Source organism: Balaenoptera ricei, chromosome 1 (genome assembly GCF_028023285.1).
Source record: "Balaenoptera ricei isolate mBalRic1 chromosome 1, mBalRic1.hap2, whole genome shotgun sequence".
NCBI classification, from domain to species: Eukaryota; Metazoa; Chordata; class Mammalia; order Artiodactyla; family Balaenopteridae; genus Balaenoptera; species Balaenoptera ricei.
In genome coordinates, this window is record NC_082639.1 from 26,335,584 (window position 1) to 26,622,995 (window position 287,412).

Sequence of the window (287,412 nt, forward strand, 5' to 3'; positions counted from 1 at the left end):
TTCCTCATCTGTAAAATGGGTCCAGTGATACCCACCTTCCCAGGGTGTGGTGAAGGAACAGTGAACAGAGGAATGTTGTAGTCTGGCACGTGTAGGTGCTGGGAGATTACAGCCCAGCCCACCCAGCCCACTCCCCCCACCCACACGCCAGGCCCATTCACTCTCTGGCTGAACAAAGGGAATCACTGCCTCCTGCTGTCACAGCTGGGTTTGCTTCTTCCCAAGCCTGCCCCATGTTTGATCAGTTCTGTGTCTAAGGAAGATCCCCCGTGGGCTGGCTGTGTGGAGAGAGACTGCAGGAGAGGAGACCAGTGAGGAGGGGGAGAGCTAATGAGGACCCACCCCAGGGCAGTGGGGAAAGACTTGTGGGCAGGAGGGACCAGTGAGAGAGAGGCAGAAAAGGTCAGTGCCTGGCAACCCGTGAGATGCGCTGGCCAGAGGAGGGGTGGGGTGGCGGCTCCCAGGTGTTCTACCTGAGGGACTGCAGCGACAGCTGGGGGAGGTACGGTTTGGTCATAGAGGAGAAGAGTTCTGCTTGCACTGTGCTGAGTTTGAGGTGCTAGAGAGACTTCCAGGACCACCCCCCCCCCAAAGCAGTGGGAAATCATGGCTCTAGCCTCTCCCCTCCTCCCTGCCTTACCTCCCGACCCCTCAGGTTTGCAAAATCTGGGTTCATCCCTGTTCTAGATCTAATTCAGGCCAAGGGAGGGGATCATCTCCTTCCTTGCTTCCTTTCCCATCTCTCCCCTCCCCTTGCTCTCCCAACTCTCTCTAGGTCCCAGGTTTGGGGAGAGGGACAAGAGGGAGACCTTTATTTGACTCAGGGTCCCCTACCACTCCCTTATGCTAGGAGCAAGGCAGGGCCCAAGGGGCCCCCGACTCAGGAGGGGAAACCGGAAAAATGGGTTTCTGATGGGAACAACTATGGCCTGGAGCTGGGATGAATCATCAGAGTCATTAGGCAGAGAAGGCAGTGAGCTGGAGGAGAGGGCTGGACACAGACCCCTAAGCTGCAGGCTTTTGGGGGAAGAGAGGTGGGCAGGTAAGAGGCAATGAGGTCCTGGGACTCTACAACGGCGGCAGGGTTGGAGGGGGTCTCTTCAATCTCCAACCTGGTCCCACGGCTGAGACAGGAATTATAGACTCTTATTCCTTTGTTTCTATTAATGATGATGGCAATAACATCATTTATAGATTGCTTACTATGTGCCCAGCCTCCTTAAACTCTTTACAAACGTTACTTTATTTAATCCTTGCTTACCTCATTGTCAATCTCCATTTTACAGATGAGGTCACCGGAGCTCAGAGAGGTTAAACCATTTGCCCCAGGTGACAAGTGCAGAGTCAGGGAGTTAGGGCACAGCCCTCTGTTTGACCCCAGAGACAAAGAACTCCTCTCCTCTTTCCCCACCATCCTCCACAGTCATGGTTGGACTGTGTCCTGCACCCATCAAGATCAGTGGGTTCCCACCTGGGTCCCGGGCACGCAGAGTCCTCGGAGCTATCATCAAGGTGAAGATGCCCGGAGGGTGATGGGTACATTTGTCCACCATTAGGTCACCCTAGGCACGGTTTCCCTAAAGCCAAAGGATTCTGAGCATGTTTTTAAAATATGTGGACTTGGTGCGGAGGAAAGGAAGGATGAAGCTGGTTGGAGCTACCTGGGGAATGTGGTGAGGCCCCCCCACCAGATTGGCAGCACCAGGGTCATCTGAAGAAGGGTGCTGGGGGCTCCTTGGGGCTCCTTAAAGCTGCACTGTCTGTGGTTCTGGGAGGAAGAGGCAGGGGCGTGTGCATGTGGAGGGGGGTCCTGGCCGGCAGCCCCTGCCATGTGGAGGGGGAAGGCCTGTGCTCATCTCCTATCCAGCCTGAGGTAGGCAGTGGGTGGTGGGCGTGGCTTCCAGAATCATATCAATGCCTCAGGAATGCATGTGGCTTTAGCAAACCCCAGCCACAGGCAGAGGAGTGGGGTACAAGCCAGGGCCTGTCCTGGCTTAGGGTGGGGACCCTGGAGAGTGTCCCCACCAGGCAGGCTTGGCCTGAGGCCAGGTTTGGGGTGGGGCTGACCAAGGAAACTGCGCGGTGAGCATCAGGCATCCCTGCTTGCTGCCCCTAGCTGGCTTCCCTCCCCTGCTGCCAGGCTCCACTCCAGCTTCACATCTCCCCACCCATTTCTCTAACAACAAACCCAGGGTGGGTGCTACAGCCTTTGTTATGTCCTCATTTATCAAAGCACAGAGTACCTGAACTGTACCAGGCATTTCTCTTCAAGATCTTATTTAATCCTCATAACCTATCCAATTATACATTTTTAATCATTAGATGAGGAAAAATAAGCCTCAGAGAGGTTAAGTGACTTGTCCAAGGCCATACAGCTACTAAATGTCAGAGCCTTGTGGAGTCCAGGTGTCTGACTTCAAAGCCGATTCACTTTTCATTTTACGAAGCTAGGGGTTCAGAGGGAATAAGATGTGGTCCTTACCCTTGAGGGGTGTCTAGTTTGTTCCTAGAGGGATAAACAGGTAGGTAAGTAATCTCACACAGTGTGAGTGATCGGGCAGTAGAATACAGTGATAGGAGCACAGGCGGTGTGATGGCTGCGTTTTCTCCTGCTGTAGACAGTTTCCTCAGTGAGAGGGGCATGGCTGCAGTCACTCAAAGCTTAAATCATCCCTCAAAAGGAGGGGGAGGAAGAGGGAGAGGAGAAGGAGGAGGAGGAGGAGGTAATAGAAAGATAGAAAGTGTGTGTGTGTAGTGATGACAGAGTGTCTGGATCCAGCTGTTCATGAGGGTATATTTCCCAAGCGGGTCAGCCAACGATTTCCTATTTTTGCTTAAGCCAGTTTGATACTTGCAACCAAAAGACATCAACTTAATGCCACTTGTATAGCACGTAAATGGCTTCAAAATGGAACTCTTGACTTTTATCCCCCAAACCTATGCCTTTCCTGTACTTCCCCATCTTGGTATATGGCACCACCATCCACCCAAGCCCTTGTCCTCCCACCCCATACCTAACCCAGCAACAAGCCCTGTCAATCCTACCTCCAACATATATCTCAGGTCCATCTATTTCTCTTTATTTGCACTGCCACCCTAGTCCAGGCCACCATCATCTGTCACTTGGATCACTGCAAATAGTCTTATCAATGGTCTCTCTGCTTCAGTTCTTGTTCCCTCATAAATAGCAGCCAGGGTAATCTTTCAAAAACATGAGTGATCATGTCACTCCCTTGTGTAAAACTCTTCAATAATTTCCCATTGCACTTGGAATGAAATCCACGCTCTTTGCCAGGGCTGCTAATATCTGACACTTATCTACCTTGTAATGTCATCCTGCCTTCTTTCTATTTCACAAAGCTGCCAAGTTCATTTCTATCTCAGGGAACTTGCATTTGCTTCTCACTCCATCTGGAAGGACCTACGTCTTCACATGGCTGTTTCCTTCTCATCATTCAGGTTGGGCCTCAATATCACCTCTCACAGAGGCCTTCCTTGAGTACCCTAGCTAAGGAAACATCTACCTCTCACTCCAATCCCAAATTGCTCTCTATCATTCAGTTTACCTCCTTCATGGCATTTTTCATGTAATTTTGAGTGAATCAGAAATAGACTAGCCATCATAAGCACTGTAGACCAGCTTTGGGTAAGCTCAATCCCTGATTGCATTAAGGTGATCTGCCTCTACTACTTGTCAAAATTGAAAGTATATTCTTTCTTGAGGAAGGCAACATGAGCCAGAGCTTCAAATTATCTCTACATTTTTTATACATGATGTCAAATTTTAATAAAAAGTTTCCAAACATACAAAGAGATATGAATTGACCAACAAAATCAAGAGAAAAAAATGTATATTAGAAAGAGACCCACAGGAGACCCAGTTATTAGCATTATCAGACTTTTCAATAACAGTGATTAATATGATCAACAAATTAAATGAAAAGATAGAGATATTCAGCAGAGAAATGGAAAATTATTAAAAATAAATTCTATAACTTAAAAATATAAAAACTGAAATTGAGAACTCAACAGATGGGTTTGATAGCAGATTAGACACAACTGAAGTGAGAATTAGTGGGCTAGAAATAGGCAAAAAGAAAACATCGAGACTAAAGTAAGGAGAGACTAAAGGATGAAAAAATACAGAAAAGAATGTAAGAGACATATGAAACACAGTGAAAATGTCTGAGTTATGTGTAATTAAAATCTCATGAAAGGAAAGAGAAAATAGGTCAGATGCAATTTTCAAAGAAATGATGGTTGAGAATTTCCAAAACCAAAGAAAGACATCAAGTCATAGGTTGCATGAAGCACTATGAACTCTAGACGAATTAATACAAAGAAAACTGAATTCAGACACACAATAGCAAAACTTCTGAAAACTAAAGACAAAGAGAGAATGTTAAAAACAGCCAGAGGAAAAAATATTTATCTTCAAAGAATATGCAATAAGACTTGTAGCAGACGTCTACACAGAAACTATGGAAGCTGGAAGACAGTGAAATGAATGAGAATCTCAAATTGCTGAAGGAAAAAACTGCCAATCTAGAATTCTATATCCATTACTACTATGACCTCATCTTCTACTCTCCCCTATACTTATTTAGTTCCAGTCATACTGGCTTCTTTGTTATTCCTTGTATATTTCAGACATGTTCACACCATAGATTCTTTGCATTGGCTGTTTCCTCTACTTGAGTCATTCTTCCACTAGATATTCATATGGCTATTGCCCTTATCACTTTCAAGTCTTTTCTCAAATATCACCATTTCAATGAGGCCTACCTTGAACACCCTACTTAAAACTGTAATCCACTTATTCCTGATCTTTCTTCCCTGAATTATTTTCTCTATATATTATTACCTTCTGATAGATTATATACTTTATGATTTTTTGTCTCCCTTGACTTAAATATAAGCTGACAAATGTAATTGATTGGTTTAAAAATATATTTAAAATAACTCTAGCTTTTTTTAAAATCAGGAGGGTCATTAAGGATATTTAGTATGCCATGATGTCAGAAACAGAAGTCTCCCTTCATTGCTTGTTTACCCTTGTTCTGATTTTTCCATGTGTCTTTTATTGTAAGATAAGACTAATCCTCTCTGGAAGTAGATGGGAGAGATAGATAGACAGATGGATAGAAACTGATAGGTGTTTAAGTATGGATTTTTTCAGTTGCATGTTACAGGAAACCTAGCTAAAGTGACCTTAAAGAAAAAGGATATTTATTATCTTACAAAAGAAGTCATCCAGAGGCAAGCTTTCTCCTGTGTTAGTTCAAGACTGACATCAATTTGCTTTCCATTTTCACATTTGATCACAGTCAGCAGGCTGGCTGCTACAGTTTCACAAGAAGACATGAAAATATCTTGCTAAAGAGGGATAGTTTCTTCTTCTCCATCTCTTTTTAAGGGCTAAGAAACTCATCTTCTGCAGGGCTCTCAGCAGGCCTCTTTCCTGTTTCATTGACCAGGACTGCATCACTAGGTCATTCCAAAACCATTTACAGGGAAGGACAATGAATTATTGTGATTGGCTTAGATTGATCATGATTTGTCTGCTATGGTAGGAGGGGTCCAGACTCATGAGGCAGATGGCTGCTTTGATACCTGACGAAAATCAAGGTTCTGTCACCAAGAAAGGGAGTGCAGTTGGATGGGCAACCCATAGGATTCCTTACATAGCATCTCTCAGATTATCATTTTAATAGTCACTTTTCATCCTTGTGCTCACTCATCCTCACCGGTCCAGGGGTATTTTATCATTGTATTTTGCAGATGAAGGTCAGAGATGTTGGGTGACTTGCTGAAGATCATAAAGCTAAGACATGTCAAGATCCTGTTTGAGGTCCGCCCATGGATGTCCTGTCTGTAGGTCTGTGATGGTTTAAAAAATTGGCCACAAAACTCATAAGTGAATGTTCATGGCAGTATTATGCATAAGAGTCAAAGGTAGAAACGACCTAAATGTCCATCGGCTGATAAATGGATAAACAAAATATGGTATATACATATAATGAAATATCATTTGGTCATAAAAAGAAATGAAGTTCTGATACGTGCTTCAACACAGATGAACCTTGAAAACAATTATGCTAAGTAAAAGAGATAAGTCACAAAACACAATGTATGTGATTCCACTTATGTGAAATGTCCAGAGAAAGCAAATCCACTGAGACAGGAAGTAGATTAGTGGTTGCCAGGGGCTGGGTAGAGGGGTGGGAATATTGGGTAAAGTGAAAACTGAAGGATATAGGGTTTATTTTTGCAGTGATGAAAATGTTCTAAAATTGGTTGTGGTGATGGGTTGAACATGTACTCAAAGCCAATGAATTTTATACTTTAAATGAGTGAATTGTATGACACGTGAATTTTATCTCAAACTGTTACTAAAGAAACTGGCTGCAAATTGTTTGAAAAAATCCTCCTATGGAAAGGTGGGGTCTATGTCACCTACCCTTGTGACTGCTTTGACCGATAGAGTATGAGGGAAATGACAACACGTGACTTCTGAGGCTCCATCTTGTAGCAGTTTCCACCTGGCTCTCTCTAGACTCTGGTTCTTGAGATGTTCCCTCTCAGAACCCAGCTGCCATGCTGTGAGAAGCCCAAGTCACATTGAGAGGCCACATATCAGCCCTCCAGGTGGCATTCTCAGTTAAGACCAGCCTTCAGCCATCCAAGGCCAGGAGCCAGACATGTGAGTGGAGGAGCCTCCAAATGATTCCAGTCCCCAGCCACTGAGTCTCCCCAGTTGAGGCCTCAGACATCCTGGAGCAGGGACAAACCCTTCCCACTTGCTCTGTCCAAATTCCTGCCCCTGGAATCCATTAGCGTAGTAAACATGTGGTTTTATCCTACCAAGTTGGGGTGGTTTATTATGCAGCAATAGAAAACCAGAGAGCCACCTTCCTCCTCCCAACTCTACAAGCCCCATCTCTGTCCCATCTGATTCCTTCTAGGTCCCTCAAGAGTCCCTCATTCAGGTGTCCGGGAGAAGCAGATGGTGCTCAGAACTGGGGAGGGCAAGGGTCCTTCTTTTCCCCGCACCCAGTTCTTTTCTGAGAGCGTTTCCCTCACATTATATATGGTTGACGGCTTCACCTGTGGGTTCAAATTCCTGTTTTAATCCCTGGAACACCTGCACTGACACCTGTTTGCCCTGGCTCTGGGAATTGGGAAAAGGGCTCAGGTTTGTATAGATTTGCATTATTTTAATGTAAATTTGCTGGGCTTCAGTTACCCTCTGTCTCTGTCTCTTACCCAGACCTCTCTCCTGAGCTCATGACCTCAAGACCCGACTGCCTGCCAGGCCACTCCCCATTCCTCGTGATGTCCTAGAGCCCCTCGGACTCAGTGTGTCCATAGAGAACACATCATCTTCCCTTCAAAATCTGTTCCTCCTCCCATGTTCTCCATCTCTGAAAAAGGAAAACCATCCATCCAGCAACCCAAGCCTGAAACCCAGTAATCATCTTCTCTATACTCACTCTTGGACCTTCTCATCCAGTACTTGGGCTTTAAACATCACCTGCACATTGACAACTCCTATATTTTTGCCTCCAGCCCTGACCTCTCCTCTGAACTTTTTTCCAGCATGTTCACCTGTCTCCTTGACATCTCCACATGGATGTCTGAAAGGTATCACAAACTTAATGTGTCCAACAGCTGCTCCTGGTTTGCCTTCCACAAATCGGGTTCTCTGGCAGTGTCAACTCTATTCTCCCAATTGCATGGGCCACACATTTGGACTTACCCTTGACTCCTCTTCTGCACCGCACATCCAGTAAGTCAGGAAATGCTGTTGGCTCTAATCAAAGTATATTCAGAATCCAACACTGCTCGGTGTGGCTCTACCACCCTAGAAGCCAATGTCATCTCTCCTCTGGATTATTGCAAAGGCGTCCTAACAGGTCCCCTGCTTCCAACTTTGCCGACATCCATTTCCCACATAACTGCCTCATGATCCTTCTGACGAAGGCCAAGCCTGTCACTCCTCTGCTGGAAACCTCCACTGGCTTCCCATCTCACTCAGAATAGGAGTCCAAGTCCTGACGATGGCTGACGTCATTTGGGCCCCTTATCTCTCCCTCCCATCACCTACTGCTGTTTTCCTCCCTCTTTCCAGCCACCCTGGCCTCCTTGCTTTTCCATGACACCCAAGATGCTCCTGTCACCAAGTCTTTGTGACTGCTGCTCCCTGTGCGAGAATGGGTTTCCTCAAGATACGTGTAAGGCTTCTTCTCTCGTTTTTCTTTCATTTCTGCTCAACTCTTTCTAAAAGAGAATCCTTCCCTAGCTGTCCCACACCCCACCTTGGCACTCTCTGTCCCCCTCGCCTGGCTTTGCTTTTCTCCGTAACACTTAACACCTGACTTCTCAGGCCCTGCTTGTTTATTACCTTCCTTCTCACAGTTGAACGGAAGCTCCATGAGCTTAGGGTTTTTTTCTGTCCTGTGCAAGCTGGGTCCTAGAACAGCTCCTAGATCACTAGTAGGCGCCTTCTTAATAGTCATCTGTGGAATGAAGGAATGATCCCACCAGCTCCCTCACCCATATCCAGTCAGCCACAAAGTCGTTTCTATTCTCCTGGACCCACCATTTCCTTCACACTCCCGAGTCAACGCCCTGGTTCTCCCCCGTCAACTATTGCAACTGTCTATTAACCAGTGTCCCTCCCTCTGCTCCCCATCCATTTAGGCTCTTGCTGCAGCCGCTTAAAACATTAATTTTGATTATTTTCCCCCAATATAAAAATAATACATGTTGCCAATGGAAAGCTTAGAAGACACAGATCAATGAAAAAAGAGGGGAAAAAACCCACCCATATCCCTACCATTTAGAGATAAGCACTATTTACATTTTGAAGTGTTTTCCTGCCAGTCTTTTTTTGTGTGCACAAGCGATTACGTTTTGTACGTATAGCTGTGCTTCTGCTGATTCTTCAGATTAATACTCTACTTTGAAAAAACCTATCATCATGGCAGCTAATTTAAATTTATTGTGTAACTTTAAGCATGTTATTTCACCTTTCTATGCCTCAGTTTCCTCACCTGTAAAATGGGAATGATATTAATACCTACCTTCTTGGTGGGTTGTGAGGATTAAATCTGGAAAGTGAAACTGGTAAGTGCTCAGTAAGCATTAGCTATTATTATTGTTGTTGTTTCTGAGTGCTTATGCTGGACCAGGCACCTTTCCAAACATGCTGCAGGCACAAACTCATATAATCCTTACTCTCACCCTATGAAGTAGGTGTGGTTATAACATAACACAATTAACTAAAGAGGCTTCAGTGGCTTCACAAAGGGAAGGGAAAGCAAAGCTGGTGAGGGTTCTCTCCAGCTTACAGGAAAGTCTGATGCTCCCACCATCTGGAGGGTATGTAGTATCAAAAACAATAGCTGGCGTTCCCTGAACAGTTAACGTCCACTGGGCCCAGTGCTAAGTGTTTGCGTGAGCAAGCATTCCTCCGCAGCACTGGTTTTCATAACCTGAGCTGCGAGTAGCTTGGTGGATCAATTAGGGAACACAATTTGCATCCCGCGGCTTGCGATTGGTTATACACCACTGCAAGCTGGAAGCAGCCCGGAAGCTGCAGCTGCATCTGGCTGCTGGCTGGGTCTTGCTTTGTTTAACCTAACAATGGTTGCTTCTCAAGGTGTGTTACTGATGGTGCTGGAGGTGACAGAAATAGGAAGGCCAGTACTCAGGAGGAATATCGAGATGTAATCAAACCCACAGATGCTCAGGGATGTTTAACATTCATAGCCGTACACATACTGCTAGGACAAACACCTTTATCATTAAACTATCAGTAAGAAAAATGACTTGGCATTGCTAGACTGAAAGTCTCTAATCCGTCCATGTTTTCACATTCGTTTTTATGAGTAATTTCAAAACAACAACACAATAATAATAATAATGATAATAATAACCTACATCAACATTTCCTGAGCTTACTATGTGCCAGGCCCTGTGCTAAGAGCTTTATATACATGATCTGTTTAATCTTTACAACAGCTCTATTTGTTATTGCTATTTTCCAGATGGGGAAACTGAGGCACAGAGAGATGTGGCAGTTGCTCAATGTCACACGACTAGAAGAAGTAGGCAGAGCCGGGTTTCAAACGCGTGTGGTCTGAACTGAGCTGGAAGCCTCAGCCACTGCTGTACTGCCGGATAGTTGATAGCATGAGGTTTCTGCATTATTGCTTGATGGTCGAAAGAGGCCACAGCATCCCACTGAGTTTTCCTACCCATCCCCGGGGATGCTTACCATTATTTCTGCTGTTTCCCAATGAAGACCAAGGCCTAAGGATGTCAAGCAAATTGCCTTTGAAAGTCACACTGCCAGTAAGTGGCTGAGCCTGGGCTCAAAATGACACCAGCTGAAGCCAAAGCCCTTGACCTCCCTGCCTGGGTCAGGTCCTCCTGCTATGTCCTCTCTAGCATCATGTGCCTGAAACGGCTCACAACTGGATCATGATTGTCATTTTACACACACCTGTGTGGTTATTTGATTGTCTCCCCACCTAGAGGGTAAGCTCTGCAAGGGCAGGGTCTGTATTGAGTTTTGCTCATTATTTGTCCCCCCACAAAGCAGGTGCCCAATTAATATTTGTGTATTGAATGAATGAGTGATGGATTCTGGAAGAGGCACTGAGCTGGATGCAGGCGGCACAGCCCCACTGAGGTTGTTTCTAAGACTCAGGGCATTGGGCTCAGCCTGTCCTGACTTCAGGAGTCATAAAATGATCTCGGCACCTGAGCCCACCAGCAAGTGTGGCCTGGAATTACCTTTTTGGCCCAGAGCTTAGACCCAGGTCCTTGGAGTCATGTTAATGCTCATGGCCTAGCCAAAACCATCCCTACTTCTTTCTTGCTGGAAAGGGCTGTTTTGTTTGGGTGCCACCCTCTTGAGGCCAAGCGCTCAGGAGACAGGCCCCTCCTCAGCCCTGGGGCATGAATCACGATTGGCCTAAGCCAGTCGTGGTGATTATATTCCCTTTGCCAGTATTGGCTTAATGAAAATTATGTGATCTAATCCTGGCCAATGGGAACTGAGGGGAAGTCTAATGGGGGGCTTCAAATAGAGGTTTTCTTCTTTTAAAAATGCATAGGAGGAAACACCTTGTTCATCTAACACTGTCATGTCTGCAGGTGATGACAGGCACTGCTGCATCCATTTTGCAACCATGAGGCAAGCCATTGCCAACAGGGGAAGGAGGCTGATGCATCTTTGAAGGCATCACTGAGCCACTGAATTTCCAAACTCTAGAATGTCTCTCCCTTGTTATGTAAGAAAATGAACTCCTATGGCTTAAATCATATTTAGTTGGAGTTTCTGTTCCTTGCTGTTCAAAGCCTCCAGATCGGCACTCAGGGAGCCTCTGGCTCCTGTGGCATTTGCCTAGTTGTTCAGCTGGATGTCTGCACATTGAGTCTTCCTTTAGGGGGCGGAAACTAACATTTGTGAGGTTCCTACTGCAAATGCATTGTCTCATTTATTCCATTGCAAAGTAGATTCTTTTACTTCTAACTTACTGATAAGGAAACTGAACTGCTGTCTGGTAAAATGACTTGTCCAGGACCACACAGCCAGGCTCCCTACTGCCCATGGGATAAAACCCAAACTTCTTACCCTGGCATTCAGTACCCATCAGGATCCTTGGTCCCTCCACCCTCTTCAGCTTCAAGTCTCACTATTCTGCACTCCCCACCTCACTCCAAACTCTAGCAAGCCGAACATCGTCTAGTTTCCCTGGTGTGCCCTTTGCCCATGTTGCTCCATCTGCCCAGGATAATCTATTTCCTTTCTGAATCTTTACTCTTTGGGCATTAGTTTTGCTGTCAGAAGCCTTTCTTGACCACCTGAATTGGCTTTGGCCTGCCCTTTCTCTGCATGCCTGCAATGCCCTCACCCACCTCTCCTCACACTTTATAGAATTGCCTGGAGTCATGTTTGTCTTCCCACGAGACTGTGAACTTCTAGAGGCCTAACAGGGCAGTGCTGTGCAATTGTCATGAGCACTGACTTTGGCACCCGAGTTTGACTGCCAGCTCCATCACTTCCTAGTTATGGGACTATGGTACATCCCTTCATCTCTCTGTGCCTTAATTTCACTCCCCATAAGATGGGGATATTTAATAGATTCTACCTTGCACAATTGTGAGGATTAAATGAGTTCATTCACGTAAAATACTTAGAACAGTGCCTGGCACATAGCAAGTTCCCAATAAATCTTGTCTATTTTCATTACCTCTGTACTCAAAGCACTTGGCACCTACCAGACGTTCAGCAAGTGTTTGTTAAATGAACGAATGGAGCAGTTGTGATGGTGTTTTGTGTCAGCTTGACTAGGGATGCCCAGGTATATATTTAGACAATATTTCTGAGTGTGTCTGTGAGGGTGTTTCCAGAAGAGATTAGCATTTGAATCAGTAGACTGAGTAAAGCAGATTACCCTCCCCAATGTGGGTGGGCATCACCAAATCTGAGGAGGACCTGAAAAAAAAAAAAGAGGCAGAGGAAGAAGCAAATTTGCTCTCAGCCTGAATGCTTGAGCTGGAACTGCGGTCTTCTCCTGCACTCAGGCTAGGACTGATGTGATTGGCTCTCCTGGATCTTGGACCTTTGTGCTTGGACTGGAAATGCACCATCAGCTTTCCTGGGTCTTCAGCCTACTGGGGAACTTCTCAGCCTCCATAATCCCATAATGAGCCAACTCCTTATAATAAATATCGTCTATCTACTATCTATCTATCTATCTATCTACCAGTTCTGTTCCTCTAGAGAACCCTAATACAGAGGTGAAAATCCGGATACCCAGAACACAACTCTTTGGGCACTGATGTGGCCTGAAGTTAAACACTGCTAAGGCTCTTGCATCAGATGCACTTGGGCTCCAATCCTAGCTGTGTGACCTCAAGCAAGTTACTTCACCTCTCTGGGCTCCATGTCCTCATCCGTAAAATGCGGAAATCAATCCCTACCTTGAAAGGCTGTTATGTCTATGAAAGATTTGCCTGGCACAGAGCCCAGAATATAGTGGTGGCTCAAATACCTGAAGTTTCCTTGCCTCCACCCCATGTCATAACTTTTGCCAAGGGCCACATCAGAAGAAAGGATGTTAGGAAGTTGGCTCCGGGCCACTCAAAATCTCAGAGGATACAGTAGTCTTTGTGACTTAAAGACCCACTCCCCACCCTGTGCTGTCCAGGCCCCCCCCAGCACCATTCCAGGAGCCTTTGAACTTCCTCAGCTTTGACGGGAAATGGACGCTCACAGCAGAGACTGGAAAGAGCAGGCCCTCCCTGCTTGCTTCCCGCTGGGTTAGAGGAAGCAGGAGGAGCTTTGAGGAGCTGAGGCCGCCCTGGGTGAGCACTGTGTGACCTTGACCAGGGCCTGCACCTCTCAGGGCTCCACTGGACCCATCTGTCCAATGGGGTTGGGCTCCGTGACCTCTGAGGTCCCTTCCAGAGCAGGCATTCTGGGACGCAGGAAGTGGGACCCCTCGGCTGCCAGGGAGATCAAAGGGTGGCTCTCCAGAGGAGGCCTCCCAGCTGCTTGCCCTCTGGAGCAGCTCCTGGCTTCCTGCTCTGCACGGAGCCGCAGCGCAGCCCTGGGAACTGCGGAGGCCTCCGCCCGAACATTGGGCTTCCTCACCCCCCTCCCACCTCCAGTCTTGAGTCATGGGTTTGAGATACTTGACTCCATTTTCCTCTGTTAGCCACCTGTGATGGAGGCACCATGCTGTGTATTCTTCAAGTATAATTCATAGGAAATGTCTGTCTGTTCCTTAGGACACTGGGGAACTTCCCACTTCACCCTTTCAGAACCTCCCAAGACTCTGCATGGGTAATGGATCCCATCCACACCCCTCATCTGGCCTTTGAGGCCTGTGACACCTGCTGTGCCTGGCCTCCCGTCCTCTGGTTCCGGCTGGTTGATTTCACCTTACTCTGCTCAGTGTCACCTCTGTACCTTTACAGATGCTGTCCCTGCCCCTGCACCTCCCCATACCTCCCTCCCCAGGTACTCACAGCTAAGCACAGGATTGGTGCTTTCCTAGGTCACCTCATTTCTTCCTGGCAAAAGCCTCTGAGGGAGACATTATTGCCATCTTTGTTTTCCAGTAGGATGCAACAGAGACTCGGGAAGGTGAAATGCCCTGCTGAAGGTCTCTGGGCAGCTCCAGGCTGAGCCCAGTCTAGGACCCCACCTCCTTTCTCCACATCCAGTGCTCTGTCCATGCTCTCTCCTCTCTGCTTCCATTGGTCAGGGCTCTTGGCTTTGCATAGCACCGAAATCCAACTTGAAGAAGCTTAAGCCAAAAGGGAAGTCATCAGCTTATCAGAAGGATATTAGGGGAATTCCCTGGCCGGCTAGTAGTTAGGGACCCATGCTTCCACTGCAGGGGGCATGGGCTCGATCCCTGGTTGGGGAACTAGGATCCCGCATGCCATGTGGTGTGGCCAAAAAATAAAATAAAAATTAAAAAAAAAGAAGGATATTAAGGTACATTTTAGAGTGAGACCAGGAGCCAAACTGCGGGGGTACAAATATTGACTATGCCACTTCCTAACAATGCAGCCTACAGCAAGTGAGGTTACTTCTTGGTGTTTCAGTTTCCCCATCTATAGGATGGAGTTTATAATAATACCTCCTTCAATGGGTTGTTGGGAAGGGTCAATGAATTAGAGGAGTAATTAGACTGCAACCCACAGTAAGAAAGATATTTTATATCATGACCCAGTATACACATACTATGAACCAAGTCTGTAAAACAATATTTTCTGTTGTAGTTTAGTCTAGTTCCAGTTCTAGTTTAGTCTAGTCTGTTTTGTTTATTGAAAAAATATTGGTACCAACTCCTTAAAATGATTTCATGACCCCTCCCCTTGCCATGGGTTGTGGTTTGAGTTTGAAAATTATTAACATCTATTAAGAACTTCGCAAAACATCTGGCACATAATAAGGCCTCAATAAATGTTAGCTTCCTATTATTGTTGATATTCATTGCAGATGAGCAAGACTGGAGAAGGACAGGTTTGACTGCAGCAGCACTTTAGTACAATCAGGGTTCCCTCTCTGGTCTCTGTCTCTCACCTTGGCTTCTCTTTCTGTGTGTCGGCATCTCTTCCTCACTCTGGCTTTCCCATTCAGTAGGGGCCATGGCCGCAGCTGCTCTAAGATGACATCAGTGTGGCTTTACTACAAGTAATCATAGCTGACATTTATTGAGTGCTTTTGAGAGTCAGACACTGTTCTAAGGCTTTAAGGTTTTCTCTAACTCAGTCCTTATCATAACCTGGAGTCCAGAGCAGAGATTGGCTGGATGCTCATCAGATCCAGTTTCTCTTCCTTGACCCACAAGTGAACTACATTTCCCAGAACCCCTGCATCTAGGTGGGGCCACGTGACTAGTTCTTGCCAATGGAATATTAGTAGAAGTGACCTGTGGTCCAAGGCAGTTAAGAGTGAATACTCTCCTGTGCTCTCTCTTCCTTTAGTCGGCCAGCTGACTGAAGACAGGGCAGCGCTGAAACCATGTTAAAGATGGTGGGACCGGGTCTTCCCTGGTGGCGCAGTGGTTGAGAGTCTGCCTGCCAATGCAGGGGACGCGGGTTCGAGCCCTGGTCTGGGAGGATCCCACATGCCGCGGAGCGACTGGGTCCGTGAGCGACAACTACTGAGCCTGTGCGTCTGGAGCCTGTGCTCCACAACAAGAGAGGCCGCGCACCGCGATGAAGAGTGGTCCCTGCTTGCCGCAACTAGAGAAAGCCCTCACACAGAAATGAAGACCCAACACAGCCAAAAATAAATAAATAAATTTTTTAAAAAAAAGAGAAGATGACTGCTATCTTAAAAAAAAAAAAAGATGGTGGGACCACAAGGTAGAATGAGTGTGGGTCTCCGAATGACTTCACAGAGCAGAGCTAATACTCACTGTCCCACCTGTCTCTGACCATCAGCAGTGGACTCTGAACAGCTTAAGAAATAACTTCTTTGTTGTGCTAAACCACTGAGATACTGGGGTTGTTTATTACAGCAGCTGGCATTGCCCAGTCTGATTAATACAAAATTGTGTTTTCTTGGTCCATATTTTACAGATGAGGAAACTGATACAGCAAGATGATAAATAATATATATATTTTTGCAAAGATAGCAGATGATGAAGTCAGGATTTGAACGGAGAAACCACATCATGAGCCCACATTTTATCCATCATTCTATGCTGTAGATCAGAAGTCAGCAAACTCCAGCCCACCATGGGCCAAATCCAGCCTGGACTGTTCCTTCACATATTGTCTTTGGCTGCTTTCACCTGCAAGGACAGGGTTTAGCACAAATTTAAGAGTTCTGAAAGCGACCATATCTCCCTTTCCCCCAAACCTGAAAATATTTACTATCTAGCCTTCTATTTAAAAATCGGGATCCCAGATCCAAATTGTAAAATAAATTCCCTTGGAAAGCCAGTTTGAGTCATGTGCCTATGGATGGACCAATCATCATAGCTGAGGAGAACAAGGCACTGTGATTGGCCAAGCTCGGATCAGGTGCTTGCCCCACAGCCAGTTGATGCAGCCAGGAAGGCAGGGTTGTATAAAAAGTTACATAGGGCTTCCCTGGTGGCGCAGTGGTTGAGAATCTGCCTGCCAATGCAGGGGACACGGGTTCGAGCCCTGGTCTGGGAAGATCCCACGTGCCGCGGAGCAACTGGGCCCGTGAGCCACAATTACTGAGCCTGCGCGTCTGGAGCCTGTGCTCCGCAACAAGAGAAGCCGCGATGGTGAGAGGCCCGCGCACCGCGATGAAGAGTGGTCCCCACTTGCCGCAACTAGAGAAAGCCCTCGCACAGAAACGAAGACTCAACACAGTCATAAATAAATAAATAAAAGAACGTGAATTTCTTTAAAAAAAAAAAAAGTTATATAGCCAGAGCAAAAGGAGGTGTTATGGACTGAAATGTGTCCCCCTGAAATTCACATGTTGAAATTCTAACCCCCTATGTGACTGCTTTTGGAGATAGAGCCTTTAACGAGGTAATTAAGGTTAAGTAAGGACATATGGGTGGGGCCCTAATTCCATAGAACTGGTATCCTTACAAGAGGAAGAGACAATAGAACTCACTCTCTCTTTCCATATGAAGTCACAGTGAGAAGGTGCTGTCTGCAAACTGAGGAGAGAGGTCTCACCAGAAGGCAACCCTTCTGGCACCTTGATCTTGGACTTCCATCTAGCCTCCTGAAGCAGGAGAAAATAAATTTCTGCTGTTTAAGCCACCCAGTCTTTTTTGCTGTCCTGCTGTGGTAGTCTGAGTAGACAAATACAGGAGGAGTGGTTTTCCAAATGGTGTGTGTTGGTTGGGGGCTTGGGAACACAAACATGGTGAATTAGCACTGGGAGAACCATTGTGAGCCAAGTAACACCCACCCCATCCCCCAGTCTGTATCTGTTGCATTATTATCAAATACTATTAACAATAGAGTATTATAAATGGTGGATAATTATACCACTGGGCAGAACAATGGCAGCAAACTCACTCTGGTGGGGACTTGCAGAAAAAAATTGAAAGGAGATCTCAGACTTGCTCTCTCCTGCTCCAATATCCTTGGCAAGACCCAACACATGGGCCCCAGTAGGGGTCCCCAACATTCTCTCCGGAGCCCCTTAGGTCATTTTCCTAGTACTCATACACATATTGGTACATAGACACATAATGGTATACAAACACATACTGGTATGCATTATACATATTGTTACACAGAAAGTAAGGAAGTGCTACAAAGAATGAGGAGACATATCAAAAAGGACACAGGAGCTAACTTGAAGAGATTCCCACTGCCCAAATCAGGGACAATCTGAAAATCAAAATAATAAATGATAGTAATGGATTATACATCATCGAATAAAATAGCAATCTATGAGTCTCTATTGATATAAATGAATGGATGGATGAATGAATGAATGGGAAGGAAATTTTTTTCTTATCCAGAATGTCAACTACTAAATATAGAAAGAATGAGAGTTAGAAAATCATCAAGGGATGGTAGAACTAGCGGGTGAAAGCCTGATGAGGAACAGGAAACTAATGGGGTCTCGGAGTATCTCCCCCATGTTATTTATTAGTTACAAAAGGAAACATGGTAACTTTACGGTTACTTTATGGTGGCCTCTATCTTCACCTAGTGATTGAGGTAAACTTCACCAATATTGGGGTAAGATGACATGGTATGCTTTCTGATATGATGCCCTGGATCAGTTGTATACCAAGGGTGGGGCTGTGTGGTGGAGAGTCAACTGCCCAGGGTGCAGGCAATAAAGGAATGAATCGTATTTCTAAAGAATTTAAAAATAGGAAAACTGATTAAAATTGATTCGCTCTTTGTGATGACCACGTGCCAGCAATTTGGTGATGAAACACCTGAAAATACCTAAGCTATTGCTGCCATTACTTTTGAGTTTTAATTATATATTTAGTAGACACACACACACACACACACACACACACGGGTTTCATGTGAGCATATTTTAATTACTAATCTTTTAATAAATGTTGGGTTCAAAGCAGAAGCGTATTTGGAGAATTTCCGGTTATACAGTTGATCCTGGCATATGTGGCCTCTGAAAAATGTGGGGTTTTTTTCCACTTTTTTTTTTTTTTAGAGTAAGTCAATTTCAGTTCTTAACCATTCAAGCTAACTTTGGAGCAGTTTGTGCCTCCAACCTCTATATTTCCCTGTATTTAAATAGTAGACTCAGAATAAGCAATAACAGTGATGGCAAAGAAAGTGATCCTGAGTTAGTTTAATTCTGACATTCTATGTGACTACCTGGAGTTTTCCCCCCATGTGTGACATTTTTTTTGAACTTTAGAAAAAAATGTAGTCATCCTTTTCAGGCTCACTTCATTGATGGAAAACGCTGCAGAATGAGGAACAGTGAAAAGGCTTTCCCAGACAAAAACGATTGCTCTACATGAAGCTATGCATGCAGTAGAAACAACGATGGAAAAGTTAACCTCAGCCTTTGAAGAACTGCGCGATCCAAAGGAGAACCAGTTCAGATTTTGCTCTCCGCTATGTGTGACAATTTTCCCCGAGTTATCTTTGATCAATGTGAAGTTTTCGATGAGGTCCATCAGACACAAAAATATTTTAATCAGCTGGAATCAGCTTTCATCCCTGTATAGTAAAACATCAAGCTTTAAAATTGCTTCTTGAAGGTTGGTGGACAGAAATTGTGGAGAAACTCATTAACTATGTAACAACAAATGTAAGGAAGTGAACATTTACATAGAAGTTATCATCAGATTTCTAAAAAGAGAGCGGGAGAAACAACAGAAGATCTTCTTACCCTACCAGAAGTTATAAAAGGGAAATGTTTGAATGCTGCAATTGTTTTCACCAAGAATTGGATAGTTTTGAAAAGCAATGTATCATATAATGTCAATTTTGAGCCATTTTGTCTGTTTTTGCGAAAGAAGAAAAACTTTGGAAGTTGTTTTTTAACCAAGTATAATAGAAATATTTGATGAATTTTCTGGTGAATATATTTTAGTGGAAATTTTTTGATTGTGGAACTTTTAGAATCAGTATCAATCTGAAAGAAACAAAGCCACGAGCAGCAGTGAAATTTCTTGGATTTATCGTGAAAGGGGATTTTTATGAGTGTCTTCAAAACTTCCCCGTTTTTCTATTTATTTATTTATTTGTTTGTTTGTTTATTTACCTTATTTTTTGGCTGCGTCGGGTCTTAGTTGCAGCACACAGGATCTTCCTTGAGGCGTGCGGTCTCTTTGTTGTAGCGCTCCGGCTTCTATCTAGTTGTGGTGCGCGGGCTCCTGGGTGCGTGGGCTCTGTAGTTTGCGGCACGCAGGCTCTCTCGTTGAGGCGCGCGAGCTCAATAGTTGTGGCGTGCGGGCTTAATTGCCCCGCGGCATGTGGGATCTTAGTTCCCCAACCAGGGATCAAGCCTGAGTCCCTTGCACTAGAAGGCGGATCCTCTACCACTGGACCACCAGGGAAGTCCCCACCTGCCCCACCCCCGCACCCCTGTTTTTCTGTTTATCTGTTGATTCATATGAAAGAAACTTTTCTAAATTAAAGTTAATAAAAACGATTCTTGGATCAACTATACGGACAGATTTATAAATCTAGTTATGCTTTCCATTAAGCATGAAAATATGAATAAGATCAATTCTGATGAAGACATGAGAAATTTACAGCAGTTGAGACACAAAAACACAAAGTTATTATGCATTTCGGTGACAGACCAATATGTAGGTATAGGTTTTACTCCTTTCTTCTAAAAACTATACCAGTGTAATTAAAAATCATTAATCCGTTAATTTTTCTTTTGTCCTAGAATATATTTTTTTTTAATTTAATTAATTAATTAATTTATGGCTGTGTTGGGTCTTTGTTTCTGTGCGAGGGCTTTCTCTAGTTGCGGCGAGCGGGGGCCACTCTTCATCGCGGTGCGCGGGCCTCATCGCGGCCTCTCTTGTTGCGGAGCACAAGCTCCAGACGCGCAGGCTCAGTCGTTGTGGCTCACGGGCTTAGTTGCTCCGCGGCATGTGGGATCTTCCCAGACCAGGGCTCGAACCCGTGTCCCCTGCATTGGCAGGCAGATTCTCCACCACTGCGCCACCAGGGAAGCCCCTAGAATATTTTTTAATATTTTTATTTCCTCATATTTTCACTGGCATTTCTATGTTTCTTTTCTGGGCCATTATTATCATTCATAACATTTCATGAGTATTTCTGAAAAGAATGGTATCATATACAGGAGGAGAGTCTGTTCAGGGTCTTGGATGCCCTAAGTAGGACACTGAGAAGGATGCAACCTTCAGTAGTATTCCTGCCCAAAATGTATCATCTGATTCTGATCGTGAGGAAACATCAGACAAACCGAAACTGAGGCCATTTTACAAAATAACTGGTCCATGGAATCTTTAAAAATGTCAAGCTCAAGAAAAACAAAGAAAGGCTCAGGAATTATTTCGGAGTGAAAGAGACTTAAGAGATATGAGAGTTAAATGCAATGTGCCACTGTGGACTGGATCTTGGACTAGGAAAGAATAGTTATAAAGGACATTAATGGAATAGTTGACAAAATTTGAACATGAACCATGGACTAGACAACAGAATTGTATCAGTACTCAATTTCCTGGTTTTGATGATTGTATTATTGTTCTTTAAGAGACTATTTTTGTTCTTTGGAAATTACCTCTGAAATATTTAGTGGAAAGGGGGCAGGATGTCACTATATGAGTGATTGTGTGTGTGTGTGTGTGTGTGTGTGTGTGTGTGTGTGTGTGTAGATATAGGTACCGAGAGATAGATATAGAAAGAGATAGAAAAACAGAGTGAATGAGGCAAAATGTAAACAACTGGTGAATCTGGCTAAAGGACATTTGGGAGTTTCTTGTACTATTGTTGTAACTTTTTTGTAAATTTGAAATTATTTCAAAATTAAAATTTACCCCCCACACCAAACCAATAAAGCCTAAACAGGTTGAGCTGGACTCAGTGGTATGTGGCGTAAAGAAAAGCCGATGACACTGAGCCACCTATTATGGGTGAATAGAAAATGGGAGAGAGAGAAAGACAGGGGGTGGAATATATCAATTCAGCAGGAAGAATTGGGGGAAGGTGATGAGGAGGCTGTGGACCAGTGGAATCTCAGACTCCTGAAGGATAATCAGGGAAGGACAGAGCAAGCTGCTGGATATGTGGTCCTGGTGCTGGAGGGACCTATCAGGGTGGAAGAAGTAACCTTGTGCAAGTCCTGGGAAGATGGAAAAAATTACACGGAGAAGAGAGAACTGGGGACGAACCGTAAGGAGACCAAGATTTAAGAGCTGGCAGAGGAAGAGAGGTCAGCAAAATAAATAGGAAAGGAGTAATCAGAGAGCTAAAGGGAGAGTTAAATGGCAGAGATGTCACAGAAGTCAAGGAAGGTGAGAATGTCAAGCAGGAGAAAGCAGTCACTGGGGACAAATGTCATGAAAAGTCAAACAGGATAAGGACAGACTTTTACAGTGGATTCCAGCAAGCAGTTACCGATACACTCATGAACATACCTATGAAAACTCAGGAAAGGATAAAAATTCATTAAGACATCAAAAACCAGGGTTGGAAATCAAGCCATGATTGGAATCAAGACTTCATACTTATTAGAAAGTGACAGAAGTGGGCTTCCCTGGTGGCGCAATGGTTAAGAATCTGCCTGCCGATGCAGCGGACAGGGGTTCGATCCCTGGTCTGGGAAGATCCCACGTGCTGCGGAGCAACTAAGCCTGTGGGCCACAACTACTGAGCCTGTGCTCTAGAGCCCGCGAGCCACAACTACTGAAGCCTGCACGCCTAGAACCTGCGCTCCGCAATAAGAGAAGCCACCGCAATGAGAAGCCCGCACACTGCAACGAAGAGTAGCCCCGGCTTGCTGCAACTAGAGAAAGCCCGTGTGCAGCAACAAACACCCAACGCAGCCAAAAATAAATAAATAAAATAAATAAATTTATTAAAAAAGAAGAAAGTGACGGAGGTGGATTAAGAAGTGGGATTCGCAAGCCACAAGTGATATTTGATAGGAAAGGGTAAACTGTAAATATCCTTCCCTCTCTGTCCCTGGGTCAGACACTTAAGGTATGTCGCAACAAGAAAAAAGGGGCAGCTGTGTTTCTAAGGCATGAATGCTGCTTTTGGGGGAGCCAGAGTGCTGTCTCCCCTCCTCCAAATCAGTCCTTTAAAACAAATCCATACAAAAACTGCAAGTCCTAGAAAATGACCAAGTAGGAAGTGGAGGGAGGGACCTGGGAGTGCATTGTATCCTGAATTGGGGGATTCTGGTTAATACTTTTTTTCTTTCTCTTTTTCTTTATGTGTTAATTTTAGTCATGTATTATAATAAGAAAAGAGAGATATTAAAAATAATTATACAGGGCTTCCCTGGTGGCGCAGTGGTTGAGAATCTGCCTGCCAATGCAGGGCACACGGGTTCGAGTCCTGGTCTCGGAAGATCCCACATGCCACGGAGCAACTGGGCCCGTGAGCCACAATTGCTGATCCTGCGCGTCTGGAGCCTGTGCTCCGCAACAAGAGAGGCTGCGATAGTGAGAGGCCCGAGCACCGCGATGAAGAGTGGCCCCCACTTGCTGCAACTAGAGAAAGCCCTCGCACAGAAACAAAGACCCAACACAGCCATAAATAAAATAAATAAATAAAATTTGAAAAAAGAAAATGCTCCCTATTAAAAAAAAAAAATTATACATAAGTTTGGTAAAACGCCTTTGTGAAAATGCCTGGGGAAAAAAAGATTGGAGGAGCATACAACAAAATAGTAGTTACCAAAGGAGATTTTTCCCCTCTTCCTTCAACTTTTATGTAGATTCAAATGTTTCTGTCATAAGCACGTGTTGCTTTTATAATGGAATGAAATAAGCATACATTTTTAAAAGGAGAAGGAAGTTTAAAAGTGTCTATGAACTTGGAGATTGGTGAAAGAATTGTTAGTCAAGGGATAGGATGGGGGAAGCAGAAGTGCAGTTAGTTCCTATGAATAATCGCTGACATTTCTAGAGCACTTTCTGTTTTGCAAAGTGTTTTTACAAACATTATCTCATTTTGTAGACTGTGCTGGCTGGCTGCGACCCGGGTCAACTCCATCACTGCCGCACATGGGAGACCTCCCTTGGGGTCTGCAGTGGGTGCTGCAGTGGGTGCTGGCCCAGCTCACGTATTGATAACAATAACCACTAAAGTGGCAAAAGTGCCTGGTACTCAGCTCATGCTCACACAAGTCCTATGAAGTGGGACATATTATTAAGTCATCTTCACGTTGTGGATGAGGAAAGCATGGCACAGAGAGGTTAGGGAACTCGCCCAAGGTCACACAGAACGCGGATTTGGGCTCAGAAAGTGTGGCTCCATAGCTCCTCTGTACTCCCTGGACGCTCTGAGCCTCCGTAAGGCCTGCATCCCAGCACCTTCCTAGCCCCCCAATCCTCCCAGCCCCTCCCAGCCCTGCTCTATTCCCGGGTTGTGCAGTGGTAGCCCTGAGGCTCTATTTCGTCCCCACCTGCACCATGCAGGGCACCAGGAACACCGGGGTTGCACACGTGCCTCAGTTCTCAGATCCCAAGAGCTCTCTGGGGTTCCCTTCTCAGGGGCCCTTTAGCATTCTAAGCTTTGTTTTTGCTGCCCCTCTCTGTCTCCTCTCCCTCCCCTCATTCCCGGGGTGGTGGGTGCAGAGGTGGTGTCTTTTCTAGTCTCAGGGATTATCACATGTTTTCTTAAATCTTTGGTCTTAGGTCTGGGCCTAGGGTTTTGACACAAAAGTCCAGAACTTAAGCCCTTGTTATCCCTGTTATTACGTCATCCCTTCCCAGAGGCACTAACCACAGGAGTGCCCTAGCTAACTGAATTATTAAGCGCAACAAATATTTATCAAGTGACAGCTATGTGCCAGGCACTGTTTTAGGCACCAGGCATAAAACTGTCAATCAAAATCTGATGGAGGAAGGACTGAGGGCACAAGGGCATTTTGGTGGGGGAAAACCCCTCAGTTAATGCTTCAGAATGCTATCCCGCCCTGATTCTAAGCACCCCATGCCACTGTGTGTGGTGGGAGGAGAGAGGCGGAGCGAATGGAGTCAGACCAGGCCCCACCATTCACTTCCTGTGTGGCCTTGGCCCCTGACTTCATCTCTCTGAGCCTCAGCAACTTTGTTCGTAAAATGGGGATCACCAAAGCTGCCTCATGGGATTATGGTGAAGATTAAAAGGGGTGGGGGGGTGTCAATGGCCTGAGTATGGAGCCTGGCTCGGAGGAGGCACTCAGTAGGGAACAGCTACCAATGTTGTGTTTTCCTTATCTCTGGGATCTCCCCCTGTGGCTGCAAACCTCATTTAATCAGCCTTCGGATTCCTGTCCCTCTACAAGGCTGACGGGCTTGGCAAGAGGCTCTAGCCCTCAGCTCTGCAGGAGCAGAGATTTGATTTTATCAGGTCCCGGGGGTCATACTCTTGGGACCCCGATGAATAAACCAGGTGTTGGGCTTCCCTGGTGGCGCAGTGGTTAAGAATCCGCCTGCCAGTGCAGGGGATACGGGTTCGAGCCCTGGTCTGGGAAGATCCCACATGCCGCGGAGCAACTAAGCCCCTGCGCCACAACTACTGAGCCCACACGCCACAACTACTGAGCCCGCGCACCTAGAGCCCGTGCTCTGCAACAAGAGAAGCCACTGCAATGAGAAGCCCGTGCACCGCAACGAAGAGTAGCCCGTGCTCGCCGCAACTAGAGAAAGCCTGCACACAGCAACAAAGACCCAACACAGCCCAAAATAAATATATAAATAAATAAAATAAACCAGGTGTCAAGTGCCTCCTCCTTTGTGGTGACCTGCGTACCCTGTCCACCATCAGGCCTGAGGAGACAAGCTCATGTGGAGTGTTAACTGTGGGGCCGGGTCTCGCCTGTATCACTTCAATCTGCTCAACCTCCCTGTGGACAGACAGATGGCCCCAGGTTTACCAGCAGAAAACAAACACTGAGGCTCCAAGAGGGATCACACTCCTCAAAGGCCTTGGAATTAGTTTTTAAAGTGTTGTTCAGAGTCCAGGACCAGAACAAAGGGAGGAGGACTGATCCATGGCTGACCCGAGGCACGTATGAGTGAGGGTTCTTTTGGTTACAAGGACATAGGCCTGCTGTAATGGGTTAAATGGTAGCATGCCCAAAAGATAGGTCCCTGTCTGAACCCCCAGAACCTGTGAATGTGCCATCATTTGGAAAAAGGGTCATTGCAGATGTAATAAATTTAAGAATTTGAGATAAGATCATTCTGGAGTACCTGGAAGGGCCCTAAATCCAATGACAAGTGTCCCTATGAGAGACAGAAGGGAAGGAAGGTCATGTGAAGACAAAGGCAAAGATTGGACATCTGTAGCCACAAGCCAAGGGATGCCTGGAGCCATGGGAAGGTGGAAGAGGCCAGGAAGAGTTCTTCCCTAGAACCTGAGGAGGGAGTGTGGCCCTGCCCACATCTTGATTTGAGACTTCTGGCCTCCAGAACAGTGACAGGATAAATTCCTGTTTAAGCCACTAAGTTTGTGATCATTTTTTACAACAGCTCTACAAAACGAATACACCTGCCCATGGGGAATTTGGCTCATTGTAGCCAAACCAAGGGAGGGGCTTGCAGTTAGGCCAAACTTTGGGATGGCTTGGTGGAGGCATGAGGGTGCTGCCAGCACCTTCTTCTCTGCACTCTGCCCCTCTCAGCATGGGATTTCTACTCTCTCAGATGGCTTCTTCTGGGGCCATGGCTTTAGGTGCCCAAGGATAGCCCAGGAGAAGGCTTCTGATTGGCCTGGTTTGGGTTATGTGACCCTCCGGTCCCCACTGGAACCACCTGGTTGGAATAAGAGGCACAGCAATTCCCCCAAAGAAGGAAGCTGTTGCCGCCTGTAGAAGGTAAAGGCCCAGCAGGAAGCATGAATTGATGTCCACGCACAGGTATTTCATCCAGGCCATTGAGAAGCCTGGAAGCTGCTTCTCCCCAGGTGGGTGAAGTGTCCATCCAGATAGGACTGGGTACCCAGCTCAGCGGGCTGGGGTCTGAAGTCAAGCCTGTAAGGTCTCCCCACCCCGCCCCAGGTGAGCCTCTAGTATTTCTGCATTCCTGGGGATTTATACCACTGCTTTGGTTTAATGACATTCCTCCCCTTTCACTCTTCTACAGGCCATGTGCAGGGATTTTTGTTTTTAGTGAATGACCATGATTTTGCCTGCCTAGTGCCCCCTACTTCTCCCCAGGGAAACTTGCCCCTTCTCTTACTGGCTCTCTAACGCTCCCCTGGGATGCTATAGATGCCGCCTTACTGGCTGCAGTTGATTGGTCCAGAGGTGGCCACCTGACTCAAGCAGGGCCAATGACAGCAGACTCCCTTAGGAGGATACAGCTCTGATCTGCAGGTTGGGGTAGCTGCTGGTGCCCTTGCACTCTGGAGAAAGATTAACGCTTATTTGAGGGAAGCAGAAAGGAGGGAGGCCTGAGGTATTCTAGCCCCTGGTTTGATTGTTCCTGAGACCTCTGCTCCTTGTACAGCTTGGTTGTTCAAATTTGTCTTGGATTCTGTGAGCCAGTAACCCCCTTTTCCTGCTTATTTGCCAGCCTGAGGTGGAGTTCTCTTTCTTGCTACCCGAAGTGTGCAAAAATAAGCGTTCAATATTATATATGAACAGAATAAAGCCTAGAACAATAGACTCACATCAGGTCACGTGTTGACTCTGTCTCATTTTACCTATGGGACAACTGAAGCCCAGAGAGGGAAGTTAGCTCCCCATAGGAACAAAGCATGTGAGCAGTGGCGCCAGGACCTCAAATACAAGCCCCCAGTTGTCTGCCACTCTGAGTCACTTCTTTAAGGATTTTTCCATGACTCTGGCACCCTGATTTGTGTGTGGCTTAGAGTGGCTGGCCTTATTCCTTTCTTTGCCTCAATTTCCCCATCCCATCCCTGTGGGCACACAATTCCTCGCAGAAGAGAAGGGAATCAGATGTTATCCATGTGGGCTGCTTTGTGTTCTCAGGGCCTGCAAAAGACTATTATTATTTAATTTACTGCAAATGGTAATTATAAGGGAAGGTAATTGTCTGCCCTTTCATTATGGCACTTCTGCCCTTTCCCCCTGGCAGCCCCTGGGTCAGTCATAAAAAAGAGCTGTGTCCAGATCTGCTGTGACAGCCCATCTCTGGAGGTTTGTGGAGACCACCTAGGAGGAAGGGCTGAAAATAGTAACTGCCATCACTTTCTGAAGGTGATTTGTGAATGATAAGGCCCTTCCATATCCATGAACTCCTTAGATCCTGTAGGGATGGGGGAATTAACACTCCCTGAGCCCCTGCCAGGTCCTGGACACTGTGCTGCCTGCCCTACGTTCTCCATGTGAGATTATGCCTATAAAAAAACCCAGCAAGATGCCTCACTTATAGTAATGCTTGGTGAATGGTGGTGTATACAATTTCTAATCCTGACACACTGCTCTGTGAAATAAGGGTTATTATCCTCCTTTGATAAAGGAGCAGGCTGAGATGCCCTCAGGTCCTAAAGCTACTGGGAGCCAGTATTTGAACCTTGTGTGTCTGATCTCAAAGCACTCATGCTTTTCACTTACAACTTGCCACAGGCACTGTTGACCCATTTCACAGTTGAAGAAATTGAGGCCCAGAGCTGCCATGTGGCTTACCCAAGCTCATTGAGGTTAGTAACAGAGTCAGGACGAGGATCCACATGTCCTGCCCTGCCTGGTTGGGGCTCTGACTTGCTTCTGGCTCTGCTCTCCCCGCACCCCCACCCCCACTTTTCCTTCTGCCACCTCCCTCTATCCCACAAGCCCCAGCTCACTACTGATGGTAGAGACGCATAGACGACTAAGTCACAGTCTTGACCTCTGGCTAAGCAAGCACTAAACTCAATTGCGGACCTGGAAACTCCTGAATAAGGCTGGCCCTGCCCATGACAGTCATTACTAATGAGTCACAACATTCTTCCTGTTCAGAGGCCAGATTCCTAATCCTTTGAGATTTAAATAAAAATCGACTGGAATTTCCTACCTCACACTTGGTGGAAATCCAATGATGTCCCCAAGGTTTCTTTGCATTCCAGTGACTTACAGAGTCCTGGTCATTTCCAGCTCCGACTTTCTCCTCCCAGTGCACCTTCAAGCTCTCTCCTCTGCCTGCCTTTCCTCTCTGCTCTGTGCCAATCCAGGTAACCCAGAGCCAACCTACCATTCAGTATGCATCTCATCTTATTAAAGGCTTAAGGAAAGAGAATGGGGGTTGTATCATAGAGATGCAAAGAGCAGAAAGTTGAATAATAGCTATCACTGCTTTTACAAGTCCTGCAGACCCCTGTTCACTGGTCACCTCTCTCCTCAAGCTCTTGCATTTTTCTGATCATCCTCACATTTCAAGACAATGCTCATATATTTCATTTTCTGAACCCCCTCGCCTTCAAAAATTCAACCCCCATCATTTTTTTTAAATATGATTTTTAAAATAAATTTATTTATTTATTTTTGGCTGCGTTGGGTCTTCGTTGCTGCACCTGGGCTTTCTTTAGTTGCGGCGAGCGGGGGCTACTCTTCATGGCGGTGAGTGGGCTTCTCATTGCGGTGGCTTCTCTTGTTGAGGAGCATGGGCTGTAGCGCGCGCGGACTTCAGTAGCTGTGGCACGCAGGCTCAGTAGTCGTGGCTCACGGGCTTAGTTGCTCTGCAGCATGTGGGATCTTCCCAGGCCAGGGCTCGAACCCGCGTCCACCTGAATTGGCAGGTGGATTTTTAACCACTGTGCCACCAGGGAAGCCCTCAACTCCCATCATTTTAAATTGAATGAATGAATGAAAAAATATGTATTGAGTATGCAATTTATCATCTGGTGTCCAATGAAAGGATTAGCAATCTGAATGCAGAATTACAGCTGGGGTAAGTGCGCAAAAAAGAAGAGGTCCATGGAGTTATGAGATCATCCTGAAGATAACAGAAGTTCCTAGTAGGGGTGGGTGTTCTCAGGGAAGATTTTTCCAGAGGAGATAAGGTGAGAGTGGGTCCCCGAAGTACAGGCAAGCCAACATTGCAATGGCCTAACCCACACATGATCTCATTTTGTACTTCCCCTGTGAAGTAGGTATTGCCATGCTCTATGTGCAAATGAGAAAACTGAGGCCCAGAGAGAGAACAAAAAACCCCAAAAACTTGCCTAGGGCTTCCCTGGTGGCGCAGTGGTTAAGAATCCGCCTCCCAATGCAGGGGACATGGGTTCAAGCCCTGGTCCAGGAAGATCCCACATGCCGCGGAGCAACTAAGCCCGTGAGCCACAACTACTGAGCCTGCGCTCTAGAGCCCACGAGCCACAACTACTGAGCCCGTGTGCCTAGATCCTGTGCTCCACAACAAGAGAAGCCACCGCAGTGAAGAGTAGCCCCTGCTCACCGCAACTAGAGAAAGCCTGCACGTAGCAACGAAGACCCAACGCAGACAAAAATAAATAAATTAAATAAAAAACAAACAAACAAAAAAACTTGCCTAAAACCACCAGCCTATAAGAGACAAAGTTGAGGTTCAAACCTAGCTCTGTTGAACTCTTAAACCTAATCTGTTGACTCTAAACTCTACAGCCATCTTGAGAGAAATAAAATAGGCAAAGGTAAAGAGAGTGAATGGGCAGAGAACTCACATGCTCATTCATTCATTCATTCACTCAGCTAACACCACATAGCACCCACCAGGCCCTGCAGCAAACAGAGCTCTGGACCAGGAGTTGTAGGACCTCAGCTGAAAACCTGGCTCCGAACTTAGCCAACCATTTTCCTTCTTTGGGCTTCAGTTTTCCCACCTGTGAAGTGGGGTATAACATCCCTGCCATCCGTCCTCCCAGGAATCCTGTCAGGGTGCAATTAGAAAGTACATGTGTTGATGCTCGAGGTTGTTTTTAGTTCTGATGGGAGGTACACCCCAGTCTGTGGGATGAAGAGGCAGCTAGCTTCAGCTGAGGGCAAGGAGAGGAAGATGGAAATCTCTTGGCATCAAGATTCCACTGTGAACAGGCTGGGGATGCAAGGCTATGAAGCCAGCCTTGTGCTTGCCATGATGGGGCTGCGGCAGCTGGGAATCGCCTGGACACCTCTTGTTTCTTCACTACCTACATCCATTTGTCACCAAGTCCTGGTGACACGGAGTCCTTAATATGTCACACATTTGTCCAGTTCTTTCCACATCTGCTAGTGCCACCCTGGTCCAATCCATCACCATTGTTCACCTGGCAGACTTTGAAAATCTCCCTCCTGTCCTCCCTGCTTTCCTGCTTTGCCCCATTCCAGTCCATTCTTCTCCCAGCAGTGACAGGGACCTTTTGAAAAGAAATCTGACCACTTCTCTGCTTAATGCCTGCCTCTCCATGACTTCCTATTGCTCTTAAGCTAAAGTCCTAAATCCTTGCCAGAGCCTCCCTGGGACTTCTGGCCCTCAGCGCCACTTTGCAACCCCCCTCATTCCATTTGAGCTCCACTGTCTTTTTGGCCTTGCAATACAGCAAGCTCCTCTTTGCCTCAGAATCTCACGTGCTGTTCTCTCTGCCAGAAATGCTCTTCTCTCATCTCTTCTCTGGTCTCGGCTTATGTGGCCCTTCCTCTGGGAAGTTCTCCTTGATTTTCTCTTACCCCCTTCCCGACACCTCCAACCTCCCCTTTGAAGCTCTTATGAGATGAATTACTTATTCACTTGGTTATCTGTTAAATTCTGTCTCCTGGAACAGATGGTGGGAGAGCTCACTAAGGTCCACTTCTCTTTGCCTTCCAGAGGAACACTGCTTCCCAGCCTCCCTTGCAGTTGGGCAGGACCATGTGACTAGTGTTGGCCAATGGATGGAGAGGATTCTCTAGCCTCTCTTCTCCTGCCATGGTAACTGAGAAAGCCACATGTTCCAGTGGGTGCAGCTTCAAGATGGTAGGGACTCCTCAGCCTAGGTCTCCAAGTGACTAGAGCAGAGGACCCAGGATGAGCATGTGGCACACGGGAGAAATAAACAACTCGTGTTATGTCACTGAGGTTTTGTGATATGTCACTGGAGTTCTTTGTTACTGCAGCATAGTCTGGCTTATCCTAACTAATGCTCTAACAGAGCAGGGCCTGGGTCTTGTTCACTGCCTCTCCAGAGTCTGGACCCTAGCGGCAACATAGAAGTAGGTGCTTTGCAAATACTTGTTGAATGAGTGAAAAAGTAGAACATGTAAGACATGGTTTCTTCCTCAAAGCATTTACTCTAACCCAAGAGACAGATACTTATATACACAACAGTTAGAATGTAATCAGGGGCTAAATTGTAAAAATTAAAGAAGAAGGAGGGAGAAGAAGAAGGAGGGAGGTCAGTGGGTTGGAGTGGTCATGGAGGGCTTCCTGGAGGAGAATAAGGAGGATTTGAAGAACTGGAGAGGCTAAGAGTGGGTTGCTGTTCACCCGATCATTTGTCCATCCATTCAGCAAACATTTATTCTAATGCACCATGATAAGTGCTTTGCCAGCAGTGTGGCCAGAGGACTATGGTGCTCTTGGAAACCAGAGGAAAGTGCCTATCCCCACACAGAGGACCTTGAATAGCCTCACAGAGGAGGTGATGTTTGAGCTGAACTTTGATAAGGAGGTGTTCACTAGAGAGATAAAAGATGGGTGGAAAAGAACTGAGGATCCCAGGCAGAGGGAACAGCATGAGCAGAGGCCTGGAGGCACGAAGGTGCACAGTGTGTTCAGGGAAGGGGCAATGTTCAGCGTGCTTGGATTTGGGGTAGAGGGGTCTGGGTGGCAGTGGCAAAGAGATGAGTTCAATTTCTTCACCTCTGGCTTCTTGCATCTCAGCCCACACCAATTCCATTCAGACCATATTAAAAGCCTCTTGGATGCTCCCAAAAGACTTTTTAGAGAACAGCTAAGTTAAGACCTGAAGGATGAGTTAAAAGTGACCAGGAAAGGTGGGATGAAAGGACAAAGAAGGGTATTCCAGGCAGAGGGAACAGCGTGTGCCTTGGAAGGTAAAGAGCCAGGTCTGAGACGCAGCTCACTTAGTCTGACTGAAGCATAGCTTTCCAGGTGGTTAGACGGGAGGCTGGAGAGGCAGGGACAGATCATGTTACCCTCCCCCATAAATCCCTTATAAAGATTCCAGCTCAGCAGCAGTCAAAGCCTTCAGGATTCTGTCTCCCATCTCCCTCTCCACCCTAAACTCCAGTGCCTTTGCATGTGCTATTCTAAGTACTTAGAATTGCAATGATGATGATAATAATAACATAATAACACTCGTTGGGCCCTTAGAATGTGTTAGGTGCTATGTCAAGCACTATTTCATTGAACAACAATGATATTAACAATCACATGGGTTGGTGAATTTTTTAAGTATTTTTTTTTTCCTATTAGACTTTATTTTTTATTTATTTTATTTTTTAAATATTTATCTTTTTAAAAGTATTTATTTATTTATTGGCTGCATCAGGTCTTAGTTGCAGCACGAGGGATCTTTCGTTGCAGCGCGGGCTTCTCTCTAGTTGTGGCACAGGCTTAGTTGCCTCGTGGCCTGTGGGATCTTATTTCCCCAACCAGGGATCGAACTGGCGTCCCCTGCATTGCAAGATGGATTCTTAACCACTGGACCACTAGGGAAGTCCCTAGACTTTATTTTTTAGAACAGTTTTAGGTTTATAAAAAAATTGAGAAGATATTACAGAGTTCCCATATGCTCCCCCACCCTCCCACTCAGTTTTCCCTATTAGTAACATGTTAGTATGTTATATTTTTTTAATTTGTTGCAATTATTGATGAAAACTTTTATTGATTTATTACTGTTAACTAAAGTCCATTGTTTATTAAGATTTCCTTAGTTTTTAGCCTAACATCTTTTTTCTGTTCCGGGATCCTGTCTAGGATACCACATTACATTTAGTTGTTATGTCTCTTTAGGCTTCTCTGGGCTGTGACAGTTTCTCAGACTTTCATTGTTTTTGATGACTGTGACAGTTTTGAGGAGTACTAGTTAGGTATTTTTTTCGGATGCCCTACTGTTCTATTTGGCCTGATGTTTTTCTCATGACAAGACTGAAATTACAGGTTATTGGGAGGAAGACCAGAGAGGTAAAGTGTCATTTTCATCACATACTGTCAAACATACATACTGTCAATGTGACTTGTGACTGTTGATGTTGGTGTTGATCACCCGGCTGAGGGAGCTGGTGTCAGGTTCCTCTGCTGTGAAGTTACTCCTCTTCCCCTCCGTTTTCATACTGCACACTTTGGAAGGAAGTCACTCTGTGCAGCCCACCTCCTTGGCTATCTGCAGAAATTATTTCAAATTCTTCTGCATGAGAGATTTGTCTCCTCTCCCATTTATTAATTTATCATTTCACTGAACTTCTCAACAATGGCTTGCTATTTACCACCCCCATTTTCCTGGAAACTGGAAAACCCTCCCTTCTTCCTAACCCGGCTCACCCCAGAACTAATTTCTGAAGAGCTTCTCCACCTCCATGAGGGAAAAAAAAAATGGCCTCCTCTGTGTCATCTACATCCTCTTCCCCTTTATAATTCCACCTAATTCCCACTACACATATGTATTGTGCTCTGCTCGGTGCCAGGCACTGTGCTTAGGGCTTGAACACAAATGGTCCACGTGGGCGCTGTCCTCCAGTAGCTCACAGCCTTGACATCCTGTGCTAGACTGGAATCTCCAAGAGGGCAGCGATTTTGACCAACTTGCTCATAGCTGTGTTTCCAGCCAACCAGCACAGCGTCTGATAGGAGGTCCTTAATCACTATTTAACGAATTGGGAAATGCTTCCTGGAGGAAGGCAAACACTGGCAGGTGATTGTTTATGTGTGTGTCCTTCCCCGGGGGACTGGGTGCTCCCTGAGGGCAGGGCCAGCCTTGATTCATCGTGGCCTAGAGGCCGGCTGGCAGTGAGTGAGTGTCACAGGAGGTCTGAGCCCGGTGAAAGGACCCAGGGACTGGCCGCCGCCTCAGGTAGGAGTGAAGTTTGGAAGCTGACACAGCCCGGGAGGCCGAATCGGGAGGACTTGGTGACTGATTGGCTGGGGAGGGTGAAGCGGGAGGAGGAGTCACACACAGATGGCTCTGAGGTCTGGAGCTGGGGGACAGCCGGTGCCACCTCTGAGAGACTCGGCGAGGACAGCCACTGACAACCTCCGGCGGCCCCACCCTTTGGGGGCTCGGGCCTAGGGCCAGGGAGCGCCGGAGCTTACTGAGGGAGGGGGTGGCCTGGCCTGTACAAACTTCTCCCCCTCCCCCCATCCCCGTGTCCTCGACTTAAAAACAAAAATCTCAGCCTGGATTTTGAGCGCGATCGTTGGTTATCAGGTGTGGGAGCCCATCCTGGGGGTCCCCTCCTGCCTGCCGTCTGCGAGGGAGACCCCCAGGCGCGGCCTGGCCCCACGCGGGCTCGGCCTGGTCGGGGCCGCGGCCCGCCAGGCCCAGGTCCCCAGTCCGCCGTCGCCGGGGAGGGGGCCTGGGCGGGACAATGGCCGCGGCAGCCGGGGCCCCGGGAGCCCCCGTGCTGGGGAAGGGGCTGGCCTAGGGCCGGGCGCCGGTGCCCTCCCCGCGCGGCTCGGGCGGGCGGAGGGGGGCGAGGAGTTCCTTTGTGGCTCTGCCTCCGGCGCGGCGCGGGCGGGGGGCGCCGCGCAACTTTGCGAGGCGGCAGCGGCGGCGGCGGCGGCGGCGAGCGCGAGACGAGGCCCCGGGGCCCAAGCGGGGCCCCCAGCGCGCGGCCCGCCCCCGCCCCCCGCCCGGCCCCCTCCCCTCCCGCGCCGTCGCCCGCGCCCGGCGCTGCCCACTCGCGGGAGCCCCCGGGGCCGGACGGGCTGCGCAGCCGGAGAGGCGGGGGCCCGACGCGGCCCCCCCGGAGCCGGGCGCCTGGCGCGGGGGCTCGCCGAGCGCACGGGGGGCCGCGCGGCGCTGCAGACCCAGCCTCCCGCCGCCGCCGCCGCTGCCGCCGCCGCCTCGGCGCTTGCAGAACCCAGAAGTGAACAGCAGGCGACCCGGAAGGTTTGCGCGCGGCTCCGCACCGAGCCGGAGCCGGAGCCCGGAGCCGGAGCCCCAGCCCGGCCCTACTCGGGCCGCCGGGCGCGGGGCTGCGGCCGCGTCCCGGAGCCGCCGCCAGCACAGCCAGGTCCGTGCGGGCCCGGAGCGCGGGGAGCGGGCCCGGCGGCGGCGGGCGCCCGCCCGCGGGAAAGTTGCGCCGAGTTGCGGGCGGGGGGCCGGCCGGGGCGCGGGCGCTGTCAGCGCGGGCCGGGGCGCTCAGAGGACCCGGGGCCGCCTGCACCTCGGGCCCGGCCCAGAGTGGCGGCGGTAGCGGCGCGCGGGGTAGGAAGTGTCTCCGGCGGTGTGTCTGGTCTGCTCTCCGAGTGTGCGTGTGCCTGTGTGTGTGTGTGTGCGCGCGTGTGTGTGTTTTCTTAAGCCGGGCTATTCAAACCTGCTGCAATTCTCCGGTAAACAATGATTCATGGGGCTTAATGCAAATAAACGGATTGCAAACGACGCGGTTCGCGCACTTTGCAGCCGGCCGGGTGGAGCGGCCAGTGCCGGATTTCTCCCTTTTTTTGCAGATCTGCAGAATATGGCGTCCCTGTCCTGTTTTAAAAATAAGCCAGGCTGCCATTTTTGTTTTTCTTTTGTCTGAAAATTTTAATAAAACTGTCTGAGAATGTGGGAGAGGCGGCTGGAAGCAGAGGGGGCACCCGAAGGGTTGGCTTTTTTCCTTTTCTTTGGCGAGAGCCGCGAGCCTTTCGGGGAGGTGAGACACAATGCAATTGCACTTTAAAGAGAGAGAGAGAAAAAAAAAGGAAGCCTCTGGGCGATTTTGGGGGGAGGGTTGGGAATTTAAAGTTAACTCCGAAAGTTTTCTTTTTTTTTTTTTTTTTAGTTTTTTTTTTTTTTTTTCTTTTGGAAGGCGGTGAAATGCCGCGAAAGGATCTCGGGGCGCATTTCTCCCCCCAGCCAGCTGCCTCTGCGGGATTTTTGGGAAAAAGTTAACTGCCGGTTTCCCCAGAGCTGCGGGGGGGATGTGGAGGATTGGGGACGGGGGTTTCGGGGGACCAGGAAATGTCTTTTGGAAGAGGCCGCGTAAAACGGCATTGTAAGGAACTATATTCTCAGATTTGGAGGAGAGGGTTGGCAATAGGGGCTCTGAGTGGGCCCTGGGTTTCCAACTAAGACCCTCGGCATGAGGAAGTAATCGTGCTCTCCCCCACCCTGTCCTGGAGCAGTGTGGAACCCTCAGAGCTCTGAGCTGGGGGTGGGGTGGGCCTGTCTCCTTCATGGGTGGCCGGGGCCCCATTGTAGGCGGAAATCCTGCCCTGGGTGCTGGGGTGGCTCCCTGAGCCCTTGGGCAAGTGTGCTTGGCAGTTGGAGAGCCCCTTCCCCGACCTGGTGGGCCTCCTGGCCCTGGTAGGTGGCTTCTGGTGGTGAATGCCCCCAGGTGGTTGGCTCTTGGCTGGGTGCAGGCCGGCAGCCCCAGTGGGACCTGTCTGAGGGGAGGGGCCAGGAGAGGCCCGGTGGTGGTCGTCTGAGCCTCTTCCCTCGGGTGTGCTCTTACCCCCTCTGCCGCCCCTGCCCTGCCCTGGAGGCTCCCTGTTGGAGGCAGTTTGGACTTGGGTGAAGTTCCTGTAGTATCTCTCTGGACAGGTCAGGGCTTGCTGGCTTTCAGGCTACAGAAGTGTTCTGAAGGCCAGGCCCACGAGGTCTGGGGTGGCTGGCGCTGTCCAAGGCACCTGGGCAGCCTTGGTTGGGTGTGGTCTTTCCCTTTTGGGAAAGTTTGTCTGTCCTGGGAGGACCCTAAGCCTGTCTAACCCTTGCCCCAAGGTCTCCTGGAGGGGAGATCCCTCCAGTCACTCCTGGTCTCTGTCCTGGCTCCACAGGGCAGGGTGAGCTCACTTCGGGCAGAGCCAGGGGTTGAAGCCTGGGGCTTAGGGATTCAGGGCTGCAGAACTTGGCATGTCTGAGTCAGAGGGTACCAAGCCAGGCATTTTTCTGATGGAGAAACTGAAGTCCAGAGAGGGGAAGTGATTTTCCCAAAGTCACACTGCCAGTTAGATGGAGAGCTGAGACAGGGACTCAGATTTCAGGTTTTCACGTCTGGGCTCTCTCCACTGTTCTGTGTTGGGGGTCTGACCCTTGGAAGAGTCATTTTGGACAGAACTGGACTGGAATGGGACAGCATGTCCACCTTCACTCCTACCCTGCCCACCACCATCATAATCCTGCCTGGGTGAAGGGAACTTTACAGTTTGCACCGTGTAGTGCATGATTGTTATCACATCAGGTTCTCCCAGAAACTCAGGTGAAATTGTCAAGGTGGGGGATACTTAACCCCATTTTAAAATTTAGGAAACCGAGGCTTGGAGAGGTTGAGCCGTGGAAGAGGAGGGCTTAAACTCAAGCTTCCGGACTCGTTGTCCAGGGAGCCTTTTCCTGGGTGGACTTTGGTAGTTGTGGACAGGTGTCTTTCCCAACTTCTAGTTTTTGATCTTTCAGATTCTTCTGCTGACCCCAGTGACTGTGTAAAAAATCTAGAAGCCCACCCCTTAAAGAGTGTCAGAGCTGAAAAGGCCCTGAGAGGTCATCTCGGCTCAGAGAGGGGCAGCCACAGACTTGAAGTCACCCAGCAGTTTGGGTCCCAGCTAGGAGCAGAGCCTGTCTCCTGTCTCCTTTTGTCTGTGAGACACTCAGAGGGAGAGTGAAGCACTCTACCTCCCGCCAGATTCCACTGCTTGCTGGTGGTTATGGTGATGGGGCCACGGGCACTATAATGGCCAGCACCTGGCAGAGGCATGGCTTTGTCCCGGGGGCTGAGGAATAGGCTGTCTGTGGTCTGGGGGATGGGGGCAAGATGGCCCCTGGTGTGTGGGTGAGGTGTGGACTGGGTCTGAAGCTAGCCTGGCTCCAGCCCTTCCCTGGGCAGACACTTCCCTGCCTCTCTGTAAAGTGAGAGTCCTTTCTTCCTTCCTTCCTCCATTCATTCATTCATTCATCTCCATCCGTTAGTTCATTCATTAGTTTGCTAGATTATTCTTTTATTCTTTCATTGTACATTCATTAGTTTATTGGTTAGTCATTTCAGTAGTCATCCATCTGCCCTCCCATCCATCCATCCATCCATCTGTTCATCTGTTCATCTGTCCAGCCAGCCAATCCCTAGCTTACCTAGCCCAGGTTGGACAGCCATGTGAAATACAAGGACAGTCCTTCAGGGTTCCAAAGCTAACAGGGTGCAGAGAGCACTAGCTAGGGCAGTATCCATGGGTGCCTACATGAGTCCCCAGGGAAGGTCTCTTGGAGAAGCAGGGGCTTGAAAATACCACTACCATGATGGTGAATCTGGGTCCTGGGTCCAAGATCCATTTGTCTTTACAGTTTGTACAGTGTGGTGTATGGCTCGTGTGACTTTGGGCACATTCTTCCCCTCTCTGAGCCTCGATTTCTTGATCTTTAAAATGGGGTAATCTCTGTGACTCTCTCATGGCTTGTTGGGAACGAACACAAGAGTGTCTGTGATGTCTCCCCGCCGTGGCCAGGCATGTAGTAGGAGCTCAGTGTACACCAACTGAATTAGAAGGATTGTTGATTACCAACTCTGGCCCTACCTCGATTTTGAAAACCATTGTGCTGGTTTCAGAATGAGCCCAATGATCTGGGGACCCTGAAAGCCTTGTTTAGCCTTGTCATTCCCCTGCTGAAACTCTTTTAATATTTCCTAGGCATTTTGAAGAACAAAAATCCAAAGTCCTTTAGAAGCCTACAAGGCCCTTTATGGTCCGGGCCTGCCCATCCCTCGACCTCAGCTCCCCCTCTACCCTCCAGTCTCACCACTTCCAGCCACACCAGCTTCTTTCTGCACCTCGAATTTACAAAGCCTGTTGGCAGGGCCTTTGCACGTTCACCCCCGACCTGGAATGCTTGCACGGCTGGCGCCTTCTTGTTTTACAGGTTTCGACTCAGTTGGGGCTTCCCTGGCCACCTTGTCTGTGATAGCTTCCCACTGTCACTCTCGGTCACATCAGCCCTTGCAGCTCTTACCAGTATCCGAAACTTCCTCATGTATTTGTTTATTTGCACTTCTTGCCTGTCTGCACAGCTGGCACATGCTTAAACCCCATGCAGGCGAGTGGGCAGGTGCGTCCAGCACGGAGTGGCTGTGGCTTTGGTGGACGTGAGGAGATGCCCGGGGAGCCCAGGTGTGGCGGCAGCCCTGGCTGCGGGGCAGCCCCTGGGAGATGAAGTGACACCAAGCTCTGCCCTCTCCTCCCCTGGGAGGCTCCGGGCTGTTGTCAGGAAATAATGAGATGATTAAATCATGGGATCTAAGAATCCTAGTCTCTTTCAATCTCAGAACCTTAGCATCTAAGAAGATTTCCGCCTCAGAACCTTTGACACTGGAGTCTGCACTTGATCCAATCTGGGACTTAGACCCTTCACAAAGAGCTCTCACTGCCTTACTTATTTAGTGGCCCAGAGTGCTTACATTGTGCCAGGCCTTGTTCCAAAAGGCTTTATAAATGTTGACATATTTAATCCTCATTGTTATTACCCCTGTTTTACAGCCAAGGAAATGGAGGCACAGAGAGATTAGGTAACTTGCCCAAGGTCACAGAGCTCAACAGGCACATTGTGCGATTTGAACCCAGCACTCTGGGACTCTGCCTTAGAATCCCACAGCTGGTGAGGGGAAGCCCAGCCTCACCTGACCCCTGCACAGAGCGGGAACCCCCTTCCCACATCCTTGACAAGAGGGCCTCTGATCTCCGCTAGAGTGGCAGGGAGTTCCCTCCTCACCAGTCCCCCTAGCCTCCCTTTGTCAGACAATTGTCATTGCTGGAAAGATCTTCTTTACACAGTGTGAAGTACTGCACCTCCCCCTGTGAATAACACTTGGGAAGTGATGTTAGTGATAGACGGTTTCCCAGTGCTTTTGATCTTATAGTTTCATGACTTCAGTAGCTTCTTTCTCCCCACTGGGTTGTGAGCTCCCTGAGGGCCTCCTTGGTGCCCGGTGTTGAATGTATGACCAGGCATCGAGTGTACATGCATCCCGAGCTCCTCCTGTCTCTGTAGCACCGTGCTAGGCCCTTGTCCAGGGTATTGGAAAGGCTTGGTGTACTGGGGGAAAGAGGACAGTTATCTTTCCATGTAGCCGCATGTATACCCAATTCGTGGAGAACCATTTGGGATCTAAAGTCACGCACTAATTGAGGAGAGGTGGACCTCACAGATTATCCAGCCAAACCTCAGTCTGTCCATTGGGGAAACTACAGCGGGAAAAGAGAGGAGTAGGCCTTGTCCACACCTCCCGACGCTTTGCCTGGTGGGCTTTCCTCTCCTCGGGTGCCGACAGGCTGCCACAATATGTGCCTTGGGGTTCAAAGGCAACGACAGCCCTGGTTGGGGAGCTGCTCCCTCCGTTGCATCGGCCTCCTCGTCTTCACAATGGGGGTAACACTCCTCGAGGTGCAGGGCTGCAGAGGGCCCAGCGCCCCACCTGGACTTGGGTGGGATTGAGAGGTGGGTGGAGTGGAAGTGGGTTGGGGGCTGTGGGTTTGGCTTCGTGGAACCAGGGCTGGCGCCGGGCCTTGGAGGCTGGTAGGATTCGGGGACGGGGCGGAGTGGTGTGTTGAATGGATAAGGTGTGTGGGGAAGGCCAAGGGATTTGGCTCTGGGGCCCAAAGCGTCCTCCCTTGTCCCTGCCTCATCCGTGTGGCAGGATATCCTTGGGGGGCGGTCCCTACCATTTGAGTCCTTCTCTGAGCTTTGGGCAAAGGCTTCATGTTCCTTGAGGGGACAGCTTGGCCATTTCAGGTTCTGGGGTTCAATGGGAGGACACCTGGCTGGGACGGGCACACCCCCCCAGACACACTCAAATACACACACTTGCACATATTCATACTGTCAGCCATTTCGCTTCCACCTTTGACCCTACTCCCCCTGCCCCACTTTTGCCAATTTGAGATGCTCCCCTGCTATTTCAGAAACACCACCAGAGGTGCCCCAAACTGGGCCTATAGGAGCCAGGAGTTCAGGAGACAAGTCCACACACGTGATGCACACACATCACACAGAAGCACGTGTATGCATTCCTGCCACCCACAGCTTACACACATGTTCATATACCCGTGTGCACCTGCCAGGAAACAACACACAGCTGCCTGCCTGCCCCTCCTCGTGTACTTCCACACTCTTGTACACGCCATGTTTATCACCTGCACGCAGGCATACTCATGCACACATGTGTTTTACACGTAGGTGCCTCTTACACCAGCCTCACGTTCTGGCCTTGCACACAGTGCCTCCTGCACACCCGTGCACCTGTGTGTGCCCACACCCTGCCCGGATCTGCTTGCACCCTGCGTGGACCTCCCACCTTCACTCAGCAGGACTTCTTGAGCATTTACTATATACCAGGGCCCACGCTCCATGCTGGGGACAGAGGTGGGGAAAACTGATATCGTTTCTGCCCTGGTCGGGGAGACATTAGACAAACACAAATGATGATACGATTACAGACTCTGGTAACTGCTGGAAAGGAACCACTTTCCTACGATGAGGAAAGTGGTGCTTTTAGATTTACTATAACCAGTGACGATAATCGTGTGCGTAGGGGAGAGGGGCTTCTGGGAGGAAGTGATAGCTGAACTGGCTTGAAGTTTTCCAGGTGAGGGCATTCCAGGCAGCGGGAACAGCTGGAGCAAAGGCCCCGAGGTGGGAAACCAAGGAACATGGAGAAGGCGGTAGCCCTGAGACCTGGGGGAGGTGGGCCTGGCCTGCCAGGGCCTGTAGTAGGTCTTCCCTGGCCTCGACCCCGACCCACATGTCCACCTCAGGCCCTCTCCATCCCTCTCTCTGACCAGCCCAACCTTCCCTTTGCTGCCTTGCCCTGCTCATGGCCCACTCTACCTGCTGGCCTCCACCCCGGGCCTGAGCCCTGTCTGTCCTGCCCCACCGGCTGCCCACCCCAGGGGTCCTGAGATACAGCATGAGGAGAGGCTCTGACCACCTGCTGGGGGTTCCCGGTCTGGGACCCCTAGGACCTGTCTAGAAAGCTCCTGGGGGCCAGGCCACAGCTGGGGTTCAGCAGCTGGCTCTCTTGCTTTGAGTAATCCCAGACTTGGCTCTCCACTGGTCTGCCAAGCAGCCCCTGTGGGGCCTGAAAGGCTCCCCGAGCTGCCGCATCCACCGCCCCCCAGCCCAGGTGATGTCTCTGGTTGGTCACATTTCCATGTGGGTCTTTGAAATGTTGGGAAAGTCTCCTGAGTGCCTCGGAGAACCTAATGACAAAACCGCAACGACCAACACTGAATCCTTACTGTGTACCAGGCACTGTTCTAAAGACTTGTTACGTATTCACTCATCGAATCCTCACAAAGACACTGAGGCCATACCTTTATCATCCCAGTTTGGTAACAGTCTCTGGGGCTTTGACCCAGGTTGTCTTGTTCCAGAATCTTTACTTTTAACCCGTCAGTGGCCACATCGCCCCTCAGAGGGTCCAAGAATCCAGGCTGCGATTTAGTTGAATCTCTTTGTTTTATAGAGGAAGGAACAAAGGCCCAGAGAGGAAATGGACTTGCTGAAGGTCACACAGCGGGCAGATGGCAGAGGCGTCCAGCTCCCTCTGCCCTCACCAGCCGCACGACCTTGGGCAGGTTACATCTTCTCTGAGCCTCATTCCTGACCCCAAGCAAGGGAGAGATTGCCCTGGAAGCCAGCAGGGTGGGACCTTTGGGGGATGCGAGGACTGCAATCGAGAAGGGACACGGGTGGGGGCTTTTGGGCCCTCTGGATGTGTGCTTGGTAATAAGTCGTTGAGCTGCTCATTTTTGTTCCAGGCATCTTTCTGAATGTGTGTTACATTTCGAAATGTTCACAGCATCCACCTCACAGGGTCGTTAGGAGCCTGAGTGAGAAATACTTGTAAAGCACCTAATAGTGCCTGATATGGAAGAAGTCCTCAGTGATTTATTATTATTGTCATTTCACCCTGGCAGAAGGAGTTCCCTGTGGGGATGGGAGCTGGGGACCCAAGGGGAAATGGAAGCAGAGAAGGGCATGTGTTCAAAGCCTGCTGAATGTCCTCTCAGCCCTGAGAAGGCGGTCATGGCCCGTTCCCTGGTGAGGGCACTGGGGCTCCCAGAGAGGGTCACCTCCCAGGGTGTCTGTGAGTGGCTGGTGGTAGAAGAGGGGAGGGACAGGGAGGGAAAGGGATAACATCCCAGCTTCCATTGACCAGGGTGCACACAGCAGCCCCCTCCCGCTCTGATCAGCCCCACCAGCACAATGAAAACGGCCCTTCGCAGCCCTGCAGGGCTGTGGAAACCCAGCCTAATTGGATGCAGGACCCTCAGAGGCCTAGTTCCTCACAGGAAGTTCCCAGGAACAAGTTTCCGAGGCTGGCCTGGGTACTGGGGGTGGCGTGGGGGGCAGCAGCTGGGACTCAGGGCTCTGGCTGTGTGGAGTTGGGGGCACATGGAGGGCAGAGGGGTCATGGGAGAAAAACTTTGAGCACGTGGGGTCTCAAAGCGCTGGGAAGGTGGGAAACCTCAGCTTCCCTCTCGTAGACCATCTCCTGCTTGTCCCTTCCAGGCCATCCTTCTGGCCCCATGATGACCTGTCTGTTGAAAACCTTGACCATGGCCTTTCCTGGCTCAGGGACCCCTGAACATGGCCCCGCATGGCCTTTCATCCAAGCACTTTATCCTGGAACTCTGGCCCTTTATGAACTGCCCCGGCAACTTTTCCCTCCTTCCCCTGTGAATTCCTGCACTGGGCCCACACCAGACCAAACACGAGGCCACGTGCTTTCCTGCCTCGGGGCCTTTGCACATGCATTTCTTCCCACCCGGCTTGCCCTTCCCTGGCATCTCTCTCTTGACATCTCCCCTTCCTGCTATCAGTAAGTCCCACCTTCATGCAGTCTTTGTTCATCCCTCAATGGGATGAGCTCGTCTTCCCGGGACCACCCCCGCCCCTAGCTCAGCCATACCCCAGCAGTACCTTGTTGCCCCTCCCTGGGTCAGGGGGCATTTTTTTTTTTTTTCCAGGGGGCATTTTTGAGAAAGCTTTTCTGTCCTAGGAAGCTAGCAGCTTTCCATGTCTTTGCACACATGCCCCTCTGCTCTCTCTCTACCCTCTTGCTCTCCTGGCAGACTTCCCCATCTTCAAGACCCGCATGGACAGACCCCCTCCTCCCATGGCTTCCCTCAGTGAACATTATCGAGCAGTTAGGGTGAACTAGGCACTTGAGCACCTACTATGTGGCCGGTGCTAGGCTCTGGGGCTGCAGCAGTGGCCCTGTCCTTGAGGGTCATGGCGGGAGGCAGTGTTTAGAGGTGTGATACAGAGGTGGGGTAGGGGGAATGCAGGGGGCCACAGGCGTGTGTAACAGGAGAGGGTCAGAGAGTGACCTTCAGCTGAGACCTGAAGGAAGAGCTGGGTGAGCTGTGCCACTGAGTCTGGATATAGGGTTGTAACCAAGAATCAGACCCAAGCCCTGATCTCACTGACACCTGGGGGATTGGACAGATAAGTTATCAGGCAATTCTAGGGTAGGGGGATACGTGCTTAGGTAAGGGGAGCCCAGGAGGCTGTGGGAGCTCAGGGGAGAGGCTGCAAATGTAGCCTAGGATGGGGCTGGCGATCAGGAAGGTTTCCTCTAGGCAGTGACACCTCAGCTGACTTCTGATGGCTGATGGGCATCTGACAAGGTTCCAACTGGATGATGGCCCCCCACGTGGAAGAGCATAGCCTGTGCAAAGAAAGGCACGGTGGCATGAGAGCAACTTGTTTTGGGAACCTGCAGGTAGTTTAGTGAGGCTGGAGGGAGGGATGCATGTGGCCAGCAAGGCCTCCTTAGCAAAGGCCCTGGGCCACCCTGGGGAGTTTGAACTATACCCCAAAAGTTATGGCAACCCAATAGGGATTTTAAGCAGGAGAGTGAGTGAGTGGGCAGGCTTTCCTTTGTTTGGCTTTGGCTCCCAAAGTCCCCAGATAGGCAGGGGAGTCCCTCTCTGACTGCACTCCTGGCCGGGGTCTGGGGTGGGGCTTGAGGCTCACTGTGGGACTTTGAGCAAGCCCCTGACTCTCTCTGAGCCCCTCTCTCCTCCTGGGTAAACCTGCAGGGCCTGAGGCCAGGATCCTAGTGGGGCCGTAGGCAGAGGCTGGGGTGTCTCTCTTGGCCAAAGCTGCCTGAACCTTTAGTTTTATTTAAAATATTCCTTAAAAAGTCATGTAGCCACGTTTCAGAAAAGTCGGAGCATAGGGAAATGAAATATACCAAAACCCACCCCCGTTTCTGTCCCCACCCCAAGCCTGAAACACACCACTGCTAGCATTTTGGTGTTTCCTTCCTATCTTTTCCCTCAGCACCCGGTTTTTATATAGATGTCATTGCTCTATCTATACAAATAATTTTAAACTCTTCCCTTCCCCCCAACTAATGTTGTATCATGAGTATTTCCTAAATGACTGCAGGGTGGTTTTAATCCCTCTTTTTAATGGATGTGGCGTCAAGGTGGAAAACATGGGCTCTGGAGCCCGACTTTCTGAGTTCAAATCGTATACACACTGCTTGACTTTGGGCAAGTTACCTAATTTCTCTGTGCCTCAGTTCCTTGTAAGGTTGATATGAATGTTAAATGAGTCATTGCAATGCCAGTAAACATTGGCTATTATCAATGACTGTAGAGTATCACTGTGTAACATGATTTACAGAGCCACCCCCCTATTTAAAATTTTGGCTGTTCCAGGTTTTTGCTACTGTAAAAAAACCATTGAAGCAAACAGCTTTGTGCATAAAACTTTGTCTATATTTGGGATATTTCCTAGGTACAGATGACCAAGAATAGGATTGCTAGGCCAGGAAGTCTGAAAATTTTTATAGAGCTCATGGCACGTTATTGCCAGATTGTTTTCGGAAATGTTTGTTCTAGTTTACACTCCCAGAAATAATGCATGGGAGTGCCATTTCACCATACCCTCACCAGCATTGAGTATTATCATTTTCTTATTGCTTTTTGCTATTTTAACATGTGAAGCTCATTTAATTTTCACTGCTAAGGAAGCAGAACCATTTTCTGTGTTTATTAGCTGTTAACTTTTTTGGTCTGCTAGTCTCTCAGCCTCTTCTCAGATCAATTAAGAAGATAGGGCTTAGATACAGAAAATAGGGAAGAATATAACACAGGGGACAACATAGTGCCAGAGTGGCGGGAGGGGACTCGGAGGAGGGGGAGGGGACTTTCCTCTATCTAGGCCATGACACTTTCAGTTCCCTCTACCTAGACTATTCATTCATTCAAACATTTATCAGGTACTTTTTGGCTTAAAGGTAAATGACTCAGCCTTGATTGTGGCCTGACAGAGAGAGCATGTCCAACAGCAGAGATGGACGAGAAAACGGGCAGAAAATGGACTGCCAAGGGTCTGATGATGAACATGCAGGGCACAAAGGGAGCAGAGAGGAGAGGCACCCAACACAGCCTAGCAGTCCTGGAAGGCTTCCAGGAGGAAGTGGCCTGTAAACTGGGGCCTGAGGAATAAGTTGTAGTTAACCAGTGAAATGGGGAGGGCAGAGGGTTCCAGGGAGAGATGAGGAAGTGAGAAGGGAAGTGGAGCACTGGGGGAGCGCTCGGTCTGGCTGGGCAGAGTGGAAGGCAGAAATAACCACTGAGGCCAAAGAGGTCAGCTAGGGCCAGGCATGGAAGGCCTAAGGAATCCAGACCTTGTCTGGAGGGGAGGAGGGAGCCATCAAAGGTTTTCAGTAGGGGAATGTTGTGATCTGATTTGTATTTTAGAAATATCACAGTGACTGCAGTAGGAGAATAGAATGGGTCGTGTGGGTAGAGGTGAGGGACCCTGGGAGGAGGCGATAGCTGAGGCCAGAGCAGAAAGGGGTCCAGACCAGGGCAGGGAAGGTGTGGAGATAATCCCTGTGGAACCCTGACGAGCTTCAAAGTGCCAATTGAATGTCACCTGTGCCAGGCAGCCCTTGCCGACATCTGCCATGACCCACCAGGTCATATGTACCTGGAGGATGGGGCCTGTGCAGGGCCTGGCATGCGACGGTCAGTTGAGTGCCCACCATCCCTGACCCTGATCCCCCTTGCTCCTCCCTGCCTCCAGACCCTCCATCTGTCCCCCCCACCCCCTTGGCTACCAACCACTTTCTTTCTCTTTTTTTAAGAATAAATTTATTGTTTTCATTATAAAAGCAACAACAACATTGCAGAGTATCTGGAAATTAGAGAAACAAAGACAAAAAACCAGATCAGCTCCAGCCACCTCCCCCAGCGCTCCCAGCCTCCCTCTGGGCGTGGTTCCCTGCAGCTTTTTCTGACGCAGGTTTTTATTTTTGCCTCCTTGTAATCATAGTATCCGGACAGTTTTGGGTCCTGCTCTCTCCCATTTGCTTTGTTGGGAGCTAGTTCCCCTGTGGCCATGGGGTCTGGGCAGATCTCATTTTTTAATGTCTCTGGGCTGGTCTGGGGATGGGGTAGGTGGGACAAAAGTTGCTGTCCTGCAGCGGGCAAGGCTAATCACATTCCCCCTTGGGCTGTCCATTTTCTTTTGTGTCTGTTTGTCTAGGCCTGAACCTCCCCAGGTGGCAGGGCCTGGCACCTGGTGTGCCCCTTCCTCAGTGCCCCTGCCCCTACTGCCCCTTTGTGGAGCTTGCTAGGCTGGCCTCAGAGGCCACCGTCCTGGGAAAGGGTGATGGACAGACCTGGTTTCCAATCCAGAGTCAGTTCTGTGACCTCAGGCAAGTTACTTAACCTCTCTGGACCTCAGTTTCCTCATATGTATAATGGGTCTATTGCAACAATAAAATAATGGCTGTAAAATGCCCTGCTACCATTCCTGGCCTATTTTAAGTGTTCGGGAAAAGGTAGTCGGTATTATTGTGCTTTTTCATTCTACAAAGAGTTTCTGAGACCCCCTTGGACTAGATGCTGGAATGGCAGAGGTGAATGAGCACCACTTCTACCTGTGAAGAGCTCACAGTCTGGTGGGGAAGTCACCCAGGGAAACATGACTGCACCAGGGTGTGATCAGACCTGTAGTGCTTCACCAGATCTGGGTGGCATCCTAACTCCATCACTTGCTAGCTGTGTGACTTTGGGCAAGTTGGTCAACCTCTCTGAGCTGCAGTTTCCTCTTCTGTTAAATGTACATCTCACAGGGCCACTGGGAAAATTCAGTGACGTGATGCGTGTAACATACTCAGCACAGTGCCTGGCAAGTAGTAGGTGTTGAAACCAATGGTAGCTGCCATTTATTATTATTATTGTTATTGTTATTCCCATATACAAGGTGCTGTTGGGAACACAGAGGAAGTGACTGACTGGGGGTTCAGGGAAAGCTCCGTAGAAGAGGGAACACTTGAGCTGGGTCTTGAAGGATGAGTAGAAGTTCACCAAGTGGGAAAGGACACTCTAGGTAAGGAGCCTGTGATTCCAGGTTGAAATCTGTCAATGAGGGGTTTGTTCTTTGGGGGAATAAGGCAACTGTGTTCATCCCAACTTCCCCGAGTGCCCCTCACTGCCTCCTTCCGGGTCTGCCTGGGGGCTATGTGCGCTCACCCTCCTGTAATAGCATCCACCTGTGACTCTGTCCTGGTGGCTGTGGGATCCTGCCCATGGGAGTTGCCATGTCCCCATCTGTCCATGTTTGGGACCACAGATCTGGCCTGTCGGAGTTTGGTGCTGTCTGTCTGCATGTTCCTGTGACTCTGTCTGTCTGTGTCGGTGTCCAGAGGACCTCCTGGGCCACACCTTGGAGGGCAACCTGCATGCTTCCTTGGCCTCCAGCTCTAACCAAATAGCCAGGCCTCCTTGGTCACCCTTTTCCCTGGCCCAGGGTAGCCCCCGCCTCTCACTTCCGTTCCATTCCCTGGGGGCCTTCGAGCTGTTCCCTCTCACTGCCTCCTCTCCTGGCTTCTCCAGGCCCGCCTACACTCAGCAGTCAGAGGGGCCTTTCTAAACCACAGATTCTGTCCCGTCACCTACTGCTTCAAGTCCAGACTCCAGGCCTCAGATTCTGGAACCGCCTTTCTAGGTCTGACCCTGGCCGTTGGCTCTAGCCTCATGTCCTGTCTCCCGGTCTACACTGATCACTTTAGCTTGCCTCACGCACTGTGTTGCTTCTCACCCCTGGGCCTTTGCACAGGCTGCTGCTTTTGCCAGGAATGCTCCCCACTCCTTCTTTGCCCGGCTAACTCCCACTCATCCTTTAAGACCTAAAGCACGTATCACCTCCGCTGGGAAGTCCTCCCTGATCCTTTCTTTCCATCCTGTGCTCTGGGCTGCTCATCCCCGACTTGGGGGGCAAGAGCAAGTGACTTGCCCAAGATCACACAGCTGGTGTTTTGGAGCCAAGATTTGAACCTGGGTGCACTGGGCTCCAAATAAAGCAGGTTGTTCCATGGTCCAGGTGAGGGGATAGTAGCTAGGACTTGTGAAGAGGATGGAGTGGATTTGAGAGAGAGTTTGAAAATGGAATCCTGAAGATGTGGCTGCTGGTGTATCTGAGCTGGGAGGGGAGGGAGGGGACGTGCTGTGGATGAGTGTCTGTGGCAGGAGCATCTGGGCAGATGGCGATGCCCCGCTCAGAGGGGATCGCTAGGGGAGTACATATCCTAGGGGAAGACCAAGTCCAGCTCAGGCCTGCTGAGTCTGAGCAGCCTATGAGTGGTCAGGGAGGTAACTGGAAGGTGGGCCTGGAGCTCCAGGGGGCAGCCTGGTCTGGGGGTGGAGACCTGGGGGTTGACTGGTATTTAAAGTCTTAGAGTGGATGGGCCACCCAGGGACTGAGGCCAGTGGAAGAGAGGAGGCTTCCGCTCACCCTGAGGAGCCCAGGCTGTGCGGGGTGGGAGCTGGGAAAGAGACTGAGAAGATGAGGAACCCAGGGCTCGCGGCACACAGATCTTCTCAAAGGGCCCAGGGGGCCGGGAGGCCATGAAGGACAGGACTGGAAGGTAGCCCTTCGGCTTTGACGGCATGGAGGTCCCTGGTGGCATGTGGCAGGCCTCACAGGCAAAAGTTCTTTTTTTGCAGAAGCTTGTGGGTCACGTGTCTGCTTCCTCCACTTAGCTCAGGGCTCCCAGAGAGCAGGGCTCTTCTCTTTGCCTACGGTTCCCCAGCACCGGTCCCCAGTTTGGCCCAGAGGATGTATCCAGAACGAATGGATGGGCGGATGGGTGGGTGGGCGGCTCTAGGAGGTGTTTCATTCATTGACCCATCCAACTTTTTTCACCTTTTAGAGCAAGAAAAACAGAATGACAGCTTGCTTGCCCTACCGCAAGGATCAGGGCTGTGAGTCTCGAGGCTCAAAGCACAGTCTTGGCTTCTGTCTGGGGCATGAAGCCCGGTCTGCATGTCCTCCCCAACCTCCAGCATGTCTCCTCTGCCTGTCCGGGGTGGACACTCAGCCCTAGCCGGCCTGGCTCCTCTGCCCCAGGCACTGTCCTCAGGCTCCTCCCGCTGACCTGGGTCCTCCGAGCTTCAGGCTCCCCGGCTTAGCACACTGCCTGACGCCTCCTCGCCAGCAGCCCTCAAGGCCCTGCTGGCTGGCCTCACTCTCCAGCTCCCTTTGGTGTCAGTGGGCGGCTGCTCCCTGTCCCAAACCTGCCTTGTACTTTCACACCTCCGTGTCTGCTCACACTGTTGCCTCTGCCTGGATGCCCTTCTGCCTTGTCCATCTGTCCTAAACAGACATCTGACCAGTCTCTCTCCTGCTTAAAATCTCTCCCTCAACACAAGGTCTGCGTGGCTCAGCCCGGCCCCGGCCACCCTGTCACGCGGGTCCCAGGGCTGCACAGGTGCACACCCACCTAGAAGGCTTGTTGGGGGGCTCACATGAGATGCTCTTGATGCACACCTGGCAATGTGCCTGACCCTCAGTAAGGGCTCAGCAGACGCTCCCCCCCGCCCCCGCCTGCCTTCCCTGCGCTGACACACGGTAGATGTACACCAGTACCTGGGTCACTGACCAAATCATTAAGTTACTTAAGCCCAGCCAGAGAAGGACACAGAGAAATGAAGCAGAGGCTGTGCGGATTAGAGTACATGACCCAGGGCAGACCCTTCCCCTCTGTGTGCCTGCTTCCCCAACCAGGGTTAGGGGTGGTCCCTGGCTGACCAGGGGCCTGATAAGTGGCAGAGAGGATGCTCTATCCCGGCTATGGGACCCGGTACCTCCCTGACCAGGGTGGAGTTTGGGGAAGCCTGGACTTGGCATTGAACTGAGGAGGAGGAGAGGACAGCTCCCCCAGAACTGTCTGAGGAACAGTCGGGTACAGTGGGCAGAATCCTGGGCCAGGGCAGGAATGAAGCAGAGTGGCCTGTTTCAATCCCATTTTACAGATGAGGAAAACTGAGGCTCAGAGAGCCGATGCCCAACACTGCAGCGCAGCGCTCCCTCCTGTTTCCCCATCCGTGTGGCCAGGAGCAAGTGCTTCCCTCCTGGTGCCCTACCTTCTTCCTCTGTGAAATGGGGGTGAAGATTTTCCCTGCTTCCTGGGGCTCTGCTGAGAATGCTGCTGGATACAGAGGGCTTTGTACGCTGTCAGCAGTGCTAGATAACTGTGTGGGACTGTCTTTAAAATAATTCTGATTATTTCTTCATTTATTCATTCTGTCACACAACTCATGTTGTTGATCACCTTCTGGGCCTGGGTGCCAGGGATGCCAAGCTGAACGAGACAGATGTATCCAATTCCCAGGCCTCTCTGAGGCAGCCCCCCAGCTCCTCTTCCCCTCAGCCCTGGAGCCTCCTCACCCTGGCTTTACAGCTCAGACCCCTTCATGGTTTCCCCAGTGGACAACAGCAAGGGAGGGACAGGTCTGAGGCTGCTGGGTGGATGGGTAGTGGGTGCTATGCCATCCTAAGACAGGACATATTCACAATCCTACAGTCAGCATGCTTTGTCCTTCCCCCTGAACAGCTAAGGGACTGGTGAGCTGGACTTTGGAGTCAGGCAGATTAGAGTGGGAATCTCAGCTCTCTGCTTACCTGCTGTGTGACCTTGACCAAGTCACTCCACCTCTCTGAACTTCAGTTTCCTTAGTAGTAAAATGGGGATGATAAGAGTACCTGCCTTTTGGTGTCAGTATGCCTGGCACAAGGTGGGTACTTAGGAAATGGCAGCCTTCTCACTATTTTTATTGTGTTGAGGTCTTCCTTTGAAAGGAGAAGTTCCAGGGATCTGGAGCAGTCAGGGAGAACTCCAGGCAGGAAGTGCTTCCGGTATTGGGTTGTGAAGGATGGGCAGGGTTGGATGGGTGGAGAGAAGGGCAGCTTGGTCTCTGTGGGTGGTGGGAGCAGGAGGGCTTTTAGAGCTGCCCCAGCCACCCAGAGGAGGATACTCTTGAGTCCCAGCCTGGCCAGGCTTGGACCCCAAGCGGGCCCCCAGGCTGGGAGTGAGAGGCAAGGACCTTTGCATACAGGTATTGAGTCGTCTGCATGTGGATTTGTTCCACCAAGGACTGGGGTTTGCAAAGCAAGTTCCCCAGAGGAACTGGCTTGAGCAAATCTGATTTCTAGTCTTGACTCTGGCACCCTAGCCCTATGGTCTTGGACAGGTCTCTTTCCTTCTCTCCAAGCCTCAGTTTCTTCACCTATAAAATGGGATAATACCTCCTGTGCCTACTTCTCAAGTAAAGATCACAAGAGATAATTTATATAAAAGATCTTTCTTAAAGTGTTCTGATTAGGTTGTATCCTTATTGAGGGCTTTTTCCTGAAATCCTCTGCCTGCGATTCCAGTAGGGGCTTCTCCCACTTGTAGGGCCAGGAAGAAAGGTTAAAGGCACTTCATTTCAGCCTTGACTATCATAAGAAACAGTTCCATTTAAGCAACCAATACCAGTAGGTATTTAGTTAGTAATTTCTGTAAAAGAGAGATAAATAAGAGAAATTTAATAGGGAGCAAGACTTAATGGAATGCCTCTGTCCAGCATGGTCCCTATAAGTCACTTCTTGACTTACTCTAGGGTCACAGGAAGACTTGAACCCTATGGAAGACAAAGATAGCTTTGAAGGCCCACCCTTCATACTGCCCTGGTTGAAAAGCCCTTTTAACTGCACAGGAACTTGCCAGAGGTGAGGGCCACCAGACGGGTTTTCACATACTTCTACTGAAGAGCCCCAAACTGCCCTAGCCTCAGGCCTCCTCAACCCCCTCCTTAAGCACAGTGTTCTGACACATCCTTGTAGGGAAAATGTTTCTGGCCATGCTTGTTTCTTGAGGATAACTTTCCAGAGGTACGGCTTCTTTGGTCAAAAGGCAATACTGTAATCATTTGGGTCCCCGTAAATCATCCTGCCAGATTGCCCTTCAGAAAGGCTGTATCTGATGACCCAACTTGCCCCCTGTGTTTTAATGGGGCCAGGGGTCAGAGAGCAGGGATCAGGGAGGGGCAGTTGCCTCAGCTCTGTGGCTATTTACAAAGTTGGCCCAGGACCTCTCAGTTTCTCTCTGGACAGCAGGCTTCTGTGTGGAATCCATAGGGTTGGCTCTGCAGCCCAGGGCCCTTGGGGGGCGGGGTAATAGGGATTGGTCTGCGGGCATCATGGGAGCGGGGTGGTGGGGGGGAGCTGGGAGTACTCTGTTTTGGATATGACCTTTGCTCTCTGGGGCCCACCGTGGGACACCTGAATTCCAGACTTTTCAGCCTGGAGATGTGGTTCTCTGGGCCTGGCAGGAGGCCTGCTCCGCTGCGGGGTGAGGGTCCCACGGGGGCAGGGATCCCAGACACTGGCCCAGACTTGAGTGGGTGTAGCTGATGGGGGCTCGCCCCTGGCCGGTGGGGAGGGCCCTCTTCCCTGTGACAGTCGCTCTCTCCCCGCAGGATGGCCGAGCCTCGATTTAACAACCCCTACTTCTGGCCCCCTCCTCCAACCATGCCCAGCCAGGTAAGACGGAGCGTCGCCCCTCCCGCCACCCTCCCCCCCTCGGAGCTGCTTTGCTTTGCCCCGGGCTTTGGCTGCGGCCTGCGGGGCGAGGGGCGAGGGGCTCGCGGGTGGCCCGGCGGCCCAAGCCCCCTCAGTACCTCTCCTCTCCCGCCCGCAGCTGGACAACCTGGTCCTGATTAACAAGATCAAGGAGCAGCTGATGGCGGAGAAGATCCGGCCGCCTCACCTGCCGCCCACGTCGGCCTCGTCGCAGCAGCCGCTCCTCGTGCCGCCGGCGCCGGCCGACAGCAGCCAGGCCGTCATGTCGCTGCCCAAGCTGCAGCAGGTGCCGGGGCTGCACCCGCAGGCCGTGCCGCAGCCTGACGTGGCGCTGCACGCGCGGCCGGCCACCAGCACGGTCACAGGTACCGCGGGGCCGGGTGGGGGGTGCTGGTTAGGGCTGGGCGGAGACTACCTGGGAGGGGCGTGGCCAGTATACCCTGCGGCGGGGCGGGGCGGGCAGGCAGGGCCTGGGGCGGGGGGTGGAGCTTCCGGACTTCCTTCCGTCCTGTACCCTGACGAAGCGCCCCGCTAAGCCACCTGGATGGGACGAGCTTGGGTCACTGCCCGTCGGGGGATCACCAAGGAAGCCAAATCCACGTAGCTATTTCAGGAATCCAGAGGAGAGCCCTAACCAGACTTGGGGGGTGAGGGGTGAGGGAAGACTTCCTTGGAGGAGTCCCTATGCAAGGAAGGGTTGGTGGTTGACTAGGGAAATGGAGCAGCAGGAGGAAATAACATGTGCAGAGCGAGGATGTGTGTAGAAAGCAAGAGTAGGACAGTGTCCGGGTAGGGAAGATCAAAAGATGATGATAATAATCCTATTATGGCAGCTAACTCCAGGTGGGCACCTGTATATGTTCACCAGTATTCATGTTATTACTCCCAGCCATTCTGTGAGGTGGCTACTGTTAGGTTGACTTAAAGAAAAAGCAGTTGCGTGTGGTTCGCCCTAACGTTTCCATTGAACGGATGAGCAAACTGAGGCCCAGTTTCACAGCCAGTAAGAGGCAGAGGCAGGCAGTGTGGTTCCAGAGCCCATGTGTGAACCCTTTTGCTCTACCGGTTCTGCTGAGGCTGGAAAGGAAGCAGGCACCAGACGGTGAAGGGCCCTGGGGGCCACCTGTGCAGCTTGGATTTCACCCTCGGGCAGTGGGAGCGTGGAGGGTTTTTAAGTAGGCAAGGGAAATGCTCAGATTTGGGTGAGAAAGCTGGGTCTGGCTATAAGGTGGAGACTGGGTTGGTGGCAGGGAGAGCTGCAGGAGAGGGTGGTGGCCTGGACAAGGCAGCCGCAGAGGGATGGAGAGAAGGGGACAGATGTGAGATATGTTGAGGAGGGAGAGCGGACAGGGCTTGGTGCTGGGCTGGTTGTAGGGGTGAGGAGTGGGAGGAGGCAAGGGAGACTCCCAGGCATGCCAGTGAGATGGAGTCGTAGGAGGGGGAGCGGGGTGGGGGAAAGTTGTGAGCCCAGTCTTGGATCGATTGAGGCTGGGGCCTGGGGGGACATCCTAGGCAGTGTCATGAGGCTGGGCTGCCTGGTGCCCACCTCAGAGCCTGGTGGACAGGCTTTCTCCAGTGGCCACTGTATCTGGACTGTTGTTCCTCCTCTAGCTGGCCCCGCCGCCAGCCAGATGCCTGTGCCTCTCTCCCCCTCTCCCTCCTGCCTCTCAGAGATGCCCAAGAGTCATGGGGCCCCGTGAGCCTCCCCCCCCCAGGCCCCAGCCACCCTCTGCACATTCCCTCCTTATTATGACCTTATTAAATTTATTTTTTCATTATAAAAGTAATATTAAAAAAGTAATATAAGCATATTAAGGGAAATTTGGAAAAAAGAGAAACTAAGAAAAAAGAAAATCACTCATAATCCCCAGCTCATAACCCAGCAGCTTAGAGAGCCTTTTAGTCCATTTCCTTCCTTTTCCATCTTTTTGTTTTGTTTTTTTAATATGCGGGCGTGTTTTGATGAGCTTGTGGTAGGGCTGTACCCATGACTTTAACTTTCTTTTCCTACTCACCATTCTATCGTAAACAAATTTAGTGCATTTTTTATTATAAAGGTAACTCATAGTCATAGAAAATTTAGAAATTACAGACAAGCTAAAAGGAGAAAAAAAATTAACCCTCGTCCTACTGTTGTTAGCATTTTCATATGTTTTCTCTATAATTTATTTTATTTTATCCTTTAATCACAGATGTAAAAAATGGATGAATTCACCAGGTAAAAAATTCAAATAATATGGAAGCAGATAAAGTATGCATATCTCCTTTTACCAACAAATTCTTTTCCCTCCCTACAGAGAACCACAATTTATACACAGTTTACTTTGGTGTGTCTCTTCTCTGATCTATTCCTGTGCTTTCACACACACTTACATTATCTATATATACATATGTAGTTTGGATGCGTGTTTTTTTAAATAGGTGGGTTCATACTGTGTGCAGTTTATTACTTTTTCACCTGGCAGCATGTTTGGCATTCTCTCTACGTCACTTCACATCTATCTTGTTTTCATGGCTTCCCTGTTCTCCGTATTGAGGATGGACCACATCTCTTTACATAGTCCCTGCTGAGAATAGCAGGTTGTGTCCAGTTTTGTCTGGTCACAGTTTTGTATGGTAGGTCCAAGTACGCAGATCTTTGTGCTCATGTGCAAATAAATATCCATGGGTGATTACTAGAATTAGAATTGCTTCGTCAAAAGTTTTGTACATTTGAAATTTTAATAAACTATTGCCAAACCACCCTCCATTAAGGTTGATAAATGTACACTCCCAGCATGTATGACACACACACAAAATACTGATGCCAACTCTGGATATTATCTTTTTCAATGCACAAATTTTGGGTTTCTTTTTTTAAAAAAAGCATAGTTTTAACCATGTGATAGATACCATTTTCATCTTTTTGTGTACTTTACCTATGTTGTAAATGTTTCTAGTCCCCTCGTTTTTAAAAGAGTAACTTTTATTACAGAAATTTAAAAAAAAGGAAAAATTTCATTGTCAAAGAATCAGAAAGTACAGTTAAGCCAAAAAAATTGTTTTAAAATTAATCCTAATTCTACTATCCATATCACATTTTGGTGCATCTCCACCTCCTACTCAACTTCTTCTGTGCCTTAAAATTTTCTTTTTTTTACAAACATAATCTCCTTTTTAATGGGCAGTTAATGTTCAGTAGAGGAGATTGATCACAATTTATTGAGCCCTTCCCTAATATTGCATACTTCAGTTGCCTCTAATTTTCGCTGTTATAAATAACACAGTAGTGGACATCTTTGTGCCTCAGTCTTTTTTTGTTTGTTTTTTGTTGGAATGATTTCCAAAGTGCCCCCGTTACAGATAACAGGACTCAGTTTAGTCCTTAGGTATCTAAGGAATCTTACACATACACAGTTCTCATTTGTACCCCTGAGTAATAATTTCCAAAGGGAAGGGGAGCCTCAGAAAGGCTGGTGACCTGCCAGAGTCACACAGCTGGGTGGTGGGGACTGAGCCGGTCTCTGCAGCTGCCCCTCACCCCTGCCCCCACCCCCGTGTCTTCGCAGGTCTGGGGCTCTCCTCCCGGACCCCGGCTGTGAGCACGTCTGAGTCGAGTGCGGGCACGGGTACCAGCACCCCATCCACACCCACCACCACCAGCCAGAGCCGCCTCATCGCCTCGTCCCCCACCCTCATCTCAGGGATCACCAGCCCCCCCCTCCTGGACTCCATCAAGACAATCCAGGGCCACGGCCTGCTTGGCCCCCCGAAGTCCGAGCGCGGCCGAAAAAAGATCAAGGCGGAGAATCCAGGGGGGCCGCCTGTCCTCGTAGTCCCCTACCCCATCCTGGCCTCGGGCGAGACTGCCAAGGAGGGCAAGACATACAGGTGGGGGTCTCGGTGGGAGGGGGTCCAGGTGGGCTTGGGTTAGAGGCCAGTGCCTCAGGCTGCAGCAGGGGCCCAGCAGTGGGGCACTGCAAAGAGGGGCCCCGGAGGCGGAGGGTGAGGGCTACGGTCCAGAGGGGCGGGGTCTCCTGGCTCGCCCCGCCCACAACCCTTCAGAGGTGGTCTCTGGCTGGGGCCGCCCTCACCACAGCCTGGGATGTCAGAGTCTGTTTCCAACACTCTTCAAGCAGTGTTCTGAACCCCCAACGTTAGAATCATCTGGAGAGCTTTCGAAAAATGCCAGTGCCAGGGCGCACCCCCAGAAGTTCCGATTTAACTTGCTGGGGGGAGACATGCGGAGGGCCCCAGGTCAGGCTTTCTTTTTTTTTTTTTTTTTTTTTTAAATTTTATAGCTACTTTTATTTTTATTTATTTATTTATTTTTTATTTTTGGCTGTGCTGGGTCTTCGGTTCGTGCGAGGGCTTTCTCTAGTTGCGGCAAGTGGGGGCCACTCTTCATCGCGGTGCGGGGACCGCTCTTCATCGCGGTGCGCGGGCCTTTCACTATCGCGGCCCCTCCCGTTGCGGGGCACAGGCTCCAGACGCGCAGGCTCAGTAGTTGTGGCTCACGGGCCCAGCTGCTCCGTGGCATGTGGGATCTTCCCAGACCAGGGCTCGAACCCGTGTGCCCTGCATTAGCAGGCAGATTCTCAACCACTGCGCCACCAGGGAAGCCCTGGTCAGGCTTTCTTGAAAGCTCCCCAGACGATTCTAAAGTACCCCCAGGGTGGAGAACCTCTCACCAGGAGTGCTGGAGCCCCTCCCCCAGAACCATGAGTCACCAGCCGCTCTTCCCTGTGAGGTGTAAGCCTGCTCCCCAGCCTGCTGTAAATCTGTCTCCAGGGGGAAGAGCTTTGGCCTCCAGATTGGAGGGTGTCCAGGCTGGAGGCCTGCCCGTGCCCCCTGGACCCTCCCAGGAGAGCTCTGTCCCTGGTGCAAGGTCTCTCTGACGTAGAAGGTCTCCCCTGAGATGTCCAGGCACGGAGCGGGGGCGGGAATCTTCCCGGTATGAACCTGCCTCTTGCCCACAGGTGTAAGGTATGCCCGCTGACCTTTTTCACCAAGTCTGAGATGCAGATCCACTCCAAGTCGCACACAGAGGCCAAGCCCCACAAGTGCCCGCACTGCTCCAAATCCTTTGCCAACGCCTCCTACCTGGCCCAGCACCTGCGCATCCACCTGGGCGTCAAGCCCTACCACTGCTCCTACTGTGATAAGTCCTTCCGACAGCTCTCCCACCTCCAACAGCATACCAGGTGAGTGGCCGGCCTGGTGCTGCCCCGATGCAGCCAGTTTCAGCTCAGCACCTGCACCTGGTGCATGGACCTGGTGCAAGGAGGGACAAGGACCTTCTCTAGGTGCCCGTTGCTCTCAGGGTCAAGACCAAACTTTTTCTTGTCATTCGAGGCCTTTTATGATATGGCCTTTGTGGACGTCACTTCCCATTGTTGCTCATCTGTAAGGTCTTTGCACGTGCTGTGTCCTTTACCTGAAGCGCCCTCCCCCTCCTTTATCCTGTTTTTCTGACCCTCTCCTATCCATCTCTCAGTAAAGCTTCCTCCAGGAAGTCCTCCCTGGCCCCACTGAGCTGGTTTCACAGGCCCTGGGCTTCCCCATCCCAGCAGGGTAGACTGTCTTCTACTTGCCTGGTATTTGCCCACCACCCCCAATATATTGAGGGTTCTTGAAGGCGAGGGCTTGGTCTCCTCCGTTTCCACATCCCCAGTGGGTGGCACATAATAAACATTGAGGCATACGTTTAATATTTGTGGAATAAATAGAACTGGCTTTTACAGGGCATATGATTCATCCATTTAACAAATATGTACAAGAGGTGAATTGTAAATATGTATGCCAGACATGCCCCTAGGTGCTGGGGATACAGCACTGAACAAAGCAGACACAGATTCCTGCCCTCTTAGGGTGTACAGTCTAGTCGAAAGCATGAAAGTGGGATTTGGAGATAGACCTGCTTTAAGGAAAGAGGTTTTTGCAGGGGAGTACAGACATCAGAAAGACTGGCTCACCAAATAAAAATTCCATAGGTATTTAAATAAATAAACTAAAGGTTACCAAATTACAGTTCATCTCTTCAGAGGGGAAGAAACACAGCAGTTTTCTCACATGATGGTTCTCGTATCTATAAGCACGGCTGTGTGTCTGCCCGTATCAGCATTGGCAGGGATAAAATTGTTTTTGCTGTGGCGTCTGTAACTCACAGAAAGCGCTCAAGGTTTTCTTTATCTTGGACACTAAGGCTAGACACAGGGACCTTAGGTTTTGTTTTGTGATGTTGTTATTTATTCATTTCTCTCCATTGTCTTTGTTTGCTTTATCCCAGGGGGCAAGATGTTTTGTCTGTTTCTCTGACTTTGGGGCATGATTAGTAGGTTTGATAGTAAGGAACAAATGACAGGATAGCGGCAGGGTGGCATCAGTCTGCTTTTCTCGTCCCCATGCCTCCTGAGGCATGGATTTGACCACGTAGATTTGTTTCAGAAACTTTCTGATTTTGTCATGAATTTATTTTTTGAAGTTTGGCTAGTTTTATGGACATAGGTGTGTGTAATGAGGCGCTGATCAATAAACAGGGTCCCCCTGGTTGTATGGTTACTAAAATTAGAGCATGCCACCCCAAGATTTGAGAGTTAACTTCTGTCAGGAGATTTTTGTAAAGCCCCCAGGTCATAATTTTAATCTGTGTATGTGTGAAAAAAAATTTTTCTTATCATATTATCTAATCTAAGATCTATCTAAGTTCCTATCTAAGATCCATCCAATTCACCTCTTGTCAGGTTGCGCCTATACAACCTGTAACGGGAAGGGTACTGTCCTTTTGGAGAATCCCAAGTTTGTCCGTGTTTCTGGGCTAGCAGGAATGACTTTTCCCATAACCTTAAAGGCAAGGATTCCACAAGCCATGGAGTAGATTCAGTTCAGTTTCCTGGAAGCCTGGGGAGGCTACATTCCCACTTACAAAGTACAGGCCTTGTTTCTTCCTATCAGGCTCGTCATGCCTAATTAAATCAAATTTGTCTTTAAATGTGACATTTCTGGCATGGTCATGGTTACAAATTTGATTTACCCAATTATATCCTGTTAGGAAGGAGGACAGATTCTTAGTGAACCTATTTACAGAAACTAATGGTCATAAAAAGGAAAAGGTCTCAGTAAAGGCACTTTGTATATTTTTTAGCAATTGTTCTGAGTAGTTTTGTAGACAAGGCCAATAGTGTTTTTTCAATAAGACCATTCTTTTAAAATTTCCTTGATAATTCATTAGTTTATATCTATGTCAAATTTGTATAGTCCTCCTGCTGTAACCACCCCCCCCCCCCCAAATTCTAAAGGGTTAGCTGGAGCAAGGCACCATTTAAGGAATATCCTATTCCAGTTTGTTCACATATAGCCTCCTAAATTGAAGATTAGGGATAGATCAAAGAAAAAAAAAAAAGGGGGTTTTCTCATATGCCCGTTAGAAAATAGAACATTAACCACAATTAAATCACTTTGATCCAGTCCTAGGTCATAATTCCTGTTCCCCAGTCTTGGAGAGTTAGTCTGCTCTGCAAAGTTGCCTGCTTCTGGACTAAAGGCTTGGTTCCTGCTTTGGCCTTGCACAGTGTCTGGTCATTGGTGGTGGGTCATCTTGGAAGCCTGTGCCCCATGTCTCTTCCCAAAGTGTAAAGAGCCAAGTGCACTGGTACAGTCCTCTACTGAGGCCATCAGCTCTTGATGTTTCTTTCAGAAGACTCAATCTCTGACCTGAAGCACAGGCCTTGAGGCAAGTGTGAGGGAGGGAACCAGACCTGTTGATTAGACTAAATGACTCTGGTCCATTTATTATATAACCAACAATATCAGAATGGAGGAGAATGGAGGCCTCTATTAAGGTATAATGTATGATCAGTTGTTCAGATTCAGAGCATATTATAGGCAGCAGGGGTGTTGACCCATTGTCACGGTCTTTTAATTGATCTCATAAAGCATGTGTTATGATTGGCACTAAAAAGCATAGTTAAATCTAGAAAAGAAATCTTTTTAAAGATATTTCTCTGTGGATACTAATGGTACTAGTCTCTGTACATGAAACCAAGTTGTTAGGTTTTTTCCCTCCATCTTAAAAAGTACACATATATATATGTTATATGCAATTATATATTATATACGATATTACTATATATTATATTTATGTGAATTATATATGATTACATATATACACACACATAAAATTAACTCAGGGAGATTGAGCTTCTTTTCTTTTGATCTGCCAACTTTCTTATGCTAGACACTTCATAGGCCGGCTCTCATTCTAGTGTTTGGCTAATTCAAATGTGGAGAATACAAAACATGCCCTCACTGGGAGCTTTTATAAAGCGGGGGAGCAAATCTTTGGTGTTGCCCAGTGGCCAGCTGGAAACTCCAGGCACATCTGGGTGTAAAAGTTACCTTGATATTTTATTATTTTGAAGGTGGGGCCTGGGTTTGAGAAAGGCTACAGCACAAAGTTGGTAGAGTAGGCAGAACATCAGTCTGGTAGGAAGTAAACACAGTAGCAAGTAATAATTAGTAAGAATCCTAGTGTTTTCAGAAGTAGACGTTTGTTTGAAAATATTATTTAAGACCATGACCAAACAAGCAACAAAAAATTAACAGGCCCTTGAGGGGAGAGTGTTTTTAAATTTATTTATTTAATTTATGTATTATTTTTGGCTGTGTTGGATCTTCGTTGCTGTGCGCGGGCTTTCTCTAGTTGCAGCAAGCGGGGCTTCTCTTGTTGCAGAGCATGGGGTCTAAGCGTGCAGGCTTCAGTAGTTGTGGCACGCGTGCTCAGTAGTTGTGGCGCACAGGCTTAGTTGCTGCGAGGCATGTGGGATCTTCCCGGACCAGGGCTCGAACCCGTGTGCCCTGCATTGGCAGGCGGATTCTTAACCACTGCGCCACCAGGGAAGCCCAAGGGGAGTGTGTTTTGTCAGAATGTTCCTTGTTCAGGGATTGCTCTCTGTTCCTGAGGGCACAATTTTTTTCTCCCTCTATTTTTTTCTTATGAGTGATTTGAGTTCATAGCGGTTGGAAACCAAACAAGCAACATAAGAGGGTCCTATCAACATTTAGAGACAAATTATTAGTCATTATGCAGTGGCGTATATAATTAAACCAATGTATCCTAACCCAGTGACAAAGAGGCTGGTGTCCCTAGTGCCCGCAAGTCCCAGAATCCTTAAGACAAACAAACCAAAAAAAGCCAAGCAGAAAGAAGCAACCAGATTCCAGGTTGCTTTTCTCCCATTCCACAGAGACTCCTGTTCTTTGCCCCTTGATAGAGAACCACACAGGGCATATAATCAAATCCATCTTCTCAACGTTATGCCGATAATAAAGGGGGTAAAAGAAGGTCATGTCAAAACAGAACCAGCCCTGGTCAAGTAATAAAAATAGAGCTAGAAGCAGGTTGAGCAGGAGCCCCCTGGGAGTTGAGACAGATGTGCCTGGAAGCATGTGGCGGTTCATGTAATTGAACTGCGCTGGCGGTTCTGGAGCATCTTGGTGGGACCTCTGTCTATGAACGGAAGGCAACAAGACAAGAGAAGCAGGTGACTTTGCAAAGTGTTTGCAGAAATCCAGACTTCAGAAGGATCGGCCCTGTAAATTATAAATACATATATTTAAGGGGAAAATTTACAGGAGTTTGTAGGGAGTCTGTTCACGGTAGAGATACAGCAGTAGTCTCGTGCAGTTAGCATCTGGATAAGATCACACATCTGTAGATATCACGAGGCAGAAGTCAGGGGGTAACCCTGTTTTATGAAGGAGTTAGTAAGGTATAAGAAAGGGCTCAACGTTTTACCTGTTTGGGGAACGTATGCTAGACAAAGTGACCCTGGATTTGTTTGTTTATTCAGGCTGCAGAGTGGTTTTTGCCCGTGTTTTCCTTCTGGCTGTGCGATGTTGTGTACATGTGTGGTGATAATTGTGGCAGGGGTAGGTTTTCTCAAGTGTGATGATAGTGATGGTGATAACATCCTAGCAACAACTGTTCCTTGTCAGAGAGCTCCTAAGTGCCCGGCCCTGCATAAGGTGTTTACATATGAGGTGTCCATAAAGTCCTTACAAATCTGAAATAACAAATCTGAAAAGTGCCACGGAGAGGCAACCATCTCGAGGAAGGTCCACTGTCACCGTATCTACCATCGTTTTAGTTACAAAGCACAGTGGGACTGAAGCCATTCAATATAACGTGCCGCTTATTACCTGGAGAATAAAGGATCAATGATAACTAATGAATCCTCGATAATTTTATTTAAACATTGAATAAATTCCCCCTTTGCTGTTTTTCATAAATTGTTTGTCTTAAAGAGACATGAGTGTATTAAAAACTAACACTGGGGGTACTTCCCTGGCGGCCCAGTGGTTAGGACTCCGCGCTTTCACTACCGAGGGTGCGGGTGCAATCCCTGGTCGGGAAATTAAGATCCTGGGAGCCATGCGGTGCGGCCAAAAAAAAAACCCAAACCAAAACAAAACTAACACTGTGAAACTGTCTTAGGAACGCCCTTTCAGTAAGTTACAGCCCTTACAGCCCTTATTATTATCCCCATTTTAGAGGTGAGGAAACTGGGGCTCGGGAGGCACAGTCGCTTGGCCAAGGCCACACCACTAAGAGGAGGCAGAAGCGAGATGTGAGCCAAGCACCGAGGAGCAGCCCCGCCTCGGAGGTGGGAAGGGGCTGGGGATGTTGGCTGCAGAAGAAACTCAGGTGGGAGCGAGGTCCAGGCAGGAGAGCAGGGCTAGTCTTCGGGGCCCCGGGGTGGGGCTGGGACAGTGGGGGTGAAGGAGCAGCCCGGGGGCCCCGATTTCAGCTCAGCTTCCCTGCGCCTGGAGTTGGTGGTGAGCTCCCCATCACTACAGATGTGGGAGTCAGGCCTGGGTGCCCCCCTAGTGGGGAGATGCCCTGCAAAGAGAGGACTCTGATGTTGGGATTGAGGGCTTGGCCTTGACTTGAAATTCAGGGGTGAAGAGCTCAGGGGCCAGTTATCAGGGGGAACTTTTGCTCCCTGAAGCCCTTCTGAGGCCCAGTGCTGGCTGCCATGCATAATGACAGATCAGTGGTCAGAGGCTGGCTCTGGGCCACAGGAACTCCCACCATGCACTGGGAGGCTGGTGGATGTGAAAACTTCCATGAAAGGGGGAAGTATGTAATGGAGGTTGGGGAGGATCATCGGAGGCGAGTGTTGAAGGGTCCATAGCCCTCTCTCGTGAGAGATGGGAATGGTGTTCCCAGCAGGAGGAACGGCACGAGCAAAGGCTCAGAGACTTGCTGGGGGGTGTGGATTTGGATTCTGTCCTGGAAAAGGGGGAGCCAGTGGAGGAGACCATGACAAGGTCAGGTCCCTGCGCTGCTGCTGTGGTGGAGGGGAGAGGCTGAGGCCGGGAGTCCAGGAAGGAGGCTGGGCAGCTGTGGCACTTGGGGAGGAGGCCAGAGGAGCAAGGTCCTGAGGTAGGGCCTGATGTCCCTGGAGAACCATCCATCGGTCAGTCAACAAACACTTGTGAAATACCCTTGAGGAACGGGCGTTGCTGATTATGTGGAACATATTACTATTGTCAGTAACTGACTTCAGGAGGAAAGAACTCACCTTCCTATATACCGAGTCCTCTCTGCTGAGCCTGTGCCAGGCCCTGGGATGATGGTGGCGAACGAGACCAAGGGCATTCTTGCTCTCAAGGAGGGAGGCAGCTTAGAAAACAATGACTAGACATTGACAAAATACATGCCCACACACAGACTTCTGCTCAGGGGTGGGCTGCAGGGGCCAGGTCTAGTCTGGGGGGTCAGGAAAGGCTGCCACGATCAAGGGGCTTTTACATTGAGAACAGGAGTCTGGGTTTTAGCCAGGCATTAGCTGGGGGAAAAGTGTGCCTGGAAGAGGATCAGCCTGGATACCGGACGGAAGGTAGGAAGGGACTTGGAATGCTGGGGCGGGGGGCGCAGAGGGAGGTTGGTGGGCCTGGAGCCTCGGGGCAGGGAAGGGGCATGACTTGGGCAGCAGTGGGAGGCGAGGATTCTGGGGTGGGCGTTGCGGAATTTAAAACAAAATCAGCACATGTCCTGGGGTCCCTCGGTCCCCTCTGCCATCCGAGTTCCACAGCCCTGGAGGGGAGCGAGGATGGGATGAAATGGAGGGATTCTGGCGGCAGGCGGAGCCGGTCCAGATGACCCTTAAGGTCCTTCTATTGTAGAGACGGGGTGCAGTAGCCTGGGATGATGTCCCCAAACATGTGACACCCCCAATGTGCAGGTAGAATAGAGGTCCTCAGAACTGGGCCAGCCCATTTCCACCTGGCCTGTCTCCATGCAGCCTGAGACGAGCCGTCCCTGCCCTTGGGGTTCCCCGTCTAGTAGAGGAGACAGAGGAGGGGCGGCCTCACTGCTGAGGATGCAGCCAGGGCACAGGGGTGGCAGGCAGAAGCATCAATCAGCCGTGGTTGCCAGATGAGAAGTGGTCCTCTGACCAGGACTCAGGGTGCAGGAGCAGGGAGGTGAGGCCGAACCACACGTGAAGGGCCTTGAATGGCACACTAGGGAATTCGGACTGTCACTGTTCACAGTGGGCAGTCAAGGTCGTGGGCTTACTGATGGCAGGGAGTGTTCCTTATTCCAGCCTGGCCAGCACGGGGCCTGGCCTGGGGGACCTTAGTTTGTCTGATGAGTCTGTTGATGGGCGGAGCAAACCCAGGGCGTGCTGTGGCTTTAGGGAAGGAGCCATACCGGGTGGTCAGAGCTGGATTCTCCCTCCACCTAATGCTCATTGGCAACTTAGGCAAAAGAGGTTCAGATCCAGTCTGCATTTCATTACCTACCTGCTTGGCACAGGATTTGCCAGAGCAGGTGACTGAAGACGAGCCTAGGAGAGCAGGGAGGGCCTCCTGTCCCGGTGTGTGCGCCTCGCTCCCGAGCCCCGTTTCCACACCCCGTCCCGGTCCTCCTCCATCCTCACCTGGCTGCTGGACCAGCACAAGCGGCAACAGCCAACAGAAAGCCCGGCCATCAGCCTGCAAGTCACTGCTCCCAAGTCTCCTTCTCAGTGAGGACCGCGACCACCCTATTTAACATTGCACCCTCCCCATGCACTCATGACCCCCTCACCTGCTCTGTTTCTTCTCACAGCACTTATTACCTCCTACACGCACTTTACTTACTTATTTCATAATCATTGTTTCCACGAGGCAGTGGGTTTTTGTTTTGTTTTGTTTACGGATATGTTCCAGGCACCCAGGGTGGTGCCTGATATAATAATTGTTAAATGAATGAATAATAGTAATACTGGCAAGTGGTGATGGAGCCCTGACTCTGTGCCAGTACTTGGCTAAGCCCCTTCCACATATTATCTAATGGAATCTTCACAAAGCCCAGTGAAGTAGGGACTGTATTTTTATACCCATTTTGCAGATGAGGAAACCGAGGCTCAGTGATTTGACCAAGGTCACCCAGCTAGTAAATGGTGGAGCCAGCGTGAGGACAAAAAGGGGCTCACAGGAAGGACACAGAGGCTGACTTTCAGGGCCACCCAGTCCTGCATTCTCTCAGTAGCTGGGGTGACCAGGTAGCCATGTGGGGAAGAGGCAGGAACTAGAAATTGGGGGCCAATTAGAGGGTGATGTCTCCTGAGAGAAAGAGGCAGGGTGGGCAGGGAAGGTCCTGGCAAAGATGTGAATCTGCCCTTCTGCCCTTTTCAGTGGGTGGTCTGCAGGTGGCTTTTTTAGAAGAGGGGCAGAATACCATCAAAGCAAGACTGCCATGATTAGCCGGGGGCCTGGGCGGGCTCTCTGAGTGGGTGCTGGTGGAGGGCCGGGTTCAGCGGGGCCCTGTGGGGAGCGTGGAGGCTCTGGTCACAGAATGGCTGTGGGAGGCCAGAGAAGAAAGGACGCAAGTAGCCTTTGAAGTCCCAGCTCTTGCCTGGGGCTCACTCTGGGGAGAGTGTGTGGAGCGGGGAGCCTGGGAGGCTTGGGGGCCGGAGGGGTGTGCAGGCTAGCTGAGGGCTTGGGGGCTGGAGCTGGCCTGGGGGACCTGTCAGGGACGCCACCTCACTGGGCTGCCTGTTGCAGAATCCACACAGGCGACAGACCCTACAAGTGCCCACATCCTGGCTGCGAAAAGGCTTTCACTCAGCTCTCCAACCTCCAGGTGAGTGCCCGCCTGCCTCCGCCAGGTGCACAGCCCCTCCTCCCCAGGGGAGCGTAAGGAGGGGGTGGGGCTGGGGGAGTCCAGCCAGCTCCCGACCCCTGCTGTGCTCCCCACAGTCTCACCAGCGCCAGCACAACAAGGACAAGCCCTACAAGTGTCCCAACTGCTACCGGGCCTACTCGGACTCCGCCTCCCTGCAGATCCACCTCTCGGCCCATGCCATCAAGCATGCCAAGGCCTACTGCTGCAGCATGTGCGGGCGGGCCTACACCTCGGTGAGTGCGGGGCCCCCAGGAGCCTCTCCCTCTCCCCGGCCTCCTCAGACCTGTACTGATGCTCCCATTTTCCAGATGAGGAAACTGAGGCCGAGAGAAGGGCAGTGACTTCCCAAGATCACAGTGAGTGGCAGAGCCAGGGCTTCTGCTTTCCAGTTCAGTTTTCGGCTGCTAAGGCCGAGCTCTCCCCAGGCAGCCTTTCGCCTGGGTTCTGGAGATGTGGTTTTTTCCAGGCAGTGTGGGGTGGTGGGCGGGGAGGCGCTGACAACCTGCTCCCCAGAGCCAGGGAGGGAGTAGGTCCTTTCCCCACTGGGGAAGCTGCAACCCCTGTCATGCCCACAAGGTGGCACAGTGACCTGGCCCAGAGCCACCTTCATCTCCCAGGAAAGGCCCAAACAGGGCCAGAAAGGTGCCGGTCCTCCATCCCTGGATGGGAATTTCCCTAAACAAGGGCCTTTCAGACCCAGGAGAGGGAGTCCAAGTGAGTCACTTATGTGTCCAAATATTCTGGTTAACAGACCCCCACATGTACCCAGACTGATCACCAAGCCTCAGTTTCCTCATCTGTAAAATGGAAGAGGTAATAGTTCTTAACTTGTAGGGCTGTTGGCTGGCAGAGTCAGCGCCTGACAGACCTTAGCTAACACAATGATTTATTCACCCAGTGTTTGCTGAACACTTGTGCCAGGCACTTGGGAATCAGGATGAATCAAACAGGCATATTCTTTGCCCCCAGGCAGGTTAGAGTGCACTGCTGGAGACAGACATTAAACAAGTAACCACACAAGCGGATATGTAATGACAAATAACTGCTCTAAGCAGGCTTTGTCAACTTCGACCCATGTTGACATCTTTGCCGAGGGGTTGCTGTCCTGTGCGTTACAGGATGTTTAGCAACATCCTTGGCCTCTACCCACTAGCAACCCCTCCCTGAAAATGCCTCCAGACTTTGCCAAATGTCCCTGGGGTGAGGGGGGGAAATTGCCTCTGATTGAGAACCACTGCTGTAAAGGAAAAAAAGGAAACATATGTTTTGAAAGGCAGCTGCAGGGAGGACAAAATGGAGTTGGGGAAGGGAGATGGGTTGGGATAGGAAGTATCCTATGATAGGAAGTATCCTATGAGGAAGTAACATTTAGAGGAAGCCTTGAAGGTAATTGGCCAGGTGAGGAGGAGTGGAGCGGGAAGGACTTTCCATGCAGGGGAACAGGGAATGCAAACACCCCCGACGTGGAACAGTCGCGGTATGTTCCAGGAACTGAAGGAAAATCAGGTCACACGAGGCTGTCGGTCCCTGTTAGGGAGTCTGGATGTTTTTCCTGGTGGAGAGGGGACCCATGGGGAGGGGACTGTCCAGGAGGGTAGTTTTGAAAGTTCACTTTGGCTGGAGAGGGGCGCATGGATTGCACCTTCCTATACGCGTTCCCTCTTAGAGGAGGGGCCACCAGCGGTCACAGCCTTTGTTCTTAGAGGGGATCTGAACTCTGGGGGGAAGGGGCTGTCACATCTCACCTGGCCTGAGGCCCCACCCTGAACTGGGCCTGACTGGGCTCCACAGAACAAGGATAATTACCTTTTTTAAAAACACATATTAATGGATTGACTTTTAAACTACTTTAATACATAAAAGAAACATTTTAGAATAGTGAACCCTCGTGTTCCCATCAGACCCCAGAACCTGGCATCGGTCTGTGCTGCCTCATCCATATCCCTGTTTTTTGAAGTAAAACTGACATCACATTGTTCCATCCGAAAATTTTCACTTTGTGTCTTTAAACATAAAGACTGCTCTTTTGAACTTATCCACAATACCTTTATAATACCTTAAAATGATTCACCGTAGTCCTTAATATCGTCAAATACCCAGCTGGTATTCACATTTTCATTTGTCTCATGGATGCCATAATTTATAATTTTATTTACTTACAAATTTTATTTTTTAATCAAGATCCAAATAAAATTCTTACGTTGCACTGGGTCAATATATCTTTTAAACTATTGGTCCTCCACCCCACCTCAACACCACTGTCTTTTTTTTCTTTGCAATTTACTTATTGAAGAATAGTTTCCTAGTTTGGATTTTGCTGATTGCTTCCCTTCAGTGTTGTTTGATAGCGCTTTGCCACCACATTTGAGGGCTTCCTCTGCCGGATTCTGAGCAAGCTGAGGTATGAGGCCAAGGAGTGGCAGGTGGGAACCAGAGCACCACCTTAGTGTGAAAGCCTGTGGGCCTGCAGGTGAGCCTTGGGTCACCTCGCCCACCCAGTCTTGGTTGCCTCAGGTCAGACTTAGCAGAGTCTGTGGCAGCGTTCAGGGGATTAGGTGAGCATGCCCAGTTTAAGCTTCCCAAAGTCACCAATCAGATCAGGCCCCACTTCTTCCCAAAGGAGGATGGAGCATGGGGGTGCAGAGGCCGGGGCTCCCATCACCACCTAGAACGAAATGTAGAGACTAGGGAAGCAGTGGTCCCCTCATCCCTACTGCATGCTAAGAGTTTTACCCACATCACCATAGCAACCCTTTTCCCCATCCCTGCCTGCAGAGGAGGAAACTGAGGCTTGGAGGGATAAGATGACTTGTCCAACATTCCACCGCTGAGAAATGGCAAAGCCAGGGTCACCTGAGGCCTACCGCTTCGCCCCCACTGGGAGAACCAGCCACATGGGGGCAGCTATGCTCAATCGGACAGGACTCCACTGCAGCCAGTTGGTAGACGGCAGCTGGCCTGGCCCTAGGGAGTTTTAGGTGGGCACTGCTGTGGGGTGAGCCTGGTGCCTGCCAGCTCTCTAGTCAGCACACTGTGGGCTCGGACTCTGGTAAATAAGCCAGCCCCCACTGCTGGCAGAGATGCAGCATCCCTAGAACCAATGCTGATGCCCATCTGACCCCCCCAAAGCTGTGGCTGTCCATCACTAGCCAGCCCACCTACCAAGGAGCCCTCCAGTGGCTGCTTGTGGGAGCTGCAGCTCCCCCTGCACCCCTTGCCAGCAGTTGGTTGTAAGTTCTGAATCTCACCCCGCCCACAGGAGACCTACCTGATGAAGCACATGTCCAAACACACGGTGGTGGAGCACCTGGTGAGCCATCACTCGCCCCAGAGGACGGAGTCCCCCGGCATCCCAGTGCGAATTTCCCTCATCTGAGCCGACCCAAGGCGCCGCCCCGCCCTGCCCACTGGCAGACACAGACCCAGGCAGCACCAGGCCCCGACTCCCTCCAGGGGCCCTCCAGGAACAGCCGAGCTCTCTCATGACCTTCCTGACCTTCCAGAAAGCCTGGGCCGCAGAAGCCCTGCCCGGTCCAGCTCCGGGGGCGGCCAGGCCAACTGCAAGATTCTGGACTGTTTTGGTGGCATCCAAAGACGATCTCAGAGCACTTTGAACCTCTCTGCTGGGTTTTCCTTTTGTTCCCCACCCTTCACTTGCTTCACTGTTCTTTTTTTTTTTTTTTTAAGTTTGTTTTGGAAATAACAAAAAAGATATTTATTGGCCAAGAAGTTGGTGCTGCTAAGACCGAGAAATTAAAAGAACCGGACAGATGGACACAGAGAACCAGAGGGCAGCGTGGGACCTTATCTTGCCACGGCCTCAGGTCTTGAGGGAAAGGCTCAAGCCTGGGTTTCTGGACTGCAAAGGGGGCCCCCAGGTGGGAGGGGCAGGAGGCAGCTGGAGTGAGCCGCTTGCCCCTGGGTGCCAGCTCGAGCCTCCAGAGCTGCGCCCTGGGCGTCACTGAGCAGAGGGATGTGGCAGCTACCAGGGCTACCCAGTCTTCAGGAGACGAAATGAGAGGGGCCGGGAGGTCCACAGGACCAAAGGGTGCAGTGTTGGCTGGGCTGGGTACAGGCCCAGGGAAATGGGGTGGGGTGGGCTGGGTAAGACCTGGCACCCCTGCTGCCCTGAAGACCACCCCAGTCTACCTCGGTGCTGGCCAAGAAACCTATTGGCTACCTCTCCCACCATCCCAGACTGTGGGCAGGGGGAGGGAGTGGGCCTGGGGCAAGGACCCCCCCTCTCCAGAATTTCCTCCAGATGGGGCAGTGCCCAAGGAGGGGTTACTTGTCTTCCCTGCCATGGAGGGGAATCCCCAGCCCAGGCCCTAGGCCCCCTCGGCAGGGAAGGGATCCTCGGGGAGGAGGGTCCCGGGAGCAGACCCTGCCCTCAGCTCCCACAGACACACCCCAATCTGAAAGCCATGCGTGTCCGTGTATATAGGAACCATGTACAGAGCCCGGAGAAGCCCCCCCTACATCCCCTGGGGAAAAAAAAAAAAAGAAAACTAGACAGAAACTCATCTATATATTCTGTATCTGGAGTCCCGTTTTGAATATTAACTGTGTTATTTTTATACACTTTTTAAGCCTTAACTCGCCATTGATTTACCAGTTTAACGTCTCCTGGGGTTTCTTTTCCCACGGGGTTCTCTGCCCCACCCCCATCCCTTTGTTTGACTGGCGTCGTCTGATACTCAGTATTGTAGCTTTTTGTCCGCATGTTACTACCCTGTAAATACGCTGTTATACATACTGTTAACACCCCTTTGCTTTTTTCTATGGGACCTCCAGGCCACCATATTTAGAACTAGTTACCTTATTAAAAAAGAGAAAACAGTCTGTTGGCTTCTCAGTCTGCATCGTGGTGGCAGGGAGGTGAGGGCAGGTGCCCCTCAAGGCTTCAGGAACGAAGTTTGCATTATATTGAAGGAAAGGGGTGGGGAGCAAAAAAAGTCAAACGTGGGGGAAGACACTAAAGGGGGCAAGAAACAAAGGAATTCCAAACCCTCTGCTCTTTGTATTTCTCTGTTGTGAAGAATAAACTGTACCTGCAGCCGGGTGGCGGCGGTGTGTGGCGTGCTCTGTGCGAGGGTGGGGCTGGGGGGCACCTTTCCACTGCTCCTCTCCCCTCCCCCGCCCCCCACCCCCAGACTGGGGGAAGAAGGGAAATGGCCCTTCCTGTGTCCATCACTCGCAGCCAAGGACCATGAGGGCTCAGAGGAGTGAGTTCCCCATGGTGGCTCATGGCTGAGTCACTTTCTGTCTCTCCCACGAGGCGGCTAGCACAGGGCCAGCCTTGATAAACCCTGGGGGAGTTCCTGCATCTCCCTCCTAGGCAATCAAAACAGTGACCCCCATGGGGAAGATGTGTGTGCAGGGGACTTCTTGGTCCCCTCGATCACTGGACTAGCTGGAGGTTGTGAGGCTGGAGCTGCTGCTGCTGCAGGAGCCCGAGGATGAAGCTGACTCCCAACAAAGCCAAGTGGAGAGCCGGAGACACATCATCGAGCCCGGAAGCTGTCCCGACCCCAGCACCGTCCTGTTACGTAAGCCAGTAGATCCTCGTTAGGGTTGATCTTTCGTTTTCCTCAAAGAGTCAGTTGCTAAACGTTTTCCACAACACCACTGGCTGACTCTGCAATCAGATTCTTCATTCAGTGAGTTAGGAACAAGTTAGGCGATGGTGGGCACCTGAACGGGAAAATCCTGTGTGTGTGGGGGGGTGGGGGTGGGTGGGGGTGGATGGGGTGCTGTGTTGGGCCAGACACAAGCAGAAGGACAAAGGAGGCAGAAAGAAGCGGAGACGGACAGAGGAGACTGAGGGCCAGCCAGTGGCAACCTTAGCTCCTGACTTTGTCTCCATCTTCTGGCCCGCTCTAATTTCCTGCTTGTTCTCACATCAGTGAATTTATAAGTTACCGTGTGACATCAGGTAAGTTAATTAACCTCTCTGTGCCCAATTTTCGCATAGGTAAAATGAGGGAAATAATAGTAACCAATTTATAGGGTGGATATGAGGATTAAATGAACCAATAGATATCTAAGGCTTAGAGCTGTGCCTGGTGCATAGTAAGTACCCAATAAATGTAATTGTTATTATTTGACGTAGCCCTGATGGATTTATGTCCTTTCTGATCAGGGAACCCTGACTAGACAGCTGGTGATGTTTGGGAATTTTGGGGGGGCGACATCTGAGCTGGCATGGCAGGTGGGATGGCTGGACAGGTGAAGATTTTGCATGTAGCAGTGACCCTCGGGGGAATGGGAGTCTGATTTTCACCGGCTCACTTGGAAGCTCTCAGGAGCTTACGCGGTCCCTGAGGGTCCCAGCGTGGGTGCTGAGGATAGTGTTGATTAACAGGGACACTGATGGAAGCAGCGGCAGAAGGAGCTTATCCCCTGTTATCCCTGCTGCTGCTCTGAGCCTCTCTACACCTGAGCCTGCCCCACCCACACCTTGGGCCTCTGGGGAAGACAAAGGAGGTCCTCCACTCTGTTCCGCTGCAGCTTCTTTTACCACTCCCCCTCCTCAGGAAGGTCTTGACCCACAGCATGAGGCTCCTCCAGCCCAGCACCTGCAAACCCCTGACTCGTGCCATCACTTCCTCTTTAAAACAGGAAATGGCTGTCCTTCGGCGACTCCTTTGCACTCCACGAACTTGCTGGAGAAGGGGCAGGCAAGGAGAGGGAGAAGGCAAGTTATTTTCTGCGGCATCACAACCCCTGCAAGGAGGGTGATTGGCATCCCCACTTTACATATGAGAAAACTGAGACTCAGCAAGGGTAAGGAACTAGTCCACAGCCATGCACAGAGTCAGAAGAGGAGCAGATTTCCATCCAGATCTTACTGGCCTGAGCTCAGGTCTCTGCTGGCCCAGGGCTCAGTGTGTGTGGCCCTTGGTGAATGATGAAGGCAGTGTAAGGTGGAGGACAGTCTCCCACCAGAGGAAGGGATGTCAGCCTATAGCCATCAAGCAATAACCTGTTCTTAGGCACACCTAGCCTGTTCTTAGCTCTAACCCAGAGTCCAAAAGGTCTTCTGGGTTCTGCTAATCTAGTTGAGGCAGGAGACACTGGGACCTTGGAACTGCTTGGGAGAAGGGAGATATCTCTTACATCATCAACTGGAAGTGTTTGTAAAAACTGTTACTATGTGAAAACCATCAGAGTTGGCTTATAGCCAGAATTGCTGTCCTACCTGAAAATAGTGGAGCCTGTTAAAAATGCAAGGTCTATGAGAACACTACACAAACGGGTCAGAAGACCTGGAGGGAAGTCCCACCCTCTCCGGGCCTCCGTTTTTCAACTGTCAGACAACACCTCAGGGACTTCCAGCAGATAACTTCCCCATCCCCACAGCTATTTCCCGGAGGAAACCACCTTTCCTGGAGAGCCTGATGACTTCACGCTTCTGTTCGGGACGTGTGTCTTTCCCTATTGAGGATGAAGAGCCTGGACAGCAGCCATGGATGAGGAAATTTATCTCCCAGACACTGCGGCCAAACAGCCATATGGGTCCCATGGCAAGGAAATGTCATTTTTATGGACTTGGATTCTCTAGGAGAAAGGGCCATAGGACACTTTGGAATAATGTATTTTATTATCATATTACTTAAATATGTACAAACTTTGCCGAGGGCGGCGGAGGTGAACCGGATGCCACTGTGTTTCTCTATCTGGGGCTCCTGCCCAGTGGCAGCTCTATTTGACCTGAGGGCCAGTCCTGCTTTCCAGCTGCTGACCTCACAGACTGACTCACAGATTCTCTGGGTCCTTACATAGTTTTGTTCCCTTTTTGTGCCTCAGTCCCATTTAAAAAAGTGGGGGGATATGGGGAAGGGGCTAAAACGTCTCTTCGGCCTCCACTGAACTCAGTAAGGTCAGAGGTGACAGGTTTCCAGGCAGCTGGCGGTATCTGGGTCGCCGTGGAAAGTCAGGGAAGGGATGGATAGCCCGCCTCAGGGAGGCGCTCCCCAAAGGCCAGGCCTCCTCCTGCCACCTCCGCGCGGGGGCGATATTCACGCAGTCTCCCCGCCCTCCCCCCCCACCCCTCACCAGCGCCACGCTGCTTCCAGAAGGGCCCCACCGGCGTTCGGGCCTCCGGGCCGAGGGCGCCGCTAGCCGGGCAGCAGGGCGTACTCCTTGGTCGCTCAGATCAGTTGGGGGCGGCGGATCTCGGCCCGGCGGCTGATGTCGGGGCTCCAGCAGAACTCGGGTGACAGCAGCTTGGCGGGCTTGTGCAGTCAGAAGAACTTGTTGAGGTGGCTCTCGTCGTGCCAGCGCACCTCCAGGCCCCGCACGCAGTAGGCTGTCAGCTGCCGCAGAGCCGCCACGCTGCCCCCGAACACGGCCGCGTGGTAGAAGTCGCCCTCGCCCGGGCCCAGCGCGGCGGCTGAGCGCGCGTCCCGCTCGAAGGGCAGCAGCCGCCTCCGCCAACGGTAGTGCCAGGCGTGCAGCTGCGCCACCGACCCGGCCAGCGCCTCGGGCCCGAAAGTCCCGCTGAAGTGCTGGTCCACGGCCATGCAGAACACGAAGCGTGCCTCGCGCCCCAGCCGCCCGCCCAGCGCTGCGTGCAGCGTGCGCATGCGCGCCATGGACACGTTCTGCCAGCGCCGCTCGCGCGCCGCGCGCTCCACGCGCAGCCGGCGGCCCGGGCCCAGCCGCACGCGGCGCACGGCGACCGGGCCCTCGGTGAACACATAGTATACCACGCGCTGGCCCACCATGAAGTGCTGCTCGGCCGTCTCCAGGAAGCGCGCCAGGTACTTCTCCAGGTATCTGCCGGGCGGGGCGGGGCCGTCTTGAGTTAGCCGGGCCTCGGCGCACTCTGCCATCCGCGGAGGCGTCGGGCTTCTCAGCCCTCCCCTAGCCCGTCCTTGTGACCCTGCAACTCCAGTCCCTGGAACTCCAGAACTGTCCAGCCCCAGAATCATCCGAGGTGGATTAAAAGTAATTACCCATTGTTTGACACCCCTGCCCGGAGAGGCCCTGTGTTCCCCGCATGAACGTGGCTCTCCCTGACGGCTTCGGTCACTAGAGTCCCGAGGAAGGGATGCTGTGCTGGCCCTTGGGAGGACCGGCTCGTTAGCCTTTGTCTCTTTAGAGCTCTGACCCTTTGCTTAAGAAGTCCCAGAGCTCAGGGCTTCCCTGGTGGTGCAGTGGTTAGGAGTCCGCCTGCCAATGCAGGGCACACCGGTTCGAGCCTTGGTCCGGTAAGATACCACATGCCCCGGAGCGACTAAGGCCGTGCGCCACAACTACTGAGCCTGCGCTCTAGAGCCCACGAGCCACAACTACTGAGCCCGAACGCCGCAACTACTGAACCCCATGCGCCTAGAGCCTGTGCTCTGCAATAAGAGAAGCCACCGCAGTGAGAAACCCGCACACTGCAACGAATCGCAGCAACTAGAGAAAGCCTGTGGGCAGCAACGAACACCCAACGCACCGAAAAATAAATAAAAATAAATAAATTAAAAAAAAAAAAAGAAGTGTCAGAACTCAGATGCTGCCACGAAGTGAGGGAGCCCAGGCTAGCCACGGAAAGAGGCGCCCGCCAGTCATTCGCAGGACGTTTGGGAGCAGGGAGGGGGCCCCCCTGCTGCTGAGCCCTGTCAGAATTCCTGAGCCACAAATCATGAGCTATGGTAATAATGAACTGTTTTCAGTCACTGAGTTTGTGGTGATACCTTGCATAGGTAACCGGGACGTTCAGAATACTGGAAACTTTGTATGAACAGGCTTTGGGATCCCAGGGTTCTAAAATAATTGTACTAATGCCTGATCTTTTGGAACATTTGTCATGTGGCAGATAGTGTTCAAAGTAATGTGCATTATCTCATTTAATCCTCACCATTATTATCTCCATCTCTCAGGTGAGGAAACTGAATCTCAAAGAGCTTCAGTAACTTGTGCAAGCAAGCATACACATAGCTGATAAGTGAAAGCCAGGATTTGAACCCAGCTTGGCACTGGAGCCTGTACCCTTACCTGCACTTGCTCTATTCCGGGTGGAACTGTGAGAAATTGGAATCAGAGACCTTGGAAGCCTCAGCATCCCAGGGTGCTGGACTCATAGATCCTTGGACCTCAGGACCCTGGAATTTCTGGACTCAGAGACTCTGACCCCTAGGGGTGGTGCAGGAACACCCTACTCAGCGTCCAGAACAGAAGTGGGAGCACCAAGGCTCTGGAGAGGCCGGCAGTCCTGTTTGCCCCAGGCCTCTCAGGGGCCCTCCTGGCTTCCTCTCCCTTCTAGAGTGTGAGGGATGGAGTTGGAGGAGCCCTGAGCAGTTGTCTGGGGCACGGGTCCCCAACCCGCCCGCGGACCGTGGACCGCTAACGGTCTGCGGCCTGTTAGGAACCAGGCCGCACAGCAGGAGGTGAGCGTCAGGTGAGTGAGCGAAGCTTCATCTGCCTCCATCGCTTGCATTACCGCCTGAACCATCCCCCCCCTCCTCCCCCACCCCCCGGTCTGTGGAAAAATTGTCTTCCATGAAGCTGGTCCCTGGTGCCAAAAAGGTTGGGGACCGCTGGTCTGGGGTGTCTGAAGACAGAATTCCTTCCCCAGGCTTTTGGATATCTTTTCCTGGATGCAAAGCTCTCTGTGCCTTCCCAAAGCAGCCTGTTCCATTATTAGAAACTCTTCCTTAAGTTGCCTTGAACTCTACCTCTCTGCATCTTAGGACTGTAGGATCTGATTGCCACTCTAAGCCCGGAGTCCCATTTGCATCACTACTGGAAAGTGAATACCAGCTTGGACACCCTGACATCCATAATGGGGAGATGGGCAGGTCAGCCCCCTGAGGTTTCTTCTCCACCTCCCACTCTGGGTTCCTTCTCCATGCCTGGGGGCCCCTTAGTTCTTCGATTGGCCTCCTCTCCTGTCGTGAGTCTGTCCTCCCCGCTCCTCAGTCACTTGCCCCCATGGCCTCTCCCTCGAATTGGTCATCATCAGTCTGCCCCCCACCCCAAGTTGCAGCTTCACCCGTCCCACTGTCTGAGCCCCCTGTCCTTCCAGCCCACTTTCCTGTGATGTATCACCCCCAACAGTCCTTCCTCACTGACTCCTCTGGTCTGCTGACCCTACCACTCTCAGCATCCTCCTTTCTTCACATCCCTCTTTATCCAGCCCAGATTCGCTCCCTTGCAAAAGCCCTCAGCTCCCCAGCCCCTCTTCCGCCTTCAGACTTTCTTGGCGAACCTCCCCCCGCCCGGCCCTTTCTGTGTGCCTGCACCTGAGCTGCTGACCTCCACGGACGCTTCTGCAGCCGGGCCATCCCTTCTGTTTACCCAGTTCTCACCTCCTCTCACCACTCTCACCTGAAAGACTCCCATCATTTTTTCACCGCAAACCCAAGGCCTCCAGATGATCAGCCCCAGGCCCTGGGCAGGTTCCTTCTAGGTTGTGATGCTGAGCCGTTGGCTGCCTGGCCTGGGTGGGCTCCAGGGAGGAGGGGAAGGGAAAGGATGGTCCTGCCCTCATGCTGGGAGTCTGGGACAAGGGGTGCTGTCTTTGCTTCTTGCTTTATATTGGGATCCTACAGCCCAGGAGAATGGGGTGCTCCACCCCTACATCACGTGCACACCCCCTCCCACTCCCTGCTTGGATAGCACCGCTCCCCTCCCTGGGCCTTACCTGCCTGCAGCAAAGACAGTCAGACCAATGGTGAGGTTCTGCTGTACAGCCTCTTGCTGGGCCACATCTGGGTCGAAGGTGCCATCCCAAATAATGGGGGCCCCCCAGCAGGTACAGGTCGGGACTTGAGGCCGTGCCCTGGCCAGGGCAGGGATGGAGAGACAGGTCCATTCATCTACCTGCTTGATGCATGGTCACTGCCACCTCCCCAGTCCTGGGCCCTAGGGACCCACAGATGGGTCACACCCAGGCTCTGCCCCTAGAAATCTCTTCCCAGATCCAGCAGAGTATTGGGGATGTGTTACCTGATGGGGCCCCTGGGTAGAGTGCCTAGCCCTGCCAGGGTGGGGGGTGTGAGGAGGGCAGGAACTCTGGGCTCTGTAGGGTGTGTGGGTGTCCTCGGAATGGGAGAGATGGCAGCTCCTTACCAAGGATGCAGGGGACCTGTGAAGTTGTCTCTCGGCAGGGACATTCTGGCCAAAGGGCAGACACCCATGGGGGTGAGGACTTCCAGGTGCCTGTGGGGTGGGAGCAGCAGTGAGGGGCATGCTGGCCTGCTCAGGAGCCCTCTCGCTTTGCTCCTTACAAGGAGGGAGAGCCCACAAGGACGCTTGTGCGGGCCATGACAGGTGCCACTCTCCATCCCTCAAGGAGGCACTTGGAAAGAGCCACTTTAACCCTGCCCCGCTGGTCCCATCGCGAGTGCTGGGCGAAGGGGGTTGTACCTGACGACAGGGAGCCCGTGCGGGAGCAGCCCTAAGAGGCCAAGTGCAGATAGGATCAGAAGATTCTCTTCCAGGCCCTGGGGGGTGGAGGGGGGTCGGCAACTCATTTCTGCATATATTTTTATACACACACACATATATATGAAAAATGAGGTAATTCAATGTTTCATTTATTTGTTCGTTTTAATATGAATGTATTATTCTGTTCACTTGGCACAGACATTCAAAGGTACAAAAGAGTATAGACAGTGCAGTCCTTCCTGTTCCCAGCCACGGCCACCCGGTTCCCCTGCAAGGGGATAGTTTATGCACATACAGGCAAATATAAATATGGTAGCAAATTCTCTCTCCCTTCTCTCTGTCCCTTCCTCTATTTTTCCCCCACAAATGGTAGCACAGTGATATGCTATTCTCCACCTTGCATTTTCCACTGACCATTATGTCCTTGAGGTTATTCCACCTCAGTACTTGAAGTGCTTCCTCACCCTTTTTTCCAGCTGCCTAATATGCCATTGACTGGAGGTGGCATCATTTACCTGACCAGGTCCCTTGTGATGAGCATTTAGATGTATAATTTTTTGCTCTTCCTGACAGCAAACTTGGGGGACAGTAATGTTAGGGGTTGGGGTGCTTAGCCTGGGTAGGATTGACCTCGGACAGGGGAGACTTTGGGAGGGGATGCAGGGAGGTTTGTGGTTTGGTGGCTGGGATTTGAGAGCGTCTGGGGCTTAGGGATGAGTTGCTGGGCTGCCCGGAGGGCCAGCTGCGGTCAGGGACCACGTGTGTATGGCGGCTCCAGTCACGGGGCCGGGTCCCTCCAGCAGAGCTCAGCGACCCCACTGCTGGCTCAGAGGAGGTGGACTTTGGGATTTGTCCATGGTTGCTTGTTTTCCAGAAGGGCCCTAAAAGTTGAGAATTTTAATAAGCTCCTCTGGGGCGGGGGGGGGTCTCCTCCAACTCTCCTCAGCCCTTCTGGGTTCTGGTGTCTCTAGACAGACAAGGCCCATATGGTGAGAAGCCTGGCCACTGGGGCCAGACCCCCAGGTTCGAATCCCAGGCCACCACTTCTTAGCTGTCTGACCTTGGGCAAGGTTCTGGGCCTCTGCACTTTAGTCTCCTTGTCTAGAAATGCAGATAATAAGAATACATACCTTAGAGGGCTGCGATGGATATTGAGTTAATACCTGCTAAGTGATTAGAACAAGGCCTTGCACACAGTAAAAGCCCAGTAAGCTTTAGCTATTGTTGATTATCATTAGTAGTAGTATTCCTAATCAAGCCCTCAGGATTCTCTGCACAACCTCCCAGCTCCCCTCCCTGCCCTATGAGTCCTTCCAAAATCTGCCTCCTCTGGTCTCTTTCAAGAAGCCTGCCTGATCAGACCCTCCCGCCCCTGCCTTTTCTGCTACCCCACCTCACCGTACCTCAGCAGGTGTATCCAGTAAATAGCTCAGAGAGGCCCCTTGCGGTTGTGTGTGTACGTATCCGCCTGTGCATCTCAGGGCAGACACCCCTTCTGTTCAGCTGGTGAAACCTGGGTGCACTGACCCGTCCCTCTGCCTCGCCCTCTGTCAGTCCCCAGGGGTGGGTGGTTGGCTTGGCCTCCTATTTCTCCGGCCCCCCCAGTGACCCTGCCTGCTCATCCCCCACCAGGACCATTGCAGCAGTGACTTCCCTGCTCCCAGTCACTCCTGACAGAGCCCCCAGAGTCAGCTCATAAAACGCCACCTGCCTTAACTGTCCATGTCACATGAACAGGGAAATCCTCGAAGGGGAAATGCATTTAGTAGGCAAACATATGGAAAAATGTTCACCCTCACTAGTAATCAAAGACTTATAGATTAGAACTCGGTGGGATGTTTTGCCTATAAAATGAGCACTTTTTAAAAAGAAAGAAATGAAAATAGCCACACTGGGAGAATACAACGAGACAGGTACTCTTACACCTGCTGGTGGGATGTAAATTGCTACAGCTTTTTTGGAAAGCTACTTAGGTGTGGGAATTGAAGCTTTCATTAGTCATCCCCTTTAATTCAATCACTGCAACTTCTGGGAATCTGTTCAAAGGAGATCATCTTCAGCATGGGAAAAGTTTATGCATCAAGATGTTCACTAACTTCTGCTCATTCATGCGTTCAGCCTATACTTACTGGTCACAAGCTCAGGATCAAGCACTGTGCTAGGTCAAGGATTCAGAGGTGAGCGAGACACAGACCTTGTCTTTAAGGGAGCAGGGTCAGGAAGATGTGGATGGCCAGGAAGGGAGGGGAATGGGGTCACATGACAGACTGCAAACAGATGAATGGAACACAGCACAGCTAAGGCTGTGATTAGTGTAAATACAAGATACCATTATCTTGCAAATGATAAGATACCATTGGGGAGAAATCAGGGAGGCTTCCTGGAGGAGGTGACCCTTAAGCTAGGACCTGAAGAACTAAAAGTTATCCACACAAAGAAGGCAGTGGAGGGGAAAGGGAGGTCCATGAAAAAGAAACAGCAATGTGTAAAAGTGAGGTGAGAGTGCTTGGAAAGTACGGGGAACTGCAGGCCTGCCACAGGGGCGGGGTATAGGGTGTGGATAGGAAGTGATGAGAGTTGAGGCTGGAGATAAGCCTGAGCCAGGTCACCCAGGGCCCACATTCCAGGATAAGGGGTTTGGACTTCATCTTAAAGGCCATGGGGAGCCCTGAAAGCTCTTTCCTTCAGGGAGTGATGCTGTGACATTTTTACTTGGAAGATACTCCAGCTGAACTGTTGAGCCTGGACGTGGGGCAGGGACCAGGGAGCATGTGGAGGTGGGAAGACAGGTGAGTGTTGGCAGTGGGTTGGGGAGGAGTAGGTGATGAATGGCTGTCAAGGAGGTTGATGGGCAGGACTTGGTCACTGATGAGAGGGACAGGGCTGGGGGACCAGGAAAGGAGATGGTGGCTGATAGTCTGGTTGGGGGTAAGAAGCTGGAGCCCAGAAGGCAGGCAGGCAGGCAGGCTCGGGAGAGAGTTCTGGGATTCACCAGGAGGGCAGGGACGCTGTGGGAGAGGGAGAGAGCAGAGGAAGGAGAGCCAGGGCCCAGGCACCGAGGACACGGTTGGGGACGGGCAGGGGACTGAGTGAGCAGAGGAGGAAGTGGAGGCTGGGGTGGTGGTGGTGGAAGCGGCTCTTTCCGGAAGTTTGGCTGTAAAAGGAAAGGGAGAGGATGGTAACTGGAGGGGCTGAGGGCTTGGGATTGATGGAGGTGCGTGTGTTTCTTTCAGGCAGGGAGACTTGAGCTCGGTTGAACGTGGGCTGGAGAGCACCAGTGGAGAAGGCATTGTGCAGGCCTCTCAGATACAACTGAAAAAGGCCCCAGCATCCAGGCAAAGGGACTGGCTAAATAAACTTTTTATGAAGAGTCTGCAGTCACATAGAAAAAACTTGCACAAGAACCGTGAATGAAAAAAGCAGGATCTAAAATTGATGGGCACTGTGGTTACAATCTAGCAATGAAAACATGCCCCAGCAAATACAGCTGAAAGGAAAAACTTAAGTGTCTGTGTAATAAGTTATGGGAGGGTTTTTTCCCTTTATTTTTACCCCCAGTTGTCCGTAATGTGCTTTTATTGCTTTTTTAATGAAGGAAAAGTACAGAGTTAGCCATTTAGGAAAAACAAGTGTTTTTAAGCCTTTCTAGTGACTGCAAGGTGAAGTCCACCTCTCTTAGCCCTGCCTGAGGAGCCTGCAAAATCATTTCAAGCACTCACACCAGACCCAACTTTCCCACCTCTAGAAACGGAGACTTCACAGCGGGCAGGCCAAGGATGCTCTCCTAGCATTGCTGGAAAAAGCAAATGGAGATAAACAACCCCCCTATTCGTCCTTAGGGAGTTGGATGAATGAATTATGCATTTCTATACAATGGAAAGCAACGTGGCCACTGAAAAGGATGAGGTAGATTTATATGTGCTCTCGGGAAAAGAGGGCCTAAAGAATCAAGTGGAAGAGGAAGTAGCAACTGTACATAGAGGCTGGCTGCACGTCTGTGAGGGGGGAAGCCCCTATACCTGTGTACCTGTGCATTTACAGACATGTGTTTCTATGTCGTTCTATAAAAACGTAGGAAAAAATCTGGAACAGCATTGCGCAATAGAAATAATGTGAGCCAGGAACGTAAATTAAAAATTTCTAGTAGCCATGTTAAAAAAGTGAAAAGAAACAACCGAAATTAATTTTAGTATTTAAATTTAACCTAATATATCATTTCAAAATGTAACCCAAAATATCATTTCAGTATGTAATCGATATAAAAATTATTGAGATATTTTACAGTCGCTCCTGGAAGCGAGACTGCCCCCCCCCGGAGGGACGGCATGGGAGGTGCCGGGGCAGGAGGAGGCTGCGGCGGAGCTCTCTCTGCCCTCACTGCCGTCTGACCCTCTTAGCCGGCCCTTCCCAACTAGGGCAGCCAGGAAGAGTTGTCCCCAAGTGGTCCAGGTGGGCTCCAGCTGTCAGTCCTGGGAGGGTGCTGACACCCAGCCCTGCAACAGGCTCCTGCCGCCCCCTCCCCTGGCCCAGCCTGGGAGCCCCTAGTCCACAGAGGCGCCTGCCTGACCCATTCCTCCCTGTTCCTTGCTCCGATATTTTCAAAAGGATCCCCGCCCCTCCACCCCGCTTCCGCCTGCAGAAGGTGGTCCCGCAGGTGGCCTCATGCCCTGCTCCTGTTCTCTCCTTGCTTTCAGGAAGAGGTTAAAGATCAGTCATTAGTTCCTAAGTGGGAACAAGTTTGCAGTCCTGGACAGTCACTCCCAGTTGGAATAGAGGGCTCACAGTTACAGTGGAAGGTGCACCCCGAAGTCTGTTCTCTGCTCACCAAGGGGGCTCAGAGTTTAGGGCAGCAGGAGGAGTCGCCGAGCTCTTCACAGGCTACGAGATCTGCCAGGATGCAGCCTCCCCCCGCCCCACCATCCATTCCTTGGACCGTCTCTACCCCTTGGGCGATGTCCTCCAGTCGCCTTCTCCCAGGACCTCTATGGCTCGGCTGGTTCTCAGCAGGCCAGCCTTGGTGCCTCCTCCTTGACTGTTCTGGCCACCAGGCTGGACTCCTCTCAGGACAGCTGTCCCGCCCCATCTTCCCCCTGACACTGGCAGTGTCCCCCCCTCACCTGAGTCCTCGCCTGAGAGCCATGACAGGAAGCTGGTGGGACAGCCTGCCAAGAACCTTCTCAGCTCAGAGCCAGGGAAGAAATGACCCATTCTTGGTGACTGGGACAAAGCAGTTTCAGGCCGTCTGCCGGAAACCACACCCACAGGAGCAAGCAGGGATGAACTACCCGGAGAGGAGCCCCCTGGGGCCAGTCACCTGGGAGAGGGCGGATGGAAGGCCGGCTCTGGTTGGCCAGAGGCGCTGGGACATTTTGTACTGACTCCTCTTCCTCCCCAGGCCTCTTTGTGCCCCTCTTCAGTGTCGTGGTCCTCGGGCCGGACTGTGGTGTTTGCCACCCGGGGAGAACCTTGTCCTGCGCAGAGCTTCAGCCGGATCTCAGGGGCACCGGTCACCTGATTGTGACCTTGGACAGTTCACCTTGAGGAGCCCGTGATCTCTTCAGTGAAACAGGTATGTACACCAGCCACCAGGACAGGGTAAGAGCCACACAAGGTAGTTACATGGAAAAGTGCTGGAAAGTTTGCACTAGGCAGGGTTTTTTTAAAGTGCAGGTTATGATCCATCAGAGGGCCATGAAGTCAATCTTACGGATCATGACTGAGATTTTAAAAGTATGAACAGGAAGGGAATTGAAAATATCAGAATGTATCGTACATCAGGGTAGGTATTGTTTTGTGATTGTTTTGTTTCAGTTATATATATTCAAGTACATATACGAGGGTGGGAAACTTTTTTTAAACTGTTGGTCATGATCAAAAAAGTTTTGCAAAATTCGGTGTAAGGTGTAAACATCAGGAGCAAATGTATGTTGAAGGAGGCACCCTTCAAACTGGGGCCTTTCACCCAGGGTGAAGAAACAGCACTGATATTTACCTGTGTCAGTCAGTCCTGCAAATCCACCATATCCTCTTTCAGGAGTTTTAGTTCCCTTCTCCACCACACACATAAGGACAAACTCAGTTTGGGCCCGGCGTTGTCCTCCAGAAAGGGGAAGTGGAGGTTCAGCGTGGACTCGCCCAGCTGCATGGGCCACAGTGGGCTGGCCCATCTGGCCTGGAGAGGGGAGGGCAGCGCAGGGGGCTCCCGAGGCGTCCTCTCCACCAGGCACCTTCCCCGAGGTTCTGAGGTCCTTGCCCTCTGCCACTCCCCCTCGGCCCTGCGTCCTGCCCTGGCCTCGTCCTGTCGCCATTCCCGACCTCCTGGACCACCAGACTTTCCAGTCCTGGCTCCACCCTCTGGGTCGTCCACTAACCAGTTTGTTTCTCCTCTTCCTCCGGGTAGTGGCTATATTTTAAAAGGCCTTGCAGAGAGTTCTCGTCCAGATATGGGTACTGGCTCTTAAAAGGTCCCTGCTTATCTCCCCAGGTCCCACCGATACAGACTGAACGCACGGCGAGCGGTCTGCGCCTGGAAGGCCCTTCTCCTTTATTCGAGGCTTAGGCGTCACCTCCTTGAGGCAGAGACTCTCCTAATAGTTTGCTATTGCAGCATCCAGAAAATGCTCAGGTGTCGAGTGAGCCAAAGCCACCCCAAGGGCAGTTCTGGACGCGGAGCTGCAACCACCACAGGTGTCTGCGGCGGAGGGAAGGGTCTGGGCTCTGCCTCAGGTGTGCCAGATATCCCTGGCCCAACAGCATCGTGTCTCCCTGGTGGCAGTGCTGGGTAGGGGGGCTCAGAGTTGAAGGGGCCCTGGACCTCACACTCCAGGGGACACCCGTGTGAAGAACAGAGGTGGTATCTGCTTTTCTCATGTGGACTGGGGCCAAGGGCACCCTCAAAGGACCCAGCCCCAGCGAAGCGTGGAGGATATGCTATCCAGTTAAGGTGGTCGTCCCTCTCCCAACCCAGGGACCCACCCCTCTCCTGACAGATGAAAAGTAGCCATTCAGGACCACAGAAAGACATCCCCAGGGGAGAAAGGCACAGAAGGAACAGATTTTACGGATTTATTTTTAAAAAACAAAAACAAAAGGTTAAAAAAGTCCTTCATTTCCAACCCTGCCTGTGGGTGTGAGTGGGGAATAGAACAAGCTGAGAAGGGCACCCACCCTCCCCCCCAGGGACAGTCCCACTCTCCCCAGGAGTCTGCAGAGGACCGGGCAAGTCAGAGGCAGGCCCTCGCCCTTCCTGCCCCGCCTCCTCCACGGGCAGCTCAGACCGCCGCCAGCAAGTTCCAGAGGCAGAGAAGTGTGGGACCCGAGGCCGAAGGCTGCCTTCTTCACCTCAGTGGTGGTCACTCCAGCTCTTCTGCCCTTGGACGTTCCCTGGGCCCCACCGCTGGGCTCCCAGGGCAGGCGGGCGGGCAGACGGGGAGGCGCGGCCCGGCCCAGCCCACCCGCAGCTTCCTCAGTGCCGCCTGTGACACAGCAGGGCAGTCAGGGGGACGTCACAGTGCGGGAAGGGGCTGCGGAGACACCTCGGCCATCTGGAAAGGAAAATCTCCTACTAGTCTTCATCGCTTTCTGATCGTGCCTCTCCGCACGGAGGCGGCCCTTCTTTCCTATTCCCCATCCTGAGGCTGAGTGGAGTCCAGGACAAAGCACTAAGTGGCTGTTTGCTACAAAACACCTGGAGATGCCAGAGGGGGGCTCTCAGCCTGTCAGTCCAGGCTCCCACACAGTCACACAGTCACACACACAGCGTTAAGGCGTCTGTGCCAGCAGGCGTGGCCAAACTGGGCCCAGCTTCTCTCCCTCCACCTGTAGAGGGTGAAGGGGGAGAACCCTTCTGGCTGCTTCAGAAACAGGCTGCAGTGGGAGAAGCTGGCAGCAGGAAGAGTTAGCTGGGCCCGGAGAAAGAAGTGGAGGAAGGCAGGCAAGGGCTTCCGAAGCCTCTGGGCAGGCCTGACGGCTGCCCTTGGAAGTGACCCAACTCAGGTTGGGAGCCCTGACCATATACCCCCTGGAAAATGGGGGACAGAGGGAGGGGAAGAGAGCGGGGCTAGAGTAGTGGGACTTTGGAGGAAGCCAGTGCTATCAATATGTACAAGCATAAAGCCCCATCTTCTGCGCCACCTACCTCTCCCCCCCTCCCACAGAAAGAAAGGCCCCTGAGAGCCATTGAGGTGCCGGGACCTCCTCCCCAGCCATGCCCCACAGGGAAGGCCCCTTCCCTCAACTGGCCCCATTCCTGGGCCCCCAGGAGTGTCCGCTGGCTCTGCTCAGTCGGGAGGAGGAGCCCGGGGCCAGAACCCCGGTGCCCGGCCAGCCCTAGGAGTCCTTGAGCATGCTGATGCGTGCGTAGATCTTGAGGGCGGGCCCCAGCTTGATGTTCATGGCACTCATGAGGTGGTCCTCCTTGAGCAGCAGCAGAGCTTGCCCGTCGATTTCCTGGGCACGGAATTCCTCTGCTATCTCCTGGCAGCCTGAGGGGACATGACCAAAGACAGTATCAATACCAATTAGAGCTACCAGCGGTCACGCTTGGCAGTCACTGCCCTTCAGATGCATCATCTCACTTGATCCTCATGACCACACCTTGAGGAAGGTGTTGCTCTTCTTATTTTACAGCTTGAGAGAGGCCGAGTGACTTATCCGAGATAGCCAGACTCTACAGTGGTCCTGTGACCCGACACCTCCTTGTTCACCCCCCCACCCCCCCCAGTGAACTGGGCTGGCCCCGGAGATCAGTACGGTGTTGTGGAAGTGACAGCATGGGATTTCCAAGGCTGGATCATAAAGGGCACAGCAGCTTCACCTTGGTCTTTTGGATAATTTATTTTGGAATATGCCAACCACTGTGTCGTGAGGACACTCAAGCAGCCCTCTGGAGAAGCCCACTTGGAGAGGAACTGAGGCCTCTTGCCCAGAGCCAGCCCCCCGTTGCCATGTGAGCGCGGCACCTTGGAAGGGGGTCCTCCAGCTCCAAGACCTCAGAAAACTGCAGCTCTGGCTGCTATCGTGACTGAGCCCTTGAAAGATACTCCGTGCCAGAAGTGCCCAGCTAAGCCACGCCACAGAACTCTTGAGATAAGAAGTGATTACTGTTTTAAGCCACTAGGCTTGGAGTAATCTGTTTCAGAGCAGTAGGTAACTAACGCAGATCTGGGTACTTGGAAGATGGGTGCTGCCATCACCACACCTTCACCATGTGGGTGTGGCCTTGGACTTGGCAGTGGGCGGGAGCTGGAGGGACTTTGAGGAGAGCAGCAGTGAAGGTCTAAGTTTCCCTGAGAGACGGAGTAAGAAGCCTGATGGCCTTTGAGGAAACTGCTGGGGAGGCTTAAAGGAACGTGAGGAAACTTATTGGAAATTGGAAGAAAAGTGATCCTTGTTATGAAATAGTAGAAAATTTAGCAACACTGTTGCTGGTGGTAACCCGGTGGGTGTGACACACCTACTGAACGTTGCCTGGGCTCAGGAGACCTCAGGCAGACCGCTGCAGTGCCACCTGGCTTCCCACCGTGGCCGCGGGAAATGTGAGGAGGGATGAGGTCGAGGAAAACGAGAACAGGAAGGAGCCTGGATTTGCTGATTTTGAAACTCCTCAGCCTCTCCAGATGGCAAATGATGCTAAAATTAAGAAATGGTTTCTAGGCAAAGACCAAATCCAGGACACAGTCAAAAAGACACAGTCTAAAGACGAAACTGCGGGGGTGACTTAAATCATTTGTTAAGACCGCAGAAAGCTCTAAGGTGCCGCCTCACAGAACTGTTGGATCAAACGCTCTCTCAGAATTTTATGGGCGTGCCTCACAGAGCCTCTCCATTCAACAGCCCAGCTCCTCAGACTGTTAAGGGCACTGTCCCTCAGCTTCAGAAGAGACCTAATGTGGAGTAAGGCTTGTCTTGAAGACATTGTTGGATAACATTCATACAAAGCCCACAAAGAGTAAGAGAATCGTCTGGCAGAAACACTGCTCACATGGACGGAAAGGGTCAGAGATTAGTAATATGAAATAAAAGCAGCAGGAAGTAGTCTGAGAAAACAACTCCACAGGCTACCTTTCATGGGAAAGGAAGGATGACTCAGGGTGGAACCAAGAGCGAAAGAGAATCACTCCGGGCTTTGAGTCCTAATCAAGGAAATGCCAACACATGCCCTGGTATGGACTGGCGACTCCTGTAGCCTCCTGTGTTCTCCCTTCTTGAACCGGGCATCCTGAATGGGCACGTCTACCGTGGTTACCCGATGCCCATCCCACCATATCCTAGGTTTGTGGAGGGAAGTGGATAACCTGTTCCTCGTTCTCAGGTCTGCAGATTGAGAGGAATCATCCTTGAGGAGCTGGACCCAGTGAGCCTCATCCGTGCCTGGACCTGAGTTAGATGCTGAGATCCTGGACCTCGAAGCTCCGCTGTAATGGGATGAGACTTGTGGGGGCCTCGGGTAGGGGTGAGGGTATTTTGCATGAGGGAGGAACATGAATCACTGGGGTGAACTATGGTAGTAGCCGGCCTCCAAGTAGCTCCCAAAAATCCTTGCTTCCCTTTCGTGCCTTCATGAGTCCCTCACAGTGAATGGGTTGACCTGTGTGATCAGCAAGATATTGTTGAAGTGACAGAATGTGATTTCTGAGGCTAGATCATAAAGGGCATGGTGGGTGGCTTCCACTTTGCTCTCTTGGATCACCCCTTGGGGGGACAACTGGCTGCCACGTCACGAGAACACTCAAGCGTGAGCGTTCTGAAGAGACCCGTGGGAGAGTGACTGAGGCCTCTTGCCAGCAGCCACATGCTCCTTGAGAAGCATGTGAGTGAGGCACCGGCACCCTGGCAGAAGATCTGACAGCCCCAGGTGACCCTTCAGATGGCCTCGGCTGGCCTTGGCCGACATCCTCATCGCAACCTCCTAAGAATCCCTGTGGCAGAACTGCCCACCTAAACCACCCCTGAGTTCCTTATCCACATTACCTGTGCGATAACAAATTTGGGGGATGCGGTAATAGGTAACTAATACACTGGGTTAAGTGGCAGAGCCAGGATTTGAGCCCAGTTCTGTTTAACTCCGAAGCCTGCTCTTAACCACTATATCCCACTTTGGTCTCTGAGTGAACGGGCTTACGGTCACCACTGCCTGACCTGGTCGGTGGCTGGGTGAGGCTGGCACAAGAAACAGCGGAGAAGCTCTTGGTCTCGACGAGCGCAGCCGTGCAGACGGGAGGTCTTTCAAGGTTCGTTTCTAGACCCTACCCTCGAGACCACCGGCACTGCGCACCCAGGGTCACGTGCAGCTACCAGCGCCTGTACATGCTTGCGTGTCTTTGTGCTTAGGCTGCTTAGGCTGCTCCCTGATGCGGTCTCTCCATCTGGCACAGGCCTGCTTGTCCACTGTCACTCAGTGTAAACGTTCTTCGTTTTAACGTTCTCCTTGACCGATTTCCTCCACTCCCACTTGACGCCCCTCCCAACTCGCCCCGGAGACACACAGGGTTGGTCACGTCATCACCTTCACACAGGCCCCTCGCCGAGCCCACAGATACGGCAGGTTACAGCCACAGAACATGACAGTCGGCGCTCCATGCTAGAATGTAAGCTCTTACTGGCAGGCACCTCCTCATACTCACCTCTGACACCCTGTTCCTGAACCCGAGTCTCTCCCTGAACTGCCTAGTCTCTCCTGGTGGTGGCAGGTGAGGTCTCTCACACCCTCTCTTTCCTTGCTACTCCAGGCAGGTGTGGAACTTCCAAGGACCTTACCTGGCAGAGAGCGGATGAATTCGTAGACATCTTCCACATTCCATTTGGTGGGCTCGCTTGGCAGGAAGTGGTGTCCCATGCCCACCAGGTCCCGCATGTGCATGTCAGGGAGCTCCAGGTCCCGCTGGCCTTGTCGCCGGCGGGAGGTGGATGAGCTGGCTGAGATGGGTGATAAGGGTTCCTCGTAGCTTGAGTTATCGGAGCAACGGCTGGAGTCTTCCTGGCTGTGTGTTAGCTGCAATGCAGCAGTAACTGAAAGGGGTACAGTGCCTGTTGGCTGGGAGCAGAGAGAAACAGTTTTCTTCAGGATGGGGGCATAAACCACCTCTAACAGAGTGCTGGGCAAAGGCAGGTATATTCTCCCTTTTTTACGTGGTCTGCTACTATGTATGTTTGAATTTGAGATCAAAAAGCATCTTTTGCAATGTCCCCTCTCTGATCCTAAGCAGAGTTAGTCCCAGTACTGGAGCGTGTACCACACTACACTGCAATAATCTGATTCTACGTCTATTCTTTCTTCTAGACGTGGGGTTTTTAACCAGGGCTCTGTGGGTTTAGGGGGATGGTCTGTAAACCACCTGAAATAGCATGTAAATTTTCTTGTGCATGTCCATGTTGGACTGTAGCTTTCATCAGATTCTTAAAGAGGTTTATGGCCAAAACAATAACAATAAACAGCAAAATACACATAAGGTCTGAAGCATCATACTAGGCTGTGAGTTCCTGTAGCACAACTTAAGAGATTTAGTGCCTAACAGCTCCTGACATACAGCCAGTGCTAAAACATATTTCATGAACAAATACCCATGTTCCTGGTAGAGACCTTCAAGGACTCAGTGCTCTGATGGTCAGAGAGGCAACAAGGAGGGGAAGTAGAGGGTGTCGGCTGCCTCTCACCTAGCCCTCCTCGGAAGGCAGGTGCTACCTGGGACAGCAGCCTGTCTCTTCAGGCAGGGGAGCCCCGAAAGTCAAGGATGGAGGCAAACTGGAAGAAAGGGGTGAAGTCGGGGCAAGGTCACGGAGGAGGGAAAGTTGAAGCATCCATGGGTCTAAATGAAGGGACCTATGAAGGGACACGGGGACGGCTTGACCTGACAGATCATGAGAGATGAGAACATGATGGAGCACTGACGCCAGCAGCGGAAAAGGACGGCAGGCGTCCCGGGTCGTGTTAGGAAGGGAAGTTGGTGGGGACCCGAGAGCACGAGCTTCAGGCTCCGCCAGCCTCTCACCTGCTTCTTGGTATCCTTGCTAAGTGTTGGGAGACTGGCTTTGCTGGCCCGACGGCGGTTGTGGGTTGTGGCTCCCGCCTTCTGCAGCTTGCTCCGGTCCGAGTGGAAAAGGCCCACTCGTTTGGTGCATCCCACATTGTACCTGCCAGAGCCAGGGGAACAAGGGTGGTCAGGGCAGTCGCAGGGTGAATGGCCCAGGAGGAGTAAGAGCAGCCAAGATACCTGGCAGAATCGGAGTCTGCCTACTCGTTCCAGTCCTAAGTCCATCACTTAGTACTAGGTGGGTGGATTTGGGCAAGTCACTTAGCCCCTCAGTTTCCTTATCTAGAGTTGGGGAGGAGACCACTCACTTTCTGTAACCGGTCTGGCAATAACATAAGCTAATGTGTGCAAAGTGCCTGACACAACAACTTGGATCACGGTAAAAACTCAGGGCTGCCACATTCCACTCCACGTATCACCGGGGCCGGGAAACTAGCGTCCTCCGTCCTGACGGAGGACAGCTTGGCAGAGCGTCACAAAGGTGCGGGAGGCCCTCCAGCGCAGCCTGTGGGGAGGGAGGGCTGCGGACAGCCCTACTCCAGCTGGTGTGCAGGGCACCTCTGCCTGGGGCCTAGAGAGTTCCTCTCTTCTGGGGGCTCAGGCCTCTTCCCTGTTGGCACAAGGAGCACTCCGGGCTTAGAGTCAGACAAGTCTAGATCCCCAGCTCGAAGGCTTTAGGCGATATTACTTCTCCTTGGTGCCTCAGTTTCCTAACATGTATAAAGGGCACGATAGCAATACCTGCCCCACAGTATTACTCTGAAGATTAGATGACATAATGCGTATTAACACCCAGCACAGAGACTCACACACAGCCGGCCCACAGTAAACAACGTTGGTGTCTACTGTGATCATCTGTCTTCTAAGCTGGGTGAACGCTCACAAAGGAAACATCTGTAGCCAGCGCAGTGGCTCTGGGCAAAGCTTCCGGTGGAGGCTTCGGTAAACCCTAAGGAGATGGGAGCTGCCAAGGGCGGGTGCCAGTGGGACCCAGGAGGGCCAGACAAGCTAAATGCTGCTTCCTTCCCTTGGACCGTTGCCGCTTGCCCTGCTCTGCTCATGGGAGTTCTTCGGTGAACGAGTGACAGGATGCTGCTTCCAGGCAGGTCACGGAAGTAAGGAGCTGGGTACCAAGGCGCAATCCCAAGAAAAGGGAAGGGGCTGAGGCTCTTACCTTTTTGCACAAGCCATGGAGCAGAAGCGCTTGGAACGCTTGAACTTGTAGGCAAAGTCCACCCGGCCACAGAGCTCACACTTGAGTTTAAGGGGAGTACCCTCCTCTTTGGATTCTGAAAAGCATGAAAATCGGTAAGCGCGGACAAGGAGTAGTCCCCACAGGACTACCCACAGCCCCACCCTGGGGCCTCTCTGCTCTGTCCTGCCTGCAGCAGCGGCTTGGAGAGCGCCAAACTGCTTTTGTCGCTATTTTTGGAAGGGCTGTGGTTTCACCCCTTGGAAGTATCCAAAGGTGTCCAAAGATGGCCCCTGGACACCCGGCAGTTTCTTCTGCTAAGGGCTATGAGACAAAGCACGGGTGGGGAAGAACCAGCGCCCCTCTTTATGACCCTGGAAGAGAGCAGGCGGCTCAGAGGGAAAGCTTCAGTGCTGTCACCACTGATCTGGAATGACCCCGCCCTTCCCGTGAGGTGTCCGGTTGGCTGCCGGCCTGGGTAACAGAGCCCAGGAGTTCTGCAGCCTACGTGGGCGTCCCGTCCCGCCTCCACTTAGTCGGTGGCTTGTGCGGCAAGTGCAGCCCTCGCTGGCCCCCGTCCTGAGTGCAGGCTCCTGAGGCGGCAGAGGAAGGGCACAAGCCACCTGGGGCTGCTCCTGCAGGCCTACAACTGGCGAGTGACTCACGCGGGAAAAGCCGCTCTTGGAATCCTGGGGCTGGCAGGAGTGGGGCTGGAGACAGGCAGGGCACACTCAGTTCCCCAGGGGCAGGAACTGCCATCCGTTTTCTAGGGACAGGGCTGAGCGGGCACTGGGGGAAACGTCAGCTGACATGTTCACACGCTCCCCGGCTCAGAGCCCCTCCGTGGATACCAGGAAAGGACCTTCCAGCCTTGCTGAGTCCTGTTCAGCCCCGTGAGAAGCCCCAGCATCCAGGGTCTGAGGCGCTACCTTGCAGATAGGGCTCCTCCATCTCTGAGTCAGTGGTGGTGGTATGGTCCTGCTGCGGAAGCTTCTCAGGCAAGAACCCCTGTGCATACTTCTTCTTGAGATTCCCCACCAGCAGGGATGAGCGTCCCACCTAGGGGACAAGGCAACATGGAGGCCATGAGGGTCAGGTGGGCATGCTTCCTTGCTATCCAGCCTCATCAAAATTACATGTATAAAGCACCCAGGCACAGATGCCCACCCCTGTATCACCATCCAGGTACACCCTGCTCAAGGCCTGTTTTGCTGTTTAGCTCAAGAGGCAAGATGCCGATGACCACCAAAGCACGGGGATGGAAATGGCTTCAACCCAGGACCAGTGGATGGCTTAGGAGGTCAGGAGAACATCTACTCTTCCAAGCGTCTAGGGGGCAGAGATGGAGGCAGGGATCAGGTTTCCCGCAGCACAAGGACAAGGGCCAGGCCCCAGCACTCACACGTCACGGGGCAGGAACACAGCTGAGGCTGTGTGTGACTGTTATGTGTGACACAGAGACCCAGCCGCCATTCCTGGATGCCTTGCTGTTCTCTCCCTTACCACTGCCCTACCCGAGCCAGAGGGACAGGCAGCCACGGAGGAGAAGAGGAAAACGTGGACGCTGGGCCTCACCGGAAAGCAAAGGCCCTCGGTGGTGCCAGGATCCCAGACTAGCTGATTCCCTCTTCGGTGCACTCCCTTTGTTGTCTTTTGTGCAGGCAGCCTGGCTGCCAGATCCCTAGGGCGATGCTGGGGCTGCTATCCAATCTGCATCGACCCGGTGAGATCAGCTGGGTTCTGGAGCTTCTCCAGGGGGCCAAAGGGAGGACCTAGTCTAATGAGGGAAGGGATGTGACAGGGCTAGAGCTACTTACAGCTAAGGTGCCACAGGCCTTGACCGACCTCCAGAGGGAAAGAGGACAAGAACCTGTCTTGGCATTTTTGTCTTTTGGCATTTTAGAAGGGCAGTCCACCCATCTCAGTTAATCAAGCTCAGAGGCTTCGGCTGACTACTCAAACCACTCGTGGATCCAAAGAATGCACAAAAGACAGATGGCCCCCCATGAAGATGTTGTGTCTCTAACAGCCAGTTAAGTTTATCACAAGAGAGGCTGGAGTGCACCTGGCTCTGGGCTCCTCCCACCTAGAGAGCAGGCCACCTGTCTCACCAATTCACACTGCGCACTACTGGCTCTGGGTGCTGTTCTAATGAGCCATTTTCTTGATTCTTCTGTGTTTCCCCTTGGTCTTATGCTTTAATTGGAGACACCTGATGAAGTGCCCCTTTCTGAAGTGCCCCTCATTCACTCCCCTTTCAAGGCTCTGTCCCCAGAAAAGAAGCTTCAGGCTGTAATTCTGTTCGCCTGTCTTCCATTCAGATAGATCTTGAGAATTCTCTTCCACACAGGTTCCTTTTGCTCTCTAACCAGCCAAAGTGTTGCCATTTGGGGGTTTTGGCATTCAAACCTGAATGCCAAAGTCCATCATCCTGCACCAAATACCCCAATGTGAACTCCCTTCTAACCAAGGGGTTCGCACTCCACCAGGCAGGGACACAGCTGAGTCTGTGTGGAAACTTCTAACCAAGGGGTCTTGCCAATTATTCTTAATCACTGACCCCTTCTGGACCTTAGGAAGACACTCAATCCTAGAAAGAAAATGGCTCTGACATTCCTCTGGGGGAAAATTAGCAAGGAAAGAGCAAATTTTTCACATTTTCAGAAATTTTACATGGAAATGTAAAGCTATTCTAATACACATCCAAAGTATACTTATTAAAAAAAAAAAAAAAAAAAAAAAGGGGAAAAGAAGTAGTCCGTACCGGGAAAGGCTCCGCCCCCTCCTGGATCACAAACCCTTCGATAACATGCGTCAGGATTTGGGGTTTCACAATGGCCTGTGGTGGTTTATTCTCACCATTCTGGGGGGCAGTGCCGGCGATGCTGGAGGCAGAGTTTCCGTTCCCTGAGGTCATGCCGGGGCTGCTGAGGTCGGTCAGTGCATGAACAATGCCCTGCCCTGTCTCTGTACAAGGGAAAGCAGGAAAACACAAGCAGCGGGGGTCAGACAGAACCAGGTCTAGGCCAGTAGCAGAGCAGGGACTGAACACCGCCCGACGATGCAAACCAAGCGGCCCCCTCCCTCAGTGACCCACTCCGAAGTGGTACCGTCCCAGCGGACCCACCGCCAGGTGAGACTGCAGTCTGCTCTGCAACCACGCAGCTCATCCGCCAGCAGTGTTTCTGAACTTCCCAACTGTGCTAAGAATAGTCCAACCAGGTTACACAGGCAAGAATTCTGCCTTGGAGGAGTTAAGACCTTGGTCAATACTGATGTGGACAAACGAGTTTACATTCTGCTCTGCTCAAGGGAGAAAATGTATTCAAGGTGACATCTAAAACCAAGATGAAAAGCTGAACTAGTATAGGGCTTGGGGCATGACGGGGTTTGGGGGAGAGAGGATAAATGAGCCTTCTACAAGATTCCTCAGGAAAGGGTTAGATTTTAAGCGTGCTGTGAAATGTCAAAGTACTGAACCCCAAGTAAACATTTTAACACAGGTCTGCCTCATCGGAGGCTGGTTATTTGGGATCACTGCATTAAGATGTGCGTGTATTCTGTTTCTCCACCGAGGAAGCCCCTGGGCAGAGCTGAGGTTTTCTATGCTGTTCCTGCAGGTATCCTGCTCCCAATCAAGCCTCTTGTCCAGTTCTCAGCTCCACATGCAATCTGATTCTCAGCCAACCACAGACTCCTTCCCTCCATGGAGAGCCTTGCTTAAGTTTTCCTCTCCACGGGCCTGCCAGCCTTTCTCTGAAGAGCCTGACAGAGCTCCAGTAAGTATGATGAGGTGCCTTTACAGAAACACACCACAAGGGACCCCCTTTTCTCCACTCCAAACGTACCTCTCCTGAGTTGCTTCACTGTTTTAGAAGCAACTTTTCTCTCTTCACTTTTTAAACTCTTTCCCCACCACCCCCTTCCCAGGGCCATTCTCTACCACCACCAACTGTGTGAAGCTGAGGTTGCCTTTAACCAGGAACTTCCTAAAAAAGAAAAAAAAGAAAGAAAGAAGAGAAAAAAAAAAAAAGCCATTTCTTTATTGCAACAAGCCTATTGACAGTAAGCATAACCCAGTGTGAATGTATGTATTACACACTTTAAAAACAATTTCAGTATATTTATTAGCTAAGTAATTTTTGCACAAAATTTATATGAAGATGCTCTTATTTCATGTTAAAGATCTAAAAATCCCACCACAGAACAGGAATTCACAATGCCTAATTATGTGGCATGGAGAAATCAAAATAAACTCATTTTAGAAAAGGTTTATAACCGGCTCATTTTCTTACTAGTAGTCCTAATGTGCAATAAACTGGGATAAATCATTTTTGTTAAAAAAAAAAAAGAGTTGGCCATGACACATGCCCTCAGTACTCAGACCTCTATAATTCAACTATAATAAATTTCAGAGCTGAGCAGGAGTTACCTAAGAGATGTGATTAATGAGATTTTTTAAAAATTAATTTTTTTGGAGACACAGTCATACCAGCAAGTTAGAAAAATTCCTTTACGTGTTTATAATCCTTTGAAAAAAATTTTTTGACACTTTTGACCTTTCTATAGGGATGGAAAATTTCTCCTTTAGAATCAGTCTTTCTAAAATTGTAAAGGTGTTTGGGAACTAGAAAAAAAAAATCTTTCCTTAACAATCCATGAATAACTAGGAGGACTGAGTTAATTATACAATCAATCAAGTTAAGTGTCTTTGCTTTTAAATTTTAAATATTTAAGTCTGTATTTACATAATTACATTTTTGCTGCGTTTATATTTTAAAATATTTTAAATACGCAAAGAAACAAATCTGTATTTTATTTAAAATAATGAATAAATGTTGTTAAAATAGAAAGGTTACTGTGTAAGTTAAAATCCTATTTTTAGATGATGGCTATTCCCTTCTAATTAGAGCCTAGTAAAATATTCCCTGGCTTCGCTAATGAGCTACTGTACGGATTATGGAATCACAAGATTAGAAAGTCTGGTTCAACCCCTTACCAGTGCTTGACCCTTCCCTATAATAGCCCCACCCCCAGTGATCTTCTGGCATTTGTTTGAATACCTCTAATGACAAAGGAACTCACTACCTCTGAAGTAGTTTGTTCCCAACTTGGGCAGTTCAATTAATAAGTTCTTCCTTACAATGAGCCAAAACTCTATTTTCTGTTAATTTCTGTCCACTTACCCTGGTTCTATTCCTTAGGACCACACAGAACAAGGCTAATCTTATTTGTATAATAGGCAAAAACGCAGACTTAGACCTGGCTTAGAGACTGGTCTCTATCACTCAAGTGGATTAGGGACAAGTCCTCTTCTGTCTCTGAGCCTTGGTTTCTCCAGCTATAAAATACATACAATAATAAGACCTACCCTTTAGTGTTGCTACGAGGACTAAATGAGAAAATGAATAGCAATGCAGTGCTAGCACACTGGGAAACACTCAAGAAATGCTCTTGGCGTCATGAAGGATGTCACTTATGAGCCCAGTTTATGTTCTCTCCTCCAGGCCACACTCCCTCTGCTCCTTTGACTACTTCTTATATAAAAGGTTGCAAATTCATCATCACCCTAGGTCTTCTTTGCCAGCATCTTTTAAAGTCAGGTACTCAGTCAATACTAACATAATATATCAAGTGTATTGATCCAAGAGATCCTGTTGGTAAGAGTTTTGTTTTGTTTCTTTTGAACACAATCTCGTTCCTAGCTGAGAGCACAGATGGAGAGCAACGAGTGACTCCCTTGTTTTAGTTTATAATACTTCTATGGAGTTAATCCATTCTCCTCTGAATTCTGGGATCACGCCCACCTCCCTCTTTTCACTGATATTTATCACCAAACAGCTGCTGATACCCTGTCTCCTTTTATGGGATCTCTCCAATCTTGTTCGACTCTTCTCCTTGCCCCCTCTACCCCCTTCCCTCCTGTCTCTCAGATCTGTGCCTACCAACGTACACTGCAAGACGAGGGGGGAGCTCCTGAGGGCAGAGTCCTTCCTCATGCCAAATACAGTAGCAAACAGAGACATTCACCAGCTCAGAGGCTACAGAGCCAATACTTAACTCTGGGAGGAAAAAGACTTTTTGGGAATCTAAGTTTTTAAAAAAGGATCTTATTAAGCAAGAGAACAAACTAATAAACCCCTTCACCACAACATTAGAAACTGTCACTCTCCATTATACCTCTGGGGCAGCTTACAGAAGACACAGAATCCAAGGGACGGAAGGGAGAGCGTTTCACGACTGTACAAAGGTTTGCAGCTATTTTGCTTTGCAGTCACCTTGTAGGCAATACCTTATCATGTGCTTTAGTCACAAAGGAGTTTGGGCTATTTCTGGAATGACCATACACAATCTCACCCCCTGCCAAGCTCAGCACACTGAGATTAATTTAATCTGCTTCCCTTTCTCCCAGACTGCTTTGCAGCCTGCTTAGGGGAAAGCAGCTTAAACTTGCAGAAACCTGCCCTGTTGGCCCTGAGGCCAGATGAAAGACAGAGACAAAGAAATTCTCTATCTTTGGAATTCTTCCTTACTCAATTCCCTTGACCAGTCCCGAGGCTATAAGTGCTGCCGGGATTCCCACAGGTCTCAAATGCCTTCATACAGAGTTAGCTAGCTGGATCTGAAAGGTGGAGGCCAGGACACCCTGAGTAGGAGAGGCTGCAGGAGGGAAATAAAGCCAAGCTTCAGTGGTGGTGGTGGCAGGGGGAAGTAGAATCTAGCCTTCAACTGAAGCTGACCACAAAGGGCCAAGTATTTGGATCAGAATGAACAAAACAATGTGTTCTGGGGGAGTTGTTACATAACATAGGCCTGAACCTCGTAGGATGCTTCTCAATCTGGTCTCACAGGCGCTGGCAGAAACAGCCCTTGTAGGGACTGGATTAAAATAGGAAGGACCCCCCAGTGGCCCAGTCTGTGAAATTATCTGCCACAGGGCCCGTCTCCTCTGCTAGGCAAAGCAGGTGCCGTTAGGTGGGGGCCATCTGGGTCTCATCTGTATCTCCAGGGCTAACCCAGTGTCCAATATATGACAACCATTTAACGGCTGCTGAGCTGGAGCATGGGGAACCCGTGGTCCCCGTCTTCACTCTTGACCAGCGTACAGATCTCCCTACTCTTCTGGCAGCAACCGGCCACCAGCTGAGACTGGCACATCACCTTCTGAGGTGATAATGACGAGAGGGAGCAGCTGGGCTGGTGCCTGCCTACGGGGGTGGCATTTCTGGGTACCTGGCTGTAAAGAAGAATGAGAGCTATTCCTTAGCCCAGTTCTTCCTGTTAGAGTGAGGACTTCCTCAGCAGAAGGGAGATACAGCATTAAACTGGCCCCAAAGGCTGCAGCTCTGGGTTCCCTGGTCCCTTTGAAACACTGATGCTGGCTCCAGGCATTTGGAAAGGCGTGAGGACCTCTAGAGGCAGAGGCCGGAGGCGCCTATAAAAACGGCCCCACCCTCGGGGCCAGGAGATAGGTGCCCAGAGAGGCCGAGCTTTCCTGCCCACTGAGGACAGAGGTCAGGCTGGCCCCAGCTACGCACCACCTGGGCCACTTCGGAACCAGTTACGGTGCTCTTTATAAGCACAGGTAAGGCAAAAATCATCAGTTATGCTGAAATATCGTTCAGTACTAACATTTATTGTGGGTATTTCAGATGACCTGGCCACTCATTCTATTTGCCCCTAAAATAAGTCGCCTTGAAGACCTGACTTCAGAGGAAATGAAGGGCAAGCAGAGCCTCTCCTTCTACCCTTCAACGTGGCCAGTGGCTACTTCCACTTTCTCCAGACATGAGGAGAAAGGGGCATTTTAATTTACAAGACTTCTAACTACCCTTGCTTGGCAGCAGCAGGAGAAAGAGAAAGCTAATGAAGTTCATAAAGGATTCAAGGAAGCAGAGTAGGTGATAACATGGATCATTTGCCTGCAACAAATTCTGCTCGACAAATGGCAAAACAAGGTCGCTTATACAACACAGAGCGTTCTCTCCAGGCCCCTGGCTCTGAAGTCCGGCTCACTGTGCCTGAGCTTAGCAGGCCAGTCACGTGGCCAGGAGGGGTGACAGCAGGATTCCTAAACAACTGCTTGCTCTAGAGAGACCCTGAGGGGAGCACCTGCAAAGTGACGCCCAGGGAAGCCACATCCCAGACGGGGAGCAGCTGACACAGACCAGATGCCCCTGGTGCTAACAGCACGGCAAGCTGAGGGCTGAGCCCTCTGGAAAGGCTGCGGCCTCCCTTTACAATCTCATTAGTTATATTTGGGCCCCTAAAGAAATCAGTGCTGCTCTGAAAGTGAGGGAGGTAAGATATCTCATTAAGCACCAATTTGTTGAGAGAGAGAGAGAGAGAGAGGGAAGAGAGAGGGAAGGAGGAATGGCGGCTCTATCCTGGGACCCTGACAGAGTATTCCATTAAAGAGATTCATTTGGTTAACAACCTGCTTTAAAATGCAAATATACACCTGTGGCCATTCACACCTGGCTGTGAATCACTTAGAGAAGCAGATAGCTTTCCTCCCAATTTAGGGATAAGGTTTGGTGGGAGGATTGGGGCATGAAGAGTGGACATTTTGGATCAGGGGCACTAGATCACAGAGGACTGGAGTTAGAAGGGCCCTGGGTCTAACATCTTAATTTCCCAGAGGAGGAAAAGGGTGCATAGTTAAAAGTGTGCATTTCAGAATCAAGGCAAGAGTGGGTACCACCTAATTTGGAAGAGAGTACCTTCTAAAACAAGCACAAAAGGAGCCCTTAGAGACGTGGGAAAATTGTAGGCCCCTTCCCACCGAGGGTCCCTCCTGAGAACCAGAAGGCTGGAGGTACCAATGCCAGATGTTTGTAGCTTTTGCAATTCTGCCAAGGACCGAGTTACTGTCAGACCCACGAAAAGCCCCTGGCTCCCGGACGCACAGCAGGCCGTGGCTGCCTCACACAAGTGCCCTCATCACCCTGTCCCTCGGAGCGCCTCTGCTCTTAGGGGCCTCTCCCGAGAGGGAAGAAAGGGCTGCGACAGGAGGCTCTCTTCGGGGCGCTTTGCCGAGTCACGGGAGGGCACGGCCCTGGCTCCATACCTGGTGCCTGGCGGGGAGGTGGCGGCCCGATGAAAGGGAAGCTGGGCCAGGTTGCCTCAGACGCGCCTCGGTGTCCCTGCGGAGTGACCTTGTTGAGTCTGGGTTAAGAGGACTGGAGAGCAGACGGGCCTCCTGGGTCTTAAGCATCTGGCTCTGGCAGGGTGGGCTCCTCCTCCTCCCTGGCGGCCATTACCATACAGCTGACTCTCAGGCTGTCTCTTAGGGCACAGGCAGAGGGAGCGGGCCTTCTGACTCACCCACACTCCCCAGCTAAAGTGTACATAAGCTGAATTGTAAACAGCTGAACGTTTTCCAAGTGGCCACCCCCAGCTCTGGAGGCAAAAATCAATGGAGCGACAGCCAGCCGCCCCCGCGTGGCTCGGGACCCGGAGCCAGGGGGGATTTCCAAACAGCTGCAGCACTGCTGCCCGGCCCAGGCTGAAGACCAGGTCCCACTCAGCAGCAGCACCTGCGGCTGGTCAACGTGCGATGGCTCACTGGCTGCTGGGAGCCAGGGACAGCGTTCAAAAAAAGCTCTGCAGCCCTACGGTCTCCAGGGCTGCGGCTGAGGGCTCCCAGATATCCTAACATCACAGTTCTCTAGCAGACGCTGTGCTTTCACAAGGCAAAAGGTCTGGAACCAACAGGAGAGGCTCTCCGCTAGAGACATCAGGATCACAGGAGACAAGAGGAAAAATGGCAGAGTGGAAAGGCCACCAGCACTGGGGCAGACCTGGGTTCATACTCTGGTTCCATCTTTGATTACCTGTGTAGCTAGCTTCAAGCACTTGGTACCTGCTCTGCACCTTAGTTTCTCCATCTATAAAAATGACAATCATGCTGCTTACCTTGCAGGGTTACAGGGAATGTTAGAGTTTATATATGTAAAATGCCTGGCACTGATTACATTTAGAGGCTGTGCTACCCAGCAGTTAAGACTGGGATCAGAAAGACCCTAAGCTTAAATCCTACTCTGTAATCCCAGGCAAGTTACTCTAGGCCTCAGTTTCCTCATCTGTAAAATGGGGAAGGTACTCTCTGTCCCATATGGCTGTGGTAAGGATTAAATAAGTCACTGCAGTTATGACACAGTGGAAGAGGCCTGACATGGCCATTTGAGGGCTCCCATCGCTGAGACTTGAGAGATCAGGAAACTGCCCCAGTCTCACTCACACTGAGCCTGGCCTCTTGCAGCCCCAGAGCAGAGCTGTTCTTTCACTGGTCCAAACTCAGGTATCATTCATGTTCCTCAGGTGCTCTGGCCTACTCAGTGTCCTGTCCTTGCACTCCTGAAGTAAGGCTTCGGGAAGAAATCTTACTTCCACTTTGACAATGACTGCAACACAAGGGAAATGCACCTGCCCTTTGGGGCAGACCACACGTCCCAATTCACCTTCAACAGCGTTAATCCAAAGGACATGACAACTGCCAGATTCCCTCCCTTCCTATGCATTTCTTTCATAAACAGTCCCAGGCTATTACACAAAAGAACCCCAGGAACCAGAAAAGAAAGAACTCAGGAACAAATAAAGAACCACTTTTCCTAGTGGTTCTTATAATGCCAGGAGGCGGTTTAGCCTGTGAAAAGAAATTACTTTAAAAGGCTGAAGAGAAAATCATGGAAGATGGATTTATAACAGTTAAAAAAACAACTAGAAATGTTTAGAAAATTCTCTATTTTCAGGTTGATAGCAAGGAAAGGCCACCATGTTGCCTGATATAATGCCTTATTTATTTACCAACTGCAGAAGCACTAATATTCTTAGAGAAATGGGAGAGGGAGAGAGAGAGAGAGAGAGTGCACACGCGCGTGCTAGAGAAAGCCAAACCTCAGTTGTCCTTGTCTATATAATGGGATAGATAATACTTATCTTGCAAATCAATCTTCTTGATCATTTCTGCTCTTAGAAAACACTGCCCCCTTCCTTTAATAACCACTGTCTAAGTTTTCAATCATGCTACTTTGCTACCAATCAGCTGACAGAAGAGATTAATACTGATTACTGGAGGCCTGGAAATGTGGACTTAACCAATTTTTTAAAAAATGGTAGTTGATTCACATTAATTTTGTTTTAATTTAAAGTGTCATTTGCTTTGATTGTTTAAAAATGTCTTAATATAGCTGTGTGGATTTAGGCCACATATGGATGGTTTCAAATAGGCTAAAGATATCAGTAACTAGGGATAATTATACAGTATTTGAGACATAATAGCCATGCAAATAGAGCTTTAAAAATAACTCCGGGCAGTCATGAACTCTTATTTTCTTGCCAACGGTCTCAATATTCAGCATCAGGCCTGCTTCTCCTAATCTACTGGAGAAGAGTTCGTTATGACACGGCAGCTAACAGTCATCTTTTCTTAAGAGAAGCTATGACAAATTTCACTGCTAAGAAGAAAATCATCCAAGAAACAGGTTTTTGCTTTCAAGAGAGTCTAACAGCAAACTGGGACACTCTTCAACATCTGGATTCATCTTAGAACACTGGAAATCCCTATTTAATAGCAATCATTTCTTTGGCAGATGTAGAAAGAATGTTCTCTTTTGGATTTAACTAAAAAAAGCATTTGGAAATTTCAAGTATAGGAAAGCACATCCCTTTTCACTAACTATAAATAAATTTGGAAGGGGAAGGAAAAAGAACAACAAACCATTAAGTTTATTATGCTGGCCTAGATGGTCTTACAATGAATCACATAACAACAACTTATTAAATTATATGCTATGTTTCTTACTATATTTTATACCTTCAAAAACTAATCATTCTTAACTGTATAACTCGATTAACTATAAAAGAGCCCATCTCGGGACTTCCCTGGCGGCCCAGTGGTTGAAACGCCGAGCTTCCAATGCAGGGGGTGCACATACGATTCCTGGTTGGGGAACTAAGATCCTGCATGTCGTGGGGCGGGGCCGGAAAAAAAAACAACCATTTCTTGACCATGGCAATTATATTCTACTTTTGTTATTGATGGGGGAAAAAAGCCCTGAATCTGTAAGACTGTTGTCTTGGATAAATAAATGGTTGATTATTTTCCTAACAATTCCAAAATGTCATAAAGTTGAATTAAAGATGGTTTGTTTCGGAGTTTCTTTGCAAGCATCAAATCAGTGTGCTGATGTAGCTAAATTAAAACTGAAATTTTTTAAAAAGTCAATGCTTAAAATGAAACCTGCATCTATGTGAATTGTGAATAAGTAATTCAAGTTATCTTAAACAGGCCTACTTTAAACATTTTTAACAGAACACATACTCAAACGGAGTCTTTTTAACTGTTGACTCACACTGTAGTTTAAAGCATGCCATAAAAACACTGAAAACATAAATCTGTATATATTCATACCTCTACCTTGAGGGGTAGTCCCAGCTTTGATTTCCACCAGACAAGGTGCTAAGTCACTGCAGAGAGTCATTTTTGTTACTGGTACAAAGGCCTCATGAGAGTAGATTGCATAAGGCAGCCAGTCCTCACCCTGCTTTTCCACGGGGGTGGAAAACACAAAAGAATCTCTACAACCACTTTTGTGAGATTCCTCCTGACCACAGAAAATCATCATCTTCATCTTCCAGTTGCAAAATGGCACAAAAGAAAGGGAATAAAAGAGAAACTATGCTTCTATGAAGGTGTCTCATTTCCCTACTCTCAACTCTAGTAGATGTATCTTTTCAGGAGAGAATCTTTTTCAGGATGGGACCAAATATGTCTGGAGAGTAAACGGCACTGCACAGCTGGGAGAACTTTAATATAAACTTGGACTGACCAAGAGGAAGAAAAAACCCTCGGTGAATGTCACACTAACACGGAGCAGCGTTACCAGAACTGGAGCCACCATCCTACTCCCTAGTTTTTTCAACTTAAATTTTATGTTGGTTTACTGATCCATGCTAGCTGAAAGTGAAGGACTTTGATAGGAAGGCGGTGAACTTAATTCAGCAAATAGTTACCGAATGCCTAGTGTGAGGCCTAAAGCCCAAAGGAGGGCAGAGACTTAGAGGAAGAGTCTAAGGCAGTCGAGTCATCCTCTTCACACATTCACAACAGGAAAAAAACAGAGATAAAAAGACACTCAAAACCTCAGGTAAAGGTTCTTAATTCTGAGATAGCAGTCATTTTTTTTCCCCCTAAAACAAGAAAACCTAGGGAGGGGATGGCCTAAGTTAGAGCATGCAAGACCAGAGGCAAGAACAGTTCAATTTTATAAAATCGTCTATCTATTCCTCTTTTTCTCTTTCCCACTGAAAGATCCAAGGGATCCAAAGTATCTGAGACAGGAAATGAGTAAGGCAGGAAAAAGGATGTGGTCTGAAAAAGAGTGGATTCTGGGGCTGAGCCAGAGCAAGTCACCGGCACAGGGTCACAGATGGGGGAAGGGGCCTTGGTAGCAGGAAGAGAAGTCTCAGGGTCAATCAGCTTAGACTAGAAAGTCAGTGACAGAGGAGGTATGTCTGGAGAAGCAAGCATAACAACACCTTCCTAAAAGGTTACCCTGCACTGAAATGCAGAGGAACAATGGCTGAAGAGACCACAGCCAGGAGAATCATTACTGGGACAGAAGGAAGAAGAGCTGGGGTTTCCTCCTTACTTTGAGGAAGTGGAAATAATATATGTTGAGTGCATCTGACAAAGGTAAATCAGAAATTAAGCCAGGACCTGGAAGAGAAGTGGACAGGGCTGGGAGGTGAGTGCATGATAAAATACCAACATTCATTACGTACCTATGTGCCACCTATTAATAAAACAACAGCTTAAAAGGGGTGGGGGGGAGGAGAAGGCAATGAAAACAGGAGCTACCTCTCACAAAAATGCAGTTGGACAACTGAGAAACCAACTCAAGAACAACAGAAAAGTGGCAAGATTAATGCTGGAGAAAAAAGGCATCTATTCTTCCCGATGTGTATGGACAAGCCTGGAAACAGATCTTGGGTGGGCTGAGAAGCAGAGCTCACGTGATAAGAGTGCCTGGAAAGGGCAGGTGCCACACGAGCACCACTACCCATATGCTGGGCCCTCTGAAAGAAGCCAGCCCTTGAGAAGGAGCCAAGCCAGAAGCTCTGGTTCCCGCCTTGCAGGGACTGGAACTTAGGTAAAGAAACAGTGGGAAACACTGTATCAGCTGATTCAAAAATGTGGCTATTTCCAGATATAGATCCAGATGTTGGGGGCTAAGTGAGAAAATCACTTCTATATTCTCCACAGTGCCTAGGATAATGCTTTACATGAGGCAGGAGTCTAATGAAGGTGTGTGAAATCTGAGTGGAACCAAAACTACTTAGCTGTGCAGGTATCTTAAGATCCAAGACAGAATCTCCTGCCCTGTAACCAACACAGTAAGTTTCTTTCTTTCTATTCTGGAGTCAACATGATATGAAGCCCTGCATCCCATGTGACCTCAACTTAAGCCCTTATCAATAGACGCTGCCACAGGTCTGAGGCCCTCTACCGGAATAAAAAATGGGGAGGGCAGCGGGGGCAGACATACAGGATCAAGAAGGAATTTCCTTGCCTCATTAGCCTGCAATTTTCAGACTCATCTAGAAATCCTAGCAGTTCCAACATTTGGGTTGACTCGGGGGTGGGGGGAGGGATGAAAAATCCCAGGTGAATGATAATTGGATTACCCAGTTATGCCCCAGAGCCAAATGGCTGGAAAAGGCCAGGACAGCAGGGCCTGATATGGTTAAAATGACATTATTTTCTAAACCAAAAATCGAGACACTTGGTTGATAGACAATGTGATAGAATATTTTAAATTGGGGTTGTCCTAGAAAAATCGGGGACATATGGTGGATTTAGGTCGGTAGCTTATTTCACAACAAGGGATCCTCTGGGTCCAATATGCTAATGGAAGGGGATTAAAGATCTAGGATGGGAGATATCTAAGGGGAGAGCTGTCACTAAGTTGTTTAGCAGGAAAAAGAATAAAAGAGCGTCTCTGTAGGCAGCATGGGAAGAAAGTCAACATTCTAGGTATGGAGCAGGAAGGAAAGGAAAGTTGATCAGAGCTGAAAGTATGTCAGTGAAATCTGTTCAGGTCTAAAAGGCAGGCTTGGGGGAGGGATGGTGAGGATTGGGATGGCGGGGGTATCACTGGCACAAACTGGTATCCAACAATACAGGAGCCGGGGACTAGGAGTTCACACTGTAGGTTCACCATTAGTTTGCAACCTGATCTTGGGCAAATTATTTCCCTCTCTGTGGACTTCAATTTAAATAAAGAATCTCACAAGTCCCGATTTTAATGTAAAGAATCAACAATACAATATGCCTTCATTTGGCACGGGAAGGAGAGAAAACGCTCTTCTAAAAATGGAAGAGAGGACAGACACAGAACAGCTTGTCCCTTTCCATCCAATTAAAAGCTTCGTGAGACTGAACTAGATTAAAAACAAAACTCTCCAGCGAAGCCGCAGGCCTCCAAGATAGGCAGTCCCCTACCCAGAGAGTACAGCGGATGCCAGTAGCCCTGTCCCTAAGCGGACCGTCCATCTCCGGTAAAGCACCGCCCCGGAGGACCGAGGCCGGGGTGGGGGTGTGCGGGGACACACGGAAGCGTCTGGCACGCCGAAGGTGACACAGCGGCTGCCGGGGAAGTGCGGGGCAGGCAGGGTCCCCGACGAGGGGGGAGGCGCAGGACACCACCCCGGCGCCGGGAGGGCGAGAATCGCGGGCTGGCACGGCCTGGCAGCCGAGTAGGCCCGGGCCGGGAGTGGCACCGGAGGGCGGTGCCCGGTGTCCAGTGCGACGAGAGCGGGCCGCGGTACCCCTCCTGGCGAGAACCCCTCCCCCGCCACGGGCACTGACCTGTCCAGGGCCCGGCTGGGCCTGGCCGGGCGGGGCCTACGCAACCCCTCGGCCGGGCGCCGCCTCGCGCGGGGTCCCGGGCCCAGGCGGGCCGCCTCCTCTCCGCCGGGAGCCTCCGAGCCGGGGCCCGGGGCTGCCGCGGCGCATCCGACCGTACCGGCCGGGCCGGCGTCCACAAAGGGCGGCGGGGGCGCGAGGCCGGGGCGGGGGTGCGGGCGGCGGCGGATTGCGCGCGCGCGGCGGGCGCTCGAGGGCTGCAGCCGCCGCGGAGACAATGCGGCGCGTCCCGGCAGGGCTCCCGCGGCCGCCTCCGCCGGGGGCGGGGCGAAGCGGGGGCGGGGCATGGGCGCGCGGGGCGGGGCCTAAGGGAGGCGGGGCGCTGGCGCGGAAGCCGGGCCGCGCGCTTCCTTTGTGCGGCCGCGCCGGCCCCGCCCCGCGCCATCCGGAAGGCGCAGGGGGGCTGGCGGCCGGTTAGGAACGTCAGGGCTCGGTTTAGGGAGGCGGGCGCCGCGCCACGCCAATGTCCGCTCTCACCCGGTCAGAAGTCCCCCGTGCGGTCGTGGACTCCCGCCTGGCCAAGTCGGAGGCAGGAAGAATAACGACTAGCAGTAATTGAGTGCTTAATATGTGTCAAGCCCTGCATGCACGCACTTCCTCTCAGTGTTCACAATAACCCCACAAGTAGTCGTTATCCTCCCCACTGGGAACTGAGGAACAGAGAGGTTAAGTAATGACCAAAGTGACCCAGTTACACCTCCATAAACGGGGCTAATGCCTCCTCTTTAGGCTTACTGTGCAGGCTAACTGAGGGCATTTATACAAATTGCCTGCAGTGCCCGGCACACAGGTGGAGCCCAATAAATGTTACTTCTCTTCCTAAACCACGCTGGATTAAACTGAATTGTCGGGAAAGCACCTTCATTCAGTAGATATACTAGAGCTTGTGAGACTCACAAGGCTCACTGCACCCCCATCCCCCAGCTTTATGCTGAATACTTGCCCCGAATTTCTCTCTCCATGCTTGACTTCTATTTCCAACATTTTCTCATATTCTTACCTTTCTTAGCATTCATATCCCCAACCTTTCCCCTCAGGCCTCATCCCTTTTCCTTTATTTCCACATTTTACATTTATTTTATATTCCCTGATCGTTTACTTTGCTCCCTTTCTCTTTCCCTCGTTCCCCCCCCCCATGTTTCAAATTTTCAAAGTCTTCTTTCATTAATATTCACATTTCCTCCCCCTTTCTGCCTTTGCATTTCTTACACTTAACATTTTGTTCTATGAATGCTTGGCCTCTCTGTCCCCCAAACACGCCCACCCTCCCGCCTCCCTTCCTTTACTTCACTAGTCCCTTCTCCCCAATGCCACATGTCCAGGTCCTACCTATCCTTCAAGGTCTAGACTCAAGAACAGTGGCTGGCAAACTTTTTCTGTGAGAGACCAGATAGTAAATATTTTAGACTTGGCAGGCAATGTGGTCTCTGTTGCAACTACTCAACTCTGCTGTTGCAGCAGGAAAGCAGCCACAGACAACACTACACGAATGAACGTGGCTGTGTGCCAATAAAACTTTATTTATGGACACAGAAATTCGGATTTCGTATAATTTTCATGTATCACAAAATATTCATCTTTTTTTGAGTCTTAAAAAATTTTTTAAATGTAAAAACCATTATTAGCTTGTGGGCTGTACAGAAACTGGTGATGTGATGAATTTGGCCCTCGGGATGTAGTTTGCCAACCCTCGCTCTAGAATAATGCCACTTCCTCCCTACAATCTATCCTGATAATCTCTACTTGGCAGTAACTTCTCTCTCTTACCTTTTAAAGCATTTACCCATAATCTTTCTATGCCATTTATCATATCTTAGTTTTTACTGTATTTTTTTCCTATGCATTTCTCAAGTTTCCCAGAGGACTTTAAGCTCCTTGAAGGTAGGGTACAGACCTTATTTCTCTATGTATTTATTACCTCCCACCCCACAGTGCTTTGCGCAGAGCAGGCATTCAAACATACACAGAATGAATATTTAAATCTTGGGTGGTTGACAATTGTTTCCACTGTGCAAAACTTACTTTTCTCATGAGATAGAACCTCAGAAGCAAGATGCTTTGTTATGTGTGTATCATCTAGATTAGATTTCAGAAAGAGATTTTTGAGAGCTTTCTAGACAAGATGAAGAAAGGGAGGCAAATGTCAGTTCATTCAGAGGTTGTTGGATAACAAATACTTGAACAAAGGCTGTTGATTATCACCAACCTGCAGACAGGGGATGTGTCTTCAGTCAGGTCCTATTCAATATTTCGATCAGCAAATTGGTTAAAGACAAAGAAAACACGCTATATAATTTACAGATGGCAAAGTTAAGCAGAGGAGTTAGTATAATGAGTGACAAAATTCAGATATAAAACATTCCTGCCCCACCACTTATTCTTGCTGTGCCTCAGTTTTCTTATCTTTAAAATGGGCATGATAAAAGTTCCTGCTTCAGAGGGTTACTGTCAGGATTAAATGAGGAAATGCATGTAAAGCTGGCAGAGAGGACTCATTAAATGTTAGCTGTTAACTATTACCATTTTCTGGCTAGCCTGGAACTGTGGGCTAAATTCACAAGATAACATTTAACAGATATAATTAATCATGTTTTGGCTCACAATATAAATTGTACAAGTTTGAGATGGAGGAGACCTGAAGTGATAGCAGTCCATGTAAAAAGAAACCACAAAAACAAAGACAGAAACAAAAACCAAACCCAACCCCTCTGGAATTCAGGTGACACAGTGCTCGGTGAACTAAGGGTATCATTCCCCTGGGTCAGGGGAGTTAACGTGGGGCCATAGGTGCAATGTCCTGCTGAAGGCAGGTGAGGGAATTACCCCTGGAGCCAGAATCATGGCGCTGCCCTTTCATAGCTGTGTGACCTGGAGCCTCTTCAAGCTTTTGTTTCCTCCTCTAAATAATGGAGACAATAATATTTATCTCTCAGGGTTATCATGAGTGAGTAAAGGAAAACTTAGAGCAGAACTTGGCACACAGGTGTTCAACGAATTTTAGTTCCTCTCTACTATACCATGCAGATCTCTGTCCTCTGAAGGGCTTATAAAGCTAAGTCTAGGTGCCAACCTAGGGTGACTAGCGGCTTTTTGTATTTGGAATTAATGTGCTTCATTTTGGGGCTCACACTTTAAGGGAATTAGTGGAGAGGTAGAATGTAGCTAGACAAGAATGATCAGCATGGTGGGAATGGGAGGTCTGGATGTATGATAGGTAGAAAATGAAATAAATCTCAGATATTTAGCCTGAAGATTTTCTCTTTTTTTAATGGGGGAGAGGAAAGAGACATGATAACTGTCTATACACACTGTAGGAGATGGACAATCCACAAGACAGAATCATAGCCAGTGGTGGGAGTTCCAGGAGAGCAGATTTTGGCTTAATTTGAAGAGCAACTTTCTGATAATTAGAGCAATCCTACAGTGGAATGGGCTGCTTTTCAAAATGGTGAGCTCCTTATCATTGCAAGTTTGCCAAGAGAATGCTGACCTCCTTGCTGTCTTTTAATTTTTCTAATGTTTTTTTCTTCATATTCCTTTGCTTTCCTTTTCCTTGATTCTACCCTCCATTCCTTATAGGGCATTTATAACTACTTTGTCCCAAAGTACTTTTCTTCTCATTTCTCCTTCTTCCGTTTCCAAACCCCTTTTCTCTTGGCTCTCCCCACCCGACTCCCAGCACACATTTAGTCCGATGATGGAACTGCCTCCCTGAGTTGTAGGCAGCCCATGGCCCAGAATGTCTCTGAGATCTGGGCCAAGATTGCTGTGCACACTGGCAGAGAAGGAAAGGAAAGCGAAGGGATCACTGTGAAGGCAGAGGTACTGCTGTGACTCTCTCGTCAGGGTAGGGGGATCAGCAGAGTCTCCTAAAACCCAGGTCTTGGAGAAGCCCGCCTGTCACTGAGCACTCACAGACAGAAGGTGGGGATCCCAGAGCTGAGCACCGTTCCTTCAAAGATGCTTTCCGCGAGCTGAACCCACCCTGAATCCCCTCCTAGCTCCCCCTAGGCATTTCCCTCATCTCTGCACTACGCAGCCACCTTGTCATATTGCCAACTTCAAGAACGCCCTCTCATACCAAGCAGAGCAGAGGACTGAGACAACTGGATCCCTGGGTGAACTCTCAACCCGGCATACGGATATGCAGATACATCTGACAGCAATGACAGGCAAGCCTTATCTAGAACTTTCAATTCTCCTTTTCTTTCTCCTTTATGCCTTCTGGGTCCCCTTTCTTTATCCTTGCTTCATCTTCTCAATCCTCTCTCTGTTTCCACCTACCCAGCTTCTTTCTTGCTTCTTGGGGCTTGGAGTAGTTTCCCTCCCATTCTAGATGCCCAAGTGAGATGTGCCAGGGGGTGGCAAGGAAGGCCAATGCTCTCCCCTCCCCCGAGGGCCCCGCTACACTTCATACCATGAGCTGGGGACTGCTGGATGTTCGGGCTCTTGGGTACAGGCAGGCCACCTGGCATGGCAGTGACGATGGCTTGCTGATGCGGTGATGGGCCAGACCGAGTCTCAGGCCCACTCTTCTCTCCAGGTACCACTTCCTTCCAGTCATCAGGGGTGCACTGCTGGGGCTGTTAAAGGACAGGACAGAGATGATCTTCTCGTGAATTGCCTCTACATTCCTGGACACGTCCCCCGTTTCCATGGAGCTTCGGTAGAAGGCAAGAACGTTAAGATTCAGCCAGCCCCAAATTAGGGAGAGGCCCCTTTTCTTTCCTGGAATACTCAGAGAGGACTTCAACACTCAGCCCACCCAGACACACATCCAAATGGGGGCCACGGGATTGCCTGAGCTGTGTCCTCCCACTTTGTTCCCTGGACCTTGGGATCGGCTTACTCACCACTGGCGAAGCAGGCTGCAGTTGTAAGATGACAGCCGAGGCATGCTGGAACCTGTGTTGAGGGGTGTGAGACAGGCCCTCAGGGTATCCATTGTGAGGCCCGACATCTGGCGTGGGAGGGTGACACTGCTGAGCGCTGCCAGGCTTGTGCAGGTTGGCAGCGGGACACTGGAGAGGCAGGGTGGATGGGACTGGGCCTAGCGGCATGGCATGGGCTTCGGGGCCAGGCTGCAGGGCCAGGCTTGGAGGGACCGCGGCCAGCTGGGGGAGGGACGGGGCTTGGAGCGCTGGCCGTGATGGCTGGGGCGGCGGCGGCTGTTGTGATGCTTGCTGTTGCTGCTGCTGGATCCCAAACTGGGGCTGCAGGTGCTTTGAGGACGGCTGGGAGAGGAGCTGGTGTGGCTGCAGCTGAGCATAGGCTGAAGAGGGGGAGGCCAGGTTAGGTGGCATGGCTCGGTCTCACCTTCTGCTGTGCCCCCTCCCACATCCACATAAAGAAGGCTTTCCAAACTCGGTGTTCTTGCTTTCATCTCTTTCCTCTTTCACCTAGAGCCTGGCCTGACCATTGCCACGGTCTGGCCTTCTCTCTCTGTTTTCTTGCTTTCTTCCCATGCCGAAACATTGGGCCCTTGGCTGTCCCTCAAAGGCCAATGCAAAGCTCACCTCCTCTGCAAAGCCTTCTTTGATCATTCCAGTGGCTGAGAGAAACACTGGATTCTGCAGTGTGCTATGTTCTCTCTCCTCCATGCCCTTCACTTGCTTTTCTCTGTGCCTGCAACAGGTGCAGGCTCCCATCGCCCAGCCCAGCTCTGTAAGGCTGGATCTTATTCACCCTACTGGCTCTGCTCAGGCTGGGCCCCCTCCAGGGAGTGCCGGTTGTACACACGGTCCTCAGGCTCTGGGGGGAGGCAGCCTGGGATGGACCACTGGTTCCTTCTGTTACCCAGTGGGGGACCTTGGGCTAGCTGCTTAACCTCTCTAGGCCTCAGCTGCCTTGTCTGAGAACCAGAAACAAAAATAGTTCTTGCCCAGAAAGTTGTAAGGATGAAAGAAGAAAAATGCTGTGTGAATAAAATGAGAGAAAAATGACATTATGTGCACAGCGCAGTGCCTGGCACATGGTCATCGTCAATCATTTAATTCATATATTCAATCAGATAATTTAAATTATTATTTCAGTCTTGGCTTAGGTTCTGAGTATCCTGGGCTCACCTCTACCATAATGACGTGTCTCGCAATGGATTATAATTGTTTCTTAGCTGTCTTCCCTTCCAGATCATGAACCCCTCGTGATCAGAAACTATCACGTATCTCTTTATTCAGAACCTTGTATGATGCCTAATATTAGATGGGGGCTAAATAAATAAACAAACGTATTGTCCTGAACTGGAATTCATGTGTTGCCATTTGCTGCTGGTCCTTTCTTCTTCCATTTTAACCAGGCTAGCTCTTTGAGGTGAGGATCCTTATACTTTTTAGTTATCCCTCCTGTGTCCAGCTCATGCCTTATAGACAGAAGGGGTTCAGGAAATTCAGCTCAGAGACTGATTGTCCTCAAGCCACTCACTCTCTTGTCTAGTGGCATCCAGGCCAGCTTAGCATGAGGGCTGCTCAGCTGAATCTGTCCTGCCTAAAAGCTGTCCTCTGCAGGGACTCCCACAGCTGGAGGGCTGGCAGAGAGACATTGTGCCCTGCAAAAGCACAGAGGGCCACAGCTGGAAGCTCACAAATGGATTTTTACAACCAAAGGCTCCCAGCCAATGAGGGGAATGCAAATTCTGGGTCCTGAGCTAACATTTAAAAAGGATCCTGTGACACAGGTGCAAAGTAAGCAGATTTCAAACAGAGTTAGGGGAGGTACCTTTTTTCTTGAATTCTGTCCATTTACAAGCAAGTTTCCAACTATCTCATCACAACCCAACACAGAGTTCCAAGCAGAATGCCAATAAGAATGGAAAGGAGAGGACAGAAACGAGGCGGTAAGGAGAAACAAAATGCTCCTTGGTGACCGACTGCTGTAGGCAGAGGAGGGAGTATGGTTGGCCCACGGGCTGTAACCTGGATGACAGGGAAAGATGGGAGGGGGAAACACGGATGGCCATGAGGTTTTGAGAGAAATGTGTGGGGCTTGAGGTGATGGTAGAATGTCCAAATGGAAATTGCCAGCAGGCATTTGGTGATTATGAATTGCCCCTGACCTCACCCTGAGCCTTGTCTCCTAATTTCACCTTGAATAGCTCAAACTTAACAGTCAGGCCAAGATTGTTAGTCAGGCAAACTTAATAATCAGGGATTTTGGGGGCTTCCCTGGTGGCGCAGTGGTTGAGAATCTGCCTGCTAATGCAGGGGACACGGGTTCGAGCCCTGGTCTGGGAAGATCCCACATGCCGCGGAGCAACTAGGCCCGTGAGCCACAACTACTGAGCCTGCGCGTCTGGAGCCTGTGCTCTGCAGCAAGAGAGGCCACGATAGTGAGAGGCCCGCGCACCACGATGAAGAGTGGCCCCCGCTTGCCGCAACTAGAGAAAGCCCTTGCACAGAAACGAAGACCCAACTCAGCCATAAATAAATAAATAAATAAATAAATAAAATTTAAAAAAAAAATCAGGGATTTTTAAGATGACCATTGTTAAGACACTGGACAGATACCACAGAGGCCATGAAATGCCTGGCTAGTCTCTAGAGGCTAAAAAGATCTGCAGAATGATGGGCAGCGTCACTGAAGACACAAGTAAAACTTGTTCTCCCGTATTACAAAACCATGAATTCCTGCCGGGGGACAGAGTCCCTCTAGGGGCTGCCGGTCTGAGCTGAGAGCTGGAGATGGTGCAGCTCAGAGAGGCTAGGAGGGTCAGAGGCTTGTCCCGCTATCCACTGGCTGTGTGGCCTGAGACAGGTCCTTTTCCTTCCCAGGGCTTCGGGGTTTTAACTGTGAGACAAGAGGTTTGGACTAGCGATCATACAATCTGATGGGGGTGGCTATCATAGGAAAAGAGTTTAAAATTCAGGATTTATAAGGTGGAAAAGGGAAGGTTAGAGAAGAAGGGTCTAGATCTGTAGAGTATAAAGAGTGTAGTTAGGTGCAGTACACCTTTGTTTACCAAGATTGGGAGAGGCAACTGCTGGCTTCGCGGCCCTCGATCCCGGGGCCTCCTCTCTGTCCCACTCTCTCCCCGACCCCGTGCTGCTTGTGGAAACCCTAAGGCCATTGTTTTAGAACAAATGATGCTAGTATATGACAAGGCTGGAAACAAAGTTCTTGATGGCTTAGATAAGTTCATAGATCAAAGACCCCAGGGTATTTTGAGGGGAGTGTACATCCTTAACCTTTCAAGGTTAATAAAAAGCCAAGACCGTGATTTAACTCAAGCATTATCCTGGGTCAAATTCCTTTCATTTAAAGGGTTGTAATAGCTTTCTAATTGGTCTGATTCCAGTTTCTTCTCTCTATAATCCGCCTTGTAGATAGATCACAAATTAATCTTCCTAGTGCACAGATCTGATCCCTGATTAAAAGCCATCAGGGACTCTCCTTTGTCTGAGGTTGTCTAAAGATCCTGACATTCAAGATCTTCTTACAACATAAACTAACCTTTCAATTTTATTATTTCTTTGACCTAAGCAATCTTTTCTGTCCACTGTCCCCTGTACAGAAGTTTGTGCCTTGTCTCATACTGTCTAGAGTGCCATAAATCAAATTCTCATCATCCCTGACCTCCTGTGGGAGGCTGGGCAACTCACTGGACCTCCCTGGACCTCTGTGCCATCATCTTTAAAGTGGGAGTAACGATGATACCTATACCTCATAGTTATCTCAGTAAATGACTTATCTCACCTTGACAGGCAGAATTTAGGATTTGCTTCCTCCAAAGTACCTGGAATTTAGTAGATGCTCAATCAGTATTGCTGAATGAATGAATGAATGCATGAATGACAACACGGTGGGACTCCAGCTTGTTTGTCCCGCAGAACTTTTCCTCTTCAGAGTCAGAATATGGATGAAATGGGGGTAACCCCACAGGCCACTTTGGTTTTATCAGCACTCTGGGTTATTGAAGCCTCTCCTCCTGTCCAGTCTCTGCTCACCACCTTCCTGCCCTCACCTTCACCCACCCTAACTTCTCTGCTCATTGTCTGTACAACATCACTTCCCCCGTGCCTTTCTGGCTTTGATTTCAGTGCTTCCATTTTCTGGAATGCCCTCCTTCCACTTCAGTGATCTCAGTAAAGCATTAGCTTCTTTGGCCCAGGCTCAGCTCGTGTTTTCTCTCTTTGCCTTAACCCTCAATTATGGGTTTTCCCTCAGAAGTCCTGAACACTTTATTGTTTCTTTGATTCATTTATGATTTAACATGTGCTATCTTGTATATGTATTTCATTGATTCTTAAAAATCGATTCTTATCCCCCCACCTCCACTTTAACATCTTTTGAATTGGGATGCATATTACAGTTGATGATGTTGGTTTAATTGGTAGTGCTTTTCTTAGAGTTAAAAAAATAATGGGGGCTTCCCTGGTGGCGCAGTGGTTGAGAATCTGCCTGCCCATGCTGGGGACACGGGTTCGAGCCCTGGTCTGGGAAGATCCCACATGCCGCGGAGCAACTAGGCCTGTGAGCCACAACTACTGAGCCTGCGCGTCTGGAGCCTGTGCTCCACAACAAGAGAAGCCGCGATAGTGAGAGGCCCGTGCACCGCGATGAAGAGTGGCCCCCGCTCGCCGCAACTAGAGAAAGCCCTCGCAGAAACGAAGACCCAACACAGCCAAAAATAAATAAATAAAATAAATAAATTAAAAAAAAAATAATGGTGTGTCATAATCAGTGGTGTCTTAAACTGGAATACTTTTATGCTTTTATGTGTTTATTTCCTATCTATCCGACCAGACTATATGCTTTTTGAGTTAAAGACTTGTTTTATGTTTTTTTTTTAAACTTAAAAGATGTGCTTTAGTTGAACTAGGTTTTTAATGTTTCTTTTCCCTTCCACATTGTCCAACATAATAAGCTACGTCTGTGGATGCTTAGCAACTGTCTGCTGCCGATCCTGGTGAGATGGACGGATTCTCCTCCCTCTCCCACGCCCTCCCGGCTCAGCGTGGGGTGGTGAAGGTGGGCACTTCCCACTGAGGCCACAATGCCAGAGGAGGCCTCATCCCTCTTCACTACAGCCAGGATGGGGCATACGGTTTATGAAATATGAATGCACAGAAATCACTCTGGACCTTTATTTTTTCCTACAGTCCAGTAGCTTCATTTCTCGCTTGTACCTATTTTGGCTGCCCCATCCCCTGCAGCTGGAAAGCTCACTGCTTCTAAGGAACAAAGGGTTGGTTCCATGGGACCTCAGCCACGGCTTTGGAAGGCCTCATCAGCCCTGTCAGGGAGCAGAGGAGGGGCAGGCCTAGGGCCTCAACAAATTAGGGCCCAGTTAAAAGGAGAGACTCCAGCCAATGCTCACCTTCCCATCCGGTGCTCTAACCTTGATGGCCTCCTTAGAATCTGAAGAGACCAATTCACTGTTCCCCAAACAGTTGGTTGTTAGCAACAAGAGGATTAAGGCCCCCATGCAGGAGGGCTGGCTGTGACGGCCTACTGGCACGCCCCCTTCGCTGCATCCACTGCCAGAACTTGCGATCAGTAATGGATCTCGATTGATCCCAAGTCTTCACAGATGCAGGAAACAGCTCACTGTCCAGAAATGCTGGGACTCTTGTCTCAAAGTACATGGGAGCTGCAAGCATCCCAGTTGTAGGCTGGAGGTTTGCTCAAACACTTATTTTTCTCTGATCTGCAATACTTGACTAGAGTTTGGGGTTACCTGGACCATGGGTGAGAGGAGGGTGCCTGTGAGAGAGGAATGGCATAACTTTTTACAACCCACTACTCTTCAAGGTTTAGAGAGTTAAGTGAAGAGATACTTTCAACCATTCATTCACTCAACAAACATTACTAAGCACCTACTATAGACCAAGTACCATGTTTGGTGCTGGTTAAAACATGGTCCCTAGAATAGGTTACAGTTTGGTCAAAGAGATAGCTGGAAAACAGACACTCTCGGTATTACTTGGTAAATGTTATGACAGGAGATAAGCACAGACTACTGAGAACACAGAAAAGGGGATTCAGCTTGGGAAGGAAAGCAGAGAAGGCTTCCCAGAGGAAGTAAGTGTTTAGCATGACTCAGAGTTCAGAAGATGCTGAAAGGAAGAGCACGTGGGAAGACTTGGAGGCACTGTACACCCCGGTGCTTTCAAGGACCCACAGAGCATCCTGTACAGCTGGACCCGGGACGACTATGCAGGAGCAGCCAGAGAAGAGGCAAAATGATGGGTGGGTCTAAATGATGCCAGCACTCTCCAGAGGCTGCTCATCTCCAAAGATGTCTCATGTGATCAGGCCTCGGGGAGTGACTGAGATTGAGGTTGACTCTAGAGGTCAGAGTCCCACATATACATAACTAGACAAGAAAGCTCCTTTTAGGAAAACCGAAAGCAATAGCCACGTGAATTTTCCCGGATGCAGTCCTTCCAGGCTGAGGGGTAGGAGGAATAGGAGAGGGGAAATGGAGCTAAGGGAATTTCCCCATAAGAGGAAACAAGTTTATAAAAACAGGGTTGCTGACCTCAGGGGCACTCTATGGTGGGCTGTCTATGCCTTAATATCTTTAGACCTGCTCTGCAACTACCTGGCAAAACCACCACATATCCTCTGTGAGCAGGATTCCTTATAAGGCAGCTTGCAGCATTAGAAAAGAAACTACTCACCCTTGGCAGAGGGATGAGAATACAGCATAAGTGGCTAAAGGTGTCGGTTTTAGAGTCAGACAGATCTGGTTTGAATCTTGGTTCTGCCACCTACAGGCTGTGCAACTTAAGACAAATTGTTTAACCTCTCTGAATCTTGACTTCCTGTTCTGCAAATGGTGATATACACTTCATAGTCATTAGTATCAAATGGAATATTATGCTTCAACCACAAAGAGGAGAGGTTCCCTGCCTTTGTTCATACTGAGAAGATGCACAATAAGTGGTAGCTATTCTTAAAATACTACCTGCTATTTGTATATTGTTTTGAACTTCTCAAAGCATTCTCGTAATTTGAGTCTCATTTATTCCTTACAATCAGCCTCTGAAGCAAATGGGCGGTATCCCCACTTTACAAGCAAGGAGAGAGAGTTGTTTCCGAGAGACTTCCACAGTGCAGCAAGTTCCGGGGAAGTTGGCTTCACCTGACAGATGAGGCATAGTGCCTTGTATCTCACAAATGCTCAAAAAATGCTGACGGGCAAGTGAATGGCGCAGTCAGCGAGCTCAAGTTGAAATGGCAGGCCTTCAAGTGTTAGTTGGGGGCTGTTGAGAACTTTGGAGGTAATCTTGGAGGGGTGGACAACGACGGGGGTGTGTTATGCCAGAAGGTGGGGAGGTAGAAGGTCTATGTGGGTCAAGTAAGTTACAAAGGTGGGCGGGGGGAAGTGGGGAAGGCGAGGCAGAGGATCTATGCGAGGGAGCTGGGAGTGATGAGAGTGGTTCAAGGGGCAATTGGGGGGTCTTGAAGGCTCCCACCCCAGAGTCAGAGTCAGTCGGTCAGAAGTCATTAATGTGCTGATTATTGAATCCCTCCTGTGACTGACAGAGTAGGAAATAAAGACCCAGCGAAGGTTTCTAAACAAGAAAGGAGTCTCTGAGGAAGGCGATTCTGGCAGCTATGAGCAGGATGTTCTGGTGGTCAATTAAGCCTCGTATGGTCAGCAGGCCTTAAGCAAAGCCGGAAGCCGACACGTAGGAAATGTGGTCAGAACCTGGTGATAAACTGGGCGGTGATGGAGGGTGGGAATAAGGAGGGAAAGGGAACGGATATCTACTGTGAGCCTACTCGGTAGATATCTGATCACTTCTGCAGGCCATCTCATCCATTTTTACAGTCTGTTGTAAATATAACCATCTTTGTTTTACAGATGAAGAAATCGAGATTTACAGAGATTAAGTAACTTGATGACGGTCATAAACCTAGTAAGTGATGAAGCTGGGGTCTGAAACCACGTCTAACTCCGAAGTCTCTGCTTTTCCCATGATAACACCCTGCCTCTCCGATGAAGGAAAATGAAGTCAAAACAACCCTGAGATTGTAAGTCTGAGTCTAGGAATACCTGATGATTGTGGACAGCAGCCAGGAACCGGGAAAGGGGGACCTTTCTGAAGAGGAAGACTTCCGGGTTTTGGTTTTTGTTTTATTTATGAATCTCCGAATTTTAAAAATCTGTATGCCGGTGGGGTGATATCCACGTGGGCGTATCCTATAGACAGTTGGAAATCTCTGGGGAGAGGGGAGGAGGACAGGGACGGACACGCATTGAGAAGTCATCTGTGGACAGGTGGCAGGTGTCTGAAAACGTAGGTGTTGAAGTCAAACACAAGGGGGATGGACAGAGTGTTTTGGGAGTCCCACAGCTAATGGCAGTGGGGCCAGGGAAAAGCAAGGGGCAGCAGGGCCACCTACACAGACAGATGGTCACAGGCACACGTGGCCGCTCTGGGCATAGTGCCTCCCAGTGCCAGCTGAGATAATCCCCCTTCAGTTCTGTTCTGGAAACGTACTCATTTTTCAAGGCATGACTCAAATTTCCACAACCCCTCTTAGACTATACACTTGTTCAACTCTAACACCCATATGGTTGGCATCACGTTTGGCACCTAATAGGTGCTAAATGAATATTTGTTGAGCTGAATTGAACAATTAAAGAGAGAAAAGCTATATGGAGATGGTAGTTAATTATTTTTTTCTGAGCCCTATCTTCTTAATTTGTGAGATGAATAATTATTGCTAGGATTAAATGAAAAATGTAGGTTAGGCATTTAGTACAGTGCCTGGAACATGGTTGTTCATTAACTGGTAATAATTATTATTACTGGCAGCAACCATGGAAGTAACATAACAGGAGCTTAGGGTGAAGGATTTCAGGAAAGAAGGAATGCTCAACAGTTCCAAGGAACACAGTCTGCTTCTTCTCTCTCTCTCTCTCTCTCTCTCACACACACACACACACACACACACACACCTATGGTGAGAAATGTTCAGCAAAATATAAAACTCCTCCTCTGATATCTGCTGGCTTTTCCCCCCTAGTATAAGGAGGAGATGGTTAGTAATCTAAATCTGATCCTACAGTGGATAAATGAAATGACTTTCATGGCTGGCTGCATGATTTTAACATCAAAATTGTAGGGGATCTGATTCCAGCTAGATAACAGGCCCACATGTGTGTTTTGGTTTCTGCTGGATTCTCTAAGTAAAAGTGCATCTACCCTACAGTTTGGCAGCTGCTTTGGGAGGGAAATATGGTACCCAAGAGTCCTGGAATCAGCACCCATCACATTGTCCCGCCTATCACAGACAGAATCACCACTCCCCGACACAAAACCCTCTCTGTGATAAAACAAAGCCGCTGTGTGGCAGGCCTTCCCAACAGTGAATTCTCTCCTCTCCTTCCAGAGACCTGAGGAGGGACCAAGAGACACAACAAAGACCTGGCATCTGGAGCACAATTGTGTGAAAAGGGCCCAGGCTTTTCAGTTCTCTTTTATCACAGCATCTCCCTCCTGGTCAGCCACTTTCTCCTCACCTTTGAGCCTGCATGTGCATCCAAGGCCTTGAGTTTAGCCACTAGAATGAGGACTCCAAGAACCAAGCCTCCTATCAGGAGCTGTGGCCCAGCTCCCCCAGGTCTTGGCGCCCCTAGAAGCCAGGCCCATGGGACCTTGCAGCCTGTGCCTCTTCTGCCCTCCTGGTTGGGTCCTCAGATCACCAAGAAGCCCAACCTCTCTGCTCTGCTTTCCGCCTCCTACTCCCCTCCCCCACCCACCAACCCACGCCTTTTCAGGGCATAAGGGACCTTTTCTATTTGCGGAGCCTAAAGAAGCCCGTTGCCAAGGTGACAGGAGCAGGAACAGCAGGGAGCTTGCCATGGGGGAGGGGCTTTGCCCCCAAACAGCTGTCAGTGGGAGCAGTCCCAGCTGGGACTAGAGCGTTTGCCTGCTCTGGGAGGAAAGAGCCCCCAGGAGAACGCAGTCCTGTCTGCCCTCCTCCCAGCACTGCCTCCACCACAAGTCTCCACTGGTTACTCTCCCTGGGGGCAGCCAGCCAGCCAGCTCAAAAAAGGCTCCAATAGCAAAAACCTGCCACTCTGCTCCCCATCCCTCTCTCTCTCTCTCAATCACACACACACACACACACACACACACACACACACACACGCATGCGCACACACTCTGATCCCTCCGTTCATTCGCAGTCCGTTGGCTGGGCAGGAGGCCAGAAGTTACCTCCTCGCTGGGGAACTGTGGCACCCAAGGCAGGTGCTGCTCCAGGCCGCCCCCCATCAGGTCAGGAGGATTATTTCAGCCTTTTTTTTTGTTCTAGAGGCCCTGAGAGGGTCTGCCGCATCTTAAACGTCCCTGCTGCCTTCCGTTTGGGCGGTGGGGGTGAGGAGTGGACCCATGGAGAGGAAGGGGTGGGAGAGGAAGGGAAGAACAGGAGGGGATGGTGGGAGACAGGAACAATGCAAAGCCTACTGATTTGTCTCACTGGGGAGACGGTCTTTGTGGTCTGCAGCTCACAGCTGCTCCGTAGAAAGTTCTGGGGAACACTGGTCTCTGTACTGCCTATAGCCACATGCTGTTAAGTCTCAGGCCACACCTGGGGCCCTGGACCTCAGTCTGTAACTCACGGGCCTTCCCCTTTACCAGGCTCAAGAGAAGAGAGCCCTCCACTAGACTCTGTAAAACCCAGAACAGTCTTAGAACGGTCAGGCTTTTTGAGCTCTGGGTCAGGAAAAAGAAAGGCCTAGGAAGCCCCACTGTAAGAACTGAGAGAGGCAAATGTGGCTTGATGATTAAGAACACAGGATCTGACTCAGCCAGACAAGGAATTGGTTTCCAGTTCTGCCATGTAATACTGATGTGACCTTGAGTGACACTTATAGTAAGTTCTTGGGTAACCGCTTTGAGCTTCAGTTTTCTCATCTGTTAAATGGATAAAAGCATCTACCTTACAGGGTTCTTTTGAAGGTCAAAAGAGGTGAGGTACATAAAAAAGCCCAGCATATTATCTAGTCTACATCAGAGGTTTTTATCAGGGCTGGTTCCCTTTCTGTCCAGTTTTCTTGAGGCCCCAGGGTTGCCTAGGAGCCTTAGGAAGAACCCTAAGGACTGGTCTCTCCTTTGAAGGATCCTTAGAATCTGGGGGGCTGGCTTAGATCTAGGGAGAGGTTACATTTTGGCCTGGGCAGAAATGGGGTTCTCAGGAAGTCCTGAAGCCCGGATGTTGCTCTAGGGTTTGTAGGTTGCATGGGAAGGTAGAAGAAATGTTAATTTGGGCTCCTTGCTCTAGTCTCAGCTGCTATCAGCTCAGGGTAAGATCCTCCAGACTTTACCCTCTGAGCCTCCGTTTCTTTCTTCATAAAAGGAAGAGGCTAGACTAGTCTCTGGAGAAAGCAATGCCGGACAGGGCGAAACGCCTCGAGCCACAGGGCAGTCAGGCCTCTGCAGGGAGGTGCCTGCCTCAGCTCGGAGTGACCACTGGAGGCTGAGACCACATCTGTCCTTGAAGCCTCAAAAGGGCGAATAAAGGACTTGAATTCAGATTCTCCCCAGCTCGCCTCCCACTGTCTGTCTAGAATACCTTCCCCTCCTCTGTCTGTTGGGGAAATGACTCCTGCTTCAATACTCAGTGCCATTTCCTTGGAGGGACAGCATCTCTGACCCCTCCTGTCTGGCAATGAGGTGCCCACCTGGGCCCGCACTTACCTCATACTTACTCCTACAATGGTATTTATGAAATCGAATGGATTTGCTTATATATCTGGCTCCCTCCTTTTGAATGCACACTCCTTTAGGTAAGAAATCACATTTTGACCATCTTGGTTAGTCTAGTAACAAGCATAAAGTAGGCTCTCAAGAAAAAAAAAATGCAGGTTAGATTGGATGGTAAAATAGTCTGGATGAGGACAGAGGGTTAGTGGTTATTTCAGGGATGTGACCAGGGTGAGTCTCTCTTTAATGCAAAGCCACGTGGTCCACCACTACATTTCTGTGCTGTAACAGCTTGGTCTTGTTCCCGAGACTGATAAGTCTGGCTTCTGGGGCTCTTGGCAGATTTTCTCATTAAAGATTGCCTACAATAGGCAGCACTGGGAGAATGTTAGCAGGCAGGGAAAGAGTCTAGCCCCAGGGAATACTGATTCATCCCCTTCACAGAATCTGCCTCACAAGTAATCTGCTGGATTATTACTTTTTTAATCTGCAAGATTTATTCTCAAGTGTCACCGTCACCAGCAAGCCTTTCTCGGCTCCTCTCCGCCAGGCTATATAGTGCCTCTGTGATCACATCTATTACAGTACTTATCACCCTATATTGCATTGTACTTGTCTGTCTCTCCAGACTGTGCCCTCCTGGGAGGGCAGGGCCCACGCCTTATTTATCTCTGCACACCCAGAACTGGCAACATAACTGGCGAATATTAGTCAACAAATGTCTGTTGAATGATGAGAAAATAAGATTCCCACTTTTCTTCATCTCCCTGTGGGATTCTTACATGCCTTTGGCTAGCCCCTGTCCTTTTGGCTGACCCTTAGAGAATTTCAAAATAGTCTAACTGCCAAACCTCCACTCTCAAAGTGAAAAGCTATGATTGTGTACCCTGAGAATCACCATGATGCCCATTGTGAAGAAGGTCTCGTTTATTCCCACTGATGTGGCTTCCTTCTTTAAAGCTAGGCTGGAAGCCTAAAACAGAATCTGGAGCTGATGAACATCTCAGGACTGTAGGAGGGGAAAGAGAGACACATGGCTGACATCTTAGCATGTCCATGGGAAAAAGGAAAGTTTGAAAGTTTCCCCCTGACCCATAGTCCTTCTGAGTTTTCTGGGATAGGATCCTTCTTCCTGGAGCCCTTACCTGGTGCAATGAGGGGGTGGGTTGCCACAGCAGGTACCATTCGGCTGAGCCCAGCCCGACCCTCCAAGCTCCCTGGCACACTGCTGTTGCCATCTCCTTTCTTGAGTGGCTCCGTCACACCGTCAGTTATGCCAGGCTTGGCACCTGCAGGGGAACCCTGAGCAGTGTTTCTGCCTTGTGATGGGGTAGGCAGAGGCTGGCTACCACCCGGCGTGGGCTTCAGGGCCAAGCTGGGCAGGACAGGCTGAGTGGGGGTAGGGCCCGAGGCTGCTGCAGTTGGTGTCTGCTGTGCTCGGAGGGTCAAGTTCTGTACCTGGAAAAGAGGGGTCTGTAGGAGTCCAGAGAATGTGGGTAGGAGCAATGCTGACACACAATTCATACAGGGGAGGAGTTAGGGATGGATCCACCAATGGCTGAACAGGAGAGTGGGTTGTTAAAATCAGAAAGAAAGAGAGAGAGAGAACGAGACAGGGGCTGAAAGAGGAACCAGGAGCAGAGTTTCTAAAGGGGACAGAAAGAGTGCTAGTGATTGGATTCATCAGCAGAAGAAGCTAAATTCTGAGCAGGGATGTCTGCCCTTCCTGGGGCAGGCCCAGGCAGGGAGGCCGGGCTGTCTCTCCCTTCTGTTACCTCCCCTCCTCCCCCAAACTATCAGGATGGGCTGCACACAACTTAGAAAGAATTCCCAGATACAGCGGGGCACGGGGCTTCCCACACTGGAAAAGGCCAGGGCAAAAGTGAAAGTTAATCGACCAGTAAGGTCCCCCAGGCCAAGGATTATCCTGTCCTCAGGATCAGGTTTACGGCAGGATGGGCATGCTTACTCAACCTGGTCCCTGGTGCCCTCTGCTGGACACACGGAGGCTGTGCCAGACTCACATCTGACAAATCTGATAATCTTGCTACCAGGTGGGTCCTCCCGTTCTGTAGCTGGGGATGGTTCCTCTCCCCTGCAGCCCACAGAATCTTTACAGCCACTGCAGTGTCTGGGTACTCCCAGCAGAAGGAAGGGACCCAGGACTCATCTTTGCTCCCTCTTCCATGCAATTTTTGCTGATTCCTAGAGGTGCTAGCATGTGTAACCAGAGTGGAATTTTCCTCTTAAGAGGCAACAACAACAGAAGTTATCCTGGGGAGGGTGTAAGGTAAAAAGGTAGAGATGACCACCGTTGTTGGCACTCACGGCGTGCTGCTGACTCCTGCTCTGTGTTCGGGGCTCGAAGCAGAGTCAAGAGTGGCCGAAACCTTCTCAGCGGTGAATTAAGGAGCAAGTCTAGGAGCATTGGGATGCCCTGTCTCCCACCTGCTTTCCCAGAACATCCCAAACTTTCCAGACATTCAAAGCTCCTCCAGGGCTCGGGCCCACACCCATTATCAGTGCCCCTCTACGGGGGTGCCCACCCCCCTGCCCTCCCACAAGCATGGAGTCCTCACCTGGGCGGGGGTGGGGGGCCGGGCGGGGGAGCCAGTGCCGAGCTCAGGCTGCACAGTAGCGACGGTGGCCGTGGGCGTGAAGATGAGCTGAGGGGACAAAGGAACAGTGCCGCCTAGGCTCCTAGCTACCTGCACCAGGTTACCTGGCTGGGCCTGGAATCACAGGAAACAGCCGCCTTTTACCTGCCCAATGTGGGCTCAGCCACAGGACACAACAGTTTAGCCAGGGAGTGGACTAGGGAAGCAGGGAGGCACGAAAGGGAAAGAGTCCAAGGGGATCTCCCGAAAATCTCAAGAGGCTCGGCGTGGTCTGACCCAGGCCGGGCAGTGAAGGGCCAGGGGTGGGGGGCCATTCTGGGGCTGCACCCAAGGCAAGTTTACTTCAGAAGGATCTGTGAAGAGCTCACCCCAGAGGGACCAACAATCGCAGGACACCCTCAAGTCCCTCTCTGCAGCATCCCGGGGAGCAGGGCCCCTGTGCTGAGACAGATGCCCTAGGGACCATGTTCTAAATCTAACCTGCTCTGGACTCCAGGTCTGGGTCAGAACAGGACTCTCCACCAGAAGAGATCAAATTAGATGCATTCTTTTGGCCATTTTTTAGTCAAATTCAGATTAGGCTGTGTGTGTGTATGTGTGTGTATTTATGTGTGTGTGTTTGTGTGTGTGTGTGTATTTATGTGTTTGTGTGTGTGTGTGTATTTATGTGTGTGTGTGTGTGTGTGTGTATTTATGTGTTTGTGTGTGTGTGTATTTATGTGTTTGTGTGTGTGTGTGTATTTATGTGTTTGTGTGTGTGTGTGTGTGTATTTATGTGTTTGTGTGTGTGTGTATTTATGTGTTTGTGTGTGTGTGTGTATTTATGTGTTTGTGTGTGTGTGTGTGTATTTATGTGTTTGTGTGTGTGTGTGTGTATTTATGTGTTTGTGTGTGTGTGTGTATTTATGTGTTTGTGTGTGTGTGTGTATTTATGTGTTTGTGTGTGTGTGTATTTATGTGTTTGTGTGTGTGTGTATTTATGTGTTTGTGTGTATGTGTGTGTATTTATGTGTTTGTGTGTGTGTGTGTATTTATGTGTTTGTGTGTGTGTGTATTTATGTGTGTGTGTGTGTATTTATGTGTTTGTGTGTGTGTGTGTGTATTTATGTGTTTGTGTGTGTGTGTATTTATGTGTTTGTGTGTGTGTGTGTATTTATGTGTTTGTGTGTGTGTGTATTTATGTGTTTGTGTGTGTGTGTATTTATGTGTTTGTGTGTGTGTGTGTATTTATGTGTTTGTGTGTGTGTATTTATGTGTGTGTGTGTGTGTATTTATGTGTTTGTGTGTGTGTGTGTATTTATGTGTGTGTGTGTGTGTGTATTTATGTGTTTGTGTGTGTGTGTGTATTTATGTGTTTGTGTGTGTGTGTGTGTATTTATGTGTTTGTGTGTGTGTGTGTATTTATGTGTGTGTGTGTGTGTATTTATGTGTGTGTGTGTGTGTATTTATGTGTTTGTGTGTGTGTGTGTATTTATGTGTGTGTGTGTGTATTTATGTGTGTGTGTGTGTATTTGTGTGTGTGTGTGTGTATTTATGTGTGTGTGTGTGTGTATTTATGTGTTTGTGTGTGTGTGTGTGTATTTATGTGTTTGTGTGTGTGTATTTATTTGTTTGTGTGTGTGTGTGTGTATTTATGTGTTTGTGTGTGTGTGTATTTATGTGTTTGTGTGTGTGTGTGTGTATTTATGTGTTTGTGTGTGTGTGTGTATTTATGTGTTTGTGTGTGTGTGTGTGTATTTATGTGTTTGTGTGTGTGTGTGTATTTATGTGTTTGTGTGTGTGTATTTATGTGTGTGTGTGTGTGTATTTATGTGTTTGTGTGTGTGTGTATTTATGTGTTTGTGTGTGTGTGTGTGTATTTATGTGTTTGTGTGTGTGTGTGTATTTATGTGTGTGTGTGTGTGTGTATTTATGTGTGTGTGTGTGTGTGTATTTATGTGTTTGTGTGTGTGTGTATTTATGTGTGTGTGTGTGTGTGTATTTATGTGTTTGTGTGTGTGTGTGTATTTATGTGTGTGTGTGTGTATTTATGTGTTTGTGTGTGTGTGTGTGTATTTATGTGTGTGTGTGTGTATTTATGTGTGTGTGTGTGTGTGTATTTATGTGTTTGTGTGTGTGTGTGTATTTATGTGTTTGTGTGTGTATTTATGTGTGTGTGTGTGTATTTATGTGTTTGTGTGTGTGTGTGTATTTATGTGTTTGTGTGTGTGTGTGTATTTATGTGTTTGTGTGTGTGTGTGTATTTATGTGTTTGTGTGTGTGTGTGTGTATTTATGTGTTTGTGTGTGTGTGTATTTATGTGTGTGTGTGTGTGTATTTATGTGTTTGTGTGTGTGTGTGTGTGTATTTATGTGTTTGTGTGTGTGTGTGTATTTATGTGTTTGTGTGTGTGTGTGTATTTATGTGTTTGTGTGTGTGTGTATTTATGTGTTTGTGTGTGTGTGTGTATTTATGTGTTTGTGTGTGTGTATTTATGTGTTTGTGTGTGTGTGTGTGTATTTATGTGTGTGTGTGTGTGTGTATTTATGTGTTTGTGTGTGTGTGTGTATTTATGTGTTTGTGTGTGTGTGTGTGTATTTATGTGTTTGTGTGTGTGTGTGTATTTATGTGTTTGTGTGTGTGTGTGTGTATTTATGTGTTTGTGTGTGTGTGTGTGTATTTATGTGTGTGTGTGTGTATTTATGTGTGTGTGTGTGTATTTATGTGTTTGTGTGTGTGTGTGTATTTATGTGTGTGTGTGTGTATTTATGTGTGTGTGTGTGTGTATTTGTGTGTGTGTGTGTGTATTTATGTGTGTGTGTGTGTGTATTTATGTGTTTGTGTGTGTGTGTGTGTATTTATGTGTTTGTGTGTGTGTGTATTTGTGTTTGTGTGTGTGTGTGTGTATTTATGTGTTTGTGTGTGTGTGTGTATTTATGTGTTTGTGTGTGTGTGTGTATTTATGTGTTTGTGTGTGTGTGTGTATTTATGTGTGTGTGTGTGTGTATTTATGTGTTTGTGTGTGTGTGTGTGTATTTATGTGTTTGTGTGTGTGTGTGTATTTATGTGTTTGTGTGTGTGTGTATTTATGTGTGTGTGTGTGTGTATTTATGTGTTTGTGTGTGTGTGTATTTATGTGTTTGTGTGTGTGTGTGTGTGTATTTATGTGTTTGTGTGTGTGTGTGTATTTATGTGTTTGTGTGTGTGTGTGTATTTATGTGTGTGTGTGTGTGTGTATTTATGTGTTTGTGTGTGTGTGTATTTATGTGTGTGTGTGTGTGTGTATTTATGTGTTTGTGTGTGTGTGTGTATTTATGTGTGTGTGTGTATTTATGTGTTTGTGTGTGTGTGTGTGTATTTATGTGTGTGTGTGTGTGTATTTATGTGTGTGTGTGTGTGTGTATTTATGTGTTTGTGTGTGTGTGTGTGTATTTATGTGTTTGTGTGTGTATTTATGTGTGTGTGTGTGTATTTATGTGTTTGTGTGTGTGTGTGTATTTATGTGTTTGTGTGTGTGTGTGTATTTATGTGTTTGTGTGTGTGTGTGTGTATTTATGTGTGTGTGTGTGTGTATTTATGTGTGTGTGTGTGTGTGTATTTATGTGTTTGTGTGTGTGTGTGTGTATTTATGTGTTTGTGTGTGTGTGTGTATTTATGTGTTTGTGTGTGTGTGTGTATTTATGTGTTTGTGTGTGTGTGTGTGTATTTATGTGTGTGTGTGTGTGTATTTATGTGTGTGTGTGTGTGTGTATTTATGTGTTTGTGTGTGTGTGTGTGTATTTATGTGTTTGTGTGTGTGTGTGTATTTATGTGTTTGTGTGTGTGTGTGTATTTATGTGTTTGTGTGTGTGTGTGTATTTATGTGTTTGTGTGTGTGTGTGTGTATTTATGTGTGTGTGTGTGTGTATTTATGTGTGTGTGTGTGTGTGTATTTATGTGTTTGTGTGTGTGTGTGTATTTATGTGTTTGTGTGTGTGTGTGTATTTATGTGTTTGTGTGTGTGTGTGTGTATTTATGTGTTTGTGTGTGTGTGTGTATTTATGTGTTTGTGTGTGTGTGTGTGTATTTATGTGTGTGTGTGTGTGTGTATTTATGTGTGTGTGTGTGTGTATTTATGTGTTTGTGTGTGTGTGTGTATTTATGTGTTTGTGTGTGTGTGTGTATTTATGTGTTTGTGTGTGTGTGTATTTATGTGTTTGTGTGTGTGTGTGTGTATTTATGTGTGTGTGTGTATTTATGTGTGTGTGTGTGTATTTATGTGTTTGTGTGTGTGTGTGTGTATTTATGTGTTTGTGTGTGTATTTATGTGTGTGTGTGTGTATTTATGTGTTTGTGTGTGTGTGTGTATTTATGTGTTTGTGTGTGTGTGTGTATTTATGTGTTTGTGTGTGTGTGTGTGTATTTATGTGTGTGTGTGTGTGTATTTATGTGTGTGTGTGTGTGTGTATTTATGTGTTTGTGTGTGTGTGTGTGTATTTATGTGTTTGTGTGTGTGTGTGTATTTATGTGTTTGTGTGTGTGTGTGTATTTATGTGTTTGTGTGTGTGTGTGTGTATTTATGTGTGTGTGTGTGTGTATTTATGTGTGTGTGTGTGTGTGTATTTATGTGTTTGTGTGTGTGTGTGTGTATTTATGTGTTTGTGTGTGTGTGTGTATTTATGTGTTTGTGTGTGTGTGTGTATTTATGTGTTTGTGTGTGTGTGTGTATTTATGTGTTTGTGTGTGTGTGTGTGTATTTATGTGTGTGTGTGTGTGTATTTATGTGTGTGTGTGTGTGTGTATTTATGTGTTTGTGTGTGTGTGTGTATTTATGTGTTTGTGTGTGTGTGTGTATTTATGTGTTTGTGTGTGTGTGTGTGTATTTATGTGTTTGTGTGTGTGTGTGTATTTATGTGTTTGTGTGTGTGTGTGTGTATTTATGTGTGTGTGTGTGTGTGTATTTATGTGTGTGTGTGTGTGTATTTATGTGTTTGTGTGTGTGTGTGTATTTATGTGTTTGTGTGTGTGTGTGTATTTATGTGTTTGTGTGTGTGTGTATTTATGTGTTTGTGTGTGTGTGTGTGTATTTATGTGTGTGTGTGTATTTATGTGTGTGTGTGTGTATTTATGTGTTTGTGTGTGTGTGTATTTATGTGTTTGTGTGTGTGTGTGTATTTATGTGTTTGTGTGTGTGTGTATTTATGTGTTTGTGTGTGTGTGTGTGTATTTATGTGTGTGTGTGTGTGTGTATTTATGTGTTTGTGTGTGTGTGTATTTATGTGTGTGTGTGTGTGTATGTGTGTGTGTGTGTGTGTATTTATGTGTTTGTGTGTGTGTGTATTTATGTGTTTGTGTGTGTGTGTATTTATGTGTTTGTGTGTGTGTGTGTATTTATGTGTTTGTGTGTGTGTGTGTGTATTTATGTGTGTGTGTGTGTGTATTTATGTGTTTGTGTGTGTGTGTATTTATGTGTTTGTGTGTGTGTGTGTATTTATGTGTGTGTGTGTGTGTGTGTATTTATGTGTGTGTGTGTGTGTGTACGTGCGTGTGCAGAGACAACAGCGGTAGAGGAACCAGAGCTCCCGGAGCCGTACTCGTGTCTGCATCTCCTTCCGTGGAGCGCTGGGACTGAGGGTCTCTCTCTGCGTGACACCCCCGCCCCTGCGAGTCTAGCTCAGTGTCCGAGGGGACATGCGGCGTCTGACAGCGTGTCTGCTCCTCTGAGCGCGAGTACCCCACTTTGGGCAGGGACATGGCCAGGCTGCAGGGCTCCAGTGGGGGCAGTTAAGTAGGACAAGGGTCAGGGTAAACTGAAGACAGAGCAGGTTTGGGCGGTGTCACATGGGCTGCCCGGCCCCCTGGAGAAGTGGAAGTCTAGTCCACACGTGTGTCTAACGGGCTGTTCCCCGGGAGGGGAGCTGCACCTCAATGAGCTCAGAGTCAAGAACGGAAGTGCCGGAGCAGGACCCAGAAAAGCTCCCAGTGTCAAGTCCTGGCTGTAGGAGCCGAGGGAGGGGTGGGACTGTACAGTCTTTAGGATAGTGTGTCGAGGAGCTGGAGGGAGAACTCTTCAGAATGGGGGCTGGGAGGCTGGCCTCACAATGATCTGAGCCCCGCGTAGAGCTAGATGTTCCTGCCTCCTAGGGCGAATGCTGCTGCTTTCAGATGGGAAATTCTGCTAAATCTTAGGAACCTCTCAGTTTCCTATGGGCCTTTGCACCTTAGGGACAGGTGTAAAGGGGGGACTCTAGGTATGCGTGTCCAGGACTGATGCCGTCCTGAGTCCATTCGGCCCAAGCAAGCCCGCCTGATGAATGGTTGACAGGGTGACCCTGATGGGAATGGGGGCCCAGCTGGGAAGGCAGTGGAGCAGCCGCATGTCCTGGAGCTGGCTGCCACCTTCACCACCTGGGCTGGAACACACTTTTGACCCTGAACTACTGGTGGCCAGTCCCTGCAAACACTGTCCCAGTGGGGTAAGACCCCACTTCTGTAGGGTACTTGGATGTTTGTGCGCTTGCTTATCTTATGTGTCTGAGTGTACACACCACCTGGGCACAGATCCCTGCATTCTCTACCCTAATTGATTTTAGGGAGTGGTTTCTGATAAGAAGAGGATAGTTCTGTTTCACTCTAGGAGGGGAGGGAAAGGAGGCATCATGGGTAACTTTATTTCGGCCTGGAACCCCACCTTTCCTTGAGTCGTGGAGCTTGTACCAAAGCTCCCGCTCAGCCTTCCAGGCCGCCTTCTTGATGCCACCCCTTCTTTCCTGCCAACTGTCCCCCTAGTGCTTCTTCCCCACCCTTCTCTAATCCCCATGCTTCTCTAACTGCCCAGCTCCCAACTTCTCTGCCTCCGTCCTCCCGGCCCACCTGAGCCGTGGCCCGGGCTGGGGACTCACCATCTGTGCCCGCAGATACATCTGTGCTTGGCTTGCAGTCAGGGCTGGGGAAGACGTGTTGCCCAAGAGCACAGCCTGCTGGGCGATGCCTGAGGCTGCTGCTGAGTTGACACTCTGAGCCCGGTTGATGAGCTGGGCTGCTGCTGGGGAGGCTGCCAGATTGATCTGAGGAGAGAGACACGCGAAGTAGGAAACAGGAGGTTCTGTGGGTTAACTCTGCACCCCTTCATCCATCTCTTTCTCTCTGCCTCTTCTGTCCCTTGGTGGATTCAGCCTTCTTTAGGACCAGCTCTGATCTGTGGGCCCTGGATCTTCCCCCAGCACTGCTGCATCTCTGGCCTACGTGCAGAGCTGCAGGGAGGATCCGATGGGGAGAGGACTGAGCTATGAACAGAGGGCCTTGACATTGGAAAGAGGACGGGGAATTATTAAAAGAAGTTAGAAAGCGGCATGCACTTGTTCTTTCTGGCAAGAGTAACAGGTTCCAGCCATGGTTCTGCACGGCTAAGGGTTCACCACAGTTGGGTCTGGAAGCCCAAGAGAACTTTGGGCAAAGAGGAAGGAGCCGGTCCTGGAGCTGTGGGCTCTGCCAGCTGCTCCCCATCCTACTCACCGAGGAGGACTGCGCGGGGGTCTGTGCAGACACACTGCTGCCTGAGGTGCTCCCTTGTCTGCTGGCCACCAGGCTTGCCTAGGAAAGGAGAATTCTCATCACTAGAGGCCCAGACCTCCTCCAGTCATGCCCCCCGGCTCTCACCTGCCGCAGGGTGCACTATAGGGCAGTGGTGCAGAGTCAAACCCTTATTCTGGCTCATCCACGTGACCTCAAGCAAGTGCCTCAGTTTCCTCTTGTATAAGGTGGGGATAACCACAGTACCTACCTTGTAGGATTGCTGAAAGGATTACACGAAGCGGAGCATTTACGTATAAGCGCCTGAACCGTCAGCTCTGACTGTTACCAACGTTTCCAGCTCTCTTCAGCTCCCGCCCCACCGTACCCACTCTATCATACCCGGCTCACCGGCCCCCACGTGGAGCACCGGGCACGTACTGTCTGGAATGTCCAGCCTGTGTCCTCCCCGTGGCCAGCTTCTTCTCAGCCCGCAGTGTCAGCTTCACTGTTCCTCCAGCAGACAGGCTCCCCCCTCCCCACCAGCTGAGGCCCCCCGCTCCCCACCAGCTGAGGCTCCCCGCTCCCCGGCAGCTGCGGCTCCCCCCTCCCCGGCAACTGAGGCTCCCCCCTCCCCGGCAGCTGAGGCTCCCCCCCTCCCCGGCAGCTGAGGCTCCCCCCTTCCCGGCAGCTGAGGCTCCCCCCTCCCCGGCAGCTGAGGCTCCCCCCTCCCCGGCAGCTGAGGCTCCCCCCTCCCCGGCAGCTGAGGCTCCCCCCTCCCCGGCAGCTGAGGCTCCCCCCTCCCCAGCAGCTGAGGCTCCCCCCTCCCCAGCAGCTGCACCCAGCGTAAGGCAGGCCTCCTTGTTACTCAGCCACAGCAGGCTGCTCTTCTCTTCTGCAGAGCTTATCAGCACTCTGGTAGTGAGCTACTTTGTCTCCTCGTCTATTTGTGTTTCTGACTACTTGCTGTCTCCCCACTACAGGCTGCAAGAGGGCAGGGTCCACGCGTGCTCGGTGCCCGACATGAACCCTGGCATGCAGCAGGTGCATAAAGATTCTGTCGAATGCGTGACTGGGCTCTTCTCGGCCACGGAGGGCAGACAGGCAAGCGGAATGGGCAATGGCCTTCTCCTGTGGACACCTCCTCGCACCCTCGGCCCCCTCGCTGCAGTGTGGTGAGGCAGGGAGGCAGGTCCCCGCCAGTCCCTCCTCGGGCGAGGCGGGCGGAGAGGTCCAGCCGCCCCGCTTGAGAGCTGTGTGGCCTCGGGCGAGGTGCTTAGCCTCTCAGAACCTCTCTCCTCGTCTGTCAGAGGACTCGGGGTGATGATCACACCCACTTTGCAGTGGTTCTGTGAGGACGCATGGGCACACGCGTGCAGTGCTTGCTTTTCCTGCCCCTTCCTTCGGGGGCATCTGCGGCGCTCCTGCGACGTCGTCTTACCTGCTGCACGGCCGCGAGGCTCTGGAGCTGGGCGCTGCTGAGGTGCTGCTGCTGTAGGGCCGCCGTCTGCAGCATGAGGTGCTGCTGCTGGGCCGCGTACATCTGCTGCAGGTACTGGGCCGCCGTGCTGGGCTGCCGGTGCAGGGCTTGCTGGATCACCTGCGGAGGGCGGGGCGGGGGTGGCGGGGGAAGAGCCCGCGCTGCAGCCAAGCCTGCTCAACCCCCTCTCTCCCCAGCTGCTCGGATAAGGACCAGGCCTGCGATCCCCACTCGCCAGGGAGCCGGGGAGACGACTGTGTGCAAAGCTCCACACGTTCCTGCCTTGCCTATCTAGCGGCTCTCCTCAGCACACGTGCTCCCTGCTCCTCCCCGATATGGGCTACACACGCCGCTACCACCAACCCTCGGGGCAGTGGGAGCTCAGGAGACGGGAGTCCTTCAAGCCTCCGGTGACACTGGGTCCCACGCCAGGCTTGTTAGGTACCCCCTTCCCCGCCGATCTGCAGCCTCAGATGAGTCTAACTGGACCGCGGGGATGATGATGACAGAGGGAACCGAAGTTCAACAAGGCCGGGAGGAGGACAGGGGTGGGAAGAAAGAGACAAGTCCGCAGCGGGGCCTATTCTAGCTTTGAACACACAGCCAGCCAAATTAAAACCTGCTCAAGGGCAACACCCTTCCGGCAGGGGCTGCCCCCAGCTGCTTGGGACGTCCTTTCGGTCCCTCAGGAGACGGTCCCCCTGGCCTTGCACGGCAGGGACGCTGCAGCTACAGGGACGCCGCCTTCCTCTTTTACTCTTTCCCTCCTTTTCTCTGTCACTCTCTCTTCTGAGCCACCATCTCCCATTCCCTGGCCTTACTGCTATTCCCTCTTTCCCGATGGGACTGGCTGAGCCACAGTCTCTGGGAAACGACAAAAGGCTGCTCTTTGATCCCCTCCCACCCTCCCATCCCTCAAAGCCTCTCCTCCACCCCCAGGAGCAAGGAAAAGCAAATGCCTTTCCTCCAGCCCTGAGACCCTCTACCTTCTTCTCCTTAGCCCCGTACATTTCTCCTCCCTTCTCACCTGGTCACCCTCCTGCTGTCTTCTCATGGGGTGCCCTACATGGGCCCTCGCTAGGCTCTGGCCCACTTCCCACCCTTGGCTCTTCTGCCCTGGCTCCAGGGCTGCTCCTGCCCTGGGTTCTGCCCCAGGCAAGTGAGCCTCTAGTCTAGCTCTCTCCAGCTTAACGTGACTTCTAGGGGCTGGCGGCTCTCGGACAAAACCACCTCTGGGCTCAGATTTGGGGTTCTGTAAAAACAGGCTGATACCACAGATTCTCCATGGGCTCTGGGGTCTCCCCAGATACCCCCCATCCCAACTCCTCCACCCACTTCTTTCAGTGTACTTTCCCCTCCGAGGGTCCTGGTTTACATGAGCTCAGTTCTTTTTATTTCTTGTTCTCCCTGGAATTCTTTCTTCTTATTCCCTTTATCTAGGCCTCTTTATTTTCCTTAGACCCCTAAAAGCACCCCCAAGCATCCAGACAGAAGTAGTAGAGATGGACTTTTTCTCACTAGAGGATATCAAGGAACAGAAATAGGAGGCACCCCAATGGTTCTGCTTGGGTGCGGAACACAACTTTGGGTCACTACATTTGCCAGAGCAGAAACCTCAAATCCCTTTTGCCTAGAACTGTGGTGCGGGGCAGGAGGGCACATCCTAACATCAGTTGCTAGAAATTGGTGCTAAAATACTCATGTGCAGAGGGGCCAGAGGAGGAGGCTGGGGGAGGTGGCAAGGATGGAAGCATGGTTTTATTAAGTGTGAGGCAGAGAGAGCTGGGCGAGGGAAGACTCCAGAGTCACTGATGGGGTCTCCTTTAACTAGGCTTTTCAGGCTCTCTCACCATCTGCTGTGGCTTCTCCTCCATCCCCTAATCCGGGCCTAGGGCCAGAGCAGGATGTGCTCACTCATCTAGTACATCCGAACTGCAATAGCAAAGCTATTAGAATAAACGCTTCTCGGCTGTGGTCTCTCTTTTCTGCCTAGTTTATCCAGGAGCCTCAGTCAGACATCGTAGTGAATAAGAACACAGGTTTGGGGGGACTCAGGTTCAGATTTTTGTCTTTACCTGGTGACCCTGGATAAGTCACTACCTTCTCTGAGCCTCAGTTTTCTCAATTACAGAATTGTGCCTAATAATAACCATCCTCACAGCTGGAGAAGAAGATAAATAAGCAAAATGCTTCAGACAGTGCGGGGCATATGGCAGATGGCAAAACATGGTCATGACTGCATTTTGGAAGAGTGTGTAGTCACCCGGAAGGCCTCATAGATGACACTTTGCAAACCGCTGCTTTGGGGAAGCAGGCAAAAAGCTGTAAAGACAAAGGATTGTTTGGGGTTCTATTTTGGTCCTCCATATGTAAGAAACTTAGATTTGGTACAAGGCAGTGGTCACTTAGGTAGGGGATCTAGGTTGTGGCTGAGCAGATTCTAGTCATTTTTTCTCTTTGCTGTTTTCACCTGTGTGTCCTTAATGATTTCACATGTTTATCCTCCCCAAACGGCACTGTGGGATCTGAGTCACCAGATAAGAAAGGAATTTTCGGATCTGCTAAGTATTCCCACTCTCCCCAACCTTCCCTGATTGAATCCATCTAGTATCACTACTCCTCTAATGATGCACAATTATTTACCCACTGACATACGCCCTTATGCCCATTCTAGATTTAGCACCCCGGCTGTCCTACCAGACCATGCCAACACGTCCTCCTGGCTAGCCCTGAGATGATTAATCAGGTGGCGTTTTACCTGCACAGTCTGCCGGTCAGGAATGCCACTGTACACAGAAATCTGGGGCCCCGTGGGGCGGCCACTGCCACCACTGCTGCTACTGACGCCGCTGGTACTGCTGGCGACACTCGCGCTGCTAGACGTATGGGGGCCTGGCAGCTCGTTCTCCATGGCCTACGGGAGGGCACAGTCAGGGTGCTCAGGTGGCAGATGAGCAGGCAGGTGCTGGGAGGGAAGAAGCAGAAGGGAAATGCTTAACAAACGCGTTCTAGAGAATACACACATAGGCATCCGCTCTCTACCAGCCTGTGTGGGACTACTTCTGAACTGAGGTCTTGAGCCACCCCTGCCATCAGGACAGGTCTAGGCTTGGCTCACTAGGCGAGGTGTGAAATCAGGTCAGCCTGAATCTAAATTTTACGACTGTTATTCTGCTAGAGGAGATGAAAAACAGCCAAGGAGGATCCCTGATGATGGGCTTCCTAGCAATGATCTTAGGGACTATTCCTCACACCATCAAACTTTTCATCACTGGGGTAGAGAAACTGGACATCAAAGAAATTATTATTTGTCCATATTTATATAGGCCGTTCTTGAAAGAAGTGGGATCCAAAATCTAGAGAGAACAGAATGAGAGAAAGAGGCAATAAAATAAACTGCAGTGTTTATTTTGTTTTGTTTTCCAACCAGAAGAGCTTCGAGTATGTTTGGAGTCTGTTTCCTTCCTGAAGTACTCACTGAGTGCTCTCTGATCTAACGCTGAGCAGGGCACCACGTTGAGCAATTTGGTGAAAATCACAGGTTTTGGAGTCAGAAGGACTTAGGTTTGAGTCCTGGCTCTGCCACTTACCAGCTGGGAAACCTTGGCAAGTCACACTTCTCTAACCTTCTGTCTTAATCTGGCAGACACAAGAGTGCATGGATTGTTGGGAGGATAAAGTAAATTAACAATACAAAGCGTTTAGTGGGGTGTCAAGCATATATTGAGTGTTCCTTATGCATTGGCTGTTGTTGTGGTTATGAAAACTGTCCCCAGCCTGTTTCCCACTGTCCGGTTCCAGTAGATCAATCCTCTTCCAAGGTGGAACTGGCAGAGCCTCCTGGAACTTCTATCCCAGTCACTAAGGGTAGAAGTGCCAGAAATTCCTTCAGGGACCAGCCTATGATTGGGACTCAGAACCGGAAGCTGTGCATCCCCTTGAGGCAAGGAGTGGAAAAGGGCTGGGAGAGAAGGAAGGAGTGGTGGGAAGGTCATGCCCATGTCCTAGGTCAAGTTCCTCTCTTTTTCTTCTTTCATGCTATTCCTAAAATCCTAATTTATATATCTATCTATATCTATCTATCTATCTATCTATCTATCTATCTATCTATCTATGTATATATGCTTTTCCTTCTACCCATTCCTTCTTACACCTAAAAACAACACTTCTTTGTCATCCCATCATAGACATTCAGTTCTCTGCTTGCAGAAGATTATACCAACTTAATAAATGAAGAAAATAATATGATTTTTTCACAGTATTGAGAACATTAGTGCAAAGAACTAAAATAGTCCTTAACGTCCTGCCATCTTCTTCCCAATGCGCTCCGTTTGGAGGTTGTCAGCATTCCTCAGGATGCCTTCCTCAGCCTGGGTGGGTTTTTACCATGGGCTGCAAAAAGTGTAGATGAAGGTTCAAAGACAGGAATGTTAGGGGTGAGGAAGTCCAGGTTACTCCCAGTGGGCAGGCAGCAAGTTGAAGTTCAGAGGCCTATGGCTTCCAAGGCAAAGCAAACAGCGCTCATGACCTGGGTCCTTAAGCAGTGATTTCCCCTAATTTTTATATGTCTGCTTTGACTGCCACAGGGCAAGGCCATCCTCCATGAATTCGCTTTGTCCTGAACTGCACTCAGCTCTGGGCCTCATTTTGGCTACTCACTCGTTAAGGATGCTTATGATGATGATGGTGGTGCAGGTTGAAGAAACAGCAAAGTCTACAAGTATTTCCTGTGCCCTGCTCAGTTTGAATCTACCTTATCTTATGCTCCATGGAAGGAAGCATTGGCTGGATAGAAAGCAGTAGAAGGTATAATTCTGATCTTGCAGAAACTGACAACCTAGTTGTCGAGATGAGGCTCCGTTGGAATTTTGAGGCTCACCAAGCAACAAATCAGTAAATGGGAGTTATATTCAAACTTGGAATATCCCACAGAATCCCAAAGTCTCTTCTTAGTTCAATGCCCCACCTCCCTTTCCCAAACTGTCAATCAGAATTGGGTTTCAGTTCTTGCTTTGCATCCCACCCTAGGAAATCTCAACGCAAGTATTAATCCTTATAACCATAAACAAATAAAATAAAACAAGGCAGAAGCCACAGCAAATTAAGGAGAGGGCAGTCTACATCCTGGATGATCAAGCCTCAGCTCTGTTTTTTTTTCTTTTGCAGCAGCTAGGGCAGATCTTGGGCACAGTGTATACTCAATCCTTGATGAGAAATAAAACAAGACAACATTCTAAAGAAAGTATGGCATTTGTTTATGGAAAAACTGCACAGGCAAGACAGCAACTGCTCCCTGAGAGAGAGAAAGAGAGAGAGAGACAGACAGACAGACAGACAGACTGACCTTAGTAACGTGGGGACAAAATATGTTTCCTGAGGTCTCTTGCCCGCCTGCCCCCTTCCTTCTGCTAACAAGCATGCCTTTCCCTCCTCTCTTCATCACCTCGTTCTTGGCTTCTGCACCCCCTCTTCCGCTTTCCCCCTCTTCTGTCTTGTTAATTTCTGCCCCAGCCCCTGGTTTTCCCATTCTTGCCGCTGCCTCCTCAGCCCTACCCTCTCTCACCCCTGTGCTCACGCCCGCCCTCCCTTTCCCCACCCTCCTGTGTGCTCACACTCACCTCTCTGTCTGATTCTCTTGGACACGTGCATATCCCCCCCCACCCCCGCCCTCTAGCCCTCATTCCATTGACCCTGGAGGGCTGCTCTGGTTACTCAGATGAGCTCTCTCCCCACTCCTGCCCTCTTTTCTCTCTCCCAGACCCTCTCCCAGCTGCAGCCGGCTCACTCTGGGCCCCATTCCCTGGCTCCAGCTCCCTCCTCTCTCTCGTGGTCCCCCTGCCTGGCCATCTCACTCCCCCAGGCCTGATGAGGCACGTCCTCTCTTTCATTCCCATGCACATGCCCTTACTCTCCGGACAGCGCATGCTCCCTCCCCTCCCCTTCTCACTGGCTGGCCGGTTCTCTCGGTTCCAGCTCCCACTTTTGATGGCTACAGCTGTCTCTCCAGTGCACACGCACTCTCTCTCTCTGGCTCCCTCTCAGTCTCTCCTGCAAAGCACACAGGAGGGAAGGACAGACTCTGCCTAAGAGACTAGGGACCACTTCAAAGGAAAAGTAACATTTGAGCTACCTGAACCCACGCTTTCTCTGCTTTCACAGCATAAAGCTGCCCAGTCCCACCTTCCACTCCTTGTCAACCACTTCTAGAACGTTCCCGAATAAACACGCTCCTAGTTTTCCCGCAATCTGAACATCTACCGCATGTGGGGTATGTTTGCTAAGTACTGGGAATTGAAAAGAGGGAGATGACATGGATCTTCCTTTTCGGGTTCATAACTTTTGAAGGCATATTAGAAATGGTAAAACCTAAGGCCTCTTGCCCGGGAAAAAATGCACAGATGTGTAAAAAAATGTACTTACAATTGTAGAGGTTCATGAATCCTTTGAAGCCTCTTCCTTAACTCTGGACTCTTGTTTCTTAGTTGGTAAGGACTGGGCACGAAGTACAAATTTAAAGATACAAAGAATATTGCTGACCCTATGCCAAATGAGCGATGAGACCACACCTGCTGGCGTTCAGAAGAGCGGTGTGTTGAGGAGCGAGTGCGATGTGACAGAGGGAAAGTGGAGGAGGTTACTCTAGGCTTTGTGAGTGCCGAGATTGACACTTCCGCTGGGTAGTTACTGCTGTAGGGGAACAGATGGCCAGCCCTTCCCTCTGCCCATTCTCTGGTCTCTCAATCTTCCCAGGAGAGGCAAAGTGCTGAAGGAGACCGAGCATGGACTTAGGAGTCAGGCAATCCTAGCTCTGGGAATGCTAGCTCTACTGTGACTGGTTGTATGGCCTTGGGCAATGCAGTTTACCTCTCTTAGTTTTAGTTTCCTAGTCTGCAAAACTGGGTAATAAGAATACCTATTTGGGGGTGGTATATGTGGGTTAGGATTAATCTCTTAGCTTCATCCCACTTTTCTAACCTTATATTCTACAATGTGAGTTCACTGCTCTGGTTTGGTAGATCTGCTTTTTTTCTCCCAGAGACCACACACCCACGTGCTCATGATTACCTCCTCTGCTCTTTAATTTTGATGAAGTCCAATTTAACTTTTTCTTTATGGTTGCTGTCATATCTAAGAGGCCATTGCCTAATCCAATGTTTTGAAGGTTTACACCTAGGTTCTTCTCAAAGAGTTTTATAGTTTTAATTTTTACATGTAGGTCTTTGATCCATTTTGAATTAATTATTGTATATGGTGTGAGGTAGAGGTACACCTTCATTATTTCTTAACTTTTTTATCCTGGTAAAACATATATAACATAAAACTTGCCCATTCATAATGTTGTGAAACCATTACCACTATCTATTTCCAGAATTTTCACCACCCCAAAGAGAAACTCTGTCATCATTCAGCAATAACTCCCCATTCCTCTCTCCCCCCCTGCCCAGCCCCTGGTAAATTCTCATCTACTTTCTGTCTCCATGAATGTCTATGCTAGAAATCTCATATAAGTGGAATCGTGTAATATTTGTCCTTTTGTGTCTGGCTTATTTCATTTATCATAATGTTTTCAAGGTTCATCCATGTTGTAGCATGTATCAGAATTTCATTCCTCTTTATGGCTGAATAATGTTCCATTGTATGTATATATCACACTTTGTTTATCCATTCATCTGCTGATGCACACTTGGGTTGTTTCCATATTCTGGCCATTGTGAATAATACTACCATGAGCATTGGTATATAAGTATCTGTTTGAGTCCTTGCTTTCAGTTCTTTTGGGTATATACTTAAGAGTGGAAGTGCTGGACCATATGGGAGTTCAATGTTTAGCTTTTTGAGGAACCACCAAACTGGCTATTTCCTACCTCTGTGGTTTTACTCATGTTGTTCCCTTCCCCTGAAATGCCTGCCTTCCATTTTTCACTTAACCAGCTCCTTAGATCATCAGAACAACTTGTGTCTCTTCCGTGAAACCTTCACCGAATGCAGCGTCCTCTAACACTTCTCTTGCTTCACACTGGGTCCTAATTTCTTTCTTAAAGCCATCCAGTTGGTTGACTTACCCCAAGACACTTAGTGCTTACCTCTCTCCTAGCACTTGTCATCACAAGAAAGTGATTTACTTATGTGTCTGTCTTCCCCAGTAGACTCTGAACTCCTGGAGAATAGGGATCGTATCCTGTTTTCCCGTATATACCTAGTGTTTCATTCCATAAATGTTTGTTGAACAAAATTGCTTGAAACACACTGTACTCCATCCTACCTCTCACTGGAAAGCTCTGCTTAATTTCTACCTCATCTTCAGAATTCTTGCCAACTACTTTAAAACATATAGCGCTGGTGATTTAATTTCAGTACCTTTCATCAATGGTATCTACACTAATAATATTATTTATTGAGCACCTATTATGTGTCAAGCACTATAGTAAGTGCTTTATATATACACATGACCTCCCTTATGGGGTAGGTATTATGCCAATTTTGTCAATGAAGAACTTATCAAAGTAACTTATCTAAGATCATCACAGAACTAGGATGCAAAACCAAGTCTGATGCCAAAGCCAGAGCTCTTCCCACACTACACCCTCTGAGACCTCACCCATGATCTCACCTTGAGCAATTATTTCAGTGACATTGGCCAAAGTCTATATTGGAGCATACTAGATTTTCAGAGGAGTTAAGGAATTGCGATTGCTGAATTTAATCCCTAATTATTAATTAATGTCTATTAAATATTGTATACTTACAAAATAACCTCTCTCTATATATAATATACAAAGGATAATACACAAGTGTACCCACCATTCAATTTAAGAAACCGAACATTACCACAATCTCCCTTGTTTTTCCTATGCAAAAGAACCCTAGTTTTTGGGGAAGTGAGTCATTCAAGGAGATAGGGCTCCGCTGACTGTCCTGCAGCAGCATGAACACGGAGGCACCCCCAGAAAACCGGCTGGACTCATGGTGGGGATTTGCTCAACCAGAGGGCTGGAGTTTGCCCTAAGGGGAAATCTGAAGCTAGGGTCCTGCCATATGTCACTTTCTCACTGGTCTCCTGGTGGAAGGGAACTTGTGTTGCAAAGAAACAGAATTAATTAGGAAGCGTGGAACAATACAGCAGCTTTCAAACTTTTTCTACTATAGTTCCCCTCTTTGAACCCAAGCTTTCAAGGCCTTCTGCCTCAAAGCTCTGCTCTGTGGGCTCAAAGCTCTGAAGGCTCAGTGAGGGCCACCGAGGCACATGTGGAGTCTCCTAGCACCCCGAACTGGGGCCCCACGTTAGAAAATCTGAACACTTAAACTCGCTAGGCTTTAAGCATTTTACACACCCCTATTGAATTTCCTGTTAATTCCTACCCTTATTCCTCCTTCTAACTAGTTCCTTACTTCTCCCCCCAAGGCCACCCATCCCTGTGGACTCCCACTATGAACCCAAGCCAAATCTGATTAATGGCTATAACGTCTAGAACTGAGAGTCTGTTTTTCTCTGGGTTCCAACTCACTGTGTGGTTTTGTGCGAGCCGGAGCTCGGAAGGCTGCGATTCGTACGTACTTTAGTCAGTTTTCCCCTCCCAACCGCGAGGGACCACTTTGAGTGATGTGCTGACTGTAACCAGCTCCAGACAGGGATCTGATTACAGGCCTCTGCTGCCCAGAGGGCCTGAGACCGGCAGCTGGAGAAGTGCTGATGGTCCTGCCCTCCCAGGAGCCACCAAGTCTGGAGAACACTAGGCCTTTGTCCTGAGGGTCAGGGAAATCCATTTGCTGCGGATTACAGCTGTGACAGAGGTTCCAGGGAAGTAGAGGGGAAAGAAACTGAAAACGGAGCCCTCCAAATGGAGCTTAAAGCCCTGGGGCAGAGTGGGGTGGGCTTCTCTTATGGAAGCGGAGACCGACAGGCGATGAGAGGTCTAGTCCCCCCCCCCCCCCCCCCCCCCCCGCCAACAGAGGCTGCTGCTGTTATCACCCCTGCAATGGCTCGGGGGACAGAGTTTGAAGAGGCAGGCGATGCTGTTCTTTGCTATGGCTCTGCCTCTCCTCTGGCTGCTTCTCTGTCCAGGAATAAGTCAGTATTAGCAAAGTGTTCAGGCTCTCTAGACTCAGGGGCCTGAGGGGAGGCCTCCTTATGCCTCTTTAGTTACTGAATCAACCTAAGTGTCCTGATTTGCACTGATCTGATTATGCCTCTGGCAGCTGTCTGAGGTTACTGATACATTGGAAGCAGTCCAAATGGATTCAGCTCAAACCACTGCAGAAAGTTCCCTCTCTCTCCCCAGTCCTCTGCATGTTGTCTCCTTTAGTGTCTCTAGAAACCCAAGCAAATAAATGAGGGCTCACAAAGCAGAAATGAAGGATGAGAAGTTAAAACTGACCACACAGTCCTAGCCATCAAAATCGAACAATTTCATCGTGAAACAGAACCCAAGAAATAAATTTAAAAAATATTTAAGAAAGCCCTGGGATGCATTTATTTATTTTACTTTGTACTTTGAAATAATTTTAGACTTACAGAAAAGTTGTGAAAATAGCCAGGAGTTCCTATATACTCTTATGAACCACAGTATAATGATTAAAACCAGGAATGTCACATAGATACACTATTATTAAACAAATTACAGACCTTATTTGGTCCTTCTTCTGGTCCAGGATATCACATAGCATTTGGTTGTCATGCCTCCTTAGTCTCCTCCAATCTGTGCCAGTTTAGTCTTGTCCTGTCTTTCATGCCATTGACATTTTTGACGAGTACTGGTCAATTATTCTCTAGACTGCCCCTCAATTTGAGTTTGTTTGGTGTATTTTTTTTTTTTTTTTCTCATGATTAGAACGAGGTTAGCCTTTTTTGGGCAAAAATACCACAGAAGTGATGTCGTGTCCTTCCCAGCGCCTCATCTCAAGGGATACATGTTATCGATAGGTCTATCATTGGTGACGTTAACCACAGTTACCTGGTTAAGGGCAGAACCTCATAAATTTAAATGAACAAACTTTTTCTGAAAGCTCATTGTTTTCTTTGTAATTTAGCAAGTGTTTCCATAACAAGCTGGTGCTGGTTGGCTGAAGAATGTAAAGAGGAACAAGAAGGATTTGATCTCTTGTGGACGGAACATACAGTTAATGCCACGTTATGTAAACGCTGAGTGTTTTGCGGTGGAGGCACTTTAGTCTCACTGTTCTAAGACGGGGCAGCCGTACAGCCTGCATCGTCTATGGCAGGGACTGGCACTTCTGTAACGGGCCTGAGAGCAAATATTTTACGCTCTGCCGTGACCACGCAACTCTGCTGGGCAAAAGCAGCCACAGACAAGTCCTAAGTGGAGTGGGGCTGTGTTCCAACACAATACTAGTTACAAAAAGGGAGCTGGGCTGGGTTTGGCCTGTGGGCTGTAGTTTCCAGGGCCCCTGATCTGTCCACACCCACATGGCTGACCGTGTACCTGCAGCAAGTTGGCTAACAGCATGGGCTTTGGTGTTAGAAAGACCTGGCTTCAAATTCTAACCAGGCCACACATTAGCCGTGTGTCCTTGAGCAAGTTAAGTCATCTTTTGGGCCTCAATTTCTTCAGCAGTGAAATGAGACCCCATTTCCCTCATGGGCTGGTTAAATGCGATGTCTGTTAAAGCACTGAGGCCCATACTTAGCAAACAGTAAGCATGTGATGAATGGCAAGGCTGCGAGCCTGATTTGGGATTTGGAAAATGATCACTTTAAGCATGTTAAATAGTGAGGACCCCATAAGTTATTTTTATCATCGGTCACAGTCACGCTCAAAAGTCTCTTCATAAAAAACCATGGTCTGTTTTACCTGTTTAAATGTTTGCCTCTTTTTTAAAGGGCACTTTTCCAGAAGGCTCTTTAGGAACATAAGATTTAAAGACAGCCCATCTCTATATTGAGCAAGAACGTGTGCTCTAGAGCCAGCCTGCCTGGGCTCAACCTTCAGCTTCCCAGTTTGACTCTGAGCAAATTAGAAAGCCGCTCTAGGCTTCAGTCTCCTTACTTGTAAAACTGGGACAACAACACCACCTTGTAGGGTTATTTGGAGTATTAGATAGGTTAATACATAGACAGCAGTTAGAACTGTAACGGGCACTTAGTAGACACTTAAAAAATGTTAGCTGCTGTTGTCATGATATTATTAATTATTATTATTATTGACATTATTAAAGGTTCTTCAGTCTTAACTCCAGGGTTTAAAGAGGGATGCTATTCTACTGGTTTCCCAGAAGACAAACTTGGATCCAATCATTATGTTAAGTTGGTGCCTAACGTTAGGACATCCATCTCTTTAATTTCCCAGCTAGCCATCATATACTGTATCCATGTCCTTTTTTCTCTCACTTCAAATATTGCCTGTTATGGGCTGAACTGTGTGCCCTCAAAAAGATGTTCAGTTCCTAACCCCCAATATGTCAGAATGTGGCCTCATTTGGAAACAGGGTCATTGTAGATGTAATTAGTTAAGATGAGGTCATACTGGCATAGGGTAGGCCCCTAATCCAATCTGACTGGTGTCCTTATAAAAGAATGCAATGTGAAGAGGCAGACATACACAAGGAGAAAACAGCCATGTGAAGATGGAGGCAGAGATTGGAGTTATGTTTTCATAAGCCAAGGGATACCCAGGGCCACCAGAAGCTGGGAAGAGACAAGGAAGTATGTCAGAGGGAGCATGGCCCTACTGACCTGGATTAAGACCTTGATATTGGACTTCTAATCTCCAGAACTATGGGACAGTGCATTTCTGTTGTTTGAAGCCACCTAGATTATGGCACAGAGAGAGAGTAGGTTGGGGTAGGGTAAAAGAAGACTATTTCTTGAGAGGAAGACACTTTAATTTCCATCAATAACCTCAAACTTAGAAAAACCTTCTTTCGTATGTCTGGTGACAAAGTAAATTCCTCATGCTATGGTTTTAGTCAATTCTTCCTCGTTTAGTTTTAGTAGAGCTCTGCGTTCCTGGGATTTATAGAGAGAAATCTCAGGAGTCAAGGCTATAAAAAGACCTCTATAAAAAGCCTCTCCGTACTAAGTTTCTCCACAGAGCACACATGCACACCTCCCTCCCCCATTTCCAGAGCATGCCATTTTCTGCTACTCCATCTCAACCTTGAACTGGACCGATGCTGGGTTAAACCATGGCAGGCTAGTCTTTCTGCCACTGCTACTTCTTGACAAGCATAACTAAGCCAGGACAGGGATCGTGGGAAACAGCCAGGCTTTCAAGGTAATTGTTCAAGGGCATGGAAATTTATCTATAAAGTCTTCACCAGCCTTTTTTTCTCTTCTTCTTGTCCTACCCTCCAAACTGGATATACCTCAGACCTACCCAGTGGTTCTACAGGTATCTCTTGACTCTTTGTAGCACTTGAGGTTAAGAAGTTAGCTCACTCTGTGAACACCAGGGTCAAGAGTACCTTGGAGAAGCGGGGGCTATACTGGGGTGCTGCCACCTGAGCACGCTCCCCCCAGAGCTTATTCCAAGAGTGTAGACTTCCTCCTTTAGAGTTTCCTTTTACATCCCCTATGAGGAGATTAGGAAATGGGGCTTTGATAGATTATAGAAAGATAGGTTCCCTGGGATAGAAGTGGTACCTCCTGTCACGAAGACTCTTGGTCTGTATGTGAATGATCTTTTATCCACTAGGAGGCCAGTGGCTTTAGGCCTGGTGCTGGTAACCAATAATTCTTGCCATTTTGGGGATACTTGCTCAGGGACAGGAGCTTGATATGCATGATTTCATTTATTCCTCACAACAAACCTATGACACAGGGATTATGTCTTCATTTTTCCCACAAGAAAACTGTGGTTCAGAGAGGTCCAATAACTTATGTGAGGCCATGCAGCTTGCAAATGGCGGGTGCAGGATCTGAAACCAGGGTTGCAAGTCCACACACAAGAGGCAGAATAACTTGTGCTCACTCCAGTCTAGGCCTCTCTGGGCCAGTGAGTTCTCACCAGTTTAATTTGGCTCCTATTGCCTTCCTGATAGACTGTCTCACAGGCGTTACCTCAAGCAGGGGGTCAGTCCACGGTGGGCCTGTCAACTGTAACTCTTCCAGGGCTTGCACACCTGGAGTGATAACTGGGGCGTGTTTAACATTTGTAGGTCTTTCCTGTTCCTATTTTCAGATATATTATCTTACTTAGATATAAGCCTGGCCCTGCTGGCGGTGTTTACAAAATCATTTGCACAATCTAATTGAAAAGTAATACAAAACAAAAACAACTGCCCCACAGTCCTTTGGGGAGTAGGGATGAAGGAAAACTACCTTTCCCGAAAGCCCACTATGTGCCAGGCACAGGCTCGGGAGGCAGCTCGATTTAGAAGAAAAAAGGACGAGTTCCATATTCAGAGAAAGCTGCTTTGATTCTTGCCTCTGCTCTAGCTAGGAAACCTTAGACAGGTTACTTAACATCCACAAGCCTCAGTTTCCTCATCTGTAAACAGTGCTAATGATACAGATTTTCAAGAGTTATTGGGAAAAGCAAATAATAAAATGCAAGCAAAGCACCTAGCACAGTGAATGGCACAGAAGAGGCATTTAATAATTATTAGCCTCCCCCTGCCTGCTTACTCTTTCTGGCATTGTTTTGGAGTAGTAATTACTGCTGAGGAAGCAGATGCTGAGTGGTCAAGTGACTTGCCCAAGATCACAAAGCTATTAAGTGGCATAAACCAGAACAGTCTGAGAATAGAACTCAAGTCCGAACTGTAAATATGGGAGGTACCTTGAACGTGGAGAAGGGAAAACGCTCGAAAATTTGGGCTTTTAATCCTTTACAATTATTGAACATACTCTTATTCCAGGCTTGATTATAAGTTCTTCCCCAGAGTCCAAAAAGCCCCATTCTCAAACTTTAGGAATTTCCTTCCTAAGAAAAGGGGGGGGGGGAAGGAAGAAAAACCCCACCCCACCTACAGGTGAAACTGGAAGAAGTGGTAACCAGGTAGACTTAACCATGGTGTGCGTGGTGTGTGTATGAGAGGGGCATGTTCACGCATATGCACTCATGCACACGTGTGCTGTGAAGGAAGGGGGAAAGCGAGAGACTAGAAGCTTATTAGCGTCTGCTATTTCCAGCTTAAGTGCCTCACACAGCTCCAAGCTCTGTGCGGTAAGAGTGCTTCAGAAATCCAGAGAATAAGTGATCAATAAACACTGTTCTTGGAGCTACTTTTCATGCAGTGATTGGTTTGTCAGTTTGCAAGGTGTCTGGACTAGTACTAAGCCTACATTACATTGTAAACAGGTGTACAACTTGAGATTTTAGCCCCCTTCCTCCACTCCTCTCTTCCCATCTTCTTTGGGATGGTCCCCTCCTTAGGCCCTCGCTGCTTCAGCCCAGCCCACCATTTAAAGGACTTGGCCATTCCTAAGAGGCTTTCTCTTGCTGTGCTTCTCTGCCCCAGCAACTTGTCCTGGCAGCTGTTTCACAGCTTTGGGATCACAAAGCAATTGCACAGTCCCCCCACAACCCCAGAACCGACCCACCCTGCCAGCCCAGCTCCGGGCCTCCTTTCCCTCTTTTGTCCCAAATAATAGCCTCTAATTGCTATTAACATTCCTCTCTAGCACACACATAAGGCATGTCTGTGGTCAGCCTGTGATCTACTGTCACCACCAGTCTTTTGTTTCCTATTGTACTTGGAATGTTATGTTCTATCTCATTTTATACCCATGCGTTTGCTTTTCTTCTCTTGGCATATCTGCTGGCTTTTAGCTTCTTGTATTTCTAAACCATCTCACTACTGTTTGTAGAAGAAAACTATCTAAATGGGGTAGGTCCCCCTCAATCTTCTACTCTTTCCAGTCAAGTATACGTTTACCCTACTTTATTCCTCATATTTATAAAACTTAGGTAGCTAATTTTGATAGCTAGAATAGGACTGCAGAGTGGAAATTGTAAGGAGATAGATTTCAACTCAACAGAAAAAAGTGCTTACTAACGGTTGGAGTTGCTAAAAGTGGAGTGGGCTGGTCTGTGAAGAAGTGAGTTTCCAGTCGGCAGAGGCAGTCAAGCAGAGGGTGAGTCATGGCAGGTGTGATCTGTGCAGCATTTGCCTCTAGGGTCTCTTTTAACTCTGGTAGTGTATAACCATGAAAATATTTTACTGGACACCAGAAATCCAAGTGAAAATGTAAGTTTTTGCTTATTTTTATAGTACTTCCATTTATGAACGTTCTAAATGCTAGTCTTGTTTTTCAAGAGGCAGGTCAGCTCCTAACTGGTTTTCATCATTCTAGTTACCAACAAAAAGAATAAACTCCATTAGTGTGAACTTCCTGATTCTCATCACCTACTCAAATGAGAAACTAATGTTCTTATTTCATGGATGGGGCAGCCACAAAGTGGCTAAGTAGAGAAGCTGATCATTTCTTTTGTTGGACTTTCAGAACACTGGTTAAACACAAAACTAGCTCGCCCAACCAACATCCATCCTTCCCCTGTTTGTTGAACAATTATTATGTGCTTGGGACTGAATGAAATACAAAAATGATTCAGATATTGACTCTGGAGTTAAAGTTTATGAGGAGGAATAAGAAAAGTACATAAATAAATATAATAGGAACTGGCAAACTTTTTCTGTAACGGGCCAGTTAGTAAATAGTTCAGGCTTTGAGGACCACATATGGTCTCTGTTGCATACTCTTATTTGACCCCCGTCCCCCAACCATTCCTAGTTTGCTGATCCCTGAAATGTAATAAGGTGTAAAGTGATAACCTTATTACCTTTTGAATTAGCTAGAAGTTTCATTTGGGGTGGGCCTGCAAAGATGGGTTTGATTGAGACTTTGGAAGTGGGGAGGGGGCATTCTAGGTGGAAGGAGATCCTTCCCATTACATGCTGTCCTCCATTTTCTATTCTTACAGCAGAGGTTTTCAAAGAGTGGTCAGTATCATCTGGGAACTTATTAAAAATGCAAAATTTCAGGCCCACAGTGGTTCCCAAACTTTAGCATACCTGAGAATCCACCTGCAGAGTTTGTCAAAACAGACTACAGGCCCCACCTGCAGATCTGTGATACTGCTGGTCCAGGGACCACTGTCTTGGAGAGCATCTGTCACATCTGTACATAGGGTGTTGACGTTGCCCTGCACCAGGTTCGTGCTATTTAGTGCACGTACTCAGAAAGGGGCTTTGAGCCACCGTAAGTTCAGGATGACTTTTTCCTCTGGGGCAGGGGCTTCGAATCTTGTTAGGCTCACCCACTGGAGGTGGTTAGTCACCGTGGAGGGCTGTCTGCTTGGGAGCCTGTTTCCTTCTGCGCTTGCTTATTGGCACACATTCTGTCTTGCTCCTGATACATTTGTATATTTGTATCGCTGTTACAAAATGGTCCCCTCCCATCGCGCAGGGGACTACCTCCACTGATCAGGGCAAAAAAAAAAAAAAAAAAATGACAGTGCTTCTATTTTTGCACTTAAATTAAATGACTTCTAAAAACTCAGATGTCAGGCTCAGAGAGACTGAGCTGAGGAGGCGGGTAGAAGGGAAAGACAAGCCAGAGAGAGGACACAGAGGAATCTCAGAGGAGGCTGTGGGCAACCAGACACAGGAGGGGTCATTAATCTGGCAGGCATTGAATGGTACAAGGCAATTAGCTTGCCTGGGGTTGTAGCCAGCCAATGAAGTATGCAGCACGGCAATGGAGGGTCTAGTGTAAGGGCAGGGTCATTGCTAGGGAACTCAAAAGGAGGACAAGAGAAGGGAGGTTAGAGGTGGGAAAGCCATCTGCGACTAGCAGGAAGGGAAAGGAAAGTACTCATGGTCTCTATGGATATTCATTACCCCGTGGAAGTGTCCAGGTGTAACTGTACACTTGTCAGGGCTTGCCATGCTGCTATTCCAGTATACAGTCTTGAAAATGATCTAAGTGCTCCAAAGTGCATGTGTGTGCACATGTGTGCACTTGCGCATGTGTACACACACACACTCGCTCTCACACACACACACAAATGCTCTCTTCATGTTACTCTTCATTCACCTGCCAAGTCCAACCAGGCAGAAGGGTAGGCTGAGGACTGCCTGGCTGAAAAACAGTAGGACCACATGCCTAAACACCGGCGGGGTCATAACAGACACAATCCCAAACTTCAGTTTACGGGGCTTCCTTCCACATTTGAAAGCATGCTTGGATTTCCTCTGTCACACGCCTCATTCACATGCACATTCTCAGGTCTGTTCTTTGCAGGCATTCTGCAGCCACGCGAATGGGGTCTTATCTGCCTACACACACTCTCCAGACACATTCATTTATTCATCGTCACTTGGAGTCACTCTCATATATTAAGCACTACCTCCTGCTTCTAAAAATCACTTCAAATGTCAGAGTTGCTTCCATAGCTCCTGTTCCTGCTGTCTGTAGGAACTGCTAGCTTTGTCATTCTTATAAGAAAGGAACACGTACCAATATTGGCTTGACTGAGTAAAGAGCCCAACCCAAAGCAGATTGTCCTACCGTGGGATGCAGGTTTGTGGCCGTGGTGTCCCCGCCTTCAAGACCATCCCATTCATCTCTCTTTGTTCCACTCCCTCTCTCTTCCCGCACAATGCTGCAACCACACACTCCGGGTTGGGAAAAAAAAAGACAGCCTAATTTCCTGATGATTATGTTGTTACCTAGCAACAGCCAATCGGGGGCTGGGCTTTTTGCCTGCAGTATTTCATGCAAATAGTTTGGAGAAATTGCAGGGTAATCCAGGCTGCTTAGTCTGTCTTCTCAGGGGACGTATTACAGAATAAAACCAACCCAAAAGGGGACTACTAAAGCCAGGCACATGCCTCAGATAGCAGGCCATTTTATCTCTTTTCCTCACCCCCTCTGCCCTGCACCCCCTGACAAAAGAACGCGGGTCCCACAGACAGACACTCAGGGAGGCCAAAAAGTTGAAAAGAGGGGCTCATTAGCAGCCATCCTTTACCCTGGATCTCTGTTCTGATAACTGGAGCCCAGAGCAACCTCTGATACTCTGGAAACCCTACTTCCCTGGGAAGGCAAGAACACTGCATTCTCAGTAGTTGTCTGTAGAGGACATGAAGGAGGAGGCTCCACAGCCCTCCTGTTCAGAAAGGAGCTAAAACGTGGCACTTCTAGCCTGATTTAAGATCCTCATCTATGCCCACTCTGGCCTGTCTCACATGGGAAAACCTATTATTCACAATTGCATTCTTCCTGGTGCCCACTGGCAAATCCTTACTCAAATGGTTGAACAATGAGAGAAGCCACATCACTCAGAAGACCCCTTAAAGAGGTTTTCGTTGTTGCTGTTTTCCCAACAAGGATTGAGCATTTGATATAAAACGTTGTCAGGAGTCACACAAACCAGCTTTCTGTAAGGTTTAGGGGCCAGTTCACTCAGATCTGAACTGGTGTCATAAAAGGTGAACTCAGAAGACAGAGTGTCCAGGTCTGTCTCCCCTAGGGGAGTGGGCCAGGCTTCAGATGGTAGGGATCAGATTTCAGTGGTTTGTTTTGTTGTAGTAGTTGACTCAATGCTCAGTAATCAGCTGCTGGATAGCTCCTCCCTGTTGTCTTAACACCGCCTCTAGCCAGCAGTCTTGCAAAGGTGTGTTGTTGGTTACATGGTGAATAGCTAGAGCAGCCCAAGTTACCACTGGGATGGAAAACCAACTCAAAATCCTTATCCTACTCACTTGTGCCTTTTACATATTTGTAAGACAAGAGATAATTACACTTCAATCATTATAGGGAGGTGGTGACAGCTCTTCAACCTCTGACATTCACAGCCTTGCCATCCAGAGCCGTATTAAGGAACCAAAGAAAAGAACTGTCAATCTGCCCTTGTTCAGAAAGGCAGAGTTAAGGAATCCCACTCATCTGGGGGGTTGGAAACTCTCTTCCCACCCCAATCCTACGGTGAATTTCAGAAAATTCTTTGAGTCAGGCACATTTATCCTCATAACCTTGGAAATCATACAATAAGCCCCATTTTATAGAAGAGGAAACTGACGAGTAACTTGGTCAAGTGATACAAGGTGGAAAACTGGGATCAGAAAGCTGGTCTTTTTACTCTGAAGTCTGCATTGTGACATCCAGATCATCCTAGACCATACCCAGGTCTTTACAGCAGTAAAAATAAAGGAAAAAAGGGAACAGCAACAGAAAGCCACTTTTCAAAGTAAAAAAACAAAAAAACCACTAAACTTTTTGCATTTAATATAGTGAAGTATATCTTCAGTGATTCTTACCTCTGGTTGTACATTAGAACCACCGGATGATTATGTCAGAAACAATTACACCTGGGCCACAATCCAAAATAATTAATTAATTATTTAAGAATTTCTGGGGATAAGGGGGAGGCATTGTATTTTAAAAGCTTCTCAAGCACAACTGCTTTGGAAAATGGTCTGGCAGTTTCTTATGAAAATAAACATATACCTACCCTATTACACAGAAATTCCATTCTTAGGAACTTAGTCAAGGAAAATGAAAACATCTGTCCATAAAAAGTCTAATACAAACATGTTCCTGGCAGCCTTATTCATATTAGCTAAAAAACTGTGGTACATCCATACGGTGGAATACTAGTCAGCAATAGAAAGGAACAAACTATCCGTCCATACAGGCAACACCATGGATGTATCTCAAAAATGCTATGCTGGATGAAGGAAACCTTACACAAGAGTGCAAACTGTATGGTTCCACTTATGTGAAGTTGTAGGAACAGGAAAAGTTAATCTAGGGTGGGAAATATCAGAGTGGTGATTACCTCTGGAAGTGGGGGGATGGGGGATAACTGGAAGCGGGGACTTCCAGGGTGTTGGCAATGTTCTATATGTTGATAGGGGTTGGTATTACATTAATGTATATTATATGTATACATATACATAGTATATGTATCTGTCAAAACTTACATAATGGTGTACTTCAGATCTGTACATTTCATTGTACATAAATTTTACCTCAAAAGAAAAAAGAAACAAATATTGAACTCCAGTTAATGATATGCATGCTGAAGTGTTTAGGGGTAAAGCATTCTGATGCCTGCAACTTACTTTGAAACTGCATAAAAAAGAAGCTAGACTCATGAATGGATAGAGGGATGGATAGTTGGATAGATATGTGATAGGGCAAGTATGGTAAAATGCTAACTGTAGAATCTAGAAAACTATACGTATATAATATTCACTGTATAATTCTTTCAACTTTTTCATATGCTAAGAATTTTCATAAATAAATAAACTTCGGGGGAAAAAGCTCCCCAGGTGATACCAGTGAGCAGACACTGGGATAAAAGACACATTTTAATTGTCTTAGTTGAAAAGTACAAAATGAATAATTCTGTGTCCCTAATCTCCAGAGATGATTGCAATCACCCCCTCAACACACACACACACACACACACAGAAAAGAAAAAAAAATCTGAACCCCTGGAATAAATGAATAAATGGTCAGGTTGAAATAAGACTTCCTAGAGTCAGGCTAAATCTTACGAGGACACTATGGCCTATTTCACACTGGACTTAAATAGGACACATCATTTGACATATGGTCTGATGAGACAAAATGTTTGAAATGAGGACAGCTCTGGAAAATCAAGCCAATACGGTGGCTATACTTAAGCTCTAGAACTGGAAACCCTTAAACCATGCTCAGCAAGTATGAGAGTGATGTGCTATTCACTACTCAGCATTTGGCTTAAAAGCTCCTATTTAGCCCCTGATTCTCTTCCAGGGCTTGTACGTCTAGGCTTCTCAGACTGTAATTTTCCCTTCTCCATTTTCTCCCGGTTGGACCACAAATCCATAGGGATCATGCAGGGTCGGGCATTAGAGAGGGAGAAGCTGGTGTGTGGTGCTCCAAAGGATCGGCATGGACAGCTGATTTCAACGGGGTGGGGAAAGAGTGAGGGGAGGAGTAATGGGGGAAATAATGCAGTCAAGTGCAATATGGAGCCCCTATTCCCTGAGCTGCCCCATTTATTCTGTGTAATTGCTTCATTTCCACCGGCGGTGCATCTCAAAATGAATTTCATTACTGGTGCCTTGGATATCATATTGATTACCAGTTTCATCGATTCTTATCTTGCTAATTAGCATATAAATTAGCCATTTGGGGGAGGCATTAGGCAAAATTGAATTTTCTCCTTAATCTTCTTTCAGAAGGTAAATGAAAATGCATGTGGCCTGTTAAGGCCCATGGCCTTCCCGTGACACGATCTAAGTGCTGTTCACAGCCAAGGAACCCTTTCCTTGGGGTGAGAGAAGGTCCATGGGAGCAGCCTTCCTACCCTACCCATTGGATGATACTGCTGCCGTCAGAACCCCTTCAGAGGTATCAAGAAAATTTGAGGCAGAGGGTAGATCTGCAAGCAGAGACATGTTCCCTTGGAGGAGATACTCTGCGCCGATGGACAACAGTGTCTGCTCCCACATACACATGATGCAGTGGTGTTTACTTCCAAGTCTGGAACCGAGAACGCCATTCTGCTCTTTGGTTCAGCAGTAAGATGAAGGCTCTGGAATCGGATAATCTGGGTTGGAATGCCTGCTCTGCCCCTTACCAGCTATGTAATCTTGAGCACTTTATCCTCTCGAAGGCTTGCACTGTTCTCATCTGTAAAATGGGGACAATCACAGCACTGCCTTCATTGGGTAGCTGTGAGGATTAAGAGAGAGAATGTATTTGGAGCACTCAGCACAGAGCCCGGCACCCAGCAGAGCTCACAGAATGTCAGCGTTCTTCAGCAGAGAAGAATCTTAGGAAACCAGGTGCCAGGGTTCTCCAGAGGGAGCTCTCAGCTTCAAAGGAAATGTTACTCCAAACTCCCAGGTGCTTAATCCCTAGAACAGGTCATGGGCCATTAGTCAGGCCAGCTTGGTTCTTGCTACTCAAGACCTGAGCCTCAGACCAGCAGATGACATCACCTGGGAGCAGCCTTAAAACGAAGACTCTTAGGCCCCATCCTAGATCAGCTGAATCAGAATCTGCATTGTAACAAGATTTCTGGGTGATTCATATGCATATTAAAACTTGAGAAGTACTGTTTTAAGTTATCCCCTGTTATGGACTGAATGTTTGTGTCCCCCACAAAATACGTATGTTGAATCCCTACTCGCTCAGTGTGATGGCATTAGGAGGTGAGGCCTTTGGGAAGTAATTAGGATTAGATGAGGTTATGAGGGTGGAGCCCTCACGAATGGGATTAGTGCCTTTATAAGAGCTACCAGAGAGCTTGCTTCCTCTGCTCTACTCTCTGCCATGTGAGGATATAAGAAGTCAGCCATCTACAACCCAGAAGAGGGCTCTCATCAGAAGCTTATGATGCTGGCACCCTGATTTTGGACTTCCAGCCTCCAACGCTGTGAGAAATACATGTCTGCTGTTTATAAGTCACCAGTTTATGGTATTTTATTATAGCAGCCTAAGCTAAGACATCCTCTTAATTAATCTTCCATGGTTAGAGAAGAAAGGGACTTGGAGATTACCTAGTTAAAACGGGCATCTCAGAAAGGTGAGGTAACTTGCCTAGAGCCAGTCCAGGGCAGAGCCCAGATGAGCCTTTCAGTCTTCTGACGCTGAGACTGGTCTGGGGTCAGCGGTGCCTCCAGTGGCACAGAAGGTGGCAGTTTTGACCCTGCCTCGAGATACAGCCACAGGGGACTTTGGAAGAGGGAGATTCTGTTTCATTTGGAATATTGTCGGAGGCTTTGCATCCCAGTTACTCAGATGACCTCAGCGGAGGATACAGATGTGATAGAGGAAAATACAGAAGCGCATTCTTCCCACCCTTGATCACCTCTGCACGCCCCTGCCCTTTGAACTCAGAATGCTTCAGGTGAGGACACACAAGAACTGCTAACAGGGATGCTCCAGAGAAGGTGACTGAGTGGCAGAGGAACGTGGGGGATGAGAGATAGGGTGGGGGACTGTTTTCACGGTATACCCTTTATAGCTTTTAAATTTTTTCCTATGAATGTAAAACATATTCAGAAGTTAGTCAATAATAATTTTAAAAAGAACGCCTCAGATAGATATGCAGTTAAAAACAATATCCCATCTGGCCCTGACATTTGATCATCTAGCCCTACTTACAATTGTACTTTTTCTCTCTCTCCTCCTGAAACCTGAAACTTTAAAGCATTTGTGGAAAGATGGAATAAATAGTGGTGGAACGATTCTGAGGCTGGCATAAAGATATAAACACTGATCTTGCCTCTGCCCTATGAGTCAGACTAAGTTTTTTCCTCATCAGGATGTGAAATGCTTTACAAACTTTTAAATGGCATTAAATAAGTGTAATTATGATCTAACCCCATCTCACCCACTAAATCACAGTGAGAGGGAGGAGAGGACTTTTCTCTAACAGGGCTTCCTCTAGATTTGGAATAACCAGTAAAAATGGAAGGGGATGAAGCAGGTTACAAACATAACATGCATAATATAATTCATTTTTGTGAATTCCACGTTACTGAATGTATAGCTAGCTGGGAGGACATGTACCAAAATGTTAATAGCAGTTGCTTGGGGTGGTATGGTTACTGTTGATTCTCATCTTCTTATTTGTGCCTTTATTTATTTTCTAAATTGCCTACATTTTTACAAGTAACTGGGCTTAAACACCACAATATTCTTAACACAAAACATAAGTGAAAAATGAAAATGTCAGGGAAAGGATGTTCATTCTCCATCTGAACAAGTCCTGGCCATTCAGAAGCTGGGGGTGCAGCAGGTGCAGACACCTGCTGACCAGGGCTGGGGGTAGTCCTCGATTCCTAAGTACACATTCCAGTGGACCCAGGGACTGTTGGGTGGGTGTCAGAGCTAGGAAGCACACGAAGATGGGAGGTAGTGGACTCCTGGGATCGTCTCCCAGCAGAGAGTGCAACTCCTGACCCAGACACTGACCCTGAAGTGTTCCTGGGCAGGTCACTCAATCCAGTTCACCTCGTCAGCCTAACTTAGTGCTGCTTGGACAGTAGGTGGAAAAGACACAGTTTCTGCCTGTAAGGACTTTGACAATATTGTAAGGACAATAGAAATATACAGGGAACTACAACACAAGGCACAAAGTGGAGAATCCTACCATGGACATACAAAGTGAAGAGTGGAACAAAGTAGTGTGGGGTAGTGGCTTTGGGGTTACCCAGGCCTGGGATGGGATACACCTGTCACCTACTACCAGTGTGACCAAGGACAAGGTGCCGTACCTCACTGAGTCATTATTTCCTCATCTGTAAAATGGAATAACCACCCTTGAAGGGACACTGTGAGGGGCAGACAGGATCCCTGTAAAACCTCTAGAACAGCACTCACACACAGTAGGCGCTCACAGAAGCTACTGCAGTTGTTATTACTTTGGACGATAAGCTGACCAGGGCCATGAGGGCCACATTACAGAACGTTATCATCACCACGGTCCCCATTTAGAAAAAGTTCTATGAAGTCATACAATTATAGGTGAATGGATACCAAAAAGCTCAGTCACTGGTGCCAAGGTTTCCTGGCTGATGCCACACAAACAGGCCAGTCTTTTTATTTGCTGTAATAGACTTGAACATTGCCCTTGTAGATATGTAAAGAGTCTGCTTCGCCTCTGGACAACCTTCTGTTTCCCAGGCCGTACATGACCCAGTGAGTGGTTTACATCCTAGAGTTGTGACTTAGTCCACGTTTTTGAAATTTCTGTAGCAAGCCTCCTCTACCAGTCATTGAATTTGGCAAAGAAGCTGGTGCTACTGGGGAATGGGGACGGGAGAGAATAAAGGAATAGAAGTCACAACCCTGACCCCAAGAACTTTTAGGTGGGAATGATCAGGATATGTGTGGGGGAGGGGAGGTGCGGAAGAGGGTAGCTTTAAAATATTTATAAGATAATACTAAGTGGATGGAACTAATTCATAATTATGCCTAATTTTCCCAGTAACTATGTTTCTGAAAATTGATGTGTTAATATTTGTATTTACAAGGCCCTGGGGGCTCATAGAAATCAGTAAGAGGATTGGGCCAGATACTTTTTTGATGTAGCACTGGAATAAACTCTGCTCTTGAGAGCCCACTGTTGGCATCTCTTCTGAACTCTGCATTCTGTGACATCATGTTGGTAGCTTGAAACTGGTCATGGTGGGAGTATTTACACCCCACCAGAAAGCAGCAAATGCTACAAATCAGGGCTTTTTTGAATCAGGCGAGGAGAGAGAGGAGCTGGTTGCTAAACATTTATCAGCACATCACTGAATGAAACCAAAGAGGGATTCCCAGAACAAATCCACACATTTGTGAACACCTGTTATCTGACAGATGGGTATGTTAGATCAGTAGAGAAGGGATGGATATTTCTTTAAACAGTGCTGGGAAAATCAGGTATCTACATGGAAAAAAATGAAACTGATATCCCATTTCGCACCAAATTAATTTTTAAGTGGAAAATACAGAAATATAAGACTTTTAGAAGAAAATCATCATGACTTCAGTGTAGGAAAGGGTTTTTTAAACAAGAAAAGATTGATAAATTTGACTATATTAAAATTAAAAACTTCTATTTATTAAAAGGCATCATAAAGAAAGTGAAATTCAAACCTTACACTGATAAAAATATTTTCGACACACATCATCAAAAAAGAATTTGCATCCAAAATATTAAAGAATACCTATGAACCAATGAGAAAAAGGTACAACAGGAAAACAGACAATAGACTTGATTGGATTTTCTCTTTTGTGAAATACTACATGGCCAATAAGCATACAAAAAACATTCACCGGTCAGAATGGCCATCATTAAAAAGTTTACAAATAACAAATGCTGGAGAGGCTGTAGAGAAAAGGGAACCCTCCTACACTGTTGGTGGGAATGTAAGTTGGTGCAGCCACTGTGGAGAACAGTATGGTGGTTCCTCAGAAAACTAAAAATAGACTTACCATATGATCCAGCAATCCCACTCCTGGGCATATATCCAGACAAAACTATAACTCAAAAAGATACATGCACCCCAATGTTCATAGCAGTACTATTCACAATAGCTAAGATATGGAAACAACCCAAATGTCCATTGACAGATGAATGGATAAATAAGATGTGGTACATATATACAATGGAATACTACTCAGCCATAAAAAAGAATGAAATAATGTCATTTGCAGCAGCATGGATGCAACTAGAGATTATCATACTAAGTGAAGTAAGTCAGAAAGAGAAAGAAAAATCCCATATGATATCACTTATATGTGAAATCTAAAATATGACACAAATGAACCTATCTATGAAACAGAAACAGAATCAGGGACATAGAGAATAGACTAATGGTTGCCAAGGGGGAAGGGGGTGGGAGAGGGATGGACTGGGAGTTTGGGATTAGCAGATGGAAACTGGTATATATAGAACGGATAAACAACAAGGTCCTGCTATATAGCACAAGGAGCTATATTCAATATCCTGGGATAAACCCTTATGGAAAAGAATATGAAAAAGAATGTATATGTGTATAACTGAGTCATTTTGCTATACAGCAGTAATTAACACAACATTGTAAATCAACTATGTTTCAATTAAAAAAGTTTGCCTTATTAATAATGAGAAAAATGCAAATTAAAACCACAATGAGATAAAATTTCATAGCCATCAGACAGGCAGCAATTTTAGAGTTTGACAATGTCAAACACTGGGGAGGATCTAGGGCAGTGGTTACTCTCACACAGAGAGGGTGGGAATGTAAATTGACACACCACTTTAGGGAACAGCTGAACATATCCATATGACCCAGCAATTCCATTCCTATGTATACACCCATCCTAGAAACACTCTTACACAAGTTCATAAGGCAGCACATATGGTGATATTCATGACGCTGTTGCTGGTTACAGCAAAAATGGGAAGTGACCCAAATGTCCATCAAAAGCAGAATGTCAAAGTAAATGGTGGTATATTTATTCAACAGAATACTATATATAACAGTGAAAACAAACGACATACAGTCTCAACATCACCCCAGACAGATCAGAAAAACATAATGTTGGGCAACAGAAGCAAGACCCAAAAGAGTGGATACAGTATGATTCCATTTACACAGAATTCAAAACAGTCAAAACTAAAAAGTATACTGTAAAAAAAAAACAGTGTATTGTTTAGGGAACCATTCATACGTGGTAAAACTATAAAGAAAAGCAAGGGGATACTTATCCCTTAAGTACTGGCAGAGTGGTATCTCTGGGCGGAGAAGAAGATGCTAGCAGGGAGGGGCAGACAGGTGTCTTCTAAGATTCTCTCAACTTGGGTGATCAGTAAATGTTGTTCACTTTATAATTATTCTTTAAATTCTGCATATACATATTATACATATTCCTGCATTATTAAACATTTCACAGTAAAATGAACAAATATATCCAGTGTCTACCCTATGCAAAGGCACTGGGGGTGCAAAGCTAAGACTGACTCAGATTCTACACTGCTCTGCTAAAACAACTTTCACTGAGGTCACAGGCTTTAATGTCACTAAATCTAATAATCATTTTCATTCCTTGTCCTCCTTGATGTCTCAGCAGCATTCAACACTGCTGACCCTCCTCTCTCCTTGGAAAGGTGCCTAACTTTGGCTTTCATGAAACCACATTCTCCTAGCCATTCCTCTCAATCTCCTGCAGAGGCTGGTCTCCCACTGCCTAACCATTACATGTTGGAGTTGCTCAAGGTTCAGCCCTGGAACCTCGTTTTTTTCATACTTTATTCTCTCTCTCTCAAGACATTCACATCCACGCCCATGGCTTCAATTACCTTGTGTACATCAAAGAGTTAGAGCTCCAGCTCAGACCTCTCCCCTGAGACCCAGGCTGATGTATCCCATTATCTAGTCAACATCTCTCTCTACTTGGATGTTTCAAAAGCCTCTAAATCTTAACCTGTTCAAACTGAAACTTATGATTTCCCTCCAAAATGAGTTTTCTTGTATTCTCTCTCAGTGAATGGCACTACCAGTAATCCCGGACAAATATTACACCGTGAAGGCAAAGAACCTTTTGTTTTTCCTCCTATAAGATGAAAGAACTTGCTCTTTTCCTCCTAGGAAAGAGTTGAAAACAAAGAAAATTATTTTGGTTACAGCTCTAAATAGAAATGAAACCTTTCAAAAAACATCATCTGGCAAATTTAGGCTTCCTCCACAGAGGGAGCTCAACAAAGTTACTTCCTTTCCCTCTAATTAAAAGAGCTTTTCCGAAACACAACAGTACTACTATATGATTAAAGTGTTTTACCCCCTCCTCCTTTCAACACATTGTGCACATCTTCTTGTCTCTTCTTTCTCTTTTTAAAAAACGCTATAGTTTTGTATACAATAGGTTCTTAAATAGTTTGATTTTTTTCTTCATTTTCTGTTTCTACTTTTTTCCTATTTCCCCTAGCCTACCTCTCCCTGACTGAATGAGAAGATGGTATTTCAATCAACATACATCTATTGAGCACCTACTGTGTGCACTCTGGTGAGCAAGATAAGATTCCTACTCTCATGTGTTTTATATCTGGGGCAGGGAGGAAATAATTAAGAAGTCAGATAATAATATGTGCTAATTAGGGAATTAAAATTGGGTCATGTAATGGGGAATGACTAGTGGCTACATTAGGCTGGTGGTCAGGAAAGGCCTTGCTGAGGAGATTATGGTTAAAACTGAGATCAAACTACAAGGAGACAGGCATTGTGTCCCAGAAAAACTGACGAGTTAGAGCAAAGTCCCTAAGACAGAAACAGACTTAGCATGATTGATGGCTGTACAATAGACTTGAGGGCCAGTGATATAAAATGAGAGGATCTAATCTAAATGATCAGATCACACAGGGCTGTGTACACCCAGGGTAAGAAGCTGGAGTTCACTCTTTTAGAAATATACTATTTTTATGCCTGTAGGTTCTATAGGGATGTTCTCGTTTTCATTCTTTTTTTTTTTTTTTTGGCCGTGCCACGTGGTATGCGGGATCTTAGTTCCTTGACCAGGGATCGAATCCGTGCCCCCTGAAGTAGAAGCACAGAGTCTTAACCACTGGACCACCATGGAAGTCCCTCATTCTTGAAATTGGCAATCTTTGTATTTTTTCCTTCACCAGTCTTTATAAGGATTTTGAATCTTATTAGTCTTTACAAAGAACCAATTTTTGGTTTTGCTGATCCTCTCTATGAATGTTTTCTCTTTCATTAATTTCTGTTCTTGTCTTATTTCCTTCCTTCTACTTTTTTTGGGTTTAATTTGCTGTTTTTTTCCCCTAACTTCTTGAGATGGGTGAGTTTAAAGCTATAAAATTCTCTTTAACTCAGCTTTATTTACACCCCAGGAGTTTTTTAATATATTGTATTTTTCATTATCATTCAGTTACTTCTAATTTCTACTGTGATTTGTTCTTTGACCCATGGGTTATATAGAAGTGTACTGCTTAATTTTGAAATATTTGGGGCAGAGTGTGTGTTTCCAGTCACCTTTTTCTCATTGTGCTTAATGATACCAACGTCAGAGAGCATAGTTATGTGTCATTTTAATCTTTTGGAATGTGTTGAACTAGCTGTATGTCCAGTATATATATGGTCAAATTTATAAATGTTCCATGTGTGCTCTTGAAGAGAATATGTATTCTATAGTTGTTAAGTACAGGATTCTATAAATGCCCATCAGTGAAATTAGCTGTTATTCAAATCTTACATATCTTTTTTGACTGCTTGTTATATCAAATACCATGAGAGAAATGTAAACATAAAACACCTTGATTGTGAATTTGTTTTCATCTTGCAAATTCTTGCTTTATGCATTTTGAGGCCATTTTATTGGGTAATTATAAATTTAAAATTCTTATATCTTTCTGATAAATGGAACTTTTACTCTTTTGAAGTAATACCTTTTATCTCTAGAAATGTTTTCTGACTTAAGATAGTTTTGCCTATCATTAATATAGCTGTTATCGGCTTCCTTTCGTTGTATATTTTCATGGTATATCTTTTTTCCATTTTTTAATTCTTCAAATTTGCTGCTTATTTATATCAGAGTTTCTCAACCTTGGCACTGTGGACCCTCTGGGCCAGATAGTTCTTTGTTGTAAGGGGGCAGTCCTGTGCACTGTAGTTTAGCAGCATCCCAGGCTACTGCTTGTCAATAGTACACCCCCTCCTGCCAGTTATGACAACAAAAAAAATCTCCAGACACTGTCAAATGTCCCTTTGGGGACAAGATCACCCTCAGTTGAGAAATACTGTCTGATATTTTAGGTAGTCTTCTGTAAATAGTAGACAACTGAATTATAATCCAGTGTGACAATCTTTGTCTTTTAATGGGAACATTTAGTCTATTCACATTTAATGTAATAGTAGTAAAGTCTCAGTTTTTGTTTGCCTCAAAATACCTTTAATTTTCCAGAGCTGTTTTCCTCTGCCTGGGTCCACTTAAAGGAAGAACAGAAAGAATGTGTAGCTTCAAAACTAGAAGAGGCACATGAAGTTATTTTACTTTCTTCTGCAGAACCCCTGCTAGCTCATCTGGTGATTTACACAAGTTAAAACAGGGTACCTCCTGTGGGTAGATGCTGCCCCACTGGCACATGGCTTGGCAAGTGGAAGCTATCTTTGTGAGAATTAGAAAAATGCACCCCTTTCTCTGGGCAGAAGCAGCTCAGAGCGAGGCACAGGTTCTGGTGACTGGAATGAGGACCAGATTTTTGCCTCCACTAACTTGTTGGCAGGAGGTCCTTGTAAAGCAAACAATCTGCAGAAAGAATTATGGAAGCCTTGGTCTTCTGGCTTCCATTGTTGATACTGAGAAATTAGCCATCAGCCTAACTGCTACTTCTTCGATGATAATCTATTTATTTATCACAGATTTGTCTTTGGTTATCTGAAGGTTTACTATGACATATTTTAAGTGTGTATTTCTTTTCATTTGCTAGCTTGAGACTCATTAGGCTTCTTGAATCTATGGATTGGTGTTTTATATCAGTTTGGGAAAATTCTCAGCCATCATCTCTTCAAATATGCCTCTGTCCCAAACTGCTTCTCCTTACCATCTGGGACTCTCATTAAAAGCATGTTAGGGCTTATTCTATCCTTTATGTCTCTTATCCTATCTTGTATATGTTCTATCATTTTATCTCCTCTCTTGCATTCTGGTTACGTCCTTTAGATCCATTGTTCAGTTCTCTCCTCAGTTGTGTATAATCTGTTGATTAATATGTTCACTGAGTTCTTAATTTTGGTTATTGTATTTTTCAGTTTTGGAAGTTCTATTTAGTTCTTTTTCCAATCTGTTACAACATTTTTTACAGATTCCTGTTCCTGCAGATATTTTTAAGCTCATTTAAAAAAACCCTTTAAATGTAGTCAGCACAGTTGTTTTAGAGTCTGTCTAATAACTGCAATATCTGAAGTTTTTGTGGGACTTTGTGTTGTCTGCTGTCTCTATTGGTTATTACTCAGGGTAGCCTGTTATTTTTTGGAACTAATTATCTTTGACTACTGGTCATTATACTTGGAAAAAAATCATTTTTGAGATTGAGTCCTTAGGATAATGGCACAATCCTCCAGAAAGGATTTTCCTTTGCTTCTGCCAGGCACCAGGGAACATGACTAGTATTCATTCTGGTCTAAGTTAATAAAAGTTTGAGGTTCTCTGGACCACCTGTGTCAACAAGTCTGAACTGCTCCAGGGCTGGTTTACTTTCACTTTACTCTTACTCTGAAGGTATAGCTCTTCATGGTCCCAGCTTACAAAGGGGAGGGCTTATTAGATTTCTTACCTAGGTTTTGATTCTTGACCTGTAAGGCTACCAACAACCCAGTTTGATTTCACAGATATTTCTTCCAGATTAGCAAATGTCTTTAGAGAAAAGGAGGCTTTGAGTGCTCAGCTTACATCTCTGGGTCCTTGCTTTACCCTAGATTTTGACTCAGGTCTACAAATCTTACTATTTTGTTAGCTCTTCAATACATTTAAGAAAATTAAAAAGAATATTTCTCTCAACCTTTAGAGTTGTCCTCAGTGGTTCTAACTACCTAGCCCACCACTACCAGAAATGAAAATTCCTAGATTAAGAGGGATGAGAAGCCAACAGAGGACTTTTAAACAGAGGAGGAAGGTAATCAACTAGTTTATTTTGGTCACATTCTGTCAGACTCTGCTTATAAGCTGAAGGGATAACATATTTAAAACATTAACCAAAAAAGAAAATAACAGTTTGAATTGTGTGAATTTGGTATTTGCACACTGTCTGCTTTACAGGGATGTGTGTAATGAAAACGACTTTACATCAAGTTTGAGGATTTAATCAGAGTTCAAGGATGCACGAGTAGGTAAATACAAACATGGAGATTGATACTGTTCAGTGATGTCCAGCTTACAAGTCAGACTTCCCTCATATACTCACTGAAGGATCTAAAATAAAATGTTAACGGCATCACTTTGGGGTGGTGGGATAGCAGGCGTTTTTCCCTTGGCTTTGCTTATCCACACCACCCCCTACCCCGGCACCAATCTCCTAGAATGAAAATATATTCTTTTTATAATAAGAAAAAATTGATTGATATAAAATAGAGTTCCTTTCCCTTATGGATACATCTAATCCACCACCTCACACCAGCCATTTCTAGGTCCAGTCCATCTAATTAGCAGAGAAGTCTACAGTCTCCTAATTCCATCTTTTTGTCATGCTTAGTCCATACACAGCTTTTCTCAGCTTTTCGGGCCACCCAGCATAAAGAGTAACATTTAGCCATCAGCAGTGGGTAGGTGGCTCATAATACATATATTTGTTGAACTGAAAACAGATTGCTAAAAGCCAGAAATTTACCCACATAACGGTAACAAAATATCACATATTTCAAATGTGATTATTTTCTACCAAATAATCTGCATTTTAAACTATCCTTATGGCATTATATTATCTCTTATACCCAAACTAAATAAAAATATTTTGTGAGAATACCCAAGGGGAAAGTTACTGTTATGATGACTTCATGTATTGTTCCTGGAAGGCTGGTCTGTTCTATACTTAGTAACTCTGTGCAGTGCTGCTCAATAAGGCTTATTTGCCTCTCCTGCCTGGAGGGAATCATACCTGCCCCCGTTCCTTTACAGAGAAAACAAATGCCTGGAACGAGCTGGAATTTCCAGGAAAAACATCCAAGCTCAGTTCAAGCCCCTGTGGGATGACTGCACTGATGCCATCTTCAGTGTGTCTTCCTTTCCCCCTCTGGCTGGCATGGCTCCTTGTCTGCTGCCTCACTGACTCTGCAGCTTTGCCTTGGAGAGCAGACTGCCTTTGTGAATGACTCGCTCAGGGAGCATGTGCAGGACGAGCCCAGAGCCTCCCTCCATGGGAACGTGAGAGGAGAAGCTGAAGAATGGGCTGAGAGCAGCAGCTGAATGGAACGGGTCATGCTGCTTCTTGAGGCTGAAAAGGCCAATCCTGTAAAGGAGTCGATGAGAGCACCTCATCGGGTTTCACCCCACGGGCCCTGTGTGTGCAGAGAGGGCTGGGAAACACTGCTCTGCACGTGAGCGGGGGCAGTGAGACTCCGGGGCTGCTCTCCAGACACACTTATCCACTCATCTGTTTCATTCAATTTTATTTGTACAAAAGGTCGGTTGAGGCAATGGCAGACTAAGCCTTTAGAGACCATGCGCTATGCAAATAGAACCTTAATGGAAGATTAAATCAGCCGAGGTCCCCCTCAGTGCTTTTCCATTTGTGGGACTGGAGCTGGCAGTAGGAGGGGATGAATCACTCTTACTATATTTGAATGGCTTCTTTATAAAAATAGCAGGCACTATAATAAAGCAGCCCCAGAAATACCTAGTAACAAACAATAAAAATACCTTCCTATAAAGAGAATGAACATGATATTATGGTCATGGTTAAAAAGCAAGCATGATAAATCAAGGCACCAACTATGGGGGTCCTCTTTTTCTTTATCACCTGATGAAGAACCAAGACTTTCTTTCCTTGGAAACTTCTGTTTATTATGATTACTACTCCAAAATAATTTCTAAATATGCAGTGAACTACTTCTCAACAATTATGTATTACCCAGCTAGCTTCATTATCTAGTATATTGATTTCCTTAAAAAATAAGATCTCAAAAGAGTTAAGATTATTTTTCTGTGGATTACAGGAGAAGTTAATGATCAGGAAGTCAGCGTAAATACTATATTATCCTTACACTGATTCAGATTTCACTAAAATATATTTAAATCATCAATCAGGAAGACTCAATATAATCATTTGTTTACCCCTCGAAAGGTGTATTACTGTTGATTATTATGTCTTTAACATATAGCTTTATAATTGAGAGACAACTAGGGAATAAGCCTAGAGATTTTAAATTACCTTAAGATATTGCCAGTTTCCAAAAAAATGCACAGAAATATGTATGGCATATCTCTATTTCCTTGTTTTTAAATTAAGAAAAAATTTAACATTCAAAAATCAATCAGTGGAAATCACCAGATTAATACAATAAAGATGATCATATGATGATCCCTATAGATGAAGATAAAGCATTTGACAAAATTCAATACCCAATCGCGACAACTCTAAGCAAACTAGGAATAGAAGAAAACTTCCTCAATTTGATAAAGGACACGTAACAAAAACCTACAGCTAACATCATATTTATTTAGTGAAAGACCAAATGTGTTCTCCCTAAGACTGGGAACGACAATTCAATTGTCTATTCAACATTATACTGGAGGTTCTAGATAAATCAGGAAAAAAGGCATAGAGATTGGAAAGGAAGAAGTAATATTGTATTTATTTGAAGACAACATGATTGTATTTGTAGAAAGTCCTAAGGAATCTACCAAAAAAACCCTATTAGAACTAAAGTGAATTTATCAAAGTCACAGGATACAACGACAGAACGAGGTAAAGTAACTTGACCAAAGCGACTCAAATAGTAATAGAGGAGCCAGAATTCAAACTCAGGTAGTCTGGCCCTGGAGCGTTCCTCTAAACTATTACTTATATGGTCACTTAATAATCAAGGTGTTACTATACACAGATACCCAAACACTAACGTCATTTCTCTTCTTCTATTCGATTACCAGTGGCTTCACCCTAAATTTCCGTGAAGGGGTAGAAAAAAATAAGATGTGAATCCTGAGTCCTCACTCTCTATATAAAAAGCATGAATGTTGATTGTCTAATAAAATCAAAGCTGTAGATCTAATCCTTATACGGGCTAGTGCATTTCACACTGGAAAGAACCTCACTAATACAGCCCAGATATGTGTACCCTACCCAGCCCCTACCCAGATAAGTTGCACATGCTCAAGTTCAGTGCAGCTTATCTCTAACAGTAGAAAACAAAACTTGAAAGAGTACTATGATGCATCAGGACCATCATTCTTGTATGTGAAGGACAGCATGTTCACTGACAAATTCAAAAACAGAATTTTAAAAACTGGTGTAGACTTCAAAAGTAAGGCACCGATATCCATAAGACAAAGTAAAGACTGGTAGCATTTATGTCTTTAAAGAAGCAGCTTGGGTTATCATCAGGGACTTTACATATGGATTTTTAAGTAGTTATAATCAAAGTTGTACCAGAAATAGCATGAATAATAGGATAACTAGCATTGCTAAATTACAAGTATTTATTGAACCTACTATCAAATACTGAAGTCTTGAAATACAGCCAGTCTACCAACACTGGAGAGGGCATAGGCAGAGAAAACTACAGCAGGAGACTGAGGTAGCTTCATCATGAGCTAAATCAAGGAAACTGCCAGCAAAGCAGATAAAATTATATGAACTTGGTGTAGCTGGAAAACAACCACAGAAAAACCACTCCATGACAGCAATCTCAAATATGAAGGCTCTTTATGAAGATCGTAAGTTTAAAAGACAGAGCTGCAAACACTGTTAGGCTTTGCTAATAGTGACTACAACCTCAAACTAAAAGGTTTGCCTTTGAGTGACAGGTGGTATGGTATTACGAATGTATCACGCTTTTTCAGTTAAATTGGCCTATATGGAAAATAATATACTGTCCTTATTGCCTTATTGTTGTTTTGTTCTACTCTATGTAAATTATGAACTTTAAATTCTTTTTCTAATGAAAGATACTGATTATCTATCCAACTCTGTCTTACAATGCCTCTTGTGGCCCAGAGTACATGATTGCAACATGAATGGCCCAAGGCTGTGTTTATAGCCTACTGACAACAGAATTATGGTGCTACTGAGGGGAATACAGTATGGCATTGTGAGAGGTAGCATGGTGTGGTGGAAAAACTTGAACAAGTCATTTGGTATCTCTGGATCTCAGCTTTTTCACTGAATACCGAATATGTAATACCTAAAACCCAAATTTATAGGGTTATTATGAAGATTAAATGAGATGCCTGGCACATGTAAGATGCTAAATAAATATGTGAGCATGTATACTTGCACATGTATTACCCCCGCCCCTGCCGCCATGCTCGCTAGCGTGCTCTCTTTCTCTCTCTCTCTCTCACACACACACACACACACACACACACACGAAAGGTTAATAGTTGAGCTTGATTTATTGCCCATAACTTGGCTCAAGGATAGACTGTTGTAATTGGCTTCACTTATTTTCAGTGTGGCCAGCAAGGACTTCAAGAAAAATATTAATTCTGGGTCAGTAGTTGGTGGAGGGTTCCACAGTTTAAACACTATTAGCGTTTTCTTTGTCTGACCTTCTCACTGTAGTTTTGATCTTTACCTCAATGGTTCCGACTGTTTCACTCCTTGTTTGAATATTGGGATGAGGCATGAAACTGAACATTTAAACACTGAAGACCATCGATAAAGAAGGAATTTAAACAGATAGTAGGGCAGTTAAAGGGCTTATTAAAGCCAAGACTGAGCTGGTTACAGCTCTGTACAACCATGGAACCTCAGTAAATCACCATCTGGGCAGCCTCAGCCCTATTTTGAAATTCCTTTTTGACTCCCTGCCATACTAATAACAATGAATTAGTCTCTAAATCCCCTAAACACTATTTGATTTATCTAGATGTATGACTTTGTTACTTTAAATACAGATCTGCTTTTTAACTATCCAGAAACCATGTCTGAAGTGACAGAGTTTCTTTAAAGAAAGGAACCTACAATCAATATGTAAAGTCCCTAGAAAAGATGTTAGAGACTTTCACTTAAAAACTGGAGAAACAGGGACCCTCCTGCCTCAAAAAACTAAAAAACTGGACAAAATACATAAAGCAATGTCTTTCGGACACTGGTTGACAGACGATACAGGCCTGTGATCTAAGAAAAAAGAAACAAAGTGAGCCCTGAGATTGTGTCAGCTTATTGCCTGGAGGAGTTTCCAGGATGCATCGCAGGGACAGGGAACCCAAACAGAGCTCAGTGGTCTCACTGGGCTGAAGAGACTGAGATGAGAGATCCAGGAGGTCAAAATGGCTAGAATTTGTGAAACAGAGAACCACAGAGAAGGGTGCTGAACAGAGAGAAGGAGAAAGAGAGACAGAGGCACACACTCCGCAGTTCTATTTATAGACAGGCCTCCTTGGAGTCTTTGGCCAAGTACAGATTCGCACACACATGAGAGGAAACTACTCAACACTACTATAAAGGAGTTAGGAGAACAATTCCCAGAGTTCACACAGGGCTAGAAATAGTTTGTGTTCACATCAGTCAGAGTAGAAAGACCTTGTAATATTTAAGGAATTAGATAGAATCTTCAGAAGGGTATTGTCATAGCAGTGGGAGCTATATTAGTCCTAGAATAAAGACTGCTTTGGACCCACCATAACAAAGCTTAAAAGCAATCCCTGAAAGGATCCAGCTGATTCCAGGTAACTTAACTATGTTCCAAAGCAAAATATAGCAACCAAGAATATAAAATTAACAATGTTCAGTATCCAATAAAAAATTACCAGGCAGGAAAAGAAACTCATTAACCAGGAGAAAACAATATAAATAAAAACATACCCAGAAATGACAAGGACGGAAGAACTAGCAGACAGGGATATTAAAACACCTTTAATAAATATGTTCCACACAAAGTAGAGGAAAACAAACATGAGGACAAGAGAAAGGAAATGTAAAAAAACTTAAACATCTGGAGGCTAAACTATAACATCTGAAATTACAAATACACTGAATTAGATTAACAATAGAATAGGAACTTCAGAAGAAAAGATCAGTAAACTTAAAGACACCATATTAGAAACTATCCAAAATGAAGCACAGACAGACATTAGACAGAATAAAAATGAACAAGGCATCAGTGGTCTGTGGGACAATATCAAGCAATATAACATTCATGAATTTGGAGTTTTTGAAGGAAAAGAGTAAGGAAGGGGAGGAAGGGGACAGAAAAAAATCTGGGGAGGAAGGGGACAGAAAAAAATTTTGAAGAAATAATGGCTACAATTTTTCCAAATTTGATGAAAATTATAAACCCGCAGATCCAAGGAGCTCAAATCCAAGCAGAATAAATATGAAGAAAACAATTCCAAGGAACATCATAATCAAATTGCCGAAATGATAAAAAGAAAATCTTAAAAGCAGCCAGAGAAAAAAGACACATTACAGAGGACCAAAGATAAGAATTACAGCATATTTCTTATCATAAAGTATTCAAGCCAGTGGGCAATGAATAGACATCTTTAAAGCCCTAGAGGAAAAAAAACCGTCAACTGAGAATTCTTTACTCAGCAAAAATCTCTCTCAAAATGAAGGTAAAATAGAACTTTTAAAACAGAAAAACACTGAAAGAATTAATTCTGGCATACCTGCACTACCAAATATATTAAAAGAAGTTCTTTGGGCTAAAGGAAATTGATAAAAGATGGAAACACAAAGGAAAAAAAAAGGGTGTCCAAACAATAAATAAGTGGATAAATACAAAAGTCATGTTTTCTTATTTTGATAAGTTAACTGATTATTTAACACAAAAATAACATATTAAATAAAACATATGATAATAGTGCAAAGGACAGGAGGGGAGAAATGGAAGTATATAGTTTTAAAGTTCTACACTACACATAAAGTGATATTATTTGAGGATGAACAAGGATCAGTTAAAGATGTATATCATAAACATGAAAGCAACAACTAAAAAAAGATAAAACAAAGACATAGGCAATAAACCAGTCATAAAGATATAATGAAGTCATAAATAAGAAATGTGAATAATCCAAACTTGGGCAAAAAACAGAAAAAAGGAACAAAGAACAGATGGAATAAATAGAAAACAAACAGCAAGATGGTCAATTTAAACCCAAACATAGCAATAATTATAATAAATGTAAATTGTTTAAACATCCCAATTAAAAGGCAGAAATTTTCATACTGGATTAGAAAAGAAGATCCAACTAAATGCTTTCTAAAGGAAACCCACTTTAAAAATAAAGAGATATAGGTTGCTTCCATGACCTGGCTATTGTAAATAGTGCTGCAATGAACTTTGGGGTGCATGTGTCTTTTTGAGTTATGGTTTTCTCTGGGTATATGCCCAGTAGTGGGATTGCTGGGTCATATGGTAATTCTATTTTTAGTTTTTTAAGGAACCTCTATACTGTTCTCCATAGTGGTTGTATCAATTTACATTCTCACCAACAGTGCAAGAGGGTTCTCTTTTCTCCACACCCTCTCCAGCATTTATTGTTTGTAGATTTTTTGATGATGGCCATTTGACAGACGAATGGATAAAGAAGCTGTGGTACATATATATATACAATGGAATATTACTCAGCCATAAAAAGGAATGAAATTGGGCCATTTGTAGAGACGTGGATGGACCTAGAGACTGTCATACAGAGTGAAGTAAGTCAGAAAGAGAAAAACAAATATCGTATATTAAAGCATAAATGTGGAATCTAGAAAAATGGTACAGATGAACCCGTTTGCAAGGCAGAAATAGAGACACAGACATAGAGAACAAATGTATGGACACCAAGGGGGGAAAGGAGGGGGTTGGATGAATTGGGAGATTAGGATTGACATACATACACTAACGAATATGTATGAAATAGATAACTAATGAGAATCTGCTGTATAGCACAGGGAACTCCACTTCACTGTACAGTAGAAACTAACACAACATTGTAAAACAACTATACCCCAATTAAAAAAAAAAGATATATATATACTTATATATATATTTACACACACACACACACACATACATATATAGGTTAAAAGTAAAAGGATGGAAAAGATATATCATGTAAATAAAAACCACAGGAAAGCTGCAGTGACCAAATCAATGTTGGGCAATGCAGACTTCAGAACAAAGAATATTACCAGGGAAAAAGAAGATTATTTTAAAGTGATTTCATCAAGAGGACCTACGATCCTAAATGTTTATACACTCAGCGTCAGAATTTCAAAACACATAATGCTAAAACTGATAGAACTAAAAAGAGGAAAAGAAAAATTTACAGTTTTAGAAATTTCAATTCTCCTGTCCTAGTACTTGGTAAAACAAGTAGTCAGAAAAATTAATAAAGATATAGAAGTCTTGAATAACACTACTAGCCTATTTAGATAGATAGAACACTCCACCCAATGACAACAGAATACACATTCTGGACAATAAAATAAGTCTCAGTAAATCTCAAAGAATCAAAATCACACAAAGTATATTGTCTGAGCATAACAGAATTATACTTGAAATCAATAATAGAAAGCTATTGAGAAAATCTTATTATTAGGAACCAAAACAACACATTTCAAAGTAATCCATGGGTCAAAGAAGAAATCACAAGGGAAATTAGAAAATATTTTGAACCAAATGAAATGAAAAACATTTCATATCAAAATTTATAGGATATAGCTGAAGCATTACTTGGAGGAAATTTTAGAGCATTAAATATCTATATTAGAAAAGAAGAAGGATCTCAAATTATTAATTTCAGCTTCTACCTTAACTAGAGTGGAAATCAATGAAATAGAAAGCAGAAAAACTATAGAGAAAAAATCAACAAAATGAAAAGCTTGTTCTTTGAAAAGATCAATAAAATGGATAAACCTCTAGTCAGACTGATGAGAAAAATAAAAGAGAGAAGGCACATTATCAATAATAGGAATGAAAGAGATTCTGCAGACATTAAAAGGATAATAAGGTAATATTATGAACAACTTTGTGACAATAAAGTAAACAACTTAGGGGAAATGGACAAATAACTTGAAAGACACAAGCTATTAGAGCTCATTCAAGAAAAAATAGATAACCTAAACAGCCCTTTATTTAGCAAAGAGCCTGAATCCTTGGTTTAAAACGTTTCCACAAAGCAAACTCCAGGCCCAGATGGTTTTATTGGTGAATTCTACTAAAGATTCAAGAAAGAAATAATACTAATTCTATACAAACTTTTCCAGAAAATAGAAAAAGGAAACTCTTACCTACTCTTTTATGAGACCAGAACTACTCTAATACCAAAACCACACAGATATAAAGATATCTTTAATATCTTTTCTTTTTTAAAAAAGAAAAGATATTAAAGATAAAGGACAACACATGGAGGAAGACAAATGCAGTGAACACAGCAGAAAACATGGAGAGGAAGTGGCCAGGGGCTTGAAAAGGCTTTAGACATTGTTGAATGCCTCCCAAGTGCAAAGTGGACTTTTGGAGCTAGACTGCCTCGGTTCAGGTCCTAGACCCACGGCTTACTAGTTATATAACTTTGGTCAAGTTACCTAACTTTTCTGTGCTTCAAACCTCCCATTTATAAATGGAGATAATGATAGAAACCTCCTCATGTGGTTGTTATGAAGACTGAATGAGTAAATACATTTCAAATGCTTATAATAGTGCCTCACACATAGTAAGCACTACACAAGGGTTTGCTGAAATTATTATTATCACACACGTTATATTAGTTGGTTGTCACCTTTATTAAGTCATGATATTTGCCCTCAAAATGAACTAAGCAGTACAAGAGGTAACTATTCCCCTTATATTAATTCCCTGTGGCTGGCATAACAAATTACCACTCTGTAGCTTAAAACAACAGAAATTTATTGTCTCATAGTCCTGGAAGCCATAAGTTCAGTATCAGTTTTACTGGGATAAAATCAAGGGGTTGGCAAGGTCACACCACTGGAAATTCTCAGGGAGAATCCATTCCTGGACACTTCCACTTTCTAGTGGCTGCCAGCTTTCCTTTGCTTGTGGTCGCATCACTCTAATCTCTGCTTCTGCGGTTGTTATCTCCTGTGTGTGTCAACTCTCCCTCTGCTTCTCTCTTATAAGGACATGTGTGATTGCATTTAGGGACCATTCAGATATACAGAATAATCCGTCCATGTCAAGATCATTAACTTAATCACACTTGCAAAGACCCTTTTTCCTTACAAGTATTGTTTATAGGTTCCAGGGATTAGGACCTAATTATCTTTGGGTAGCCATCATTCAGCCTGCTACACTCATCACCAGGGGTATATTGATCTTGTGTGGAAATACAACATAAACAACATTTTTAACAACATTGTTAATCAACTATACTACAATAAAAATCAAAAAAAAATTTTTTAGAAAGGACATTTAGTTCTTTCTACAACAAACCTGTTAGGATATGCAACTACATTCCAAGGCACAATCCATCCACCTGGAGGTAGGTCCCAAAACTGTCAGCATAGTATCCACAGTGAACTACAACACCTCTATAACATAACATGCAAACTCAAACCTTTAAAAATTATGATAAACATTACAGACTTTTTGCGGGGGGGGGGGGAGGGGATGTTACTAGAAACTTATTGTGCCGTTTTGTGATCCAAATAAAATAGCTTATTAAAATGACTATTAAAAATCAAGAAAACTGGGAGAAACTAGATTTGATGATGATAGTTATGACTAAAGGAAGGTTGAAAATAATTGGCTCACTCTTAATGACCGTGGGTACCCCCTCTCCGACCCTGCACTACACAGTAGTGAAGAACTTCGCTTCTGGAATCAGACAGGCCTGAGTTCGAGACCTGCCTCTATTCTGTATTAGTGATATGACGGTGGACGAATCATTTCACCCCTTGGAGCCAGTTTCTTCACCTGTGAAGTGGGAGTAATAAGAGTACCTGCCTCCTACAGTTGCTGTGAGGATTAAATAAGAACTCACATAATGTCCTAGCATGGAAATTAGCATATGTAATAAGTACTCAGTAAATTATAATCGTAATTTATTATTATGTAATAAATACTACTATTTCTCATAAAACTCTATCTTCTATTCTATTACAAATAGAAATATCGTCTCATCTTCAATTCATACATTTTCAGGGGTAGAGGAGTTTTCCCTTTAGGGACGGTGATCTCATGGGTGAAAGGCACTAACACCACAAAGAAAAAGCAAAGTCAATAATGCAATCTGCAATTCTGGTATGTACATCTTTGAGGAAACAAGAAAAGAAGAATGAAGAAAGTAAGGATTTTATAAGCCAGTAAAGGACAGGAAGTAGGGCCCAAAGAGTTTAATGTGTGACCAAGAGTGCTAACATACAGCACTTGAGGTTTGGGGGAAACAAGAGAAAGTTAAGAATTTAAATAGTGAAGTCTAAAAAAGGGATGTAATAGATTCATTTTCTACAGGAATTCATTAAATGATTGGAATTTTGCGCTCTGGAGAGATGAGAGGATTGAGAGGAAGGAGGTATGATGGGGACAGTAAATGATGAAGAGTACAGACAAGATGAACACACACCAACTCCTTTTTACACCCCAGACACCAGCACTGGGACTGAGATGAAGTAGAAGATAGACCAGGAAAGCTCAAAACTCAAGAAAGCTTTGGTTCAGGACAAAGAAAACACTGCAAGCAATTCCAAGATACGGATGGTTGTTGATCTTACACCCCTAGCAGTTAGCCCAGTACCCTGCATGTCATCAATAAATCTGGGTTGAAGGAACAAATGTAAATGTACATATGCAATAGTAAAAATACTGGCAGTAGAGGAGAAGCTGAGCTAGAGGTTCCCTTCTCATCCCAGGGTTCTGTCTCCTGTCTCACTCCTGTCCAAACCAGCCTCCACACTGGGGATGTGAGCCTCTGAAAAGAATCTGATCACGTTTCTCCTGAAATGCTTCAACAGCTCCCCATGGCCTCTGACACGAATTCCAAATTCCTTAGCCTGGAAACCAGCCTTCTGTGTTTGACGCTGACCTACTTTTCAGCCTGTTTCTGCCCCTGCCCGAGTCATACGTCATGCTCCCATCATGTGGGGTTACTGGAATCTCCCATGTGTACTATGCTCTCACACACACGCCCCACCTTTGCACATGCTGCCCCTCTTCTCTGAGGTGCTCTGTCTGCCTGAGGGACTCCTCATCTCAAATGCATCTTTCTCCAGAAGGTGACACTTCTAAGCAGAGCTAAGTGATCCCCCCCTAAGCTTTCAAAACACCTTGTCTATCCTATTATGGCACTAAGTACAATACCATAATCGATATTTCCATGTCTGTCTTCCTTCATAAACTTCTGGGCTGCCAGGATTGGGATCGAGTCTTCTTCACATCCCTAGCTATTAGTATGTGGGTACAGAAACTTTAAAAGTGTGTGTGGAAAAAATGAACAGATTTTAAAGACCAAAAGTAGAACTAAAGCTTAAATACTTGGGTGAACAAGGCATGGCAGGATACTAAAAGACACTTAGGGATGGCCAGGTCCATCCCTATAATTAGAAGCTTTTGTCTTGATGGCAGCTACAATACTTTCTAATTGTCCCTTGTCACCATGATCAGAGACAGATTTTGAGGCTGGATATACTACAGGCCTGACCCAGTAAGATATTCCCTATCTTATATTATTCCCAACCATTTCTCACACTCATTGTGCCTTTGAGAAAGCAATTGCGTCTTCATACACTTTAGTGTCACCATCTTCTGCGAAGTAACCCCTATTTCAAAATGCTCCAAAAGCCAAGTTCCTCTCTCATACTCTAATTCTCATTTTCTCTGTCTCTTACTAAGTAGAATGGGAATTTTCAGTGCTAAATTAAGGATGAAAACAATCTGAGCCCAAACTTAGTGTACAACTTTAGGGAAGTTATCATACCTCTCTATATCTCAACAGTCTCCTGCTTGAACTATATCCAGGAGGTCACAGGAAATAGTAAAAGGTACTTACTGTGCACCTCACACCTATTAACCCGTTTAATTCTACAATCCTTCCAGGCAGGTACTATTATTATCTCCATACACACAAGAAGATGGAGCACAAAGAGGGTGAAGACTTGAAGAGGGCTGTGAAGGTCACAGCTAATGAGGGGTAGAGGCAGGGCGGGCTCTCCTGTCTGTGCTGTTAACCATGACCCTCTACTGCTTCTCTGCAGCCCAGTGAAAGGCACCGTGTACAGTACAAAACTCCAGTATATTCAAGTATAAAAGGAGACACTGAACAGTAGGCCTCGGGTATGGGACAGTGTTGCACATTTCAATCCAAATGCATTTTCCAGCCAAGAATAGACCCTAAACCACCCACCATTTTTAGCTAAAGTCAGAAGGTCCTCTTGTGATCTGGGCCATCAAGGAGATGGATTTGTGGAGATGGATCTGTCCTTCACTGTACGACACCTACAATTTAGAGGACACTGTCACTAGATGACATCCACCTTGGGGTGAGCCTTTATGGATCAACGAGTTAGGTTTTTCTCAGGAGTGATCATCTGGGAATAGAGATGCGGCAGAAGATACAGTTGTGTTTATGCTTTTGCTACAGAATTTTATTCTTTAAAAAAGCATTAAATATTTAAGTCCATATCACCCTCCACTCAAAAAATTAATTTAGACAAAATTTAAGGAACATCCACTAGGTGCAGTACAATATCTTCATATTGTTCTCCATCTCTTATAAGCATATTCCCTGCTGGATAAATATTTGTTGAATGAATGAAAACTATTTCACAGACAGCTTCAGAGAAGCTCTGCATTTCCAGATGTTTCCTCAGAAGGAACGGGTGCCTTATAATAGTCATCTTTCCCCTAGAGAAAATATTCAGTCCCGCTTTAAGAAGGAGAACTTAACTCCTCAAGTCTCTAGAAAAGCCTAAAGCCACCTTTATCTGTACCCATGGTTTCTATGTCCTTCTCTTCCCCCATCAGAAAGAGAACACAGAAAGGTCAGGTTACATCGGTTTCCTGGGCCTGTACAAATTCCTGTGAGGTTCCCTCTTCTGTCAGGAAAAGTTTCCCTGGTAACCATATTTACACACTCACTTAATTCCCTCCCCTCCCTTGATTCGCCGGTTGGTATAAAAACTAATTTGCATTGAATTGCTGAAGCTTACAAGTTAATCAGTTGAACAGACTTACAAAATCTTGGAACTTGGCTTTTGGCCAAAACAGAATGTAATTCTCTTCAGTTCAAAACTTTTAAAACACATCAAATATGTATGCTGGATATTTCTGGCTATAGGTAAGGAAAAGAAGATTCTCCTAAAGGGCATCTGGCCAATATTATTAGTTAGGAAGATCAAGAGAGGAAGAGGTACCTTACTTAGTTCTGAGTTAAGCAAGATCAGCTGTGATAAGGTGCAGGAAGAGATGAGTCAAGGAGCAACACAGAAAGTCTGGGCCCTGTGAAATGATGAACTCAGGCCTAAGATTCTGGGTGATCAGAGCGCAGGACCTGGGTAAAGGAATGGGATATGAATATCGAGAATGGAGCGTCATTAATTCATTCGCCAAGTATTTATTAAGCATCTAACAGTGCTTGGTGCTGGGAATATAGCAGTGGATAAGTCAGACCCAGATCCTGCTTACATAAAGATATTTAGCCAGTGTTGGCTTTGTTATTGAATCAAGTATCTTTGGGCTAGGGGCTCATTATATAATTTCCTACAAGGGCCAGGATTGGTTTCAGAGTATGGATGAAGCAGGGACTTACAGACAGGAACAAGCTCAAGAAGTCCTCCTTGGAGAAGGTAAGCTGGCAAGTCAAGAAGTCTTTGACTTCTACAATGTTTTCTTTACACCTTCAACAACCATGATACATGAGCTTCTAGATAGGGAGATGAAGGGTGTATTTATCGTAGGGCACAAAGCCAGTTACTTCACAGTATACGTATATTTTCTAAAGAATAGAGTAAAAAGTATATAAAGGTACAAGCCATTCTTAAGTATATTCAACAACCATTTATTGAGTATCTGCTATGTTCAAGGAACGGTTTTAGGAATTGAAGCTATGGATAGGAAAAGACAGAGTCCTTAGCAATTACAACAATGTGGTAAGTGCTATAATGAGATGTTAAAGCGTAGCGGAAGATCAGAGAGGAAGGATACTAATTCATTAAAAGTGAGTTGGGAAATGCTTCTGAGATGTAACAATTGAATCTTTTCTTTTTTAATCTATTTATCTTTTTATTTTATTTTATTTTATTTTTGGCTGCATTGGGTCTTTGTTGCGGTACACAGGCTTCTCATCGCAGTGGCTTCTCTTGTTGCAGAGCAGGGGCTCTAGGTGCGTGGGCTTCGGTAGTTGTGGCACTTGGGCTCAGTAGTTGTGGCTCACAGGCTCTAGAGCACAGGCTCAGTAGTTGTGGCGCACAGGCTTAGTTGCTCCGCAGCATGTGGGATCTTCCCAGACCAGAGCTCAAACCCGTGTCCCCTGCATTGACAGGCAGACTCTCAACCACTGTGCCACCAGGGAAGCCCCGTAATACTTTAAGCTTAAAAGACACAGAAGTTTGTTGTTTTAAGCTGATAAATTTGATAATTTGTTCCACAGCAATAACTACTACAGTGCCTTATGGACGCTCTGCCAGCAGCACAAATAGAAGACCACAGAGAACACCTGGCTGTTTAGACGCTTTCATGATGTACACCATAGGGCATACTCTAAATCTCTTCATATTTTTAATCTCACATATTCTTAGGCTCACCTGATCCATGATGGAGGCAGAAAGTGAGAGTAAGCACTCTTATTCTGGGATGGGAATGACGTTGGTGATGGCAACACAAACTCAATCTTGCCTGATAACCTTTGCAAAGGAATCTAGGTTGGCTGGTGTTAGGACTTGGTCATGTGGTCAGCTAGTATCAAGTGGTGTCAGGACTTGGTCAGCACCTGGTCAAATGATTACTCAGAGACACCCAGAGTGGGAGGAGCCTGGGGATGAGTAAATGCTATTTTTGAGGGAGCAATAACCATGAAAACCAGAAAAACTTAGTTTGTTGTCAGTTCCAAGTAGTGATTATAAAGCAAAAGTGAGAGACAATATCGAGAATTAAGTGCTTCTCGTTTTCATGATCCATACAGGTAGATGAAGGAATAGAATGGGCAAAAAAGGGAAGAGTGGGACATGAACATTCAAGACAAATGTGGTGAACAGGGTCACATGGTTCAAATCTGCTGGATAGCCCCTGGTATGGGCACCAGTCTGGCTAAAAAGGCATCAGATCAGGGCAATTTGTATTATACCTGTTCAACCCCAATTTCTGTTTCAGTAGGTTGAGAAATGGTCTTCCTAGCTTCCTACCAATTGGGAACATCTGACTACACAAGAAATAGAAATTAACCATTTCTTACTTAAATTGGGAGTAACAACACAATCAGGACAGTAACTCTATCATATGATGGGTGAGTTTCCAGAAGCCATTCTGGGTAAATAATTCCTTGCCTCTTTATTCTCTATTCTTTTCATACTGGCTCTATACTTGAAATTCCAAATATCCCCCTTTTGCCCTTTATACCAGGAGTCCAAAATGAGAAGACAGGAAAATGTGATCATGTGCTATGACACAGCAAGGACATTAGGCTATGCAACCAAAAGGAATTATACAGCACAAAATGTTTTCCCAGCTTTAGGAGGGAATATTGATACCTTCGGGTAGAACTGGTTCCATAATTTGTAGGGCCCAGTGCAAAATGAAACAGCAGGTCCCCTTGTTTAAAAAATTAAGAATTTCAAGACAGCAACAACAGAGCATTAAACTGAGTGTGGAGCCCTTATAAATGCAGGGCCCTGGGAGACTACAGAGGTCACATATCCATGAAGTTGGCCCTGTCTTCAGGGACAGTATAGTATGGTCCTTTCGTAGAGCTTGAGAGTCAGAGCTGGGTCCAAATTCCATCTTTGCCCCTCATTAATTATGTGAGCAGGGACTTCCCTGGTGGTGCACTGGTTAAGAATCTGCCTGTCAATGCAGGGGACACAGGTTTGATCCCTAGTCTGGGAAGATCCCACATGACGCGGAGCAACTAAGCCCATGTGCCACAACTACTGAGCCTGCGCTCTAGAGCCCGCGAGCCACAGCTCCTGGAGCCTGCGTGCCTAGAGCCTGTGCTCCGCAACAAGAGAAGCCACCGCAATGAGAAGCCTGCGCACCACAACGAAGAGTAGTCCTTGCTCGCTGCAACTAGAGAAAGCCCGTGCACAGCAATGAAGACCCAATGCAGCCAAAAATAAATAAATAAAATAAATTTATTTAAAAAATTATGCAATCATAGGCAGTTTATTTAGCCTCTCCATGCTTCCAAGAGGTTGTATGCCTGTAATCCAGTACTGTGAGGATTAAATGGGATAATGAATAGAATGTATACAAAGTGCTTAACACACAGTTAGCACTCCATAAATGGTAGCTATCTTATTATTGTTAAATGAAATGTGTGGGTACATCTCAAAGCAGTAAGTTTAAGAAATGGATTGCTGAACTGCTATCAAGGATATGAAAGAATGAGAATGATATTTTAGGGCAACTAAATTAATGAAGCAGATAGGGAACAGCAAATCTTTTGCTTGACTGTTCCGCCTTCTCTAACCTCTTTCTTATTTCTCTCTTTTCCTTTTACTGCCAAACATACAAAGGGTGACCTACATGCTGTCTCCATTTCTTACCCGCATCTCATGCCCCCATCCTCTTTAATCTGGCATTTAATATCCCTATGGCCATCCCCTATGGAACTGAAGCTATTATTTTCAAAAAGTCACCATTGATCCCTGTTTACTAAATATAATGGACATTTCCCACTTTTTTCTGTAACATTTCATACTGCTGACCAATCCCTCTAGCTTGAAACCCTCTCTTCGCTTCACTTCTGCGATACCATACCCTCACGGCTAAGAGCATGTCTAATAGGCCTTGCATCTATCAGGTACATAAATAAATGGTCATGAAGAGAATGCATTCGTTGGGTGAATAAATTAGATGGTTCTTCTGCTTCTCTGATATTCCTTACTTTTCACCATACTCACCCCATTTCTTCTTCCTACCTCCCTGCATATGGGCAATCTCCACTTTCCAGCCTTGGTCCTCTACACCTCTATTTCTATGCTGTTATACCACTAACAACTAAGTGGGAACTACGCTAATCTCATGGCTTCAATTATCACCTACGTATAAGACTCCCTGACTTCTCTCTTTTGAACACTAGGCCCACCCACCAGTTCCAAATATTTTGGGGATCCATCCACTTATAAATTCCAGTATCACCTCAAGAGATCTAGCACTTGGCTTTTCCTCTTCTCTCCCGAACTGGCTTTTCTTTCTGTCTGTCCTATTTCTGTTGATCTTGTCACAGATGTTCAAGGCTATATTTGATTCTTCCTTATTTCTTGTCCTCCATATCTATCAGTCAGAGTCCTGTTCATGTTTCCTTTATAATACTCATTGAACCTATCTCTTTCTATTTTCACTGCCATCACCCGAATTCAACCCCTTATCCCCTCATATCTAAACTATTCAAATAACCTGCTAATTGGTTGTACAGTTCTCTTTCTATCCCTACTAAAGTTTATTCTCCACATCGTTGCTGAGAATCTTCATAAAATACTACTTTTATAAGCGCACACTTCCCTAACCAAACATCTTCAGACTTTCCATCATACGGGATAAAGTCCTAACTCCTTAGTTCAGCATTTGATGCCTGTTAAAATCTGGCTTCAACCAACCCTTCCAATCTTACAACTTCTTTAGTTAAACCTGCTGATCTTGTCAGTTTTATCAACTGACCCCTGAAAACTTTCTTCCATATTCCGGTCCTGTGTTTTATGAACATTTTTTTTCCCATCTAGAAATCCCTCCCACTTTCCTTCTCTATGTAACAAAATCCACCATGTCTCTGAAAAAAGCCTTCCTTGATACTCATAGTCCACAATGATCTTTCTCTCTTTTCAACTCCTATAATATCATACGTTTAGCACTTTGAAAATTTACGGAAGAACGGCTTTACGTTGAATCCTCACAAGTATATGAAGTAGGTGGCATTATTACAGATGAAGAAACAAAGTCAAATAACATGCCCAAGTCACACAGCAAGTAACTGATAGAACTGGGATCTGAATCCTTGTTTAGCTAAGAATAATCCCTGGACTACACTACCTCTCTCATTTTCCTGTCTCTTCCAAAGCACAAATACAGCACAGTATTTACACACAAGCAGGTGCTCAGTAAACATGCTGGTTGAGAAGACTGCTTAAATAGCACCCGTGATTCTCCAGCACTTACGGAATTGTCAATCTCAGCAGAGCACATTAGGCATATCCGCCCACTGTCACGTTCTTTATGAGGCTTGGGTTCAAGATGGGGTATCTGCCAAAAATTCACCATGATCCATTCTAAAAATAAACTTTGGTTTAAGCAAAGCTAAAAGGCTGTTATCTGAATCAAACATTACGTGAGTTTTGGGGATGAGGTCTACTTTACCACCTCTGGGCCCATCCTTGCTCTGTTTCCAAATGGTCAGGAAGTAAAAATAGGTTGGCTAAATTGATGGCTTATGAGGTAAAATGGACTATTTATAGTTCTAGAAGTGGAGGCTAAGGCAGCAGAACAGGATTTTCTTTGCTCTGGTAGCTAAGACCTCAGTAAAAGAAGCCTAGTAAAAGTGAATCATGAGTGGAAACTGGATCAAAAGACGGTAATAGTAAGGAGGGAAAGAGAACAGAAAGAAGGAAGTACGGGAAATATTCTATTGAAGAGATGGTGCTGTCCTTTTCTGCAGTTGCTTTAAGCTGTCAGATCCAAGCCCGTCCTCCAGGGCTGGCACCACTAACAGCAAGTTCTATCATCTCTGCATGATTCATGGTCTCAGTCCCAAACTGCTTGTCCTGACCCATACCACAATCCAGATCCTTCCAGCTTCTGATCTCATTACTCATTTCCCAAGGTCTCACAAACTTGACCTCACAGATTTGACATTCAGCACGGCTTCCCTGGGTATGACCCATGTTGCTCCCTTATTGTATGGTTTAGGCTTGCCCTCCTGGGATGATGCCTCTAGCGCCACACCTATGCCCAGTTTTCCACCCCTCTACCTTGGAGCTACAGCTGCATTTTCACTGGAAAACGTGGTGGGAATTAGAAAGTCTAGGTTACTTTATCGAGAAAGGAAAAAGGCCATGGCTGCACTATAAAGCCATTGCCTAGAGATACCATGCTCCTTAAGTGTCTGTATTCACAGTGTCCTCTGCTTTGGCTGCCCTTCCTGTTCTTCCCAATATTCTCTGCAAGGTAAACTCCTATTCATCCTTCAAGACCTTAAACATGTTCTTCTCTGGAAAGCCTTCCTGGATCCTCTCAGACAGCTAATTGTTCCCTCCTCTGTGCTTCTTTATGTACACATCTATCATGATGTTATCACTTTTACTGGCAATTTTATTTCTGTCTCTCCCACTACTTCTTTGAGGACAAGGACTAATTATCTTATTCATCTTTGCATCCCCAAGACATAGCAGAGTGCCTGGCAAACAGCAAGAGTTTGTTGTTGTGTGATAAAAGACATCAAGAGCAGGGCTTCCCTGGTGGCGCAGTGGTTGAGAATCTGCCTGCCAATGCAGGGGACACGGGTTTGAGCCCTGGTCTGGGAAGATCCCACATGCCACGGAGCAACTGGGCCCGTGAGCCACAATTACTGAGCCTGCGCATCTGGAGCCTGTGCTCCGCAACAAGAGAGGCCGCGATGGTGAGAGGCCTGCGCACCGCGATGAAGAGTGGTCCCCACTTGCCGCAACTAGAGAAAGCCCTCGCACAGAAACGAAGACTCAACACAGTCATAAATGAATAAATAAATAAATAAATAAAAGAACGTGAATTTCTTTAAAAAAAAAAAAAAGACATCAAGAGCAACATGAAAGTGAAATTTGCACTTCACCTGCAAAAATCAAATTGGTTCCTGGTACTTTGCATGTGTAACCACATTCTTCCTTGATTTAGAAGACAGGACTTTAGACTCATAAAGGAAATTCTACTGATATCACTGGCACATTAGCCAGTTTTTCATCTGCACTGGTGATAGAAACATTCCCCCCCCACCCCACACACACTTCCGAGAAGCTCCCAGGGCAAGCTTAATATTAGTGGCACATGGCCCATCGTACCATTTCTATTGTAGTGAAAGCTAAATTAACACTGTAAGCCTAAAGCTGCCACCAATCTTAGTGAATTGGTGGTGAGGGGGGTGGGTAATTAAAAGAACACACTTCTGTAGCAGACCTCGGAGGAGGATGAGGGAGAAAGATGAATTTAATCCTGGCCTTATAAAAAATTTGTTAGAAACTCACGCAAAACAGCCGCTTCCTCTGGACATGACAGACCCGATCCAGGTGTCCAGCAGTGACCTTTTCCCATGAGTGTCAGGTCATCACCCAGCACAGAAAACAAGGGGCCAGTGCCTTTCTTGGGCATCCCTCCTTCAGAAACCTGGCAAATCTTGGGGTCTGCCTTTCCTTTCGGGGATTGTCCGCTCCTCCCTGCACCGACAATCCCCAGGTCCCTTGGCTGGTGGCCCCCAAGCACCACTCTTGCCTTCGTCCCACCGGGGCCCCAGCTTGACTCCGGGTCAAAAGTGCCGGCGGCTGGGCTGTCAGGTTGCAGCTGGGGAGGGGGCGCCGAGGTCAGGCCCGACCCCTGGGTCTCCTCGCACTCTGCGGGATGCGCGGAGGAGACGCAGGCCGCGCAAGGCCACGGGCTGCTGAGGCTCGGGCCTCTGCGCGGGAGGGGCTCGGCGACCCGAGAAACCGCGAGTGCCGGTACTTCAGCAGCTACCCCGCAGCCTCCCGCAAGCCCTGGCCTCGGAGCTGCCCCGCAGCCCTAGCCGCGGCTGCGTCCCGGCCCCCGGGGGCGCTGCGGCCGGTCGCTCCGCCGGTCTGGGCTGCTCGGCCTCCACCGCGGATCCCGGGTCGGGCCGCCGCCGCCTGCCGGCCGGTGCCCACGGCAATGCCCCGCCCCGCGCGGCCCGGCCCGGCCGTGACAGCTGGGTGCCCAAAGGGTTAAGCCGGCAGAGCGGCGGCCCAAGTACCCCGCGCGCTGCCAGTCCGCCGCGAGCCGGCCCCAGCGCGCACGCGCCCGCCCGTTACCTGCAGTCGCGTTCGCGCTCCTCCTCCACCTGGCCGCTTTCTCCCGGGGGCCGCCCCTCAGCCCGCCCCCTCGGCTCGGCGCCGCGCACCCTGCTGGCTACTCGGCCAAGGCCCGGGGAGGAGGGGCGTGGGGGCGATTACCATATATTAGCATACCAGCGTGCATCACGTGGCGTCTCCAGCCAATGGTCACTCTGGAAAGGCGGGGATTGGGCTGAACACGCCCAGGTGCTGCTCCGGGCCTGAACCGGTGGCCACGGCAACGGCTGGGAGGGCGGGGGAGTGGGGAGGCACAGAGCATCTACCCTACCTGAGCTCCCTGTGGAGGCATCCGCACGTTTCCCACCCCGCGGAAGGAGAGGGGCTGAATTTGGCTCCTCTCAGAAGGATTCAGATTCAGCAGACATTTATCGTGCATTTACCACGTGCCTAACACTTTTCTGCAGAATATGATTCTCGGGATAACCCTGTGATGTCAGTACTATTAACCCCACTTGATAGAAGGGAAAGAGGAGGCTCAGGGACGGTGGGTCACTCACCCAAAGTCACACAGCCCCACTGAATGACAGAACTGGAGATCTGAGCCCATTTCTGACTTCAGGCCCCCGGACTCTCCTGAGTTATTTTCTCCAGCAGGGGTCTCCCAGAACCTCCTCACAATTCCAGGTGTACCAAGTAGCTGAGAAAATCCTTATAGAAACTTTGTACAGTGTTTTAGTGTTTCCTTACAATGACCTTTGAGGTTAGTAGGCAGAACAATTACGGCTAAATAGCAGATGAGGAGAAATGAGGCCCAGAGAGGTGATGGTGACCTGTCTTTGGTCAGACAGCTATTAAGAACTAGTGCTTAATTACTATGATTTACACTCAAGCTTGCTACTTTATAAACTTTTAAATTCAATCTTCTCAACATGATGGTATTGCTATGACCATTTTACACATTGAGAAACTGAGGCTTTGGGAAGTTAAGCAAATTGCCCAAGGTTACACAGCTAAGAAGTAGAAGATGAGGGTTCGAATCCAGGTTTATCTGGCTCCAAAGCTAGTCTCGTCGAGTCTCATTGTACCAGGTTCATTTAATTTAGACTTGGACTTCAGAACCCCTTCTCTAACAGAACTTTCTCTCCTCTCCTCTTAAGATGTGACCATGTTCTCTCTTAATCCTGCAAAATATCACATGACAGGTGATATGTGTTAAGGTCACAGAGGCTAAATATTAAAAGAAAATAGAGTCACCCCCGCAAGTGGGTTAAGGACACTATAATTCTCAGCTCTTCATTTTACCCCTAGGGATTTGATAGTTCGCCTAAGACTGAATTGTTTAAAAGCAGAGGCATCTGCATTTAGACTTTCCTTCTGCTCCTTCCTTTAGTTTAGCTCAGTGGTTCTCTAATTATTGGACAAAATAATAATGCCTCAAATCAAATATACTAAACTTTATAGGCATTTTAAGGGATTAACAAATGTAATTTTTGCATATATGTACATTTCACCTTACTGGGCTGACTTAAAACCCAATTTCCTTCTAAGTTGTGTTGTTGGGTGTTCAAGAGTCCAAACTTGGAGGCAGACCTAAATAGGTTAAAAACCTGACTTGGCTACTCACTAACTGTGTGAACTTGGGCAAGTTACATCTCTGTGACTCAATGTCCTCATTTGTAAAATAGGATAGGAATGGTGTGAGAATTAAATGGATTAGTATGTAAAAATTACTTAGCACAAGCCCTGGCTCACAGGTAAAACCTCCATAATTGTTAGCTGTTATTGACACAGGAGCTTTCATAGGAACAGACAACCCATGTACAGAATTTCTCAAGGTTTCCTAGCTGGCTTTGGAATTCTGGAGCTGTCTCTCATCCCTTGTGGCATATTAAACAGCCTGTTGTGCTGGTGAAGGCTTGTTATCTCTCCAAATGACATCCTCTCTTCTTAGGATCATAAATAATTCCTTGACTCAAAGGAGCTGGTTTCTCCTGCACATCTCCTAGCACCAAATTACCGGAGTGGCTCCTTGCAGAAGGGGATCTTGACAAACAGCGGAGCCATAAGTCAGGCTTCTTGAAACACTTTTATGAGCGCCTTAATGAAGGAGATGAGTGTCATCAGGAACTCGTCCCGTCCTTCCTGGCCACAGGAAATGAGCTCTTTGTGCTCAAAGGGTTTCCAAAGCTGAGACGCAAAGAGTTTTCAGGAAGTGGGCCAGAGATGAGAAGCTGTTGACTCAGAGAGTCCCAGGGCTAAACAGCACCATCCTGCCATTCACCTTATATTGTCAAATTACTCAGGGCTTATTGCAGCAATAGCACCAAAGGGTGGCATGTGGGGGCGGGTGTTAATCCTCTCCCCTTTCTCCCATCCACACACTTCAACAGCCATTCTACCACCACCCTGAAAGGGCAGTGTAGATAGTGGTTAAAAGCATTGTCTCTGGAGCCGAAGAAGCAAGTGTGAACCCTGCTTCCACTATTCTCTATCTGTGTGACCTTGGGAAATTTGCTTAACCTCTCTGTGTCTCAATTTCCACATCTGTAAAATGGGAATAATACAGTGCCCACCTTATAGGCTCTTGTGAAGATAAATGAGTTACTAACATAAGGTGCTTAGAACACCCAATAGGAAGCCCTAGAGATATATTTGCTAATTAAACAAAATAAACATATAAGCCCAATACAAACAATATACTTTCTATAGAGGCAACCATAGCCTTAAGTGAAGTGCTTTGGGCCCTCTCCCAACTATATGCTGCCCCTTACCCCCTCTGATTTGCAATAGGAAGAATAAGTGCTTGGGACCTCTAGTTTGAATGTGGACTCTGCCACATTCCCTGTTCTGTGAACTTTGCCAAGTTATTTTACATTTCCAAACCAGAGTTACATTATTTGTAAAACGAAACTAACTTCCTCCTGGAGTTGTTCTGAGCATTCAATCAGATAGTATCTGGTAAGAGGTGATGAGGGCCTGAACTGGACAGAGGTCCTGCTTGATCATAAGCACTTTACTCTTTTACTGAGCTATTTCTGGTGAACATCTTTACTCTCCAACAATGAAAAGAACTAATATGTATTGAGCACTTACTCTGGCCCTGTGCTATATATACATCATCTAACTTAATACAGTAAAATGAAGACCCAGAGGGATTAAATACCTTGTCCAAGATCACAGTGGAAGTCAGTGGTGGAACCAGGATTCAAGCCTGGACCGTCTGACTCCCAAGTCCATGCTAATTACCCACTATGCCCCAGGTCTCCCACTCCAGCTTGGCTCAGAGAACTCAGGGAATGAGTGTTCTATTTCTTTAGCGTTCCTCCCCCATCCATACACACATACTGTCCACTGGTGCCCAGCAGTGCCCAGCACAGTAAGTGCTCCACATGTGTTTACTGAATGAGTGAAAGTAAATGACTTGACATCCTCTTATAGTGATGAAAGCCCCCTTTTTTCTTGGGCTGCCCCCAGTGGGGAAGAAAAGCAGCTGTCAACCCTCCTCCCCACACCCTAGCATCATCTTCCTGCTAAATAATCGTGTGGAAGGCCTTCTTCCTTCCCCCATGGGGGAGTCAGGCTGATGCTGTTTTTTTTTTTTTTTTTCAGAGATCCACAAGAGACACAATGATGACTCATCTTTAGTGAACATTTGGAGAGATGTCAGGGCCACTGGTGCCTTTTAGGGCTCTGTTAACATCCATCTGTGGGATGATTTCCAAATAATGGCCATATTAGTTTTCAAGGGCTGCTGTAACAAAACATCACAAACCAGGTGGCTTAAAACAACACAAATTTACTCTCACAATTCAGGAAGCCAGAAGTCTAAAACCGAGGTGTCAGCAGGATGTGTTCCTTCCTGTGGGCTCAGAGGGAAAATCTACTCAGTGCCTCTCTCCTAGCTTCTGGCGGTTGCCAGCAATCCTTGGCTTGGGAGTGCATCACTCCAGTCTCTGCCTCCGTCATCAGAAGGCATTCTCCCTGTGTGTCTGTGTCCAAATTTCCCTCTTCTTATAAGGGCACTAATCCTTTCCGAGTAGGGGCCACTCTAATCCAGTATGACCTCATCTTAACTTGATTATATCTACAAAGACCCTAGGTTTTAAAAAGGTGTCCGTGTTCCGAGGTTCACTACCAGCTCCTCCAAGCTTCCATAGGCTGGTCCAGTATTTGAGGTATTTTGGAACCTTAGACAAAATCTAGAACCATCCCCTCTCTGAACTGCAATCCTGCAGCCTTTCTTTTCTTCAGCCCAGTTCATTGGCTAATCTTGGAAGCACCATCTTCTCTGAATCCCACAGCAGAACTGAGCATAAGGGAACTCCCTGTGGGCAGACACAATGTCTTGCTCAACCTTTTTGCCCCCAGTGTTAACACAGAAACCATCATGGAATCAGCTTTCAATAACCATTTGTTTAATGAATGAAAAAACATTGTGCCAGTTAGTAGCAAGGGCTGTTTATTTCTTATTTTTTCTACATCTCATGCTCAGTGACAGTTGCAGATTTGGTTTGAGATACCTGAATTCCACCCTGAAAGTCACAGTACTTTTGACATGAATATTCCATTTGTCACTACATTATTAGAAGAGATGGTAGCTTGCTCCCATTATTGATGGCTGATATGAATATTGTCCTGCCTCGAGCTGTCGTCATGTGAGCTCGCAGCCTGGAGCAGTGAGGCTGAAAACTGGGGCAGGCTAGGGTCAGAGATGGGGTCAACCCAGCAGGAGTTGTCAGATCAGAGCAGGGGTGAGAAGGAGGTCAGATGGGAGATCAAAGTCCAGGAACTAGGCAGGTACACAGTCAATCCCAGCTCTCCCGAGGATGGTGGCCTGTGGCTGGACCCCCTTTGGAAAATGACTCATAGCCAGGTCCCCTGAGCTGGCCTCCTGCTCTCAGGTCCCTGGAGGGTTCTTTGTAATTGATCTGGGTTTGGGTTCCCTCCTCACAAAGGGGATACTATCAGTCAACATTATTTGGCAAGCCTCATGTCCATATGATCAGATAAACTTTAAAAGCCTGGCGGCAGCCTTATTTGTTTCAGTCACATGGCCCCAGGCTTACTGCTAATTTTTAGATTTACAGTTTTAGGTCTAATTCTGGCTGTGCATCCGAATCAGCTGTAAAACCTGTTCAAATACAGATTCCCCAGGTCCCACCCCCCAGAGATTCTGATTCTCTAAGTCTGGGTGGGCTGCTGACACCTTGAGAGGCTGTGTGGTGCTGTGGTTGAGCGCGGAGGCTCTGGAGCCTGCCTGCTTAGATTTGCAACGGTTCTGCCACTAACCCAGTGAACATGGGTGAACGTCTTCACCTTTCTGAGCTTCAGTATCTTACCTATAAAAGGGAGTAGAATAAAAAGAGAATAATAATATTCAGCTACTTGATTGGATGTGAAGATTAATGATTTAATACAAGCAAAGTCTTAGAATACTAAGTGCTCAATACATATTACTTATGATTGTTATCTTTCTTTGCACCAAGCTCTAGAAGTGATTTAGAAGCACAGTCTCTTCCTCCCGTCCTTCCTTCCTTCTTTCCGTAAATAATTACCAAGGACTCCTACCTGCCAGGACCCATGCTAGACACACACAATACTCCCCAGTTTATAGTCTAGAAGGGAATCCAGGATTGGGAAGCACTGTTCTACTCACTGACTTCAGCTCTCTGAACCCTTATTGGAGTCTGAGGCCCTGGGCTTCACCTCTGGTGTCCCCCCACCCTGGGGCACAATGACCTTCATTTCATAACCCTAAAATGGAGCAGAATGGAAGGAACACAGGAGTCTTTGAACCCAGTGTGCCGTTTCCTAGCTAAGTGACATTGGATAAATCATATGCAGAGGGTACCTTCTGTCTACTCTCTGCTCAGTATCCCGGTTCTAGCAATGGCCCCGCCCCTTCTGTGTCCACAGGGCGGGGAGAACAGCCAAACACACCTGTGATTCCGCCCCTCACCCAAGCCACCAGTGATTGGTCAGGGCAGGCACCTGACCCAAACTGAGCCAATCACATCCCATCTCCAGAACCCTGGAATGGCACCGAAGCCGTGCTGCCTTGCCTGAAGCTGGCTGCTCTCTCATGAATGAAGGTGCTGTAAACGAAGGAGCTGTTGGCGGTGGGCATTTTTCACCATGCATACCAGGAAAAAGGGGCAGTAAGTCTGCCGTTGGAAAGAAAAGCAAAGCCAGTGCTTGGATTTCTCAGGGCGCTGAAGTTCCTGATTGCATCCCTACTGCAGTCCCCAGCTTTGGATTCTGCAACACAACCTCTATCCTGAAAATTCCTCTTTATGTTGAGGTCAGATGTAGGGCATCTCTTGTTTTCACCCGGAAGGCAGGCTCTATCCCCAGCAGCTGGTCTCCCATGCTCAAGAAGTCCGTTTCCCAAGGGCTGCTCAAAAGAGAGAAGCAAGTTCAAGGGTCCTGGCCTGGATGAGACCAAAGACCTCCTAGCTCAGCTCTGGAGCCTCTGCCTCTACTTTGAATGAGCTTCTGGGTCAGAGAACTTTAGAAGCACAGAGAGGAGGAAAGGGCCTAGGGTCCAGAACACCCTAGGACCTGGGGGCCTGGCCAGGCCTTTCACGGAGGGATCCTGATTTCTAACTTTCCTTAGTTAAGGAGGAAACTCCTGGAAAACCACAGTTTCTCCTGCCACCTAGTCCTGTTCTGTTCTTTCATATTTGCTATTCCTCAGACACTGGCACCATTTGCAAATGGAGCTGGATTCCCCCCAACACTTGGCATTGGTTATTAGGATTTGTCTGTCTCTTGGGGCTGGAGGTTGGGGTGGGGACCAGGAAGGTGAAGGCAGCCATTTCTGTTCTAGTGTTTCCTAAGCTTCTGGTGTTCTCTTTGCCTCAGGCCTGCCTCTCCTAGCATGTCACAGAGCTAATGGATGTTACCTCTCCCGGCACCCCTTTGATCAGCTGGGTATCAGTTCTTCCATTTCACAGACAGGGGTAACATTTAGCTGTTTTGTACCAGCGCAGCCTCACATGCTTGCTAATTTAGTGAAATGTTTTTATCGATTGCTGCTCCAAGTCCTCTAAGTACCCCTCCAGCTTCCCATCACCCCACTTTCTCCCCCGGGATCCCCCAGACACCTGCACCATCCAGCAACTGAAAGGTTAATACCTGACACAGCAGGGACCTCTGACATACTCACTGCTCTAGAACTTTGGCTTGAACACTTGGCATGTTTTCTGTTTCTTTTCTGTTTCAAAATATATCTGTATTTTTATTTTATTTTATTTTTTAAAATTTTATTTTATTGAAGTATAGTTGATTTACAATGTTGTGTTAATTTCTTCCGTACAGCAAAGTGATTCAGTTATATATATATATATATATATATATATATATATATATATATATTCTTTTTCATATTCTTTTCCATTATGGTTTATCACAGGATACTGAATATAGTTCCCTGTGCTATACAGTAGGACTCTGTTGCTTGGCATGCTTTCTTATATGTTCCTGCCCCCCACCTTACTTGTTAGATATTCTAAATACCCTCCTTGTTCATAGTGAAGTTTAGAGACGTTAACTAATGTAACTCATTCTTTTACTCATTTATCCATTCATTGAACACATGTTTATTGAATGGTAGCTTTATGCCAGGCCTGGGCTCAGTGCTGAACAAAACTAACATGGAGTGTCCAGGTTAGTGCAGAGACAGATGAAAAATTAGGAGGGAAGTGGATAAGCATATAATAAAAGCCTGACTAGTGCTGTAAAAAGAAAGATTAGGGTGCTGTGGGAGAGAATCACGCAGAGACCCACTTTTAGCTGGGAGGCCTCCGAAGGATTTCAGGCATTAACCAAAAGAGGGAACTGTTCGGGAACAGAAGGCACTGTGTGAATGAAGAATGTGGCATTAGGTGAACTTGACTTCAGGTCAAGGTCACTCAGCTGAGAAGGGACAGGGCTGGGTTCTGGGTTCTGTCAGACTCTGAAGCCTATGTTCTTTCTTGTCTCCTGGATTGTCTTGCCCTTGTTCATCCAGCCACATTTCCTAGGTCCTTAGGTGTGAACCTTGGGTCTCCCGTAAACCACTGATGTCTATCGCACAAAATGATGCCCTTGTCATACAGGGCACAGCCTCAGCCAGGGACCTCTGGTCCCCCAGTAAGTGTATCTTTCACCAAACTGGGTCATCTCATCACAAGAGGTACAGAAGGAGTATCAGAGATGTAGACATGGATGGTGGTGATGGTGGTACAGCATTAGGAATGTACTTAATGCCATTGCACGGTACACTTAAAAATGGTTAAGATGATACATTTTATGTTATGTGTATTTTACCCCAATAAGAATATTTTTAAAAAAAGGAATATTAGAAAAACGGCATAACGGGAGCCTCCTACAGGCTAAACTCAGTGGTAGGGGTGGGGAAAGGCTTTCACTCAGCTGCACGCGGTGTCTGCCTCCGGTGCCTCTGAAGGCAGCCCTGTGCCTGATTCCCATCCAGCTCCTCTACCCCTGGGCACAGCTGAGTAACCCAAGTGTGGGCACCTGGCCCCAGGGCAGGCAGTCTAGAGTGAGGAAGGGGCAAGAACACGTGAGCTGCCCTCATGAATTTGAACCAAGGAGGACTTCTTATAGAGCTGAAGGTGAGGAAGTTGCTGAGGAGTGAGAGGAAAAGGCAGCAGAGACAGCAAGAAACCGTGACCCGACTGTGGCAGAGTCTGCTGATTGCTTCCCAGTATCCATTACTCCCAGTGCTGGCAAATGTTTAATAACGGGCTCTCCTGGCAGATTGGGATGGCAGGGTGGGGGGGTATACAGATTTGTAGTGTTTGCCAGTTTCTGTGGTGTCAGTACTCCCACTAAGGCGGTTTCAAATCATGTCAATGAATACGGAATTGGGGGAAAATTACATGCAGCTGGCTCTCATGAGCCTCTGTGAGCCAGCTCCAGAATACCACCGAACTATCCCCTTCTTCCCTTTACTAATAGGAAGCCCCATTTGCATTTCATCAGAGCATAAGGCCACGTGGTTAGAAACTACTTTCGCAGACTCCTTATACTGGCTATGGCCAGGTAAGTAAGATCTGATCAACAGACTGTGAGCAGTACATCCTATAAATGAATACAGATCATCCTTGCTCTCTCTTTCCTCCTTCCTGCAGGCTGGAATGTGGTCATGGGGCAGATGAGGATAACACAATAAACACAGCAGGAGCAGTGAGTTGGAAGGAACCTGGACCTCTGGGCAAGTTCATGGAGCAGAACTGCCTAACAACCCTGGGTCAGCCACTTACCTCTACACTGTTTTATGAGAGAGGTCAGTGTCAATGTGTATCTGATTTAAGACTTGTATTTTGGAGTCTCTTTATTATGGCAGCTTACTCTGATCACTAATTAATACTTAGCCCTAGGACTACCTGGGATTTGATTCATTTTGCGGTTATCTTTACCACATCCTCCCTTTTAAGATGTCCCCAGTGACACTATTTACAGTAGCCAAGACATGGGAACAACCTAAATGTCCATCAACAGATGGATGGATAAAGACGATATGAGATATATGTATATATATATATATATATAATGGAATATAATGGAGTACTACTCAGCCATAAAAAGAATAAAGTAATGCCATTTGCAGCAACATGGATGGACCTAGAGGTTATCATACTAAATGAAGTAAGTCAGACAGAGAAAGATAAATATCATATGATATCGCTAATATGTGGAATCTAAAAAAAAGTGATACAAATGAACTTATTTACAATACAGAAACAGACTCACAGACACAGAAAACAAACTTAGGGTTACCAAAGGGGAAGGGAGGGATAAATTAGGAATTTGGGAGTAACATAGACACATTACTATATATAAAATAGATAAACAACAAGGACCTACTGCATAGCACAAGGAACTATACTCAACATTTTGTAGTAACCTATTTGGGAAAAGAATCTGAAAAAGAATACACACACACACACACACACACACACACACACACACACTCATATATCTATATCTGAATCTCTGTGCTGTATACCTGAAACTAACACAACATTGTAAATCAGTTATACTTTAATAAAAAATAAATTAGTAAATTAAAAAAGATGTCCCAATGAGTCTGTCTATATTATAAGCAAAAGATTATTAGTTGGCATTGGCTGGGCTATGCAGCAGAAACCACCCCATAATCTCAATAGCTGACAAGAGCAAAGGTTGATTTCTCATGTTACATGACAGCTGCAGAGCAGTTGAGGTTCTGTTCTATGTGTCTTCACATTCTGTGTCTCAGACTGAAGGAGCAGCTCCTATAGTAGTCTAGAGACAGAAGGAAAAAATGCTACAGTTGAACCTTGCAATGGCTCTTAAAGCTTCTGCTGGGATGTGGCATACATCACTTCTACTCATGTTCCATTGGCCAAAGGAAGCCAATGGCCCGGGCTGACACCAAGGGGACAGTGAGGTATACTCCCCCCACCCCCCTCCCAGAGAGGCATTGCAAGTCTCATTGCAATGGGCAGACACGGATAATCCTCTTACTGAGAATCCAGCAAATAACTGGGAATAGTAATACAACTTATCACAAGAGCCTAAAGTGAAAAACATGCATTTATGTCAGGGCAGGTGCTGTCATTGCTGCCATTTTGCAGATGAGAAAACTGAGGCTTAGAGAGGATAGGGGCCACACAGTCATATAGTCTTACACTTGTTCTTAGAACTAGAAATTTCTGAGAAGCTCATCTCAGTTTTTCTTCTATGGGTCACATTGTTGTTAATAGAACCTGGTAGATAGTCTAGCATATCCTCTGCCTTCTATAGTCTATTTTGAGAAGCCAAGCTTAGGAGTCTGTGAAGAGCTCTCTCAAGCTCAGCATGTAGAAAGAGAAGAAAAGGCTGCGGATTATATAGTTAGGAGATTTGGGGGCTAGTCCAGGGCTCTGCTACTAAATCACTGTTCAACTCCAGAAAGTTATTTAATCTCTCTGGGTCTCAGTCATCTGTACACGGAAGAGCTCAGAGTGTGCAATTAATAAGGTTAATCTAACTCTCAGATGCTAATATCTAATTCCACTATTCCCAGTAGAACTTCAGCGGTCCCTCTTAAGAAGCCCTGATCTTTATTTAGAAACTACCTTGGAAGATTCTCATCTATTTCATTCATTTATTCATCCATCCATCCATTCATTCACTCATTCATTCATCAAAGGTTTAGGGCATATCCTCTGTGCCAGGCTCTGCTCTATGCTGTGGAGGTGCAAAAATGAATCAGATCTAGTCTTTTGTCTCTGGGAGTTCACAGTCTATTAGAGGAGACAGATGGAGATACAGATAAGGGTAAAACCTGCATCAAGTGGTTCTTATTATAAAACAGGGTGGTCAGAGGTGTAAAGGAGGTGTACAAAGCCGCTGCACCAGGTCAGGGAGGAAGAGGCTTCCTCAGCCTAGGTGTGGTGCCCACATGGGCGGAGAAGAGCAGCAGAGAGGTGAACGTGATGCATTCAGATGGGGGCCTGTGGGACATGTGGGAAGGGGCGTCCAGCAGGCCATCGGATAGCTGAGTCTGAGGCTGGAGGAGCTGTAGGGTCAGGATGAGGATGGGCGGGAGTCATTCACAAGTAGCTGGTCATTGAAGCCATATGAGATCGTGATTTTCCTTTTGTACACAGTCCCTGAACTCCCGGTGGCCTGACCTCACAGGGTGGCCGCACACACCAATATTTCCTGGGGAGGGTCCTGCAGGGGTTTGACCTAAGCTGGGTGCAACTGTACAAGTCGGTCCTGATAGCAACAAACGTGCAGCGCCAATTCCGTTTTATGGCCTTGTCTGATGCCGGAACACGTAGAGGGGCCACCAGGTCATCCTCGGTGCAGCAGAGACATAAATCAGGCAGCACCCTGCTTCCTGAGGCCCCAGCCTGAAGACGGGGCCTGCCGATCTCTAGCTGGGATCAATTACAGGCCATTCCTCTGCCTGCCCGAGCTCACGTCCACAGACCCGTGCAGGCCTGGCCAAGGAGGCCCTGCGGGACACAGCTCTTAGGTTGTGTCCGTGATAAGACACAGAGCTCTGACCTGGACAGGGCCCAGGACAGAGAGCTATTTGCCTAAGTGAAGAAGGTCACGGTGATGAGAACAGAACAACAATCTCCAGCTTCAGTGCATGCCATGCGCTATGCCAGGCATTTTGTAGGCATTCTGTCACTTTAACCTCGCAATAACCTTCTGAGGTAGGTTCTGTTGCTGACCTTATTTTACAGATGAGGAAACTGAGGCTCAGTGATTGAATGACTTGATCAGTAAGATTGAAGGCTTGGCTTCCACTTAGGAGGTGGTGGAGCCCCAACTTTAAACCCAAGTCTGTCTGCCTCCAGATTATGAGTTCTAAAGAAAGGCAGAGACAGCAGGCCTAGGCAGCTTGTCCTTTGAAGTCAAATAGAGTTGGATTCAAATTTTGGCTCTGCCGTGTCTTAACTGTGTGATATGAAGCAAGTGACTAAACTTCTGTAGCCTGGGTTTCCTCATCTGTAAAACAGGGAAATAGAACCTACCTTGTGACATTGTTATGGAGGTTGAGAATTACGTATGTAAAGTATCTACAAAAGTGCTATAAGCGGTAGTGTTGTTCTCATCGTCATCCTCATCCTCATCCTTGCCTTTTACCTTTGCTCACCACATTCAGGTAGACGGAAGAGTGTGCGCAGAGGCCTGCAGGCATGAGACAGGCAGCACACTTAGAGACCTGAAAGTGATCTGATATGGCTGAAAGTGAAGGGAGGAGTGAAGGAACTGATAATGGAGGTTCAAAATGTAGATAGAGGCTGGATCATGCAAGGTTGCCTTTGAAACCGTAATAAGAATTTAGGGCTTTATTCTGAGGTCAATTAGGAGCCACTGAAGAATTATAGGCAGGTAGAGGAGTGACATAGCTGATTTTGTTTCTCAGAGAGATGCTTTAGGCTGTCTTTAGGGAGATACTTTATTCTCCCTAGTACCCCAGTGCCTACAACAGTGCCTAGGACATAGTAGGTATTCAGATATATTTGTTGAATAGAGAGCAGACTTGTGGTTGCCAAGGGGAAAGTGGGGTCAGGGAGGGATGGATTGGGAGTTTGGGATTATCAGATGCAAACTATTATATACATGTATAAGTGAATCACTTTGCTGTACACCAGAAACTAACACAAGGTTGTAAATCAACTATACTTCAAAGAAATAAATTTTAAAAATTTATTGAATAAGTTTACTCAAAGTTACTATTTTATCCAGCCCTGCTTGAATATGAGAAAGAGGTGTGCACTCTTGCTAGTCCTGGGAAAGACGATGTATTTTAGGGATAGTTGTAGATGCTGTCTATGGAAAGCTAAGAGCAGAGACTGGAATGGGAAGATAATCCTGGATCCAGGTGGCTGTGTGTCCTCAGCAGACAGGAAGAAGAGGTCCTCACCGGTGCGATCTGCCTGCACCTCACATACCTGCTTCTTTCCTACCTGCTGGCGCCTCTCATTCTGAGTTTTGGCACATGGTCCATTGTAGCCTCACTGGCTCCCTCTACACTGTGAACTTTCCATCTTAGATCCTTTTAATAAGTGGCTCATGATTTGTTTCTTAGTTCAAATGTTAAGACAGAGAATCTGATTGGTCTAAGCTCATCTTTTCATGCAGCATGAGTCCGAATGAGGGAAGTGTGAATACCTGAATAAAATCAGGATTCTGTGAGATAAAAAGAAGGGAAGGGAGATAGTTGCTGGAAAGGCAGTCAATAATGACCCCCACATTCATTACACAAACAATGATTTAACCACAAGTCGTGATAAGTGCTTTGAAGCAGAAAGACAGGGTACCATAAGAGAGACTTAAATTAGATTGGGGGTGAGGTAGGTTTTAGGAGGTCCGTGGATTGCCTGCTCTTGAGTCAATGCTATATTACTTCGAGTACAGGCTAAGCTGCTATAACAAAAACTTCCAAAATACAACAGTTTAAATGAGATGTGAGTTTATTTTTACTTACATGAAAAGCCCAGATCTGAGTAGTCCATGGCTGGTAGGACCAGATCTGTCCCAAGAGGTCAGATCTGGTAGGATCTGGTAGGACCGAGGTTGGTGGGTGGATGCTACTATCTTTAAAATGAGGCTCCCATTTCTGGGTCCACAGCGCCAAGGGTAAGACCAAGAAGTTGTTGCATCACTTCTGCTCACACCCTGGTGACAAGAACTCATAATGCGACCCCTAGCCGTGGGGTGAGGGAGCTGCAGGGGAATGGAGAGTCCAGCGGGGCAGCCTTGCTCTCTGTTACAACTCGGGGGGGTGTTAAAAAAAAAAAGAAAGAGGAAAAGGAGCTCACTGGGGCAACTCAGAGTCTCTGCTTCGGGTACCCTGCCCTTGAGGGAGGAAATGGAGGCCTCAAATGGTACTAAATAGTTAAATGCAATAGGGAAGGCCAGTAAGATGAGGACAGAAGATACACACTGGATTTGGCATTTGAGAACTTTGTATGGTCCCAGAAGGGCAGGGTTGAGGATGAGAAGTGAGGTTATGGAGTTAGAAGTATAAGACAACTCTTTTGAATAACTTGGAGGAGAAGGAAAGAAAAGAGAGGCAGAAACACATCCGGCCCTCCGTATCCCCTAGTTCTGCATCCGCAGATACAGAGGAACAACTGAATCACACCATTTTACGTAAAGAACTTGAGCATCCCCGCAGTTTGGTATCTGCGGGTTGGGGGAGGGTCCTGAAACCAATCCCCTTTGGATATCAAGGATGACTGTAGCCAAATCTAAAACAAAGAACTGTTTGTTTGTTTTTTAAATTTATTTATTTATTTATTTATTTATTTATTTATTTATCTATTTTTGGCTGTGTTGGGTCTTTGTTTCTGTGTGAGGGCTTTCTCCAGTTGCGGCAAGCGGGGGTCACTCTTCATCGCGGTGCGCGGACCTCTCTATCGTGGCCTCTCTTGCTGCGGAGCACAGGCTCCAGACGCGCAGGCTCAGCAATTGTGACTCACGGGCCTAGTCGCTCCGCGGCATGTGGGATCTTCCCAGACCAGGGCTCGAACCCGTGTCCCCTGCATTGGCAGGCAGATTCTCAACCACTGCGCCACCAGGGAAGCCCTGTTTGTTTTTAAGTTGGGAGAACTTTGATAATATTTACAAGCAGAAAATATTTTAAGTAGTAGAGGAGAATTTGAAGATGTGGGAAAGAGGAGTTAGCACCCTGTATTAGGCAAGAGGCAGCTCTCAGAGCAGACAGGAGGGGCTGGGACCGAGAGCAAAGATGCAGAGATGAGCCTTGAGCAGAAAGAGAAACATTTCTTCTGAGATTAGCAGAAGGCGGTGAGGATGAATGGTGAACTGGTTATACTGGGGGACATGGGGCGGGGGTAGCGTCCCACAGCTCCTGCCCCCCTGGCTCCATTTTCTCAGTAAACCAAGGGGAAGGTGTTCCTGGGGCAGAGGAGGTGTTGGAAACAAAACAACAGTCTCTCTAATGGGCCACCTCAGGACCCCAGAAGTCCTGCTGTGATTTCCCCTCTAAGGGAGCAGAGCACCATGGAGGGGATCAGTGTCTCTCTCCTTTTACGAGTGAAAAGGCAAGGCTCAGTGTGAGAGGCCCAGGCATTGACCAGCAGTCCAGCAGATCATTAAGGGGTGGTCAGAGGCAGGCCCTGCAATGCATCTGCCCAAGTGATGTCCAAGGCAGAGCAGAGGAGGCAGCCTGAGTGGTGGCCTTGACCGATGCAGAAGCATGCCTGAGACAATGCTGGGACTCTGAGTGATGCCAAGGGCAAAGTAATCTTGTGATGATTCTGAGCCTGGCAGTCGTCCAGGTTAGGGATGGCGCAGTACTGAGCTAGCAAAACGTGTGTCCAAATGACATTGTGTCCTCCTTCGTCCTTGCAAGCTGGTGAGGCCCTTGGGTGTCCAGGTTATGCTTATAACACAAAGGGAAGAGACCATCCTCCCCTGTTCTGCTTCCCACCACTGCATATTATCTAGGGAGCTCAGGGAACTGCTGGGTTTGAGGGGTCACAGGAAGGTCCAGGCACCAGATCAAAACATAAGAAGTAGACAAAAGCCCAACTGCTTTCATTTATTCACCCAGCGAATGACAGCCTGCTGTGCATGTCGTGGCCAGCAATCAAGCAGGGGGCAGTGGCATTCCTCAGGCCCCGGGCAGCATGGCTGCAGGCATCACAGACAACAGCTGGATCTGGCAGGAGCAGCTGTGTAAATCCGGATCGGAAGGATAGGTCAGCTCGGCAGAGGAGTGTGGCAAGGGCCGAAGTCAGCAAGATTGCAGGGCTGCCATGGGAATACGCATTCCTGAACATAAGTGAGGTGTGTCCTGGGAACCAGTAGAACTTGGCGGGGATGCTTTGCAGGGATCTGGAGGTATTCTGATCACTCAAAACCACCTGCACAAATGCACACAGACCCTCGCCTCTCTTCCCCTCCGTCGGCAGCTGGGTTCCAGCAGCCGGTAGAGGCATCCTTCCACCTCACTCTTCCATCTTCTGGGACTTCATTGCCCAAGGGAGTGGGTCCTACATATTTCTAGGAAGTGACCTCCACATCTCAACAGGGAAGTGGGAAGAAGCTCTTCCCCACAGGAAGGTTTTGGATCCTGCCTTGGATAAGATCGGGTGAAGTAAGCCCCTTAAAGAGGGAAGGAGGCATCTGGGAGTCAAGGTTCCTGGGATCCAGAGAGAAAAAGGTAGTTCAGACAGAGGAACAGTATGAGAAAGAGCACAGAGGCGTGGTTGGAGATAGCACGTTGAAGGAGTTCCATGGGGTGGTAGCAAAAGAGGCACCTGGTGGAGGATGGGGCTGGAGAGGAGGCCAGGGACCAGATTATGCTGCAAGGTGTCACGTGTGAGGCTGTCTGATGCTGGAAGGAGTCAGAGCCTGGCCTGAGATGACACCCACCTCAGAAGGACTTGTCACTGGAGTCATGAGATGTGTAGTAGCTTGGGATGTCTACTGACTAATGATCCACTTCTGTAGATGGCTTTCCAGCATACACAATGCTTGCACGATTTCCTAGAGTTGTAGCTATCTACTGCTGCAAAACATACCAACCCCAAATAGCAACACTGGTTTCGTTCACAGACGTGCAGTTTGGGCAGGGCTCGGCAGGACCTGCTCTCTCTGCTCCACTTGGCATCAGCTGGGTCACCTGGGATCCTCTGAAGGCTCTGTCACTCACGTCTCTGGCAGTGGATGCTGGGACCTCAGTGGAGACTGAGTTGGAACCTCTCTGTGACCTCGCCTTGTGGCCTGGGAGTTTTCACAACATCGTGTCTGGGTTCCAAGGGTGAGTGTCCTCAGAGTCAAGCAGAAGCTTTGCTAACTTCGCCTTGGGAGTCAGATTCCAGTACTTCTTCTGCACTCTACTTGTTAGCAACTGGGTACTAAGGTCTGCCGAGCTGCAAAGGGAGAGGAATGAGACTCCACCTTTGGTTAGGAGGAGTGTCAAAAAATTGTGGACATGTTTTAAAAATATTGGTTTGGCCAAAAATTTCTTTTGGGTTTTCCTGTAATATCTTATGGAAAAACTCAAACGAACATTTCGGCCAACCCAATACCACACCCTGGAAGTAAGTCTGATTAGGTCTACATTCCAGGTTCTACATTAGGTCTACATTAGGTCTAAACTGTGGGTGACTTGCCAAGACCACACAGCCACCAAGAGACAGAACCAGGTTTAACCGTGTCATACTTACACACATAAATCGAGTGCCTTCTACATCTAGCACTTTACATCATTTGACATCGTCACTAGGATATATAATAGTCATTTTTAGAAATAGATCTTCATTGGAGTATAACTGCTTCACAACACTGCACTAGCCTCTGTTGCACAACAAAATGAATCAGCCACATGCATACATACATCCCCATGTCCCCTCCCACCCTCCCTATCCCACCCCTCTAGATCATCGCAAATCACCGACCTGCTCTCCCTGTGCTACGCTGCTGCTTCCCACTAGCTATCTATTTTACAATTGATAGTGTATATATGTCGATGCTACTCTAACTTTGCCCCAGCTTCCTCCTCCCCCAACCCACGTGTCCTCAAGTACATTCTCTATGTCTACGTCTTTATTCCTGCCCTGCCACCAGGTTCATTAGTACCAATTTTTTTTTTGTTTAGATTCCATATATATGCATACAGTATTTTTCTCTTTCTGACTTACTTCACTCTGTGTGACAGACTCTAGGTCCATCCACCTCACTGCAAATAACTCAATTTCATTTCTTTTTATGGCTGAGTAATATTCCATCGTATATATGTGCCATGTCTTCTTTATCCATTCATCTGTCGATGGACACTTAGGTTGCTTCCATGTCCTGGCTATTGTAAATAGTGCTGCAGTGAACATTGTGGTACATGTCTCTTTTTGAGTTATAGTTTTCTAAGGGTATATGCCCAGTAGTGGGATTGCTGGGTCATTTTTTAGTTTTTTGGTTTTTTAAGGAACCTTCATACTGTTCTCCATTGTGGTTGTATCAACTTACATTCCCACCAACAGTGCAGGAGGGTTCCCTTTTCACCACACCCTTTCCAGCATTTATTGTTTCTAGATTTTTTCTAGATGGCCATTCTGACTGGTTTGAGGTGATACCTCATTGTAGTTTTGATTTGCATTTCTCTAATAATTAGTGATATTGAGCATCTTTTCATGTGCCTCGTGGCCATTTGTATGTCTTCTTTGGTGAAATGTCTATTTAGGTCTTCTGCCCCCTTTTTAATTGGATTGTTCGTTTTTTCAATATTGAGCTCCATGAGCTGTTTGTATATTTTGGAGATTAATCCTTTGTCCATTGTTTCATTGGCAAATATTTTCTCCCACTCTGAGGGTTGTCTTTTCATCTTGTTTATGGTTTCCTTTGCTGTGCAAAAGCTTTTAAGTTTCATTAGGTCCCATTTGTTTATTTTTGTTTTTATTTTCATTGCTCTAGGAGGTGGGTCAAAAAAGATCTTGTTGTGGTTTATGTCAAAGAGTGTTTTTCCTATGTTTTCCTCTAAGAGTTTTATAGTGTCTGGTCTTACATTTACGTCTTTAATCCATTTGGAGTTTATTTTTGTGTATGGTGTTAGGGAGTGTTCTAATTTCATTCTTTTATATGTAGCTGTCCAGTTTTCCTAGCACCACTTATTGAAGAGGCTGTCCTTTCTCCATTGTATGTTCTTGCCTCCTTTGTCATAAATTAGGTACCCATATGTGCGTGGGTTTATCTCTGGGCTTTCTATCCTGTTCCATTGATCTATATTTCTGTTTTTGTGCCAGTACCATACTGTCTTGATTACTGTAGCTTGGTAGTATAGTTTGAAGTCAGGGAGCCTGATTCCTCCAGCTCTGTTTTTCTTTCTCAAGATTGCTTTGGCTATTCGGGGTCTTTTGTGTTTCCATACGACTTGTAAAATTTTTTTGTTCTAATTCTGTGAAGAATGCCATTGGTAATTTGATAGGGATTGAACTGAATCTGTAGATTGCTTTGGGTGGTATAGTCATTTTCACAATATTGATTCTTCCAATCCAAGAACATGGTATATTTCTGCATCTGTTTATGTCATCTTTGATTTCTTTCATCAGTGTTTTATAGTTTTCTGAGCACAATTCTTTTGTCTCCCTAGGTAGGTTTATTCCTAGGTATTTTATTCTTTTTGTTGTGATGGTAAATGGGATTGTTTCCTTAATTTCTCTTTCAGATTTTTCATTGTTAGTGTATAGGAATGCCAGAGATTCCTGTGCATTAATTTTGTATCCTGCAACCTTACCAAATTCATTCATTAGTTCTAGTAGTTTTCTGGTGGCATCTTTAGGATTTTCTATGTATAGTATCATGTCATCTGCAAACAATCACAGTTTTACTTCTTCTTTTCCAATTTGTATTCCTTTTATTTCTTTTTCTTCTCTGATTGCTGTGGCTAGGATTTCCAAAACTATGTTGAATAAGAATGGCAAGAGTGGACATCCTTGTCTTGTTCCTGATCTTAGTGGAAATGTTTTCAGTTTTTCACCATTGAGTATGATGTTTGCTGTGGGTTTGTCATATGTGGCCTTTATTATGTTGAGGTAGGTTCCCTCTATGCCCATTTTCTGGAGAGTTTTTATGATAAATGGTGTTGATTTTTGTCAAAAGCTATTTCTGCATCTATTGAGATGATCATATGGTTTTTTCCCCTTAATTTGTTAATATGGTGTATCACATTGATTGATTTACGTATGTTGAAGAATTCTTGCATCCCTGAGATAAATCCCACTTGATCATGGTGTATGATCCTTTTAATATATTGTTGGATTCTGTTTGCTAGTATTTTGTTCAGGATTTTTGCATATGCTCATCAGTGATATTGGTCTATAATTTTCTTTTTCTGTGATATCTTTTTCTGGTTTTGGTATCAGGGTGATGGTGGCTTCGTAGAATGAATTTGGAAGTGTTCCTCCCTCTGCAATTTTTTGGAAGAGTTTGAGAAGGATGGGTGTTACCTCTTCTCTAAATCTTTGATAGAATTCGTGTGTGAAGGCATCTGGTCCTGGACTTTTGTTTGTTGGAAGATTTTTAATTACAGCTTCAATTTCATTACTGTAATAGGTCTGTTTATATTTTCTAATTCTTCCTGGTTCAGTCTTGGAAAATTGTACCTTTCCAAGAATTTGTCCATTTCTTTGTGGTTGTCCATTTTATTGGCATATAGTTGTTTGTAGTAGCCTCTTATAATCCTTTATATTTCTGTGATGTCAGTTGTGATTTCTCCTTTTTCATTTCTAATTTTATTGATTTGAGTCCTCTCCCTTTTTTTCTTGATGAGCCTGGCTAAGGGTTTACTAATTTTGTTTATCTTCTTAAAGAACAGCTTTTAGCTTTATTGATCTTTGCTACTGTTTTCTTCATTTCTATGTCATTTATTTCTGCTCTGATCTTTATTATTTCTTTCCTTCTACTGACTTTGGGTTTTCTTTGTTCTTTCTCTAGTTGCTTTAGATATAGGGTTAGATTGTTTATTTGAGTTTTTCTTGTTTCTTGAGGTGAGATTGAATTACTATAAACTTCCCTCTCAGAACTGCTTTTGCTGCATCCCATAGGTTTGGGGTTGTCATGTTTTCATTGTCATTTGTTTCTATGTAGTTTTTAAATTTCTTCTTTGCTTTCTTCAGTGATCTCTTGGTTATTTAGTAGTGCACTGTTTAGCCTCCATATATTTATGTTTTTTACAGCTTTTTTCCTGTAATTGATTTCCAGTCTCATAGTGTTGTGGTCAGAAAATATGCTTGATACGATTTCAATTTTCTTAAATTTTCCGAGGCTTGATTTGTGACCCAAGATGTGATCTATCCTGGAGAATGTTCCGTGTGCACTTGAGAGAAAGTGTATTCTGCCACTTCTGGGTGGAATGCTCTACAAATATCAATTAAATCTATCTGGTCTACTGTGTCATTTAAAGCTTGTGTTTCCTTATTTATTTTCTATTTAGATGATCTGTCCATTGGTGTAAGTGGGGTGTTAAAGTCCCCTACTATTATTGTGTTACTGTCAATTTCCCCTTTCATGGTTGTTAGCATTTGCCTTACATATTGAAGTGCTCCTATGTTGGATGCATAAACATTTATAATTGTTATATCTTCTTCTTGGATTGATCCCTTGATCATTATGTAGTGTCCTTCCTTATCTCTTGTAACAGTCTTTATTTTAAAGTCTATTTTATCTGATACGAGTATTGCTACTCCAGCTTTCTTTTGATTTCCATTTGCACAGAATATCTTTTTCCATTCCTTCACTTTCAGTCTGTATGTGTCCCTAGATCTGAAGTGGGTCTCCTGTAGACAGCACATATCTGGGTCTTGTTTTTGTATCCATTTAGCCAGTCTGTGTCTTTTGGTTGGGGCATTTAATCCATTTACGTTCAAGGTTATTATAGATATGTATGTTCCTATTACTATTTTTTTAATTGTTTTGGGTTTGTTTTTGTGGGTCTTTTTCTTCTCTTGTGTTTCCCACCTAGAGAAGTTTCTTTAGCATTTGTTGTAAAGCTGGTTTGGTGGTGCTGAATTCTCTTAGCTTTTGCTTGTCTGAAAAGCTTTTTTTAAAAAAAATTAATTAATTAATTAATTTATTTATTTTTGGCTGTGTTGGGTCTTCGTTTCTGTGCGAGGGCTTTCTCTAGTTGCTGCGAGCAGGGGCCACTCTTCATCGCAGTGCATGGGCCTCTCACTGTCGTGGCCTCCCTTGTTGCGGAGCACAAGCTCCAGACGTGCAGGCTCAGTAGTTGTGGCTCACAGGCCTAGTTGCTCCGCAGCATGTGGGATCTTCCCAGACCAGGGCTCGAACCCGTGTCCCCTGCATTGGTAGGCAGATTCTCAACCACTGCGCCACCAGGGAAACCCCTGAAAAGCTTTTGATTTCTCCGTCAAATCTGAATGAGATCCTTGCTGGGTAGAGTAATCCTGGTTGTAGGTTTTTCTCTTTCATCACTTTAAGTATATCCTGCCACTCCCTTATGGCCTGCAGAGTTTCTGCTGAAAAGTCAGCTGATAACCTTATGGGGTTTCCTTTGTATGTTATTTTTTGTTTTTCCCTTGCTGCTTTCAATGTTTTTTCTTTGAATTTAATTTTGGTTAGTTTGATTAATACGTGTCTTGGTGTGTTTCTCCTGGTGTTTATCCTGGATGGGACTCTCTGTGCTTCCTGGACTTGGGTACTATTTCCTTTCCCATGTTAGGGAAGTTTTCCACTATAATCTCTTCAAATATTTCCTCAGACCCTTTCTTTTTCTCTTCTTCTTCTGGAACCCCTATAATTCGAATGTTGGTGCATTCAGTGTTGTCCCAGAGGTCTCTGAGATCGTCTTCTATTCTTTTCATTCTTTTTTCTTTATTCTGCTCCTCAGCAGTTATTTCCACCATTCTGTCTTCCAGCTCACTTATTTGTTCTTCTGCCTCAGTTATTCTGTTTTTGATTCCTTCTAGTGTATTTTTCATTTCAGTTATTGTGTTGTTCATCTCTGTTTGTTTGCTCTTTAGTTCTTCTAGATCTTTGCTAAACATTTCTTGTATTTTCTCAATCCGTGCCTACAATCTATTTCCAAGATTCTGGATCATCTTTACTATCATTATTATGAATTCTTTTTCAGGTAGATTGCCTATTTCCTCTTCATTTATTTGGTCTTGTAGGTTTTTACCTTGCTCCTTCATCTGTGACATATTCTTTTGCTGTCTCTCTCTCTCTTTTTTTTTTTTTTTTATGAGTGGGATTGTGTTCCCGTCTTACTGGTTGTTTGGCCTGAGGCTTCCAACACTGGAGTTTGTAGGCTGTTGGGTAGAGCTGCGTCTTGGTGCTGGGATGAGGACCTCCGGGAGACCTCATTCCGATGAATATTCCCTGGGGTCTGAGGTTCTCTGTTATTCCAGTGGTTCAGACTCGGAGCTCCCACTGCAGGAGCTTTGGCCCAACCCGCAGCTCATGAACCAAGATCCTGCAAGCTGTGTGGAGCAGCAGAAAGAAAAAAGGGGAGAACAATAGCAAAGTAAAAAATAAAATTAGACTGGGAAACTAACAGATATGTTAGAAAGAATATAAAAATAAAAATATAGATGAAACAACAGCCAGAAGGTAAAACAGAACCACAATAGTAAAAAAGAGGAGGAGGAAAAAAAAAGAAAAAGGTGGAAAAGGCCTTGGCTATGGAGGGCGGGGCCTAAGCAGGAGTGGGGGTTGGGTGGTGGGTGGGGCCTATGTTTAGGACCCACAGGGCTGGAAAAGGCCCTGGGGGGTGTGGAGGGTGGGGCTTAGGCTCAATGGAACAGAAGGGGCCCAGGCGTGCCTCCCACCTCTGGTCTCAGAGGGCAGGGACCCCACCTGGGAGCTCAGTAGGTTTCCTGGGCTCGAGTAGGCAGGGCCAATGCCCTCCGCTCCTCTCCTGCCTGCTCCTCCAGTCCTGGAGGGCCCCTCCTATTCTCCCCCACCCTGCCTCCCTCCTATGGCCCCAGGACCCACGCGGCCCAGATGGGGCCTCTGAAGGCATAGGACCTGGCCCAAGAGCTGGGCAGACTTCTCTGCTGATTGGGTAGGGGATACGCTGGGTGTGCTCCTCCCTGATCTGAGCCCCCAAGGGTCCATCCAGGTGTAGGAACACCTGCCACCTCTCAGCTGCCCCTCAGGGGTGCCAGTCCTGTCTGGCCTCTACTTTTCTTCCCCCTCAGTCCCCCCACGTCCTACCAGTTCACTTGGGAGTTCCTCCCGTCATCTTGGGCATTGAAGTCCCCCACCAGCGTCCCATGGGTGCCCTAGTTGTGGGAAGATGTGAACTTCGCGTCTTCCCACACCACCATCTTGATTCTGCCCCTATAATAATCATTTTAAACTTAACATTTCCAAAGTCAAATTCCTAATTTTCTTAAACCCATTCTCCCACAGTCTTGGCGTCATCCTTGATTTCTCTTTCTCCCACATCCCACGTGAAACCCATCGGTTAATGTTTTAAGTTCTGTCTTCAAAATACATCCAGAATCTACCCATGTTTTTCCCCGTGGTGGTCCAAGCCAACATGACCTCTCACCTGAGTTACTGCAATATCTCCTTGCTTGTTTTTATGCTCTGGTCTCACCCACTGAGAGCCCTAGCCATTCTGGTCTCAACATAGCAGCCTCAATGATTCTTTAATAGTATAAGTCAGATTATGTCACTCTTCTTATGAAAACCCTGTAATGACCCTGCATCTCACTCAGAGTAGCCAAAGTCCTTACAACGACCTCTCTGACCTCATCTTCTACAAACTCTCCTGGCTTTTCCCCCCTCAGTCTCCTTGGCTTCCTGCTTTTCTTCTAACAGGCCAGGCAAGCTCCCACTCCAGGGCCTTTGCACTTGCCCTTCCCTCTGCCTAGAGTGCCCTTCTCCAGGGAGCTGCATGTGCAAATGTGCTCAAATGTCACCTCCTTGGAGAGGTCTTCCTGGTCCACCCTATTTAAAATTGCAGCTTGCTCCCCACCCCTGCTTCTCTCTAATCTCCTTTATTGCTTTATTTTTCTCCCTAGAACTCATTATTATAATACATACTATATATTTACTTTAAAAAGTGTCTTTTCTCTCCACAACTCAGGGGTTTTATGTTTTGTTCACTGCTTATTCCCTAACACTTAGAATGATTATTCTTATTCCCTAACAGCCTTATTCTTATTCCCTAACAGTTTAGCACAGAGTAGGCTATCACTTGTTGGATGAATAAATGAAAACTACCATTGTGCTTCTGGCAACTTCTCTTTATCTTTGTAAAAGCCATGTTTGGTGTGTTTCGTTGCTCTAGTAATGTAGCTTTTATTGTTTCAACATGATCTTGTTTAATCTCACTTAATAATTTGGTCTTCAATGCTATTTTGTTTTCTCCTCCTCTTCCGCCTCCTTTTCGTTCTTCTTCTTACCAAGTTATGGTCTTTTTCTCCCCCCATTGTTGGAAAGACTTCGAAGTGTTTCTTTTTGTTTTAGGTTGCAAGGCATATTATCTGCTAAGAAAATAGGATGGGAGAACAGAGCTTCTAGGTGGCCTAGGAAAATTGTTTTGTCTCAGGCAAAAAGTTCCTACGGTGGTGACTCATATGCAAAGTGATTAGTATTGTAGCATTAACTTATGATTAGTAAAAATACACACACACACACACACACACACACACACAACTTCCAAGGTCAGGTAGAGCTTACGAGGCAAAGGGAACAGTTATTGCAAAAGCCCTTGGGTGGAGGTGGGCCTGGCCCTTCTGATGAACAGAGAGAAGGCCAAGTGTGGCTGGAAGAGGGAGAGAGAGGAAGAGGAAGAAAGACAGTTGTGTGTGTGATACCTGAGGATGGCGGTGAGGCAGACAGGGCCAGCTCAGGGAGGACATTGTAGGTCAGAGTAAGACATTAAATTTTTATTCTAAATGTGATGGGAAGCCATGGAAGGGCATAAGCAGGAGAGTGATGTGATGGGTTTGTATTTTTAAAAGCTCACTCTGGATTCTGTGTGGAAAATAGATTGCAGGGGGCAGGAGTGAAAGCAGAGAGGCAAGTCAGGATGCCATTGCCATCATCTAGGTGGGAGACAATGGCCATGTGATCTAGGAGCCTAGCGATGGAGATGGAGAGAAACAGGCAGATTCAGGATGGGTTCTGATGTGACTTCCACAGGGCTAGCTGTGGGGGGGGCAGTGGGGGAGCAAAGAGAAGAATCAGGAATGACTTTCAGGTTTGTAGATTGAGCAACTAAGTGGATGGTGTCCTGTTGTGTACTGAAACATCGCCTGAAATGGAGATACTTGGAGGGGAGCTGGTTTTGGGGCAGGCAGAGCAGGGCAGGAAATCAAGAGTTTGCTTTGGCTAAGTTGTTTCAATTGCTTGTTTGACCTCCAAATGAAGATGACAAATAGGCAATTGGATACAAGAGTCCGGAGCTGGGGAGAGAAGTCAGCGGTGGTGATAGAGATTTGTAAACTCATCGGCAAATAGATGATATTTAAAAACCGTGAGACTGGATGAAATCATGTAGGGAGAGAGTACAGAGGAGAGAAGGGAGCTTGGGAGTCCCTGGGAACAAGCCCTCGTTAGACAAACAGGAGCCTGGGGAGAGCAGGTCTCCCAGGGCTGGGGCTCCAGATCGGGGGTCCAGTGGAGCAGACAAAGGTGATAAGTGACAACCATATGAATTGGTGGAATATGTAAGAATTCTCAGAGATCCTTGGGAAAGGGAACTCTGTAAGAGACCGGATTTCCTGAAGTCTTGCAGACTGAGGGTTCAGTTTATTGCTGCTTATGCATTAAAAGGAAGTGTGACCTGCTAGCAGGAGAAACAAGAGGACGTCTGGATCACTCCTCTTTTCATGGGCTTGTCACTCCCACCTACCATGAGCCTCCCAAGGGCAGGTGCCCTGACTCCTTTGCCTCTGTACCCTGTGCCCTGCTCAGAATAGCTGCGGCTTGAATGAGGGAATAGAATGAATGACTAACAGGCCTTGTACAAATTGTCCAAAAAGGAGACTGTCTAAATAATGAGATCTGCAAGCCAACAGGAAAGGGGACACTGAGAAACCAGGACCAGTGGCTCCTTACAGCCCAGCCTGCAAGCCTTCTTCGGCCATGGAACAGTGGCATGCTTTGCTGCTCCTCCCGAGCAAGAGAATATTTGCTTCCCTCTCCAGAACGGTGGAGAAACCCATCCATCCCCAAGCAGAGCATCCTGCAGGCTCACCACATAGACAGGGAACATATGGAGCAGGATTTCTCAGAAGTCCCCAAGGAAGGAAGATGGTGGTTTCTCCTCCCTCTGAGCTCCCTCAGTGGATCCTGATGGATGGGCAGGGGTGGGTGGGAGGCGGATCATCAAAACCAGTAGTGGGAATGGACCTTGAGCAGATGTGGTTAGTGGTGGGAGTGGTGGGATGGGGTAAACTAGAGCAGGGAGGGTGGAGCTTCTGCCCCCTCCAAAGCTGACCTTTGGTTTAGTTCAGCCGGGAGTTCCCTTGGGATGGGGTGGCCTCGTCAGCCATGAGAGCATAGAAGCAGAGATATCTGTTTAGGAGGAAGAGGAAAGTTGAAGTAGAGATGAGAGAGAAACTTCTGGAAGTTCTCTGATGGTTCTACTTCCTGACTTAAGGCTTTCCCCAGGCCCAGCTGATTTAGGGTTCAATGAGATACCCCTACATCCTCCCAACAAATTGTGCCTGGGGTAGTCTGAGATGATTTTTGTTCCTGAACACAAACAGAACCTCCACCAAGACAACAGAGTAGCCCAGGCCACTCCTGGCCTGGCCTCTTTCACTTTCCCAGAAGGGCTGGTGCTGCGGCAGGACTACAGGGAACTCTTCTCAGAAAGTTCTGTCCAGCTGCCCCTGGCTGGGTTCCCATTTGTTCTGTGTATCAGTGAAAATATCTCCTCATCCTGTAACCCTTGTTTAGACTCCACTGTCTGTCCTTGTGATGTTTGGAATAACAGGAAACAAGGGCATCCTTCACTCAAGGCTGTCTGGGAATTACACCTGAAAACACCAAAGCCACAAAGGCAATTACAACAAAGGAACTCACAGCCAAACCCCAACTGTCCCCTGGAAACCCAAATGGGGAAGTAATAACTAGGACATTCTCACCTTTGACAGAGGAAGAAACTAACTACCCTGGGGACCTTGGCCACTGAACTTCCTTGGGCCACAGTTCTCCATCTGGAGAATGTTGGTGGGGTTGGGAAAGCACACACAAACTGGGTCATGAGTATGAAAAGAGAGCATAGTGTCTGGCACATAGTATGTTCTCAATAAATGTTAATCTTCTTCCTACTAAAAGGGATTCTGGATAGGCAAAAAAAGGGGATTCTGGGAAATAAAATACTTCCAGGTTTATATTGTTTGAAGTGCTTCTCAGTATGCCTGGCATATAGGAAGGTGTAAAAAATGGTAGCTATCTGTTTAATGTCAGGACAAGAACTGAAGCAAACTCAGGAAAGCCAAAGCCATTTGATTTGGTGGTGGTGGAGCTGGGGGTCAACTCTTTCTTCTTTTTGTTTAGAATTCTAGTGATGTTACCTGAATGTGGTTATGCGATAAAATCGCTGAAAATTTGTTTGATTAAAGATTATATTTGCTGACCAGTTAACAACCCACAGAGAAGGCAATCACTTGGGTTTGTCAGAAGTCCGTCCTGCAGGAGGACAGGAGTGCCTAGGCAGAGGTGGGAAGGAAAAGGAGGTGGTGGAGATGCGATCGAGGGAAAGTATGGGGAGTAAGGGTCTGCTGAGCTTGGAGGCAGGAGAGATGGGTGAATGGAGAGAGAAAGGAGAAAGCCCCTCCAGAAAGTGGCCCCCTGATGAGGGCAAAGGCATCTATTTTATTTTACGCCATGCCACATTATTTCATTTCATTTATTTATTTGCAAAGCTGGTTTCTCAGCTCTCTTTATTCCCAGAGCACTTCTCTGGGCAGCACTAGCCAGACAACAGCATGAGAACTGAGGTCTGACTTCAGGCTCCTTCCATAAACTCCTCACATCCCAGCCCAGGGAAGGGAAGCTGAGATCCCTGTCCTAAATGTGTGTAGGGTACAGTGGGCCAGGAGGATAGCAGGAGGGGTCTTCTGGACTCCAAGAGCTTCACTTCACTTCCCACGGTCGGGAGTGAAGACTGCTTGTTGTCACTAACACTCCATCTCGACCTGTCTCGACCATGACCCTGGGTGCTGATCCCAGCTCTGCCATCTGCCCTCTGTTTGGCCCTGGAAAATCCCCTTCTTCTTTCCGGGTCTCAGTTTCCCCATCTGAAAAGGGAGGTGTTGGACTGAATGAATTCAGAGGGCCTCTCCAGCTCAGTCTGTAAATCTCTGAGGTGCTCGAATGACTAAGGAAAGGAAAGAGACAGGGGCAGGAATCCCAGAGCTTCTGATCAGATGCTGGCCCTCCAACCCCCACTTGGGGAATTAGGGTAAAGCAAGTTAATCTGGTTACTGTAACAAAGGGAAACTGAAGCAGTCCCATTCTAATAGTTCCTTTTTACCTGACTGCAAATTTTACTCTTCTCACTTTTATTTATTTATTTATTTAATTTTTAAAAATTTATTTATTTATTTATTTATTTATTTTTGGCTGTGTTGGGTCTTCGTTTCGTGCGAGGGCTTTCTCTAGTTGCGGCGAGCGGGGGCCACTCTTCATCGCGGTGCGTGGGCCCCTCACTATTGCGGCCTCTCTTGTTGCGGAGCACAAGCTCCAGACGCGCAGGCTCAGTAGTTGTGGCTCACGGGCCTAGTTGCTCCGCGGCATGTGGGATCTTCCCAGACCAGGGCTTGAACCTGTGTCCCCTGAATTGGCAGGCAGATTCTCAACCACTGTGCCACCAGGGAAGCCCTCTTCTCACTTTTAAATAGGAAAAAGCCAGGTGGACAATCACCTAAAGGGTACAGTCTACAGTTTTGCATTCTAAAGGCTCTGGAGTATGACTGTCCTAAGGAGTGACACAGTCAAACGTTGCCCCAGGGGTCATGGTGTGTTATAATGATCTGCTATGTATCCCTCTCCCACTAGAGTGAGAGCCCTGCAGGGGCAGAGGCTAGGTCACATTTAGCTGCAAAACAGTAAAAAATATTAGTGGGTTGAGGGGTCTCCTTTTCATCCCTGACTCATGAACCAGTTGAGAAGTATGCCAAAGAATAAACTTTCATCTTTCTTACTGTAGAACTGTTATTGGAGACTATGTCTTAGAGCTGCAGACATAATAGTGAACACTAGTTTTATGCATCCATTTATAGACATTGCAAGGAATATGCACATCTCCCCATGTGACGTCTGTTCTTATAAAACTTGGTGCACAAAGCAGATGTGAATGTGTACTCCCAAAGGGAAAGGAAAGAGGAAGGCACAGAGCTCCACACACTCATGTTCTCTCCCAAACTCGTCAATAATGTAAGTCATATTTCTTCCTCCAGGAGGTGTGAAGGGGGGAAGACCCAGGAGGGTTATACTAATGGGTTTCTTTACAAGGAAGAAGGAGTGGGTAAGAAGCATTCTCCCTTAAGCACTCCGTTCTAGGCATGTATCATGAACTCAGTATGTTCACATAGGGCAGTGGATGTGTATCATCTTTTTGGCTGTCCAGTATCCAAGCCTCTTTCTATGTTTCTTTTTAGGGGAGAAAGTTCATCCAACCACAGAGAGGTAGAGCCTGCTTCTCACTAGAGAAGATAAAAAATACCAGAGGCTTGCATCTCAACCTCCCTTGAACTGTAGTGTAGACTCATGGACTAGTATTTACTGATCAGATAAAACTGATTTTAAATCATAAGATAAGTGACATTAAAAAGTAGGTACTGAGAGATTGGTTCAAGATGGCACTGTAGAAGGACATGCTCTCACTCCCTCTTGCAAGAACACCAGAATCACAACTAACTGCTGAACAATCATTGACAGGAAGACACTGGAACTCACCAAAAAAGATACCCCACATCCAAAGACAAAGGAGAAGCCACAATGAGACGGTAGGAGGGGTGCAATCACAATAAAATTAAATCCCGTAACTGCTGGGTGGGTGACTCACAAACTGGAGAACACTTATACCACTGAAGCCCACCCACTGGAGTGAAGGTTCTGAGCCCCACGTCAGGCTTCTCACCCTGGGGGTCTGGCAATGGGAGGAGGAATTCCTAGAAAATCAGACTTTGAAGGCTAGTGGGATTTGATTGCAGGACTTTGACAGGACTGGGGGAAACAGAGACTGCACTTTCGGAGGGCACACACAAAGTAGTGTGCGCATCGGGACCCAGGGGAAGGAGCAGTGACCCCATAGGAGACTGAACCAGACCTACCTGCTAGTGATGGAGGGTCTCCTGAAGAGGCGGGGGCTGGCTGTGTCTTACCGTGAGGACAAGGACACTGGCAGCAGAAGTTCTGGGAAGTACTCCTTGGCTTGAGCCCTCCCAGAGTCTGCCATTAGCCCCACCAAAGAGCTCGGGTAGGCTCCAGTGTTGGGTCGCCTCAGGCCAAACAACCAACAGAGAGGGAACCCAGCCCCACCCATCAGCAGGCAAGTGGATTAAAGTTTTACTGAGCTCTGCCCACCAGAGCAACAGTCAGCTCACCCACCACCAGTCCCTCCCATCAGGAAACTTGCACAAGCCTCTTAGATAGCCTCATCCACCAGAGGGCAGACAGCAGAAGCAAGAAGAGCTACAATCCTGCAGCCTGTGGAAAAAAAACCACATTCACAGAAAGATAGACAAGATGAAAAGGCAGAGGGTTATGTACCAGATGAAGGAACAAGATAAAACCACAGAAAAACAACTAAGTTAAGGGAGATAGGCAACCTTCCAGAAAAAGAATTCAGAATAATGATAGTGAAGATGATCCAGCACCTCGGAAAAAGAATAGAGGCAAAGATCGAGAAGATGCATGAAATGTTTAACAAAGACCTAGAAGAATTAAAGAACAAACAAACAGAGATGACCAATACAATAACTGAAAAGAAAAATACACTAGAAGGCATCCATAGCAGAATGACTGAGGCAGAAGAACAAATAAGTGACCTGGAAGACAGAATGGTGGAATTCACTGCTGATGAACAGAATAAAGAAAAAAGAATGAAAAGAAATGAAGACAGCCTAAGAGACCTCTGGGACAACATTAAACACAACAACATTCGCATTATAGGGGTCCCAGAAGGAGAAGAGAGAGAGAAAGGACCCAAGAAAATATTTGAAGAGGTTATAGTCGAAAACTTCCCTAACATGGGAAAGGAAATAGCCACCCAAGTCCAGGAAGCGCAGAGAGTCCCATACAGGATAAACCCAAGGAGAAACACGCCGAGACACATAGTAATCAAAGTGGCAAAAATTAAAGACAAAGAAATAATTGAAAGCAGCAAGGGAAAACGACAAATAACATACAAGGGAACTCCCATAAGGTTAACAGCTGATTTCTCAGCAGAAACTCTACAAGCCAGAAGGGAGTGGCATGATATACTTAAAGTGATGAAAGGGAAGAACCTACAACCAAGATTACTCTACCTGGCAAGGATCTCATTCAGATTTGATGGAGAAATCAAAAGCTTTACAGACAAGCGAAAGCTAAGAGAATTCAGCACCACCAAACCAGCTCTACAACAAATGCTAAATGAACTTCTCTAAGTGGGAAACACAAGAGAAGAAAAAGGCCTATAAAAACAAACCCAAAACAATTATGAAAATCCTAAAGATGCCACCAGAAAACTACTAGAGTGGGGGTGTGGGTGGGGACAGCCTGCCCCCCCCCCCCAAAAAAAAAACTACTAGAGCTAATCAATGAATTTGGTAAAGTTGAAGGATACAAAATTAATGCACAGAAATCTCTTGCATTCCTATACACTAATGATGAAAAATCTCAAAGAGAAATTAAGGAAACACTCCCATTTACCATTGCAACAGAAAGAATAAAATACCTAGGAATAAACCTACCTAGGGAGACAAAAGACCTGTATGCAGAAAACTATAAGACACTCTTGAAAAAAATTAAAGATGATACCAACAGATGGAGAGATATACCATGTTCTTGGATTTGAAGAATCAATATTGTGAAAATGACTATACTACCCAAAGCAATCTACAGATTCAATGCAAACCCTATCAAATTACCAATGGCATTTTTCACAGAACTAGAACAAAAAATTTCACAATTTGTATAGAAACAAAAAAGACCCCAAATAGCCAAAGCAATCTTGAGAAAGAAAAACAGAGCTGGAGGAATCAGGGCCCCTGACTTCAGACTATACTACAAAGCTACAGTAATCAAGACAATATGGTACTGGCACAAAAACAGAAATATAGATCAATGGAACAGGATAGAAAGCCCAGAGATAAACCCACGCACCTATGGTCAACTAATCTATGACAAAGGAGGCAAGGATACACAATGGTGAAAAGACAGTCTCTTCAATAAGCGGTGCTGGGAAAACTGTACAGCTACATGTAAAAGAATGAAATTAGAACACTCCCTAACACCATACACAAAAATAAACTCAAAATGGATTAGAGACCTAAATGTAAGACTGGACACTATAAAACTCTTAGAGGAAACCATAGGAAGAACACTCTTTGACATAAATCACAGCAAGATCTTTTTTGATCCACCTCCTAGAGTAATGGAAATAAAAACAAAAATAAACAAATGGGACCTAATGAAACTTAAAAGCTTTTGCACAGCAAAGGAAACTACAAACAAGACGAAAAGACAACCCTCAGAATGGGAGAAAATATTTGCAAATGAATCAATGGACAAAGGAGTAATCTCCAAAATATATAAACAGCTCATGCAGCTCAATATTAAAAAAACAAACAACCCAATCAAAAAATGGGCAGAAGACCTAAATAGACATTTCTCCAAAGAAGACATACAGATGGCCAAGAAGCACATGAAAAGCTGCTCAACATCACTAATTATTAGGGAAATGCAAATCAAAACTACAATGAGGTATCACCTCACACCAGTTAGAATGGGCATCATCAGAAAATCTACAAACAACAAATCCTGGAGAGGGTGTGGAGGAAAGGGAACCCTCCTGCACTGTTGGTGGGAATGTAAATTGATACAGCTACTATGGAGAACAGTATGGAGGTTCCTTAAAAAACTAAAAATGGAATTACCATATGACCCAGCAATCCCACTACTGGGCATATACCCAGAGAAAACCGTAATTCAAAAAGACACATGCACCCCAATGTTCATTGCAACACTATTTACAATAGCCAGGTCATGGAAGCAACCTAAATGCCCATCGACAGATGAATGGATAAAGAAGATGTGGTACATATATACAATGGTATATTACTCAGCCATAAAAAGGAACGAAATTGGGTCATTTGTAGAGACGTGGATGAATCTAGAGACTGTCATACAGAGTGAAGTAAGTCAGAAAGAGGAAAACAAATATGGTATATTAATGTGTGTATGTGGAACCTAGAAAAATGGTACAGATGAACCAGTTTGCAGGGCAGAAATTGAGACACAGATGTAGAGTACAAACGTATGGACACCAAGCGGGGAAAGCAGTGGCAGGTGGGGGTGGTGGTATGATGAATTGGGAGATTGGGATTGACATGTATACACTGATGTGTATAAAATGGATGACTATAAGAACCTGCTCTATAAAAAAATAAATAAAATAAAGTTCAAAAAAAAATGTAGGGACCGAACAGAATTCCTTTTTGGTAATGGGGTGGCCATAAGTCTGGTTCTCAACCCCCCAAAGAGTCCATGAGCTACCCCAAATCCTTCCCATAAGCTCCTTTTCTGCTTTGATCAACTAAAGTCAGTTTCTGTTGCATATAATTAAACCCTGACTGATGCAGAGGTGTATACAGGGAGTGGGTGTAAACGACAGACCCTCAGGAAAAGAAGAAGAATCTGAAGATCGGTTATTAGGCCTGTTGGGATCAAGGGCAGTGAAAATCCAGCTTTAAACAATGGGTCTCTGACAGATCAGACATACAATGGTGAAAGAGTCAGTTAAATGAAAACTTCCAGTCACATAAAATGAAGTGCCCATTGAAAGCAAGGCTCTAAGAGGCTGAGTGGCTATTCTATAGAACAATATGAGGGGCACATAGACTTCAAGCTCATATACTAAGTACCCAGCTCAAGTGTCCACCTAAAAACTAAGGACTATTTATGACTGTGATGGAAGAATCTCACATTTCATGAAGAGGCAGGAACAGGGGGAAGAGGTGTATTACTGGGGCCAACCAGGTCAATCAGTGGGAAGCCAGAACTATAGCAGGTCTGCTCTACTGGAGTTGGAATCATGGAAGTGTTGTAGCTGGTGGTGGTGGTTCTACCAAAGCAGAAAAGGAGGGGGAAAAATATCCCGGCTTCTCCCTTTCTCCTGCCCTCCAAACTCTTACTCACACAGAAGTCAGAAAACATAACTTACTTATATCGGTTTACCTGTGATATGGAACAGAGGAGGGGAAGGAGAGGAGTGGACCTGAGAAACAGATTCAGACATGATACAAATGGAAGGTCATCTTTTCCACAGTCTAGAGATATATAACTACTGTCAGATTCCAGTGTACCTAGAAGGCAATTACAAAGTCAAACCCAATAGGAGAGCCAAATAAGGGTAAAAATTTGTTGATTTGTATTGGCAAAATCTAAAGCATACATGTGGAAATAGACCCTGAGAGTGCTTGCTAGACCAAGGAGGGAGCAAAATAAATTTAGATTATACTGAATTTATTTGTATGGATCCTTTACCAGAGATCCTTATTTCAATAGGCTAGCTTGAGTAGCCAGAAGAGTTCCAATTATTTTTTTGTTTGGTTGGCTGAATCTTGGACTAAACAGTGGTCTACTAAACAAAGTTAAAGTGTCATAAATTCCTTGGTATAAAATAGAGTTTGGAGAAGGGATAGAGAGGGGAGATTGGAATATTGAGGACATTTCCATGTTCAATGTTTTCTCCACCCACTAACTGAGTTTCTAAAATGGTTCCAGAAGACAATCTTTTATTGAAAGTGTTGAGAAATACATTAGTGAGGGAAACACTGTCATCTTTGAACAATACTATCATGGCTATTCTCTGTTTAGGCCGAGGATTGTCATAGGACGCTGCAGTTGAAATGGGCTCCCTGATTTCAATAGGGCTACCAGGATCCTAGGGTGGCAGATTCCAAGCAGTAGCACTAAAGGCAAGGTGGACATGGTTACCACATAGGCACAAGAAAGAAATTCAGATGCTAGATGAATAATAAATGTCCACTACTATCTACCTCTTTGCCTGTCCATTGACATAACTCCTTTTCCTAATACTTACACTTCAAAATAAAGCTTCCACCAACTATAACACAACCAACCATTAAAAAACAAAACAAAACCCGGTAATGCATTCGAATTATCTTCAAAAGATTCAACCTAAATCTCACCAGTAACTGCATGTCTACAGTCTGTGGGTGATGGTCACCCCTCTGATAACTGCTATTTTGTCTAAAAATTCTATAATCTGAGCAATAAATTGTAAAATTAACCACCACCAACACACTATTAATAATGAAGGAGAGAAGAGAAAAATTATTTTAAAATAGATAAATTGCTGCATTTTATTGAATCTAAGAATCAGTTGTAAAATAAACCCTTATTTTATGTACCATTAAGGAAAATGATCCATTAAATGATGACACAATACTTTCTCATCACTTATAATTTAGAGCTATTTTATAATTATTTAATGTAGATATAGATTTTTATCTTATATAACTTTATGCATACAAAAAATTAAAATATAAGAAGAATATATTGATTATGGTATTCCTCAGACTTTTTCATATTTATAGTTCTACCCTGAATTCCTCCCATATTATTTCTCCAACAAAGATTATTTGCCCTACTGCTTTCTTTCCATGCTTTTTTCTGAACATAGAATAACTTTTCATTTCAATGTGGAATTGTACTGTAATATTTTAGAAGGCATTTTAAAGGACAATTAAACTAAAATGAGTATTATCAACAATATCCATAACTCAAATGCAGTTATAATAATGTGAACTGCTATGACCAAGTAAGCGTATGTGCATATAATAACTATACCATGAATGTTGCCTGGTTACCAGCAACAGTGAGGTAATCAATTTTAGGATGCAGCCTTATTTCAAAGGTGTTGAAAACGTGAAAAAAATGAGCATCTTAGAATTGATGAAATACAATAGTTAATGTAAAACACACATGACACTACAAGGAAGAAAATACAGATCTGTAGTTATAGTTCTTTCTTTTCTGGCGGTATATTTTACTTCTGTTCTCCATTAACCCTTTCATGTTCTATTTAGCTTAATCCAGCACCTCAACTGTTGTTTGTTTGTCTGCTTGTTTGTTTTATCCAGTAGGGTAACCAAAAGCTTCATTCTTGAGGAATTTGAGTCATTGGTGGCTCTACCAACATAGGGTTACCGTAATGGCAATTCTTGTCTTTTTTCCTGCTTTTGTAATGGGTCACTTTATGTAATTTTCCTTTAGCTACCCATAAGATTTTCTCTTTATCAATTATTTTCAACATTTTGAGTATGACATTCTTATTGTGGTTTTCTTTGTGTTCATTATCTTTAGGTTTTCTTGAAATTCATGGCATAATAGATTTATAGTTTTCATTAAATTTGGAAAAATTTTGGTTATTTCTTTACACTCCCCCTCCCCTTTTTCCCCTTGGGACTCCAATTACACATATGTTAGACTGTTTGATATTTTCCTACAGGTCATTGAGGTTGTGTTCCTTTTCTCCTGACTTTATCTTTCTGTATTTCACTTAGGATAATTTCTATTTCTAGGTCTTCAAGTTCACTGATTATTTTCTTCTTGGTGTGGAATATGCTATTAATCCTATCCCATGGACTTTTCATTACAGATTTTGAATTTTTCAGTTCCAGAACTTCCTTCCTTCCTGTGAGGTCCTCTCATGTTGATTTGTGACTCGACTGAATGTCATTGTTTCTCTCAAGGCAGCTGACCCTATAAGACTCTCTCTCCTTCCAGGTTCTGGTAACTTCTCCCAGTCCTTAATCCTTCAGTTCTAGCAGTGTTGATAGCTTCTATGATTGTTAGCCCTGGGTTCCTACACTACCCCTTGTAGTATTCCTAAGCACTGCTAACACCTTGTGATTAGCCTCTTTGCATACAAACCTCTTAGAAAAATCCTCATTTAAGGTGCTGTTTCCTGTTGAGACCCTGACTAATGCACTGGTGTGTTAGAAGGTTTTTAAAGTATCTGGTTTCCAGTATCTTTGCTAAACATACTTTAGTTTTAATGGTTTGTTTCTAGAAATTCTTGAATTTCCTATGTAGACAATCATAGCATCTTCTGAATGGTGACCCTTTTGTTTTTTAAAATACTTATCATTTTATAATTTTATTTTCTGCTCTTTTTCTTTCTTATTTTCCTGGCTAAAACCTCCATTATCGTGTTAAACAGAAGTAACTATAGTTGTCTCATTTCTGTAATGTGATGCAGGTGAGGGTTCACCATTAAAAATTATATTTAATATAGATCTGGGGTAGATACCCTTTTATAAGTCAAGGAATTTTTCTTCTCTTTGAATTTATTATTTAAAAAAGTCATGATCAGGTATTGAATTGTATTGAATGGTTTACAGCATTGTTTGAAATAATCGTAAAGCTCCTTTCTTTTTCTTGTCCTGCTCTCCCTTGGGGTCTTGCCTCCATTCTGGTAGTGGCACATCAAGGTCAAGGACTCAGAGACTGTTCTTCCTAGCTCCAGCCTGGAAGGGCAGGAATGGAGCCCTATGTGTCCTCTTGGGTAAATTTTGGGCTTCTTGGAATCTTCCATGTGGAGCATTACAAGATGCCCATGAGGGCATCATTTTGATGTATTATTTTGCTTACAAAACAACTGCTTTAAAAAAAATCCTGATTTATTCAAGACCTCCTTTCTGTTGGAGTTAGGAGAGGAATTAGTAAAGAGAGTGTTGAGGAGAGAAACCCGTATGTATATTGCAGCAATCTTATGAAGTAGGTATCTGTATGCTTGGCTTACAGGTGAGGAAACTGAAGCCCAGAGAGGGGACATGCAGTGCTCAGGACAATGGCAGAGTGAGATCCTGGACTTCTGATGCCATACCTTGTGCTCACAAACACTGCTTGCTTCCTCACAACAGGGAAGTGAGACGTAGGTCTCACCTCCCACGAGTGTACTTCTGTCTTTCCCTGACCCTTGGACCCTCAGCTCTAAGCATCTCTGAGTCTAGCCCCACCCTCCCAGCAGTTCTTCAGTTTGGAAGCATTGTGGCCCTCCGACCCTGCTTCCAGACCCTCCTGGGGGTCTGTGTATCCTGTCAGCGTTATGAGTATTGTGTATGTATGTGTGCAGGGGGAGGATAGGGTCTGGGTTCCTCTCTGGAAAAGGGATGGGAGCAGAGAGGGGGGTTCTGATTCTGTTTTCTTTGTGGACCAGGCTTGGTGCTGAGATGGGAGGGGTATTTGCTGTTGCCTGGTCTGCTCCTGTCCTTTCTGTGACCGCAAGCTGGACAGCTTCCAACTACCTGGTGACTGAAGGCTCCCGGCTGCCTCTGGTCTCCCTCTTCTTCCTGATCTGCCCTTTGGACTCCAGCCTGCCCCTCCTTGTGGCATGCTCCTCAGTGACCAACCTGACACAGACCCTGGAGGCTGTGCCCCAGAGTGAGGAGGGCCTCTGTCTCTCTGGTTCCACTTCCGTTCTGTGCCTGGACGCCTTCTCCCACTTCCCTGGGCTCAAGGTCCTGGGGCTGAGTCTGCATCTCACCCAGCTCCTGCCAGGAGCTCTTGGCAGCTTGGGACAGCTGCGGCAGCTCTTCTTCACAGGCCCCTACACAGTTTACCTCTTCCTACCCCTGATGGCAACCTAAGCTCCTTCCAGGCCTTGCTTTCTTGGGCCCCTGCCTGGATGGGAACACGGGTGTCCGGTTTTCTCCCAGCCTACGGCGGCTGAGTGTCAAGTATAGTTGCCTTCAGAATGTGGAGGAGCTGGCGGACATCTTCCCAGACCCGGTGCATGGCCCCTCCTTTGGCAATGCCTGGCTTCTGGAGATTTGGACCTGTCATTCAACAATCAGCTGAAGATGGCCAGTCCCAGGGCCCTCCAGGGGCTCAAGCTGGGGACTCTGTGTCTGGACCACACAGAGATGAAGGCAGCTGCAGTGGTGGGACTGGGGCTGCAGAGCCTGGACACCCTGTCTGTGATCAATGCTGACATGGCCAAGCTGCCTGCTGGGGCAGTTGCACACTTTGAGCTGCAGGAGCTGAATTTGGCATCCACTCTTGTAGGGCACATAGCTCTGGAGGCCCTGGCTTCCTGCCACAGCCTGAAGAGCTTGGGTCTTAAGAGCAGTGGCCGGATGACTAACCTGCCACCAGGTTTCCTGGCGGCCATGCCCAGCCTTCAGAAACTGAACTTGAGTAGGAACCAACGGCAAGTGCCGTGCTGGGCACGAACAAGACAGGGGCTGTGTCAAGACTGTGGGCCCTGGATCTGTCCAACAATGGGCTGCACATGCTGTCCCCAGTCACCTTCTCATGCTGCCCCAGCTGCGGGAACTGCTACTTCAGGGAAACCAGCTGATTTGTCTGCAGGGCCAGGCATTCCAGGGCTTAAGGAGGCTGGGGAAGTTGGACTTGGCCAAGAATCCATTGGTAGACCTGGGCAAAGGCTGGTTGGCTCCGCTGCCTGCAGTAACCGCCCTAAGCCTGCTGGATACCCGTATGGTGCTGAGCTCAGCCTTTGGCTTCCAGGGCGTCTGCATACCTTGAACCTGCAGCTCCCCTCTGGCCCTTCCGGGGTAGTGTTATCCCTGCCCATGAGCTTGACCAGCTTGGAGTTTCATGCGGTCTCAGGCAGGAAGCCTGGGATGCTGGCTTCTAATGTCTTTCCAGTCTTGCAGACCTTGACTCTAAAAGGCTGGGGATTGCAGCTGGGGACCTGGAATGTCACCAAGATCTTCCCTGCCCTTTGCCAACTCTCCCTGTTTGGTGATAGCTTGCAGGCCCTCTGCTCCCAGGACACCTCCAACCTTTTCCTCTGGCAGCTCTCCAGGCTCTGGTATCAGAGGGTAAGGGGGGACGGGCACAGCCCCAAGCCCTGCTGCACCACGGGGCTGCCCAGCCTATGGGAGCGGAAGCCGCAGGCACTTCAGTCCCACACCTGGCCCTGCTCAGCGCTGCTTGAGGAGCTGGTGGGTGAGCTGCCCAGGGGAGGTGCTGCATCTGGTCAAAATGGGGTTAGAGACACTGTCTGCTGCTGCTTTCCAGGGCTTGGGAAGTCTCCAGGTCTTAGTGCTAGACTGGGAGACAGGCCTCATGCTAGATGGCAGCCTCCAGGAGCAAAGTCCCCAGATGCCCCCATACAGTAAGTCCCCTACATACAAACAAGTTCTGTCCCAAGAGCGTGTTTGTAAGTCCAATTTGTTCGTAAGTCCAACAAAGTTAGCCTAGATACCCAACTAACACAACTGACTACATAGTACTGTACTGTAATAGGTTTATAATGCTTTTCACATAAGTAATACATAAAAAACAAACACAAAAAATAAAGAAAACATTTTTAATCTTACAGTACAGTACCTTGAAAAGTACAGTACAACAGCTGGCATACAGGGGCATCGGGTGAACAGGCAAGAAGAGTTACTGATTGGAGGAGGGAGAGGAGGTGGGAGATGGTAGAGCTGAAGGATCGTCAGCAATAGGAGACGGAGGGCAAGCCGCAATTTCACTCATGCCTGACGTCGATGGCACAGGTTCTGGTTCCCTGCTAGATTCAATTCTATCTACTCTCTTGAAAAAATGATCCAGTGATGTCTGGGTAGTAGCTTTTTTTTCTCATCATAGATGACACGGTAGCACTGGATTGCATTCTGAACGGCTACTGCAACCTTCGTGTACCGTCCTACGTTCAGGTGCTCTGCCTCAAAAACTAACAGTGCCTCCTCAAATAAAGAAAATCCCTTTGCCATTTCCTGTGTCGTGAATCTCTTCGGTTCTTCAGTTACTTCTTCTTTCTCTTGTGTCTCTTCGTCCTTTCTCCGGGCCTCCAATTCCATCACGTCTGCATGAGTAAGCTCCTCGTGTTGCACAGCTGCTTCTGCTGATGTCCTTGCCTTTCCTATAGGAAGCCAGGAACTCCTGGATCCTCCGTCTCCAGGCCTTGTTCAGGGCTTGGCTTCAGGGTCTGAGGAGTCAGAGGGGTGAGGCCAGGAGGTTCCTTTATGATGTGTTTGTGTCCCACTGAAGGCAAGACCAGAGCTGGGTGACTGGGGAGCTGCTGCCTACTCTGGAAGGCCGCCCTCCGATGGGCCGGGGTCTGCGCTTCTGTCATCCTTGAGCCAGGCAAGGATGTGGATGACAAGGTGGCAGATGGCATGGCAGGGAGCTGGGTCATGCTCTGTGTACTGAGTCACCAGGCCCTGCACACCCCACGCTGCTGCCTGGACCTCTGCCTGGCTGCCTTCCTCCTGCTGGCTGCCCCCCACCCCCCAGGGCTGCTGCTGGTCTTCCTGGAGCTGGTCTCCCACCACCAGCTCCCTTGTTGCTCTAGGCTATCCTGGCTGCTCTGCAGAGGAGACTACTGCATGTGGCCCAAGGAAGCTGAAAGAAAGGACAAGTTCTGGGCTTGGCTGGGGAGCAGGTTGGGGCAGCCTGGGTTGGGCTAGAGTGGGTGCATGTGTGTTGGAGGTGGGGAGAGGAAAAGCAAGCCAGCCTAGCAGGGAGAGAGTGGGTACATGTGGGTGAGTGAGCCTGCCTCGGCTTCTGGCAGGAGGTCAGGGTGCTGTGTGTGTAGGGAGGATCATCTGGTGGCTTTGGGGACACAGGCTTTGGAAAGGCTCTGGAGGCTTTCCAAATGAATGAGAAAATTTGGGAGATGGCAAGTGGCAGTGCAGTATGTGATGTGATCTCAAAATCTCCAAATCCTCAGTAAACCTACTAAATCCATGAAGTTCTTGGCTTAATTGGACTTTTTGTTTTTGATGGAAACCCACATGAGGCAGAGGGCAAAGGGGTTGGGGTCATGGAAACTGTAGCCCAGAGGAAATAAAGTTGGGAATTGATGGAGAGTATGGGGAAGGAAGGAGGGCTCTGAGCACTCTTAAGCTGTGGAATGGGGCCCAGGCCAAGTTCAACTAGATCTTCAAGGGGCAAAGGGGCCCCTTGGCTTATAGAGGAATTGGCAGCTGAGGACCAAAAAGCTGGGATACTGCCCAGGAGGCAGCAGATTGATTGCCTGTTCCCTCAATAAGAACACAAAGGCCCGGTCATTTCTATCATCTCGTTTGAGCCTCATAGCAGCACTGGGAGGGGAACCCGCCCCCTTGACACTCTGTGCTCTAGCTGAGCTAAACTACTTGTACTCCCAGAACACCATGCGCTATTGCCTCTGGGCCTTTGCACGTGCTGCTCCTTCACCCAAGAACACCCTTTCCCCCAACTTCTTTCCTCTGGGGAGAAAAGTATCCTTTAAGTATCCTTTAAGATTCAGCTCAGCCATGACCAGAAGCCATCCTGATCTCACAACCTGGGTAAGCTGCTGCCTCTGGGTTCCCATAATTTCCTGCACTTCCCTTTCTCAAAGTACTGATCACACTGTCCTGGCCTTCACAGGTCTGGGAGGCTCTTTTTTTTTTTTTTTTTTAATAAATTTATTTATTTATTTGCTTTTATTTTTGGCTGTGTTGGGTCTTCGTTGCTGTGCGTGGGCTTTGTCTAGTTGCGGCGAGCAGGGGCTACTCTTCGTTGTGGTGTGCAGGCTTCTCATTGTGGTGGCTTCTCTTGTTGTGGAGCACGGGCTCTAGGCACATGGGCTTCGGTAGTTGTGACACGTGGGCTCAGTAGTTGTAGCTCGCGGGCTCTAGAGCGCAGGCTCAGTAGTTGTGGTGCACGGGCTTAGTTGCTCCACAGCATGTGGGATCTTCCCAGACCAGGGCATGAACCTGTGTCCCCTGCACTGGCAGGCGGATTTTAAACCACTGTGCTACGAGGAAAGCCTCTGGGAGACTCCTGAGCAGTGGTTTTCAAAGGGGGGTGCACAAGATGAGCCACTGGAGTTTAGGAAGAAAGTGTTAAAACTTCTATTTCTATTTTGTTTCTAATCTCACTTTATTCTGAAGCTAGACTGCCTACTTTTTAGCCATATGGCTTTAGTAATATGGAATAGTATTAGACCCTCTCTCAAAGGACTTTGAGAGGCTAAATGACTTAATACGTATAAAGTACTGAGAGCAGGACCTAATAATGCATTGTAAATGTTCGATAAAAGTTAGCTTTTCATGTAATTATATACATACATGTATATCATTTATAAGTAGATAAATACACATATATTGGGCGTGTGTGCTCAAAAATGTTTTTGCTAATAGGGAACATTGCTAATTTACTAACAGGAAACTCGACTGGAAAAGTTTAGAGATCAGGCTCTGAGGATAGGGACCAGGTTTGATTCACCTCTGCATCCTTAGAGCCTAATGCTAGCCCAGGGCAGAGAGGGTCTTGATAGACAACTGTGGACAGAAAAAAATGTTGGTGGATGCTGGAGCAGAGAACTGGGATCTAGTTCAGGCTCTGTTGTTTATTTCTATATGACACTGGGCAGGGCGCTTGGCCTCTTGGGGCCTTAGTTTTCCTCTCCTGTAAAATGCCAGGCATTAATTAGACAGAGGCTAAGGGAAAGCGTGGGAAAATTCCAGACTGGATTTAGGGTGAGGGGCGCCCTCTTGTGTCCTAATGGTGTCCTCTCCCTGTGCATCCTCACCTCCATTCCTCCTCTTCAGGGCAGGTGAACCTGAAGAGGACGTTCTTACCTGACCCTGCAAAGCTGCCTTTCCAGCTTCAGAGCCTGACGCTCTGAGTCTTAAATGTCTTCAGTTCTCCTAGCACCTCACACCGCTGCACCATCTCTTTCCCCACTCAGCACCCTGCTCCAGCCGTGATCTTTTCCTTATGCAAGTATGGGGCCAAGAAGAAACCTTTGGAGGTATATGCCCCGAAGTTCAAATCCCAGCCCTGGCTCATATTAGCTATTTGATCTCAAGCAGGTCACTTCACCTGTCTAAGCCCTCATTTCCCCCTTTTAAATTGGGGATAATAATACTCACCTCATAGGGTTGTTGTGAGGTTTCAACAACAATGAGTGCTTGTAGGTTGCTGTTACATTCACTGAGTAAAATCACATGAGTTATTACGACCAATGAGTTGGAACATATTTCACAGAGGACAAGCACTTTGAATTGGGTCTTTAAAATTAAAATATAGAATTCCCTTAATTTTAACAATAGCTAACATGTGTTGAGCACTTGCCATATGCTAGGTGCTGTCAATTTCCCCTGAATCTCATAACTATTAGTAAAAATAATAATAGCTAATGATTATTAAACTCCTTCTGCCAGACACATACCAAGCTCTTTACCTATTTTTCCCCATTTATTCCTCTCACAAACCCTAGCAGGTAGATGCCATTATTATAATTCCCATTTTATAGATAAGAAAACTGAGGCATAAAGAGGTTAAGTAATTTGCCCAAGGTTTCACAACTGGTGAGTGGAAAGGCCTACATCCTGCATTTGAAAGTAAGACGTTTCAAACACAAGCACCTTGACTTCAGAGACCATGCTTTACCTGCATTATCTCATCTAATCTTCACAATACTCTGCAATGTAAGTTCTGTTATATCACCTGCATTTTACCAACGAAAAAACTGAAGACAAAAGAGATGCAATAATTCGTTCAAGAACACACAGCTATTAAGTCGTTGGGCTGGGATTTGAATCCGTTTCTGACTACAAAACCCACATTCTCAAACCCATTATTAGATTGCTCATACTCCAAAGTATTCACAACGGAACAAAGCAACTGCATTTATATTAAAATTGTTGTGATTATTATTATTCTAATAACGATTAACATTCCTCCAACACCCAGGAAGTGCCAAGTTCCATACTAACTGATTTACATAATAATAGCTAATATTCGCTATTAGGACCCAAGTTCTAAGCTAATGTTTTAGGTGTATTATCCCAGTAAGCCTCACAAAAACCCAGCGACATGGATGCTATTATTATCCTCACTTCACAGGTGAAGAAAGCGAGGTTCTCAATTGATCCAAAGTTACGCAGCTTAACTGTCAGCTGGAAACTGAACCTACAATTGTTCAACTCTCTCCCGCCCACCAGTCTGGTCACCTCTAGTCACCCTCTCTCCCTTATTTCTTACTGTTTCTTCTTTGATCTCTCCAGGGCCTCGGGGTCTCGCTTCGCCCCTTCAATACACCCCGCCCCTTCTCCTTGAATGCCCGCCCACTGGGCGGTGACGTTACCCCGGAGCTTGTGGAAAGGACCGGGATCACAACAGGCCCCGCCCTCACGCTTAGACTCTGTTCCGATTTGTTCCGGTGCCGGGGACCCGGAGGAGATGACGCATCTATTGGCTGAAGGCATCGGAAAGGCGGCAAGCGGTGGGTGCCGCCCACCGGCGCTCCCGCGGTTCCTTCTGGGAGTTGTAGTCCCAGACGCTCCATTCCCGGGGTGGCGCCGTTCGGACTCCGCGTCCCAGCATTCCCTGCGCGAGCCCTGGAACACTTCCGCCCTGTTGTGAAGTGGGTGTCTCGGTGGGTGAGTCCGGGTGGCGGGGCGGGGGCAGCTGAGACTCAAGGCTCTAGGCTGGAGACTTAGGAGGTGGTGGTGTCACGGGGGGCCGGGGAAGGTGAGAGGGGAGAAAGAAGCTTTTATGTGGGGTGGGGGTGAGGGGCGGTCAGAGGATGAAGCGTCCGGAGATGGAAAGGGTCAAAGAGGGGTCGGGGATGAGAAGGGAGATAGAAGGCCCTGGGAGTGTTCTTAGAAAGGTGTGTAGGTGAGGGGACCGGGAGAGGTTCTGAAGGTGGAAGGGTCTGGAGACCTTATAGGGAAGGATAGAGGATTCTGGGGCCCTTCAAGAAGTGAAGGTGAGTGGGCCTGAGCATGAAGCCGGACCTTAAAAATAGTGTTCCAGCCTGTATCTGCTCATCTAAAACAAACATCTGAGTTGATACCCCCGTACAGTTTCTCTAATGGTCTTGACCTCTGGAACCCAGTGGGTGGGACTGGCTATTGTGTTCCTCCCCAAACCTGCACCTCTTTCCTTCTGCCTGATGGAAGTGAATGGTACCAACATCCACTTTACCAGGCGCCCTCTGATTCCTCTTGCATTCTTCCACATCCAGGAATATTCAGATCTTTCAATTTCCTTAATGTATCTTGAGACATTTCTTTGTCAGGGTTTTTGCTGAAGCCTACACCTTTTCACCTCCCCAGTTTGGACAAACACATTGTAGCTACCATGATCTATTGAACCCAAATCAGATTTGGCCTTCTCCTTAAAAAGCTTCATTAACTCCCATTACCTATGGAATTAAGTCTGAACACCTTAGCCTGACATTCAAGACCCTTCATGAACTCCCTTTCCAGCCTAATCTTCGTGTTGTCAAGGTTATCCCCATATCTCGGAGAGGCTGTTTGGTTTTCCACCATTATACATGCTGTTCTGTCTGCTGAGAATACACTCCCCCACCCCCCATTCTCTGCTAAGAGAACCATTCTTTGTTCTGGAACCAACTCAAAGGTTACTTTGTTCAAGTCACCCCCAACCCCAGCTCCCACAGACCTCTTTTATTGCATTTAACCACATTTGATCATAATTATCTGTGATTGTTTTTTTCCTTTTTTGTCTCTTCCACTATACTGTGTGCATCTCCAGGACAGGAACAGTTTCTGCATCACCTCCATTTCCCCACTGCCCAGCCCAGAGTAGTAAGTACTTGATGTAAATCAAGTAAGTCAGTAAATGCTTGATGAATATGTGAATAAAGACCATCCAGGGTGAGCTTTGCTATACCAGGCTTGAAAACTGCTTCATCCAGTGGATTTCCAGGGGTGTGAGCTTTAGTCTTCTCCTGCCTGTCAGGGCTGTCTTTGCTGGAAGCTGATTCAGTGCCTATGGGAGTTAAGCCAAGGGTGGCAAATACACGGAATGTGTGCTGCTACTCCCCATTCTGTGTCTGGAAGTCACAACTCATTGGTCACAACACATACTCACATGGGATTCAGAGTCCTTAGCACAGTTGACTGAAGTTGGTGCCTTAAATGAATCCTATTTGCTCTCCCTGGTTTAAGCCCTTAAGTGTAAGGTCAGGCTGCTTTAAGCAGTAGCCTGGACCGTCAGCCAAGTGAGCTTGATAGCCTTCGGGAACTCCCAGTTTCTTTCTTTTTGGAGGTCACAGACTAGTCTTGACCTTTCCCATGGGACTGGGGCAGAGCTTCTCTTCCAGCCCACTGTTCGCTGGCACCCCACTAACCGTGTCCACATCCACAGGAGCCAGGATGCCCCTCAGCTTCCCTGGGTTTATGAAGGGATCCTGGCTTTGATGGCAGATCCCTCATTGCTGAGAGGAATCTGTACCCTTTCTAGGTCTTCCTGGCTATTGGAAGAGACCTTTGAGATCATTTAGCTGAAAGGTGGCAAAGTGACAGCCCATGCTGAATGAAGCCTACCATCATGCTCTATTTAATCCTTATGGTGTTTGAAACAATTTTGAGTTGGTTGCCAGCATTTAGAATTGCAGAGTTCTAGCTTCTCTGGGAAAAGTTGGAAGGCCTGGGAACACTGGGCCAATGTGCGTCCTGGTGCTCTGTAGTTGGCCGCAGTCTCCACTCCACTCGTGTACTCATTTACATTGCCTGACCCATAGCCATTTAAATTTGTAACCATTGATTCTAGTCTCCCTGTTTCTTTGCTGTGCTCCCATCTTACTAATTGGGGAGACTGGGGCAGCTGCTGAGTAGAGTCTGGCTGTAAGCTGCAGTATAGGTAGGCAGCTGCCGAGGCTACGTGACCTGTACAAAGTCACACAGCTGGTAGAAGGCAGGAGTGGAACTGGAACCCTGATCTGCTCACTCCGGCCTTCATGTTCTTTGCACTCTCCATACCATCTTCTCAGGGGTTTGGAATACTGGCCAACCTAGAGGAGGCTCTGTGTGATGGTTAAGAAAAATGACTGGAGAAAACTGGGCTTAGATCCCAACTCTACCACTTGCTGGTTGTGGAACCTCACATGAATCTTCTTCATAGAAGCTCAGTTCCGTATATGTGAATTGGGGACGTAGTGAAGTCATACCTTACAGGTTAATCATATTCTGATGTCAGCACAGAAGGTGAAAATCACATTTAAACAAAAATCACAGTCAGCTTGAAAATCCTTTGGCTAGGAGCCATTTAGAAACCAACATGCTGTCTTTTAATAAGCTAATAGCACAGCTGGGGTTTATTGGTTGAACGTTAGATGAAAGAGTTGGCTTGTGTTTAGTGACCACAGTGTATGAAAGGCACCCTGCTCACTCTCAGTGGAAAGAGGCTGGGGGGAGCTCAGTCAATCTGGGGACCAGCAGAGTCATGGGTATCATCACCACCTGCTCTGGAATAGACACATCGTGAATGGAACTGGCTGCACTATTTAAATTATGTCCTTTCCTTCTCTTTCTGGTGTTTGTATGTAATTTAGTGTGTGTAAGTTACAGATCAGTGTAAGTCAACTCAACACTAATGACTCTTCAGCTGCTTGCCTGGAAGATTCAGTGAGATCAGGAATGTACAACACTTAGCACCAAGCCTGGCACCCCATGGGCACTCAATCAATGGATACTCTTTGAGGTTGCTGATCCTTGTGAGCCCCCATATTTCTGGTAGTCTCAGGACTGAGGAATGCCGTTGTCCATTTTTCCTCTGTCAGCTCTGTGTGAAGTCTGCTTTGCTGACTGTGTTGACCTCCCTCTGTGGCTAGACTGCTATTCATATTTGTCTAGGAGCAGAAAAATCTTTCAGATTGTATTTGAAACTAACCTTTGCAACTTTCAAGTATTCCCAGAAGAAAATACCTATTATCTGAGACTCTTTGGGCCTGGTGGGGCTACTAATTGCCTGTTTTTGTTAGTGTTCACTCTGTGCAGGAGCATACACTTCTTTGCTTGCTTTATTGACTGTCTCTCTCATTAGACTGTAACTTTGATGAAGGTGGAGACTGTTTGTCTTACTCACTGTTGGTGCTTTAGCTCCCAGTACAGTGCAGGGTCCACAGTGGGACTCTGCAGATGACTGGCGAATTAGTCTTCATGTGAGACAGTGATGCAATTGTGTTTGGACTAGTGCATGATTAAGGTGTGGTTAAAAAAGAAATTTCATGAAAGGTTAATTCTTTAGCTCAATGTAAGTTATGGACCTTCCATAGCCCATTAGGCTTTTGATGTACCCGATTTACCATTTTAATAAAAGGCAAAATTTCCGATGGCCCTGCTATTTATTGGACACTGGGTTGGGTACTGTGGATACAGAAATGGGTAAGATATAGTAGTGGCTCTAGCAATACAATCTAATGGGACTGTCAGATGTAAGAATAGTTCACAACAATAGTGTCAGGTAACATCTATGTTAGAGGTACGTGCCAAGTGCTTTGGGCACACAGGATGAGGGGAGGTGATTTTTGGAGAGTGGGGATGGGAGCTGGGCATGACAAGGGCATGTCAAGAAACTCTTAACAGGTGAGGTGACATTGAGCTGGTAGCTGAAGGACAAGCAGGAAGTTGCCAGGTGGTCATGAGTTGTGTTCCTAGCCTCTCCCTATGTGTGTGGAGGTCCTTAGGACAAGCCTTTATTTTTCACCACCCTTGCCTGTTTCCAGGCAGTCCAGTCAGATGGCCTAAAATCGAAACATCACCCTCCCTCCGTTCTCAATTCAGCTGTGTCATTCCCACTTGGAAGCAGCTAATAGCCTCCTGTGAGTGGGCGTTTTTAATGTTATCTATATCTGTTGGGAGTGACGCAGAGAGCTCATTTTTCCAGATAACCCAGCATGAGTGTCGTCAGAGTCTTCATTGTGTAAAAGAAGCAACCCCCAGGCGTTCACTCAACAAGCATTTACTGAGAGCCTCCTGTTTTTAGTGCACCTTGCTTATTGTGGGGTGGCGGAGGGGAGGGGTGTGAAAAAAAAGAGTGAGCTATATTCCTTGCCCTCAGTGAGGCTGTAATCTTTCTGGGGACACACATGTGTACACACAGCCCTCTAGTACAATGTAGAACATGGGAAGTGTCACAGAGATGGAAATAAAGAGGAGAAAAGAATTCCTTTTGACATCAGCAAGAAGGTCATTCTCTGTTTTTTAATCTAGAAAGTGATTAATTATAATCCTTGCTTCATGACCCATCGCTGTTATCAGTTGACCATTATTTCACTGTTTATTGAGTGCTTCCTCTGTGTGCTGAGTGCTGTGCTAGGTCCCTTAGGAAGCGTATGATCTAGTGGGTAAGATAATTACAATAAAGTATGATGAGGATAATGGTAGAGAACACCTAAGGTGGCATGGGAGCGTGTGGCTGAGGATTGAATCTTGTTTCAGGGCACAGGGAGGGCTGCTTGGAAAAAGTACAATTTCAGCTGACAGCTACGTGAAGAACGGGACGAGACTGTTCCCAAAGGAGACGGTGGCGTGTGGGAGGGTTCAGAGGGCAGCCCAATGCAGGAGCCACGAGCCGTGCCTGAAACACCCTGCTAAGGGGGAGCGTGGTCAAGAGATGAGGTGGAGACTTGGGCAAGGCTTGCCCTTTATCCTGAGGGCAATGGGAGGTCAGTGGAGGGTGTTTAGCAGGGAAGTGACATGGTCAGATTTTGATCTCATCTGGTTGTGTGAAGAATGGACCAGGGGTTGGGGTGAGGGGAGTGAAGGCAGGGACATGAGTTAGGGGGCTTATCAAGTGAAAGCATGATGTTTTTTTGGACAAGGAGGTGACACAGGCTGGGGATGGAGATGCTGAGAAGGCCAAGAAGACCCAGCTTGGTGATGAATGGATGTGGGGAATCTTGGAAAAATATGATCACCACATTTCTGGCATGGGTACCTTGATGGAAGGTGGTGCCTTCACTGGATGGAGAGCTCCAGAAGAGGGAAAGGTTTTCAAGAGAAAATGATGAATCCAGTTTTTGACCCACTGAGTTGGAGGTGCCTAAGAAAGAGTCAAGTGGAAATGCCTTGTAGGTGGTTGGACTTTGGAGCCTGGAGACAGGTCTTGGCTGGAGTTTTGGGAGTCATCAGTTTAGAGATGGTGAAAAATGGCAAATGGGTGGGATGACCGAGGGAGAGTGTAGAGTGAGGGATTTTGCAAGGAGAGCACCCTTAGAGGAAAGCTTAAGGCCCAGGAAGAAAGACCTTATGGAGGGGGCGACATTTGGAACCCAACTTGAGGGAAGGTCAGACTTGGGACACATGTAGAGGGAGGAAGGCTGGGCTGGGACCAATCATGGCAGCCTTGATGCCCAGCTAAGGCGTTTAGGGTGTCCCAGAGGATTTAATACTGTGCTGTCTTCCTCCAAGGTGTGCTGGCTGCTGGTTTGGTGGCAGATTGTGGACTAACTTCCTGCTTATGGGAAAGGGCGTTTCTTAGCAGTCCCACCCCATGCAAAGCAGCGGAAGGTGTGTGGGGAGTGGGGAAGGGGAGGCTCCTGGTCCTTTGGCTCACACTGTCCCTTGTCTTTCTGCCTTCAGAGCCTGGGGGAGCATTTCCTCTCCCAGGAGCCCCTTGAGGACACACTACAGATGCAGGAAGACATTGCACAAGGACGGCCCAGGTGAAGGGAGGCGTCCAGGAGAGACCATGGCTGTAACCCTGGAAGCCCGGGCCCAGGCCTCCCCGCTACCAGAGCCTGAAGAACTCCTGATTGTCAAGCTGGAGGAGGACTCGTGGAGACCAGACTCCCAATCCCGGGAGAAGGACCATGACCCTGTCCCTGGCCCTGAGGCCTCCCGCCAGCGCTTCAGGCAGTTCCAGTACAGGGATGCGGCGGGACCCCACGAGGCCTTCAGCCAGCTCTGGGCACTCTGCTGTCACTGGCTGAGGCCGGAGATCCGCCTCAAAGAGCAGATACTGGAGTTGTTGGTGCTGGAGCAGTTCCTGACTATCTTACCCAGGGAGGTCCAGGCCTGGGTACAGGCGCGCCACCCTGAGAGCGGCGAGGAGGCGGTGGCCTTGGTGGAGGATTGGCACCGAGAGGCGCGGGCCGCGGGACAGCGGGTGAGGCAAATAGTCTGTTCTCCAAGGAACAGGTCAGGCAAGGTAGTGGGGCTGCAGCTAGGTTGATAATTGCCAAAACCACAATAATAATATTATCAAGCATCTGACATTTATTGAACACTACCATGTACCAGGCACTGTTCTAAGTGCTTTCCATGTATTAACTCATTTAATCCTGTCACCAGTTAAACGAGATAGGTACCGTTAGCCTAATTTTACCCATGAGGAAACTGAAGCAAGGGAGAGAAGGGTAGTTGGCTCAAGGTCACTGGCTACTAGATGGTAGAGGCAGGATTTGAATTCAGGCAGTCTGATTCTGAAGCCTGGATTTGTAACCACTGCTCTAAGCTGCCTCTCAGTACCATATTCACAGTACATTTAATTTGTATTGTGTTTTATACTTAACAGAATCTTTTTACGTATGTGATATCTTTGGATGCCTACAGCAGTAATGTAGGTAGACAGGAATAGCATTATTGGCCTCATCTTATAGATTAAACTAAGGCCCCCAAAGTCAGGTGGCTCACAAGGCTCCATCAGTATGAACCAGAGCCTAAACCCAGATCCTTAGGTTCCAAGTTCATTGTTCTTTCTACTACATGAGAGAGGCCTTATCTGCAAACCATGGGAATTGAAATATCTCTGAGTCATGAGGCTCAAACGAGATATTAACTGACATTTTTTGAGCACTCACTGTGCATCAGACACTGTTCTAAGCTTTCTGTATGTATTGCTCATCTATCTAATCAACCCAGCAACCCAATAAGGTAGGTGCTGTTATCATGGCCATTTTTTCAAATGGTTCAACAGACCCAGGTAAGTAACCTGTCCAAATTTATAGAAGTTGTAGAGCTGAGATAAGGGAAAGTATTGTGGATTTAACATTCACAGTTTAAATAATTTGCAAGAGACCCTGAAAGCCCATGATAATAATTTATAATTTTGCTACAACACAAAGTTTGAATCCTGCTTCGAAGCTGGAACTTGTCGAATAAGCCCTTCAGCTGGCTGTGGGCTGAGCCAGCCACATAGAGCCTTCATCTCAACATACCCTTGGTGCTTCCACTTCTTATACAGTCAGTAATTCTTGTGATATTATACTTAATCACATTTCTTTGGGGGAAATCATAGGTTTGAGGACATATCCCTGTGCACAGTAGGGGTTTTCTGTACGTTGTAAAAAGTAAAGCTCTATACAGATGTGAGACTAGGGGCCAGAAAGATTTAAGGTCTGTGGCTTCGCTTTTTGGATTCCTTTACAAACTGATTGAAGATACAGAAAACATAATATTTAAAGTTAGAGACCTAAATCTGAGAGAGTATACCTTATTTTAATATATTACCGCACCCTCCCAGATTATTTCTTTTAAAGAAACCAGCTATTTGTTTTAAGTGGCAGTGAAGAAACATATGGACGTCTTAGGGCTTCAGAGCTAGAAGATGAAGAACTTGAAACCCGGAGATGAGAATTGACTTTAATCAAGGTCTTTATAATTCTTCATCTGTACAATGAGAAGGTTGGACTAGACCAGAAGTTCTCAAATTATACCCCTGTGAACTGAGCAATCTAAAATTGAAAAAGAAAAAAAAAGGGGTAATGGAATCTTCTCTATAATGTGTTTTTTTCTTCTGTGACTTTTATTTTCATATTTTAACTTTTCTACCTGCTCCTGCGTACTCACAAATGTCAAAACAAATGGATAAGTAGCAGAGAAGCTTGTTGTTTCCCCCTAGGCACATATGCTGTAGCTTGTGATCTTACATTGTAAGGTTGGTTACAGTCTCTGCAGGTGAAATTTTTCCAAGTCTTAGTAATGGAATAAAATACATTAACTATGTTCCTCAAAGAGAACCACCACCTGAAAAGGGTTGCTGTCTAAATGCCCTCTAAAATAGTTTCCTTAAACAAATCTTTCAGCTTTGCTATTTTGTGATTTTGAGCTTGTTTATTCTGTCATCACCCTCTTGCACAGCCCCTCTCCCCATCAGGTTAAAAAAAAAAAAAAAAAGAAAAAAGGCTAATTTTTAGAGCAATTTTAGTTTCATGGCAAAATTGAACAGAAAGTACAGAGTTCTGGGCTTCCCTGGTGGCACAGTGGTTAAGAATCCGCCTGCCAATGCTAGGGACATGGGTTCGAGCCCTGGCCCGGGAAGATCCCACGTGCTGCGGAGCAACTAAGCCCATGCGCCACAACTACTGAGCCTGTGCTCTAGAGCCCACAAGCCACAACTACTGAGCCCACATGCCACAACTACCGAAGCCCGTACGCCTAGAGCCCGTGCTCCGCAACAAGAGAAGCCACCGCAATGAGAAGTCCGTGCACCGCAACGAAGAGTAGCCCCCACTCACTGCAACTAGAGAAAGCCCGCGCACAGCAACAAAGACCCAACACAGCCAAAAACAAATAAGTAAATAAATAAATAAATTTATAAAAAAAAAAAGTACAGAATTCTTATTCACCCCCTGCTCCACACATGCACAGCCTCTCCCACTGTCAGCATCCCCTACCACAGTGGTACACTTGTTACAATCCCTGAACATTGTCGTCACCCACAGTCCATGTTTACATTAGGGTTCACTCTGGGTGTTGTGCATTCTATGGATGTGGACAAATGTATAACGGCATGTGTCCACCATTATAGTATCGTACAGAATAGTTTCACTGCCCTAAAAATCATCTGTGCTCCACCTATTCATCCCTCCTTTCCCCCTAATTTCTGGCAACCACAAAGCCACAGATCTTTTTACTATCTTCATAGTTTTGCCTTTTCCAGAATGTCATATAGTTGGAATCATACAGTATATAGCCTTTTCAGATTGGCTTTTTTCAATTTGTAATGTGCGTTAAGTTTCCTCCATGCCTTTTTATGGCTTGATAGCTCATTTCTTCTCAGTGCTGAATAGTATTCCATTGTCTGGATGTACCACAGTTTATTTGTCTATTCACCTACTCAAGGACCTCTTGGTTGCTTCCAAGTTTTGGCAATTATGAATAAAGTGGCTGTACACATCCATGTGCAGGTTTTAGTGTGGTGCACAGGCATTTTTGATGGATTCTTTTTTTTTTTTAATTGAAGTACAGTTGATTTACAATGTTGTGTTGATTTCTGCTGTACAGCAAAGTGACTCAGTTATACATATATATACATTCTTTTTTATATTATTTTCCATTATGGTTTATCACAGGATACTGAATATAGTTCCCTGTGCTATACCATAGGACCTTGTTGTTTATCCATTCTATATATAATAGTTTGCATCTGCTGACCCCAAACTCCCAATCCATCTCTCCCCTGACCCCCCTCCCTTCGGCAACCACAAGTCTGTTCTTTACGTCTGTGAGTCTGTTTCTGTTTCGTAGATAGGTTCATTTATGTCATATTTTAGATTCCACATATAAGTAATATTGTATGGCATTTGTCTTTCTCTTTCTGACTTACTTCACTTAGTATGATAATCTCTAGTTGCATCCATGTTGCTGCAGATGGCATTATTTCGTTCTTTTTTATGGCTGAGTAGTATTCCATTGTATATATGTACCACATTTGATGGATTCTTAATTCACCTTACCCCAACCAATATCCTACTGAATTTTTGCCTCCTGATTGTCACTTGAATCTACTTCTTTCTGTGTCTACAATGACTATCCATGGAATAAGAATCTTTGCTTAGGTGTAGCAATAGTTGGAGGAGCTAGGGCTGCGAGTGAGGATTATTGTTGGGTCTAGTCCACAGTACTTCTGTGGGTTATAAGATTGTAACTATAACAAAGTTATTTTTATCTTGAACACAAAGTTATTATTTTCTAAAAATGTTGATAAACAGGTGTTTTCTCTCTGTGAACCACACAGGACATTGGTGGGTCCCCTCATTGGGAATGGCTTTTGATGATCATGGCCCATTCTTATATATCTTCTCAAAGATAAAATTCCTCTCTGTGAGAGTGGATTTGAGTTTTCAGATTGGCCAAAAGATTTTTGGAGTGAAGTTTGGCAAACTCAATAATAAAGTTTGATGAAGATGGATATTATTTTGGGTAAAAAAAATAAGGTTCAGGGCAATGTATATATATAGTTGCTATCTTTTGTATAAAAATGGGGAAAAATAAGAATATATATTTACAGTTGCTTGTATATAAAGAAACTTGAAAGGATGCAGAAGAACCGTGTTTACCTGTGGTGAGGAGTCCAGGAAAATACTGGGCAGGTGGAATGGAGACAGGTGGGGATGGGATATTTTCACTGATTATATCCTTGTGTATATTTTCTATTTTTGAACCATGTGAGTATTGAAAATGCCTATTGAAAAAATTGTAATACTTTTTTTAAAGTTAGGTGTTTCTATGACACAATGAGATTGTTATATTGTTGGGGTTTTAGGGCCAGGAAATAACATCTCAACCACTACCTCTGAATCTGGAACCAATTGAGAGAGAGTTAAGAAATTAGCTTTATGATTGTTAGAGCTGAATTGGGTAATGTTATCTCTTAATTGATTATTTCCTTTTATTGTATGTATATTTTCCATATCTGAGTACTTTTTTCTGTACTTCTACATTGAGATTAAAATTGCCACTCCTGTTTTCTTTTTGCGTTACAGTGCCTTATCTCTGCATATCTTTCTGTTTTGAGATCAGATGTGCTTTTCTGAAACAGCACATTCTTTCATTTCATTTTAAAATTGTCTTTGCCTTTCAGCAGGAATATTTAGAGCAATTACATTTAGAGTTATAGTTGTATCTGCTTTTATGCTTCCTTTTGCCTTTTAACATATACCTGGTTAACTTTTATTTTGTTTTTTTAATGTCACAAAAATTTTACATAATTTATCTTGTTATGATTCAAAAATGTTTTGAGTAGTAGTGGCCTCATTTAGACACTTGTATAGCCTTTCTGTGTTGAATAGAAAGTACTCATTTGGTGGTATAAATGCTGGTATGTTTACTGAAGTTAGTCTGATGGCTTTGTCGTCAAACGTTAAGCCATCTTTGGTTTTTAAAAAGAGCCTGTTAACCTCTGAACCACAGCTGTACTCAAAAGAGCATGCCCTGCCCTACCAGTTATTGAACTTACGGTTGGGAATTTTGGCTGTCTGTGTGTAGGAACTGGAATTGTGTGCAGAAGAGACCAGGTCCTTAAAGACAATGAAGGAATCTCAGAGCTTCCAGCGGTGGCCAGCAGATCACTGGCCCGAGGGACAGTCCCAGAAGCAGCGGGTGAAGAATCCATGTCCTGACCTTCCCAAGCATCTAGACACCAAGATGGCACCACAGCCCTTGAAAGAGAGTGGTGAGTACCAGGAGTCAGGGACCATCAGGGAAGAGGGGTAAAGGGCGGGGGTGAGGAAGGGTGCCTGAGGAGGGATATGCAGAATTCAAGGCAAGGGCTACAGTAGTGTCTGATGGACACCCTGAGAAGTAAGAAGATGAAGCTCCCAATGGTGTTAGCATACCCCACTGTAGCTGAATCATGTAGCAGGTTCAGGCTGGGCCTGGGGCAGGCTGGTGATCTTAGGAGTTCAGGGCTGACATCTCACACATGGCAACTTAGGAGCTAGATACTCTAGAAGGAAAGAAAGTGGAAGTCTGCACTGGCTACAGGAATAATCTCAGTTTGATCCAAGCAAGGCTTTAGGAAAGCTGGACCTGAGAGGGAGGTGGTTTTTTGGGAACCAGAGCTTGGGTTTCAGAGATATTTTCTCCTCAGCTGTCCTCACTCCCCGAGTCCCTACTCTACCAAAGATGGGGAGCATTGGAGATTGGGAGGTGACAGTGGAGTCCCAGGTAAGCTGCTGTTTGTTCCTCCTTTCCTGTCATTACTTCTCCTGTGCCCTTGCCCTGCTCCTCTCTTCTCTCTCTGCCCTGCTGTCGGGTGCAGGTTGCGAGCCTCTGCCCCTCATCCCCCATCCGCTGGGCCTCTCCTGGGTCAAGCTGCTCCTTAGGATGCTAGCCTCACACATGGTATCGCTGTGTCCATTATATTTCCTGGGGCCTGGTGGGACTCCCAAGCTGTTTTGAAGGGTCAGTGACATTTGAGGTCCTTCTGTTGTACATCCCGCAGAAAGCCCTGGGTCCCGGCAGACACGCTGAGAAGGAGTTCTGCAAGGACCCCCCAGGAGACAGCTGTGGGAACGGCCTGCCCCTGGGTAAGGAAACAGTGCCCTCTGGATAAGATACGGTCGGGTTTCCGGTACACTCAGTTCCCAAGGAGTGTTTCATCACTCCCTAAGACTCATGGCTCTGTGAAGTCTCTGGAATTTCAGACCTAGGGAGAAGATGTGCTCTTTGTGGCCAGCACTGTGGCAGCAGGGAGGGGGTGTGGGGAGTGGATTTCTGGGCCGGCAGGCTGGCTGCCAAGAGCCTGCCCTCTCAGCACTCATTATCTTTTATTTCCTCAGTACATTCACCACCGTCCCAGGGCTGCGCCCAGCCTGCTGGCCCAGAAACCCAGTCTTTTCAGCATCAAACAAGGTCCATCTCTCGGGGCAGAGTCAAGTAAACTACGCCCAGGAGACTGACGTGTTTAAACCACAGTGAGAAATAAATATCACAGGGCTCAAAATACTTGAAGCCCATATGACCAGCACAGACCCCTTTCTCTTTAGGCACATTTTCACAGGAAGTCAAACAATAATGAACATTTCCCCATGGAGCCTGGGATCAGTAAGAGGAGAGTTAGACGTGAGAGTGGGATAAGGTAGAGAGACAGTGGCAGGTCTGACTCACGGCAGTAAAGTAAGACACTAGGAGCTGTTGGCTACTTGCTGGGCAGTGTATCCTTTTTACACATGATGAAAAGTGTGCCCTTTTTACACATGATATCTGGGGAAAATAGTGTTCAAAGGAACAACCTTTGGGAAATGCTGAACTATAGAATCCTTAAGCCTCTTTTAGCTCTAAACTCTTTCATCTAGTTTTCTTCAAATATTTATTTTAATTAAATACTTCCTATTTGCTGGGGTTGGGAGCTATTGGGACATCTGTCCTTTAAACACAGCTAAGTGTTTTGAGAAATATGGAAATTTATTTTCTCACAGTATTGGAAGTCTAGAGGAGGGTGTGCTCCAACCACAGTACAAACTGGCTCGGCAACTTCACAGCGGACCTGGATTCTTTCTCTCTGCTCTGCCATTCTTTGTGTCAGCTTCATATTAAAGCTATTTTTTGTCATAGGCAAAAGGTAGATGCCAATGGCATTTGAGACCTCAAGTTCCTAGCAAGAGGGACTCACACCACACACAACCTTTCCTCCAACTGTTAAATTTATTCTGATTTGGCTAATTTAGGGCATGTGCCCATCTGTGAACCAGTAACAATCACTCTTTTGCATGATGTATTTCATGACACCAACCAAAAAGCAAATGAACAAAGCATACAGGTCAATATATTTCTGATGAGGTTACCTCTAGTTACCTCTCCCTTTCCTTCCAGACCTCTTAAGGGATTAGCTTGGGAATTTCTCTTTAGTTTCTTGCAGGCAAATGTTTCAAGGACTTCTTAGACAAACGCTTTGCTCAACAGATCATTTCCACTTAATCATGTCTCTTCTTCCTTTTGTATAGGAGTTCCAGTTTCAAAACCAACCATCATCTCCCAGCAAGAGCAAGGACCAGAATTTTGGGGTCCAAGACTTGTAAATTCTGGACAAAAGAACCCTGCAGATTACAGCTGGGATACTGAGCAAACAAAACCAGCTCAGGCTTTGGCCTGGAGGGATTCCAGGGCCTGGGAAGAACGATATCAGTGGGACATGGAGGATGTGAAAGTATCAGGTGTGCACTGGAGCTATGAGGAGACTAAGACTTTCCTGGCAATTTTGAGTGAGTCTCCTTTTTCTGAAAAACTCCGGACTTGTCACCAGAACCGCCAGGTGTACCGGGCCATTGCAGAGCGGCTGAGGGCACAGGGCTTCCTGCGGACCCTGGAGCAGTGTCGCTACAGAGTCAAAAACCTCCTACGGAATTACCGGAAAGCCAAGAGCAGCCACCCGCCGGGGACCTGCCCCTTCTATGAGGAGCTGGAGGCCCTGGTGAGGGCTCGGACGGCCATCAGAGCCTCAGATGGCCCAGGAGAGGCTGTGGCTCTGCCCAGGCTGGGGGACAGTGACATGGAGGTGGATGAGCAGGAGGAAGGGGGCTGGGAGCCTGAGGAAACAACGGACGACTGTAATGGTGATGACAGTCACCTGGCCACTGAAGAGTTCGTCCACGGACCCAGGATTCCAGGGGGCCCAGCTCTGCTCCAGAGTCGTATTGGTAAGAACATCGGGGCTTAATCGGATCCAGATTCCAACCCTCTCACCAACCAAACCTCTGCTCTCTAGTTCAGGGCACAGTCTGGAGTGATGCTGCTAGAGTAGGTCATCCTCAAGCTCTTCTTCTCTCTCCTATGATCAGTTCTGCTTGTTTGAGTTTTCTTAGTTATAGAAGCAAACACTTAAATTTTTTTGTTTAATTTTTGTACAATTTTTAAAGGTTACTTTCCATTTACAGTTATTACAAAATTATTGGCTATATTCCCCGTGTTGTGCAATACATCCTTGAGCTTATCTTACGCCTAATAGTTTGTACCTCCCATTCCCCACCCCTATATTTTCCCCTCCCCACTAGTAACTACTAGTTTGCTCTCTTATATCTGTGAGTCTGCTTCTTTTTTGTTATATTCACTAGTTTGTTGTATTTTTTAGATTCCACATATAAGTGATAACATACAGTATTTATCTTTCTCTGTCTGACTTATTTCACTTAGCATAATGCTCTCCAAGTCCATTCACGTTGCTGCAAGTGGCAAAATTTTGTTCTTTTTTATGGCTGAGTAGTATTCCATTGTATATATATATTCCACATCTTCTTTACCCATTCATCTGTTGACGGACACTTAGGTTGTTTCCGTGTCTTTGCAATTATAAATAGTTCTGCTATGAGTATTGGGGTGCATGTATCTTTTCAAATTAGTTTCTTTGTTTTTTCAGATATGTACCCAGGAGTGGAATTGCTGGGTCACATGGTAGTTCTATTTTTAGTTTTTTTGAGACACCTCCATACTCTTTTCCACAGTGGCTGCACCAATTTACATTCCCACCAACAGTGTACACTAGGGTTCCCTTTTCTCCACATCCTCGCCAACATTTGTTATTTGTAGACTATTTGATACTAGCCATTCTGACAGGTGTGAGGTGATATCTCATTATAGCTTTGATTTCCATTTCCCTGATGATTAGCAATATTGAGCATCTTTTCATGTGCATGTTGGCCACCTGCACTTCTTCTTTGGAAAAATGTCTATTCAGTTCTTCTACGCATTTTTAAAATTATTTGCTATTTTGATGTATGCTTTTTTATATATGTTGGATATTAATTCCTTATTGGTCATATCATTTGCAAATATTTTCTCGCATTCAATAGTTTGTCTTTTCCTTTGGTTGGTGGTTTCCTTTGCTGTGCAAAAAGAAGCAAACACTTTTAAAACCTTAAGCAACCTTAAAGAGCTAATTCAGTATTTCCCAGAGTGTGTCACTGGTAGTATGGGGATGATCATAAGCGTTACCTGAGTGAACTTTTAATTTTAATGTGTATGAGCACATCAACAGGTGACTTCACAAATAGTAAATTTAGGTGAAGCAAGATGTTGAGTGAAATATTTAATAGATATAGCAGAAATCATGACAGTATATACTTGAACAGCTGATGCTAGGGAAACACCCAGTCCCTGTAAAAGTGGAAACACAGAAGCCCAACCTGTGAAGTGTCGAGACCAGAGCCCAGGGATCCCGCCTCCAATTTTATTTGGTTTTCCCTCCACCATGCTGCCTCCCTGGCTGCATCATTTAGCTGCAGAGGAAGTGAAAATAGACCACCTCCTTTTCCTTCTTCCACAAAAGAGGAAAGGGATCCTCAGTTGGACTCTGTTGCAAGATTATCTGAAGTCCACTTATGTCTTCAGGGATTCTCAGTTCCCATGTTTGTTAAAAAGGCAATTCATAAAGTAAGTAGAGAGGAAACTTGTACAAGCCTCTTAGATAGCCTAACCCACCAGCGGGCAGACAGCAGAAGCAAGAATAACTATAATCCTGCAGCCTATGGAACAAAGATCACATTCACAGAAAGACAGACAAGATGAAAAGGCAGAGGGTTATGTACCAGATGAAGGAACAAGATAAAACCCCAGAAAAACAACTAAATGAAGTGGAGGTAGGCAACCTTCCAGAAAAAGAATTCAGAATAATGATAGTGAAGATGATCCAGGACTTCAGAAAAAGAATAGAGGCAAAGATCGAGAAGATGCAAGAAATGTTTAACACAGACCTAGAAGAATTAAAGAACAAACAAACAGAGATGAACAATACAAAAATTGAAATGAAAAATACACTAGAAGGAATCAATAGCAGAATAACTGAGGCAGAGGAACGGATAAGTGACCTGGAAGACAGAGTGGTGGAATTCACTGCTGTGTAACAGAATAAAGAAAAAAGAATGAAAAGAAATAAAGACAGCCTAAGAGACCTCTGGGACAACATTAAATGCAACAACATTCGCATTATAGGGGTCCCAGAAGGAGAAGAGAGAGAGAAAGTACCCGAGAAAATATTTGAGGAGATTATAGTCAAAAACTTCCCTAACATGGGAAAGGAAATAGCCACCCAAGTCCAGGAAGCGCAGAGAGTCCCATACAGGATAAACCCAAGGAGACACACGCCGAGACACATAGTAATCAAATTGGCAAAAATTAAAGACAAAGAAATAATTGAAAGCAGCAAGGGAAAAACGACAAATAACATACAAGGGAACTCCCATAAAGTTAACAGCTGATTTCTCAGCAGAAACTCTACAAGCCAGAAGGGAGTGGCATGACATACTTAAAGTGATGAAAGGGAAGAACCTACAACCAAGATTACTCTACCTGGGAAGGATCCCATTCAGATTCGATGGAGAAATCAAAAGCTTTACAGACAAGCAAAAGCTAAGAGAATTCAGCACCACCAAACCAGCTCTCCAACAAATGCAAAAGGAACTTCTCTAAGTGGTAAACACAAGAGAAGAAAAGGGCCTATAAAAACAACCCAAAACAATTAAGAAAATGGTAATAGGAACATACATATCGATAATTACCTTAAGCAAGAATGGATTAGGGCTTCCCTGGTGGTGCAGTGGTTGAGAGTCTGCCTGCCAATGCAGGGGACACGGGTTCGAGCCCTGGTCTGGGAAGATCCCACATGCCGTGGAGCAACTGGGCCCGTGAGCCATAATTACTGAGCCTGCACGTCTGGAGCCTGTGCTCCGCAACAAGAGAGGCCACGATAGTGAGAGGCCCGTGCACTGCGATGAAGAGTGGCCCCCGCTTGCCACAACTAGAGAAAGCCCTCGCACAGAAACGAAGACCCAACACAGCCATAAATAAATAAATTAAAAAAAAAAAAAGAACGGATTAAATGCTCCAACCAAAAGACACAGGCTTGCTGAATGGATACAAAAACAAGACCCATATACATGCTGTCTACAAGAGACCCACTTCAGACCTAGGGACACATACAGACTGAAAGTGAGGGGATGGAAAAAGATACTCCGTGCAAATGGGAATCAAAAGAAAGCTGGAGTATCAATACTCGTATCAGATAAAATAGACTTTAAAATAAAGAATGTTACGAGAGACAAGGAAGGACACTACGTAATGATCAAGGGATCAATCCAAGAAGAAGATATAACAATTATAAATATATATGCACCCAGCATAGGAGCATCTCAATACAGAAGGCAACTGCTAACAGCTATAAAAGAGGAAATCGACTGTAACACAATAATAGTGGGGGACTTTAACTCCTCACTTACACCAATGGACAGATCATCCAAACAGAAAATTAATAAGGAAACAAGAACTTTAAATGACACAATAGACCAGATCGATTTAATTGATATTTATAGGACATTCCATCCCAAAACAGCAGATTACACTTTCTTCTCAAGTGCGCATGGAACATTCTCCAGGATTGATCACATCTTGGGTCACAAATCAAGCCTCAGTAAATTTAAGAAAATTGAAATCATATCAAGCATCTTTTCTGACCACAATGCTATGAGATTAGAAATCAATTAAGGGAAAAAAACATAAAAAACACAAACAGATGGAGGTTAAACAGTATGTTACTAAATAACCAAGAGATCACTGAAGAAATCATAGAGGAAATCAAAAAATACCTAGAAACAAATGACAATGAAAACACGACGATCCAAAACCTATGGGATGCAGCAAAAGCAGTTCTAAGAGAGAAGTTTATAGCAATACAATCCTACCTGAAGAGACAGCAAACATCTCAAATAAACAATCTAACCTTACACCTAAAAGAACTAGAGAAAGAAGAACAAACAAAACCCAAAGTTAGCAGAAGGAAAGAAATCATAAAGATCAGAGCAGAAATAAATGAAATAGAAACAAAGAAAACAGTAATAAACATCAATAAAACTAAAAGCTGGTTCTTTGAGAAGATAACCAAAATTGATAAACCATTAGTCAGACTCATCAAGAAAAAGAGGGAGAGGACTAAAATCATTAAAATTAGAAATGAAAAAGGAGAAGTTACAACAGACCCCAGAAATACAAAGCATCCTAAGAGATTACTACAAGCAACTCTTTGCCAATATAATGGACAACCTGGAAGAAATGGACAAAATTCTTAGAAAGGTATAACCTTCCAAGACTGAACCAGGAAGAAATAGAAAATATGAACAGACCAATCACAAGTAATGAAATTGAACCTGTGATTAAAAATCTTCCAACAAACAAAAGTCCAGGACCAGATGGCTTCACAGGTGAATTCTATGAAACATTTAGAGAAGAGCTAACACCCATCCTTCTCAAACTCTTCCAAAAAATTGCAGAGGAAAGAACACTCCTAAACTCATTCTATGAGGCCACCATCACCCTGATACCAAAACCAGAAAAAGATATCACAAATAAAGAAAATTACAGACTAATATCACTGATGAATGTAGATGCAAAAATCCTCAACAAAATACTAGCAAACAGAATCCAACAACACGTTAAAAGGATCATACACCATGATCAAGTGGGATTTATCCCAGGGATGCAAGGATTCTTCAATATATGCAAATCAATCAATGTGATACACCATATTAACAAATTGAAAAAGAAAAACCATATGATCATCTCAATAGATGCAGAAAAAGCTTTTGACAAAATTCAACACCCATTTATGATAAAAACTCTCCAGAAAGTGGGCATAGAGGGAACCTACCTCAACATAATAAAGGCCATATATGACAAACCCACAGCAAACATCATTCTCAATGGTGAAAAAGTGAAAGCATTTTCTCTAAGATCAGGAACAAGACAAGGATGTCCACTGTCACCATTATTATTCAACATAGTTTTGGAAGTCCTAGCCATGGCAATCAGAGAAGAAAAAGAAATAAAAGGAATACAAATTGGAATAGAGAAGTAAAACTGTCACTGTTTGCAGATGACAGGATATTATACCTAGAGAATCCTAAAGATGCCGCCAGAAAACTACTAGAGCTAATCAATGAATTTGGTAAAGTCGCAGGATAGAAAATTAATGCACAAAAATCTCTTCCATTCCTATACACTAATGATGAAAAATGTGAAAGAGAAATTAAGGAAGCACTCCCATTTACAATTGCAACAAAAAGAATAAAATACCTAGGAATAAACCTACCTAGGGAGACAAAAGACCTGTATGCAGAAAACTGTAAGACACTCTTGAAAAAAATTAAAGATGATACAAATAGACAGATATACCATGTTCTTGGATTGGAAGAATCAATATTGTGAAAATGACTATACTATTCAAATCAATCTACAGATTCAATGCAATCCCTATCAGATTACCAAGGGCATCTTTTACAGAACTAGAACAAAAAAATCTTAAAATTTGTATGGAGACACAAAAGACCCCAAATAGCCAAAGTGGTCTTGAAGGAAAAAAACGGAGCTGGAGGAGTCAGGCTCTTGGACTTCAGACTATACTACAAAGCTACAGTAATCAAGACAATATGGTACTGGCACAAAAACAGAAATATAAATCAATGGAACAGGATAGAAAGCCCAGAGATAAACCCACACACCTATGGTCAACTAATCTATGACAAAAGAGGCAAGGATGTACAATGGCGTAAAGACAGCCTCTTCAATAAGTGGTGCTGGGAAAACTGTACAGCTACATGTAAAAGAATGAAATTAGAACACTCCCTAACACCATATACACAAAAAAAAATTAAAATGGATTAGAGAGCTAAACGTAAGACCGGACACTATAAACCTCTTAGAGGAAAATGTAGGAAGAACATGCTTTGACGTAAATCACAGCAAGATCTTTTTTGATCCACCTCCTAGAGTAATGGAAATAAAAACAAAAATAAACAAATGGGACCTAAGGAAACTTAAAAGTTTTTGCAAAGCAAAGGAAACTACAGACAAGATGAAAAGACAACCCTCAGAATGGGAGAAAATATTTGCAAATGAATCAACGGACAAAGGAGTAATCTCCAAAATATATAAACAGCTCATGCAGCTCAATATTAAAAAAACAAACAACCCAATCCAAAAATGGGCAGAAGACCTAAATAGACATTTCTCCAAAGAAGACATACAGATGGCCAAGAAGCACATGAAAAGCTGCTCAACATCACTAATTATTAGGGAAATGCAAATCAAAACTACAATGAGGTATCACCTCACACCAGTTAGAATGGGCATCATCAGAAAATCTACAAACAACAAATGCTGGAGAGGGTGTGAGAAAAGGGGACCCTCTTGCCCTGTTGGTGGGAATATAAATTGACACAGCCACTATGGAGAACAGTATGGAGGTTCCTTAAAAAACTAAAAATGGAATTACCATATGACCCAGCAATCCCACTACTGGGCATATACCCAGAGAAAACCATAATTCAAAAAGACACACGCACCCCAGTGTTCATTGCAACACTATTTACAATAGCCAGGACATGGAAACAACCCAAATGCCCATTGACAGACGAATGGATAAAGGAGATGTGGTACATATATACAATGGAATATTACTCAACCATAAAAAGGAATGAAATTGGGTCATTTGTAGAGATGTGGATGGATCTAGAGACTGTCATACAGAGTGAAGTAAGTCAGAAAGAGGAAAACAAATGTGGTATATTAATGTGTGTTTGTGGAACCTAGAAAAATGGTACAGACGAACCGGTTTGCAGGGCAGAAATTGAGACACAGATGCAGAGAACAAACGTATGGACACCAAGGGGGGAAAGTGGAGGGGGGTTGGTGGTGGTGGGATGAATTGGGAGATTGGGATTGACATGTATACACTAATATGTATTAAATGGATAACTAATAAGAACCTGCTGTATAAAAAAATAAATAAAATTTTAAAAAACCAATAAAACCCCCAATAAATAAATAAATAAAGTAAGTAAGTAGAGCACATGTATTGAATGGGTATAGAGACAGTGTCTTGTATCTCAGTTACAGGCCTTTCCTTGAACCAATCAGCTGAAGCCAGGGACGTGGGTCACCTGGTATAATATGGCCACTTAAATCCTCCCCTTCAGCCAAGACTCTTAAATGTTAATAGAATCTCTTAGAAGTGGGTGGGGATGGGAAGCCCTGGCACAGCCTTGAGAAACAAGGGTATATTCTTTGCTGGTGTGCCAGGCACGTGGACGATTTCCAAAGTGCCTAGGTGTTTAGCAGGGCAGGTGACCCCAGTCCCTGATGACCTAGGCAAATCTCATCAAGTCTCTCAATTCTGAACTCTTCACTCCTGACAGCAGGTGTGCACTGGGGCTACGAGGAGACCAAGGCCTTCCTGACCATTCTCAGTGAGTCCCCATTCTCTGAGAAGCTTCGCACTTGTCACCAGAACAGCCAGGTATACCGGGCCATTGCAGAGCGGCTGTGTGCACAGGGCTTCCTGCGGACCCTGGAGCAGTGTCGCTACAGATTCAAAAACCTCCTTCGAAGCTACCGAAAAGCCAAGAGCAGCCACCCACCTGGGACCTGCCCCTTCTATGAGGAGCTGGACTTGCTGATGAGGGCTCGGACTGCGGTTAGAGACATGGGGACCAGCAAGGAGGCAGTGGGTCTTCCTACTTCTGGGGAGAGTGGTACCCAGGTTGTCAACCAGGAGGCCTGGGATGAAATGGCAGGTGAAGATGCCGTCAGACCTCCAACCCCATGTCCTAAAACCCCAGACACTGGTAAGCTTGGAGTAATTAGATGTCCACAAAATCTGCAAGCATGCAGAGAGAGTGTGGAAGCCAGGCTCATTTCTTTTCTCTGAACTAAAGGAGAGAATGAAATTGAATAAGTTAAGGATTTGTGCTTCGCTGAGATTATCCAGTCTCTAGCTTAGTGTAATCCCCTAAATAAGAAAAGCGGTCAGTCTAGATTTTACTTGGATTCATCTGGGCAGTTATAGAGTTTATTCAGTCTCGTATGACATAGGCCATACTGAATGTACCAGGAGAAGAAAGTGTTCATTGTTCAGTAGTGGGATAGGGTAGCTATAATTCAGGGAGACTGACAGCTGGCTGCCTGGGCTGGGGCTCATGGCTCCCTTGGTGGAGTTACCATGGAGTTACTTGGTGGAGTTACCATGTCCCAAACTCTGTTCCTAAGCTTTACAGGTCAGAAATGCATGTGTGCGCTGAAACTTGATCAAATTCATGTTAGTCACATTTATAAGCTGTGAGATATAAAATATAAGTACAAATTCATGTTAGCCAAATTCACAAGACACAAGATCCAGATGTATAAATAGACACTAACTAATGAATGCATTTCTGTCCATTCTTTCAGGTTTTGAGATGAGGCATGAAGATGAAGACCAGATTTCAGAGCAGGACATTTTTGAAGATTTGCCTGGAGCCTTATCAAAGTGTACTGCAGAGGATGATTGCTACCCTCATGATTGGGGGGAAGACAGTGAAAATGAAAACGAAGGTAAAGGGCAGTGGGGAAATCCATCCCAGGATCAGTGGGAAGAATGTTCTTCTGAAGAGGACTTAGAAAAACTCATCGATCATCAAGGCCTGTACCTTGCAGAGAAACCCTACAAGTGTGACACGTGCGTGAAACGGTTCAGCCGGAATTCGCAGTTAATCGCCCACCAGCGGATACACACAGGTGAGAGGCCCTACAAATGCCTTGAATGTGGGAAAAGCTTTAGTGACCGGTCCAACTTCAATACCCATCAGAGAATCCACACTGGAGAGAAGCCCTACAAATGCCTTGAATGTGGGAAAAGCTTTAGTGACCACTCCAATCTCATCGCCCACCAGAGAACGCACACAAAGGTAAAACCCTATAAATGTGGGGAATGTTGGGAAAGCTTCGCCCAGAGCTCAAACCTTCTGAAACATCAGAGAATCCACTTGGGAGGAAATCGTGATCACTGTGGTGAGCCTGGGAAAAACTCTGGCCAGAGCCCATCCTGTAGTGCTCACTGGAGGAACTCAACAGAGGAGACATCTCCAGAACAAACTCAAAGTGCCAGTAAGAACTTGAATTCTCCTGGACCGCAAAGCACCAACTCAGGGGATAAACTTTATCAGTGTTCCGAATGTGGAAGAAGCTTCTCCAAGAGTTCTGCCCTCATCAGTCACCAAAGAATCCACACGGGAGAGAAACCATATGGATGTGCTGAATGTGGGAAAAGCTTCAGTAAGAGCTCCACGCTGGCCAACCACCAGCGAACCCACACTGGGGAGAAGCCGTATGAGTGCACAGACTGTGGGAAATGCTTTGGGGAGCGTTCCAAGCTCATCACACACCAGAGGGTGCACACAGGAGAGAAGCCCTACAGATGCCTCGAGTGTGGGAAGTTCTTCCGTGACCGTTCCAACCTCATTACCCACCAGAGAATCCACACAGGAGAGAAGCCTTATAAGTGCAGAGAGTGTGGGAAATGCTTTAACCAGAGCTCCAGTCTTATTATTCACCAGAGAATCCACACCGGGGAGAAACCCTACAAGTGTACGGAGTGCGGCAAAGATTTCAACAACAGCTCCCACTTCAGTGCCCACAGGAGAACCCATGCAGGAGGGAAGGCATCATAGGAGACAAAAGAGAGAAACATATATTTAGATCTCCCAAGATCCTAAGATGTATGCTAGAAAGAAACTGTCCCAATTTTTAAGCTTAGCGTGTACCTGGGGAACTTACCTTGGTACAATCCAAGTAATTCGGAAGTGAATTACAAATGCTAAGGATCCAGATTTGAAGGCACTTTTCTTAAGTGTAATGTGTTTTTTCTCCTGCAGAAAAACCCCACACAACCCTCAGGCTGCCCTTATATTTGCTGTCGTGTAAGAGCTTTATCAGTGTTTGAGCCAGACTGGTAACTGAGGGGATTAGAGGTAAATCAGTGGTCCTGAGCAGTGATTCTAGACCTTGCTGTGCCTTCACACCGTCCACATGTACACATGCCCCATCGGTGTACGTTGGCAAATTCTCATACGTGGCCGTTTTCCATTGGGGCATAACCTCCTGGGAGAACTTTGAGACTCTCCAGTGATGGGGGCATAATTGAGAATCAGTGGCCTAGAGCAGGCTACCATGAGCTTATCAAAGGGTAGAAACAACAGTGACATCATTACTAGATCATTATTAATAATAGCAAAAGTAGCCAGCATCTATCGAGCTCTTCAGTAGGCTCTGTGCTAAGCACTTTGTATACATCATCTCATTTACTCCTCACAGCAGCCCCAGGAGGTATTTATATTTTCCCCATTTCCCAGAAGAGAGAAGTGACTTGCTTGGGTCACACATCTGAAAATGGCAGAGGCAGGATTCAACCAGCTCTGTCTCTAGGGCCTGAGGTGCTCTCACCGCTTCACTGAATCCCCTTTCACATTAGGGCAGGTAACTCAGGTGCCAAAGCACTTTGTAGACCACATTTTCTGTTAAAATTCCCTATGGATTCTGTTTTTAACAAATATGGACATTGAGAATCCCAAAAGATTGAAGGACTGGAGATGTTCACAGTTGGCAATGTGCTTTGAGCGAGACTGAGCTCTCATCAAAGCACTTGATGTGAATTTCCATCTTCACAATAATATGGGTGACAGACAGAGGTGAGTTGAGATTGGGAACAATAATGTAGCGAAAGTGATGTTTCTTCCAATGAGGTACAGTTTTGGCTAAGGAAATGGGGTTTTTAAGAATTTCCCTTTTTCTCAGGGGGTCAGACCTGCTTCTTGTTAGACTTGGCTGGATTGTAGGTTGAACCTTAAGAAACCTGGCCTAGCTGGCCAGTGCTCACTCATCCCGGTGTGTTGGCCCCCTGGCCCTTTCCCTCCAGGCGCAGCAGAAGCTTTGCGCCAAGGCTGAGGCAGAAGGGGGGTGGAAGGAGCGGTGTGCGTGGAGTGCTGCGGAGGGGGCTTTGAAGGCTATTGCTTAGTCCAGGTTCATGGTACACTCTTACTCTGAGCCTTCTCGGCCCAGGCCCACCCAGTGCTGTCTAAATGTTGGCTGTAAAGACCTGCCTCCAGCTCCGACAGGCTCAATCAGAAAGGTTCACACAGGATGGTTTCCTAGTTCTCAGTGCTTTGGCCTCCAGGATTTCTCCTCAGGAGGGTTAAACAATGTTGGCCAGGGACTATGGTTTCCAAAGGATTTTAAAGGAGCATCCCTCTCCTGACATCCGCCTATGATACTGGGAATGCCGTTCATACCCTGGCTCGTTCATCAACTTGGGAAGTACTATTAGATAGTAGATGTGAGGGAACCTTGAAGAGGAGCTCTCTGCATGTGAAGCAGTCAGTGGGGAGATTGGCACTCCCACCGACGCATATCACTCCTTAGTCCCTTCCTCGGCTTCCCAAGAACCTGCTTACCTCGGATCACTGCCTGTCACCCCCTTCCTGGTTTACCTCTCCTGGCTCGCCTTATCTCTGAGGAGCAGGGCCCGTGAGTGAGCCCTGGCTTTGAACCACCAGGTGTCAGTAACTGCAACAGTAGGATGGTGGGTAGGGAACCACCTGAGCCAAGAGGAAGGATCCTGGAGGAAGGGAAGGGAGGTCCAGGGAAAGACCAAGTGGTGTGAAATTGCATGGCTTCAGGGTGGGGCTGGGACCATAACTTCTTAGCTCTATTGGGGTGTAAATGGGAGGTGAGGAGTGTTAGGAGCTCAGATTGGAAGGCTGCGGGGGTGGGTCATGGAGGACCTTGTGGCTGCTGAGGGGGACGTGGTCAGATGCGCGTTGTTGAAACCTAATAGCTGAACGGAACCTGGCTATGCTGCAGTTAGGACAGCCTGTTGGGACACTGTTGCAATATTCCAGTTAAACGTGAGGGTCCGAACTAGAGCAGGGGTAACGTTGAAGAGGAGGGGATGATTTGAGAGGTGCCACAGGCAGAATTGAGGGCAGCGGAGGAAAGCCAGGATGCCTGGGTGGCTGGTGGAGCCTGCCGTCTTTCCGAACTGGGATCACAGGAGGAGGTGCAGATAGGGCAGGGGGGCAGAAGATCAGAAGTTTAATTTGGGGCATTTTGGTTAGGGACATCCAAGAGGCGATACGATACGCAGCAGGCATTTGGATATCGGGGCCTGAAGCTGGGGGGAGGTTAGGACTCAAGAGTTATCTGTATGCTTGGGAGTTACCTTCATGTTCAAGTCATAGAAAGGCTGGGCCCGGGACAGAACTGGAGAAGCACCACGTGTAGAGGAAGATGCCCCTCAGAGGAGATCTAGACTAACCCCCAGTCCCACCGCCTCCCGCGCACTCCAGCCGACTTTCGGACACTGCCTCAATCGCTGCTGACACCGGCATTCTCAATGTAGTTCTGAATTTCCTGGAACCTTCCCTGTAGAAGCCAAGCTGAGCTCTGTGTAGAAGTGAGATAATGGCCCTCTCCCCTCCCAAGCATCACCCGTTCCCCTGCTCTTGGAAGTATGCTGGTGTCTCATGTTCTCAAGTGAACAGTTTTGATGTTTATTACCTATTGGTCCTTTCTCGTAACTCAGGTTCAGCCATGAAATCGAGGGCAGTGTGGGCCAGGAGAGAAAGTGGCCCAGGAGGACCTTCTCTCCTTGTGTACCTGACTCTTCCTTTGGAAGAAGTTCCCTTTCAGATGGCTTCCATGTTTGGGGCCCGACCCATCACTCTGCCAGGGCACCCAGACATCCTCCAACAGCTCTTTGCTGCTCAAATAAACCGACATCTGGTTTGATACACCCCGAGCCTTGTTACCGTCAGTCTGCTCTTGGGAAATAGATTCACTCTGCAGAATGGGCGGTTTCTCAGCCTGCGTGGCCGCAGGTCAGACCCTGGTCATGGGAGACAGAAGCGGTACCTGCCTCCCTGGGAAGGTGTTTTGTGTGAGCTGCATCTCCTTCCTTGATTTCTGTACCCTCCACCCCAGGAAGGGCGTTGGCTCCTTGGAGGTGACTAAAGGGCACCACGAAGACTCTCATTCCACAGACTCCGCAGCAGGCAGCAGACCCTAAGGTAGCGGCAGGGAAAGGCGGGACCAGGCTGCTTTAGATACCCGTTTCTGTTCTTAGGCCTTGGCCCCAGCAGCTGAAGGCACGGTCCTGGCTGCCTCAGCTTTAACGTGTCCCCCAGCCCCAGCCTGAAGGAGTGTCAGGCAACTCGGTCCTCCCGTGCTGGAAAATGTAGCAGCCGGGTCCCCTGGGTTCTCCCTGCCTCATCCTGTCTGGGGCCCGCAGTGGGGATGGCCCTCCACGTTCGGGCTGCAGAAAAGACTCCCTTTAGTCAGTCTGTGGAGAAGAGTGACACCCTCTGGGGCCGGGGGTGTGGAGGCTTTGACGTCTGGGGTGCGTGTGGGTGGCGGGCGGTCTCGTCCCCCAGGCTGCCCTGGGTCTCTGTAGCCCAGCCTTGGGGCCCAGGCCTGCTTCTCCATTCGCTCCGTTCACTCCATTTGCATGTTTACCGCTGTGTAGATGCTGATAACTTCCAGGTGGCCTGGCGGCCAGCCCTACTCGGGTCCCTCCAGGGCCCTCCAGCCCTGCGTCCACCCGCTGCTGTCTCCGGCCTCTTGGTCCACCGCTCAGGAAGGGTGTTCACGTGCACACTTGGGCTCACAGAAAGCCGCCTCCTCGCACCCCCAGCAAGACGTGCACATTCCAGACGTGGCCCCCCAGACACACGCTGTCCCTTCTAAGGGCATTTTCCAGTTGGGCTGTGGTGGCCCAGCGGCCTAGGAAGTCTTTTTCTGAACAGACTGGGAATTAATCAAGTGAAACATCACCTGACCTCAATTTTGATCCCGCCCTTCCTTCGGATGTCCCTTAGCCTCCGCCTCTTAGCAGCAAACGCCCATCTTAAGCCCCTGTCACCGCCTACAAGAGGTTAGTTCTGCCTATAGTGGGAAGTCAGGAAGGCTTTGCCGGCGAGGTGGGGTTCAGGCTGGGCTTTGGGGTCGAGGGTGACAGACGTTTGTCTTCTCCCCCCGCCCGTGGCTGGTTCTCTCTGCACACTCCCAACATCAGTATTACCACCACCTTATCTTTAGCACCACTTCCCCCCTCACTCTGGTTTTAGGCAAATCTGGGATTACTTCCAAATTCAGTTTTTGGGGGTGTCGAGTTTCTCACCTCACTGTGACTTCCCCCAGCCAACCCTGTGGCAGAAAGATAACCTCATCTCCCTCTGGGGCCTCGCTCCCCTGGTCCTTGTCATGAACCCCAGTGACCCCAGCCTATGCTGCTGGGAGGGAAGGCAGAGAGCTCAAGAGCCCCTCTTCTTCTCAGCATGCAGTCAGTTCTCCCACTTCTCAAGGCAGAGAGCTGCTTTGTCCTGGGAGCCACTAGGTTAAGTCAAGGCCAGAATCCAATGAGACCATTTTGCCGAAACTCACTAGGGATCGATTTTCTAGTCACGGCATGGCTAGTGATTCTCTTTGCATGTGAAGATGATTCTGATCTGGTCTGCCGTTACATTGTGCTTCTTTCTATAGTCAGGTTTATTTTTCATATTTTCATTGTAGGAAAATACCCCATCATCTTGCCATCCAGAGGGTGAGGGCCATGGGAGGGAAGATGAAGAAAATAGGTCTACCGCTAAGGCTGCTTCCGGATCAGCTTTATGGGTCCATCTGAGCTCAAGCAGGAGAGGAGCCGCGGGCAGGGGTTGATGGAGCTGTGGTCACTGGAATCTCTTGAGAGTCACTGGGGGTCAGGGAGCCCTACTTTGGTGCCAGACGACCAGTGTGACACAGAGGGGAAAGGGCTCTTCTCCCTCCTGCACAGAACACAGCTTGGCTTTAGTGCTTTGGGGAATTCATAGACCACAGAGTTGCTTCTGTGTAGTTATAGGCGGTAGAGACCAGCAGGAGGTGGGTCAAGGGGCTGCTCTGGAGGCGGTGGTGAGGAGCTCTGCATGCAGACTGCCCCCAGGGTGCCAGGCCAGGAGCACAGTCTACGGACAGCACCCGGTAAGGGCTTGTTCAGGATCACATACGAAGTCCCTAACCCAACCCCACTCCTTGAAGTTGCCCAGAAATAGACGGAGGAGGTGAGGCTACCTGGGCTGAAGGTCATGCTAAACCCATCCGGCGTGTCCTGGTTGGGGGAAGAGAAAACACCGGTGTTATCTCAGGGACCTTTCTTGAGCAACTAATTTCTTAGACATTTGTGATTGATTTTCGTTTCCTGTTAGTGACTATGGCATTAAAATGGATTAAATTTTGGCCACTAGGAGGCTCAGAGATTTAAGGTCCAAGTCTGAAAACAGAACAGGCTCTTTTTTTTTTTTTTTTAAATTTATTTATTTATTTTTACTTTTGGCTGTGTTGGGTCTTTGTTCCTGTGCGAACTCTTTCTCTAGTTGCGGCAAGTGGGGGCCACTCTTCATCGCGGTGCGCGGGCCTCTCACTGTCGCGGCCTCTCTTGTTGCGGGGCACTGGCTCCAGACGCGCAGGCTCAGTGATTGTGGCTCCTGGGCCTAGTTGCTCCGCAGCATGTGGGATCTTCCCAGACCAGGGCTCGAACCCGTGTCCCCTGCATTGGCAGGCAGATTCTCAACCACTGCACCACCAGGGAAGCCCCAGAACAGGCTCTTGATTTTCCATTTGTGCATCAACCCTTGCCTTCATTTTATTTGGCTTTGTTTTCACTTCCCGATCCTTTATTATTTTCTTCTTCCTGTGATATGATGTACATCTCTTAAAACGAGTCAAATCCTATTTTGGGATGAAATGACCTGATAAATTAATAAATTATATCAATTGAACTGCAAACCATAAAAAAGAACTTGTCTTGGGTTCTTCTGGCATCTTGCTGGTTACACTAAAAGCATGGAGCAAAGGAGGAGGGGGGAAATTAGGGGGACACAATGAGACCGTCAGGGAGGATTGGGGCCCAAGATCTCACGCCCCTTGTGGTGGACTGCCATCTTTCACTGTTTTCTGTGGCTCTTCAGCCATGAGTGGATGTATGCAACGCAGGAGTCTGCTTTTTGTCCATAACAGATGGCTCCTTGGTCTGCTGACCTTCTTCACACATCTGCTTTGCTGTGTGGCCCAGGGTCTCTGTGCTGGGGAACCTGAGGTGTCTGGGACCTAAATAACATAAGGGTGATGATGGATGAAAAGAAAGGAAGGCATTCCCAGAGGGCTGAATCTTATCTGATTCCCAATTTGCTTCCTTGTTCAGGACCAGAGCTGACACACTTCATACTTTAGAAAGAGGGAAGAGCTGGAGGGTCTCTAGGGGGGTTCTTTCCCTTCCTTCCTCCACCCATTCCATTTCTGGTAATGTCCAGAAGACATTGTAGTTTAAGGTTGAGGTTTCCTTTGTAAACTTTTACTCTTTCATCCTGGTTGAACGGGGTATAGGCAACCCTTTGCCTTTTAGACTCTGTTATCCTTGAATTCTGATCGTGAATTAGAGAAAGAGAGTGATATTTCAGAGTTTGACGTGACTTTGATCAGAATCCACAGGAAACTGTTTCTTCCTGTAGGAGTCAGAATGTCAAGTGTAGGTTGAGTAATGGTTGGAATGCATTGATGTTCTGTACATCTTGGGACAAAGATGAGACCTGGGAGAAAATGAGTCTTGGTCTCCCTGGAGGAGAAGTTCTAGCTCTTGTTTACAGGTTTTCATGGAACTTCTTTTCAGCAGTTGCTCCAACAGTGACCAGAGCCACAGGGCTCGCCTTCCTGGAGACAGGACAGAGGCCATAGATAACTCATTGTCATTCTCTTGCTGTTAGCAGGGCCCAGAGGTTAGGTACAAACGTTGGGGTCCACTACGGCTGACCAGCCCACCGGGGCTGGGACAGGAACTCTTTTATCGATCTTGACAGAGAGCTGGCCAGGGCCGGCATGACTGAGAATGTACTACTAGGAGGGAAGCCCTGCCTGAGGGGATGCCTGTGGGCTGGGCCGGCTCTCTGTTGGCACCACATCCACAGGCTGCTGGGTGCTCCTGTTGCCAGAAGTTCTAGGCTGAACCAGGAATCTGACTGGCAGGGCACCTGGTCCCCAGCTAAGCAGTGGGAATCACCAGGTGAGGTCCGGGCATCCGTGCGGTTGAGGTCTGAAGAGGAGGCGTGTGGGATCCGATGGTTACAAGGCTCAAGCAGCTTGAGGACGGAGCCAGGTCAAGGTCAGAGGAAGGACTGAGGGTGGAGGGAGCAAGTCGGAAAGGATGGTGGGTGTATGGGGAGGGCAGAGAAACAGAAAGGGAAGAGGAGCAAAGGGGCAGGCAGGAGAGGAGGCAACCAAGACTGGGAGAGAGGAAGGGTAAGAGGTAGAAACGGGGGTGGGCTATCCTGGGTGTCCAGTGAGTGAGGTGGGGGATGGGCAGGCAGAACTGAGCAGGGAGGAGCAGGAATTGCAGCAGGTGAGGGGGAGGGAAGCAGGGAAACGGGGGGCAGCTTCTTCATGGTTCCCAAGTTAGAAATGGAGGGCTGGGCTGCTTGGGTCAATAAGCTCTATCCTTCCCCTGTTCCATCCTCCTGTGGTCCAGACTCCATAGTAACCGAGATCGAGCGTTCTCGGCTGCGCTGTCCTGTATGGTAGCCACCAGCTACATGTGCTGTTGAGCCCTCCAAATGTGGCTGGTCTGAACTGAGATGTGTTGAGATGTGTAATATATACACCAGATTTTGAGTACTTATGTGAAAAAATGCAGTCTCTCCTGGAGCCTGTGCTCCGCAACAAGAGAGGCCACGACAGTGAGAGGCCCGCGCACCGCGATGAAGAGTGGCCCCCGCTTGCCGCAACTAGAGAAAGCCCTTGCACAGAAACGAAGACCCAACACAGCCATAAATAAATTAATTAATGAATTAAAAAAATGCAGACTCTCTCAATATTTTTTATTTTGGTTATATCTTGAAATGATATTTAGGATATATTGGGTTAAATAAAACATATTATTAAAATTAATTTCACCTGTTTCTTTTTGCTTTTATATATGGCTACTAGAAAAATTTAAAGTGCTCGTGCAGCTTGCATTTGTGGCTTGCGCTATATTTCTATTACACAGCATGGTTCTAGGGCATTTGAACTAGAAAAGACCCCTGAAAGCCTCATTTTATAGGTGAGGAAATCAGATCCCAGAGGCTTGTATACGGTCACCAGGCAAATGTAGTAGCACTTGGACTAGGATCCAGGTTTGTTGATCCCCATCAGTGTGGGGTCTTCTCCATAAGGTCAAGCTGGTTAGGCACGGCCAGGCTTGTGCACAGGCATGAGGTCACCCCCCAGGTATCGCATGAGAAGCATGAAAGGCATACCTGTTGCCTCTATATCTACCTCTTTTGCAAGCTCAGGGCCTTAAATGGCCCCATTATTGCTCTTGTCAGGAAGGCCACTGAGTGATGGGCCGTGTGCCCCAGATGAAAGCAGTAGCACACCTGACCTCCTCAGTGGGCTGTAACTGAGCAAAGCTGAGTCTGGATGCTGGGAACCGGGAAGAAGCTTCTGAAGCTGGAATAGGTTGAAGGAGAGAAGTCAAAGTCACAGTTTCAGCCTATATGTCACAACTCAGGTTTCAAAATCTTTTCGGAGTTTATCCCATTGAAATCTACTCATGTGAAGATTTCAAGGGAAGATGTTATGCTCATTTTCCAGGTAAGGAACCTGAGGCTCAGAACAGAAGCTTGTCCAGAAGTCTCTGATCCGATGAACAAAGAGGTAGAATAGCAGATGCCTTTCAAGCAGGCTTCCTCATGTTGCTTCAGTGCTCTCTCTACTTAATAGCCAAAAGCCAGGTGGCTAGGATACAGGGCATTAAAAGGAAGGCCACTGGCCACTGGTGAGCGCCTTTCCCACTCCCTTGGCCCCAGTGAAGATAAAGACTCTTGGGTATTTCCAGCAGGGACTTTCCAATGCTGATTCACTCTTGGTCTCTGTGGGATTCTGGGATGTGGGAGGGGATTTCATTGGCTGCTCCACATACACAGGGCCAAAGTCTACCCAGTGCTGCCCATCCCAGAGTGCCGACTGACCCGACTCAGTTCTCCTGTTCCTCGCCCTCCGCTGTGTGTGCTTCTGAGGCGGCTACTGCCCCACAGCCTCTCCTGAACCTCCTCTCGCTGCCCACAGAATAGAAATAACCACAGCTGAATTCTCTGAGGCTAAAGTGCCCAGGGTTAGGGCCACCTCTGCCAGGCCCCTCCTCCCATCGCTGATTTTACTGATCAACCTCTCCACGCCCTGGGCGGCTGCTGCTTCCTTGAGCCAACCTCTTTGGACATCTGCTCTCCCCCGACCTGTCCATCCAGCGCTTTAGAAATCCTGCTCCGCACTGACCAAGCCCTAGGCCCTCCACCTCCTCCTCACCTAGCCCTTGCTGCACCGCCAGCCTTGTGGAAGCCCGCCGTTCTCAGAGGACGCTGCCCCCTCAGCCCCCTCAGGCAGGCTGCTCGCGGAGTTCCTCTTGCTGGGGAGGTAGGGCTGCTGTCTTCCTCATTCCTTGCTGCTGCCTCCAGATCATCACTTCTGTTTCTCCCTTGTGCATGTGACCGATCACTGAGAACGAATAGCTCTAAAGGCTCACATTTGTCCAGTACCCAAAAGCCAGGCTAAGGACCGTGGGTGATGTAATTTCAGCTTCATCACAACTCCAGGAGATCATGTTATCCTGCCTGTTTGGGGGCCAGAGGCAAATTCACAACTTGCCTTGGGTCACACACACAACTAGTTAAATGGGAAAGTCCAGAGTCCAAATCCAGTAGTTTGGCTCCAAGGCCTGCACTCTTAACCTTGAGGTCCTTTGAAGCTTGCTCCTTTGATGTGAATCCTGTTCGCCTGGATCACCTGGTAGCCTCTCCCTGCCTGTGCCAGCCCCACCCCCTGGACATGCTCCCGCACTCACTGAAGACTCCCTCCTCTGCCTGGCGTCTTCCTCTGCACCCCAACTCTTGCCATCGCCCTGGGTGACTCAAACATCCCCAGGAGGGCCACGCAGGCTTTGACTTCACGGCCGCCTCTGCCACGCCAGCTCAGCCACATTTGTCCTTGAACCCACCACCTCTGATGTCATCAATCCGACTTATCGGGACACTAAGCTCTCTCCTGAGCTCCAGGTGTGCATACCTCATTGCGTGGCCTCTGCTCTGGGCCGCTTCCCCCAAGCTTGCTCCGCAGCCTCCACCCCTTTCTTTTTCATCCCAGGAAAGAGTATCATCATCCATCCAGCTGCTCAGGCCAGACATCTGAGAGTCACCCTTGAATCTTCTCTCTCCTTTGCCTCTATAACCAATCATTGAGTCATGTGAATAAATCTCCAAAAGATATCTTGAATTCACCCATTTCTCTCCACTCCCATTGCTACTGCCTTCGTCCTGGCTACCATCACGCCCGCCTGGTTGACTGCTCACCTGCTGTCTTCTAACCTGCACTCCTACTTCTGCTCTTGGCCCTCTTCAACCCAAGCTCCAGAAGTTGCATGTTTTTTTCTTACATTGTAAATCAGGTCACGCGACCCTGCTTCCCATTACAGGTGCATGATTTGCACTTGCTTTCTCTCCCACACTATTACCCCTGCTTTCTCAGACTTCAGCCACTTTGGCCTCCTCTCCATTTCTGCAACAGACGAGCCCTTTCCAACCTCTGCACATGCTGTCCCCACTTTCTGGATTGCTTTTCCCTGCATTCATCACGTGAATTCTAACACCCACTAAAAAAAAAAAAAAAAAAGTTACAGAAAGGCAGTCCCTAACTCTTACCCCACTTTTCCTCATGACCCTCATCCCAGTCTTATTACATGTTTATTTCTGGTTGCCTCCCCTTCCTAAGAGTACTGCAATTTTTGTTTAGGTAACTAGTTCCTCCCATGAAGCCCACATGCCTCAGGGCTCCCCCTACTCCCACTTCCAGACTCAAGCCTGCTCTATCCGAAGGTAATCCCATCCTCCTTGTCCCATTCTCCATCTAGGAACACAATGAATCCATCAGTGATGCCATTCCCTTGATGACAGGGAATGAATGGATGATCAGAAATGGATGACCCAGTTTGTGGCAACGAGATGAACTAGCAGGTTGCTGGGGGTGGGACTAGAAAATTAGTTTCTGAACTTTACTGCCTTGGGACCAGGCCGCCTGGAGCCCCAACCGTACACAGAGCCTAGCTGAAGGAATCCAGCAAGAGAAATGGAGCTGGAGGCACTGGCTGAGCCAACGCCCACTCAGCCCCCAGACTCTGTGATGTGAGCCAGTACAATTTCTTGTTAAGTTAGTTTGAGTGGGGTTTCCTCTTCCTTGCAGCTGAGAGAAATACACCTAAGGATCTTTGGTCTCTAGTACGTTCTTTCCTCGATCCATCACCTCCTTCCTGTTTTCATGTCCCTTTCTACCCAGCTTAAGCGCCATAGTTTAGAATTTCAACTATTCTTACCCATAGTCTTGCAGTTCTTCCCTCTATCTTTTGTTACATCTGCCTGGCATCATCTCAGTCATCTAAGACTCCAGTAATGCCACCTCTCTATTAGCTGCGTTCATGCTATTGACTTTCGCTGGAAAAAAAAAACATTATCAGAACAATTGGTACCATGATAAATTCATGGTCGATTAGGTCCTAAACTATGTTCAACAATCATGCTATGAGGTTGTCAGTGGCAGCAGTATGATGATAAAACATTTTATAATCGAAACATCCAATAAAGGGGAATGTGATACAAATTACAGTACGAGCAGGCAACAGAAAACCAAGCAGTCATTTACAATGTGAAAAAAATACATATACACAATGAATATAAAAATTCCCACAACAAATTTTTAACCCACAAGAGTAATATTACAAAAGTGTGGGCCCAAAAACACTCTGACCATGTTACCACGTTACCATGGTAATATCCAGATGCTAGAATTATATCTATTTTGCAGATAACATATTGGTACTAATTAACATTAGCATATTATTTGTTTTGTCATATAAAATACATAAAATTATCTCAAAATTCCAATACTGATAATACTATTAACAATAAACAAAATAACATTTAAGATTCATTTGGAGTTCTTCTTATCCTTAGAATAGATATCACTAAATCAGAGTTCTGTGTTCAAAAGTGACTTTAAGATAGTTATTTTCTCTATGAGATTGTGTTATCAGTTTGATAAATTTTTAGGTCATTTGTTGCTGTTTGTATTCAATTTAAAGATTTTTAAAACTTTTAAAGTTTTAAATATTTGAATATGTAAATTTACTTGGTATAAAAGTTTAAAACTCTATAAAGAGAGATGAACTGAAGGTTTCTGCTCCCATTCCCACCATCCTCCATAGGTAATGAGGGTTAATCCTTCTTGCCTTTTTTGGCAAGAAAAGCAAATGTGTGTAAAAATTATTATTTGTCCTCCTTTCTCTTATATAAAAAGTTTTTTACTATGGAAAAAATTTAAATATATACAAAAGTAGAAAGTATAGTGAATGTTCAACTTCAATAATTATCAACTCATGACTATTCTTGCTTTATGTACATTGTTACCCACTCCCTCCAAAGATAACTTGGAAGCAAATTCCAAATGTCATATCATTTCATCCATAAATATTTCAGTATATAGCTCCAAAAGATAATAATGCCTTTGACAATAAACATATCCACACTACCCTCATCACACCTATCATTTAAAAATTATTTATTAATATAATAAAAATATTCAGTTAGTGTTCACATTTCATGGGTTGTCTCAAAAATTTTAAGAATAATGTTTGAATCAGGATTCAGGTAAGGTCAATACATTGCAACTAGGCTTAGGATTAGGTCATTTCTTCTGAGGAATTTTCCAGACTCTGTATACTGTTAGTTGCATCCCTACCGTATCAATGAACTTGTTTCTCTGTCATCTGTATCATCTGTAAACCAGTGTTTAGATCTGGAGATTTGATCAAATTCAGATTTAACTTTTGTGTTTTTTTGTCAAGAATACTTCTCAAGTGGAGTTGAGTACTTCTATCAGAAGGCACATAATAATGTCTGGTTGCCTTTCTTTTTGTGGTATTAGCAGTTATTGATGATCATTGCCAGGGTTTATTTTAAGAGGGGTTTCAAAATGGTGATACTTGAATTCTATTCTAGTTCATTTATTATAAAAAGAACCTTCCCCTCCTTAACTATTTGGTTACCCTCTTTCTTTTCATTGTTTTTGACTATTTGCCCATGGTAGTACCTTTAGTCTTTTTTTCTCAATTATGAGGGCTATTTGCATGAATGTGTCACACCTACTTTAAAAAGAAATATATTCTCTAATATTGGGTTGCAGAGTTGGACACACATTTGTTACAAACAGGGGTTTGAGGGTTACCCTCAAACACAACCCCCATTTCTTGGACCACGGTCTTTTAGGAACAGCAGGAGGTGAGTGGCGGGCGAGTGATCGAAGCCTCATCTGCTGCTCCCCATCGCCCCCCATTGCTCGCATTACCACCTGACACCACAACCCACCCCCGCAGCCCCGGTCCGTGGAAAAATTGTCTTCCACGAAACCGGTCCCTGGTGCCAAAAAGGTTGGGGATTGCTGCCCGAAAATACATTTTACACAAGAAAAGCAAGATAAATGCTTGCTTTTTTCCCCTTGCTTTACTGGTTATCAGAATAATGAGTTGGCTCCTTAGCATTTTCCATAAGTGACCAATGAGTTTTTTAAAGAATGTTATTAATAAATTCATGGATTCAAACACATTTACTATATTTGCATCCATTGCCTTTATGGTTCTATTATTATTGATGTTAAAATTGTCCCAGATTTGTCCAGTGGGAGGCTTTTGAAGTTGGCTCTTGAATTCTTTTGACATGACAGAAGTAGTCTTTGGTAGCTTTCTTGTTTGGGGGATGACAAGATTTTCCATGTTCATTTTGTACATTTTCTGCCCAGGACCTGGAATCAGCTATTTCTCCAAAGAGCCTTGATTCCTTTTACTGGAATATAATATTTAGAGACCACAATCTGGAGGTTAAACATGTTCATTACAACTGGATTGTTCATTGTTTCTAGGCCCTTTCAGTAGATAGAGCTAGGAACACATACATACATACATATATATACATATGTATTTTAAAGATAAAATACATCATGAGATAATAGTGATATTTCCAGTTCAAATTCAGGACTAAAATGTTTTACTTAACCTCATCTTTCTTAAACATGAATCTCCTTTCTTCCCTGAGAAAAATCCCAGTTCCCAACAACACTAACAAAATTATTCATATGCTTTCTCCCATAATACACAAAACAATACCAAAATAAAATACTGACACTACTAACATCAATATTATTTCTGAAAACAGTTACTTTTAAAAATATCTTTATTGGAGTATAATTGCTTTACAGTGTTGTGTTAGTTTCTGCTGTAAAAGTGAATCAGCTATACATATATATATATCCCCATATCTCCTCCCTCTTGTGTCTCCCTCCCAACCTCCCTATCCCACCCCTCTAGGTGGTCACAAAGCACTGAACTGATCTCCCCATGAGATGCAGCTGCTTCCCACTAGCTATCTATTTTATATTTGGTAGTGTGTATATGTCAATGCTACTCTCTCACTTCGTCCCAGCTTACCCTTCCCCCTCCCTGTGTCCTCAAGTCCATTCTCTACATCTGCGTCTTTATTCCTGTCCTGCCCCTAGGTTCATCAGAACCATTTTTTTTTTCAAATTCCACATGTATGTGTTACTATAGGTATTTGTTTTTCTCTTTCTGACTTACTTCACTCTGTATGACAGACTCTAGGTCCATCCAACTCACTACAAATAATTCAATTTCATTTCTTTTAATGGCTGAGTAATATTCCATTGTATATATGTGCCACATCTTCTTTATCCATTCATCTGTCAATGGACACATAGGTTGCTTCCATGTCCTGGCTATTGTAAATAGCACTGCAATGAACATTTTGGTGCATGACTCTTTTTGAACTATGGTGTTCTCAGGGTATATGCCCAGTAGTGGGATTTCTGGGTCATATGGTAGTTCTATTTTTAGTTTTTTAAGGAACCTCCATACTGTTCTCCATAGTGGCTGTATCAATTTACATTCCCACCAACAGTGCAAGAGGGTTCCCTTTTCTCCACACCCTCTCCAGCATTTATTATTTGTAGATTTTTTGATGATTGCCATTCTGACCAGTGTGAGGTGATACCTCACTGTAGTTTTGATTTGCATTTCTCTGATGATTAGTGATGTTGAGCATCCTTTCATGTGTTTGTTTGCAATCTGTATATCTTCTTTGGAGAAATGCCTGTTTAGGGCTTCTGCCCATTTTTGGACTGGGTTGTTTGTTTTTCTGATATTGAGCTGCATGAGCTGCTTGTATATTTTGGAGATTCATCCTTTGTCAGTTGCTTCATTTGCAAATATTTTCTCCCATTCTGAGGGTTGTCTTTTCATCTTGTTTATGGTTTCCTTTGCTGTGAAAAAGCTTTTAAGTTTCATTAGGCCCCATTTGTTTATTTTTGTTTTTATTTCCATTTCTCTAGGAGGTGAGTCAAAAAGGATCTTGCTGTGATTTATGTCAAAGAGTGTTCTTCCTACGTTTTTCTCTAAGAGTTTTATAGTGTCTGGACTTACATTTAGGTCTGTAATCCATTTTGAGTTTATTTTTGTGTATGGTGTTAAGAAGTGTTCTAATTTCATTCTTTTACATGTAGCTGTCCAGTTTTCCCAGCACCACTTATCGAAGAGGCTGTCTTTTCTCCATTGTATAGTCTTGCCTCCTTTATCAAAGATAAGGTGACCATATGTGTGTGGATTTATCTCTGGGCTCTCTATCCTGTTCCATTGATCTATATTTCTGTTTTTGTGCCAGTACCATACTGTCTTGATTACTGTAGCTTTGTGGTATAGTTTGAAGTCAGGGAGTCTGATTCCTCTAGCTCCGTTTTTCTTTCTCAACATTGCTTTGGCTATTCGGGGTTTTTTGTGTTTCCATACAAATTGTGAAATTTTTTGTTCTAGTTCTGTGAAAAATGCATTGGTAGTTTGATAGGGATTGCATTGAATCTGTACATTGCTTTGGGTAGTGTAGTCATTTTCACAATGTTGATTCATCCAATCCAAGAACATGGTATATGTCTCCATCTGTTGGTATCATCTTTAATTTCTTTCATCAGTGTCTTATAGTTTTCTGCATACAGGTCTTTTGTCTCTTTAGGTAGGTTTATTCTTGGGTATTTTATTCTTTTTGTTGCAATGGTAAATGGGAGTGTTTCCTTAATTTCTCTTTCAGATTTTTCATCATTAGTATATAGGAATGTAAGAGATTTCTGTGCATTAATTTTGTATCCTGCTATTTACCAAATTCATTGATTAGCTCTAGTAGTTTTCTGGTAGCATCTTTTGGATTCTCTATGTATAGTATCATGTCATCTGCAAACAGTGACAGCTTTACTTCTTCTTTTCCAATTTGGATTCCTTTTATTTCTTTTTCTTCTCGGATTGCTGTGGCTAAAACTTCCAAAACTATGTTGAATAATAGTGGTGAGAGTGGGCATCCTTGTCTTGTTCCTGATTTTAGATGAAATGGTGAAAACAGTTAATTTTTTGCAGTTCATTTTGTCTTTAGTTCTATCCTGCTAAGGGTGTACAGTTAATTTTCTGTATTTATAAAATCATTTGAAATAGTGCCTTTCTTGTGATCATTCCAACTCCATAAGAACATGTGTTTATTTCATTTTGCTTTCAATTTGTAAATTTAGTCCCCTTCTTTATCATACAAGAGTACCAAAATATACACTCTTCTGCCCTTAGTCTTTTTAATGTAATATTATATCTTGAGAATCATTCCATATTAGTTCTTGATCAGCTTCCTCATTGTTTTTAACAGTTGTGTAATACTTCATTACATGGATGTACCCTGGTTTATGCACAGATCTCCTACTAATATACATTGAGGTTGTTTCTAGTCTTTTGCTTTTATAAATAATGCTGCTGTGAGTAACCTTGTATATATGTTATTTCATATTTGAGGAGGTATATCTTCAGAAAAATTCCTACAAGTGGGATTGCTGGGTCAAAGGGTAAATAATTATGAATTTTGTTATACATTGTCAAATTCTCCTTCGTGAGAGTTGGACCAGCAGAGCCTGAGAGTGTGTTTTCCCCCACATCTCTGTCAGCAGAGCCTGTTGTCCAGGTTTTGGATCTTTGCTGATCTAATAGGTAAGAAATGGTATCTCTGAGAAGTGAAACTGAACATCTTTTCATATATTTAAGGGTCTTTGCTTATCTTTCTTTTCATTGTTTTTGACTATTTGCCCATGGTAGTACCTTTAGTCTTTTTTTCTCAATTATGAGGGCTATTTGCATGAATGTGTCACACCTACTTTAAAAAGAAATATATTCTCTAATATTGGGTTGCAGAGTTGGACACACATTTGTTACAAACTCGAGCCCTTGGACACTTTAATCAATAGAACTTGATAAGAGGCGAGACTAGGAATTCAGGCAAGGCTTTACTGGGACTCATGATGCAGCAGGAGGGAATGAAAACAAGTAATAGGTTCCCTTGTTTGCTCTCTGAGGAGGGCCAGCTGGTTCCTTAAATGGGGCGATGGTAGAGGCAGATCAGTGGGTCAGACCAGAGTGGGGCTTAGGTGGTCTTCCCATCCCCTTGGTGGTGCTGTGTGCAGGGATCATGCACAGTACTCTGCTTTTGCTCCCAGCACTCAGAAGTGGCTGTTGGTTTGTGGCCTTTTTCTATCTTATTGTTCATAATTGCCCCAACTGAGCATGCATGCAGTTATTTTTAGTCTCTTGTAGTTTCTTTGCCCTTCCTTATGATTATTTTGTTTCGGTCTTCAACAACATTACTCTTTTTTGTTGTTACCTTGATCTATTGTGTTCGGAGTGATGAGTTAAAGCTCCTTTTATTGGTGTGTTTCTATTTCTCTTTGCATTTCCTAGATTCTGCTTTGTGGGAAAAAAACACAGTGGCTGCTTCTTATTTGGTGAGTAATTATGTATTCATTGTGAATTGTGTCCTTTAGTGTCATTCTTTGTCTTGTGTAATGCCTTTGGGCCTGAATTCACTTTTCTGATACCAAGATGGTGATCCCTGGTTTCTTGTTTGCACATGCTTGCTGTCCCTCTGCCCATTGCTTTGTTGTTGTTGTTGATGATGATTCTCCCCTTTGAAAGACTAACAGTAATAACTGTAGCAGCTAAGTTTCCTTATTTTAGCACCAAGCCATGCCTCAGGTAAGGATGTGTCCACTTGGCTCTAGTTCTCAGGGTGCCCATATCTGGCCCCAAAGTATGGATGTGAGAGCTCCTCCCTCCCCACCCTTCCCCCACTAAAGGTTTAGGTCTGCCTCTTGTGACAGCATAGAGTTGAGCTTTACTATGTGAGCTAATCTGAAAATCTGTTTCTTTTATTAGGTGAATTAAACCTAATTACATTTCATGATATAAGGACTATGTTTGTTTTCAGATCTGTCATATTATTTTATGTTGTATTTACTTTGTGTATTTGTCATAATTACTGGTTCTTTCACAATGTGATATTTTGGGTGCATTAAAAATACATGTATTAATATTTAACAATATAAATATTTTTATTTTAGCAATTTCATTTATACTAATATACTTATGTAGTGCCCTTAGTCCTCTTTTTCTCTGCTTATGTCCTTGCTATTTTATTAGCTTTGTATCAGTGGCTCTCAATGGAGGGTGGGTGTGTGCGCGTGTGTGCGTGCGTGCGTGTGTGTGTGTCTGTGTGAGTGTCAGTTTTGCTCCCCAGAAGATATCTGGCAATGTCTGGAAACATTTTAGGTTGTTTCACAGCTTGGGAAGGAGACGTACAAGCATCTAGTGGGCAGAGACCAGGGATGCTACTACACATCCTATAATGCAGAGGACAGCCAAGACCAGCAACAAAAAAGCATTCGGCCCAAAATTTCAATATTTCCAAGTTTGAGAGATTCCTCTTTATACCGTCATTTGACGCCCACCTACTACCTATGTCACAATCAATGAGTCATTTTACTTTCCCCCTTTCTCTCCCTTCTCTTCCCGTTAACAAAGTATGTTATTTCCACTTTGTCAGAAATATGGCATTTACATACTATTCTTTATCTCCATCTTCATTTTATATTTTGATATAAACAATTCTCAGTCCCAGTCATATCAGTCCTTTTGCTGAAGTTCCCCAATTATCACTTGGTTGGATGCAACTCGCCCTCCCGTTAGTTTTTTGAGAAGGGCTCTTGAGTAAAATATTCCTTAGTTCTTGAATTTTTAATACTGTGTTTTCATAGTCTTGATGCTTAATAATCGCTGTATATACAACCCTTGGCTTATACTTTCTTTCCTTCAGTTTGTTGAAAATGTTGCTTTACTCATTTCACTTTGTGTGTTGCTATTAAGAAATCTGATGACAACTTGATTTTCTTTCCTTGCAACTGACTTAATTTTTAACCTGGAGGCCCAGAGAATGTTTTCTTTTTCATTAAAATAGAGTTTTACTGAGATATGTCTCAGAGTTGGCTATTCCAGGATAATTTCCCCTGGAACATGGTGGGACTTTCAATATATAGGTTAAAGATTTTTAGTTCTAGAAGTTTTTCTTAGAGTGCTATAAATATCAGTTCTGTTCCATTTATTTATATTTCCTTCTTCAGGGACTCCTATTGCACATAAATTAGTTTATCTTTGTTTGTCTTCCATGCTTATCCTTTTATTTTATTTTTATTTTTTTAAATCTAATTTTTATTTTATGTTGGAGTATAGTTGATTTCCAATATTGTGTTAGTTTCAAGTGTACAGCAAAGTGATTCAGTTATCCATATCCATATATCCATTCCTTTTCAGGTTCTTTTCCCATATAGGTTATTACAGAATATTGAGTAGAGTTCCCTGTGCTATACAGTAGGTCCTTGTTGATTATCTATTTTATATATAGTGGTGTGTATATGTTAATGCCAAACTCCTAATTTATCCCTCATCCTTTTTACTTCTTTATTTGATTTTTATTTTCTTAAGTGCATTAATTTTCTTTCTATATGTCTTTATTATACTTTCTTTCTGTGTCTATTATCTCTAGGACACTTTGCAGGTTGGTCTTAATTTGTAAGCTATTGCTTTTTTTTGGTAAGCTCTCATTTTACTTCTTCCTGTTATATGTCCATTTGTATTTCGAGTTTTTTAACTTATTTGTGTTGCACTGTAATATTTGCAATTGCCTGTTTAATTATATTTAATTAATGTTGGAATGCTTTTAAAATGATTCTTTTCCTTTATTTCTTAAGGGAGTATTTTCATTAGCTAAAATGTTCTACTACTTATTTTCTGTTTTGTTCTTATAGAAACATTGTAGGTATGTTGAGTGCCCCTTTTCTGTCCATGATAAAATAAATGTATAGGATTTTCCTAGACCAGGAATAACAGGTGATCCTATTGGAGTGAGGGATGGAGTAATTTGGGTTCTTCTTCTTCTTATTTTTTAAAATTTTATTTATTTATTTATTTATTTTTGGCTGTCTTGGGTCTTTGTTGCTGCGCGCGGGCTTTCTCTAGTTGCGGCGTGCGGGCTTTCTCTAGTTGCGGGGAGCGGGGGCTACTCTTCGTTGCGGTGCACGGGCTTCTCATTGCAGTGGCTTCTCTCATTGTGGAGCATGGTCTCTAGGCGCATGGCCTTCAGTAGTTGTGGCACGCGGGCTCAGTAGCTGTGGCTCACGGGCTCTAGAGCACAGGCTCAGCAGTTGTGGCACACGAGCTTAGTTGCTCCGTGGCATGTGGGATCTTCCCGGACCAGGGATCGAACCCGTGTCCCCTGCATTGGCAGGCGGATTCTCAACCACTGCGCCACCGGGGAAGCCCTGGGTTCTTATTTGATTTCTTAGTTCAAAGGCATGCTCTTCTTTCGGTGTTGGGTGATCTTACAGGCACTGTCTCACAGGCACTGTCCCTCTATGTCCTTAGGCTTATGAAAGCCTGTCCTAGCATAATGTTTGGGAGTGTTCCTCACTCTAAGGGGTGTCTAGAAATTGTATGCAATTTATTATAAAGTGTTTCTATGCTGGGTGAATTTATATTTGGAACTTAGATTTAATACTTGCTACTTTGCCCTCCCAGCTCCTAATCCACCAGTTGCCTGTGTCTTACAACAGTCCAATTCCTGACCCTGAATCCCAGCCAAGGTACTGACATCCCTGATGGGAGAGCTGGGTCTACCCAGCTGGTTCTCTGTGGCCAGGAGATAAATACAAGACATTATGTCCCAGATGA

General features: G+C 46.7%; 4 protein-coding genes, 1 long non-coding RNA gene and 2 pseudogenes across 17 annotated transcripts; 5 read left to right on the top strand and 2 right to left on the bottom strand.

Annotated features, from left to right (window-relative positions):
* The first annotated feature begins 34,562 nt into the window (after positions 1–34,562).
* ZNF362 (zinc finger protein 362) lies at positions 34,563–72,116 on the top strand. Of its 4 annotated transcripts, XM_059918523.1 has the most exons (9): positions 35,528–35,746; positions 48,931–49,056; positions 54,468–54,531; positions 54,689–54,935; positions 58,119–58,440; positions 59,529–59,753; positions 68,605–68,683; positions 68,800–68,958; positions 71,985–72,116. In XM_059918523.1, the coding sequence occupies exons 2-9, from the start codon at positions 49,019–49,021 to the stop codon at positions 72,099–72,101; spliced, it is 1,251 nt and encodes a 416-aa protein (XP_059774506.1). In that variant the 5' UTR covers positions 35,528–35,746; positions 48,931–49,018; the 3' UTR covers positions 72,102–72,116. The 4 variants fall into 4 exon arrangements, with proteins under 4 accessions (XP_059774526.1, XP_059774506.1, XP_059774516.1 ...); XM_059918543.1 differs by lacking the exons at positions 35,528–35,746; positions 48,931–49,056 and adding an exon at positions 34,563–34,584; XM_059918533.1 differs by lacking the exon at positions 48,931–49,056 and having other exon boundaries at positions 35,530–35,746.
* A 623-nt stretch (positions 72,117–72,739) lies between these two features.
* LOC132363109 (uncharacterized) lies at positions 72,740–73,567 on the top strand (annotated as a pseudogene).
* A 3,311-nt stretch (positions 73,568–76,878) lies between these two features.
* Positions 76,879–86,249, bottom strand: A3GALT2 (alpha 1,3-galactosyltransferase 2). Its single transcript, XM_059896706.1, is given in 6 exon segments — positions 76,879–77,506; positions 80,364–80,501; positions 80,792–80,881; positions 81,089–81,146; positions 81,149–81,165; positions 86,227–86,249. Coding segments are annotated over 6 exon segments (954 nt in total).
* Positions 86,250–86,488: 239 nt separating this feature from the next.
* Positions 86,489–89,822, top strand: LOC132363133 (uncharacterized). Its single transcript, XR_009502555.1, has 3 exons — positions 86,489–86,678; positions 87,594–87,796; positions 89,738–89,822. It is a non-coding gene; the product is annotated as an uncharacterized LOC132363133 (long non-coding RNA).
* On the bottom strand, positions 88,161–194,807 carry PHC2 (polyhomeotic homolog 2). 5 transcript variants are annotated; one of them, XM_059918575.1, is made up of 15 exons: positions 194,716–194,807; positions 142,251–142,457; positions 139,454–139,612; positions 138,016–138,093; positions 137,403–137,567; positions 130,504–130,590; positions 129,070–129,382; positions 116,117–116,535; positions 115,681–115,846; positions 98,097–98,299; positions 96,262–96,391; positions 95,315–95,429; positions 94,099–94,240; positions 92,867–93,143; positions 88,161–89,592 (listed from the first exon to the last, which is right to left on the bottom strand). In XM_059918575.1, the coding sequence occupies exons 2-15, from the start codon at positions 142,401–142,403 to the stop codon at positions 89,438–89,440; spliced, it is 2,562 nt and encodes an 853-aa protein (XP_059774558.1). In that variant the 5' UTR covers positions 142,404–142,457; positions 194,716–194,807; the 3' UTR covers positions 88,161–89,437. The 5 variants fall into 5 exon arrangements, with proteins under 5 accessions (XP_059774558.1, XP_059774549.1, XP_059774568.1 ...); XM_059918566.1 differs by lacking the exon at positions 194,716–194,807 and adding an exon at positions 193,921–194,520; XM_059918585.1 differs by lacking the exon at positions 194,716–194,807 and adding an exon at positions 145,913–145,927.
* On the top strand, positions 187,291–237,329 carry LOC132373109 (toll-like receptor 12; annotated as a pseudogene).
* Positions 237,330–241,230: 3,901 nt separating this feature from the next.
* Positions 241,231–265,996, top strand: ZSCAN20 (zinc finger and SCAN domain containing 20). Of its 6 annotated transcripts, none has more exons than XM_059918625.1 (8): positions 241,231–241,277; positions 247,230–247,755; positions 252,858–253,044; positions 253,462–253,538; positions 253,816–253,900; positions 255,317–256,009; positions 263,549–263,977; positions 264,579–265,996. In XM_059918625.1, exons 2-8 carry the CDS (start codon positions 247,339–247,341, stop codon positions 265,835–265,837), a joined length of 3,147 nt encoding a protein of 1,048 aa, XP_059774608.1. In that variant the 5' UTR covers positions 241,231–241,277; positions 247,230–247,338; the 3' UTR covers positions 265,838–265,996. The 6 variants fall into 6 exon arrangements, with proteins under 6 accessions (XP_059774608.1, XP_059774644.1, XP_059774636.1 ...); XM_059918661.1 differs by having other exon boundaries at positions 263,549–263,599; XM_059918653.1 differs by having other exon boundaries at positions 263,552–263,977.
* Positions 265,997–287,412: the final 21,416 nt, after the last annotated feature.

Bases quoted from the DNA above. Each gene is read 5' to 3' on its own strand.
- PHC2 (XM_059918575.1), bottom strand. From the start codon at position 142,403: ATGGAGAACGAGCTGCCAGGCCCCCATACGTCTAGCAGCGCGAGTGTC. The intron at 139,613-142,250 runs GTAAAACGCCAC...CGCCCTCCGCAG, and splicing joins CTGACCGGCAGACTGTGCAG to GTGATCCAGCAAGCCCTGCA. The intron at 116,536-129,069 runs GTAAGGGCTCCA...CCCCCTCTTCAG, and splicing joins CCACCCCCTCATTGCACCAG to CCTATGCTCAGCTGCAGCCA.
- ZSCAN20 (XM_059918625.1), top strand. From the start codon at position 247,339: ATGGCTGTAACCCTGGAAGCCCGGGCCCAGGCCTCCCCGCTACCAGAG. The intron at 253,045-253,461 runs GTGAGTACCAGG...TTTTCTCCTCAG, and splicing joins ACAGCCCTTGAAAGAGAGTG to CTGTCCTCACTCCCCGAGTC. The intron at 253,901-255,316 runs GTAAGGAAACAG...CCTTTTGTATAG, and splicing joins TGGGAACGGCCTGCCCCTGG to GAGTTCCAGTTTCAAAACCA.
- ZNF362 (XM_059918514.1), top strand. From the start codon at position 53,633: ATGGAAGACAAAGATAGCTTTGAAGGCCCACCCTTCATACTGCCCTGG. The intron at 54,532-54,688 runs GTAAGACGGAGC...TCCCGCCCGCAG, and splicing joins CTCCAACCATGCCCAGCCAG to CTGGACAACCTGGTCCTGAT. The intron at 68,959-71,984 runs GTGAGTGCGGGG...CCCCGCCCACAG, and splicing joins GCGGGCGGGCCTACACCTCG to GAGACCTACCTGATGAAGCA.